Raw genomic sequence first — 264,547 nt, forward strand, 5'->3', positions numbered from 1 at the left:
GCCACATAGGATGGAGGTTTGAGAGTCCAAGTTTAATTAGGAAAGGTTAGGTAAGAAACTTAATTGGAAAATCTTTTAGAGGGGTTTAGATAGAGTTTGAACCCAAGCAAAAAATCTCAAGGGTGGGGTGTCCCATAGAGAAATCCTTTAGAAAGATAAATGTAGTTGGATCTTAGTAGGAGACCCACCCCCTGCTATATAAGGAGGGAATTTATCCTCAAAGACCCATTCATGCTTTTTAGAGAAGAAGGAATAAAAAGAAGAGAGAAAAGCGAAAGAAGAGAGAGAAGAGAAACTCATTGGGAGAGAAAGATAACTTGGGAGAGGAAAACTCAGCCAAGTCGAGGTAAGTTTCTTCGTTATTTTTTTGGTGGCTGACCGTAGGAGCTGATCATACTTGTTTTCCTCTTTTTTTTTGTTATGGACTAATACAAGGTTTGTAAATTCACCTTGGACAACAACATTGCTTTAGAGGAGAGATTTCAGATCTCTTTCGCATTTTTTCAGTGTTTCAGGAGTTCTTCCTGGTGTTCAGTTTTCGTTCGCATGTTCAATATTTTATTTTTTCATATTCATATCAAGGTACGAGATTTCTATATTATTCAACATGTTTAGGATTTAGTATAGGTCGATTCGAGCATGGAATCATGTTCCTGCAATTCGATTTAGGCATGATTTATTTTAGAAACCCTGTTTCGCTTTTATAATATTCGTTTTAATTTGTAAGAGAAATTTAACTCATTTTTCAGTTAAAATTATTTAGATTTGTGTTAGATACATGTCAATTAGATTTGATGTTTGCAACATGATAAATATGTCTATGACTAGATTTAATATGGTTTTGATGGATTATAAATCTGTTTGGATGCTTTTATAAGCCTAATGTCTTTTTTGAAAATCGACTTTGGAAAGAAATATATTATTTTATGTAGAAACATTGGATTTTATGCTTGATTCATGTTATGAATTAGATATATGTGTTTACAACATGCTTAGATGTTGTATACATGTTTATGAACTGTGGTTGATGAATAAAAATTGTTAAATTCATGCTCTTGGTATTTTCAATGAAATATGTAAAGTTTTTAAAGTGTTTATTGAAAACTATATTCTATTTTGTATTCTTATTTTGACCAAACTGAAAGAAAATTATGATTCTCCAAAATGGTGAACCAACAATGATACACTATTATGATCGAGCAGGGTGGTATGCCAATCGGGTAATCCATGATGAGTTGCATATTGTGGATGTGTGAATCCATTTTGTTCTTTTAGTAAGAACGTATGATAATTTAAAAGATGTATAAGAGACCTGAACAACTTATTCATTTCATTCCTTGGTTATTTGCTCATAGTGGTGGAATCCTTGGATGGTAGTTATGGGAGACTGTGAGGATACTAAATGTTGTGGGTATTATTTATCCCCAAAATTTGATATGGAGGTTCGTGTTCTTAACTATGGTTGTAGGAAACTTTCTACCATTTTTACCTAGGGATGGTGAGGTTGGCTCAAACTCCGCCTGTGTAGTTATACACTGCCGGTCCCAAGCCCGGATAAAGGAGGAGGGTTGCGGTAGGCCTGTGACAGCCAGCATAAAAACTTTGTCATATCCTATGAAAATGAACCAATATGAGAATTTCGTTGGGGCGTTCCCTACTGAGCGACGCGCTGTACTCTCTAGGCCCGGAGGCAGTGATAAATGTGCAAGGGTTGCTAGGTCGTCGCCCAGAAGCGACGCGTCACACCGGCGCCCGGGTGTGGTGTCAAATAGGCAAGGGTTCCCTCACTTTGTTGGACGGGTGGGGGTAAAGAAGTTAGTCCAAGACCATAAAATTAGGTTAGCCACTTGGAACATAGGGTCTTTAACTGGTAAGTTGGTAGAGTTAGTAGATGTTATGTGTAGGAGAAAGATTGATATTTTATGTCTTCAAGAGACCAAATGGGTAGGTGAGAAAGCTAAAGTGATAGAACCTTGGGGATATAAGATTTGGTATACAGGAATAAATAGGAATAGGAATGGAGTAGGGATTGTTATGAGTCGTCAGTTTATAGATAATGTAGTTGAGGTCCGTAGGAAGGGTGATAGAATTTTACTTATTAAATTAGTATTAGGTACGGATATTATTAATATTATTAGTGTTTATGCACCTCAAGTAGGTTTAGATGATTCCATTAAGCATCAATTTTGGGAAGATTTAGATGGAGTAGTACAAGAGACATCTTATGGAGAAAAGCTTTTCATCGGCGGTGACCTTAATGGACATGTAGGCATTAGTAGGGATGGATTTGAGAATATCCATGGAGGCTATGGTATAGGAGAAAGAAATGAAAGTGGAGAAAGGATTTTAGATTTTTGTTTGTCCTATGATATGATCTTAGCAAACACTTGGTTTAGGAAGAGGGAGTCTCACCTAGTAACATTTAAAAGTGGGGTTAATACGAGTCAGATAGATTTTTTCCTACTTAGAAAGAGAGATAGGGGTTGTTGCATCGATTGTAAGGTTATACCAGGAGAAAGTGTAGCTACACAACATAGAGTCTTAATTTTAGATCTTAGAATTAGACAATGCCGCAAAAGGGATAGACATAGGATAGATCCTAGAATTAAGTGGTGGGCACTGAAAGGAGCTAAACAAGGAATGTTTGTAGAGCAGGTAGTTAAGGAAGTTGATTGGTGTCTCGAGGAGGATTCAGAATCAATGTGGAATAAGATAGCGGGTGGTATGAGAAAAGTAGCTAAGGAGGTATTGGGTGAGTCTAAAGGCGGTGCACCACTAGGTAAGGATACATCATGGTGGAACGAGGATGTCAAATTAGCTATTAAGGTTAAAAGAGAGTGTTATAGAAATCTAAGTAAGAGTCGTGATAATGAGAATTTGGAGAAGTATATGATAGCAAAGAAGGAAGCTAAAAAAGTTGTTCGAAACGCGAGGGCTAAGGTATATAAGGAGGTTTATGACAAGTTGGATACCAAAGAAGGCGAGAAGGATATTTATAGGCTTGCAAAGATGAGAGATAGGAAATCGAAGGATTTGGGTATGGTTAGATGTATCAAAGATGAAACGCAAAGGGTTTTAGTCAAAGATGAGGAGATTAAGGAGAGATGGAAAGATTATTTTGATAAGCTATTTAATGATAGTCATGCTCAAGATCTTGGAGACTTCTCCATTCCTTTTCATGAGATAAATCGTGACTTCATGCGCAAGATTCAAAAGAAAGAAATTGCAGAGGCTTTGAAGAAAATGAAATCAAGAAGGGCAGTTGGCCCAGATGGTATACCTATCGAGGCTTGGAAATGCTTTGGAGAGAAAGGTTTAGAATGGTTGACAAATCTTTTTAACTTGATTTGGCGAACAAATAAGATGCCTAATGAGTGGAGGAAGAGTACTTTGGTGCCTTTATATAAGAATAAGGGTGATATACAAGATTGCACAAACTATCGTGGTATAAAACTCATGAGTCATACTATGAAACTTTGGGAGAGGGTGATTGAGTCTAGGTTGAGGAAGGTTGTCATGATATCGGAGAATCAATTTGGTTTTATGCCTGGAAGATCTACTATGAAAGCTATACATCTTCTTAGACAACTTATTGAGAGAAATAGAGAGAGGAACAAAGATTTGCATATGGTTTTTATTGATTTGGAGAAGGCTTATGATAGAGTACCTAGAGACGTTCATTGGTGGACAATGATGAAGAAAAGTGTTTCTCTCAAGTACATTAGTATAATTAAAGATATGTATGAAGGAGTAGTAACCAATGTCCGCACTTGTGGAGGGGTGACAACCAATTTTCCTATAACAGTTGGGTTACATCAAGGATCTGCTTTAAGCCCTTTCCTATTTGCGATAGTGATGGATGAGCTTACGAGATCAATTCAAGAAAATGTACCGTGGTGTATGTTGTTTGCTGATGATATTGTTTTGATTGATGAGTCTAGAGCTGGGGTTAATGCTAAGTTAGAATTATGGAGACAGACATTGGAAGCTAGAGGTTTTAAGTTGAGTAAGAGTAAGACTGAATATATGGAATGTCGGTTTAGTAAGCAACGAAGTAGTGATGGGAGTGTAGTGAAGCTTGGTGAGCAAGATATACCGGTGAATGATTATTTCAAATATTTGGGATCCATCATTCAAAAGTTTGGAGAAATTGATGGAGATGTAAATCATAGGATAAAGGTTGGGTGGATAAAATGGAAAAGTGCTACTGGAGTGTTGTGCGATCGTAGAATGCCATTGCGGTTGAAGGGAAAGTTTTATAGGACGACTATTAGACCCGCTTTACTATATGGTACGGAATGTTGGGCTGCCAAGAGACATCATATTCAAAAAATGAGTGTAGCTGAGATGCGGATGCTTAGATGGATGTGTGGAAATACAATAAAAGATAAGATTCGGAACGAAGAGATACGTAAGAGGGTAGGTGTTGCACCCATTGAAAATAAGATGCGAGAGAATCGTTTACGGTGGTTTGGACATATTCGGCGAAGGCCTAATGATGCTCCAGTTAGAAGGTTGGAGAAATGGGAAAATATATTAGTTAAAAGAGGTCGGGGTAGGCCTAGGAAGACTTGGATGGAGATGATAGGAAAGGATATGAATGCTTTGAACCTCACCGAGGACATGGCGTTGGATAGAAATGATTGGAGGAAAAGGATTCATGTGGAAGACCCAAAATGAATTTCTTTTTGGTTCATATCGCTGACCCCAATTGTTTTGGGATGAAGGCGTAGTTGTTGTTGTTGTTGTTGTTGTTGTTGTATGGTGAGGTTGGCTCAGTTGTAGTTTATTGTTATACCAAATAAAGTAGTGTTGGAGGATGTACATATATTATCATCTTGACATTGGGTAAAGGTACTCGATGTTTCGATAAAGGGTGTGGATGCCCAAAGTCGGTCGAGAAATATGTATGGGATACTAGTGCATAATAAAATATAAATGTTTGTGATTAAGACATAGCTGGGATCTACCTTGGACCTCAAATTTTTTTTATTTCAGTATTCGTGGGAACTGCTCAAGATGAGATCTTAAATTGGTTTGCATCAAACATGTACATGCATTCAAAAGAAAGTGTTGATAAGGAGATAAAAATTATATATACATCGTATTTATATTGGTACATGCATTGTATATACAGTGCTACATGCATCATATACACATGGATTCATGTATTATGTGATATTGCAAGTATGTTTAAATTGAGTTATTTTGCAAACTTATTTGAATTATTATGTATGCATAAATGTTTTCTAAAGTTGATGTTTGGTTGACTTATGCTTCATTCCTTATTGTTGGATAATATGATATTTCGTACGAGAACTGTGAGTTCTCACCCATTAATTTAATATTTGTTTAGATGGTGAGGCTCAGGCTTAACTGAGCAGCATGATGATAGAACTGGCTTGCTGGATATGACATGATTTGATTACTAGGTTCTAAACGTTATGATTGATTTAAACTTTGTGAACTTAAAGTTAGGGTTTATTAAGTTTAATTATGGTTTGAATTATTTCATTTCAAACATGGTCTGATATGAATGGTTAGTGTGTGAAAAAGTAAATCTGTGATGAACCCCATATTTGTGGTGATATTTTTTGTGCATTAAAAAAAGTTTTACTTCATTTTTGTTTCGATAAAGAGATCTTGTCTTTGGTATCTACTTTTTGAATTAAGTTCTAGTGGGCTATTAAAAGCTAGTGCTTTCACACAAGTTGACTCTCTAGAGCTTAATATGATTAGAGCATGACCATAAATTAGTCCTAATGTTATTCACTTTCTTAATATATATATATATATATATATATATATATATATATATATATATATATATATATTAGGGTGAATTTGGGGTCATTACATTCGGTCCAGCTGAACCTACATCCACAAATAAATCCTTTCTTTTGACATGAGAGAGAATGGTGCCTCCTCCTTTTATAAACCTTTCCAATTGATTACTTAATAGACTTGTATCTTCATTAAGATTGTTTATAAACTTTACATTAAGTTTGTTTCATGTTTCCCCTTTGAAGTTAGAATCGTAGTTTCCTTGTTATTCTCTCGTTTTGTGGTTCATCTTAACATGATCCTCTAACAAACATAAGCTTTCCTTGAGCAATCGACTTTCCTTAATTGGTTTCTCTTTGAAACTCGTTGAGATGGCCACCAAAACTACCTTGCCTTAAACCGAGCTTGATTGGTCTCTAATAACCCCTCTCAAGTTCATCGGGGTTGAGACAATATTGAACTGGCTGCACAACATTTTGTGTCGTTTAAAAATGATTTGGTTAAGCCATATGCAATTTGATCCTCAGATAATACGTAGCTTACCTCCAATTGCTTTTTGGAAATTTTGTCCCTTACAAAATATATATTTATTTCAGCTTGCTTCGTTCAGTTATGAAACATTGGATGAAAAGCAAGATGAGTTGCCCCAACATTATCACACCACAAAATAGGAGAACCAATCATCTTCATATTAAACTCTTGTAGAAGATAATGGAGCCACACAAGTTTAGCTATAGCATTAGCTAACACTCTATATTCAGACTTAGTGCAGGACCTAGTCTGCATCAAAATATGCACACAAATTTTCAACTTGTGAAGTCTTAATTTTCAAGCCATAATCTAAAGTACCCTTAAGATATCTAAGTATGCGCTTTACTACAACCCAACAGAGCTCAATGGGTTCATGCATATATTGACACACTTGATTTAGAACAAATTATATATCTAGTATGGTCATGGTGGCATATTGCAAACCACCCACTACACTCTTACATAGAGTTGGATCTTTGAATCTGATCCCAGATGACGTAGACAAAGTTGGAGCTAAAGCCATAGGTGTAGATACAGATTTTGCTTCATACAAAGAAACCTTCTTTAACAATAAAAAATATGCAAAAAATGATCATACTGTATGATAAAACAATGCATTTTTCAAAAATTAGCCCGATGTCCAAAACTGCAAATTTTTGGAATTAAAAAGATCATTTTAACCTTCACATGAGTGAATTTTCTTCAAATATATGAATTTTCTCCCAAATATGTGTCTAACTATTGCATCCAATATCTACAATAGACATTATCACTATTTTTTTACATAGAAAATAAAGAATTTCAAGAAAACACAAAAAAGAACAAAGAAACTAGACATAAATACCATTCCAACGATACCATATTTATAGAAAAATGATGAATGAACATTGAGATACAACTCTAACAATGTTTCTAAAACAGGAGATGAACATACACAACTACACCAATCTTGATATTCTACACTATTTTCTAGCCACTTGAGTCAGAAATCCAAAAAAATAATAAAAACGATAAAGACCAATCAAAGCGTTATCTTTCCAACGCCACTAAGACCATATTGATTTGATGAATGGTTGAGAAAAAATGTTCTCTAAAAGATAGATTATTTGGTTGTTTCAGTCTATAAAGCATGTTTATGTTCCATTTTGGGAACTCAAAAAATGAAATCCTAGAGGGGTTTTCGGTACTAACTTAAAATAATAAAGTTATAAGCATGTATCTCAACTTTTCAACAACTATTAAAACACATGTTTTAGACGCCGGATCAGAGAGATACATATTTGATAATAGAGAATGTTCTGCATAAAATATGTGAATGTGAAAATTTTCCTCATATATATGTGGATTTTCTCCTAAATATGTGTGAACTTCCTTCTATATATATAGATTTTCTCCTAAATATATGTGAAGTTTCTCCTATATATGTGTATTTTCCCCTAAACATGTGAATTTTCTTTTAAAATATGTGAATATATGAATATGCAAAATTTCTCATATATATGCAGATTTTCTCTTAAACATATGAATTTCCTCATATATAAAAGAACATAAGTTAATGATTTGTTTATTAAAACCACATTTTCATCAATTTAACTTGGTGTACATAATGATTTTAGGTAGGGGCAGAACCAAAAAACCTATATAAGAATGGGGCATATATATATAGGGGTGGAGACACATTGGTGCCAGGGTGGGCATGTGTCCCACCCTAGCCTGAAATTTTCCCAATAAGAGGTTCAGATATGCCCTGACACATTTGGTTGGCTAGCTAGTACCCACCCTCATCCTCACTCTTTGCAAAGTTGGATCATGGTGCACACACCTAGACCCGACCCACGCCCCTCCACCTCCCACGTCCCTGACCCGACTATCTCTCTCTCTCTTTCTCCACCCCAATGGCTCTGGTGACTTGGCCCTCCGACATAAGGGCAACAACTCAGAGCAACTGAAGAGTTGGGTGTTCTATCCCAAGGTGATGTTGGTGGAGAGTGGTTACTATAGCTGGTCGTGGGTGAAAGAGGATGAGGCATGTAGTAGCACCAGGTTTGGGAGATGCTCCACCATGGATGAACACCAACAACATGCGTAAGGCATGTCATTGAATCTGGACTATGAGGAGATACTCAATACCTAGTCTGACAAGGACTAGCTCTATATTGAGGGATAGTGCCCCCAAACAGTTCCTCACAATGATTCTCAGATGATGGTCTCTCTCTCCCCGCCCCCTTCTTATATATATATATATCAACTTTGTGAGATTAGGTCCAGTCATCTATCATTTGACAACCGTTCTGGTGCACAACCCTAGCCTCCTAGCCCTAGTGGCTAAGCGTCAAGTCTCCTCCTTTTCTTTCCAAACTTTTTTTTTCTAAAAGGCTTGATAAGGTTTAGATTTCAAGTTTTTTTTTTCAATAAATCTAATATATTTTTAGGGTTTAGGCTTTTGATGTAACTTTTTTTTTAAATACTATGAATGTTTAGTTAGGGTCACAATTCACCCAACACGATCATTCAGGGTGAATAAGAATTGGGGATCGGATGCACGCAAAATTCCTGCTGATGACTTAGATGTTTAATCGACTCCGTCCCCTTTTATAGGGGTGCATGCAATCTCAGATGTTGCTTGACTGGCCCCAGCCCTCTTGCCTTGCTATACTAATAAAGTTAATCATAATTTTTTATATTTGTTGGAATTATAGTTTTGATTTGATATTTTTTTAGAATGACATAATATTTGGTTATAGTTTTAAGGTTTACCTATGTTTTTTTTTATTACCATTAGGCATGAACCATGAATATTGTTTGATTTGATTTTGGTTAGAATATTATGGCTTTCCTATCAATTAACATAAATGCATAATTTATGATGTGTGTAGTTATTAACATTTGGATTTGCTTTTTTTAGAATGACATATATGTTTAGTTTATGAATTTAGGGGTTTTTCTATGTTTTTTTAAAGTACCAATAGGCATGAATCCATGAACATTACGTGAATTTATTTCAATTAGAATACCAATATTTTTTTTATTAATTAGCATAAATACATAATTATGATGTTTGCAAGAACTAGGGTTTTGATTTGAACTTTCTTGAATAAGATAAATGTTTAATTATGGTTTTAGAGTGTTCTTTTAAGCTACTATTATGCATGAATCTACGAATATTGCATGATTTAATTTTGGTTAAAATAGTAGTTTTTTTTATCAATTAACATAAATGCATATTCTATAATGTTTGTAGGAATTAGGATTTTGAATCGGTTCATTTAGAATGGCATAAATATAGAGTTTGTGGTTTTAGGTTTTATTGTGTTTTGTCTAATTGCCATTATGCATGAATCCATGAATATTGCTTAATTTGATTTTAGTTAGAATATTAGGGTTTTTTATTAGTTAGCATAATGCATAATTTATGAAGCTTGTTGGATTAGAGTCTTGATTTAATTTTTAATGTTGTAAATTAGTATAATTTATTAATAATTATTTTATTTTATTTTTTACTTTGCATTTTTGCCCACCCTAGGTTAGAATCTTATATATATATATATATAGAGAGAGAGAGAGAGAAGGTAACTACTTTGTTTCATGCCTACTACAGCCTATCATGAGCGAATGAGAGCTTTTTGAATTGTTTTTCGCAAATCTAACCCTGCCAATGCATTTGGCATGGTCGAGTTGCTAGGAAATAATACCTGGATCATGATTTTTTAAGCCTTAGATATTTATAATGTTTATAAAATTTTACACCACAAATTTTCAAACATCATGAGTTTATTCCTATAAAATCATGCATGTAAAATTTTGTATGTTTAGATTCAAGAAAAACATGGACAATAATTCTTCAAAAGCCCTTTAGGCATGGATCTATATAGATAGTTACTTTTATTAATATTAAACTAGTTGTATTTAACATTAGATGAATTTAACCTTATTTAAATAACTAAAAACCCTTAAAAGAATGACACTTTTGAAAACATATAGTTATTTTTTAGGTCAAAAGTAAATTTGATAGATTCATAATGTTACTTTTATAGAAAATGTGTTTTACTTTTCATTTCTTACCAAGTTCAAAAGACCTATAATGTTTAAAAAGTAACTATGCAATTTAAAAAATGCCATTCTTTTAAAGGTATTTTAATCATTTTAATAAGGTTGAATTCATCTAATGTTATACAACTAGTTTAAAATTCGTGCACTTATCTAAGAAACTTTTAAAAATAAATTTAATCAAATACATAAAATGTATAAACTAAACTTAAACAAATGGTAACTTTCTTAAAAATTGTTGATAAAATACAAAATACATTTTTTCGATGATGTCAAGGGTTTTATCAACCTGAGGCCAGCGAATATGCTGTTGGTGATGGAGGTTTTACTTCTCTTTTCCAATTTTTCAATTAAATCAGTGAGCAAGACAATTAGAAGAACAACACCCTTGACTTATGATACAATACAATAATCTTGTGGTAGAAAATAGTGGTATTTTAGTCATTAATTGAATACTAGTAAATTGTGTCTTGATAATTTGTTGTCAAATATAACACCAACACTACACCATTTTAGGTAGACAAGAATGCCCATCTTTCCTAATTATCTAAAAACTTGTATATTGCTTTGGCCTCAGGATGAATTAGGGGCACATTGGTCATTCACAATTTTAGAAAATGGAGGAATTATATGAAAATAGTTAACCCTATAGCAATAAAAAAGAGTGAATAATGATAGTTAGGGTTATGATCATATTTCTATAGCTATGGGAGTTTTTCATCATTATATAGAAGCAAAGAGCACGTACCTAGGAAAATCCATGCCGCCTGACACGTTTGAAAGCTTTGCCTATGAGAGTTTTTGATATGACAAGTTTTCCAAAAAAAATTGACTTGTTTGTGTAGCATGAGAAAAATAGAGTGAGAAAATGTGAAAAAATGACAGAGAGGAGGAGGATGGTGAGATGGGTGTCAACCTCTCTACCGAGGAATGTTTTCTATCAAAAAGTGTACTTTTTAGAAAAACTTGTATATTGCTTTGGCCTCAGGATGAATTAGGGGCACACTGGTCATTCACATTTTTGGAAAATGGAGCTCTAATTAAATGAAAACAAACTTTTTTGAAAAGGTATTATATGAAAATTATTAACCCTATAGCAATAAAAAAAGAGTGAATAATGATAGTTAGGGTTATGATCAAATTTCGATAGCTATGGGAGTTTTTCATCGTTATATAAAAGCAAAGAGCACGTACCTAGGAAAATCCATGCCACCTAACATGTTTGAAAGTTTTGCCTATGAGAGTTTTTGATATGAGAAGTTTTCCCAAAAAAGATGTTGGCTTGTTAGTGTAGCATGAGAAAAATAGAGTGGGAAAATGTGAAAAAATGACAAAGAGGAGGAGGATGGTGAGATGGTGGTGAGATGTGGTGAGATGGGTGGTGGAGAGTGTAAAAATATTTTTTCTCTGAGTAGGAAACATTCCCCAACCCCTCCATGGAGGAATGTTTTCTATCAAAAAGTGTAATTTAGCAAAAAAGTCTCTCATTTGTAAGGGTCGAAAAATTTGTATGGATTTTTCATTTTGCATCACTTTTCCTAAGTCTTTCTTGCTTCCAAACGTGCCCACAAAGTGTCCTCTTTCCAATTTCATGAAAAAATATGTCATTGGTTTTGCTTTTATAGAGTTATGTCGAGGCCCCATATAAGCCTCACTATGTTTTGTCCTTAAATTATTTGGGGGTCAGGGCCCCTGCACCCCCCCTTGGTTCCGCCTCTGAAATTAGTTATCAATCTAAGATTTTGAAAATGTTGGTATTTTTTTTAATGCCAAAGCAAAGCTACTTTAAAACATTTTTGAGTACTCTAAAAGGTAATTTCAACATACTCTGATTCTTTTAATTAGCTACAAAAAATTGTAGTCAGTGTTTTTGACAATTTCTAAATTTTAAGTGTATTTTTTATTATAAAAACACACACTAAAAGGTGCAGATATGGCAAGATATATTATTCATGTTGTTTCTTCTATTTATTGGTTGTTTGTACAAATCATGTCATAAGGTCGACTTTAAACCGAGGTTGAACTCGAACACGGATCCCATCATCTGAAATAGGATGGGTTCCATCATATATTCAATCCTAGCCATCTAGCCATTGATTGGATGGCTAGGATTGAATGTATGATGGAACCCATCATATTTCAAATGATGGGTTCTGTATTCGTTGAACTCGTGCAAACCATCTAGAGCTTGATGTCATGCTTGCCTGGGCCAACCCAGTCTCAAGTGGGCCGAGCCTGACCCAGACTAGACTTCCCTTTGTATAAGATTTTGGATGAAGAGAATCGAGCATAGCATGCCATACCACTAGCCAAAAAATTAAGAAAGCAGATCAGGCTCAAGTAGGGGTGTCAACAGGTCGGGTTTGGTTCGGGACCAGGTGGAACCAGACTTGGATTAGATATTTGGGTATGGTATCGACTCTGGATCCGGGTCTAATTGGGTCCACTATAAGAAAAACTTTACCCGAACACGATAAGAACTATATGAACCGAACCTGGATCATACCTAGTAAAACCATATTTTTGTATCATTTTTACATTGAAATTTTACTGGCCTTAATCGGAACTCGGGTCGGGTCTGGGTCTAGTATAACATTTCACAAACTATACCCAGATCCATGCATGTATTAATCAGACCTTCAGATCCGGACCCGAGTCTTAATCGGGTCTTCTTATTTATCATCATACCCATACCCTATAAGGGTTTGTTCAGGTCGGGTCTGGGTAAACCAGGCCCGTTGACACCCCTAGGCCGAAGGGACCTTGAACATAATCTATCGAAGGTACCTTGGATGTTGTAGAAAACGATGAATGAAGGACAATTGAGATCTTCAGTGGAACTCAAGCAATCAAAAAACCTGCATCTACTCTCTTCTATAGTTCAAGCTGCAAAGAAGCTCGTGTAGTCATCTGCAACAACATCATAGACCAAACCAAAGGAGCAGATCAGGTCATGATGAAAATGAGCGTTTTTGCTCATGTTGACATCGTGGCCATCCGATTTGCATTTTAAAAAGCTCAAAAGTCAACAAAACCACGTGGCATTCATCCAAAATGCAAACAAATGGCCACAATGTCCGCATGAGCAAAAACACTCATTTTCAGCATGACCTGATCTGCTTCCCCAAACCAAAGTCCATAGCCTTGTTAGGATTGATGTGGCTTAGTTTACCTTGGTTGTCATTGTCCTTTATGGCTTTTTGGGTATGGTCAAGGATGCCAACAATGGTCATCATGGTTGGCTCAGTGTATTGTTGTTGGACTCCAGTCAAGGTGCACCCCTCTCAGCAGGGCAGCCATCCATGTTATATGTGGCCTTGCCATCAAGGTCTCTGATCAAACTGAAATCAGCCAAGGGTTCCTTATCTCCTATCGTTATGGCAAGGACATTAGAGGGCCATGATGCCAATATCATAGTCCCTGGTGCAACTATATCTGACTTAATAGTCTGCTGAAAACTCAGTGACAACTTTGGGTGAACACTCACCAACTTATAGTTGGAGAGCTTCCTAGCATCATCAGAAGTAATCACACTCACCAGAGCATTGTAATTTATGAGTATTGCCAACGCAGAGTTATTGGATAAAAGTAATGCTTCAACAACATCAGACTTTGCGATGGCATCCAACTATTGCACGATAACCATGTTAGCGAATTAAGCTAATTGTGTAGAGTTGTAGCAAAATTGGGTTGAATCATTGTAAATCAATGGCATAGCAGAAACCCATAGATTTTTCGAATACAATGTGATTCTAATGATCTTTTTTTCGTTCTCAAGAGACAATGGCAGCAAATTGTTGGTTGATGGTGCTTGCGCTGACCGACAACATCCAAGAAGCTCTGTTATTGACCATCACAGAAACTGGACCTGAATTTCCAGCAACATGACACAAAGATGCCTTTCTTCATTGCCGAGAAGGCTGCAATGGTGATCAGATTTTCATAAAGAGGTTGGGGCCACAAACTGTCGAGTGAGCTGGAAATTATGTCTACTCCAACAATGGGTTGGTCAATGCCAGCAACAATATCTGAAGTAGAAGCTGTGAACACCCCAAATTTTTCAAAATTTTGTAAAAAAATGACCCTTTTGCCCCGACTCTATTTTCTGAGAAAATCAAAGCAGTTTCAAAGCTCATTCTTTAGTCTTTCTGAATTAAATTCCACATTGGTATATTCAAAATTAATTTCGGATCCGAATCTAGGATTTTAAATCCATATTTCCTCAAAAACTGGATCCAAACCCATTTCTGAAGAAATTTTCTCAAAATGGCTTTAAAATTTTCAGAAAAATTCTTTTTTGCAAATATTTTTGCAAAAACACCAAAAATTAGTTTTGACCTTTGGTTTCTCGTAAAACTCTAGGATTTCTTTTAAAAATACAAAAAAATGGAAATTTTCAAAAAAAAAAATGAATAAGTTTAAGCTTTTTAAAATCGATTTTGCTAAAAAAAATCAGTTTTAAACCATGTTTATGATTTTTTTTTTAGGGAGCCTCTTTTTGGAATAAACCAATTTTTTTTTTTTACAAAACAAACCCTAATCGCCCCCCTCTCTTTCACTCTTGCCTCTCTCCCCTTCTCGGTTTCCATCTCCAAACCCTCCATCGCACGAACCCTTCCTTCCTCCGCTCATCTCCAACGACCTTCTTCTCGAATCCTCTTCCCTTCCCTTAAAATAGCACGCAAGGCTCTCTCTCCGGGGCCCGTTTTCACCTCCTCATCGTGTTCTTCTCAATTCCCTCTTCTCCATCTGTCTTTTGCTTCCTCTCTTTGGCGTTTCCCCTCTCTACTGAAGAGATCCCCTTTCAATCCTCTAGCAAAATCCTGCGAAAACAAAGTAAGCTGAAGAAAGTCGGCCTCCCTTGCAAGAATCTCAAGCGATTAATCTACAGTTGAGCTTACCTCCCAGGTAATCGTGAAATATCCCCTGGCTTTCCCCTGAACAGCTGAAGGAAGCCGACGAATCCCACAGCAAAGCCACGGTAAGGATTTTTGGCCGCTTCCCTCTTTCTTTCTGTTTTACGAATTTCTGAGTTATTTTTTTTTTTTTTTTTGCATTACGGTTGCTGCATATAGCAGGATCGACCCCTCATTGCTATAGCAAATGGAATCCCCTATTTCGACATCTTACCTCTTTTATTCGTGATTTGCCTCGATTTTTATAGATTTTCTTTTTATGTATGTTTACTGCTCAATTTTCTGTATTTTCATTCCCATTGTTGATTCATGGTTATGCATAGCCCTATAGTTAGGTCGATGGCGTATATCTCTCCATCTTCATGATTTACGTGACCCTCTGTTTTATCTTTATTTTTTCTTTTTCTTTTTTTTCTTTTCTGCCTTCATTTTTATTTTATCGCATTTATCTCCTGCATCGTACTCGTCGGTATGCCTATCGTATTTTATTCATTTTTTTTATCACATGTGATTATCTCACGGTATGCATTTTTTAATGTTTCATAACAACACATATCTACATGCCCTTGCATCAGCGGTGGCTTTATGTGGCACCCATCAACTTTTTTTTTTTTTTTTTGCATCTTTGATTCAGCACAACAGCATCCAACATAGTTATTTGTCATTTATCACAGTCATGGCTCACTGCATTTGTAAGGTTTTTATCTTAAATGCATTACACATTTTGCTTATTATCCTACACTTTAGGCTTTTCAGTTCAACGTGTTTATCCCTTTGATTCTCATGTTAACCAAGGGGGTTACACATTTTATCAGAACATCAGATGGCACCAGGTATGGCATGCTAATTCTAGATTTCTGTTTTATGTGTGGAATCCAATTTATACATGTCTCCTACAGTGTTGTAAATGTTGTTACATGCTTTATGTTCCAACTGATATTTTGTTTTTTTTTAATATCACCTGTATTTTATGCTCCTGCATGTGCTATTTGATTGGTTCTTTCTAAAAAAAATGTGGCTAGTGACAAGAATATTGAGTTAATGCTCATCCGTTCATTATGTGATGTTGTAGTTGGCAATAGAGGTGTAGTTAGTTTTCTTTTAGAATAAAGGTTAAATGTTGCTCACCTTCCAAATCTAAGTGAAGAAGAAAGGAAAGTTATTTTTCATTTTATTGTTGGTGGAGGTCTCACTGGGGTGGAGTTTGCTGCAAAATTGTATGACTTTGTTGGTGGAGCTCTGTTATTGACCATCATAGAAACTGGACTTCAATTTCCAGCAACATGACACAAAGATGCCTTTCTTCATTGCCGAGAAGGCTGCAATGGTGATCAGATTTTTATAAAGAGGTTGGGGCCACAAACGGTCGAGTGAGCTGGAAATTATGTCTACTCCAACAATGGGTTGGTCAATGCCAGCAACAATATCTGAAGTAGAAGCCCTACTAGACTGGGAGACCTTATAATACAACCATGTGTGCATCAGGTGCCACGCCTCTAGCAGTACTAGGGTTGTAGTTGAAGTTGGACGAATCTTTCACAAAGACGCCTGCAGTAGTAGAGGCAGTGTGTGTTCTATGACATTCTATGTCTACAGCAGAGTTCATTAAGCTAGTGTCATACACTTGGGACCTGGTGAATCCCTTGTTGAAATAGCGAGATAAGGTTTCTATTGCACACAAAAGAGTTGGAGCCCTGGCTTGGCACTCTCCATTTCATCTTGCCATCATTGCCACTAAAACTCTTGCCCTTCAACCAGATGACTTTTTGTTTTCACTTTTTAAATTGGCAACTAATATTAACTTTCTTTTACAGAGAAAGAGAGAGATGGCCCCTTTGATGAGTAAACACCAACAAGGGCAGCCTTGTTGTTCTTAATAGTGTGTTGAACACGTTTGGGTGAACACTCACTATCTTATAGTCAAAGAGCTTCCAAGCATCATATAAAATTATCACAATCATCGGGGTAGTGTGAGTATGGCCAATGCAAAGTTGTTGGATATAAGCATAGTCACAAATATCGTTTTCGTGAATTTCTCGGCTCAAGAAAATCCTGGGAGATTTTGAAAACAATTTTTTTTCTTGAAAAAATCTTAAGAAATAAAATATAAGAAAAAAGGAAAAAACAATATTTTTAACTTCTAAACAAAATTGTTTAAGAAATACTTTGATCTATATGACTTTTTTTTTCACCAGTTAAAGTGGTAACTAAAATCAACTTTCTTTAAGATAGAAAGATAGAAAGATAGAAAGAAATGGCCCCCATGTTGAGTAAACATCCATAATAGGGGCAACCTTGATGCTCTTAATTGCATGTTGAAAGATCCATGACACGTTTGGGCAAGTCAAAGAACTTTCTACCATCATCTAAAGTTATCACAATCATCAATGTAAGAGTTGTTGGATATAAGCATAGTCCCATATTGTTCTCTAGAGTTTCTCAACATAAGAAAATCTCATGAGATTTTGAAAACAATTGTTTTTCATGGAAGAATCATGAGAAATAAACATATAGGATATCTTTTTTTCAAAAGTAATATTTTAAACTTCTAAACGCAAAAGTTTTTAAGAAATATATAACTAAGAACTAAAAATTTATCAATAACTAAAATTATTCAATGGTACCAATTTTCCACTAAAAACTTGCATTCATTATGAATATAAAAGACCAAATGGTTTTTTCACAATATAACAACACAAATTCAAATTAGTAGTAATAATGTTTCATTTTTCCTCTCCAAAATGCCATGAACTAGTAGAAACTTTTGAATGAATGAGAAAATTTTATAACAAAAACAAAATATGTTAACACAAGGAAGACACTTTGTCATGTCTAACATCTAAACATGTGTAGTTTGAGAAGTTTAAAAGATGAATTTTAAGTTTGTGAGTGCAGATTGTATTTGGTTAACTGGCTCAACAACTGACACATTCAATCATCCCAACACAAGTGGAGGTGGGTGGCATGTGTGTGTGTGTGGGGGGGGGGGGGGGGGGTGGGGGTGGGGAGGGTAGCCTTCCCCCTTTTGCTTTTGAGTATTGGTGATGTTCCACCCCTTTCTTCTCTTGACTACCGATGGACCCCTTGATGAGTAAACATCAACAATAGGGGAAGCTTTGCTCAATGACACATTTAGGTGAGCACTCATAGTCAAAGTGCTTCCTATCATCATACGAAGCCATCACAATCATAGTTGCACATCGCTTCTAATTTCGTCTTCCCCTATTTTTCCAATTATTTTTTTTTAATAAGGATGAAGCCAACCTTTGAAAGTCCATCCATATTTACATTTACATTATATTTGTGTATTTACTTGTTCTGAATAAAAAGGTTGAAACTTTACGTTAGATCCTCATTAATATGTGGCTAGAGGACAACTGGCAGTTTTTCTTTGAACAACATTTTTTGTGTAATGGGACAAGTGCTTTTTTCCCATGGGTCACACCACTATGAGATCAAAGTGCAAGAAAAAAATACACAACTCTTGAGTTTTGACATTTTACCATTAAAAATGAGGTGACATAAATGCATTTGGAGTGTATATATTACAAGTTGAGTTTGTTAGTTCATGCCATTGGTTAGCATAATTAAATGAGTAAAGAAGATATTGGGGCATACCTAGTTCTTGGGTCAGCACTCTACCTAGGACCTACAAGACTTGACTGAAACTATGTCAAGCTTGGAATGGATTTACATCCAACAGTATCAGTAAGTACATTAGGGCACAGTAGACCATCAATTTACCCAACCCAACATGGGCTGTAGGATTTTTGTTCAACACTAAAATTTTGGTTGAACAATGGCCAAACTTCTCATTCAGGTAAACATTAACAACAAGGGCAACCTTGCTGTTCTTAATAGTTTGTTGAAAGGTGCAATTACATGCTTGGGTGAACACTATTTTATAGTTAAAGAGCTTCCAAGCATCCTCCGAAGTTATCACAATCACCGCAACAGTGCAATATATTAGTATGGCCAATGCAAAGTAGTTGGATATAAGCATAGTCACAAAAATCATTTTCTAGAATTTTTTGATGCAAGAAAATCTTGGGAGATTTTGAAAACAATTATTTTTCTTAAAAAATTCTTGATGTAAGTAAATCTTGTGAGTTTTTGAAAAGAATTGTTTTTCTTGGAAAATCATGAGAAATAAACTTAAAAGAAAAATTGAAAAAACAATATTATAAACTTCTAAACACAATTTTTTTAAGAAATATATACCTAAGAACTAAAAATTTATCAATAACTAAAAATATTTCTCGATACCAATTTTCCACTAAAAGCTTGCATTCATTATGAATATACAAGACAAATAGTTTCTTCGCAATATAGCAGCACAAATTCAAATTAATAGTAAAAATGTTTCTTTTTCCCCTCCAAAATGCCATAAACTTGTAGAATTTTTTTAACAAATGAGAAAAAATTATAAAAAATACAAAATTTATAAACAAAAGAAGGACACTTCATCTTGTCTAATATCCAAACTTGTGTAGTTTGACAAGATCAAAATATGGATTTTAAGATTTTGAGTGGAGCTTGTATTCAATTAATCAATTTAGCAACTCGGTCATTCAAGCGTTCCAACACAAGTGAAAGCAAGGGGAGGCAAGCCATCTCCCTTTTGTTTTTGAGAATTAGGGGATGAAATCACAAGACTGGTGATGTTCTACCGCTTTCTCTCCTCCCGCCTATTTTCAGAAAAAGAAGAATGAGTCAACAACACTACAATATATGAGTATGGCCAATGCAAAGTTGTTGGATATATGCATAGTGACTAATATCATTTTCGAGAATTTCTTGGTGCATGAAAATCTAGGGATATTTTTAAAAAATTGTTTTTATCAAAAAATTTATGGAAAATAAAGTATAAGAAAAAAGTAAAAAAACAATATTTTAAACTTCTAAACACAAAATTATTAAAGAAATGATTTGACTATGACTTTTTTTGTTTTCACCTTTTAAAGTGGTAACCAAATTCAACTTTCTTCGAGAGAGAGAGAGAGAGAGAGAGAAAGAGAGAGAGAAATTGACTATTGATGGCACACTAGATGAGTAAATATCAACAACAAAGTGTGCTTAAAGGTCAGTTACACATTTGGGTGAACAATCACAATCTTATAGTTGAAGGGCTTCCTAGCACCGTTCGAACTTATCACTATCACCACAACAATACAATGTATAAGTATGTCCAATGCAAAGTTGTTGAACATAAGTACAATCACAAATATTGTTTTCGAGAATTTCTCGATGCAAGAAAATCTTGGGAGATTTTCAAAACAATTGTTTTTATCAAAAAAATCTCGAGAAATAAAATATAAGAAAAAGTGAAAAAACAATATTTTAAACTTCTAAACATAAAATTATTTAAGAAATAATTAGATCTATATGACTTGTTTTGTTTTCACCTTTTAAAGTGGTTACTCAAATCAATTTTCTTTTAGAAAGAGAGAGAGAGAGATCTTGATGAGTAAACATCAATAGTAGGGGAAACCTTAATGCTCTTAATTGTGTGTTTAAAGCTCCATGACATGTTTGGGTAAGAACTCACCATCTTATAGTCAGAGAGCTTCCTATCATCATCCTGAGTTATCACAATCACCAAGGCATTGTAATATATGAGTATGGTCAATGCAGAGTTGCTGGATATAAGTATCGTCATATATTGTTCTCTGAAATTTCTCAACATAAAAAAGTCTCAGGAGAATTTAAAAATAATTGTTTTTCAAGAAAGAATCTTGAGAAATAAACATATAAGATTTTTTTTGGAGAAAGCAATATTTTAAACTTCTAAATGCCATGAACTAGTAAAAACTTCTGAATAAATAATACACTTCTATAACAAAGACAAAATATGTTTTTACAAGGAAGACACTTCATCATGTCTAACATCCAAACATGTGTAGTTTGAGAAGTTTAAAAGATGAATTTTAAGTTTGTGAGTGCAGATTGTTTTCGGTTAGCTGGTTCAACAACTGACTCATTTAAGCATCCCAACACAAGTGGAAGTGTGTGTGTGTGTGTGGGGGGTGGGGGGGTGGGGGGGGGCAAGCCTTCCCCTTTTGCTTTTGAGAATAAGAGGATGGGATCACTAAACTGGTGATGTTCCACCCCTTCGTTCTCCTCTTGACTACCGATGGAACCCTTGATGAGAAAACATCAACAACAGAGGTAGCTTTGCTATTGTTAATGGTGTGCTGAAAGGTCAGTGACACGTTTGGGTGAACACTCACCATCTCATAGTCAAAGCGCTTCCTATCATTGTTTGAAGTCATCACAATCATAGCTGAACATTGTTTCTAATTTCGTCTTCCTCCATTTTTCCACTTAATTTCTTTTGTTTTCAATAAGGATGGAGCTAGCTTTTGAAGCTCCATCCTTGTTTAAGTTTACATTATATTTGTGCATTTTTCTTGTTCTTAATAAAAATGTTGAAACTTGATGGTTGGTCTTCATTAATGTTTGGTTAGAGGACAATTGGTAGTTTTCCAATGAACAAAATCTTTTTATACGTGTAATGGGACGATATTTTTTTCCTGTAGGTCCCACTACTATGAGATCAAAGCACAGGAAAAATAATACGTAACTCTTGAGTTTTAACATTTTACCATTAAAAATGATGTAACATAAATGTGCTTGGCGTGTATATATTACAAGTTGAGTTTGCTAGTTCTTGCCATTGGTTATGATAGTTAAGGATACTGGGGGCAAACCTAGTTCTTGGGTCAACACTCTACCTGGGACCTACAAGCCTTGGCTGGGACTATGTCAATCTTGGGATGGGTCTACGTCCAACATATTGGGATTATTAAGTACATCTTGCCTCATGAGACCATCAATTTACCCGAGCTTACATGGGCTAAAGGCTTTCCGTTCAACACTAAAATTTTAGTTGAACAATGGCCAAACATCTCATTTAGGTGGTCTAATTCTCCTCCTGGATAAACAAGTTGGATCCAAACCAAACCTTGACTGAAGTGAAAAAAATGATTTTCAATTAGGGCAAAGGGAAAATGACTTGGTAAAGGCACATTGTAACCCATGTTGTAGAGGACTATTTAGGATTCCTTGGTGTCAAATCTCAACATAATACTATGCCCATATGCCTAGTAGAGCTAAACTATATAAGACTCATTTTACATCCATTAATCACTCTTTTGAATAAGGTTAACTATACAAAAATTACAATAGTACTTCATCAATTGACCTGATTCAACCTCACTAGGTCACAACTCTCTCTCTATCTCTCAACGTGCGTGATGCAGACCTATGAGACTTGAAGCCCGTGCTGACCAACAACATCCAAGAAGCTCCATTATCGACCATCGCAAAAACTGAACCTGAATTTCCAGCAGCACATGACACAAAGATGCCCTTCTTTATTGTTGAAAAGGTTGTAATGGTGATCAGATCTTCATAAAGAGGTTGGGGCCACAAACTGTCAAGGGAGATGGACATTATGTCTTCTCCAACAATGGGTTGGTCCATGCCAGCAACAATATTTGAAGTAGAAGCCCCACTAGATCGGGGACCTTATAATACAGCCATGCATGCATCGGGTGCCATGCCGCTAGCAATACTAGGGGCATAGTTGAAGTTGGATGATTCTTTCATAAAGAGGTCTGCAGTAGTGGAGGCAGTATGTGTTCCATGGCCTTCTATGTCTATAGCAGAGTTCATAAAGCTAGTGACATACACTTAGGACCTGGTGAATCCCTTATTGAAATAACGAGCACCAATAAGGTTTCTATTGCACACAAAAGAGTTGAAGCACTCCCTTGGCCCTCTCCATTCCATCTTGGTTAGATCATTGTCACTGAAGCTCTTACTCTTCGACCAAATGACTTTTTGTTTTCACCTTTTAAATTGGTAACTAATATTAACTTTCTTTCAGAGAGAGAGAGAGAGAGAGAGAGAGAGAGAGAGAGAGAGAGAGAGAGAGATGGTCCCCTTGATGAGTAAACATCAACAAGGGCAGCCTTGTTGTTTTTAATAGTGTGTTGAATGATTAATTACACGTTCAGGTGAACACTCACTATCTTATAGTCAAAGAGCTTCCAAGTATTGTATGAAGTCATCATAATAATCGTAGTCACAAATATCATTTTTGAGAATTTCTTAGCTCAAGAAAATCTTTGGAGGTTTTGAAAACAATTGTTTTTCTCAAATAAAATCTTAAGAAATAAAATATAAGGCTTGAAGTACCAAGGGCATAGTTGAAGCTCGACGAATCTTTCACAAAGAGGCTTAAAGTAGTAGAGGCAGTGTGTGTTCCATGGCCTTCTATGTCTATAACAGAGTTCATAGAGCTAGTGACATACACTTGGGACCTGGTGAATCCCTTGTTGAAATAACGCACCAATAAGGTTTCTATTGCACACAAAAGACTTGAAGCATTGGATTGACACTCTCCATTCCATCTTGGTTGGATCACTGTGCCATCATTGTCACTGAAGCTGATGCTCTTAGACCAGATGACTTTTTGTTTTCACCTTTTAAACTGGTAACTAATATTAACTTTCTTTCAGAGAGAGAGAGAGAGAAATGGTCCCCTTGATGAGTAAACATCAACAAGGGCAGCCTTGTTGTTCTTAATAGTGTGTTGATCGGTTAATTACACATTTGGGTGAACACTCACTATCTTATAGTCAAAGAGCTTCCATGAATCGTATGAAGTTATCACAATAATCGCGACATTGCAATGTGAGTATGGCCAATGCAAAGTAGCTGGATATATGCATAGTCACAAATATCATTTTCGAGAATTCATTAGCTAAAGAAAATCTTTGGAGGTTTTGAACACAATTGTTTTTTCTCGAAAAAAATCTTAAGAAATAAAATATAAGGCTTGAAGTACTAGGGTCATAGTTGAAGCTCAAAGAATCTTTCACAAAGAGGCTTGAAGTAGTAGAGTTTGTGTGTGCTCCATGGTCTTCTGTGTCTATAACAGAGTTCATAGAGTTAGTGACATACACTTGGGATCTAGTGAATCCCTTGTTGAAATAGTGAGCACCAATGAGGTTTATATTGCCCACAGATGAGTTGAAGCCCTGGTTTGCTTGGCACTCTTCATTCCATCTTGGTTGTATCACTATCATGCCATTGTCACTAAAGCACTTGCGCTTTGACTTGATGACTTTTTGTTTTCACCTTTTAAAGTGGTGACAAAAATGAACTTTCTTTCAAAATACCACCTTATTGGCCTCCTGATGGTAGAAAGTGAAACCCACCACAACCCCTCCACAAGGAGTTAATTATTTAAAGATCCATGTTCTATATTTTTAACTTGTCAGTCCCAAACTTCTCTTACCAGGTGTAGTTGGCGAAAACCAACTTTTATGAGGGTGGTTTAACCTTTTAATATTCCAGATGAGCATCTTCATGGGCAGAGACAATATGGTGTCTGGGTCAACCTAGATGAACAACGAAGAGATGGTGTATGCACATATGTATCCAGTTGCGGAATAGATCTGGCAATCTTCATAACCTGCCTGAGATTGAAGGAGATGGAGGAAACCCAACGACTGAGATTAGATTCCAGTGATTGAATCTGTGTGGGTTGCAAGGCACATCTAAGGTTATCAGAGGCGCACCAAGAACCTCAGCAATAATAGGTGGGACACGAGGCTGGTGGCAAGCAAAGCGTTTGAACCCATGATTCATTACCACCTTATTTCTGGCAGAGCGCACCACAAGAAGATTTGGGTTGTTACGATTGATGCTCCATTCCCGTCGAAAAAAGGATGACCTCCTCTTGAAATTAAGAAACACACACAAATCGCGTAGGGAAGGTGGAGGCCCTCTTAAGGAAAGATGGAATCCTCTTCTCACGATAAGAGCGAGCTGGAATCCATTGATCTCCATCAAGCTTTGGTTGATGAATGTAGAAGAACGGGAAGGCAAGGACTTTTTAATGTTACAATCAACCATCTAATTTGGTATATTACAGGTAAAGGCGTTAACCTCCCAGGCCAAACAGAGTTCTCGCATCAAGATAGTCCTTTAGGGTATGTTTGGTGCACCTTTCTCAGCGTGATTCAGACGAAAATATGGTGAGTTTACTTAGAAAATTGAGTGAGTTTGCTTCAGGATTTTGAGTTAACATAGCCTATATACTGTGAGTGGACTTCTTCTTCATGATTGCAGTTGTCTAATACAAACATAAATTCATCAGTTTGTTGGTAATGGATCCCTCTAATATTCAGTTTACAACACAAAAAAAAAGTTTAATCTTCTTCCAGTGTAACTTATCATTTGATGTATACCTTTGGTAATACAATTGATTATTGGCTTTTATAAACACCTGTTGTGTGATATAATATTTCTAGTTGTACTTATCTAATATGGTGATTAACCATGATTTGCTTAGTTGGCAACCAATTCGTGATCTGTTTCGTGTTATTTTTTAAGTTCTCAATGCGACTAGTATATTAAAGGATTCATTATATGAATAAAAAGAGTATCTGTGTGGCACAAGTTAATGTTGCATGGTTAATTCAATATATATAGTATCCATTTTTTTTGTGCTAATTATGAAACTCAGATAAAAACCATGAAAGCACAAATATGATTGAAGACAAAGTTTCCTTTTGTAAAGTCTTCTTTGATAATCGTAAGCATTTTTAAGTATGGTGGATTGGTAGAGCTCTCAATCTTTTTTTTTCCAGTAATTCTTCTAAGATTCTGATTCATATTTGCAATTACTTGATGGTTGAGGTTTATCAGTTTTTAGTCATGGTTGTCATCCACTTGCAAATCAACCGCCCTATTATTAAACTTGTTGAGGATAAACCAACTTAAGTGGAAATCATACCATGGATCATTTTCATAAATCTACATTATAAATTTAGTGTTTGGGGAATAATTGATCAGGCGGGTGGAGGTACTTATAGAATAGTCTCTCATCCAATTATGTTCAGTGGTGCCATGAGCCCATTGCATGGCACAAGGTTATTGACTTCCCATAGTTGTGATATTGAAAAAAATGCAGCAAGCATGTTGCCTACTTTTCCAAACCTTATGTATTCATCATCAAATGTTAAAGAAGTAGGCCTGCATACTTTTAAAAGCAGTGAATCAAATTAGAGATCTATATTCGAGGCAAATGTCAAATTCAAGATCCATATTATAAGCAAAATCCAATTTAAGATCCATATTCGAGGCAAAAATCCAATTTGAGATCCATATTCAAAGCAAAAAACCATATTCGCGGCAAAAATCTCATTCGAAATTCATATTTGGGGCAAAAATCCAATAACAAATTCATATTTTGAGCAAAAATTTAAGATTTTAGATATAATTTCGTAATTGGATCCATATTCGGGCAAAAAAACATAATAAATTTGCTAAAACATGTAAAATGGTGGACGGATTGGGTTATATGATCCAAAACAAAGTAATTCGACCCATTATTCTTGATTGTTCAAGTTGTTCGCACATCATCATCAAACAACGGACATTTGGGACATAGCATTTGAGTATGTTCCAAACAAACGTTCTACTTGGAACAGTTGTTACAGAACGAACAAAACCAATGTTCTGTTCCGTTCTTTTTGTTCATTTCGTCCAACCCTGGACAAGCCATCAAACATACCCTTAGAGTTCTTGATAGCTTCAGAAAGAAAGTTTAATCAATGTTGTAGGTGGTCTTTAACGATGATAGACTTCCCCAATTCTAAAGTCTATGATCCAAGTCAGACAGAAAACTAGAATTTCCACTAAAAGCATGAGACAAGTGTGAAACTCAGTTGCGATGATAAAATAGTGAATTTCCGTTGCAGTAATATAATAGTGAAACTCAGTTATTAAGATAGAATAGCAAAACCCAATTGCGGGATAGAATAGCTAAACTCAATTGCCATAAACTGAAAACACTTTCAACATTTGCCAAACAATAGCTAACAATTTTAAAGTGACTGATATCTAAAGCAGAACGTGTAGAAAAGGTTGAAGGGCTAATGACCACAAGCTTGTCTCCTATTCCCGAAGCATCTAAGGAAGGGGAGGGTGAATCAATGATAAAGAAAAGTAACTCATTAGCTAAACCTGTTGTTTTTGCTAACCTTTATGCCTCAATATCAAAGTGAGTCAATGGGCCAATCCACTTTACCACTAAGTCACCCTCCTCCTCCGTTTTTGAGATGGGTGACAAGATTGTGTCCACAAGACCTTCAACCTTTTCTACACATTCTACCTTAGATATGAGCCACTTTGAAATTGTTAGTTGTTGTTTGGCCAACATTAAAGGTGTTTGTTGTTGATTGTTTAAGCATAGATTTTTAAGTTTAGGGATGGTGCAATTTTGTAGAAAATGTTGGACACCCAAATTCTTGGCATTGGATGTGGCGCCCTCTTTATTCACGTGTGAAGCTTACTTTATGCTTCATAGTATATATGATGACTGCGTTCATAATTTTTCTTATTTGGCTTTTTCTGTTGCGCTCCAACACTAGAAGATGATGTAGATGTGAACCAGTCAGACACAATCTTCTTAATGGCCATATAGTATTAAACAAATTCAAAATTTCATACAGTAACAAGACGCTGAATATAGGTAAATGGGTGGGCAACAAAGACACAAGACATAGGTTATTGAAAAGCATTGCAAAAACCAAACATAATAGCATATTGACAATGCAAAAACCCGAATAATTAAGGAAAAAAATTAAACAATGTTCACAACATACCATGTTTTTCATAGAAGAAAAGCAACATATAAACAACCAAACTGGAGGATAGAGGCGTTGTTTAAAAAAACAACAAATTCAACCGTTAAAGATATGCTTACCTGAAAAAAAACATCATTGATGATTATGGAATACTCGAGTATGAAGTGTCATTGATGAATCGACGAAAATAGTTGTAAAAAAGGTTACCCACAAGAAGCAACTTGGGGACCACAAAGAACCCTACTTATGCAAAAATCGCTCTAGAGAGCAGACAATCGGTTTTTATACTCAATCGTTTAGGAGTGCAACCTTCTTGAGGTATATGTGTTAATCGCTACATATATGCGACATTAGTTCAATATTTACGAAGTTACGAGGTTTAGTTTAACAAGAGGTTCACAAATATGTTTATGTGAATTTCTTGAGGTATATGCAGATTAAGTAGGATATTTTCGAGGTTCGGTTTAATAGGAGGTTCACACATTTTTTTATGTGAACTTAGTTAGGTATTTGCAAAGTTTCGAGGTCTGGGTTTAACAGGATGTTCACAAATATGGTAATGTGAACTTCATGATGTCCACAAAAAAACAAATACGCAAACCTCCTTTTAAGTGGGAGTTTGTGATACTTGACAAGCGAAGGGTCCTAATAAAGTTGGCTATTTACGGTTTTGGACATGGGTGGATTTCAGAAATTATAGGATTTAGGAAAATATGTCATTTTTGTCATACAATACAACCATTTTTTGTTCATTCTAATTATGCAAGCCCATTTTTTTTACAGAGAAAGCTGGTGTTAGGCAAACCCCAACTAGTTATACAATTATACCATAGGGATTCGAACTTGCACTAACTACTCCTGTCACACAAGCAGAGCTCCGGTTGGTAATTAGGCAAACCCATTAGTAAAACGAAAAATGATTGTATTGTATGGGTAATTTGACATGATTCCCTAAAAACCTTATAATTTTTTTATATTTCTCCCGATACCCAAAATTATAAATATTTGACCTCGTTAGGACCCTTTTACCTTTCGTAACTGTGAATTGAGGTCTTATTGCGATAAAATTGTACCACCCGTCGGCTAGTTCCAACTCTCACTTAAATCCAGAGACACATTTTTTTATGTGGACCTCACGAGCTCACATAAATTTATTTATGAAATTTTAATGAAACTAAAACCACCAAAATCACAAATATTCTACTCATTTGCATATACACCAATATTTCACATAAATATATTTATGAAACTCCACTTAAAATGAAACCACTAAAATTGTATATATCATACTTTTTCGCATATAATTCATGAATTCACATAAATATAGTTGCAAAAATTCTACTGATTCGTAAAAAACTGATTGTTTTGCATAAATCCTATTGTCATGCAAATGAATCATGTATTTGAGATTTTAGTTGTTTCAATGGTTATAAGAAACAGTAGGATTTTTGCGAAACAATTGGATTTGTGCAATTAAGTAGAATTTTTATAAATATGTTTATAAGAATTTGTGAAATATATGCGAAAAGGTATGATATAGGCAATTTTAGTAGTTTCAGTTTAAGTGAAGTTTCACAGTTTAAGTGAATTTATTAAGTATATGCGAAAGAGTAGGATATTTGTGATTTTTGTGGTTTTAGTTTTTTAAGTGGACTTTCACATATAACAACCCAAATAACAGTGAATGTAAGCAAATAGACATTCCAATCATTTAAACATTCAAATGATTTGAAAATATATAAACATATAAACAATGGCATATATACAAATCATTTAATAACTTTATGCAAGATTGCAGTATATGTGAATAAGTAAGATACTTGCAAATTTAGTGGTAAGTAGTAAGTAGAGTTTCACACATAAATTTATGTGATTTTGGGAAGAATATACAAAAAATTAAGATATTTGAGAATTGAGTGGTAAGTGGAATTTTGCACATAAATTTATGTGATTTTGTGAAGTATATGCGAAAATATAGGATATTTGCTAGAGGAGTATCACAAATATATTTATGTAAAATATTGATGTTTATGCAAAGGAGTAGGATATTTGTGATTTAGTGGTTTTAGTTTCACCAAAAATTCGCAAACAAATTTATTTGAGTTCGTGAGGTCCGCAATAAAAAATGTGTGATTCTGGATTTAAGTGGAAGTTAGACCTAGCCAATGGGCGGTACAATTTTATCACAATAAGACCTCAATTCTCAGTTTCAAAGGGTAAAAGGGTCCTAACGACATCAAATATTTATGATTTTGGACATCGAAAGAATATAAAAAATTATAGGATTTTTAGGGAATCATGTCCAATTATCCATATAGTATGGTCATTTTTCATTAGTAAAATGCATTCCTAACCTATCCTAACTAAATTTTAGGATTTAGGTCTCTGTTTTGTTTATAGATATAAACAGTTCAGGTTCAGATTAGACATCCAATTGAATTCAAGTTTGTTTGGCAAGATTCAATGCAACTCACTTTTGGCAATTTCATATCCCGAATCTGATTCCAAGTCTGACCCAAATTCTGACATGATCTTACTCAATTATATGTAATTTAGAGTCTGAATCTGATTAGTTCATGTGATTATATCTAACCCATTTGCATCCCTAGTCTTGTTGTCCATAGCTAGTGGTTTTGGGTTGGGTCTCATTTGTTTAACACGATCGACTGCTAAATCCAGTTTGGCACTATGGAGAGTCACATCTCTAACCAATGCCAAAGCCAACTGAGAATTAAGTAGATGCCATTTTCTACGTCTGTTACATACAAAAGATTTGTCCAACCCAGGTTCGAGTCAGATATGACCACTTGGAATTGGTTTGTATTTGGTCACTTTCGTTCTAGTTCCTGTTTCAACTTGACTCACAAAATCGAACCCGTTTTCATAGGATGGGCATTCATTTTGGGTAATAGAACATACCATGTTGAATGGAAGTCCCATTGTTACGGGTGCAAAAGGATCAAATGTTATTGTACCTCTAATCCAGATATGACATTCTTTTTAGTGTACTTCCAATTTAATTGATTAGAAAATGACTATTGTATGACAAAAATAACATGTTTTCATAGTGACTTACAATTTTTGAAATCTAGCTGATGTCCAAATTTGCAAATTTTTTGGTGTAAAATAACGTTTTTACCCTTTACATAAGCGAATTTCCTATAAATATGCAAACTTCTTTTCCAATATTCAAATATGTGAATTTCCTTCCAAATATGTGAATTTTCTCCTAAATATGCAAATTTTCTCTCACACATTTGTGAATGTTCTCCTGCTTGTGCTCCTCATGCAATTTTATTAAAAGGAGGCTTGCACATTTTAGGGACATTCGCAACCATGAGTTGCGGAGGTCTCGAAACGTGCGCACTTTTTTTAACTAAATACTCTTGCATTTGTGAATGTCCTCACACATTTGCAAATGTCTTCTTGCATGTGCCCCTTATGTGATTTTAGTAAAAAGAGCTCACACATTTTTTGGACCTTTGCAACTCATGGTTGCAAATGTCATATTGTATTTGCAAATGTTAGAACATGTCAGGCAAAGGGTCTCATGCCTAGTATTTGCAAAAGTGTCATTAAAGGTAAAAAAAACTTAAGTAATACTTTAAAAGTGTTGTTAAAGCCTTTATGAAAAAATTCACATATTTAGGAGAAAATTCACATATTTGAGAGAAAATTCATACATTCTCATATTTGAGAGGAATTTTGCATATTTGAGAAGAAATCCGCATGTTTAGGAGGAAATTCACTGTGGGAGGAAATTCACATATTTTGATATTTGAAAGGAAGTTCGCATACATGGAAGAAATTTGCTTGTGCGATGGATAAAAAGGTCGTTTTACAACTAAAAATTTGTGAATTTGAACATTGGTCAAATTTCAAAAATTATAAAGCATTTTGGGACACATTATTTTTGGCATATAGTATGGTCATTTCTCGTTAATTGATTTTATATTGGGAGAAGTGAGCCTCCATAAAAAAATTGCAAGTGGAAAGAAACATATAGTTTCATGCTTTTGAGGTGAGCTTTTAAAAGCTAGAGAAATTCAATTCAAACTCTTAATAATATAAATGAAAGAATTATCGAGACAAAGGAAATAAAATGCGCGAGAAAGAGGATAACATTCCAGACATGTCGATTTCACCGAGCCTCTCTTTGAGACATTGCCCAGATCATTGCGCCTTTTGTGTGGGTCGTCATCAATTCTCTCGAGAGGCCACAATTACCGTAAGCATGTATATTAATGTTAATGTAATGATGAGGAACACATTTTTGCTATGGTCACAAGACTTGCTTTATAAGCTTAGAATAGCTATGGTTTTGTCATCACATAAATAATTAAAATGGTATGAGAATATATGCATGAAAATACACAAGTATACAAAATTTTATGTCAAAAGAAGAGCTTTTGAGTTAGAGAGGAACCAACGTATCAAGAGAAAACTCATTGAGCACCCCTTGATGGAGTTTGGCACAAATCGGTAGGGATGGAAATGGTTAAGATTCAGTTCGGATGTAACCTTTACTGAATCTGACCTGATCATGTTTGAAGTTAGATTCAAAATTAGGTGGAAAAGGGTAGAACTAAATCCAGATTGTTTTACATGTATTCGGATTTGTATGAAAAATCCAACCTGAGTTTGAAATTAATTATTAATTAGATTGGACTTGCTTCGTAGAATCAAACTAATTGGAGTCAGATTTGGTTGGATATCGGATGCAAATCTGATCTATTAATATAGCTACAAATTAAGCACTAGATCAATGTATATGAATGCCCTCCCATCCACAACCCCCCCCCCCCCCCCCCCCCCAAAAAAAAATTATTTGAATAATTGATGGTTATTTGGGTTAAGCCCCTTGAACCACTTAACGCTCTTCCAATCTCAAGTAATGCACCTATGGAAAGGATCTTATTTTGTACCACAAACTTGACAAAATTTCGAGTATGCGCTCTAGTAAGGGTGTGAATGTCACCAAGTTGAAGGATTGTAAATGCACAGTTTATATTGCTTGCTACATTTTCGAAGCTAGGTCTACACTCCTTGGTGAACAGGGAATGTTGGACTATGGATCGGGTATAACTTGATGTCACCCGATTCGACACAATTCTATCCAGGGAAACACAAAATTTCCACTGTGGTGGGAGTGGTTGCCATTCGGTAGCCATTTTGAATTGCATGGTAGTGGTAAGCTCCCACATCTCTCACTATTTAGAGACCATAGACGTTTGATAAGAGCGTGCGATATTGGTTTCTCTCTCCTTTGGGGTTCAAGGGTCCTACTCTCCTCTCGACTTGAAGGCCTGGGCTCATCAAGGACATCGATTGGCTGAGGAGAACGCCGACAACCTACATCCACCGAAGCTTCCTTCGGATCGATAATGGCAGTTTTCGGCAAGTGGCGCTCTCCCTTTATGTTTTTTCATCAACATTTGGCGGTGCACGACCGACACCGACGGTGATTGGCCACCGATCTCAGAGGGCCGGCCACCGGGGCGACTGAGTTAAAACAACAAGAAAGGGGAATAAACCTTCTTTTCCGTTTTGGGTTTTAACATCCACAATCGATGGCGGACGACCGGATCAGACGACGGCTGGCTGCCAGAGGCCGATTGTCGTCGACGACCGTCGTCGTCGACCGCCGATGATGGCAGCTACCGTGAGGGGCAAAAATGGTAACGACTATAACCGTAACCCTAAAAAAATTCACAAGGGGGTCTCGGGTTTCCACTATAGCACTGTAGCTATCGTGGAACCCGACCCGGGAGAGACCTGGTCCAGAACTCGGAACCATTTTAAATGGTTTCGGGTGGATCAGGTCTGCTCTTAATCCAGAGCGATCCAGACCAAGGTAGTTTGAGACTTGGATCGGGTCTGAACCTGATCTGGTTGTATCCAGTCCAAGATCCATATTTGACCCGGGATCAGGTTGCATCGGGTTTGGATTGTGGGATCTAACCTGGGATTTGATTGGACCGAGTTTGGATTCAGACTGGGTATAGATCATGGGATTTAACCCGGTATTAGTTTAGATAAGGTGTAGATCTAAACTGGTCATATATCCATGAGATCCAACCTAAGATTCATTAAGATCGAGTCTGGATTTGAATCGGGTTTGGATTATGGGATCCAACCCATATACTATTTCGGGTCGGATCATGTGACAAGATCCATGCATTGTTTGACCCCTTAAAGAGGATAATGAGTTTGATTGATTTCAGGATTAGTTCAAAGCCTTTTTTGATGGGTTCCTAACGGTCTTTCACCAGTTTTGGCAAAAAGAAACCCTATTTTCATGTATCAGTGAAAAACATAGGTTTTCTCATTCAGTTTTAGGGGATTAGAGTCTTTTGTGCATGTTTTAGACTGGTTTGACAGTTCTAGGACCGGTTTACGGTCTTACTTAAATGGTTCAAGGCCATTTTAAACTTGTTCGGGGTATTTTATAGTCTCTTCCAACATTAGGACCTCAGGTATTATCCGTAACAACATGCCCTTGTTCATGCTTTTATGTGTAATTTTATCATGGATGCATGATTCTTGCATGACATTGTATGCATTTTATGTTGCTTTGTGTTATCCATGATATTTAAGCACGAATTATAATTGAATTTATGATATATGTGATATTTTTCATCAAAATTTCATTTATGCATATAGCATGTAGCATGAATTTGTGTTATAATACATAATTTATCATGAATATGCATGCTTTGTATATTGAAAATAATTACGACAAAAAATATTGATTAACTGACTCATGTAATCACTAAAGTGATCTAAGTTATGTTGATTAAGAACTCTTTGGACCGTGTCGACTTGAAATTCAATATTGCGAATATGCATGTTTTTATGAAGCAATGATTGTACCCAAAGACAGGTCATTGTGTTCCAAAGTCTCAATGGGTGTAATAGTAGGTGTATACACTAGCCCATGCAGCATGTTCACACCTAAAGATACAGTGTCAAATTGCCTCTGGTTACATAATCTACTAGTTTCATGAATTGAAGTAAATTTTTTGATAATTGAAAAGGTATAACATCTCTGAGTATTATTATTTTCATTTAAGTGAAACAATAATGTCTCTATTATGATTGCCTTAGAAAAGGTGAATAATGAAGGGTCTCATGTTTACCTTTTGATTTGAGTCTTGTATGAGCATTTATATGGTCTTTATCTTTCGTTCTTACAGTACCAGGTTCATTCATCATTGATGGTTATAGTAATATCCACATTTTAGATAGATCTAATTTTTTAAATTGAAAAAAAATTGTATTATTCACTATGGGTTACATAGACCTAGATTTGACTGTTAGAACTAACAAACCTCCCACTCTTATAGAGGATAGTACAATCGATCAGAAGGTTTCCCATGAGAAGTGAGAGCGCTCAAATAACCTTAGCCTATTGCTTTTTCAATCAAGATTGGCTAAGAATATTCGATGCATCATTCCTCATTGCAGGACAGTATTTTTTTTTAGAGCTATTGAGCATCAATTTATCAATTATAATAAGCCTAGGTCTAGTACCCTTGTGTTCAAATTAGTGTCTATGAAATATTTTAGAGAGGATAACATCCGACAACATATTTTAGAAATGGACAATATTGCATCACAGTTAAATGACATTAAGCTCATCATTTCTATCTCCTTCTTGGTTCATTTGATTTTAAGCTCATTACCTATTGAATACGTACCCTTAAAGATTTCTTACAACACGCATAATGATAGTGATCTTTTAATGAGCTTTTGTCTAAGTGTGTTGAAGAGGAAGAACGATTGAATGGTGAGAAGGTCCAAAGTGCACATATGACTTCTCATCAGACATGAAATGAGCTTAGAGCAAAGAAAGGTTCCTTCAAGAAGAAAGGCAAGAAGAAACCCTCTAAGAGAGTTTTATCTCTGAGACAAATGCCAAATCCCAGTCTCGAGGTTCTTCTATGTTTTTTTTTAAGAAGAAGGGACATAAGAAGGTAAAGTGCATAAAGTACAAAAAATGACTCAAGAATAAAAGTAATGAGTCATTCAATTCTCATGAATACAATTTAATCCATGTTTCATTGAATAGTTGGTGGATTGAACAATTTTATGTAGACATTTTTTAACAAAAGAAAACCAATAGAGTATGAAATAAACATCTTTTCAGAAAACAATATACATTCTGATGTGAAGAACGTTGGGACCTGCTGAATAGTTTTGGAGTCTAGTTTTATTTTGGATTTGGTTGATATATTTTATGTATCATCTTATAGTTGAAACCTTATTTTTATTTCAATACTTGATAAGTTTGGTTTTGCTTTTAATTTTGAAAACTCCAAACTTATTATTTTTAGAAATTCTGTTTTTATTGGTTCTGCATATTTGTGTGATGGTTTGTATCATTTGATAACCAAATTTCTTATTCAAGAATCCAACTCTATTGAGAATGTGTTAATTTAAAATAAACATGGTTTGACTGATGATCAATCCTATCTGCTCTGGTATTGTAGGTTATGACATATCTCAAAAGAGAGAGTCCAAAGACTTATAAAAGAAGAGATTTTTAGATCCCTTAACTTCACAGATACAAATCTATGTGTTGACTATATAAAGGTTAAGCAAACTAAAACATATAAGAGCAATACTTTTAAATTGAAAATTGTGCATATGGATGGTTAATTATCGTTTACCCCATGTTACACAGGTGAAAAATATTTTTTTACCTTTATAGACGATTACTCGTGGTATATATCTCTACTTATTGTTTGAAAAAACTCAAGTCTTTCGTGTTTTTAAGGATTTTAAGAGATAAGTAAAAAAAAGACTAGTAAAGTTATAAAAGTAGTCAGGTTTGATAGATGTGAAGAATACTACGGGCATTTCTCTAAGACGAGACAAAAGGAATGACCATTATTGTAGTTTCTAAAGGAGAAAGGCTTTGTGTCTCAATATACCATACATGGTAGTCCATACAAGAATGGTGTAGCTGAAAGAATAAACCATACATTTAAGAAAATGGTTAGAGCGATGTCAAATCACTCGACCCTTCTCTTGATCTTATGTAGTGAATCTCTTAGGACAACAACATACATATCAAACAAGGTTCCTACGAAGGCTATTCAAAGGACTCCTTACGAGTCATAGATAGGTCAAAAGCCTTCCTTGTCATATATGTGCATATAAAGATGTCCAACTATAGTTAAATTATATAACTCACATATAAAATTCTTCATTCCTAAGACGACTAGTAGATTTTTCATTGACTACCCAGAAAGATCAAAGGGTTTTAGGTTTTATTATCCATCTTATACACTACAAATAGTAAAAATAGATAAAATGAGATTTCTTAAAAATAGTTCTATTAGGATAAATATATCTCAAAGTCTTGCATTTGAGGAATTGAATTCTTCAATTTCTATACCTAAGAAGAAAAAATACCCAATTTTCTCGATTATTATCTCTTTGGATGATGTTAGGAAATATTAAGTCAATGAACATCAATTCTAAGTAGAATAAGTCGTTGATGAGGATATACAACAACAAGATGTAAATATTCAATTTGAACCACCAATAGCACCTGTATGTAGGTCCATAAGGACTAGAAAATTTGTTATTCATCCAGACTATGTGATGTATTTGCACGAGCTCAATGATTTCATAGATATTGATGATGATCCATTAACTTTTGCGAAAGCCATTGAAAGTGATAGATTGAAACATTTGATCAATATCATGAAATAAGAGTTTGACTCTATGACAAATAACCAAATGTGAGATCTTATAGCTCGACTTGATTGAGTCAGACCTGTTACTTGTAAGCGAGTCTTTAAGACCAAAACAAAGTCTAAAGGTGGAGAGGTACAAAGCTAGGCTTTTTGCAAAGGGTTTCACTCAAATAGAGAGTACTGATTATAATAAAAAGAATTCTTTTGTCTTAACTAATAAATCATTGAGAATAATCATGACCTTCATAGCTTATTTTGATTGAGTGCTACATCAAATGGATGTGAAAATGACTTTTCTAAATAGGGATATAGAATAAGAAGTGTATATGCAACAACCTCTTGGTTCCAGTATAGACTTAAATAATTTAGTTTGTAAATTGAATAAATCAATTTATGGATAAACAAACTTCTCGCCAGTGGTATAAAAAGTTCAATAAGGTTCTAATGAACTTTAGATTTACTGAAAACATTGTTGATCAATGCATATACCTTAGGGCTAGAAGAAGTAAGTTCATAATTCTGGTTTTATATTTTGATGATATTTTTCTTGCAACTAATGATTTGAGTATGACACATGAGACAAGATTTTTTCCCTCTCATTTTGATATAAAGAACATTGGTGGTGCCACTTATATCCGGAATTGAAATCTATCATGATAGAACTAAGGATGCCCTTCATATCTCTTAGAAATCCTATATCCTCAAAGTTCTTAAAAGACATGGGATGAAGAATTGTTTTCTTGGAATGACACCCATAGTAAAAGGGGATAAATTGAGCTTAAAGGTCTGTCTTGAATATGATAATGAAAAGGCTCGGATGACAAACGTCATGTATGCTTCAATGATTGAGAGTTTGTAATATGTGCAGACTTGCATGCGATCAGACATCACATTTGCTATTGGGATGCTTGGTAGATATCAATTTAATCTAAATATTGCACATTGGAAAGTTGCGAAGAAGGCCATGTGCTATTTACAAGGAACAAATGATTATATGTTGACTTACAGAAAGGTTAGCCACCTATAGGTAGTTGAATACTCTGATACAGACTTAGGAGGATGTTTCGATAGTAGAAAATCTACTATTGAATATATCTTTCTATTGACAAATATTGTTGTGTCATGGAGAAGTGTAAAATAGTCTATAATTGCAGCTCACACCATGAAGCCATAATTTATTGCTCTATACGAGTCTTTGTCTTAGGCCATATGAATGAAAAACTTCATTGTGGGTCTTGGAATAGTAGACTCTATTAAAAGGCTACTAATATCTTATGTGATAATAAAACTGTTGTGTCTTACTTGAACAAGAACAAAAGTTCCACCTCATGTCAACCCATGGAGTTAAAGTACTTTGTTATTAAAAAAATGTCCTTGAATCATTTAATGTGTATTGATACAATCAGTATAAAGGAAATGACTGTGGAACCTTTTATTGAAGGGCTCACATTGAGACTATATTCCCAACATATAATGTGGATGAGTCTATTTGATTATTTCTTATGTATGTTAATATATTATGGTTATATATGATCTCATTTATGAAACTAAATTAATTCTCTATAGTTTTTATACATTGTTGATTTTGTATAAAGTGTCTCTCATTTTGAAAAGAAAGAATATCATAATAACAATATTAAAAATGATCAAAAGAATGGGTTAGAGATCAATCTATTCATAAAGATATTATCAACATGCTAAATACTTAAAATGAATTATATTATAGTACATGGAATATGGCATCTCATAAAAAGTTCATCTCCATGACTTGTATAATTCATTCGTGTGATTAAGTATAGTATGTGAATCCACATGAAAATTGAATCAAGATAACAGTAAAACCTCGATAAAGTGTTTTTCCATATCAATGAGTAATGTGGGAGAATGTTGGATTATGGATCGGGTCCAACATGATATGACCCAGTTTGACACAATTCTATCGAGAAAAACATAGACTTTCCATTATGGTGGGAGTGATTGTCATTCGATTACCATTTTGAATTGCATGATAGTTATGATAACTTTGATGAGAATATGCGATATTGGTTTTTCTCTCGGGGTTCAAGGGTCCTACTCTCCTCTTGACTTCAAGGTTTGGGCTCACTGAGGGCGTCAATTGGTTGAAGAGAACACCAAAGATCTACATCTACCAAAGCTTCATTTGGATTGGTAATGGCCGCTTTCAGTAAGTGGTGCTATCCCTTTATGTTTTTTCACCAACAAGGAAGACCTGAAGCTTTTACACTGATGAGTTTGCAAATGAATGAGATGTTTTTTTCTTGTTATATCCAAATGAAAAAAATACCCAAGACCCATAGTTTGCTTAAAAAAAATTGAATCTACCAATGGGTGCTCCACTTGTTTTATAAGAGCTGTTAGTGCACGTGTTTTGGGACTAGGGATAACAGTGGACCAGAGCGGGTGCAGAGGACAAGGTCTCCACCACTGCCCCGTCTCAAATTTTTGCCTTCCTTCCACGCCTTCATTGGCGCATGGGTTTTGATTTTAACCTCCATCCCCGATCCATTCCACATTTCATGTCCTCCATTCCCGGTCTAAATGGTGTGAGGCAGGGTAGGGCCTCATTTCCTCTCGGTCTACTGGCATCCTTAATCCATGCTTTCATCCCTGTGGCAGGGGGCTTTGGACCTCCACCCCCTTTTCGTTAGAGGAAAGAGAGAAGAGAAATGAGAGCTCAAATGGCTCGTTAGAGGAAGGAGAAGAAGAAGAGAGAAGAGATTCAAGAAAGTTTTATGTTAGAGTTAGAATATATATATATATATATAGGATTTTATAATATGTATAAAGGTATAATAGTAATTTCCTTAACAAAGATAAAAAATAGAGTGGGGGCCGGGGGCAAGAGTATGTTTATTCCGGCTTCCATCCCTGCACAAGTTTTGATTTTAACCTCCATTCCCCATTTCATGTCCTCCATCCCTAGTCCAAATGGAGTGAAGAGGGGTGGGGCCCCATTTTCCCCAATCCACTCCCTAGTTATGACGTTGCAAATTCAAATATCAATGGTATGATGTATAACTGGTGGGGGTCTGCCTAACCCCAGCTTGCCTACAAAAAACAAACAAACTGAAGGACCCAAACCTGGCCCATGGCTGTCCAGGTCGGCTTTGCCCATCGGGCCGTTGCCCATCCCAAGTTGCAAGTTCAAATCCCTATGGTACCTTTAGAAACTGGTGGGGGTCTGCCTAACCCAGCTTGCCTATGAAAAAAATATACCAACTAGTCTCTGTTTGAGACTACCGTCAGGGTGGAAGCGTGGAATCCATAATATCAGATTTTGTTTGGAAGCACGGGGAAATGGTATTTGAGGGTGTTGCCATAGGAGAATGCCACTTCCAAATCCTTAAAGGCCTGTTTGGAATCTAGGCAATGGGACGGGCGTTTAGGTACTTGGTATTCTCGAGGCAAAATCTTAACGCCCATGGTGGTTAGGTTTGGAATCTCGGCACTAGGACGTTTATGCATTTGAGATGGGAAGTGAGGCCGTTTTTCTTTTGCATTTACACTAAAGGATGGATTTGACAGCTACCACTTCCTCAAATGCACAAACTCCATAAAAGCCCATCCTAGCTACCTATCCCAAACCATCCCTAAATCAACAAGCCACTATAGTTAGGTGGTAATTTGTATATGTATCACCGACACCCACTACGGCATCAACTCTACGATGGTGCTTTCAACTACTACCTGGTTCTGTTTTAAAGGTGCATTCAGCTACTACTAAAGGTGCATTGATTGACATCCCCCTTCCCGAACACCTTTCATAGGAAATGAAAAAAGAATGATTAATCTTTTCCCAATCAAATGCCTTGAGAAGTGCCAAATCCACATTTCTTACTTCATACGTGAAATCCATAGCTGCAACCTCTGCATATGGCTCCCAAACAAAGCCATTATTAAAGTTCGGCATCATCATTATCTCTATAGGCGTTGCACCCATTGAAAATAAGATGAGAGAGAATCGTTTACGGTGGTTTGAACATATTCGACGAAGGCCTAATGATGCTCCAGTTAGAAGGATGGAGAAATGGGAAAATATATTAGTTAAAAGAGGTCGGGGTAGGCCTAGGAAGACATGGATGAAGGTGATAAGAAAGGATATGAATGCTTTGAACCTCACCGAGGACATGACATTGGATAGAAATGAACGGAGAAGAAGGATTCATGTGGAAGACCCATAATGATTTTCTTTGTTGGTTCATATCGCCGACCCCAATTGTTTTGGGATGAAGGCGTAGTTGTTGTTGTTGTTATCATCATTATCGCTCTCTCAAGTTAGGACAAGGGATTTGGGGAGAGCTGTAAACGGGTTGGATATGAGTTGAGTCAAACATGACCCATTACTATATTGACTTCAAGTAAATTGTGTTGGATACTGGATTTGGATTTAATTTTGATCTCATAATATATTTGAGACCCAATATTGATCTCATTATCTGTGGTACCATATTCGGTGAAAACAAACACATTTCGTTTTCTTTTTATATCCTATGAAATAAAACAGGTTAACTTAGACCATAGCCTGAGCATTATTTAGAGTTATGAGCTAACTTAGTTATATGTTCAGTTCTAACTATGCGTGCTCTAAATTCCTATCTAAATTCGAAATAAAGTTGATAGCATAGTCATAAATATCAGTCATTATTTGAAAATCTCCCGATTTATTCTAATATTTTCAAAAACCAATATACCCCCCCCCCCCCCCAAATGTGATACTTACAAAATATTGCCTTATAAGTGTTTTATATTTCAAATGTTTTTCTTACAGTATACTTTATATTTAAATATACTTATAGTTTCACAAGATTGTCTCAATACAAACATGAATTTTGATTTATTGCAAGATTTTCCATTGTTGAGAAAAACCTCATAACAAGATTTGTGACTATGATCAATAGACTACTGAGATCTGATACCCTGAATTGGAATTGACCACGGTTGGATCCACTATGCAGTTGTTACCTTAAATTTGAGACCCTTTGGCTAAGGTTATTGTGACTTCACCCTGCATCATCATCATCATCATTGAAAGTCGCATAAACAACAGTGCAGTGAGTGTTATTCTAAACCCATTTAGTTAGGCACTGAACCCAGATCCCATACAAAAAGTTTCGATCCAGTTGGGCCCGGCTTAGGGAGATCTAGGTCTCCCCAAGTTCCGTTTTGTAAGAAGCAGAGATAGGTTAATCATGTAGAACTTCCATTGTTCACAACATTTAATTTTGGACTTAAATAAGATCTCACTTGGGTCTGGCATATGTGGGTCGAGCTTTGAATGCCATGGACCTCAGATCCGTGTATTGAATTTAGGTGGGGCCCATGCCCAATATTCGAGGTAAACAAATACCAAACCTTAGATCCCCCAAAAAGAGGATTTGAGATTCTTATTTCAACAACGATTCATGGATCTATGTTTTTTGGACCATTTGGGGAGGGAGTGAGAGATGCATACATGTCTAATACTTGGATCTTAACATGGAGCATGAGATTGAGATCCAATCATTAGATTTATTTAATACTTGGACCACGTGCATCTGACCCAGTAAGCTAATTGGGCCTCTAAATTACCAGCCTTAACCCGAACTGTAACTGACCACGTTTATAAATGGATCTTAAAACCAAGTTTAGGTGTTCAAACAGATCAGTGCCGATTTGGCTCCTTAAAGTACGACCTTAATGCAAATTCAGAATTGGATTTGGATCTGCTGAATCCTATTATTTTCGGGTTCAGATCAGATTTGAATCAGTACTTTAGGTTGCATCTGGACCAGATTTCGGATCAAAGTCTGATCAGATTGCATTATTTGTTCATGTAAAGAGCTAGTACTTGATTTTTTTTACTGGATCCAATAATATCACATATATTTCGGATCCAAATTCAACCCTACCTATTTTGATCTGATTTTAGTCTGGATTTGGATCCAAATATACTGTTTGCATTCGAGATTTGGAATCATACCTGTTGTGATCTGGCCTATATCAGATCCATATATATTTTGGATCTAAATCGCACCCTACCTCTTCGGTTATCATTCAGATCTGGATTTGGTTTGAATCTACTGTTTTACATTTCGGATTTGGACCGGGTTATGCATGATCCACTCCATCTAATCCGTTTGCACCCTTAAGGTCCATGATCCACGTCGGCTACGTGCGGGTCGGGTATAAAATTCATATCCGATCCATTTTCAGGCTTTTCTGCCCTATAAATCCAGATGGTCGTCTTCTTTCTCTGTATTCGTTGTCTGAGAGAGAGAGAGAGAGAGAGAGAGAGAGAGAGAGTCATTTCTCCGTTCGAAGGGCGAGGGAGCGATCATCGCAGCCGAACTATCGTTCGTTTCCTTCATCAGAGTAAGGGTTTCTTCCTCGCTCTCCCTTTCCCCCTTATCCTTTTCATAATTCGCGTGGGTTTTTCCCTTTCTTTCTCTCCGGTCTAGCGGCCGGTCTGCTCTGTTGCGTTCGATTCCTGAGGTCCTCTTGTCAAATTTAGTACTTTTCTGCTGCGTTCGATTCCTGAGGTCCTCTTGTCAAATTTAGTACTTTTCTGCTGCGTTCGATTCCTGTGGTTCTCTTTTCAAATTTAGTACTTTTCTTCACAATTGGATAGGAGTTTGGGTTTTTGAAAGTTAGGGTTTGGTTCGAATGGTTGACTGTCCGTGTTGCTTCGGTGACGCTTGACTGGCTTAGTTTTTTTTCTGGAGATTGGGGCGAAGAAGAGCTTTTCTGTAATGGTGTTGGATTTTGTAAGTTCGTAAGGCATGGTCCATCAGGGTTTTGTTGCCCGTGATTCTTCCTCTTTTTTTTTCTGCTTCTCCTTGTATTGGTATTTTTGTTCGTCAATTTTGTTTACTGCGACATTGTTTTAGTTTTTGTCTTCTGCGTGTTGTGCAAATCGAGCATGACCTTATGCATGGTTATTTGTGTGGTTAGAAATGTCGAGGATGGTCGTCTAGGCTTGGTATCTGTTCGCGTTTGATGTTGAAATCCAGTAGCTTTATGATTTTCAAGTAATGAGTAAATTATGCATGTGCACCGATTTTTGTACCTGTGCAGGTGTACAGTGCGCTTGTATGTGCATCTAGTGTTCTTAATCTAATAACGGTCAAAGTTGAAAGAGTCAGGTGATTTAAAGCACGCTCGGTTAGAAAAGGTGGTACATGAAAAAACCAGATAAATATGTGGTTCTTAACAATGGGTGTGATTAGCAGTACAAGTAAAGTTTGGAGTGTCAAGAAGCTGAATTGGATTACTGGCATCATAAATGGAATTGATTTTAGAGGAGAAGCAGCAAGATCAGAACATGAGAAAGCCTACCAATAGAATTAATCACATATATATCACCATAACTTTAAATATGCATAGGAAAATGCATGCAGATAACTGCGAAGCAGGTTTCAAAGCGGAAATTTCCAACTCAGGCTAACATAATCAACACATTGTTAGTTTGAAGTTTGAAATCTCAACTTAAGTAAAAGGAAGTGCAAAGACCAACAAGCATAATTAAAAATAATAGCTAAGGCTCTATTTGGATATACTTAAGGGACTCAATTCTATGTTATATGGCCACTCCTATCAGCCAGCTACTCCATGTCTGGCACCTAGCAATCCCGACACCGATACTTGTGGACACTTCTGTTTTCACTTTAGTTAGTATTCAAGTATTTTTTAGATAGCATCCACCAATGTTATCCGGCTTATCTATGGGTTGCATGTGCATCCATAAGCTTCATTGGGTCTTGAATACTTCATCCTTAAGGCTCCTAAAGAGTGAGATGAACCAGCCATTTGTTGACCAACATTGTGCTAAGGAGCAGTCTGAATTCTTAGATCTTATGGCTATTGAGGGTGAGCAAATGAGATGATTCTATTTCTCAATTTATCTGGCTTGTTCCTATAGAACCAAGGCCGGAAAGATCATTTTTTTAATATTCTCTAATAAGATTCAGTAGGTATGATATCGATGACAGAATCCAGCTTGTTTCCATGCCCTCTTGTGCATTTTTCTGGATCAACATTCTTAATGAATTAGGTTTAAGGTTATTGTTGAACTAAATGGATTTTCACTCGCATTTTGAGAATTAATATTCCTCGAACAATGTAGCATACTGCCGCCGAGTAAATCCTCAAATACTACAAAATGTTTTTGTAAATTATGGCTACATACCCATAAAGAAAGGCTCTCTCTAAACCATTTCTTTGAGAAATGAATTGTTGGTTTGACCCATGAACGGAATGCAAAGCTCCACCAAGGTATCAAGAGGGTTATCTATCATAGTCACGTGTGAAGCAATTCCCCCCAAAAGTCAAGTACCCTATTATTATAAGGGGGTGGAGGTTTTGAAAGAAATGGCTTGATGAATCATTCTGTTTGCCACAGACCGACAATGAAAGGGAGAAGGGAATTAAGTCGTTAGCAGTTGGTCTACCATCTATGTGTCTTTTGGAAAAGAGTGGAATTCCCATTTCCAGGTTTGATCCTAATGTGCTTGTTGAATTCTTCAAGAACCACAATTGGACCTTTCCAAAAACTAAAGGCTTTCTTCCATTTGCTACGTGCTGCCCACTGCCAGACCATGCAGTTTAGCCCATATCTGGCTTTCAGCAGATTTATTCACCAACCATCGTCTGTGCTTAAGCACCCCACCACTTTAAAAGAACCCTAATTATAAAACCATCATGGTAATAAATTAACAAATATTGCTTGACATCAAATAATAACTATTATGATTCCAATGTTATAAAAAGGATTTTATAATGTTCATTTAGAGGGTGAACCATTACCACTTTTAAATGATTTAATAGTAATCTGCACCATATAATGTTGTAAATAAAATGTTAACCAACAAATATTAACTTCAAAGTGTACAATAAAGTATCAAGTATAAATATGTTATATAAAAAAGTTTATCCGTATCCCTTATTATTCTCTTTTGCTGATCACAATAAGTACAAAAAATAAAATAATTATTTTTTTCCTAAATCATATCCTCTTGTCTTTCTATTTTATGTTTGGTCATATATTCTCTTCATAATAATCAAGAGAATTAGGGGGGTTTATCAATATGATGAATATGTCCATAATAAAGTCTAGGTAACAAAGTCTTGTGAAGTGAAAAAGTTACTAAAAAAAACCAAAAAATGATATATCATGATATTAGAAACCCCCCCAAAATAGCCATATTTGTGTTTCACTGTATCATATGATATATCATGATATACCCCTTTTTCCAATACAAAGGAGTGCATTCTATTGTATGCCTACAATAGTTGCAACATATTGTACCATGCTCTTTGATATTATCTTAAAATATTATTGGAAAATGTGTTCCATAATAGTTATTCATTCTATCCTATTTATGAAATGAAGAACCACCCTTTCCTTGGACTCTCTCTCTCTCTATATATATTATATATGTATGTGTGTGGGGTGATGGTGGTGGCTGGTGGGTGGGCGGGCATACGTGTATTGCGCCTCAAAGTAGGAATCCAAGATCTAGAGCAATTTGACACCCATGCATTGCACCTGGTTACTCGGTAGGACTGTTCGGTTGAATCTTGGAGCCAAGAATGGTGGTTCTAGGCCAATCCCCTCGGCGAAGATGCTTTTGACATTAAACAAAGGATCTCGGGGATCAAATGTACCCAAGAATGTCAGAGAGAATCTTCGGTGTCCGACTTAGGCCTTAGGTCGCTGAAGCCTTCGAGCGATAGTTTGGTAGCACATAGGAATGCAACTAGTCACTCTACCATGTTTTCTTGAGGATATACTGGCGAATTTCTCTCAAAACAATGATCTAGACCTTAGAAATGAGATCAGAAGCTAGAGCGTTGAAATTGGAAGTGCCTTTGGTCAAATTTGATCCTGGACCTATATGCTCAACTAGCAGGTATTGTGTAGGTGACTGCGATGAGCTTGGTTGGCTGAGTGGACACTCTTCTGTTCAGCGAAGAGGTCTCCATCCTATTCCTCGATAGAGATCATCCTGATTGTGCTGAAGGAACCCAAAAATGAAACTGGGCCTATGAGCATCAATGTTTGACATCCAGTGATCGATGATGGCTTGGGACACATAAGCAAGGGTCACGTCTGACATCCACCTCATGCTTTCCTGTGTAATCGACCAAGAGAGACGACTCTCTCTCTCCCATATCGTTGCATGCCCCTCCTACTCATTGTGTGTGCCTCTCTGAAATTGTGGACTTGTCCCTTCTCCTTCACGGTTCGTGTGACCTTGTTCCCAGCTTGGGACCCGACTCAGCTCCACGCTTAGCCACGCTCAACCTGATCGTGTCCTCCCAAGGACATGACCTTGCCTTTTTTGGTGCTGCGCACCTACACGCTTGCCTACCTATTTTCACGGTGATTCACAAAGCTACCCCTCTCTTTGTGTATTGGACTGATAGAATCGATCACCGAGGGTTTAGGTTCTATGATTTTGTATCAGATACATCATTTATACTAGCCACGCTGATCAACAAACTTCCTTGATTGATGCAGCAGGGGCCCATTCCCTTCTCGTTTCCACTCAGGTACGATTCAACGCCGGTATTAATTGTTTGAATTAGATTTTCAAGTCTGTTGCATCAGATTTTTATCATGTGGAGTTCTAGATCAGATCCAACGCTAATCTAACTTGAATTAGAAGGTATTTCGTTTCCCGTGCCCATGACATTTTTTGGGTCTCCAAAGAGCCAAACAACAATCCCAGCAACTTTGTAGACGTGTGGCTGGATTTTTTCCCAACATGCAGAAAGTTGAATACGTATTTTGATTCAACCTAGACACTTTTGGGAGGGTTTGACCAACCCAGGTGTTCAATCATTGTTTAGGATATGTTTGTCTTGTGTAGGGAGCCATGGGCCTACTTGGCCGTTTGCGCACGCGGCGCTTTTGGTACTGCTACCATAACTCTTTTTCGTATAACAAGTCTCGTCAGCGAGGGCCCACACCCTTCTTATTTTCGCAACCATAGAAACCCGCGATATAACTCGAGCATAAGAGATGTACGGTGAACTCCACACCGTGTTCGATGTGAGATATGCTCGGGTCGATGAGCATCTTGCTAAATTGTCTAGTGACATGGCTATGCTCAACAGGAAGCTAGATGAGCGATTCCAGTAGCTTCTCATGCGTATGGATGAACGCGATTAGGACGATCATAACAGGAAATTTGGCTCAAGTGGCCAGATCTTGAGGTCCACCAACAAACCTTATTAGGCCCGCCAACCACGGCTGGAATTTTCTAAGTTTGCAAGGGCCGACCCTACGAGTTGGCTATTTTGGGCTAAGCAATATTTCAGTATTGCTAGGATGCCCAAGGATGACCGGGTGGCCTTCGCCTCGATTAACCTCCAGAAATATGCCATACATTGGTGTCACTGGTTTGTGTCCTAGCTGGGGACGCCTACTTGGGAGGGTTTTTCCCGAGCCGTAGTGATACGATTTGATCCCTTTGGCGCACTGTGCCAATCAACAAGTCTCGTTGTCCAAGAATCGCCAATTGGGCATTGTTATCAACTATCAGATAGAGTTTGAGAGGTCGAGTAACCTCGTCACCGGTTGGTCCTAAGAATCGTTGATTGAGACATTGATTGTAGGACTTAAACCAAACATGCAATTCGAGGTTCAGGCCGCGAGATCAATATCCCTGATGCAAGCTTTCGAATTGGCACACGTGACCGAGGAGAAGCTATCACAGATAAACTCGCGTTGGACCTGACCAGGTGGGGCATCCAGTTAGAAGTATACATCCCCATGGAACTCGACCTCTTCTAGGATTGTGCCATTGTTATTTTGCAGCAGGAACACCCACTCACTTATTCAGTAAGGTCATAGCAATTGGGAAGCGAGGCCAGTCCACGTATGAGGAGTTCATGGCCGTCATTTTGGTCGTGGACAAGTGGCAATTGTATTTGATAGGTCGGCACTTTATAGTTCGAATAAACCATAGGAGTCTAAAGTGCATGTTCGAGCTTCGAGTGATCACTCTTACCCAACAAAAATGGGTCTATAAGCTCCTGGGGTATGACTTCGAGATCCAATACTGCAAGGGAGTCAACAATCAGGTAGCCAACACCCTTCCATAATGGGGACACGAGGACGAGTTGATGTGTCTTAGCATGACCGTCATTATCTTCCCCTTCCTGAATGCACAACTTCTTCTCTACTGTACAAGTGCAGATCGAGAGAGGTGAGGCTCCCGAACTTGAGATTCAGGGAACTTGGTGATGAACCATGGTCGGATAGTAGTTCCCCCCGAGTCCCACAACAGATCATGAGGGGGCCCGACAGACCTCTCAGCATTTGAGTAGGGAGTTTGTGTGGAGGGGTACGAAGAAGCAGGTTTGACACTTTGTGGTGTGGTGTGATGTGCTAGAGGCTCAATTATGAAACCGCCTCTCCCGCTAAATTATTGCAGCCTTTTTTGGTGTCGGATCAAGTTTTTGAGGACATATCGATGGGCTTCCCTCCGTGTAGGGGAAGTCCACATTCATGGTTGTGGTGGATCGCTTGTCCAAGTACAAACACTTCTTGGCTATGTCTCACTTGTACACCGCCACCTTCATCACAAAGTTGTTCACACGAGAGGTGTTTTCACCTGCACGGGATGCCCCATACCATCGTCAGTGATAGATATCCGGTCTTCATCAATACCATCTAGGTAGAATTCTTTTGATTATAGGGTACCAAGTTGGACATGATTATTGCCTATCATCCCCATACAAACAAACAAATCGAGGTATTGAACCGATGCTTGGGGGACTACCTTCTTTCCTTTGTAGGTGATAGACCCAAGGTGCGTATGAGGTTTTTTCCATGGGTTGAGTGGTCCTACAACATAACCTATCACTCCTCAATTCAGGCAACCCCATTCCAAGTTGTGTATGGACAAACCCCATCAACGGTAGCTGACTATGTTCTGGGAGCTGCGTGAGTGGACAAAATTGAGTTGACTTTGCTAGAGAGGGACTACCTTTTTCGCTTGTTGCGTAAGAATATGGCTGTCACACATGAGAGAATGAAGTGGACATATGATCAGTCGTCCATGGTAGTTCCCGGTGGGTGACATTGTGCTCCTGAAGTTACTGCCCCACTGGCAAAGGACAGTACGATGAGTACAACAACACAAGTTGGCACCCTACTTTTATTGGAGAGAATCAGGACGATGGATTATCATTTGGACCTCCTCGCAGGAGCCCAGGTATACTATGTATTTCATATTTTGCCCCTTAAGCTTTATAGGGGAGAGCTGCCTGATGGGTGCTCGACCCTTCCCGACATGGGTGACACCTCACCCCAGCTGATCAGGGTCCTTGGGAAGAGAAGGCAGAGGAAGGTCAATCTCCTAGTTACGAAGATTTTGGTCTAGTGGTAAGGCAATAGTGTGAACAAAACAACATGGGAAAAGGAAGACTAGATATCTACTCAGTATCCAAAATTCTCGCTTTGAGAATAAGGCGTGTTTAAGACGGGTGGATTGTTACAGACCTGCACCTACACGTCGGGTTCGTCCTGCCATATCCACTCCAGATTCGTCCAGCTGGAGTCTCCTCTAGATCCACTCCGGATCCACCCAGTTGGAGTCTTGCCTAACTGGGATTGCGTAGAAGATAGAGTCCCACATATCCTAGGACTGTCCTTAGAGTGGGACGCCCCCTAGAGTCCCATCTAAGGTGGATTCCCAGTTAGCCTAGGATTCTCTCAAGAGTGGGATGCCCCCCTCCCCCGAAGTCCCATCAAGGGTGGCATTGTAGATGTGTAGATGTTCTCTTTTTTGTTCTATAAATAAGTATGCATATTCTCCATTATTTTCAATGAGATTTATTGAGTTCAACCTCTAAATTTCGTTCTTGGTGTGTGTGATTGCTCCCCGAGGTAAAGACTTTGCTCCCTTGCCTCTCTTCCATGCCCGTCATCGACTCGAAGGGAATGCCTTTTCTCCTTTTCTTGCCGTTGACCCTCCATCCATCTCACGCTTTCCTATGTAGCCGACCAAGAGAGACGACTCTCTCTCTCTCTCACATCGCCACACGCCCCTCCTGCGTGTGGTGCACGCCTCTCTTTGGAGTCATGGACTTGTCTCTTCCCCTTCATGGTTCGAGTGATTGTGTCCTCGGCCTGGGACCTGATTCGGCTCCACGCTCGGCTACGTCAGCCTAATTGTGTCCTCCTCCCAAGGACATGACCTTGCCTTCTTCCCTGCTGCGCACCTACATGCTTGTTTGCCTACTTTCGTGGTGCGATTTGCTCAGTTGCGCCCCGCTCCGTGCGTTGGACCGATAGAACCGATCCACCCAGGGTTCGGGTTCTATCAAAGGGTCTTCTTGTCAAAATTGAAATTTGTAAAAGCGATCTTTCATTTCACCATATACGTTTTCTTTACTTGTTGGAGGCAGATGGTTGGCATTCTTTGTTTACATGTTTCCACATTGTCTGACTATCTGGTGCTTTAAGATAAGAGTTCATTGTAAACATTTATCACAATAACAATAAGTTCACTTTCACTTTTCCTATAATTACATCTTTTTTCCTTCCTGAATAACAGTGATATGTAACCACAGTAAAATGTTCATTGTAGGAATTTGTTGCCTTAATAATTAGTGCATTAGTTTTACTTGTGTGCTCATCGTGGTCCCTTTTTTACCTTGTTGCAGTGTGACAATAACTCCTGAGAAAGTTGGCCATTGTGGTAATGAATACCTTTATTTTTGGTCTCCTTTCTTTGTGTACTTGCGCTCATGGTTTTGAGATCCTTCTAGGAGAAATTGGAAGCTATCTATCCATTAAATAGCTGATGTAATTTGATTTGTTGAGGTGAAAAGTTATGTAGTCAGTGTTGAAAAATAGTAAAGGGAAATATAAATTTAATTATTACATAAAGAAAATACGTAATAAAAAAAACCTTTTTTAATTTCACAAGGAAAAAGGAAATTATGATATTTCTTTAGATATATTCCCATGCATTTTGATATTTCTGTTGTTTCCTTATTTTTTTGTGAGATTGTCTCTATATTTTGGAGGCATAGTTTCAATAATTCAAATGTTATGAAAAACATGGCAATTTTCTTGAGATAAACACAAGATTTTGGAGATAATTTTTGATATTTTTATTAGCAATATTGTGATGATGTCTTCAAAATTTAAAGAATAGTCATATTGGAAAAATTTATAAAAAGGGCTGTATCCTGCTGGTATCTAGTCTTATCCACGTGGGATGGATGATGGTGCTAACCTGTTGCTGTCGGTGATAGTTTATGATAAATACTATAGATGGTGGCTGTGATAATTGACGACGACAAAGAAGAGGAAGAGAGTGATGATGTAGTATGTTTGTGCATGCATGTTTTAAATAGAAAATTTCATTCAAAGTCCAGTACATAAAGAAAGATTAACAATTTGTCATCCAAACCAGTAAATTGGGTTTGTGAAATCTACATTTTGAGAACTATCATTTTAAAGTAATTTAACAATAAGTTTGTGTTACATTGTCATCCAATTGCTCCCTTGTTTTATTTTTTTTTCTGCATTTTCTAGATTGCTTTTTGAGGTCAATGCAATTTGGTTCTGCAATAATTGATGATTTTCCTCCTCTGCTATTAATGTGCAGTGTCAGTTTGTGGCCAAGGGGGAGTATGCTATTAGTTTCGTGAGATTTTCCAACTTCATCACGAGTCAGGTCCATGGCTGCATCCTACAATTTTGTCCACAAAACTGATACTGAATCAGCTGTGGGAAGTTTGCCATCAATATCTGGCTATAATCATGAACAGCTGACAGAGTCAGCAGTTTCAAGAGACCTTCACGATGGTTCCAGTGCTACATGCAACATATCAACTTCAAGTTTGACGCCAGCAAATGAATCACACAGTTATACTGGTTATGGCTATTACCCAAATTCCACCTACCCTTATGGATATGGCAATACAGGATATGAAAATTATTACTATGCCTATCAGCAGCAAGGAAATCATTCTTACTCTCAGCAAGTGGGAACATACCAAAACACAGGTTCTTATCAGCCTCTTAATTCATTTCCGAATGCAAACACTAGTCTGGGGCCATCAAGTTACTCAGGCACTTGCTGCGATCCTGCTGTTTATCAGACCACTGAAGGATACCAGAGTAGTGGCTATAATAATCAGAGCAGCTTGTGGAGCTCTGGTAATTGTGGAAATTACCCTTATCCAAACTACATGGCAGCAGATTCTAATGGCGCTCATGCTGCTAGTAGTAGTGGTGTGAGTCAGCATCAGTATCCACCACATTGTAATCCATGGGCAACAAATTATTACAGTCAAACTGCACCTGATGTAAGCTGTGCACCTGGTACTGAAAGCACATCGATTACTGCTACACCTCCTGTGAACTGTCCAATTCCAGGTGTGGGCAGTGGATATGCAGCTCCAAACACTCAGCCTCCACCACCTGGAACCTGTTCATCCTGGAAACCAGAATTCAACTTCCCTATAGCATCCGTCCAGGTTAGTTAGCTTTTGTATTTAGCTCCATGTGTGAAGAAGGAAAGAGTTCCAGCTAAGCTTGCCTCGTTTTCTTATTCTTCTTGTTAACAGCAGTAACAACAATGATAGAGTGACAGTATTGTCTCAACTGTCATTGTTCCTATTGTTGTGAATGTTATCATTTCTTATTGTTTATTCTGTTTTAGATTATTTTGTCTTTCAGTTTCTCTGCTTGCAGGTTTTCTTGTGCATTGTCCACTGGGGCTCTCAGAGTGCTTTTTCTTTGTTTCCTCTCTTAATGTTCTTAACAGGCCTAGTTCTTGTTTTGATTTATGTTTTTGTTTCTGTACATCAAGTGACTAACACTGGTGATTCAAACTTCATGTTTATCATTGGACTTTTTTAATGGATGGCATGATTGAGTTTCAAGATGATATCTGATATTGTAACATGAAACTTCCATTACTTATTGGCTGTTATTTTTAGAGGAAATGTTATTAAAGAATTGAATTAATGTTTGATGACTTTCCTCCTAATAGGTGCCTCTGCTTAGTTGGTGACTTTATATGCTACGATTAGTATTTTTGAGCAGTACCTTAAATTAAAAGGGTTTTGGATGGCTGTATGATTGTCGAGACCTTGCCCATTTGTATATCTGCATCATTGTCCTGTTATCGCTAGTAGGTTTCATTGTGAAGAAGTTATGGTGATGATCTTTTTTAAAAATTTGGCGTAGTTCCATTAAATATTATTAGCGCAAAATCCAGATACATTAAATACAATGGTTAACCAAAGAAAATCATTCTTAAACAGTAGAGAAAAATCTTTAGTACAGGGGGGCACTGGTATTGGAAGAAAAATTCTGCAAATTGCAGCATATCCTAATCCTTTAGAAAGCTCATGATGCCTCTGTCACAAGCAAATCAAGAATGTCTGTCTTTTAACTGGGCCTGTAGAAAACAACTTACAATTGTTTGTCTAACTTGTAACAGTAGAAGAATAAAATTGTAAGCGCCAAGCTTGGAGGAATTTACTGCAAATTAACTAGCTTTACTTGGCAAGGCTGTTAAATATTAGTGCTTGTTGTTTTATAAAGTTATGGATATTATTATTATGTCAACTTAAGGTTGTAAACTGTAATTTTGTTAGTATATTATCGTGTAAAATTTCTTAATGCTGAAGTTTCTTAGATGATGAAGCTCTAAATAACCTTGTTTGTAGCATATTTTGGTTGCTTTACATTCGGTGTTAGTTGTGATTGTTTTTGGATATTCTTTTTACTTTTGTAGAAGCAGCATATTTCTTTGGGTAAAGCAAAAGAAAACCAGAACGAGCATGTTACTGATCTAGGTGTGGTTATGGAACCTATCATAAATGTTAATGATGATAAATAATGGTGCATGGCATAATTTGTAATCATCTCATATATTGTAATAGGATGAACTGGTGAGATATATAGTGCAACAATGGCCAACAACATGCACATTATGAGGAATATTAAGTCTTGATCCTGCGAAAGGGAAGGACTATTATTAACCAGTTTCCATGATCTATGTGACTGGTGATAGAAATAGTGTGTTGCAAGAAAGCTGTAGGTTACTACTAGCATTGATCATAAGTTGAAACTTGGAGTATGAACTGCAATTCAAAGCTTGTGTGAATTGTTATATCTACATCGTACATTATTCTGGAAATTATGAATTGCAATTAGGTATCGACATAGAATGCTTGCCTAGTGAATCCAGTGGACATAGTTCATGACCAAGATATCAATTTTAGAAGCCTTCATGTCCGAGCAGACACATGGATGGCTGTCAGTCTATTTGCAAGAATAATCTCCTTGAAAAAGGGTGCAACAACTCAAAGAGGAGAAAATTTCACACAAATTTTATACTTCTAAAACTTCATTTCTGTGTATGTGCACTTGCCTTCGTGCAGCATGCAAAATTTGCACTAAAGAAGAGAAAAATGAAGTACTCTTCAAGGTGACACTGTTCCTTTGGGGTTCATTGAGGTTAGAACTTTGATGCATGAAGCAGTATCCATGTGTGTGTGCATCATTATATATGTATAATACTTCCAATTTCATCTCCGTGGAAGAAAAAAAACATTGGCAGTAGTTGAATCTAATTCTTTGCTTGTGAAGTGTAACATCTGGCTTTATATCTGATGATCTTCTTATATTGAAGCTGTAACTATAAGAAGCTAAAGAAGGTTAGGCGGTAGGATATGAAAGGATGACAAGTAATGTTGTATTATCTTTCATCTAATTTAAAAAGATAATATGGTATACCATGGATAATAGATGGGATCTTGATTTCATCATTGCTTGAGTGTAACGACCCCAACTCATACCCCTTGAAAATGCGGATTTTTTTTTTTAAAACCATTGCGGAAAGCTTTCAAAAAACACGGGGCCTTTACAGTTCCACTCCCAATTGGATAAAACAACAAACCACAATAGAGCTTACAATTATCATCCGTACCAAACCAAACAAAACCTTTATTGAATAATAAGTGATAAGTCTCGAGACAATTGTATAAATGAAGAATTTAGAGTGTATAAATACTTATATGAAAAAGGAAAGTAAAGAAGACTGAGTTGCGCTGTCCCCCTATGAACTGTCTAGCAAAAGCGTGACACACGCAGCTCTCCCAGAAGCTAGTTGTTTCACTGGTCTCCTGCGACTGCGAAAAACCATAAAAAAGGGTGCCAGAAATTCGAAGAATTCTGCGTACGAATCCCGCTAATGAAATTTATAAGCATAAAGAATACAAATAAGATTTTATGCAATAATTCAGAGAAATGCAATTATGACAATTACATAATTCAATTAAGCATTCATGTAACATGGAACATTTATTAAGCATAAAGGAACATTAATCAATAACAGGGATCACAATTTAAGTAAGCAAGACATTTAACATGCTTTAAGGAACAAATTATACATTCACCAACATTCAACATATAAGGAAATAAGTAAATATGCATAATCTAGTGCATAACATGAATATGCATGATTTATGTGCAATGTGATCATTGCAATTTTTTTTCTCGTTAATTTTTCCTCTATTTTTTTCTTTCTAACCTCTATTCCTTTTTTGAAGGGGAATAAAAGATAGAAAAGTAGACAGAAGAGAAAACAAAAAGAAAGAAGAGAGGAACTCTTTTACAAAGGTCTCACTTGACCTTAATTTTGAAAATATTTTGAAATTACTCGCTTTCGTTTTTGAAAATTTGCGAAAAAATGGAGAGACGAGATTCGCTCATCAGTACGAGGTTCGACCGTTCCTGGCGCCTTTACCAGGGGTAATTGAACCAAGGATCGAACTTATGTCTTTTGCTTTGCATAAATAATATCTAAGAATTTATTGTAAGTCTAAAATGCACAAAGAATCATGCTTGTGCAATGCGAATACAAAGATGTATGCTTTTGAGAAGAATAATTTTAGAACTTTTGGGATTATCCAAGTGATTTTGAAATAAGTTTGGAAATATTTTGAAGAAATGGTTTTGAAAATTGATTTGGGAAAAGTTAGATTTTGAATCTAACTTAGAACTTGAAATAGATCTAGAAGAAGAGACTTGAAGTTCTAAGCCTTGGAATAATAAGAGATTTGAAAATAAATCTTGAATTTGAAGAAATGAAGAGAAAAGAAGATTTTGGAACTAAGATAGAATTCTGAAGTCAAAGTGAAGTTTCAAAGTTAAAATAAACTTTGACTTTGAATTTGTTTCTCAAAAATCGATTTTGGAAATGAAGTTTTGATCTAGAGATGGGAAATGGATTTGGGAATTGGATTTGAACATCAAGATGGAATTTCGAAAATGAGATTTGGGTTTTAGAAATCTAGATGGAATTTGTCAATATGGGTTTTTGAAATGGAATTGATTCTGGAATTGGAATCAAGTTGAAAAAATGGAATTGAATTTGAAAATCTCAAATTCAAGATGAAATTGGATTTGAGATCTGGAGTTCAAGATGAAATTGGATTTGAGAAATCCAGATGGAATTTGAAGATGGATCAGTTTCAGATAGAACTTAGAAAATGGATTTGAGAAATCCAGATTAGATTTGAAAATGAGATTGGATTTGAGAAATCCAAATGGAATTCAGAAATAGAATTGGATTTTGGAAATCCAGATGGAACCTGGAATTGGATCTGAGAAATCCTAAATCGATTTGGAATTTGGAAAGGAAAGGATGATGGAATTTGGGAGAAATTGATTTTCAAAGCAAATACCAAGTTTTGATCTTTAAAATATGATTTAGGTTTTAAGAGATAAGAGACTTGGAATTTTGGAATTTTGGAATTTTGAGAAAAGAACAAAACTTGAATTCAGACTTGAATTCTGAAATCAGAAAATGATTTGGAAGATTTGGGAATTTGAAGTGAAGAATAAAGAATAAAACTTGATTTTCGAAATCAGGAGATGAACTTGGAATTCCAAAGTTGAATTGAACTTTGAAATTTGATCTTAAATATTGAATTGAATTTGAAATTGAATCCTGATCTTGGAAATGAATTTGAAATTTCAAAGTTTGAATTGAACTTTGAAATTTGAAATTTGATTTGAGTTGAAAATTGAATTTTGAATGTAGAAATGAATTCGAAATTTCAAAGTTGAATTGAACTTTGAAATTGAAGTCTGAACTTTGAAAGTAAGATAGAATTGTAAATAGAAAGATGAATTTGAATTTACGGATAAGAGTTGAAGATTGATTTGAGAAATGAGGAAGATATATCTTAAAATCACTTGGATTTTGAAGATAACTTTAAATAATTTGAAGAATGATGAACTTTTATCCTAAATGATGAATGAATTAAAAGAATTTTGAAATTGAATTTGAAAAACATATTTCATTCTTTTGGAGAATTAAAATAAGATTAAATATATAATACATTCCTGACTATGGTCATAGATGTATTATAAAAATGATCTGTATTTGAATTTAGATAAAGAATAAAATACATTTTGGTGCCTTTACAGGGTTTGAAATGAAATTAATTTTCAATATATCCTGACTATGTCCATTGATATATATTTTAAGTTAATTCACAAGTCAAACTCTAATAAAAGGAAGAAAATTCAAAAAATATGATGATTTTTGAAGGAGACCCAGTGTGGATCCAATGGTATTCTATAAAAGATAAAAATTCTAAGCATTGTCCGCATTTTGACTATGACTGTCAGTGTGGATCATTTGCTTAAAATTTAATTATCTCTTATTAGAATGGTTCACGTTCCATTCGTGTTTCACCATTGTGGATTTTTGAGAAATAAGAAGAAAATAATATGATACAAGTAATTTTATGCTCATACCTTCTATTCTAATACTGAAAAGTAAATAATTCTCATTATCATCTAGCTATTACCATTCTGAGATTTGAAATTGGAATTACAATTTCTAAGCTAAGGAAGGAAATGACATTTTTCATACACTTCCTACAAGAACAAAGTTAGCATGAAACAAAAGAAACTAAGGGATTGCACTAGAATTAAAGTGCATATGATGATGTCTAAGTATAATGCATGAACTAGTGAGGAGATGCATCTATATTACCTAAATGTAATACACGAGCAAGAAAAATGCACAAGTAATACCTAAGCTTTGTACATAAATCTATTGGAAGATGCAAATATGGCACCTATGTATCATATATAAACTAATGAGAGAATGCACTCATGATACTTATATACTATGCATAAGTTTGGTGGGAAGATGCCTATACATGCTTGCCTCATATCTATATTATTGAAAATGTGCATGAAGATACAGAAAACACAGATCTATGTGAACATGAAATGCATGAACAGGAAAATATACAACAATATGGGGTACATGAATGCAGGGGCTAAATGCATGTGGGTGTGGGATTGCGCTGAAGATAGTGCAGAGGATATGCCATATGATGCTGAAGGTGGGATGATAATGTAGATGCAGGAAAAAAATGCAAGTGGATGTGCAGCAGTGAAGTGCGTGCAAGGTATAGCAAGTCTGTGAATTTGAGTTAAGCTGTGAAGCAGCAAGCTGGAGAGTTGCTGCAATGTGGTGAGTAAATGGTGCTGATAGGTGGTGAGGTGGAAGTGTTGGTGTGCTGAATGCTATGTGTTGGTAGAGATTGTAGCATGATTTCAACGATGGACCTAATGGTGAAGCTGCTGGAACCCTATGTGGTAGGTGATGTGGAAATCTAGTGGGAAGTATTATTATAGATGCTGCCAATGATGGGCAGCAAACGAAGGAAACTGTAAGTGGGCTGGGGCTGTGAGAATGTATGGTGGCAGGTAAGGTATGACTGTGTTAGGTGACAGTAGTAGCATGAGTGCAGGAAATGCATACAGGTGTGAAACAAATGCATAAGAATAAATGAAAATGCAGGGGTGGCTGTGAAGGGATGATACAACGAATATGTGTGCAGCTGAGTGAAGGTGAAATAGCATAATGCTGCCAGTGCAAGTGATCAGTGAGGGAGGGGATATGCTGTAACTCTTCGTAACAGGGTGCTGCGCCTGATCGGGAACGTAACCATAATGATCAAAGAAAATGAATTTCTTTAACAGGCCTAGGTTAGATCCTTCTGGATGATGCTTCTTATCCAACAAATCTTGGCAATCACCAATCATCTTTTCTCTTTGCATTACTGATGCATCTGTAGCCTTTCCACTGGAGAGATACGCAGAATAAGCTTCAAACAGGTTTTCTGCTGTAGCAAAACCATAAAAGCTAGGATCAAACTTGTTAAGTTAGCTCTCAAAATCCCCTTTAAGATTAGCTATCTCAATGCACTCTGCAAGACCATCTGGCTACTTGATGAAATGGCTTCTACTGTTCGTAAATTTGGGGATTCCCATGTACTCCTGGATCGGTGGCTTTAGACAAGGGCATGCCCTTAAAACCCAAACCCTTTTGAAGCAGGATTAGCCGATGAAGATGGGCAGCTAACATAGGAGGTGTATATTGCAGGGGAAATGTGCAATAGGGAGTGTGAGTGAATCTGACAAATAAGAGTGCACAGGGGGGAATGAAGGGATGGTGATATACAACAAGAATAAAGTGCTGAGGCTGGAAAGGTTTTTGTGAGCGCAAATAGGTGCAGGGTACTGTTGTAGCAGGTGTGAGTTGGGTAGGTGCAACTGCTGTAGGTAAGTGAATGCATGACAGATTGTAACAAAAATTTTTTGGAAATTTTTCTTAAGTTTGGAATGCAAAATTTTGATAACAGAAAGTTTTCACGATGTTCTACGATGTCCCCTAGCAGGTTCAGCAGCATTGATATTTAGCCTCCAAAGGCAGGGACTAAGAAATTACAGCACTATTTCCCTCTTTTTTTTTACCCAAAAGTACTGAATGAATACTCAAACTCACTGCTAGCCCTGTCACACATAGGAGCATACACATGTATGTAAAGGCATCAGAAAATAGGTGATCTTGCAACTGCATTATTGAACTTAATGATGTTAATCATACAATGATCAACTACATTGAACCTGATATAGGATGTATATGCACACTAGACTACGTGCCTAGATGCAATTGCTTGATGGTACATAGCATAAAGCTAAGTTAGCAAATTCACAAATTTGATGCTAAAAAGGGAGAACAATATGCTGAAGGCAGTTCTGGTATAATGTAGATGAATGTGTTACCTTATTTGCAGGCCACTTGAAGCTGGAACTCAAGGATCCTAGAGACTAATGTAGGGGCAAATACAAAATCCAGACGAGCCATTTGATTGAGCTGTTACAGATAACTTCGAAGTGTAGTCAAGTTCATCAGTGATCTCTTGAAGCTCAAACAAGACAAACATTGGAATCAAGACCATCTGATCACTAACTTGGATTCCAGCCATATGTGGCTTGAATCTGCGGATTCTAAAACCCATGCTAGTAGAATAAGTTAGCAAACAAATTCCTCTGGGGTATGATCAATGATAGACAAACCCAATTCAGCAAGCTCAATAACAACATGACACACAAAAGATGAATATAACTGGCCCCAGAAGATTGAGACAGATGATCAACCTTTCTAAGTAAAATAGAGGGTTACTGTATATCTAATTACTAAATTTAACGCTATTTACTGATCTTCCCCTTGGAACGGCAACACATAGAACTCTTGAAGTTCCAAAAGAGATGTACGATGGTTGAGGTTCGCTTTCACGCTGTTGATGGGATGCAGGGATACTGGATGCATAAAAGTAACTAATGAAAGTGATAAGAACGTGAGATGCAATGGAGCAATCGATGTATTATAAGATCAAATGAGAACTAATGATGCAAGCAATGTCTGAAACTAGTGATGCTAGATAACACTTACAGGACCGACCCAACATGTATGGGAATCTGGTTTAGATGAAAAAAAAATGTCGTGAAAATATAGATCTAGATGAAGATCTGATAGGGATGAGGGGGGAGGAACGATAAAGTTTAGAGATAGCATGTTCAAATTGTGAATTGCAGCAATATGAAATCACCAAAATGGATGACATCGCCCCAATCACCAGTTGCAGAAACATAATTTCAGAGGATAAAGGTTGCCAGGATAAATATCATCTTCAAATTATAAATGGCAAAACGTAATCTCAGGAAAAGAAAATCACTAAGACGAATTGGCACTTTAAATCGCGATTTATTGAAATGTGATATCAGGAAATGCAAATTGCTAAGACGAATTGATAATTTCAAATTGCAAATTTCAGAAAAATAAAGAGCATAACAGAGGGCGGTAAATGAGAGCTCATGAAGTAAGAAAGCAGATTGTTCAAACGAGATACCACATTTGGCTTACCTTTACGAAAAAAAGGAAGAACATAAGATTGTAAAGCTATAAACTAATTGTAAACAAAATAATGAAAAACAGACGCTAACATCTGTCATCAAAAGATGGAATACATTATAAACAAGAGCAAATGTTGGAGGATTACTGGATTTAGCGTGAGACAGTATGAAAAATGCTCAAAACAGGAAAATCTAGAGTTAAATTATAAAGAAGGGAAAGAAAAAGGAAAAAAAAGTGTTGGAACACATACGTTCCATTGCTGTTGCACTGTGTAGTCCGATTTGCTATATGCAAATCGGATTTACAGGGTGTGCATTAATAGGGACAAAGCAAGAAAATCAAAAGGGAATCCGAATCAGAGGGAAAAGAAATCTTTACCCTGGCTTGCTTGGATTCTGAAAGAAGGAGCTCCCTCTTTTCCTACCATGGAAATCCTCTTCCGCTGAAGAAGAAGAGGGAAAGCAGCAGGGGAAGAAGCAAGGAAAACTAAAGAGAGAGAGAGACTCGATCATGTAAAGGTGAAGAGGTGATAAGAAGAAATGCGATGGAGAGGTGAATGGCGGATATCAGACATTATCCAAACAAGAGATCGAATACAACAAAGGATAAGATATAGACCTCCGGGATCAAAATGAGAAAAGAAACGGAATACAAATATGGAAAATCTATAAATCAAATGCATCAACTCATGCTTTCATGAATAGAATAAGGGTCTCAAAGTTGATACAACCAGATGGGATTTACAGGAAAATCAATTACGAGGAAGAGAGAAAGGAAAATGAATAGATTCAACAATTCTAGAATAAATGAAGTGCTTTTCGATGCTATTTAAAACGGGAAAATCAAAATATAGATGACAACTAAAATAAGTAGCAGAAAAGAGCAGGAAATTGCATAATGAAAACGAAAAGTAGGAAAATCGGATATAAACAGATAATTGACCAAAAACCAGAGAAAATTCAATAAACGTAAAAATTAAATGTCGGAACGAATGTTCCGTTGTTGTTGCACAGGGGTGGGTTGATGTTGCACAAACAACTCAACACCACCGGGAGTGCTGTAATGAAGCCACGATAGGAAAAATTTCAAAGGAAATTAAAGAAGGGGAAATTAGAGGAAAGGAGAATGGCGACTTACCGAATTACTTCGCTTTGCAGAGGGATCAGAGGAAGCTTCCCTCTTCTTTCGTTGAGATTCTTTCCGATGAAGAAGAGAGAGAGGGGAATGAAAGGAAAGAGGATCAGAGGGAATGCAGTGGATCAAGAGCCAATGGTCGATGGATGCCTGAAAGGAGAATGGCGCAAATGGATGATTGACCCCCTCCCTGCGGTCTCTCTTTTATAACGAGAGGCCGTTAGGATTTTTCAAATCGGGTCTGGAAAGTTTTGAAAAATTTTAGAAGCGCTCCTTTCAAAAGTTCTCTTAAAAGAGGTTTTAAGCAAAAGATGTTTTTAAAAGGAGGTTTCTAAAACCAATTTTTTTGTATTTTCTTTTTGTATTTTCATTTTTTGTTCTGTTCTTTGTATTTTCTATATTTTTTGTGCTTTTGAAATAAAACTCTAAAACTATGGGAAAATAAGGGGTTTTAAACTATTTTTGTAAAATTTAAAAATATTTACAAGATGGGTTTTCTGAGAATTCGGGGTTAAACTTTGGAAATTTCTTCAGAAAACAGGCTTGAACCCAAGGTTTTGAGGAAATATTTGAGTTTTGGTCCTCAAATTAAGGAATATAGAACAGTGGATCCAAATGGATACCGGATGGACTGTCTGAGCCATTTTAAGATTATTTTTGTATTTTTATAATTTCGTTTTGAAAATTGGATAACAGGGCTCAGAATTGGATTTTGATACTAGATCCAGATCTGAAATTGAGTTAGATATAGAAAATGGATTTGGATTCCAGTGAATACAAGAAATAAGTGGAATTTTGATAAAAAACTGACTCAATTATTCAGAAAATGGGGGCCAAGGGCAAAAAAGGAATTTTTATAAATTTTTGAAAAATTTGGGGTGTTCACAAATGCATGAACACTTTATTATCTTTCATTAAAGTTTTTCTTTTTTCATATGCATCCTCTATTAAATGCATACAATTTAAGATTTTTTTATTTTTCGTTGCCCGCAGATACACCAAACGAGTATAATTTTCTGAGGTCAAGTAAGGTTCTCAAGGTAACTTAGCACACAAGTTGTATTTTATTACTGGGTTCCAAACTTAGCCCTCGATCGAATCACCTTCGGAACATTAGACCTCCAGATCTAATGACGGGACACTAAGGACCTTCACATTCAATAATGTCACTTTTTTGGTATAGCAAAACAACAGTTGTGTCGAACACACCACCCCCAGGTAAAGTGACAGACTCTCCCTAAAACCGTGGTCAGGAGAAAGAACCTTAATATCGGGTTCAGGGGTAATAAGTAAAGCACACAAAGTTTTTTTTATCCTTGTGGTCTCCCAAAATCGAATCTAAGATGTCTATTCTTTCGATGAGAGATCTCAGATAGTATATTACACTGTTTTTATTCATTATCTTTTTATTTAAAAGTTATTTATTAAGTTTTGCAATTCAGCATGCAAAAGCAAAAACTCGCATCTACACCTGCGAGAGTCATCACGGGACCACCGCCCATAGAAAATCATAGAACAGTGTAAACACAATGCAATAAAAATAAATATGATCTTAACGATGCATGTAAAAGTAAGTAAAGAAAGATCGTCTAGTGCTCGAGGCTCTCCCGGCCTACGATGATTCACTTGTATCATCGATGCACCATATGCAAATATCATAACAATATGCCATAATTCACCAGCTTTCTAAATGCACATTCATGCAGATTTCAGCAGTGTATGAAACAAAGATATTTATATGCATGTTTCAATTCATGTAATAGTGGCAAGTACATGCTTTCATTTAATGCCCGTTTTCAAGTCAATTGCATGTTCTCATTCATTATGCTTCAGAGCAGATCGATATCTTGAGCAAGATACACTAAAAAAGAAAAGGTTCACGGGCACCTTGTTATTCATGTACGACACTGAAGGGAACAAAGATGGTTTATTCTTGTGATGCAAAATTGCGTAACTGAAGATTGGTGAATCGAATCGTTGAAGCAAAGTAGTGGTTGGATGGTATGGGACATCTTTACCACGATATTTTGAAGCGTAGGGTTGCTGTTCAGTTGCTCGCTAAGGGAACACAGATAAATCAAAAAGATTCTCACCAGTTGTGCGTTAGGCTCACAGGTGGAGCGTAGCGTTTGCCTTGTGCATGCGGAGAATGCACGTTGGATTCGGCTGGAAGGATTTGCACCTTTGGGTCGGGGAGACTTGATAAAACTTGTGCTCTCTCCCAAGCTTGTGGGTTAGCGGAGTGCCCACGTTGAGCAAAGATGCTCGTCAGTTTGGTCCCTTAAATTGAAAGTTCTCTGAGAAGTGTGTGCGGAAAGAGTTGTTGTTCTTGGATCGTTGATCCCTGCGGAAATTCTCTGCTGACTCTAGAAGAGAGTTGCAGCATGCGGGCTTCGGGAGGGGAGCAGCAACATTGGGCCGAAGGTGCCTATGTGAGGAGGACGAGTGCCACGAAGACAATATGAAGGATCGCATTGGGTTAATGCTCCAACAAAGCATTCCCCACTTGAGGATCAGATGGATCATCGAAAAACCGTAAATGTTGTCCTAAATGGGATAAAGATCTCTGCGGGAAACTTGGTGGTCATCTTTCTCTGGGAGGATCACAAAGGGCTCAAAGTGCCCTTGCTGAGGTTGGAAGGCAACCCATCCATGAGCTTAATGACGACAAGCTTGTCGTGCAGGTAAGGAGGCCCTGCTTGAGTTGGAACTACACTGGGGTTCCACGAGCATGGAATGCTCGTTGCGAGAAAGCGGAGGACTGTTGTCTAAGCGATTAGAGATGCGCTAAGGTATGGGACTTGGCATATTGAAGATTGTGGAGATGGTGGATGGACACCAGAACAAGTTGAGCTGGATGAAAAAAGTTAGCCAAAAGTTAACACAAAAGGGAACTGGCAGATCAAGCTAACTGCGTTCTTAACTACACCTACATTATCGAGGGCGTATAATGGCTTGGGTGGGGGAGCATGTCCCGGACCGAGTTTGGAATGGGGCATGAGCAGTGCGGAGCTCTACTGAGTGAAAAATGCATTGAGTGTAAGAACGCGCGGTATGCGTCAACTTAATGACGACAAGCTTGTCGTGCAGGTAAGGAGGCCCTGCTTGAGTTGGAACTACACTGGGGTTCCACGAGCATGGAATGCTCGTTGCGAGAAAGCGGAGGACTGTTGTCTAAGCGATTAGAGACGCGCTAAGGTATGGGACTTGGCATATTGAAGATTGTGGAGATGGTGGATGGACACCAGAACAAGTTGAGCTGGATGAAAAAAGTTAGCCAAAAGTTAACACAAAAGGGAACTGGCAGATCAAGCTAACTGCGTTCTTACCTACACCAACATTATCGAGGACGTATAATGGCTTGGGTGGGGGAGCATGTCCCGGGCCGAGTTTGGAATGGGGCATGAGCAGTGCGGAGCTCTACTGAGTGGAAAATGCATTGAGTGTAAGAACGCGCAGTATGCGTCAGCTTGATCGGTGACGTGCGGTGGTAGCATGACATGCGATAGACAACGATATCGTCGTTAGTGCATCGTTGTATGGCGGCACAGACGTGGAGCGTTGTTTGGCTAAGCAGTGCCAGCGGACCAGAGGGTGTTGCCTTTGGAGAGTTGCTTAAGAACCTCTCAACTTGCGGGAGTCCCACGCGAGGCGATTGGATGCACGGGGGTGCGTGTGGGTTAGGAGTAATTCGCCCAGGAGTTACACTAGGTGATTCCTGAAATGAAATGGGGATCTTCGAAGCACGAGCTTAGATTAACAAGGGCAAGTGTCAAGAATGACACTAAAGCATAACCCTTAAAAAGGGTATAACTGGAAACAAAATAAAAATAAAAATGTATTCTTTATTGATATGAAAAACCAATTGCTTAAGAAGCATTGGAGTAAAATACAAGAGGGGCTGCACCCCTTTATATACACAGCTGAAAGAGGACTCAATAGAGCTGTTGGGCACAGTCCAACAACTCTATTTAGAGTTGTTGGAATGTGTCAGTCCAAGAGCTCTATTAAGAGCTGTTGGACTGTGTCAGTCCAACAGCTCTATTGCTAGTCAAGTCTGGACAGGACTTGACTAGCAACAGTCATTCTAGTTCAAACTGAACTAGATGACATAAAGACAAAAAAGAAAAATAAAGGAAAAAAATTACAGAAAAGAAAGAAATGAAAAATGTATTTATATATATATATAATAATATAATATTATTATATATACATATATGTACAATTTTACATTTTAACACTCCCCCTAAAACTTATGGTACAATGAGCGAAAGTTTGTCTAAGAGAAAGTGAAATCGGGGAGCAGCGAGAGGCTTTGTAAAGAAGTCTGCTAACTGATATTCTGAAGTGACATATGGCAGATCAATTATCCCGTGTAGATATTCCTCTCTGACGTAGTGACAATCCATTTCGATGTGTTTGGTGCGTTCGTGGAATGTTCTGTCACAACACATTTGTGAAGCCTTTGTTGCTTCAGCTCCCATGTCAGCAAGCAGTCGTCGGAGCCAAACTACTTCCATGGTCGTGGTTGCCATGGCTCTGTATTCAGCTTCGGTGATTAAGAGAGATATCTTCTGCTGCTTTTTACACCTCCACGAGATTAATGATTCCCCTAAAAAGACACAAAAGCTAGTGGTTGAGTGTCTGTTATTGGGATCACCTCCCCAATCAGCATCAGTATATGCAATTAAATCAAGAGAAGAGGAGGAAGATAAGAAATGTCCTCGTGAAAGAGAGGACTTGATGTATCTGATAATACGCATGACTGTTCCCATATGAATAGAAGTAGGAGCATGTTGAAATTGACTTGCTGTATGAACAACATGTGCTATATCTGGTCTGGTAATGGATAGATAGGAAAGTGCCCCGACAAGCTGTCTGTAAGGAGTAGGGTCTGCAAGAAGTTCTCCATCATCAATCTTCATTTTAACATTAACAACTTATGGAGTGTCAACTTTTTTATCATCAGTAATACCAGACCTGAAAACAATATCAAAAGCAAATTTAGTCTGAGATAATAAATATCCTCTAGGAGAATAAGCAACTTCAATGCCTAAAAAATATGTCAACAAGCCCAAATCAGTCATTTCAAAATGAGATTTAAGAAGTGTTTTGATTGTTTCAACTCCCTGTTTATCGCTTCCGGTGATGATCGTATCATCCACATAGAGAAGAAGCACAATGATCCCTGCATCAGAATTCTTAATAAACAAAGCAATGTCAGTTAAACAGAATTGAAAACCAATATCAATCATAACACGACTAAACCTATCATACCAAGCTTTTGGTGCTTGTTTAAGTCCATAAAGAGCTTTTTCTAAGCGAAGGACTTTACCCTTAGGAATACTTAGACCAGGAGGGGGTTCCATATATACTTCTTCAACTAGCTTTCCATTTAAAAAAGCATTTTTGACATCCATTTGAAAAATAGACCATTTTTTGATAGAAGCTAAGGCAATTAAGGTTCAGACAGTAGGTCATACGAGCCACCGGAGCAAAGGTTTCTTCATAATCAATCCCATATTCTTGGGCATAACCTTTGGCTACTAAACGAGCTTTATATCTTTCAAGAGTACCATCACTCTTGGTTTTAATTTTATAAACCCATCGACATCCTATAGTTTTCTTCCCTGGAGGAAGATCTTGAATATTCCATGTAGAAGCCTTTTCAAGTGCATCTAATTCGGCTTTCATGGCTTCTATAAATTTGATATCATTTTTTGCTTGAAAATATGTGGATGGTTCTTCATATGAGTGAATTAATGCAATAACTGCCCTATATGTGGGTGAGAAAGACTCGTATGATACAAACTTTCCTGGAGGCCTCGAGATTCGGGATGATTGTCTAGTTGGAATGTTAGAATATTTCTTAAGTGCACATGGAAGATTAGACTCTTGTCGCCTGGAATATTGAATACTAGTATCTCTATGAACTTCTTCATTTTCAACATTAAGATCAATAATTCTTTGATCATCATCAAAGTTACAGTCAAGGTCATATTCATCAGATGTTGATGTTAGATCTAGCAAAAAGGAGTACTCAGTGACGTCTTTTAATTTTCTAAAATCAAAGAAGCTCTCCTTTTCAAGAAAGGAAACATTTCTAGACACATATAGTTTATTATTTTTGAAGTCAAAACATCTATAACCTTTCTGGTTTTCAGCATATCCTAAAAAGGCACAGGGAATCGCACGAGGGGAAAGTTTATCATTTTTGTCTGTAAATATGAAACATTTGCACCCAAATATTCTTAGTCTAGAGTAGTCTGGGGAAATGTTCATAAGTTTTTCAATGGGAGTGATATTTTGTAACGAAGAAGATGGCATCCTATTAATGAGATAGGTGGCAGTTATGGCAGCTTCTGCCCAAAAGTCTTTCGGGACTTGATTTGCTATTAATAAAGTCCTAGTGGTTTCTATAATATGGCGATGTTTTCGTCCTGCCAATCCATTTTGTTGAGGTGTATAAGGACAAGATCTTTGATGTGTGATGCCATGCAATTTAAGATAATTTTGAAAATCTGTGGATAAAAACTCTCCCCCTGAATCTGTGCGAAAAATAGTAATATCATTTTGAAACTTGTTTTTAACCATATTATGAAAAGTTTGAAAGTATGAAAATACTTCAGACTTATGTTTGAGAAAGTACATCCACGTATGTCGGGAGAAATCATCGACAAAAATAACATAGTAAACAAATCCTCCTTTAGAAATTACTAGTGCAGGACCCCAAACATCCGAGTGTATTAATTCAAGTGGTCTTGAAGAAAAAAAGGTTCTGTTCTGAAATGATAATCTTTTCATTTTGCCGAGAATACAATCTTTACAATCAAATGATTCAGAGTTACAAAATTTTCCTAGATTTGGAAAATGTTGGATTTTGGCTATATGTGGGTGGCCAAGTCTCTTATGCCACAGTTCCAACTCTATTTTTTGAATATTATAACAAAAAGCTTTCTTCGGCATTTCCAAAAAATCCATGTAATAGAGTCCTCCTTTTCTATGACCTTCCCCAATCAGCTTGCCTGACTGGCGATCCTGTACTCAACAACCATGAGAAGAAAAAGAAATATTACACCCATAATCAGAAATTTGAGATACAGATAAAAGATTTAAATTTAATTTGGAAACATGTCTAATTTCTGGAATAATTTTTTTTTTGTTTTATAAATTTTTTCAAAATTTTCTATTCCTTCTATTTCAAGAGAAGTCCCTTCAGCAGTAAAGACCTTTGACACACTTGTTTTATTTTTAACACATTTGGATAGACTTTGATTATTTGGGGTCATATGAAAAGATGTACCAGAGTCAAGAAGCCAAGAAATTTTACCTAGATCAGAAAAAGATGAGGCTGCTGCGCCGATTGAAGCTTCAGATGAGGAAGAGGCACCTTTGATGAGAGGCTGAAGAATCTCCATTAGTTGTGCCAGGAAAACTGGTGCATCCTGATCTTTAGGCTCCGATCCAGCAATTGCAGCTCTTTTTTCTCTCAGCTCCTTAAGTTTGGAACATTGTGGCCTGTAGTGTTCCGGTTCATGACAGTGATGACAAATAACTTTCTTCTTATCATAGTCACCATTTTGTCGGTTAAAGTGAGGAGGCCTATATGATTGAACATGATTCCCTGGTCTAGACACGACTAAAACGGAATCATCTTCAATTTTTAAAGAACCTTTCCGGAGACGATTTTCTTCCATTGTTAACTCTTCAATAGTTTCAACAATAGAAGGAATTTTTCCCCGGTGAAGTAGGGCCGATTTAGTGGTTTCAAATTCCGGCCTTAATCCAGTGATAAACTGGTAAAAATGTTCAGCATCGAGTTGTTTCTGACGAAGCTCGATGTCTTCGGCACAATGCCACTTTGGTTCTAAAAGGGAAAGTTCTTCCCAAAGTTCGGACAACCCATTGTAATATTCACGAATAGTTTTGTCTCCTTGTGTCATCATTCAAACTTTTTCTTGGAGGTTGCACACGTGTGCAATATCTTTAAGGGAATACATATTCTTAAGGTATTCCCATGCCTTATCGGCATGATCAAATTTGGCAAGACTTGAGCATTTTTTAATGTCAACGCTATTGATAAGCCATGACATTATCTTCGCATGAGATATTCTCCATTCTTTCCATTTCTTCTCGTATGAGGCAATAGCCTTGATTTTCTCTTTTTCCGATAGAGGGACCTCTATATCTCCCTTCCTTTTTAGTAAGAGATAGCTTAGGTTCCGAATCAGAACCATCCACAATCCCCCATAAGCCTTTTCCCCATATATGGTGCTTCATGATTGAAGCCCATGTTACATAGTTCGTATCGCTTAGTTTCATAGGCATGATGGTTACTTTATCATTGTCATCCATCGATTACAAGGAGAGAAAGAATAAGGATAGAAGTGAAACAAGAAGGAAAATGAAAAAGAAAAAAAAACAATACAACAAGATGTGAAATCTTCTCCAATGAAGTGATAAAACACTTCTCTTCAAGTGGCGAACACTTTTGCAAACAGGCACGGAAACCGAGGCAGCTTTTCTTCAAGATTTAGTACTTCCGCGGCTCTGATACCATGAAATGAAATGGGGATCTTCGAAACACGAACTTAGATTAACAAGGGCAAGTGTCAAAAATGACACTAAAGCATAACCCTTAAAAAGGGTATAATTGGAAACAAAATAAAAATAAAAATGTATTCTTTATTGATATGAAAAACCAATTGCTTAAGAAGCATTGAAGTAAAATACAAGAGGGGCTGCACCCCTTTATATACACAGCTGAAAGAGGACTCAATAGAGCTGTTGGGCACAGTAGAGTTGTTGGAATGTGTCAGTCCAAAGAGCTGTTGGACTGTGTCAGTCCAACAGCTCTATTGCTAGTCAAGTCTGGACAGGACTTGACTAGCAACAATCATTCTGGTTCAAACTGAACTAGATGACATAAAGACAAAAATAAAAATAAAGGAAAAAAATTACAAAAAAGAAAGAAATGAAAAATGTATTTATATATATAATAATATAATATTATTATATATACATATATGTACAGTTTTACATTTTAACAATTCCAACCGAGTAAAGATACTCGGGGCTAGGCAAGAGAGAGCCTATGCGCCAGCAAATGAGTTTGGGTGGTGCTCGTCACTATGGCATGAAATCATCAACTGGTCTTTGGACTGGGGGTGAAAAGACTTGGATCCTTCAGTGGCGAGGTTTCAACTGGCTTGCGCATGGAGCTGCGATGTGCTCCATGGCATTCCAAGCTAAGGCAGGTTGGTGCCCTTCTCGGAAGTGCTTAGTTGGTATGTGACGACTATGCACAAAGTGACATTGATAACATAGAACGCATTTGAAGATGCGCTTGAAGAGCTTCCGCTAGGCTTGAACGCATTTGAAGTGTCATTTTTTTATATTTTCATTTTTTTGTTCTTTTCTTTGTATTTTCTATATTTTTTTGTGCTTTTGAAATAAAACTCTAAAACTATGGGAAAATAAGGGGTTTTAAACTATTTTTGTAAAATTTAAAAATATTTATAAGGGGTTTTCTGAGAATTCGGGGTTAAACTTTGGAAATTTCTTCAGAAAACGGGCTTTGAACACAAGGTTTTGAGGAAATATTTGAGTTTTGGACCTCGAATTAAGGAATATAGAAGAGTGGATCCAAATAGATACCGGATAGACTGTCTGAGCCATTTAAAGATTATTTTTGTATTTTTATAATTTTGTTTTGAAAATTGGATAACAGGGCTCAAAATTGGATTTTGATACTAGATCCAGATCCGAAATTGAGTCAGATATAGAAAATGGATTTGGATTCCAGTGAATCCAAGAAATAAGTGGAATTTTGATAAAAAACTGACTCAATTATTTAGGAAATGGGGGCCAAGGGAAAAAAAGGAATTTTTATAAATTTTTGAAAAAATTTGGGGTGTTTACAAATGCATGAACACTTTTTTATCTTTCATTAAAGTCTTTCTTTTTTAATATGCATCCTCTATTAAATAATACAATTTAAGATCTTTTTAATTTTTGTTGCCCGCGGATACAACAGACGAGTATAATTTCTTGAGGTGAAGTAAGGTTCTCAAGGTAACTTAGCACACAAGTTGTATTTTATTACTGGGTTCCAAACTTAGCCCTCGATCAAATCACCTTCGAAACATTAGACCTCCACATCTAATGTTGGGACACTAAGGACCTTCACATTGAATAATGTCACTTTCTTGGTATAGCAAAACAACAACTGTGTCGAACACACCGCCCCCAGGTAAAGTGACAGACTCTCCCTAAAACTGTGGTCAGGAGAAAGAACCTTAATATCGGGTTTAGGGGTAATAAGTAAAGCACACAAAGTTTTTTTTATCCTTGTGGTCTCCCAAAATCGAATCTAAGATGTCCATTCTTTCGATGAGAGATCTCAGATAGTATATTACACTGTTTTTATTCATTATCTTTTTATTTAAAAGTTATTTATTAAGTTTTGCAATTCAGCATGCAAAAGCAAAAACTCGCATCTACACCTGCGAGAGTCATCACGAGACCACCGCCCATAAAAAATCATAGAACAGTGTAAACACAATGCAATAAAAATAAATATGATCTTAGCGATGCATTTAAAAGTAAGTAAGGAAAGAGCGTCCAGTGCTCGAGGCTCTCCAGGCCTACGATGATTCACCTGTATCATCGATGCACCATATGCAAATATCATAACAATATGCCATAATTCACCAGCTTTCTAAATGCACATTCATGCAGATTTCAGCAGTGTATGAAACAAAGATATTTATATGCATGTTTCAATTCATGTAATAGTGGCAAGTACATGCTTTCATTTAATGCCCGTTTTCAATTCAATTGCATGTTCTCATTCATTATGCATGGTCATGAATGAGAACATGCAATTGCATACACAAATGACCATATATATCTCATGTATCCTCATGCACTATTCCCAAGCTTCCTATTCAACATTATACATAGGCATGCACATGGAAGGTTATGCTCATCACACAGATCAAATTCAAAGTGCATGCTTTCACAATAAGATTCAAGGAAAAATCTGTGTAGTGTACGTATGTGATTCAACATATTTTTTATCTTTCTACAGGGTCCACACCCAGCCGACCAAGTCGGCTGGGGTTACCAGCAAGCCCAGCTGACTCGGGTCAGCTGGGTCGGGTCTGACCAACCCGACCAGACCTGTCCCAGTCCTGCCCAAGGGCCGGACTGGGCCAAGTAGGTCTCTGCCAAACCGGGCTGGCTGAGTCAGCCCATGCACAGTCCCAGTCCGGGCCTGTGTGCTGTCCGGGCTGAACAACCACCCCAAAAAATATTTAATACTAATCCCCTTTTTTTCTTATTCACAAAAACCGAACCCATACATTTACTATACATATTTATATTCATGAAAAACAGGTATTACACAGCCAGCAGGCTTTTACAGTTTTTTTTCCTATTCATAATACTATGCATCCAATATCATATGCATATTATGCAATAACGTAGGAATCGAATTCACCATAAAACAAGTGTTAAAAGACTCACTTAACATGAAATAAAATTCTGTTTTTGTTTAGAAAACCCATACACAATTTTTTTTATATGAAAATAACCGAAACTACCAATGTAAAAGAGGATATATGGATCCTCGTTCATGTATACTTAATGAACACATAGATTCACTTCTTAACCATGGATTTATATCATGGTATAGCATGTGAATCAAATCAGTATTCAATTTCTCACTTATCTCAAAAGAAGCGACCCGTACCTTTGCTTGAATCGAAGGAAGAAAGAAAAATAATGGTGGATCAAGGGTTGGATGGCTGGAGAAGAAGATCTTCTTCCTCCTTCCTTTCTTTTCTCTCCTTTCCTTTCTCTCTCCTCTTTTCCTCTTTCTTTCTCTTTTTCCTTTTCTCTCTCTCTCTCTCTTTTTCTTTTGTGTACAGTAAATGGGAGAGGGGGTGACAACCCCCTTTTTCTCCAGCTCTCTCTCTAAGAGAGTTTCCAAAAAGATGGAAACTCTCTCTCTCTCTCTCTTTTATTCCTAATTTTTTGGAACTTTACCAAATATTGACTTTTTCATATTTGTTATTTTTTAACTCTCCCAACCCTTTTAAAACTCTCTTTAAGTGTAAGGGCTCTTTTAAGGACTCCCACTCAACCCTAAACAAAAATTCGGAATTAATATTATTTATTTATTTATTTAATTAATTAAAAATTATCTAAAGGTACCCACAAATAACCAAATTAACCCAAAAGGCACCCTAACCTTATTTAAACCCAAAATAAAGCTTTATATTCAATTTAAAGCTGAAAAAACGTGAGGCTTGGATTTAGATCCGAATCTGGATCAAAAAATTCAAACCTATATCAAAACAAAAATGGATCAAGATCTGGATTAAATCCAGATTTAAGTAGGACCTAAATAGAACCCAAATCCATAAAAATTCGGATCCTAGGCCTTGGATCCAATCCAACTCTGGATCTATTTCGACAAACTGCTTAATTTTCATAAAAACACGATTTTTGGGCAAACTCGAACTCAAATTCAGGAAAGTAAAATATTGTCGCGCTCAAAATTTCGAGACACATCCAACGATATATTACACGAATACTAAATTTTGAATTTCGTCCGAAAATAACTTGAATTTCGCTCGAATTTTCCTTGAATTTAAAGTTCCAATTTACAACTCTTTCGCACGTTTTGATTGGCTCCCTCGATCTTTTCGATGAGACCTGGGTCAAGCCCAGACTCAAGGACTTCAGTCTAAAAATTGAGCCTCGAACAATTTTTCTCCCGAACTTAGCCAAATTTGTGATAAAATTATAAAACGACTAAGTATCAAAATACGCGATATTACATCCCTACCCCCTTAAAAGAATTTCGTCCTCGAAATTATAACGTACCGAATAAATATGGGTAGTGTTGACGCATATCCGCCTCAGGTTCCCAAGTGCACTCATCCAGCTCGTGATGCTGCCAATGCACTTTCACAAACGAAATCGTCCTATTACAAACGCCTTTTCTTGACGTTCCACAATCTCCACCGGCCTTTCCTTCGTAGTCAAGTCAGGTTGTGCCTCGATCACCTCATAGTGAATCACTTGATGGGTCAGGTACATATCTTCTCAACATCGAGACATGGAATACATCATGGATCTACGAAAACTGAGGGAGTGCTACTCGGTATGCGGTCTCCCTGTTGCATCCAAGAATCTTGAAGGGTCCCACTGTAAAGACCCGTGAAAAAAAAATCGGTGTCGGACACGTGTCAGACACGTGCTCTGCATGTGTCGGACACGTGTCAAGGTTGGTCCGTCGTTTCGGACCCGGATCCGAGCTGGACCTGGACCCGAGCCCGAACTCGGACCCTAGCCCGAGCTCGGACCCGGATCCGAGCTGGACCCGAGACCGAACTCGGACCCGGCTTCTCGAATGATCGAGAAGCCTGTGACTTTTAAGTCACAGGTGTCTCGGGCGAGGGGCAAAACCCTCGCCCCTTCTCACTCCTCTGCTCTGCCTCCTTTGAGCTGTCGCCGGCGATCGAAGACGCCGACGAGCAGCTCCGTCCGGCCGCCTCCTCTCTCGGTCCGGCAGGCCTCCCGACGACGCGAGCACCCCTCGGCCTCCCTGACGACCGGCGTTTCTCCCCCTTCGAGCTTCGGTGAGCTCCCCGATCGCTGCCCCTTCTCTCTCCTCTGCTCCCTCTCCCCTCACGCTGCCGCCGGCGATCAGAGGCGCCGGCGAGCGTTTCCGTCCGGCAGCCTCCCCGACGACTGACGATCTTCGCTGCCGACCCTCCACCTTCGCTGCTGCTGGCAATCGAAGTCCTCGACCACCCTTTGGCCTTCGTCAGTCTTCGGTTGCCGGCGATCGATGCAGACGGCCACCTTTCCTCGGTCCGGCAGGTTTCTCGACGGCGCTGGCACCTGCGTCCCTCCCCTCAGTCGCCGGCAACTCGCTGCCAGCTTCCTCAACCACCAGCGACCACGTTCTTCCCACTCTTTGGGCTGTGAGGGCGGTGACCTCCGACGACCTGCCGATCAGCGCCAGCGACCTCGAGCAGCCGGTGACAGCCTTCCAGCTTCGGCTGCGCCACCACCCTCCGTCCGGTAGCCCTCGATCTTCCGGCCTGGCGACTCCCCTGATCTCGGAGGTATAACCCTCTCTCTCTCTCTTCTGTGTGCTGGGTGGATCGACAGGGGGGGCTGAGCCCCCTGTCATCGCCGCCGGTTGGCAGGGGGCTTAACCCCCTGCCTCCCTTTGTTCTTGGTCGACAGGGGGCTGGGCCCCCTGTCGTTGGCTCTTCTTGGCAGGGGGTTCCGCCCCCTGTCATTCTTTTTGTTGTTAGACGACAGGGGGGGGGGGGGGCTGAGCCCCCTGTCGCCTCTTGTTTTGGGCAGGGGTTACCCCCTGCCTTTTTGCTCTTGCTCGACAGGGGGGCTGAGCCCCCTGTCGCCTCTTGTCGACAGGGGGTTACCCTCCCCTGCCTTCCTTTTGGGGTCGATCGACAGGGGGCTGAGCCCCTTGTCATCACCTCTTGTCGGCAGGGGGTTAACTCCCCCTGCCTTCCTGTTTGAGGATCTGTCGGCAGGGGGCTTTTCCCCTGCCTTTTTCTGTCTTGGCAGGGGGCTCTGTCCCCCTGTCTTTGCTTTTATTTTTTCGGCAGGGGGCTTCGCCCCCTGCTCTTCTGTTGCTTTTCGGCAGGGGGCTTCGCCCCCTGCCTTCTTTTGTTTGCTGGCAGGGGGCTAGGCCCCCATGCCTTCTGTTGTTTCCCCTGCAGGGGGTGGAGCCCCCCTGCACCCTCTGTTGTTCCTGGCAGGAGGCGGAGCCCCCCTGCTCTTCTGTTGCTCCTCGGCAGGGGGTTCTGTCTCCCTGCCTCCTGCGTTGTGCCAGCAGGGGGCGAAGCCCCCCTGCTTTCTTGTTTTCGAGCAGGGGCTTGCCCCCTGCATCTCTGTTGTTCTTTGGCAAGGGTCTCTGCCCCCTTGCCTTGTTCTCGCTGCCTTGTTGCGGCAGGCATGGCGGGGAGCTTCCGCTCCCTCCCCTGCCTTTCCTTGTGCTAGCAGACAGGGAGCTCCTGCTCTCTGCCTCTGCTGCTGTTGCCAAGCAGGGCTGAGGCCCCTGCCTCTGGCACCCTTGTCTGCAGGATGCAGAGCTCTTGCCTCTGCCTCCTGCAGGCAAGTGGCCTGGTTGCCTTGTTGCTTCTTGTTTATCTTCAGCATATGCTAATGTTCTGGGATCTCCAGGTTGAACGGTGGATCCAACTCGCCCTCTGTGGCTCGAGCTCTTGCTTGCCTACGCTGCATGCGTACGAGGACCCGCAACCCCTTAAGGTAGGGGATTCTTGCGTGAAAGAACAATGAACTGATAAATGCTAAAATAAGAAAGATAACTAAAAGAGGACGATATATGTATACGTATAATATATATACGTATGTCTTTACCTTCAAGGACGCGGTTTCGCGATTCTTGTCCTCTTTACTTTCCTGCACTTTCCTTTCTGTCGCCGCCGCGCTATATGTGCCTAGGCTTTCCATTCCTGTCTTTACATTCCATGTCTTTTAACTCAAGGACGCGGTTTCGCGATCCTTGTCCTCTTTACTTTTCCGCACTTTACTTTCATGCTGCCCCGCGCTTTGCGCCTTGGCATTTACTTGCTTATGTCTACCTTGTTCTCCAGGATGTAGATCCTGGTCCTTCTTTACGTTCTTGCACTTTACTTCCTGCATTTATTTGTTGCCCCGCGCTTTATGCGCCATGGCCTTGCTTCTGCTTTACTTCTCGTGCTTTACCTTCCTGAACTGTCGTGCTTGCTTTTGCCCTTATCTTTTGTATGCGTTCGTCTTTACCTTGTTGCCGCACTTCGTGCATATGCCTTGCTCATCCATGTATTCTATTGTTGTCGTATGCTTCTTTACTGGTTTACGCTTATTAATCTATCAAGGTGCAACCCCTTGCCTCGTGAGTCGTTCTTTTCACTGGCGTAGTCCGTATAGGATCTCATACCTCACGAGTTGCTTACGTAGTTGCCTGCTTGTGCGTTACGATGATCGAGGTATGAACTCATACCTCGTGAGTAGCCCTAGCGTTCTACCCCCGCGGTGCAGCTCCGCCCCACGAGTCTTGCCCTTCGATTTGACAATGTATTGGTTTATGCACGGGTTTGTCCCTTGTCAGCGTGCACTCCTTGAGTGCAGCTTCGAGTATATAGTGTATATTGTCTCACTTGGCTTACAAGCCACGACACGCACTTATGCACTTCAGTTCTCAAAAGACATCGTCTTAGGTGCAAACCTATTTTCAAGATGTATAGTTTGTAAAACAAAGGTAGCGGTCGGACCTCCCAAATTGATGTATTTGGGATAGATGTGTTACAACCTTAGTTTGCCTATTTGATATGACTCAGACAACCTTGTTTAGGATCCTGTGCACGAGTAGGGCAGGGATCCTAGCGATGTACTTGCGCCATCGCTAGATCGGCGTTACCTCACCTCTGATACGAGACTTAGTTTCTAGGCTTTCTGGTTCAACCATGATTGTAGCGCCTTCCTTCGTGAATGTATTGTTGGATCTCTTACGAAGGATCCATATTCCTCCTCTAGTAGGAGTTCACTGCGGGCTTCTATAAAGTAGAAGCATTGGGATTTCCTGCGAGAGATCCATACCCCTCTCATCGTGGTTGTACTTTTGAACAGGTACGTTGCGTACTACGATGAGTAGGATGAGAGGCCTATGTCTGCCTCGAACATGCAATGGCATGTGTTTGAGATCACAAGAGTGATGTTTCTATCCTCACTGGGGATTGACCCCCTTTCATCGTGATTTTATATGTGAGTAGTTACGATGCGTACTGCGGTGACTAGGATGAGAATGGTGTGCTTGCCTCGAACGCGCAATGACGCGTATAACTCACTTAAATAATAACCATGCGCCTTCACAGGCAAGATGCTCGATTCGGTTGAAAGACCAGAGCATGAGAATGGGACGGCGGTTAAGAAACCCTCCGTCGTGCTCATTCGGGACGGTTCATCAAGAGAGAGAATGGATGGTACAAAACTCCGATGGACAGTCATATATGGCAATCTCGGGCAAAGATCCGACCTTCCCCAGTCATCGGAGGTTAGGGGAAATCCTTTTGGCCACTTCTGCAGAAGTACGGATGCGCATCCATTAGGCCTTTGTTTGCCTTTGGGGATTTACTCTCTTGGTCACAGACCGTCCCCTTAGGAAGCGGACTCAGTCAGTCATTTCGGGGTATAATAAAATACATAGCATAATGGACCCCCGAATCGATCTCGGCTGTTTCTATGTTTTGCCTTGTGCGTACCCACAACGACCTGCTCAGTAATGAGACAAGATATAACTTATACACATGATCATGAGATATGCATATTGTGACGTGCGTTGCTTGCTTGCTTATTAGCTCGATAGTTCAGTATGCTACTCTTTGAGCTAGGTACGCCTGGCGAGGCGTTACCCTTGTTGATTGAACTGCTTATGCAGTTCCTTGCTTAGTAATAACTAGCTTCTCATACTAGTTGATTGCTTATCCTGTGTAGCTTATGAATTGCTTGTGATGCAATAGCTTGTGCCTCACGATTAATGAAATCGCTTGTCGATGGACTGAGCCATCCTATGGTATTTGTATATGTATGTTGTTATGAATACCTGTCTTATGCAATTGCTTTGGTTGACTGGTGAATAGAGTTAGTTACTCTTCACCTATTATATCTGTGGGATTGCTATAGTTGTTTGTTTAGCACTTTAATCCTCCTTGCTCTTGTGCGTAGCTGTTTGCCTTACTAGAGCTTTGCTTATTCTACAACACTTTTGGTTAGATCTGCTAGTCTTGCTTGTTCCTGCTTAAGCTAGCGTTCATCTTAATTATTGTAGCCTTTGTTCTTTCTTGTCCTTTGCACCCCTACTAGTCTGTTGTGAGACTGACCCATTTCATGGGCAGGTGGTGAACAGGTTGAGACAGCTTGCGATGACACGATGACGCGATGCATTCAAGGCAATGCCCTTTCCCGACGTTGCGTTCCTGGGGATACTTTTGATGGATGTGGTATAAGGTTTCTTTGAAATCATCTCTTTTGATTATAACTCTGCATTTTTAAAACTGTATTACCAAAATGTGGTTCTTCTTTTCATTCCAATAAAATATCTATTTGAACTGCAAATCGGTTTGTAAGAGGGAATCTGCTTTTGGTCGTAATGTGCCCAAGGTCTAGGGACTTGTTGTTTTGAACCTGATCTTCCGCTGAACTTTTGTTTTAAACCCTGATAAATGATTGATTTCAAAGCTTTCAACCTTTTTCATAAAAGGTTTCAAGTCCATGATTTTGGGGCGTTACACCCACATACCGATGACGCAACTTCCCCTTCTTTCCAAACCGGAAGACACTTTTTGTAGGCGAGATCCGAACAAACATGTGGTCGCCAAGCTCAAAACTGAGTTCCTTGCGCCGCTGATCGGCATAACTCTGTGCTTCTATCAATCTCTGCCGGATTAAATACACTTGGTCCGGATAATGCTAGATGATCTTTGGAGACTCCACTGCTCTCACTCCCACCTCAACTCAGCACACCTGGGATCTACATGGTCGGCCATACAGAGCTTCATACGGGGCCATGCTAGATGAAAACTGTTGTACGAAAACTCTGCAAGCTTTACATGCTTGTCCCAATCACCTGCCCAATCCAATGCATATGCTCTCAACATGTCCTCGAGTGTCTGGATTGTACGCTCTGAATGTTCGTCCGTCTGTGGATGAAACACAATACTAAACTTTAATGTAGTGCCTAAAGCCTTCTGAAGTTGGCGCCAGAATCGAGACATGAAACACAGATCCCGATCTGACACTATCGAATGCGGCACCCAGTGAAGTCTAATAATCTCATTTACATAGATATCAGCCAAGCTCTCCAAGCTCTGACTGATTTTGATTGGAAGAAAATGGACACTCTTTGTCAAACGATCCACTATCACCCAAATAGCATCGCGCTGCCATCGGGTCCTAGGCAACCCTACGATGAACTCTATTGAGATATCGTCCCACTTCCACTCTGGAATCTCAAGTGGCTGCAGAAGTCCACCAGGCCTCTGGTGCTCGATCTTCACCTGCTGACAGTTGAGACACCAGGACATGAACTCCGCGATGTCCCGCTTCATCCCATTTCACAAATAAGTCCTCTGAAGATCTTTAAACATCTTGGTGGAACCAGGGTGAACGAAATATCTAGACCTGTGAGCTTCACTCATCAGCTCTTCCCGCAACGCTTTCAAAACCCACCATCTGTCTCCGAACGTGATGGTCCCGTTCTCCTCTCGGCGAAACTGTGCCTCTGGCTTTTGGGTACTCTCGCATAACTTCTCAAAATCCAGATCGGCTGATTGAAGCTCCTCGATCCGATCTATGATCTCCGGTCGTGCCTGCATCCCAGCACAAAGGATGTGTCTAGAGTAGTCAGCAAAAGGTTGTCATATGACAAACTCCTTGACCAGATCCCAACTGCATCCAATCATGCTAGCTGCTGTGATCAACGCCTTTCTACTAAGCGCATTTGCCACCACATTCGCCTTACTAGGATGGTAAGCGATGGAGAAATCGTAGTTCTGTAGGAACTCTAACCACCTACGCTGCCTCAAATTTAAATCACACTGCGTGAATATGTACTTGAGACTCTTGTGATCAGACATAACATCAAATTGTTTCTCATAAAGGTTGTGGCGCCAAATCTTTAATGCGAAGACCACTGTCGCCAACTCTAAGTCATGCATGGGGTAATTTTTCTTATGTACCTTCAATTGTCGAGAAGCATACACTGACCTTTCCGTGCTGCATAAGGACACAACCCAGTCCGGTCCCTGAAGCTTCGTTGTACACAACAAAACCACCCATCCTAGAAGGCAACATCAAAACGGGTGTCGTGGTCAGCTTTTTCTTCAGCTCCTGGAAACTGTCCTCACATCGAGGTGACCTCTCGAACTTTACTCATTTATGCAACAATCGAGTTATAGGGGCAGCTATACGCGAGGAGTCTTGAATGAATCGACGGTAGTAGCCCGCCAATCCCAAGAAACTCCTGATGTCAGTCACCGTCTTCGGGTGCTCCTATGACAGAATGGCCTCTACCTTGGCTGGATCAACCTCCACGCCCCTCTTGGATATCAAGTGACCGAGAAACATCACCCTCTCAATTCAGAACTCGCACTTTGAGAACTTAGCATAGAGCTGATGTTCTCTCAGTGTCTGCAGTACAATCCGTAGATGCTCTCGGTGCTCTCCGACACTCTCAGAGTAGATAAGAATATCATCGATGAACGCGATGACAAACGAATCTAGCCATAAACTAAAGACCCGATTCATTAGGTCCATAAACGTTGCAGGGGCATTGGTGAGTCCAAAGGACATCACCAGGAACTCATAATGCCCATACCTGGACCTGAATGCTGTCTTCAGAATATCTTCCATCTTGATTCTCAATTGATGGTAACCAGAACAAAGGTCGATCTTCGAAAATACCTTTGCATTCCTCAACTGATCGAACAAATCATCGATTCTAGGCAATGGGTATTTGTTCTTCATCGTCACTTGGTTTAACATATGATAGTCGATACAGAGTCTCATTGAACCATCCTTCTTCTTGACAAAGAGGATCAATGCACTCAAGGGAGATATACTCGGCCTAATAAAACCTTTGTTAAGAAGCTCCTCCAATTGCTTCTCCAGTTCTACTAATTCTGCAGGTGCCATACGATACGGAGTTCGAGAGACTGGTGTTGTACCAGGCACTAGCTCAATCGAGAACTCAATCTTTCGATGCGATGGCAAACCCGACAAATCTTCGGAAAAGACATTTTGGAACTCACGAACGTCTAGCTGTTCTAAGGGTGTCGTTTGACTGTCCTGAGCGGACACACTGGCCAAAAACACCATACAACCCTGCTTGTGGTACTTAGAGATCTTTAATGCAGAAACAATCTTCACCTCGCTTGTCGTTCATGTTAAATGGAAAGACAACGCAAACAAATCAGGACGCTCCAAGATAACTTTCTTGCCCCGACACCCAACACTGGAGGGTAACATTATGTCTGGACAACTAGTCCATACCCAGAATGGCATCATAAAATGTCATATTTGGTATGGCCAAGTCGACAAACAGTTCATGCCCTTCAATCACAATGCAAACTGCCAGAAAATACTTCCCACACGAAGAGGATGCACCCATAAGTGACATCACATCAAGAGCCTTTTCAAGGTTGTAAGGAACCAGTTCGAGCAACTTTGCAAACGAAGCAGAAATAAAACTATGGGTCGCGCCAGAATCAAACATCACACGCGCAAAGTGATCGACGACTAAGAAAAAACATTCAATCAGGTCAGTCTGATCGCCCTGAGGAGCTGCTGTAGCTGCGTAGACTCACCCATTGGTCCTGCGCTGACATTGTTGCTGCTGATGCCCCTGTTGTTGTTGTTGCTGTTCTCCCTGAGCCGCTGGCTTGTTCGGACAGAATGCAGGGATGTGCCCTGGTTGCTGGCATTGATAGTAGATCCCCTTGAACATCAGGGCCTTTCCATGCTGCCTCTGCTGCTGGGGTCGACCCTGCTGTGCGCCCTGCTGTGGCCCATCATGGGGCCGCTGCTTCTTGCCACCTTGCACCTTTCCGTCTGCAGGTGGGTTCTTCCTCATCCCGCCTGAAGAACCACCTCCGTTCTAAAAGATGGTCCTGGACCTCTCCCAGTCCTCTGTCAGGACTGTAGCTGACTCGATCGCATCGGCCAAGGTAGTAGGTCGCCTCATCAGCACTCGAGTTCGCAGTCCATCCTTCAACCCGTGTACATACTTCATCGCACTCGCCTTCTCATTTTTGAAGAGGTTCGTGCATTACCTTTTGAGACTCCAGAATCTAGTGGTGTAGTCCACTAGCCCTTCAGATGATACATGCCAAATAGTGTCTTCCTGTCCTCAGGGACAGGTAGGACGTCGAACACCTGGTCCATCTCCTCGACCCAGCTCTTTGCTGCTTCTGGGTCGGCCTTACCCGCAAAAGTCGGCGGGTCCAACTTCAGGAACCTCTCGAAGGAAACGCCGCCTGCGTTTGGAACAACCTCAACAGGAGGGTCACGTGCAGCTGCCTACCCAGTTGTCTGCGCAACCTGCATGACTGTGAAATCCCTCTGCTTCTGCCTGTTCGCGGAAGCACCAGTGGAAGACGAAGCACTTCTGTGTGCATACGACATCTACAACACATTTTTTTCGCACACAAATTTAGACCCTTATCGATCTTACCCCCTTGGGGTTGATCCCGAACAAATTCTTTCATACAATTACATCAAGATTCTTAATATACACAGAAAGATAATTAACCATGAATGTAATATAAGCATAAAAGATTCAATACTTAAATAAAAGTATTAAATAACCTTACCGGCTATGTCACATGGGTGCGAGTGCGGGGATGCGACACTTCCAAAAAAACCCGAGTGTGGGGGTGCGACAAATATATATATATATATATATATATATATATATATGACTTATAACCAATTTTTTTTTGCTGGTGTGTTTGTTTGAAGACTTGTTACCCACGTTCTCCTTGTGTACTTTGGTGCAACAGGCCAAAATTGATGAACCGAAAGGATTGGCAATTTGATCGACCCAGCCTGCTGTGTTCTGCTGACTGTCATGATTCAATCATGTCTGAAACTCCCTGGTCTTCATGAAAAAAATATAAGCAAAGGGTTTAATGTGGTTTGTTGGAGAGATCACGAGGCCTACGGCTCCACCGCCACTGCCTAGGGTTCTTCAAATTTCATTTTATATACAGTTGCACAGAGATCTCTGGTCTGGACTCTGGATGACAGCTAAAAGAAGATTATTGGATTTGACATGTGGAAAAGAGAGGTCTACACCAGGCTACGGCTAGAGCACCCATCTCGTCGGGAGAAAAGTGAATACTAATAGCCACCAAGGCTACCACCACCATTATCATTAATTGTGGAGAGAGAAAATCCTTACGAAGAAAGATCTGGATGGTTGAAGGATAAAAACTTCAAAAGGCTCTTGAATTTTGGTTGTAATTTTTGAGGAAGATGGATCATCATTTCCAAGTTAACAATATGTTTTCCAACTTCGCGATTTCATTGTTTGGAGGCAGGAATAGCATGGGATGCCAACAAAGCTCGTCAGATGTTGTGGACACAAGTGCCCCTTTATAAAACAAGAGCAGCAGCAGACAGGCATCCACGCTTCGGCTGTTCCGTCCTTTCATTCTCTCATCACTACCTGTAGGGATCCAACAAGGGGTGGGGAGAGGTGAAGAATCTGGAAGTCCTCGTCAGGGAATAGGCAACTCTAAAGAGATCGAAGCTATCTAGGCCAAAATCAAAGTAAAAATCCAGCAAGGGGAGGGTCCTGCTGCGCGGTCAGCTGTCAGCAGATTTTTTTTTTAAATTCTGCAACCCATTTCGTCGGGCAAATTTAAAAAAAAAATAAAAAATTGGACCAAAATGACCTTGGATGCGGTCAACGTACCTAGGGTCGGGTTGACCGCACCCGGTGTCGCACCTGCACGCTCACCTGCATCACGTCGCGTCGACGCGGGTGCGACACCTGTCTGGCTGAATCCCTGTGACATAGCTTACTGGTGAAGGAGACTACTATGGAGTATGAGGCACGACTTGCTGAAAATTCAGGACATGACTCACTTACCAAAATTAAAAACTTAATGCTAAAAATATGATAAAATGTAAGATTTTGTGGTGGTTCTGATACCAAACTTGTAATGACCCCAACTCATGCCTTTTGAAAATGCGATTTTTTTTAAACGATTGCGAAAATCTTTCCGAAAACCCGAAGCGTTTAATGTTCCACTCCCAATTGAATAAAACAACCAACAACAATAGAGCTTATAATTATCATCCGTACCAAACAAAACCAAACCTTTATTGAATAATAAATGATAAGTCTCGAGACAATTGCATAAATGAAGAATTCAGAGTGCATAAACACTTATACGAAAAAGGAAAGTAAAGAAGTCTGAGTTGCGTTGTCCTTCTGTGAACTGTCTAGCAAAAACGTGACACCCGTAGCTCTCCCAGAAGCTAGTCGCTTCACTAGTCTCTCGCGACTGCGAAAAACCACAAAAAGAGGGTGTCAGAAATCCGAAGAATTCTGCGTACGAATCTCTTTAATGAAATAAATGAGCATAAAAAATACAAATAAGATTTCATGCAATAATTCAAAGGAATGCAATTATGACAATTATATAATTCAATTAAGCATTCATGCAACATGGAGCATTTATTAAACATAAAGTAACATTAATCAATAACAGAGATCACAATTTAAGTAAGTAAGACATTTAACATGCTTTAGAGAGCAAATTATACATTCACCAATATTCAACAGACAATGGAATAAGTAAATATACTTATGATCTAATGCATAGCAGGAATATGCATGATTTAGGTGCAATGTATGAACACTTTATTATCTTTCATTAAAGTTTTTCCTTTTCCATATGCATGCTCTATTAAATGCATACAATTTAGTTTTTTTTTTTTTTCGTTGCTCGCAAATATACAAAACGGGTATAATTTTCTAAGGTCAAGTAGGGTTCTTAGGGTAACTTAACACATAAGTTATATTTTATTACTGGGTTCTAAACTTAGTCATCGACTGAATCAACTTCAGAACATTAGACCTCCACATCTAATGTTGGGACACTAAGGACCTCCACCTACAATAATGCTACTTTCTTGATATACTAAAACAACAACCGTGTCAAACAAGTAAAGTGACAGACTCTCTTTAAAACCGTGGGCAGGAGAAGGAACCTCAATATCGGGTTCAAGAGTAATAAGTAAAGCACACAAAGTTTTTTGTATCCTCGTGGTCCCCCAAAACCGAATGTCTAAGATGTCAATTCTTTCGATATGAGATCTCGGATCGTATATTGTACGGTTCTTATTCATTATCTTTTTATTTAAAGGTCATTTATTAAGTTTTGCAATTCAGCATGCAAAAGCAAAAGCAAAAACTCACGTCTAAACACAATGCAATAAAAATAATTATAATCTTAGCGATGCATTTAAAAGTAAGTAAAGAAAGAGCGTTCAATGTTCGAGGTTCTCTAGGCCTGCGATGATTCACTTGGGTCATCGATGCACCATATGCAAAAATCATAACAATATGCCATAATTCCCCTTTCTAAATGCACATTCATGTATGCAACTTTCAGCTATGTGTATGAAACAAAGATATTTAGGTGTTTCAATTTATGTAATAGTGGCAAGTACACACTTTCATTTAATGCCCGTTTTCAAGTCAGTTGCATGTTCTCATTCATTATGCATGATCTTGTCTAATGCACATTTTCATTGTGTACATATTCATGTCAATACACATTTCCTTTAAGTGTACACATCAAAGAAAATGCATGTTTCCACTTGTTATACACACGTGGACATTTATGCAACTGCTATGACCATATAAATCTCATGTATCCTCATGCACTATGCACAAGCTTCCTATTCAACATTATACATAGGCATGGCACATGAAAGGTTATGCTCATGCAAAGTGCATGCTTTCACAATAAGATTCAAGGAAAAATCTGTTTACATATGTGATTCAACAGATTATGCCCATCACAATGCATACCCTCAAGAAAAGGAAAAATGTATACCTATTTGACTAAATTTCCTGAATTTAAAACACATGCACTGTGTTAGGTTCATATATATATATATATATATATATATATATATATATATATATATATATATATATGCGCAACCCCTTTTTTTTAATCTTTCTACAGGGTCCACACCCAGCCGACCCAGTCGGCTGGGGTTACCAGCACGCCCAGCTGACTCGGGTCAGCTGGGTTGGGTCTGACCAACCTGACCAGACCTGTCCCAGTCCTGCCCAAGCGCCAGACTGGGCCAAGTAGGTCTCTGCCAAACCGAGCTGGCCGAGTCAGCCCATGCACAGGCCCAGTCCGGGCTGAACAGCCACCAAAAAAATATTTAATACTATTCCCTTTTTTTCTTAATTTACAAAAACCCAACCCATACATGTACTATACATATTTATATGCATGAAAAACATCTATTACACATCCAACATGCTTCTACTTTTTTTTCCTATTCATAATACTCGTACATGCATCCAATATCATATGCATATTATGCAATAACGTAGGAATCAAATTCACCATAAAACAAATGTTAAAAAGCTCACTTAACCTGAAATAAAATTCTGTTTTTGTTTAGAAAATCTATACACAATTTTTTTTATATGAAAAGAACCGAAACTACCCATGTAAAAGAGGATCTATGGATCCTCATTCATGTATACTTGAATGAACACATAGATTCGCTTCTTAACCATGGATTTAGATCATGGTATAGCATGAGAATCAAATCGGTATTCGATTTTTCACTTAGGTCAAAAGAAGAAACCTGTACCTTTGCTTGAATCGTAGAAAAAAAATGGTGAATCAAGGGTTGGATGGCTGGAGAAGAAGATCTTCCTCTCTTTTCTCTCCTTCCCTTTCTCTCTCTCTCCTCTTTTCCTCTTTCTTTCTCTTTTTCCTTTTCTCTCTTTCTTTTTTTTTCTTTTGTGTACATTAAATGGGAGAGGGGGCGACGCCCGCCCCGCCCCCACCCCCCTTTTTCTCCAGCTCTCTCTAAGAGAGTTTCCAAAAAGATGGAAACTCTCTCTTTCTCTCTCTCTATATATATCTCTTTGTCTGCTAATTTTTTGAAACTTTACCAAATGTTCACTTTTCCACATTTGTTGTTTTTTTAACTCTCCCAACCCTTTTAAACCTCTCTTTAAGTAATTGTAAGGGCTCTTTTGAGGAGTCTCACTCCGCCCTAAACCAAAATTCGGAATTATTATTTATTTACTTATTAATTATTAACTATTAATTATTAATTATTAATTAATTAAAAATTATCTAAAGGTACTAAAAAATAACCAAATTAACCCAGAAGGCTCCCTAACTTTTTAAGCTCAAAATAAAGCTTTATATTCAATTTAAAGCTGGAAAAATGTGGGGCTTGGATTTGGATCTGGATTAAAAAATTCAAACCCATATCCAAAACAAAAATGGATCAAGATCTGGATTAAATCAAGATTTAAGTAGGACCTAAATAGATCCCAAATCTATAAAAATTCGGATCCTAGGCCTTGGATCCAATCCAATCTAACTTCGGATCCATTTCGACAAACTGCTCAATTTTCAGAAAAATGCAATTTTCGGGCAAACCGGAGCTCGAATTCAGGAAAGTAAAATATCATCGCGCTCAACATTTCGAGACGCATCCAACGATATATTACACGAATACTAAATTCTGAATTTCGCCCAAAAACAACCTAAATTTCAGTCGAATTTCGCTTGAATTTAAAGGTCGAATTTACAACTCTTTCCCACGTTTCGATTGGCTCGCCTCGATCTTGTCGATAAGACCTGGGTCAAGCCCAGACTCAAAGACTTCACTTTAAAAATTCGAGCCTCGAACGATTTTTCTCCCAGACTTAGCCAAATTTTCAATAAAATTATAAAATGACTAAGTACCAAAATACGTGATATTACATTGAGACATCCTTTTAAGTGTCATTAGTTTGAAGTCTGATCCATAGATAATATCATGATACATCTCCAAGGTTTTTTTTTCTATACTTGAAGAATGATGAGACTGGGTATAAATTGCTATAATATTATCCAGAAAAGCGGTTCAGTCAAGTGGATGTTTGTGCTCCATAGTTCCATAAAGATGGAATGAAGCCACTTTATTCTTAGGCTAGATTTTTTTTGTCAAAGGTCAACCTTCTTTTGTAGATAAGGAACTTCTAGTGTAAAAATTTGTAGTTTATGTCTGAATTAATTGTACTAGCTCTTGTTTTGTTCTTAGATCAAAATTATTGCCATGAAAACTTTCTGCAGTTCTATTGCCATCAGAAAATTCCATTTTCAGTCATGTACTTTGTGCATTACTTCAGGAAAATGAAAACATACAAACACATGCATTCCTTCAAGATTGTGAAAACGTCTTTTCACTTTTGATATGATTGGATTGTTTTCAATAACTTATTGATTTGGTTTTTTATGGCTGATGCATGACTGGATAAATGTGTTACTCTTTTGCATTTTAAAATTTAATTTGCAAATTCATTTGGATGGATTTGGAATTTAACATTGTCTGTCTGATTGGATGATTTTTCATTGAGAACTTTCTGTTTGGTGCTTGTTTGTTGGGTATGGTGTGTGTTTCTAGTATTTTCTTTTCAAAGTAGTGTGGAACTGATTCCTGCTGTTTCATTCCAGGAATGTTCCGCAGCTATTGAAAACCATTCTGAAAGTTGGAAACATGAGGCTCTGGGTTTCCAAAATCAGTGCCAAAACAATGCACCTTCATACTTTCAAAAACCTGTAGTTTTGAATCCGATTCATTCTGACAGTCAAGATCAACATAAAATTACATCTCCAGCACCAAGCTCACACTATGCTCCTTCACATGCGATTGCTCAGACTTTCCATTCACCAATGCAAACAACTCCTGTATTGGATACACGGAGAGTAAATAAACTTCAGATTCCTACAAATCCAAGAATCACTTCATCATTTTCCTTAAGCATGCCAAGATCAGACAAAGAAACTGTGGCAGCAGAAACAATGTCAAAACCTGCCTATGTCAGTGTTTCATTGCCACAGAGCAATAGTGGAGCACCATCACAGGATGTGGCAGATGCAGTATTGAAGGTCTGAATCAGATAAATATGTTTAATTTGATATTTGGTTTTCCTCTATTGATTATCAGCCTTTGCTTTTTAAAAGATTTTGTTTACTGTTTTTTTATTCAATTCTTTGGCAATTTGCTCTCTCATGTTCTTTCCCCCCCACTTTGCCATACACTGTAAATAGATTATTTCTTAACAAGTAGTGTCAAGTTTTGGAAGCTGACATCTCTGTTACCTTTCTGATCAACTTATGCTTTCATGCCATTTTTTACAATTGCATTTTTCTATTGTCTTGATGCAGCCTGGAACATTTCCTCCTTCTCTCATCTCATACGTTGAGAGGGCTTTGGCTCGTAGTAAGGATGATTCACAGAAAATAGCTAGCCAAGATATCATGAAGGAGGTAAGCAGATCATATTGAAAACATTTCCTTCTGTTTGTCTGATATATGACAATGGTGGGGTTGTTTGTATTTGATTGCACCCTGCAAGCTTGGAGTTGACCTAGTGTTCCATATTTTGTTGTATTAGTCACTTCTGTGTTCAAGATATTGTTTGAATAACACATTCTTATTGAAGTGTTTTCTCAGTTGTCTCTATTATGTTTTAACTAATCCAAGCTTACAAGTGTGACAGATTTAAAGTGCATGTTTGGTTTTGTTGGCTAATTATTTGATGCGACCTCAACTTTATAGCTGTAGAGTAGAGTGTAGAATCTCTCAATGCAAAATAGTCAACTCAGAAATCAATAAAATAGTTTTTCAACCTCAAAAACTTGGTCAATTTAGTACCTTGATTTTCTGATTTGTCCAAGCTGGCGATTGAAAATCAAATGTAACAGGTGTTACTGTATTTCCACATTGCATGCGCCTTCTTTTGTTCCTTTGTGATGATCACAAGGATGATCACCAGAAATGTGGTGATGGATTTTTTTTTTCATGTACAGAAACAATTATTATCTACTAGTTGGCCACTTAAAAAAAACTTCCACTCTTTCCTGATTTTTAAAAGCTTTTTTCTTTGGGTTCTGTCCTTCTGGTTAGCTATGTCACATGTTATGGGCACTGTTGTATAGCATAATACAGGCACAGTTGGTATGACAACTTGTTTTTCAAAAGAAGGGTGATAGGATGTGGTTGAGATTGTGTACGCCCACAGACACACACACATAATAACTAATAAGCATATTATATATTATAAATAGTGTGCTTCACTTAAATTTTAAGATGATAACAGTATACAATCTGTCCTATATACTGTGGCATCTTTATATGTGGAGCACCAAAGAAATTCCTTGCACCATCTTCCAGGAATACCAGTGTTGATATGGTATGTTGGACATTTTGAAGTATCCATGTTTCATCGAGTTTTTACATGCTTCAATCATTTTTATCATGTTTAAGAATTGAGTAATAGCTACTGTTATATGTGTTCATCATGTATTTCTTCTTTGTATATTGGTTCCATCTTGTCTAATGTTCTTAAGTGAATTCAGAAGTGGATATGCCTGTTACAGTCATGTCTTTCCAAAATTTGATATTCAAGTGCTGTGAATGAGGCATTTTGAACATAGATTTATTTCCAATTGTAGTTTCTTTTGGTTTATTCCTGGCTAGAACTTTTTTTTTTGCCTTTTCGTGGGTAGGTTGAAATGTGATGTCTCGATGCTAATAGTCTTAGAGTTCCTTTTTTTTTAAGTAACTTTCTTGATTGCTTCAGATGATCACAAAAGCTTCAGCTGATGGAACTCTTTTTACAAAGAATTGGGACATCGAACCACTTTTTGCTTTACCCTATATAGCAAAAGCTGCAGAAAATGAGTAAGCAAAGATTTCCCTTATTTTTAGATCGTATCGCAGGAATGACTATTTTGATTCATAACAAAGCCAATAGCTTCTACAGGCCTTGCCTCTGATTTGTTTGTTTTGTACATTTTGGGGTTAATAATTATTTTGATGATGTTATTTTTCTAGAATTGGTTCTTATACTGAGCATAATATTTATGATAGCTCTTGTATGTAAACCTATGCTTCCTGGAATTAATTGGTTTGAAAAAAATATGAAAATCACAATGTTTGTAAATGTGGAGGAAACTCCGACATTGTAGGCATACACTTCCTATTGTTGGGTCCTTTAAACTTTGAAACTCCTTTAGTTGTGTTAATTTGATCTACATACGCAAAGGTGCTAGGTGTGAATGCCTTCTCACATGTGCGTATCTTCGTTTTACCGTGAGGAATTGCAGTCCTCACATTAAGTCGACATGTCATCAACCAATGTCTTGGTATAAATTTTTAATATTTTGTTTTGCTTGCGAAATTAGTAGTTCCCTCATACCTCATTATGTTCTATATGTATTCTTTTGCAGTCAGCCTATCTTTTTTTCTTTCTAAGTGACATCCACGTGTAACCTGTGGGCACCCATTTGCTGCCTCAATCATTTTGTAATATTGGTTGTGCATCTCCTTATTCCACTTTTGGTTCTTTTAGGTTCCATGTCACTGGATTTCTACAATATCTGAACTTCTTTTAAGAATAACTGACTCATAACTTATAGTGCACAAGTTCTTTAGACTTGTTAACTAACATGAGTTATCTTTCGAGTGATAAGGTTGTTGGCCCAGAGTTACTGGAAGCTTCTTAGGTAAGTGGGAAGTGTGTTTCCCAGAAACTCGCTTCGGAAGCCCAATACTCTTCGCTTCTCCCATGCTTCCCACATGCTTCATATATGTTTCTCTCATGTTTTCAAAGTGCTTTGTCTCACGCTTCCACTCATTTCCCAAGTCCCATGTGTTTTCTCTAAAGTGGTAACCATCAATGTTAGATTTTAAATTTTTAATAAATAATAATTCTTGCGCTAAAAAATTAAAATATAAGAATTAGTCATTTTTATTTTCTTCCTATTTGATTCCTATTCAGTTCCCATATTGCTTCTTTTCTTATTCCTCTTTCACTTCCAAATTAATTCCTTGCTTCTTATAATTTTTAAAATGCCTTGCTTCTTGCTTTTACGTTCCGTATCGTTCCCCCCTTTCACTTCCTTGTTTGGCAATCTTGTGTTAGTCACATCTTGAGTCACCCTGCAAGCTTTTGTATTTCCTGTCACAACCAAAGTTATCAGAATCTTCTTAGGTAGGTGTGAAGCGCTTTTTAGAAACTCGCTTCAGAAGCGCGATACTCCGCACTTGTGAAACTTCATGAGAATCTTGATTCTTCTATTCCTCTCCTATGCTTCCCACACGCTTTGTCCATGCTTCCCTACAATCTTCCTATATGCTTATCTCATTTTTTATTTTCATGTGCTTCATCTCACTTCCCATGTGTTTTCTCTAAATTGGGAACCATCATTGTTAGATTTTAACAAAAATTTACTTCTTACACTAAAAATCACAAATACAAGAGTAGTCATTTTTTTGCTTCATGTTTGATTCCTATTTAGTTTCCATATTGCTTCCCTTGCAACCCTTGCCCTTTTATCCAAGCTTGGGGTTGACATTAGTGGAGCAAAAAACCCCACCAATGGTGGAGTTACTGTTAAAATACATATGTAATCTATATATATATATTTATATATATATTGTCTAAATATACCCACTAGGGGTATTTTAGACATTTCACAAGTACCCGATAGGGGTACTTGTTATTTTTGTTTTTCTTTTTGTAATTATTTTGCACTTTATTTTTTTTATTTTTTGTTTTTATTTTTAGCCACATAAGGGGCCCCACCATGGAGTCGATGGGCCCCCCAACGGTCACATTTGTCACCGTTGGGGGCTCCCAACGACTCCATGGGGAGCCCCCTAGGTGGCTCTCCTTTTAAGGCCTAAGGCCACCCCTCCTCTCCTTTTTTTTTGTGTATATATAGGGGTGAACCCCTCTTGTATTCTTCACTCTTAAGAGCTCTCTCTCTTTTCAATAAGAGACATTTATATTTTTATGTTGTGTTGTCTCTTGTGGGTTTGGGTGTTAGCCCTTTTTTTTGTTCATTAGTGGATGTTGCAAGTGCTTAACACACTCTTTGTTTTTCCACATATTTCATTACATGGTATCAGAGCCTTGTGTATGCTCTTCTTCTTAATATAGCTTGTTGTGTAGCTATATTTTTTTCTTGTTATATCTCTTTTCGTTTTTTCTCTTGTGAGTGATTAAATGGAAGGAGAACAAAAGATTGATCTTTCCTTCAAGCTCAATGGTTCCAACTACATGATGTGGGCCGCCGCCATGGAGAACAATCTCAAAGGTAAGAAACTTTGGGGATACGTTATGGGCATCATTCCGGAACCACAACTCTAACTAACTAACATGGATGGTGATCAAGAAAAAACTCTTGAAAGAAATGCCCGCATGAAGGCCATCGAAGATCACCAATCTAAAGTAGAAGATTGGGAAAGTAAGCATGCCAAGATTTTTGCTTGGTTCATGAACACTGTGGAGCTCAAGATTTGCGCCAACATTGCTAAATTTCGGATGGCTAACGAAGCATGGTTCTTTATGAAAGGTATGTTTACTCAAAAAGACCTTGCTCGTCAATTCTTTCTTCAAGAAAAAATCCGGACTATCAAGCAAGGGGAAATGAGTGTAAGGGATTACTTTAGCACTCTTGGACCCTTATGGGATGAACTATCCTTACTAGAACCAAAGTGGGTTTCTAGTGTGAATGTGGAATTAAGGAGAGAACAAATGGAAAAAGAGCACTTTTTCCAATTTTTACATGGGCTTAGGCTCAAATATGAACAAGTTAGATCTTCCTTTCTTCATAGATCTAAGCCTCTTCCCTTGGAAGATGCCATAACCGAAATATGCCAAGAAGAAACTCGTCTTGGCATGATTAAAGGAGGAGATGATGTTTTGGCCGTATCAAAACCCGACAATCATATGAAACCTTACAAACCTCCACATTTTGGAAGGCAAAATAATTTTAATGGCAACTATAGAAAAGCCATTCGCCATCATTGTCAAGAACCGGGTCATATAAGACCTAATTGCCTTAAGTTGAATGAAGCACCTAAAAATAAGGTTGCTTCCATTGAAGAAGCTACTCAAAAGAAAGAGGAAACCATCAAAGGGAAGGAATCTTTTTCTCTTGCTCAACTATCAGAAGCACTACAAACTCTACTCAAGATACCATCAACCTCGGGTGCCGCCGTAACTTCTTCCTCTCCTCCAGGTATGTCTTCTTGGATCCTTGACTTTGGAGCTTCCTTTCATATAACCCCGCTTGAAAATAATCTTTTCGATTTATGTAATAACTATAAAAACTATGTTTCAACTGCCGATGGTACATCTTTACAAGTAAAAAGTTTTGGAACTTTAAACTTTTCCAAAGATTTCTTTGTGCCAAACGTGAGAGTTGTACCTCAACTTAATTTAAATCTCCTCTCTGTTGCTCAAATATGTGATCATGGATGTGAAATCTCTTTCTCAACTAAGGATTTCTCTATACAGAATCTCCGGTCCGGGAAGCAGATTGGGCAAGGCCATAGGAGGGGAGATCTCTATTATATGAGCAACTTAAACTCCCCACCAACTCTTTTTGTAACCATGTCCAAGATAAAAATATTGAAATTTGGCATCAAAGACTTGGACATCCAAGTTTCTAAAAAATGTACTCCTTTCCATTTGGAAATAAATTTTGTAATGAGAAACATTTTGTTTGCAAGAGTTGTATTTTTGGCAAAATGAAATTCACTCCTTTTCCAAACCGAACTTTTGTGTCCAAAAGACCTTTTGAGTTAGTCCATTCGGACGTTTGGGGTCCTTCCCCGGTCATGTTTAAGGGGGGGTACTCCTATTACGTTACTTTCATTGATGACTACACTAGGTATGTATGGATCTACTTTCTCAATTTAAAATCCGAAGTCTTTGACTTCTTCAAAAAATTTCATATGATAGTTAAAAATCAATTTTCAAGTAATATCTCTACTCTTAGATCCGATTCGGGTGAAGAATATTTATCAAATGAATTTCAAAATTATTTAGAAGTGAATGAAATTTGTCATCAAAGATCATGTCCTAGGACTCCTCAACAAAACGGCTTGGCCGAAAGAAAGCATAGATACATCATGGAAACCACTAGGACACTTCTTATTTCCAAGGAAATTCCAAAACGTTTTTGGGCCGAAGCGGGCTTAACATCAACTTACTTAATAAATAGAATGATATCTTCATCCTTACAAAATACATCTTCATATGAAAAACTATTTGAAAGAACACCCGATTTCAATAGATTAAGAGTTTTTGGGTGTAAATGTTTTATCCTTACACATAAAAGGGACAAATTATCTCCTAAAGCTATTGAATGTGTTTTCTTGGGATATGGAGAAAATCAAAAGGGTTTTAGATGTTTTGACTTGAAAAATAACAAACTCTATGTATCCAAAGATTAACCTTTTTGGAAAATAAAAATGGTTTTGTGAAAACTAAAGATATTGACGAAAGTGAATATGCTTTTTTATTTGATCTTCTCTCTCAAGAAGATGAGACTCCTCAGGAAGAGGAAATCTCTAATGAGTCTTTGAATAACTTAGAGCATATTCCTCTTCACAATGTTGTAGATGAAAGTGATACACCAATCCAAACCTATGTTAGGCGTGGTCAACAAGCTCAAATGAGCGCCTTAGAAAGATACTCTCAAGGATCCAACATAGAAGAAACCTCTTTAAGGAGATCCGGTCGAATCTCCAATCCTCCTAATAGGTTTGTTTCCTATGAGTCCCTAACTCCTAGGTATAGAACGTGTCTAATTGCATTGCACTTTTTTCATGAACCTTCACACTATAATGAGGCCAAAAACATTCCCCAATGGGTTGAAGCCATGAACTTAGAGCTTAGTGCCCTTGAAAAGGAAAAAACTTGGGAAATAACTTCGTTACCCACTGGAAAGAAATCGATTGGATGTAGATGGGTCTTCAAAATTAAAACTAAAAGTGATGGTTCATTAGAACGTTATAAAGCCCGGTTAGTAGCTAAAGGATATGTTCAAGAATATGGTATAGATTATGAAGAAACCTTCGCACCTGTAGCTAGGATGACTAGTGTTAGGACTCTTATCACCATTGCGTCAATCAAAAAATGGCACATCTATCAACTAGATGTTAAGAATGCATTCTTAAATGGCGAATTAAATGAAGAAGTTTACATGGATCCCCCACCAGGAGTATGTATTGGTAAAGATAAAATTCTCAAACTTAAAAAGGCATTATATGGTTTGAAACAAGCCCCAAAGGCTTGGCATGATAGATTTAGTAATGTAATGATAAGTTTGAATTTTCGTTCATGTTATACTGACACTGCTTTGTTTGTGAAAAATGCAGGGTCTTCAGTAGTTATTTTACTACTTTATGTTGATGATATGATCATCACTGGAAGTGATGAGCAAGGAATTAATGATATTAAGAAAGTTTTAAAAGAAAATTTTGACATCTCTGACCTTGGTTTCTTAAGATATTTTTTAGGAATTGAAGTGGCGTACTCTTCTCGAGGGTACATTCTCTCTCAGATTTGCTGCTGACATTTGTTCCAAGTCTGGTATCTCCGATGATAAAAAGATAGAAACCCCTGAAGTCATCAATGCGAAGTTAAGATTGGAAGATGGAACACCTCTCGAGGATCCTACTCCCTATCGGCAACTTGTTGGATCGCTAACCTACTTATCCATCACTCGGCCAGACATAACTCATGCCGTCCACTCAGTCAGTCAGTTTCAACATGCACCTACAACCGTGCACATGAGTGCAGTCTTAAGGATCGTCAGATACATCAAAAACACCATAACTAAGGGAGTTTTTCTTTCCTCCTCCTCATCACTTGATTTAATTGCTTATACTGATGCGGATTGGGGAGGAAATCCCAATAACCGTGTCTCAACTACGGGTTTCTGTGTTTTCTTAGGTGACTATGATTTCTTGGAGATGCAAGAAGCAACACAAAGTATCCTTGTCCTCAACAGAAGCGGAATATCGTGCTATGGCCACTACAACCATGGAACTTGTGTGGCTAAGAAGTCTTCTCAGTGATATGAGCATTGTCATCTCTACTTCTTCGAAGATGTGTTATGACAACAAAAGCGCAATTTATATCGCAAGCAATCACACCTTCCACGAGCGTACTAAGCATATTGAGATGAACTGCCATTACGTACGTGATGAATTCCTAAGAGGAACCATAACACTTCCTTACGTCACATCCGAGTACCAGTTGGCGGACTTCTTCACTAAAGCCCTTGCTGCTCCTCGTTTCTTGTTTCTTCTTAACAAGCTTTCGGTCATATCCCCGTAAAGCTTGAGGGAGGGTGTTAAAATACACATGTAATCTCTCTATATATATTTATATATATATTGTCTAAATATACCCACTAGGGGTATTTTAGACATTTCACAAGTACCCGATAGGGGTACTTGTTATTTTTGTTTTTCTTTTTGTAATTATTTTGCACTTTATTTTTTATATTTTCTGTTTTTATTTTTAGCCACATAAGGGGCCCCACCATGGAGTCGATCGTCCCCCAACGACTCCATGCGGAGCCCCCTAGGTGGCTCTCCTTTTAAGGCTTAAGGCCACCCTCCTCTCCTTTTTTTTGTGTATATATAGGGGTGAACCCCTCTTGTATTCTTCACTCTTGAGAGCTCTCTCTCTTTTCAATAAGAGACATTTATATTTTTATGTTGTGTTGTCTCTTGTGGGTTTGGGTGTTAGCCCTTTTGTTTGTTCATTAGTGGATGTTGCAAGTGCTTAACACACTCTTTGTTTTTCCGCATATTTCATTACAGTTACTAGTCTCATATCACTTGTTGTAAGCACGGTCTAAGCACATAATATGTCTGTCATTTTTCTAATGTTAAGCACTGATTTGAAGTTGCTTTGAATATGAACTTAATAGGCACAAATTCCTCATAATATGTGTAAAATATAAGTTGACCTCTGGTAGAATTCTATGTCATTTGGTCATTACTGGAATAAAGCACAGTCTTGATATTTTCCCAAAAGTTAATAAAGCTAAGTGAATTATAAATCATAAGAATCATAACAAACCTCTCCTAGATCGGAAAAGTCTCTTGCCTTGTTGGTAGAAATCTTAGAAAAATGATTTCTTCATATTTTTCTCTTCTTTTGGAATATTTATTTGAGATTCTCTAGAAAAATCCCCAAATTAAAGGGTGGGCATCTCCAACTGCAACATCATGACTGACGGATGAGATCTATTGCCATTTGCCAGCATTGTCTATAATTGATCTTTCCTTGGTTGCTTTTATGATTTTATCAAATATGTATTATGTGTTCATATGTTACAGATATTCTTTCTATTCAGTGGGCTATCCTGGTCGTTGGAGATTTACAAATTATGAAAAGCTTGGAATTTCTCTTTAGGCTATGGTCATGTAGTAAAAAGTTTTATCAGAGATTTAGACAAATGATGCCTCTGAGGTGTCTGATTACAGTGATGATGGAGGATGCAGTTGCTGCTTTATTTAATAAATCTTTTTCTCAGATTGTGCAAAACTTGCCTGGCCACGTCTTTTGATTTTTTTCTCCCGCTTTTTCTCAGCAACCTTCAGGGCACTCTCAATCTATCTACAATTTCAAATTTTAAAAAAAGCCCTACTAAGCGCTCAAAGAGTAGGTGGGAGCCCCTTTCAGAGGAGAAGTTGGTAGAGAAGATTGCACAAGCAAATCACGATCAAAGGAAAGTTATCTGGAATGGTCTTAAAGAAAAGGAGACAATGGTAATCTTTTGGCTATCGGCTTTTGTCCCCGTAATTTGTGTTTGTGCATTTATTGTAACTCATGTTGAACTTGAACATGGCCAATCATGATTGACAAGGACCACATATTTTCTCTTCTACATTATTATGTGTAGATGGTTGTTAAAGTTGCCAACATCACATGTTTTTCTTTTGCTAATGATACCAGCAAATAAACATGGCATTCATAGTGCTTTTCTATATTTGCTGACCTAACTTCTGCTCTTATCTAATTTGACAGCAGGCTTCTACAACCAAATATGAGGCCAAGGAGAACACATGGAGTGGTACAAAGTTCTTCTCTAACCGGAGGCCAGAGAAGAAGCAACGGCTCTTTGAAAACACAAATGCTGCTGAGAATGGAAATAATTCAAGTGACAGTGACAAGGAGTCTAGTTTAACTGCATATTACTCAGGTGTCATTGCTTTGGCTAATTCACCTGAGGAAAAGAAGCGACGTGAGAATCGCTTCAAGCGCTTTGAAGCTGTTCATGAGCCTGGACATGTAACCGGGCAATTTAGGCCAAAAGCTGTTGGAGCTGGAAACTCTGTTAACAAAAGGGCTAGTGCTCTTTTGCTTGCAAAAAGTCATGAAAATAGCTACAGTAGGGCTGTGGAAGATATTGACTGGGATGCACTTACCGTGAAAGGGACCTGCCAGGAGATTGAGAAGTGCTATCTACGGCTTACTTCTGCACCTGACCCTGCCACTGTAACTGCCTGAAGCTCCACATTCACTTTTGTGTTCCTAATGCCTTTGTGATGCATAGTTTTACCTTTTAATGTTTTATTTAGCATGTGAATGTATGCAGAACTTATTATTTTATTAATGAAGCTGTTTTGTGTCTTTATAGGTGAGACCTGAAGAAGTATTAGTGAAAGCTCTTGAAATGGTTCGAAACTCCCAAAAGAATTACCTTTACAAGTGTGATCAATTGAAATCTATTCGTCAGGATCTTACTGTACAACGGATACGGAATGAACTAACTGTAAAGGTGTGATTTGCTTTGAACTTCTTTACAGAATTCTATTCTGTTCAAGCTTAAGCATATTATTGATAAACATACGTGCTATTTATCCAATAATGTGATTTAATTTTGGCTTTTCTTTTTCTTTGTTTTATGGCTAGTTTATTTTTGGAACCACAAACCCCTTTTTCTTTTTCTTTTTCTTTTTCTTTTTCTTTTTCTTCTCATGTGCTTGTCCCTAATAGTGATATTATCCTATCAGGTCTACGAGACACATGCAAGATTAGCACTTGAAGCTAGGGACCTACCAGAGTTTAATCAGGTTAGGCTGAAAGGAGATCTTTAAATATTTTTTCTTCATTCATTTTGAGCATGTTGTAATCCTGCTTAAAAGAAATGTAGTGTAGCTATGGTTATAATACAGCATACTAGTGTTTTAAGATTTGTTCTTCCTTGATTGGGAGAAGATTTGATGAAATTCATTTAGAGTACATTGTGCTTCATAACATATAGAGAAACATCAGAGAGCTCATTGAAAGGAAGGTTTGGACAAAAATACACCCTACTTTATGGACTTGTCAGTTTTAACATTTGCCACAAATTTTCCACAGGTAGACTCACCAAACTTGCTGTTGGCTCTTTGGAGGCATAAAGCACATCCTACTAAATGACAAACTTTATAAGTGTGAATTCTGCTGGATGGAATTCAAAAGATTTGTTATTGTCTGACTGTTGGTGTGAAAATCTCTTTTTGGCATGAAACTGCCCTAAAAAAAGACTATAGGCTCTTCACATAATGTTTATCCAGTAGGCCTATTTGTTATCAACTAACTTTACTTTATGGACTTCCAACTTCTAGGATCATTTGGTTATTTATACAACAGTTACAATTTCATGAAGTCATTGTCTTACTGATCAATGGAAAATACAGAGGTGGACATATCCTTCACTAGTGAGGCACGTTCAAGGTGCTTAAAAGTAGGGATAAGCACTTATTTAAATGATTATTGGATATATCTGGAAATCTTAAAGAATCTCCAGAACTTAAAAACGTAAAAGGGAAATTAGGAAGATAAAGATCAATTGGTTTTTGAAGATGAAAGCATGTACAGGGCCATCATACGATTATTGTTGATGAAAATCAATTGCTTAAAAGGAATATTTACACATCAATAATTTTGTTCCATATTGTAGATGAAAGCTTGTACAGGGACATCCTACCCTTATTGTTGATGGTTAGGGTATGAATTTATTTCATTGATAATATAAGAGGCATGAGAAAATGTAACTAACTAAATATTCCTTTTATCTTTTGGCTGTTCGCAGAAATGTTTTTGTCTAAACACGAAGATTGAAAAACTATGCTTTTGTTCATAGTCAACCATCTTATTGTTTTGTTTTTCGAAGTTGATCAAATTTTTTTCTTTCATTCCTTCTATTTTTGCATTTTGCAGTGCCAGTCACAACTGAAAGGCTTGTATTCTGAAGGAATTGAGGGATCCCACCTGGAGTTTTCTGCTTATAATTTGCTGTGTGCTATTTTGCATTCGAATAACAACAGAGATCTTTCATCTTTGATGGCAAGGTGTTCACCCTTTTCTGCATAAATATACTCTGCATGCTTGTGTTGCTGCATTGTCTTATTTGATTATCATCTAATGGGTGATATTCGTCCTGGGTTGAAACATGTATCTGTTATATAAAAAAAACTTTATTTGTCTGTATCTATATGCATGATGTGGATTCTTTGAGTTTGTAGTTTTAGGATCTTTGGTGCATTTTAAGTTTTTAACTCATTCTCGTAATAACATTGAAGCTGCTTTTACACAGATCTGTTATCCTTCCAAAGGATGTCTTTTCATTGAATCAGATAGAAATGTATAAGCTTAGAAAATGACTTGATCAGCTCTATTACACTTCTAAACAAAAATTAGTGTGCTGATATGTCCTGATACTTAAACTAAAAGGGTAGTCTTAAGGAACTGGTGTGTGGTTCTGGTTTTCTGTTTCTTATAGGTATGAATTCATTATGAGTAATCTTTTATGCAGTTCTGGGCATCAAGTGCATAATGATCTTGTAAGATTCCCATGAAATTGCGAATATTCTGTTTAAAATATTCCGTTAAACATTGCCTAATAAACGTGTGCAGGAGCTGATGTACATTTCTAATATTGAGCTTTTGAGTGTGAGAATTTGCAAATTATGCGGACAAATGGTCCCTACCTTTTTACTTTAACGGTTTAACCTATCAGCAAGTATGGAAAGAGTATATAGAGGTATAGACAGGGAACCCGTGAAGAAAATAAAAATGCTAATGAAAATGATAGAAATAAACCAGATAATTAGGGAAGAAGAACTAGAGTAAGAAATACTAAGTTTGTATGGAAAGTACTCCGGTCATGCAAAACATAGAAAATCATTGCGCCTGCAGCAATTTTCTGCGTAGCCAAAGAAAATCGCTGCATGCACAGCAATTTGTGTGGCCCGAGTATTTTGCAAAGCACTCAGGCTCAATCACTGGATTTGCTCCGCTTTTAAAGGGGAAAAAACAAATGTGGCTGAAATAGTCCAATTGATTAGGGCATTCTTAAATGGTCCAGATGGATCAAATTGAAGAATACAGTTTATATAAATTTGACTGAAGGATGTCTAAGGATGCTTTCTTTTTTATCGAGTTTTTGTCCTGTTTGTGTTGCTTAATGTTGTCGTTCCGAAGGGGCATGCTGAGTGCTGGCTTCATTGTCCAAGACTTTGGAAGATGAGCATCTTTTGCATAATTTGGATTTTTTAGTCTGTTTTTTTTAAATATTTTAAGGTAGATTTGTTTTGGATAATTTAGTAACTTCAATGATGCTTTCATGTTGGTATGGGTATTCTCTGTGGAAATTGAACTTTTTTTATCTGTATGAGCAATAGCAGAAGTGCAATCTCTAGGATGCACTTGACCTGCATCTGGATTTTTGGAATGGGTCACCATGTTTTCTTGAGTACATTAATGTATTAGCTTCTAGAATTCCATTTCCTTCATGTATCTGGATTTTTGGAATGGGGCACCATGTTTTCTTGAGTACATTAATGTATTGGCATCTTCCAGAATTCCATTTCCTTCATGTGGGCTGTTTGCCTATATTTCATCTTTTCTAATAGTTCTGATTTTGTGGAGGGTGCAGAGTTACTAGTTTAGTGCATCTAAAAATTCCTAGGTTTTGTAACTTCAACAATTTGGTCTTCCTCCTTGACATCAAATATTAATCTCATGACAGTTTGTCAGTGGAATCAAAGAAGGATGAGGCTGTGAAGCATGCACTGGCAGTCCGCGCAGCTGTAACATCTGGAAATTATATTATGTTTTTTAGGCTGTACAAGACAGCACCAAATTTGAACACTTGCCTTATGGGTACTGCAAATCGTCAGTTGATGCTGTTCTTTTCTTCATCATCATTATGCATTAATTATTGCTCATCTTCTGTTGCAGACCTTTACATTGAGAGAATGCGATTTGAAGCTGTGAGATGCATGTCACGTGCATATCGCCCTACAGTGCCAATAACATTCATTGCTCGAGTTTTGGGATTTACAAGTGCAGTGCCTGCGGAAGGTGAGAAGGATGCAGAGGGGTTATCAGAGTGTGAAGAATGGTTAAGGGCTCACGGTGCAAACCTCCTTGATGATCCTAATGGGGAATTATTTCTGGACACAAAGGTATGACATTGATGTCCATAACACTATTTCCTTTGCAGATCTGCCACTGAGGAATCCAGATGAACAATCTTAAGATTTCACACAATTCATAATTGCCCTCTGCATTGCATAGAATAGTATGTCATAAGCTGAACAAATGGTATTTTAAGTTTTTAACCAACAATAAAAATACATTCTATGAGAGATTTTCTGTGGGATCAAATGTGTGATGGATGGACATAAGTCTTCCTCATCTTAGCAATAACTGGAAAAGGAAAGAACCAAAAAGAATTAGTTTAAAGGTAGTCCTATGAAGATGCCATTAATCATGCTAGTCAAATGTTATCTGTGAGTTTGATGTTTTCTATTGTTAAAGAAGATTTTGACTTGGTTTATTTTTCTTTTTCTAATGGAAAAAGTTACGAAGAATTGCCATTAGTCATGTTAGAATCAGAAGTTATCTCTATGAATTTGATGTTTTCTTAGTTAAAAGAAAATTTGGCTCTTGGTTTTTTGGTATATCTTTCAGAAAGTTTCTGAATTATTTTCATTTATGGGGTAGTAATCCTATAGTTATCTTAAATCTGCTTTATAACTTTCAATCATCCAAAAATTTGTTTCATTGGGAAATTTTCAGGTAACAGCATCCAGCCTTTACATGCCGGAGCCAGAAGATGCAGTCGCACATGGTGATGCAAGTCTTGCTGTGAATGATTTCCTCACAAGGACATAGCGGTATATATATATATATATTCTTTTTTTCTTCATTTTATTTGTAATTCTTTATGTAACATAAAATATATGCGAAAAAGAAATCAGTCCTGATGGCTGATCTCTGATGCCTGCATTTTGCTGGGCCATTTAAAGTATCACTTACCTGTCATTTTGATTGGGGATATCTCAGTGGAAAAAGCCAATTTTCCGAACCTTTTGTTCTTGTTGCAAGTGGTTGTACCTAACAAATGTCTCAGCCATCATTGTTAGGAGGTGGTGGTGTTTTATGCTCGTTCTGGCTGTGTTTGCAGGAAGAGCAACACTTGATATATTCATCATTATCATCGTTGTCACTTGCTCATGCTGCTAAAATATAATCACATTTTAAAGTTTTATTTCTCATCGGCATTGTCGGACAGTGCTGTACTCAGTCCGTTCATCATTTCAGTGTACGAAACTATTCTGTCTCGTCATTTCTTTTCTAGATGATCATGCTGTTGAAAAAGTCAGTATGTGTCAAGGTTTCTGTCTCGTACATGTCCAGGTTCAAAATATTGTTTACAAGATTTCATGTCCTTAATAATTTGAAGGCATGTAACAATGTGGCATAGCAATCACAATGCTTAGATGTGGCTGCTTCCAGTTTTGGCCATAGTTACCAGAAAGCTTCGAAAAGAAGCTAGTAATCGTACTATGGGAGGCTTGGAAATATGACTTTACTTTTCGAAGTTTCTTTCATATGAAGCATACACCTGTGTATTTTGTTCGTAAAAGAGCTGAAAAAAGATTCATTCAAATTCAGTCCAGTTTTTTCATGTGGCTTCTCATTTCCACTTTCGTTTGCATTTTAACTGTTCTTTTCCATCACTCACTTTTTACTCTGGAAACTATGGGTTAGGCTGTCAAATTTTCTGAGAGTTTTTTGGCAATAATGATTAAAATGAGGTTGGAAACTTCGTCTCAAGATACACCTTCCATGTGATTGATGCAGGCACTTCATACAAATCTTGCTGGGTTGATCATTGAAAGCAAAATGGTTTCACCTACTATATCAATGCCTCAAATATTGGGAGGAGCAAGTTGCTACTAATCCCTATGCCTTTCCAAGGTAAATGATTGGAGGTACACAGTCAATCCACTGCCAATTGGTAAATGAAGGTATAGATGCAATGGAAAAAATATTAGCCCTCGTTTCTTATGGCAAATCATGGGAAAAGCTTCACGCTCAAATGGGAAAAGTGCATTTTTCTTTCCTGGGGAAAGTGGTGCACAAGAATAGGAATGTGGCCCTTCAGAAGCTCTTCGAAGGTCAGAGTCGACCCGGGTTGTAAGAGGGAGCAATGTGATGGGATGTAAGTGTACAAATGGATCGTGTTTGGTTGGGGCTCCCAATTTATTTCCGGCACTTGATTTATTGATACGAGATCTTTAAAAATAAGATCTGAATGTGTATTCATATCAGTTGGAGTTGCTTAATTGGATTATGTCTTTTAGATATCGATAAATATTTTATGTTTGGATATTGCCCACGTTTAATCCATTTGTATTTTTTCATGTGAAAAGCTTGTTTTTGAACTTTTATTTGATTTGGTATTTTTTTATAGATTTAGGATACACAAACAAACTTCTCACATGAGGGTTCCGTGCACCTGGCTAGGTGGATTGTGCGCACCTGGTTAGGTTGGGTCAGCTTAAGGTGCTCCAAGTTGGGGTGCCAATTCGATGCTCCGGTATGGATTGCTCACCGCAAGGCTGGAGGGAAGTAGTTACTGGCGGCCCGTGTCAGGGTGCTCAAAAGTTTTACATCTATAGGCGGCATTTGAGATCCTTTTGACTGCACGGACTTGACTATGTACAACAGTCTTGTTTGGACATTGTTGGCCCAGTGTGGAGGTGTCTTGGACAAGCCACATTTTTGTCTTAGGTGTTCTGCTCTTTTTTTTTGTCTAGAGTGTTCAGAACACCACTGCCCCAAGTGAAGGAGAGGAACACTGGGACAGCTAATAGGTGTCCTGCTGGACACATAGGACACTGCATTCCAAGCATCCCATGCGGATAGTGTTTGTGTTGGGCGTGTGGGGTGTGGACAAGTGGATACTGCTGTCTGTGCAATCAAACACCCCATGAGGGAGAAAATGTGTGTGTGCATTCAAATGGTTCGGTTCTATACAGGTAAAAATGTAAGTGGCTCGGATTCAAATTAAATGAGGCCAATACCGGATCCAACTAATTTGATATTGCCTAGATGAATTTATTTGGATTCGAATTCAGTCTCGAGAAACTTGTGAATGTCACCAAGTTGACGGCACCCGGGGGCCAGCCAATGTGCAATCAGTGATGGGGGCATTGCCTTGGATTATAAAAAAAAGGTGTAACACTCAAGTCAGATCGTGTGTCGGGGTTATCGGATAAAATCCATTCCATTGACATCCCGGAAAAAAATCTACAACCTACTTCATCCGAGACCATCTGAAAACGATCTCAATTTCTGGTGCATTTCATGCAATCGGGATTTGAACACAAATATTCAGTGAACCCGAACTCGTCGTGAGCTACATTTCGGTCAGGTTTGTCAGATATCAGACCAGACTTGAATGATCCGAGTATTTTTCATACGTATTTTGTGTAAAAAAATTTATTTCAAATACCCCTTAAATTATTTGTTTGAGTTTGAACTTCCATTTTCTCTACTCAACGTAACGTGAACCTGATTGCTGGTTATTTGAGAGGGTTTGGGTTTACCCTGACGTGTCGGGTACCAGACTCGTGATGTCCCTACTTCAATATAGGTGTACTTTGGATGCACTTAGGTGGTCAATGGATTCCAAGGGTCAGATAGATTTAGTAGGAGATCCTCAAGGGCGGCTTAGTTTGTTTCACGGGAAAACCACCCGCCTTCGTACGAAAGTGGGTTGTTTTCCTACTGTAGTTGCAACGAGCACACGCGCATGATGCTTGTGGGCCCCACGTTTTCTTAAGAAACAAGCGCTTTGTGCCCGTGGGCAGTTTTGGATGTTTCAAGGGGTGTACCTTTCATATCAAAGGCACACTCCTTGAAACAAGCAGCGTCCAAGAGATTCACGATTTTAAATGAAAAAAAAAATTGCAGTAAAATTCTTGTGAGAAATTGAAATTTTTGATCTCTTCATGTTTTGTTTTATTGGCAAAAATGTATAAATCAAATTAGAATATATATCCTATAAGTGCATTCTACATAGGTTTGGCTGATGATGGAAAGCTCTGGCGCTCCTGCTATCAGACACCGTTCCCTTCCAGTGGGTGAGGAGAGGCACGATGCCTCTCATAGCCCCGGGATTGACCAACAGCAACCCGGCTGTCGATCATGGGCAAGCATTGTGGAGGGATCCGATGCGATGATGGTTCAACCTGCGGACTCCTGCAGGTTGGAGATTCCGACTGCTCGTCATGATGAGATGATGACACCTTTTAAGTGTACCCTTCTCGCAGGTCCGATTTAGAACGATAGAGGACATGTCTAGAGTGCTTAATGGGGGTCCATGGAAAGTTGCAGGCCGGACGTTGGTGGAAGCTTCAGGCTTCTAATCACGTCCCACTTTGGATACGACTCCCGGGGTTGTCCGAGGGGTGCTGGACAAGAGGTGTGTTCGAGGGAATCTCAGCTTTTCTTCAGGTAATCTTCTTGACATCGATGGTTACACTAAAGCCGTGGACCGTTGCACTTTTGCAAGAATATGTGTTTGATCCCTAAAACACACATCGAGATCGCCATCCTGAATCGTCATACTTTTTAGCAGGAGCAGAAAATTCGTTTTTGATCCCAATGCGGATCTACTAATCATTCTGCAGGGACATGTCCATTCCAGAAGACAGACCCTATGGCCAAGGAATCTGCCCCCGCACAGGACGGCTGGCAACAAGTAAAAATGAATCGAAAACCAAAGCAGGGCTCCAGTAAATTCCAGCGAGAGTCCCACGGTACTCGCTTCTCCGTTCTAAATGATCCGGTATATCAACCGGTGATGGGCTCAGGTATGGATTTCTATCAGGATCTAGCATCATAATCTGGTAAACCCCAACCCATCGTCAAAACGGTTCTCTCTTCCGCGTTGAACTCCACTGTTAGCCCTTCCCACTCGCAGATGAAAAAGATATACATCCGAGAACGGGGGGTGCTCTGAGGTTACGACAGTGAAGAAGGCCACCTCTAGCGTGGAGATACAGTGGCCCGAACTCCGTCCGGCGCCGGCGAGCGCCCCACCAGTTTTGGAGGTTCCGGTACGTGACGGTTGGAGACTCATGCGGAGATGCAGTCCACCTCAGCACAGGTCATCGTCCAGGTGGACGATCCAGCCAAGGGGGCGGGCGACACCGCTGACTGGTGACCGTCTCCCGAACTCGACGGGGTTGGCTCTGGTTCTTCTGGACCATCCGACTTTCCTATTTACAGCTAAGGTTACTCGCAGCAAAAAAGAACGTTCCCCCTACTTTTGTGGGTCTCTTTCAAGCAGATGGATGGTACCACTCGGCCTCGCCGGAAGTACAAAACTGGAGCTTTTGATAGCTCCAGAATGATCCTGCGTGATATTGGTGATACGAGACCCAGAGAAAGGTCCGAAAGTCTCCAGCGACGGAGACACTCTAATCTGGTAGACGTTCAGTCTTCTGCGGATATGAAAGAGAACCCAACAGTCGGTCCGGTCGATGGGTCGATTCCGCTTCATCTTCCTTGATTGAAGCCGAGACTACGGCTTTGATGTTAAGTGTGGTTAAACATGGCTCCCTATTGGAGGCTTCCCATGTAATTCTGTAATTTTCTTTAATCAATAAACAGGTAGCCTAACCCCAGCTTTCTCTTTCGAAAAAAAATAGAATATATATATATATATATATATATATATATATAGAGAGAGAGAGAGAGAGAGAGAGAGAGAGAGAGAGAGAGGTGTAGACGGGTTTTAGTGTTGCTTGACAAAAAAAAATTCATCAAAACTTGATTTTTTGTTTTGTTTTGCGTGACCATCCATCAACCAGCGTGATGGACGATCAACCCATTTAACCATGGATTTAATACCTTTGAGTTTAGCAGCTACCAATCACACACACTATATATATATATATATATATATATATATATATATATATATATATATATATATATATATATATATATATATATATATATATATAGAGAGAGAGAGAGAAAGACGAACTATAGCCATCAACATTACGAAACGAAAACAGGTCCAACCAACATTGAACCTACCAGATAACCAAACCCGGGCCCAAGACATGCCAATGAGCCCCAAAAAAGGAAAAAAAGAAAAGTAGAAATGCAAGGGGAAAAGGAAAAAAGAAACAAGAAACAAATACAGTTAGGCGACGAGCATCACCCTGGATCATGAATGGTCCCTAGAGGCAGATGGTGTTGCAGATCTGGGATGCTGATGCGGAGAATGGCGTATACGTCCGCCAAAATAAGGTTCACCATTTTGTTGAACACTCTCGGAATATGCCGAAAAATAGCGTTGTTGTGAGTCATCCATACGGCCCACCATGACGAGAGAAGCCAAGTTCGTCAAATAATACGCCATTTGTTGCAATGACGAACTGGCTGAGGACCCCACAACAAATCGTTGGCGAACGATTCCTGGCGCACGCTGACCCCCGGCTTATTCCAAGTCACCTTAAAGGTGTTTTGAAAAACAGAGCACTCCCAAAAAAGGTGAAAGGCAAATTCTTCAGCCGCCTCACACAACACACATTTACTCGGTAGATGAAATTCGATGGATTTGAGGAAGTTGTCAGTCTGCACCCGATCGTGTAAGATTAGCCAAACCAGAAAACATGATCTCAGAGTGAGACCCTTGCCCCAGATCAGGTTCGTCGGGAACCGGTCCACCCCCGACGGAAGGAGAGCGAGGTAGCCTTCTTTTGAGCGAAAGAATTCGTTCAGAGCAAGGTTGCGTCCAAAGAATTGAGACTGCGAGTCAATATTTCCATTATGAGACAGAACTGCAGACCATGCTTGGATCCATGATCGCCGAAGCTTTGACATTGTTCGCTGATGCACGCTTGTGACCCCCACTAATGATTCCACACCACCGTATTTAGCTAGAAGCACGCTTGCACACGGAGACCCAGGTTGGTGTGCAAGCCTGCTCTGCTTCACGACAATAATCATACTCCTCAGCCGGGGATCCTTGATTCCCAAACCCCCCCTATTTGGGGGTAGTCGAAGAGTGTCCCACCCTATTAGGTGGCGCTTGTTGTTGGGACCTCGCCCAGACCACAGGAAGTGCGTCACTACCTGGGCTATCTTCTTACTAACCCCCATAGGCATCAGGAACATAAACATAAAAAAATCTGGCATAGTAGAAAAAACGTGCTTGATGAGAGTTAGTCTACCCGCGATAGAAAGGTAGGACGCTTGCCAGCCCGATATTTTATTCTGAACCCTTTGGATAGTGGTGCTCCAGGTTGCCGTTGATACACGACTGATTTGAAGCGGCAGACCCAGATAAGAAAAAGAGTTATCCAATACCGAGCATCCGAATATCCGTTGACCCATGTCCAACATTGATGGAGGGGCGTTGACCATGGATAGACAACACTTATCGTAGTTCAAGGATAGACCTGACATCGATTGGAAAAAAAGAAGGACAAGCTTGAATCTTAATATTTGTTGGATGAAGGTCCTTCCGAAGATAATTATGTCATTAACGTAGGTCAGGATCTGATTACGACACTCTTGAATACCGAGAAATTCAATTAAATCACCCTCCACTGCCCTCTTAACCAAAACCACCAGGCCTTTAGAGACGACGTTAAATAGTAACAGAGACGGATGGCATCCTTGTCGAAGACCACGACCAAGTTTGAACTATTTTCCCTTGACCCCATTGATGTGAAACTATGACTGAGCATTGGTTACCAGCTCATGCACCCAACTAGAGAAACGTCTGCCGAAGCCCAAGTTTGCCAACATGTTGAAGAGGAATGACCAATGAACAGAGTCGTAGGCTTTATGAAAGTCAAGCATAAGAGTGAAGAAGGCCTCCTCACTGATCTTGAGAGAGTGCAACACTTCTGTGGCCAAAATGAAGGAATGTTGAAGCCTTCTGTTAGGAATGAAGGCAAACTGAGCCTCCGAAAAAATTCTAGGAGCAATTGACCACATCCTGTTAGCCAAGACCTTGGCGATAATGCGATATAAACTCCCTAACACTGATATTGGTCTAAACCGCGAGATATCTGATGCGACTTCCTCCTTAGGAATAAGCGACATAATTGCTAGGTGAGAATGAACCGACAATCGGCCATTTCGATGAAACTCGGCGAAGACACTAAGAATGTCACTCTTAACGCATTGCCAGAATATGCGAAAGAAATCCACATGATACCCATCAAATCCTAAAGCTTTCCACCCAGACTATTCCTGCACCGCCGAGACGATTTCTTCTTCGGTGAACAACCCCTGAATCGAGTTGGATAGCGCTTGATCCATGGACAAAAATAAAGTTGTACCCATATTGCCACCTACAGCTTGGTTGCAGGAATACAGGTTAGAAAATTAGTTGGAGACAACATTGATTACATGATCGCCCGAAAAGGAGACAACATTGATATACAGAGTGTGAATCGATGTCTTCGATGCCTGTGAGACGCTAAAGAATGAAAGAACCTTGTATTCCTGTCACCCGCTTTAAGCCAAGTCACCCTTGACCGCTGCTTCCAACGAATCTCATCCTTTAGACGCCAAGATTGCACTAAAAGGGTCAGCACGACCGATCTAGCATTAAGACTTTCAATATCTGATGCATTCATATAGGACGTATCCAAGAGAGACTGATTGATATAAGCCAACTCTCGCTCCCAATCCCCCATATTTTGGAATTTGCTTATTCTATTGGAGATAAGCCAAGATTTGATATCGCAGGATAATCGAAAAAGCTTAACCATGCATCTTGTAGCCGCTCAGACTGCAAAGCAAGGTCTACTCTAAGATTGATGGACTAACAACTCGAAACCCGCCTCCTTAAGCCACCATTGCTCAAATCTAAAGGATCTGTCGCGAGTGAAGCCTTGACCCCATCAGATAACAATCTGACTATGGTCTGAGACAGATGGTGGAAGAAGGCAACAAGAAATGTCATTAATAGAACTCAGCAGCTCTGACGAAATGAGCACCCTGTCTAGCAGACGGAAGCACGGTCTAGATCGTCGATTGAACCACGAGAAAGCTTCACCTACATGGGGAACATGGTATAACCGGTTCATCTGAATAAAGTTTTGGAAGCCCCTCATTGAAGCCGAGTAGTTAACCGGGATGCTAGAATCGATAGGAGACATAAGGCAATTGAAATCTCCCATGATAATATGTTGGTCCCCGAATGATGCAATTACCCTATTTAAGTCCAACCAAAACTCCTCCCAACGGCTTTGACGGTGGGGACCATACACCATAGTAACCACTGCTGGAATAGTCTTAGGAAGTAAGAGAAGAGAGATGGATATGGAAAATGTACCTTCGTCCACCCGTTGTAAGGCTAGAGAACGCTTCCCGAGGATGAGGGTGCCTCCCGCATATTGAGTCGCATACTTGAAGAAGGAATCTACACCACGCCAGATTTCAGAGACGACGGGGCTCGAGATATCTGCCATCTTTGTTTCACAAAGTGCAATTAGATCGGGCTTTTCTTGACGGATCCAACTTGCCAGGAAAAGACGTTTGGTTGGGCAATTCAGTCCCCGAATATTCCAACACAAGATCTTCATAACTGAAAGTCCGAAAATACCCGAGGAGTGCGTATCCTCACAGACCGCTTAGGAGAGACCCCAGACTTGCCGGATGGAGATAGCGAAGGTCGACGATGTCTCCTAATTGGGAGACCACCCCACCCAGGTTGAGATAACCCCTCGACCGAAGGAGATGGGGTGTTGATGTTCGAGATACACCCATCATCCGCGACCAAGGTCGGTAAACGATCTACGATTGCGGCCAAAGACTCACGCATAACAGAATCGATGCTGAGTAGCTGGGATTGGGAAAGCGCAAACTTGAGACGTCGAGCTGCATCGTCCACAGACAGACCCAAAAACGATGAGAGTTGACCACTCATAGATGACGAACCCGCATTTGACGGATAGACCAAGTTTGGGGAGCCCTCCAGGCCTTCGAAGTCGCCCTCCCAGATGAAAGAGGAGATGTTAAATGCCGACAGAGCTCTGCAATACACGGCTAACAGAGGAGCACTTACCAAACTGATGGAGAGTAGGCGAATCAGACAAACGATGCACTTGGTTGAGATGGACGAAACCAAGACTGAAACGCCATCAACCAGCTTGTAGAATAAACACCGTCGGATCGGGACTTCGATAATAGGCGACCTGTGGGCCCGAGCAAGGAGAGATTCCTTCGAAAGATGAGACCTCTTTCGCGAGAAAGGTCCAAACATAGATGCCCCATAGGTCGAAGCAAACGAAATAAAGGATGTTGCAACTGCCGAGGGGCAGAGAGAAACCTTAGACGCCAAGGCGACCCCTAACGGTCCCCGATCCTCATCAAGCTCGAAGAAAGGATCCACCAAAAGGTTCCGCAACAACATAGCCCAAGACTCAGACCACCCGGGAAACCATGACAGCCAGCATCTTCCTGACCGAGGCCAAGATGCCTCATCACACCCGCCCCACTTCGAACAACGAGCCCAGAAAGGGTGATACTATAGATGATGATGCCAGCAGACTCTCACCCCGAGGTTGCAAAACCCCCCTGCCGACACAAAGACACAAACACCGCCAAGGAGCCGCGGTAGCCCAAACCCCAACGCCCCCGTAGGAGAGCAAGATGACAACAACGGATGAAGAAAATCCCTGCTCACCCAAGAAGACCTCGCAACGTCGATAAAGGGCCCCACGCTAGCCACCGATCTTCGTATGGCTCAAAAATCGAGTGGCCAACACGACCACCAAGACAAGGAGAGACGAGATCTCGATAAATGAATCGGGGAGAGCCTGCTTGCCTTACCTCTGGCCTTAACATCTCCTCACAAATCAAAAAGAGCGAAAGAAGAGAAATAGTACCTTCGTCGAACAGAAAAAGGTGAATAAATCAAAGGCACCCCAGAGCACGCGACCTGCATCCCCGATCTACGCCTAGGAGAAAAGAACGGAAAAACCGTAGGCACCCCAGAACATGCCGCCTGCACCCCCGGGCTGCAAAAGTCACCAGAAACAGAACCCTCAGAGATAGCGGCAACACAATAGACAGGCGAGCCCGACACAGCAGAGCAGTAACTGACCCGACCCAAGATGGCAGGCAAGCCACTGGGATGGTCACGATAAAGATGGTTGAGATTGAAACGCTTCCCTGCGAAAGACATCAGTGCAGCCATTGACGGTTGCATCGACACCCAAATAGAGCTGATCTTGAATCCCAAAAATGACGACGAAGGATCTTCCAAGATACCGATCTGGACCCAAGGCGCGAAAGAAGCTTTGCGAGGTAGGTGCATACCTCGCGAAGAGGCTCGTCCGACGGAGGGAGGAGGGACTACCGCCCCCGAGTGCCTGAGCATTGGGTGCCGCCGAGACCTGAACAGCGAGGCGCAATGGAGGCAAGCACGACGCCTGCGAAAGTTGAGCGAAAGGCAACTCGCACACCACCAGTCACCCAGCTTCGCCTGGGAAAGACGAGAACGAGAAAGCTTTTTGGAGAAAGGCCGCTGCCAGGTAGCTTTCATCTCCTGTCAGCTCGGACCGACGATCGAGCTGGGAGGCCTACGAAAGAAAAACGGAGCCCGTAGAGTGGCACCAACAGAGCATGCCTGAAGGGATTCCACCCTAACAACTCTAAGGAATCACCCGACATCACGAGCCAGCAACGATCCGACGATGAGACAGGATGCGAAGGCCTCCGATAGAGAGAACGCACGGAAAGATAAGCGGAAAGGGCAACATAAGCACCTTGGCGACGAAGGGCGAAAGCGAGCCCCCAATCATTCAAAGCCTCTTGGATAGAGGATAGAGCACGTTGGTTGACCTGCAGGGAGTTGGAGGCTCCTAAGCCTTAGAAGAAGAGGGATGAGGGAGGCATGGGTCACACCCAAAAGACAGAGTGAGACGCGGATGGAGATGGCGCTTGAAGCCTGCAGGAGCTAAATTGGAGAAAGAACAGGGTGGGTGGGGTCACGAGTGGAACCTCACAGAGTGAGGAAGAGGTTGGGTGGGAATCACGAGAGGAGGCCAAACCAAGAGGTGTCTGTCCATCAATGGCGGATCAAAACAGACAACGAAATAAGAGTGTTCGTGCTTGGGTGGGAATCACGAGAGGAGGCCAAACCAAGAGGTGTCTGTCCATCAATGGCGGATCAAAACAGACAACGAAATAAGAGTGTTCGTGCTTGGGTGGGTTGGGTCAGTGGTGGAGCCTCGAGGATAGAGGAACATGGTGGGTGGGGTCCAGGGCGGAGGCAGATGGGATCCTGCGACTCAGGCTGCTAAGGGCAGAAATCAGGCAGGCGCGCATCGGCTGATGCTCGAGAGAGGGAGGGGGGGGGGGTATGGTTGCAGAGCAGGGAAAAACAGTCTGATGGAGCTTGAACGATGCGAGCGTGAGGGCAGTGGGGCTTTTTGAGGGGTACCAGGAGGTAAAGAGTGCAGGGGAGGGCAAATGGGTCAACCGAGAGGGAGATGTTACCAGAGTTTGAGGAGGGCGTTGATCGAGGACTCAAACATGTGCAACACAGCTCAGGGGAAAGGGACGGTGAAAGAGCAGTCAATGAGAAACAGACCAGAGACGGAAAAGGGTTTCAAGGGCGTAAAGGAGTAGGGTTTGGGTGGGGTTGAGGCTCAGAGTGAGAGAAGAGAGAGAGAGAACCTTCCGGCAGGCCACACCGGCAGATGATATTCGGTGGAGATCAGCAAAGTCACGAAGGCACCACAAAAGGGGATTAGGGTTTTGGGAGGAACGGTGGAGTAGCATTCGATGAGCAACATAGAGGATGCATTGCGAGAATAAGGTGGAGTCGGGTGGGTGGGGTTCAGAGAGATGCAGTTCGAGGGTGGGTGGGGTTCAGAGTCGAGAGAGAGAGAGAGAGAGAGAGAGAGAGAGAGAGAGAGAGAGAGAGAGAGAGAGAGAGTTTTTTTCTAGCCTTTCAGTATTTTTTTCGCAATTCTGACCTCATAAATGTGTTGGCCATGGCGATTTATGAGGAATCCACCCTCGGATCATGTGTTATCAATAAAAAAAATGATATTTGAAGCCTAAAAAATTTACAAAGATTTTTGTACTGTCGAACCTTATAAAAACCTACTTGTGTCAGAGTCAAACGTTGATCATTATAAAATCAAGTACATAGATTATAAATAAAATGAAAAAGACTAAAAAACTCATTTAGCAGGCTCATTTAACACCTACTGTGTAAGCATCTCTCTCTCTCTCTCTCTCTCTCTCTCTCTCTCTATATATATATATATATATATATATATATATATATATATATATATATATATATATATATGTGTGTGTGTGTTCCTTGCGCCCATTTTTGTAAAGTCTTGTTAGGCTCCTTCAAAAATCGTAGTTTTAACATCGAAACAATCTAGATGTGATCTATAGGTTTTGATTAGTAGAAACCGGCTTTATGATAGGAATTTGACCTGTATCCAGTTTTTTTCGGTGATCCAAAATCAATGGTTATGAAGGTATGAGATTTTGACTTAGAAAAACATGTTTTTCATTGAAAAACATGATCCAAGAATAGATTCCCACTAAATCTAGCATATTGAATACATCTAAAGATTCATATATATATATATATATATATATATATATATATATATATATATATATATATATATATATATATAACTGTTCAACCAAAAGAAGGTACAACCATCCAAACCACTTTTAAAAATCATATTTAGAGTATTTTAGTAAATCAGAATATAAGAATGTTATTTTAATGATAAAAAACCTAATAACTGACTCTTACCGTGAACTGTTTTGATGCACAAATTGGATTTTTATGATCTAAAAAACTTCAAAAATTTCAAAACTTTTATTCTTAGCCCATTATAAAATCCTATACATGCACATACAAAAATTCATGAAGTACCGGTTCTTAGGTTTTTGACCATGAAGATTGGACCCGTACTGTAGTATTTACCAAAACACATTTTTAAAATCAATCTTTTAAATGTGACTTGGCTTTAGCTTGAACAGAGTATGAATAGATTGGATACGTAGGGGTGGGCAACCGGTTGGGCAGCCCGGCGGGTCAAACCAACCTGGCCCACCATGGTCTAGATTTCGACCAAGGTTTTAGGCCTTGAACCAATAGTTATATAACCGAAACCCAGTCTGTTATATAAATGGACTAGCCCCGGTCAGCCCATGGGCTACCGAGCTGACCCGATGGGCTTGAACTACCTGACTAATTGATTTAGTAATCTGAAAACTAATAAAGTTAATGATTGAATTAATTGTATTGAAACTAATATGGAATTGAGAATTTCATTAATCAATTGCTTTTGCAATTACTTTGTGAACTTAATTTTAAAATTAACTTACAAATGGGATTGGGTCTGTCAGACCTGTGCACTAAACATTGGCCCATTGGACCAATGGGTTGCCATTCAAACCCAAGCTCATTAAGAACCGAGGTGAAATCCCGTCTGTTAAAAAATGGGTTGGGCCATGCTCAAAACCGGATCCAAATGGGGCCCATCCAAGTGATGGGCATCTCAATCGTACAAGTTTTGGATGCCATTTATCTTGAGATCAACGGCATCCAGAAGTGTGCTGATGGAATACTGTCATAGCACACTCTGACCTGATCCCATCTCAAATAAGTCCGAGTTCTATTTTTTAACACGCAGTGAGATTTTATTGTGAGGTCTATATCTAAAAATTATAAGATCCAGATTGGAAGCCCATCCGGACTGATAATATTGGGTCTGACTCGCTAATAAAGCCAGACCCACATGCTCCAGTGGTCAATAGACAATCTAATTAAGCCAGACCCACATGTTTGAGTAGTCAATAGACTCGAACTTGATTTGGAAGTTCACCAACCATTTTGAAGCTGGACTCGAGATCCAATTACGATCCAAAAATTCTACATGTATATTTATTTTAAAAAGACTTTTTAGCCAATGAATTACGGTCTGATCTTACCATCTAAAACATGGCCTGCAATTAGATCAAGATGCAGAAACTTTAGATGTAATAAAAAGAGATGAAGCGAGATATCTAGCGAATCAATTCGGGTCTGAACTCTGATCCTTAGAAGGAAATTAAAATAATAAAAATGATATCATTAAACAGGGGAACAAAATTAAAATCAGAAATAAAGAAAAAATTCGCCGTCTGTGGGAATCGAACCCACGACCACGTGGTTAAAAGCCACGCGCTCTACCAGCTGAGCTAAGACGGCTTATCTGATAAATTGTATATTTATTTTTATCTTATCAAATACCAATACATCTCTGTTTTCTTTTTGTAAAGCAACTTGGACTCGGTTAGGACTCGACTCCTTCAAGCTTCATCCAAAATCTTCCATTTAGATAATGAGCTGAGCACGAGTAGGTTCAATCTTGTTTGTAGAAACGAGCCGTTCTTGACTGCACTCACTGATAGGCCCGCCTAGCTTCAAGAAATTTGTCTATGTACAAGTTGTGTAGAATAATAGATAAAAAAAGAAGCCCTATGGCTCTGTTTAGGAGGAGAGGGGTTCGAATCTTAACCCCTCTTACCTTTTTTTTAGTTTAAATGCTCAAGCTGAACCAAGCTCACCCGGCTCTAGTTGGATCCAAGGTTGGACCTTTTTTTCTTAATAAGCCAAGCTCGGACAGTCCAGGCTCAATTCGAGCTTGCCTCTTGTGAAAAAAAAATTGGGTGCGAGGGTACTGGAGGGTATATATATATATATATATATATATATATATATATATATATATATATATATATATATATATATATATATATATATATATATATATATATATATATATATATATATATATATATATATATATATAATTTTTAACAGTTAACAGTAACACTAGTTTTTAACATTATTTTTTTTTCAAGTTTAGATTTGAACATTTATGACCCTTAACAGCATTAACATTAATTTTTAATAGTATTTTTTTTTGAGTCCAGATTTGAACATTTATGATCCTTGGTGCGTTGACCGTACCCAGGGTCGGCTTAACCACACCGGGTGTGCTGCACCTGCACCCGCACCTGAGTCTCATCGCGTCAATGCGGGTGAAGCACCCTGTTGACCGAATTCCTGTGACATAGTTCTGCAGGGTTTTACAGGAATTATTCATCATTAAAAAAATGGTCTGAGGTTTGGAAGTGGTGGATCGGCTCTGCTTGGTGGAGGGTTTGGGAAGAGTGAACTAAACCCCTTAATCAATTGGTCAAACATAGTGCATTCGAGCTAAAACTGGTAAACGAGTCAAGCGAACTGAAGTGAGGGTATGCAAGCTCGGCTTGTTCCTATGAAAATTCGAGCCGAGCTTGAGCTTGTGTCAAGTCTGGGCTAAAGGAGACGAGTTTGAGCTGACTTATTTACAAAAATGCATTTCTTTAAAGCTACAAACAAAAGAATTTTGACTCACTAAACCAAGCTAAAAAAATAAATATGTTGTTTCAAGGCTACGAGCAATAGCATTTGTAGTATAAACTTATTGCTTGTAATCCAAAGCACTTCAGCCATCTTTACTCAATGATATAAAATATACGTAAAAGATATTTGTTACTAGTAAATGAGCTAAGCCCTGAACACTTGTTATTCATGTTTGGCTTGTTGAGCATATTTTACAAGTTTGAATAAGTTTTTTAATAGATCCCAAGATGCAGTAAATAGGAGGATCACTGAATTGGCACCCTTGCACAGTTATCAAACTAAAAAACTATGAAAGATGTGAAATTAATAGAAAAAATGCAAGAAAAATAACTAGAAACCACTCATAATCATTTATCAAGCTCCCTTCATCCTTTCTACAATTAATATGTATAGCAAACATTGAAGAATCCTTAGAAACCCTAATTCCAATATGGATTTGAAGTAGATCCAATGCCAATTAATATCTAAAATATGATTCAAAAATCAATATCTAACTAAATAATTACAAAAAAAAACCCAAATTAACCCTATAGACCCGGTAGTGTCTCACTCCCATCTTGCATCAACTGAACACGAACTGAGCCATAAGTGATTCATTTGATTTTTCAGCACTATTTCGAGCCAATATGGTGTAGTACTACTAACCAGGCAACTAATGTCTACTTATTTGTGCCGCGTGGTGGCAGCTGCAATTAAGTTCTGGTTTAGAGCCAGACACCCGGATTGCAGCTATGAATTCCATATATATATATATATATATATATATATATATATATATATATATATATATATATATATATATATATATATATATATATATATATATATATAAAGTGAAAGAAATGGATTTGGCACTTCTGTTTTGTCATTATGCCTTAGATATATTCAACATGATTGATTTGATAACTATTGACTTTTAATTGTAAAGTTTGGGGTGTTTATAATGTTGATTTTTGGGTTGCCCCAAAAAACCTATTCAGTATCCGGCATCCAAATGCTGATCCCAAATAAAAATGTTATGTATATAACATTTATGGATAAGATTTATAAAAAAATAAAATATAATAAATAATAAAAAAACCATTGTTTAGAAACTCGTTGGGTCACCCAAGTGACTCAGTTGACTCTGCCCGGATCGCCCATCATTGGTTCAAAAACTAGTATAAACTCTTTTTGTACAAAACTCAGTCAAGTCACCCAGCTGACCAGGCCGAGTCATGGGTGAGTCATGCATATATATATATATATATATAATGACATGTATTATATAAAATATAATATAAATATGTATATATTATATATATATATATATATAAATATGGTTATACATATATTAATAAAAATATCATATAATATATATTATATATGCCCTTGACTTAATTTCAGTGTCAAATATTAAACTTTTGCACTAAAGTGAAAGCAAAATCATGTGTCTTGTTTTTTAATGGAATAATTCAAAATTTTGCTTAACCAATATTTAAGATAAAGACTACTTTTTCAAGAAATTGTTCATCGGTTGTGAGAGTCACTTGTGTATTATATAACTCTAGTTAACTCTTTAAAACGACTTTATTGACCCCTTTCTTTCTTTATATGGTTGAATGTCACTTATGGAGATGAGATGGGTGATGGCAGTGGATAAGAAAACGAGAGATGAAGATGGAGTTGTCCTTGGGATGAATTAATCCCTGTTAGAAAACTAGTAGCTATGATGGGAAGTGGCAGCTGCCAACTCTTGGATTTGGTGCTTTAGTGTAAATACAATGTCAATTCCCATCCCAAATGCACTAACTTCCATCCCAGCTACCAGTTTCCAAACAGCCACCAGATGCTAGTTTGGCAAACTTTTTTGCCAAATTCATTAACTCCCCAGTTCCTAGATTGCAAACAGGACCGTAGTTCAAAATGGTTCATGTTCACTCTCAACACCATTCTCATATCCTAAAACTGGTTCCCAAACACTTGTGGGGTAAGTGGTATTAATTAAAGCTTCATTAACACTATCTGTCATTCCATCTGCTGCTCCCAAATAGGGGTGGCAATCGTGTCGGGTTGGCGGGTCAGCATACCTCAACCCGAACCCGACCCGTTTATTAAACGGGTCGGCTGTGGCAAATACGAACCCGACCCGTTTAATAAATGGGTAACCCGACACGACCCGCCAACCCATTTAATAAATGGGTTGGGTCGGGTAAACGGGTTCTCAGGTTCGCAAGTCAGGTTTGCGGGTTGGGTTGACGGGTCGGGTTGGCGGGTTGGCGGGTCGGGTCGGCGAGTTGGCAAACGGTTGGCGGGTCGGGTTGACCCACCCGCCTAACCCGTTTATTAAACGGGTCAGCCGGGTTGGCGGGTTGGCATACCCCCAACCCGAACCCGACCTGTTTAATAAACGGGTTATGCGGGTCGACCCGTTTATTAAACGGGTTGGCTTAAGCCCAACCCGAACCCGCCTAAGAGGCGGGTTGGCGGGTCGTGTCAGGTTTTGCCACCCCTACTCCCAAACATAGGCTTAAGTGCAGATAGACAATTATAATAAATAAAAGTGGTTGGTAGAGGTAGACTCCCACCTCTATGTAATTACCCTTTTCAATTTTTGATAAGTCTCAAACTTTTTTATCAAAGTTACATATAGAGAGAGAGACCGGCGTGATATCAAACGCTTTTCCACAGCTGATCACGCAAGATCAGCGGTGAAAACATAATTAAAAAAAAAAGACTCTTTAGCAACGATGCGTCTGCCACTAAAGGTCAAAACATTGTTTAAAAAAAAAGAAATGGATGCGCTGGGTGTGTCCCACATTACTCATTTCTCTCTCTATATATATGTAACATATATACGGAAGAAAAATCTTTCAATTAGAGGAAGGTCCCAAATCTACATTCAACGACGATCAAACATCTCCCTTTCTCTAATGCTTGAGCTGATCGGACATCATATGTGTTTGTTCTTTATAATCTATCTAGTAAGAAATATGCTTTACACTAAGACTTTGCAGCATATAGACATGTTTTTCTAAACCTGAAAAATTAATGGCTCACAATGCATTAAAAACTTTACCATACAAAGTATTTTGTGATTTTGATTTTTAGCGCTTTCAAAAGCGCATCTAAACATTGAAAATTCATAATTCAAAACATGTTGCTTACTAAATTAATGATAAAAATGGAATACCTAAAGTCCAAATGATGAAAAACTTGATCATTAGAAAAAGAATGCCATCAATTATCATAGATTTTGGACTTTTCTTTGGTTGGACGGTCTCCCTTTATTGTGTGTGGGGGAGAAGGGGGGGTGGAGTGGGAAATGTAACAGTGCAATCAAAGGAAGGTGTAACATCTACAACGAACAATGATCAGAAGTCTCTCCTTCTTTGCTATTCGAGTGTTTCATCGATTAGACCTTATATTTATTTTTTATAACATATTTAATAATAAATATGCTTTACATAAAGATTTTACAGGCAGACATGTATTTTGAAACATGAAAATGGCAGGTTCATAATTTTACAATACAAAGTATTCTCAGCAGTTGATTTTTAGTGCTTATAAAATGCATTTAAATATTGAAAATTCATATTTATAATATGTTGCTTATTAAATAAATGATAAAAAATATGATATGTACAACCCGTTCATTAGAAAAAGAACATCACCCAATCATCATTGGTGATAGATGTTGCACCTTAATTTCTTTGGTTGCAGAGTCCCCTTCCTACTAATGAAGGTAAGGAACTAATGAATAGAAATCACTAATTTCTTCTATAATTTTTAGTTTTTGTAGATCAAATGTTAGGTATGTGATCTACTTAGTTTGTTTATTACAAAACTTCTTTTGAATCATGTGATTATTACAAGTGATTAGGTTTTTATAGGAGTCAAAAAACTCAACATCTCATAATGTACCAAAATTTGGTAACTCAAAAGATCACATTTTACATAAGAAAAGCACAATCTAAGTCTTCATCCTTATCAAACAAACCTTGTTGAACACATCTTTGTAGTTAGAATGAGTCATTCAACTTTCACCTATGATTTCTAGCTCATTAGTTTTGTACCTTCAATAATAGCAAATTATATATATATATATATATATATATATATATATATATATATATATATATATATATATATATATATACACACACAAAAACAAAAAGAAAAAAAACCTGTAACAATGGACGGATAAAATGTCAAGGGTGCACCCGGCACCAATTTATATGAATTAGCAACAGTCAAATGACTAACACTAATGTTTTAGGTAAAAAAATAACTTTCAGCGACGATCATGTCTGTCACTAAAGGTCATTTTTTCCTTTAAACGTGAACAGTGGATGAAAGTGTCATCCATTGTTACATCTTACATCTCTCTCTCTCTCTATATATATATACTCTCTCTCTATATATATATATAGAGAGAGAGAGTCATCCCACCAAAGCATTGTCCAAAACTTACAACCAACTAGGATAAGACAACTTTCTTTCTCCAATGCTTGATCATCTCATCAATCGAACCCCATAGATTCTGAACCGTTAGATGTGTTATCATTATTTATTCAATAGAAAACATGTTTTTGATTAAGCATTTTTATGCTTCAATTTATAGCTTAAAGAGGTCAAAAAATCAATGGTTGATATTGTACTAAATTTTTGAGGATAAAATATTTACATTTTTACACCAAATCAATTAGAAACAAAGTTCACTTCTTAATAAATAAGCAATGATAAACACATCTAATAGTTTGCCAGCCACTTTGGATTAGCATAACACACCTAAAACTATAATTTTAGAGTGTCCTAACATACCTAATGAAAGGGGCAACACAATTCCCATTCTCTCTCTCTCTCTCTCTCTCTCTCTCTCTCTCTCTATATATATATATATATATATATATATATATATATATATATATATATATATATATATATATATATATATATATATATATATATATATATATATATATATATATATATATATATATATATATATTAGGTGCAAGGCTTATTGACTCAATATGATACCAAAAGTTTTTAACATTGTTTGTTTGCTAAGAATGATGCCTTGAATTGTGCTATTTCAATCTAAAAATATATTTTTTTGAGTGGTGAAATTTTAGTACACACTCTGATTTTTTAAGATCTTAAAAACTCTGCTTACTTGTTACAATCAAATAATTTAAAACTCATTTTTTGCTCTCATTTAAAAGTGATTTTCTTCTTCTAGAAGAAAGCAATAACCAAGATGCTTTTTAGATCATGCATCTTAGATGATTAACCATCAACAACATGACGTGCATGTTATGCTTCATACTCAAAGAGCTCTCTAGTTACAAATAGGGAAGACAGTGGACAGGGGCTGGGGACAAGGTCTCCACCCCCACCCCATCTCAAAATCCTGCCCTCCATCCCCACATGGGTTTTGATTTTAACCTCCATCCCTATTTCATGTCCTCTATCCTTGGTCCAAACAGGATGAGGCGGGGTGGGCACCCATTTCCCCTCGGTCCATTGCCATCCCTAAAGAAGGATTTGAGGCGGGACGGGGCAGAGAAAAACGTGAATTCATCCTCGCACGTGTTTTGATTTTAACCTCCATCCCCGGTCCAAACTAGGCAAGGCGGGGCAGGGCCCCATTTTCTCCAGTCCACCTCCATCCCTAGTTACCAAATCCAGGTGATGGAGCCACCATATAAGCTTTTGCCAACTTACGCTAATTAAATGAGTAATTTACATATACCAACATATGGTGAATTTACGCTTAATGGGGTTTGGCGAGTCAGCTCATGACTCACACGAGTTGGCGCAGATTGAGCCCTAAGCCAGTTAAAAAAAAGTGTATGACTCGGTTATGACCAAACTCGGCCGAGTCAACCATTGACTCGACCCAGTGTTGCTTACTTTTTGTCAATATATCATGATATTTGGCAAATTTACGTTTTATAAATTTAGACTTACAAAATATCTTAAGTAAATATCAATATAACATGGTATTTTTGTAAATATTTTACATAAATATCTTAAGTAAATCTATATTTTGTCAAATATATCATGATATTTGGCAAATTTATATTTTATAAATGTAGACTTACAAAATATCTTAAGTAAATGTTAATATTTTTGTAAATATAGAACATAAATATCTTAAATAAATCTATATTTTATCAAATATATCATGATATTTGGTAAATATCATGTCATTGTACAATTTAAAATAATGAACCAACATATTTTTATTTTTTTAGATATTTTGAAAGTATTGCCAATATTTGTCACCATATTTTTTTTTAAGTTGTGTATTATTATATGTAATAAATCACACTCATATATTAATTTAAAATTTCTTGTACTATAAAATATATATTATATATTTTTAATAAATTAAATAAAAGATACATAATTATATTTTTCACTGTTTTGAGTTAAAATAATAAATAATATAGGGGCTGACGCAAGCTTTGGATTCCAAGTGGATCGTGGACTCGTTGGCTGAGGTCCATGGCCCACCTATTTTAAGAAAAATAAGTCATAATAATAATAATAAAAATAAAAATAAAATAATATATATTATATAAGGGGATATTCCTTCCTTCTTCGGACATCTCCTCTTTAGAGGAATGCCCCTCTTATTTTTATAAAATGGGGCATGGCAGTAGAGAGAAAACAAGAGAGAGAGAGAGAGCGAGAGGGAGAGAGAGTTGGGAGCTGCGTCTTTGGGATAAGAGGAAGGGAGGAGAAAGGACTGATTTCCTTCCTTCAAATACAAATGTGCGGGTCTCTCGCTCTTAACTCAATAGAAAAGGAGGTTAGCATGGGCCAATTAGGCATGATAAGGAAAAAAAAGCAAAGAAAATAATATAAGCAAAACATAGATTTGCTTATTTTTTTGGATTGTTTTTCGTTAGAAACAATAGGTTTAGGGTTGATACGTATTTTGTTCCTTGACTTTATTTGCTTGTACAAAAATTTTATTTAGGCTGAGTGCGGTCCATGTACATGCCTTGATCTTCATAGTTCAATCTTTTCTTATGGGGCTTGATTTGATTTTTTTTTTTTTGCTAGGTTTTGATTTCACTCAAGACTCCGAACAAAAACAGTTTTACGTTGGGAAAGGAAAAAAAAAATTGTTTATTTTGGGTTCAAGTGAGGTTTTAAACCATGTAAAAGAATATGTAATTTTATTCAATTAAATCTTTTGTTAAGCCTGATTTCTATTCTGCGACTGTCCAGGTTAGATTTGAATTCACGTTTTCAAGTCTAACGTCTTGCTGAATTTTGTTTATTTTGGTGCTAAGCATGGTTAACCTTTTTATAAACATCGTGTGGATATGCTGACGCTGCTCATGCATGTTAGTTAAATCTGTTCATGCATGATAGTTTATTAAATCTATTCATGCATGTTATTTTATTAGGCCTGCATATGCTTTCAAATTTAATTTTCTGTAGAGATTCAGGTTATCATAAAATCAATGCTTTCTTTTATGTACGCCCATGTGGTTTTAGTCATAACGTGTCAACTTTAGGTCCATGTTCATACCTTGTTCTATATCGTGTTCATATTGTGTATTTAAGCTGACCTTTGGATTTATTAATATATATATTTTTTAATACTTGTTAGTTTGAGGCGAGCGAACCTGAATCTTTATTAAATCTGACTTGAAACTTAAACTATCAAATCTGATTGTAGATTTTAACTAAATCTAAGTTTAGCTAATAGAATTAAATATGGAGTTTTGAATAAAAAAAACCTGAGTTTCGTTTAAATGTGGTTTGAGTTGAACTTAATAGAAACAACCTGGGTTTTATTTAAACATGTGAATCCTATTTCTACGGAACAAAAATCTGAGTTTTCACCCGCATTAAAAAATCTGGCCGTTTTGGGTCTGAGAGCTAATGTAAGTGGTCAAAAATCTATTTTTCAACTATTTTTATGAAACTAACTTTTTGTTCGATCTTAAAACTAAACTATTAACTTTAAAATCTAATTGAACAAGCCTTAGATTAAGACTTTAAAGAGTAGTCGTAAACTTGGTTTTAAATAAAATGCTAATTCAAGTTTTACGAAACAATTTAAAGTTGAATTTAATTTAAGTAAAAATTTGATTTCTAGCATGTCACAAAAACTGATTTCTAGCAAGTCATAAAAATCTGATTTTTAATGTTATAGAAATTTGATTCCAGCCTCGTACAAACATCTGGCTATGGTATGTTATAAAATCTTTTTGTCATATATCAATTGAAATTTTGGCTGGGTTATAATTTAATTTTTATATACGAGGTGCATTCAAATTTTAGCTTTGAATATGCATTGGTATTTTGTAGTGTGTAATTTGGGTTAAAAAATCTATTTGGATCTAGTTTTAGTTTAGGGTTTTTATTTGAGTTTTATTTATAATTAATTTTTTTAATGTAATTGATACGCCGCCAATCTGAAATAGGCTTAGAGTTTTTTGCGTTTCCTGTAAATACTCTTTATAAGGATTGTTGTGGGGTTGATTGGATTGAGATTTGTTATTTGCTTTAATTTTATGTTTTAATAATTGTTTATTTTCTATTAATATAGCTTTAGAGCATAATTCCTGTAGTATAACTTAGCTGTTTCTTTACTAACCCGGTATCTGATTTGCATCACTGCTGACGGAGAGAAGGGACCAGGGTTTGCCACCCGTCCTCGCCTCTCTTTTGGGCTGAATTCGGTGGGAGCCGGGGCTCTACTTCTGGTGATCAGCCGCCGAATGAAAGGGGCCGCCGAGCACCCATTTCGTCCGTAGGAGGGCCCACCCCACCGCCGGTGGGGGAGGCCTCCCTCACGGCCGAGGGTTCCCACCTGTGTGCTAAAGTTGTCTTTACATAGGTTTGTAATATTCCAAGGTGGTCATTAACTTTTTCCCAAGCAAAAAGGGTGGGGGTTCACTCGTGGACAGCCGAGTCTGATTGGTGGATCCCCGAGTCCCTGACATCATTATCTATCGAATCGTTGAGACAATGGAAGGTATGAAAACAAAAGTCTAATACCAATAATGCCTTAAACCCATCTAAAATATTGCCATGAGTCACCGCCACTCTTCTCTTCCTCCTCCCTCTTCTTCTTCTTGTTGGTTCTAATGATGGAGGTCTGTCTAGGATCAACCATCCACCCCCTCTTCCACTCTTCCGTTTCTGTTCTTCCTAGATTATTTGGGTTCCCTCAGAATCTCAGAACCTCACCTTTCAGCATTCATGGGAGAAGACACAGGGTGGTCGTTAGAGCGTCTGTTGCAGTGGAGCAGGCCTCACAGACAAAGGTTTCTCTTGTCAGGATTGGTACAAGAGGAAGGTATGCCTTTTTCCTTTAGTAGGTTGTTCTTCTTTTGGCTTTTTCTGCGCTGAAGTTGGTTTTTGTTACATAATTTTATGTTTCAGTCTTACCCATTTCACATTGTTGATGTTAATCACTTTTCAAATGGTAAAATTGATGTGGGTATCTCTTATTTCTTGCTAATTCTTGAGTTTTCATTAAATTAGTTCAGATTTAAGGTGAATATGTGTTCTGCGTGAAGTTTTAGGAAGTTTTTTTTTTATTCTTTTCTGTTTGAGATTAAGTTTTTGGTTGACTTTCTGAAAATTATGTCTTTTGGCGCAAATTCGGGTGGTTTTGGAGTTCCCAAGTGATGAAGATTAGGTTAAGAACTGTTCAAATTGATGAGAATTGTTTTGGGTCGTTTTATCTGCTGGAAATGTGGCAAAATTTATATGATGTTGGCAATCTTGGGTGGTCCATATGTGTTTGAGAGATTGGTTTAAGAATTGGATATAGGTGTTCTAGGAGTTACTGCTTATGGATTTTCGATTGGTAACTGAAGTGTAGAAAACCATGACTGTACTGTGTGTTGCAGATTTACTTCTTCAAAGCTTTCTTCTGAAGCCCTCTTCTGCACTTCCTTTACAGAAATAAATGGATGAAGTTGTAGGAATGTCCTTGTTTAAGTGATTAAACGTTTACAATTTTTTTTGGGTTAAATGTGATTAGTTATGAATAGTTAAGTCTTTGAAGGGATAGGTTATGCCAGCCAAATATTGATACTACATGTGCTTGTAAACAGCTACTAGCTATTTGCTTCCACGCACGTTCTCTTCCATTAATAAACATCATAAGCATAACTTTGAAAGGCAATAGTAGGCTGAAAGATGCTATATAAAAAATGCGTTGTTTTTTCTCCCCTTCCACTAAACAACTTGGACATTATTGTTGCCTTTAATTTAATTTCCCCCCTTCTTTTGTTTGTATCATGAACTCCACCCACTTGAGCCTAGATAATATGTTTTTGGTCTTACATTGAATCAACTACATTCTTTCATTTAATGGACTAGTCCGTAATATTTTCCGGTCATCAACGTGAACTTATGTGATGCTAATCATGAATTTTACCAGGCGGCTGTGACCACATTATTATATTGGTATCAAATTATCGATTTTACTATCCTTTATTACACTTGTACTACATGTATTTTTATAAATATTCTAGGAACATTCAATGTAGATAAGTTATGAAGACACATGCAAGTCATTTCTAGTCGTTGGGAAATCTAGCCCATTTGTAGATCTTTAAAAGTGAAACCATGCTTCAGAGGCCCTGTTCATATTGTAATTCCCCAGTATAAGCTGTCATGTTCGTTTAACCTTGTTTTTGGTTGTTTAATCCTTTTCAATGGATGCTGAGAGGTTTTAGCCATATTAATGTGGTGGTATCATGGTGGCCAGATATTCTTGCATACATGTCTAATCCATAGGCCATAGTGGTCACCATGGATTGTTTTTGTTTCTCAATCACTTGATTGCCCCCATTATTCCCCCACCAAATGTCTTTTCATTATTAAAGAAAACTGGATATGGAAGGGAGTCTATACATCAAACCTAGTTGTTGCGCATTCACGGAAACGTGCTGCAGGAGCAAGACAATTCTTCCAAATTAAACCACTTATTGTATCCCCGAATATTGTTTTGCTAAACCATCTGTGACTGAGTCTCATTCTTTTCAAGCATGGAAATGGTAGGCCTGAATGCTTATAAAAAAAAAGAATAAAAAATAACTGACCTGGACTTTTCAGAAACTTTCATGTCTACATTTTATTAGAAACATTTTCTAAGATGGGTTACACCGTTACAGTTATTAGTTAGAAGCCGGTTCCTGCTCCTATTAAAACCATACCTTTAGAAACATATTCAGCAGTTCCATGTAAGTACATCTGGTCCTCTTAAGAGCTTTACTTCCTATGTGTTTATTCCTCAAACTAGTTGAGAAGGTTGGCACCCAAAAATTCCATCCAACCAAATCCTCAAGGATCTATGCAACTTAATTGTCACCCAGACAATTGAGGTGGTTCCCATGTCACTCATCTCATGCAATTAATATTTATTTAATTTGAGGAATGAGATCCAGAACCATTATTATCTTGATGCATTTTCATTATCTATTTGAGTTAATTTTTATTGTGGCAAAATAGTTAGTGAGAATTTTGTATTATGGAGTTATTGAATTTGGGTTGGAAAATATGTGATTCTTTTTCTACTTGTTATATAGTTCATCTCATTGTTTGTTGGATGATGCTTCTACTGCTGCTTTGTAGGACAGTCCATTGGCACTTGCCCAGGCTTATGAGACACGTGACAAACTCAAGGCTACTCACTCAGAACTAGCAGAAGAAGGTGCAATCAAAATAATTATTATAAAAACAACGGGTGATAAAATATTGAATCAGCCATTAGCAGATATAGGTGGCAAAGGTCTTTTTACAAAAGAAATAGATGAAGCACTTTTAGATGGCACAATTGATATTGCTGTCCATTCGATGAAGGATGTGCCCACCTATTTTCGTGATGGAATGATTTTGCCATGCAATCTTCCTCGAGAGGATGTTCGAGATGCATTTATTTGTCCAACTGCAACCTCTTTGGCTGAGCTTCCAGCCGGAGGCATTGTTGGCAGTGCTTCCCTGAGAAGGCAATCTCAAATACTGTACAGATATCCATCACTTAAAGTAAGCCAATCACTTGGTATGATCCAATTTGTGTTCTTTTGTTAATGATGAATTTGTGACTGATTCTTTTGATTGTAAAATGTGGTTGAGTTCAGTAACTGCAGATGTTTCACTATGCATTTGCCTCTGTATTTATTTAGTAGCGTTAGCATCCTGCGGGAGAGAATGAATTACACTGGGGCCTATGTCTCAGGGATACAGCATTTTTGCTAAAAAACCCATACCGAACGGATACAGGTCGGATATGGTGGTGATACGGTCAAAATCGTATTCCGATATGATTTTGACCATATCTCACCATTATACACCAAAAAAAAACTGAAAGCCATTTTCGTCCTCAACATATATAGTTGAGGACTATTTTGACCTTTAAGGTCAAATTCATGGCTAAATGCCAATTTAAAAAAAATTTAAATTCAAACCCACCATGCAGGTGGGAGGCAAAAAAAATTAAATTTTGAATCCCATGCCAAGCCCAAACCACGTGGGCAGCATGGGTTGCAGTGGATCTTCCGCCTTGCAAATGCCTCCTTTTATAGAGGAGGGAGGGGGCTCTCTTCTGCCATTCCCATTGATTTGGGACTAAAAGTTGTTAGTGGCACCCAACAAGTTAACATTCTACATATGCTTGCTATTATTCTACTATGAGTTATGACATTTCCAGCATACTGTCATCATTAATATTATCATCACCACCCTAATCATCATTATCATCACCATACCTACTGCAAGTTTACAACCACGACCATCAACATCTTTATTATCATCATCATGGCCACCACCATCATAATAAAATATATATGTTCTGTTATTCCCGAATCCTATTTTTTGAAAATTTCCGTTCGTATGGCTCGTACCCATGCCATATCTGTATCTATGTGACATAGACTAGGGCACTGGTTTGTTAAGGGTTCACTTGGCTCACAACTTGCATAATGTTAATGCTGAACATAGACTAACAACTTATATGATAGACTAGTTGCGAGTGTTTAACTGAGCCAAAGTTGGTCCCATACCTCGGTCAAGGTCTGGTTGTCTCATTGGTGAATTATGTTAAACATTGATACCAAAATTACAGTGGTCCATGTTGGTTCCACATGCTTCAATTTAAGCTTGTGCCAAGTTAGGAAAACCAGTTTCACTCAGAGTTGCATGCACTACACGGATGACATCTCTCTGTGTCACTAGTAGTCAATTTCTGAGATTTTGTATGACTAAGATTGAACAAGTGTAGTGTAAAAATGTCTACAATGAGACTATGTGCACAAAGACACAATATCCTTGATGTGATAAGTGTGCATAAAGGCACAAATGAACACTCACACAAGTGCACAAGGGCACAGATACAAATGCAAATAAATAAAAATAGAATCTCTTATTGAATCACAAAGGAGAGTTTTACAAAAGCTTAAAATACAGTGAAGGGGAGATCCCCTATTTATAAGACACAAGGGAGGGCCATTGAAGGGGCTCCCACATGTGATCGTTGGAGCCCCTCCAACGGTCATATTATTGACCATTGGAGGGGCCCAACGTTGTGGGCCCCTCCATGGCTAAAAGCTAAAAGAAATAAAAATAAAAAAAACAAAAAAAAAATAGAGAAAAGAAAAAGTAAAATTTACATACATATTCATGAAAAAGAATGTGTAAAATACAGGAAAAAGACAGATTTACACTTATCGGGTATATATATATGTATATGTTGTGAAAATCTCTATAAAAAGAGGTTTTGTATATAAACACAATACTAGAAACACAAAGTGTGCACAAAGGTACAAAAGGAGAACTCTCACAAGTGCACAAAGGCACGGATACAAATGCACAAACGTAAAAACTATCAACTTCAATATCTTGGGTCCCAAAAGGAGGCTTTACAAAAGTGATAGAAAACCTAAAGGGGGTCACCCCTATTTATAAGAGCATGGAGACTTGGGGGGGCTCCAATACACATGTTGGAGCCCCTCCAACGGTTAGAATTCTAACCGTTGGATGGGGCTCCAACATGTGCATTGGGAGCTCCCACATGTCACATTAACTAAAAAGAAAAAAATAAGAAAAGACAAAAATAAAAATACAACAAAAGAAATTGTAAAAAATGTACAATCATATTCTTAAGTAAGAATATGCATAAAATACGTGAATTTACAGAAATACCCTTATCGGGTTTGAGATATATATTTATATATATACTTAGATAGATACATATACATATATAGATATATATATATGTATATGTATATGTATATGTATCTTTCTATATATATAAGAAAGACTACATTTTAACATATGTATCTCTCTCTCTCTATATATATATATAAATATATATAGGCGATACAATTTAACATGTAGTTGCTAACTTCCCAAATTTGATGTCAGGCTTGAGATGATTGACGTTGACTCATGGGCCATGCCCTTTCATTTTCTATTTCTATCATTTGTCGCTGCTGCATAAAAAATGTGGTTTCTGTAGAAGTCTATGCATATTAACTTTGCCTTTCTTTCTTTGACTTTTCCACATTTGCATGCCCTATGTCTTTTGTTCTTCAAGTAAAGAAGATCGTCATATCTGTAAATTTGGGTAGCATTCGATCAACAAGATCTGAAAGCGTGAAGGCTTGCTATCATTAGCATAAAAGATCGAACTCTTATGAGCATCATTGCTATATTATGGATTACTATGTGGTTTGGCAGTGCTGCATACTCTCTTGATAATTGTCTCTACTTTCATTGTAGTGCTTTAGTTATCTTAGGAGAGCATTTTCAACTGATTTGACAAGCACAAGTCCCTCGGGACATTGGTGATCTGTACATTTGATTTTAAATCAAAGTATTTGTTGCTATGACACATAGGTGCGGGTGCAGATGTGGCGATGCTGCACTTTAAAAAACTTGGGTGCAGGGAGGGTATATATATATATAATTTTTAATAATTTTAAGTTAACGCTACGTATATGTGTGTGCATTTATGTATTTATATATATAATATAGATAAAACTAGACTTGGTTAGGGTTAACTCAATCTACTTTTGGACAGAAATGGACCTCAGTGTGGTTGACTTCACCTGACACAAAGGAAGCTGTGTTCTTTTTTTTTTCGAAAGGCAAGCCAGGGTTAGGCAAACCCCCACCAGTTATTATTCAACGTACCACTGGGGTTTTGAACCTGCAACATCCTACCATAGGGAGACGTGCACTTACAGCTCCTACCTACCACGCGGAGCCCCCATTGGTTCCAAGGGAAGGTTCTTATCACCAGCAATGTCCACTAAATAGATACACAAGTGGACAATCATCAAGAGAAAGCTCACTATGGAGTCCACACACAAAACCCACAAAGGGGTATTCTCACAAAACCCACACAAGGATCACACAAGAATTATAAAAAAAAATATTTTATTAACATGAGAATGCAAGAATGCATACATAGAGGGGAGTCATCCCCTTTTATATACAACATGATACGCTCATAGAGTCATTGGAGCTAGTCCAACGACTATAATTATACCCGTTGGACTAGTTCCAATGACTCTATGCCTTCTAGTCAACACTATGTTGAGTAGGTCAAAAAGAAGAAAAAAGACTAACAAATAAAATACAAAAAAGGTATTTATATACATTATATATATACATATGTATATATGTATTTCCTATATATACACATATATATGATATATACATATGTTATATGTATACATTTTAACACTCCCCCTCAAACTATAGTATGATAACCGAAAGTTTGTCTAAGAGAAAGTAAAAATGAGAAGTGGCGAGAGGTTTGGTGAAGTCTGCCAACTGATACTCGGATGTAACATAGGGTAAATCAATAGTGCAATTTAGATACTCCTTTCGAACATAGTGACAATCCATCTTGATGTGTTTGGTGCACTCATGAAAGGTTCGGTTGCTAACGATGTAGATGAAAATTTTGTTGTCACATCAAAGGCGTGAAACTCCTGATATCTAAACTCCTATGTCAGCTAACAATATTCTAAGCCAGACTACCTCCATCGTTGTTGTAACGGTGACCCGGTATTTAACTTGAGTTGAGAAAAGATGAACTTTATGCTGCTTCTTGCATCACCATGAAATTAAAGATTCACCTAAGAAAACACAAAAACCTGTGGTTGAGCATCTGTTATTAAGATCACCTTCTCAGTCAGCATCAATATAAGCAGTTAAATCTAAGGTAGATGTAGCAGACAAGAAAATGCCTTGATAGATATAATGCTTAATATATATAATAATGCATAAAACAACTCTCATATGAACAAAAGTATGAGCGTGCTGAAATTGCCTAGCTATATGTACAACATGTGCTATATTAGGTCTAGTGATTGAGAGATTCGATTAGCTGTCTGTAAGGTGTATGATTTGCAAGTGGTTCCTCGTCATCAATTCTTATTTTTGCATTGTCAATTTCTAGAGTATCAACTTTCTTGTCATCTATGATACCAGACTTGAAAACAGCATCAAAGGCAAACTTAGACTGAGACAATAGATAACCTCTAGGAGAGTAAGCAACTTCAATCCCTAAGAAATATTTTAAAAATCCTAAATCAGTTATTTCAAAATGATTTTGAGAAGTTTTTTAATGGTTTCAACCTATGTCACAGGGATTCGGCCAGACAGGTGCCGCACCCTCGTCGACGCGACGCAATGCGGGTGCGCGTGCGGTCAACCCGACTTTGGGTGCGTTGACCTCACCCAGGGTCATTTTGGTCTAATTTTTTGATTTTTTTAAAAAAAAAAATTTGCCTTGTGAAATGGGCTGCGGAATTTAAAAAAAAATCCTGCTGACAGTTGACCACGCAGCGGGACCCGCCCCTTGCTGGATTTTGATTTTAGCCTTGATAGCTTCAGTCTCTTTAGAGTTTGCCTATTCCCTGACGAGGACTTCCAGATTCTTCACCTCTCCCCATCCCTTGCCGGATCCCTGCAGAGAATGAAAGGACGAAACAACCGAAGCGTGGATGCCTGCTTGCTGCTGCTGCTCTTGTTTTATAAAGGGGCACTTGTGTCCACAACATCTGACAAGCTTTGTTGGCATCCCGATCTTTCTTCGTCAGGATTTTCTCTCTCCATGATAAATGATAATGGTGGTGGTAGCCTTGGTGGCTATTAGTATTCACTTTTCTCCTGACGAGATGGGTGCTCTAGCCGTAGCCTGGTGTAGACCTCTCTTTTCCACATGTCAAATCCAATAAATTTCTTTTAGCTGTCATCTAGAGTCTAGACCGGAGATCTGTGTGCAACTGTATATAAAATGAAATTTTTAGAACCTTAGGCAGTGGCGGTGGAGTCCTAGGCCTCGTGAAGACTCTCTCTCCAACAAACCACATCAAACCTTTCGCTTATATTTTTTTTTGTGAAGACCAGGGAGTTTCAGACATGATTGAATCATGACAGTCAGCAGAACGCTGCAGGCTGGGTCGATCAGATCGCCAATCCTTTTGGTTCATCAATTTTGTCCCGTTGCACCAAAGTATACAACAAGCAGAACGTGGGTAACAAGTCTTCAAACAAACACACCAGCAAAAAAAAAACTGGTTATAAGTCCTATATATATATATATTTTTGCCGCACCCCCGCACCCAGGTTTTTTGGAAGTGCCGCATCCCCGCACCCGCACCCGCACCCCATGTGACATAGGTTTCAACTTCTTGTTTATCTCCTCCGGTGATAACATGTCGTTCACATAGAGAAGAAGAATGATAATACCTGTATAAAAAATCTTAATAAACAATGCAATGTCAGTTAAACAAGATCGAAAACTAATATCAAGCATGACCCGACTAAACTTTGTAATGAAATGGTGGTCTTCAACAAATGCACAAATAACTCACAAACAAGTGTCTATTGGAGACACTACAAGCATGACCCTTGAAAGGGTATAAAAGGAAGAACACTTGAAAAATAAATAATACTTTATTCATGAACAAAATGCTTAAGAAGCATAGTAGTTTACATTGAAGGGGTTCACCCCTATATATACAAAAAAGTGGAAGAGAGAGGAGCGCTCATTTTGAGTTCTCCAAAAGAGACATTGGATTCCAACGTCTCTTAATATAGCTGTTGGACTACATTCCAACAACATTTATTATTATAGCTGTTGGACTATAGTCCAACAACATTTATTATAGCTGTTGGACTACAGTCCAACAGCTATTTGCACAGTCAAGTTCCAGAACTTGACTGGATCAAATATCTAGTTTCTATTGAACTAGATGCTAAAAAAGAAAATAAAGAAAAATAAAAAAAGAAAATAATAAAAGAAAATATAATAATATTAAATAATATATATATATATATATATATATATATATATATATATTACAGTTTACATTTTAACACTCCCCCTCAAACTTACGGGACAATGAGCGAAAGTTTGTCTAAGAGGAAGTGAAATCTGGGAGCAGCGAGAGGCTTGGTGAAGAAGTATGCTAATTGATATTTTGATGTAACATATGGCAGATCAATGGTTCCATGTAGGTATTCCTCTCTGACATAGTGACAGTCCATCTCAATGTGTTTAGTGCGCTCATGAAATGTCCGGTTGCTTGCAATGTAAATCACACTTTTGTTGTCACAACACATCTTTGAAGCTTGCGTTGCTTTAGCTCCCATATCCGCTAGCAATCGTCTAAGCCAAACAACCTCCATAGTGGTGGTTGCCATGACTCTGTATTCAACTTCGGTGGATGAAAGAGAGACTTTCTGCTGCTTCTTGCACCTCCACGAAATTAAGGTTTCACCTAGGAACACACAAAAACCAGTAGTTGAGTGTCTATTATTGGGATCACCTCCCCAGTCAGCATCAGTATATGCAATTAAATTTAATGAAGATGAAGCAGACAAGAAGAGTCCTCGTGAAAGAGAGGATTTTAAGTATCTAATAATACGCAAAATCGCTCCCATGTGCACGGAGGTGAGAGCATGCTGAAACTGACTGACTGTATGAACCGCATGAGTTATATCTGGCCTAATAATGAAAAGATAAAAAAGAGCTCCAACAAGCTGTCTATAAGGAGTAGGATCATCAAGAAGTTCTCCATTATCAATTTTCATTTTAACATTGACAACTTCTGGAGTGTCTACTTTCTTATCATCTGTAATTCCAGACCTGGAAACGATATCAAGAGCAAATTTAGATTGAGATATCAAATACCCCCGAGGGGAATAAGCAACTTCAATGCCTAAAAAATATCTCAATAAACCTAAGTCAGTCATTTCAAAGTGAGTTTTAAGAAGAGATTTGATATTTGCAACTCCCTGTTTGTCGCCTCCGGTGATGATCATATCGTCCACATAGAGAAGAATAATAATGATGTCGGCATCAGATTTCTTAATAAACAAAGCAGTGTTAGTTAAACAAGGTTGAAAACCAATATCAAGCATAACATGACTAAATCGGTCATACCAGGATTTTGGAGCCTGTTTAAGACCATAAAGAGCTTTTTCTAGACGAAGAGCTTTACCCTTAGGGATACTAATACCAGGTGGGGCTTCCATGTATACTTCTTCAACGAGATTCCCATTCAGGAAAGTATTTTTGACATCTAATTGAAAGATAGGCCATGTTCTAATGGAGGCCAAGGCTATTAAAGTTCTAACAGTGGTCATACGGGCCACATGAGCAAATGTTTCTTCATAATCGATGCCATACTCTTGGGCATATCCTTTTGCTACTAAACGGGCCTTATATCTTTCCAGGGTCCCATCACTTTTGGTTTTGACTTTGTATACCCACCTACAACCTATAGGTTTCTTACCCGGAGGGATATCTTGTATCGTCCAAGTATTGGCCTTTTCTAGTGCATCCAATTCTATTTTCATGGCTTCTATCCATTCTATATGATTTTTTGCTTGAGAATAGGATGATGGTTCAACATATGATTGTATTAATGTAATGGCGGCCCTATACGTGGGTGAAAAAGATTCATAAGACACAAATTTTTCTGGAGGTTTAGAGATTCTAGACGTTCTTCTAGGTGAGACTTCAGAGTATTTTTGTAATGCACATGGAAGATTTTGCTCTTTACGTCTTGAATATTATAGACTAACATCCCTATGGATTTGCTCTTCATTATCATCATTTTCAACAACAATAGGACTTTGATCATTGTCAAGGTCACATCCAACATCATCACATTCATTGGATTTTGAAGTTGGATCAATTAAAAACGAGTATTCAGTAACATCCTTGGATTTTTCAAATTCAAAGAAGCTTTCTTTTTCCAAAAAAGATACATTTCTTGACACATATAATTTGTCATTTTGAAAATCGAAACACCTGTAGCCTTTTTTATTATCAGCATATCCTAAAAAGGCACATGGGATTGCACGAGGAGAGAGTTTGTCATTTCTGTTGGTGAAAACAAAACATTTGCATCCAAAGACTCTTAATCTAGAATAATCTGGAGTTAAATTAACAAGCTTTTCTATTGGAGTTGTATTCTTTAATGAGGAAGATGGCATCCTATTAATGAGGTAGGTGGCAGTTAGGACCGCTTCAGCCCAAAAACTTTTTGGAACTTGATTTGCAATTAGCAATGTCCTAGTAGTTTCCATAATGTGCCGATGTTTGCGTTCGGCTAGGCCATTCTGTTGTGGAGTGTGTGGACATGATCTTTGATGTGTAATACCATGTAAATTGAGATAGTCTTTGAATTCGTTGGACATAAATTCTCCCCCCGAATCAGTGCGAAAAACAGAAATATCATTTTGAAACTTATTTTTAACCATTTTATTAAATATTTGGAAGTTAGCAAAGACATCATATTTATGTTTAAGAAAATAAATCCAAGTATGTCTAGAAAAGTCATCAACAAAAATGACATAATATGTATAACCACCTTTGGAAATAACTGGTGCGGGGCCCCAAACATCCGAATGTATTAACTCAAGTGGTCGTGAGGAAACAAAAGTTCTACTAAGAAATGATGACCTTTTCATTTTGCCAAGAATGCAGTCTTTACAAGAAAAATTTTCAGAATTACAAATTTTTTCCAAACTTGGAAAATATTGAATTTTAGACATATGAGGATGGCCAAGCCTTTTGTGCCATAAATCCAATTCTAATTTCTGAATATTATAACAAAATGCATTCTTGGGTAATTCCAAAAAGTCCATGTAATAAAGTCCTCCTTCTCTATGGCCTTCCCCAATCAGCTTCCCTGATTGGCGATCCTGTACCCAACAACCATGAGAAGAGAAGGAGATATTACATCCATAATCAGATATTTGCGAGACAGATAAGAGATTCAAATTAAGTTTAGGGATATATCTAACTTCTGGGATAAAAAATCTTTTGGATTTTTGAAGATTTTCAAAACATCCTATTCCTTTTACTTCAAGAGATGTGCCATCGACTGTAAAAACCTTTGACACACTTGAGTTATTTTTAAGACATTCGGATAGACTATTAACATTTTGGGTCATATGAAAAGAAGCACCAAAATCTAAAAGCCAAGGAAAGTTACCTGGACTGGAGAAAGATGCAACTGCCGCTCCAGTTGAGGCTTCGGTTGAGGAGGATACCCCTTTGAGAAGAGGTTGAAGGATTTCCATCAGTTGAGCCATAGACACAGGTGCATCTTGATCTTTTGACTCAGATTCAACAGATGCAACTCTTTTTTCTTTTCTTTTTAACTTTGGAAATTGAGGCCTATAGTGCCCCGGTTCATGACAATGATGACAAATAACTTTTCTTTTATCAAAGTCGCCGTTTTGCCTTCCAAAATGAGGCAGCTTGTAAGTACGAGTATGATTCCCCGGTCTAGATACAGCTAAAACGGAGTCATCATCAACTTTTGGAGTACTTTTTCTAAGTCTATTTTCCTCCATAGTGAGCTCTTCTATAGTATCAACAATAGAAGGAATTTTTCCACGATGTAAAGGGGCCGATTTGGTGGATTCAAACTCCGGCCTTAGACCATTCACAAATTGATAGAAATGTTCCATATCGAGTTGCTTTTGGTGAAGCTCGATGTCTTCAGCACAATGCCATTTGGGCTCAAGAAGAGCCAACTTATCATACCAAACTTTTGTTGCTTATTTTAAGACTACAAAGAACTTTGTTCAAACGAAGATTTTTTTTCCTTTGGAATAGTTACACCAGGTTGTGCTTCCATATATACTTTCAATTAGATTTTCATTAAGAAATGTATTTTTGGCATCCATCTAATATATATGTTATTTTCTAATAGAGGCTAAGGCTACTAAGGTCCTAACGATAGTCATCCTAGTAAACAGGACAAAGGTTTCTTCATAATTATCCCTTGGTAACTAACCTAACTTTGTACCTTTCAAGAGTTTCATCACTCTTGGTTTTCACCTTAAATACTCATCTACAACTTATGGGCTTATTTTCATATAGGATGTCTTGAATAGTCCAAGTATTGGTTGTTTCTAAAGCTTCTAGTTCTACTCTCATACCTTCTCTCCATAGATGATGTTCTTTGGCTTGGGCATAGATAGAAGGTTCTATATATGAATGAATTAAAACAATGTATGCTTTGTACTTAGGTGAGGAGTTATAGGACACATTTCTTAGGTGGTTTTGAGATTCTAGATAACCTTCTAGTTGGTACTTCAGACTGACTTTCAGTGTTAGAATATTTTTTTAATGAACGTGGTTGTTTAGGGTCCTTACGCCTAGAGTATTAAAGACAATTTTTATCCTTATGTGATTGCTCTTCACTATTTTCATTATTATGGGATTGATCTTCATTTACCAAATCATTCCTAGGCTCATGATCTTCACCAAGATCATATTCACAATCATCATATCATATTTTGGAATTAGATCCAACAAAAAAAGAATACTTGGTTATTGTTTTAGAATTTTTAAAGTAAAAAAATCTTTCCTTTTCTAAGAAAGACAGATTTCTAGAAACATAAGGTTTTTCATTTTTAAAATAAAAACACCTATAGCCTTTTTTGTTATCTGTATAACCTAAAAAGACATAAGGAATAACACGAGGAGAAAGTTTATCATTTTTGTTGATAAAAATAAAACATTAGCATAAAAAAACTTTTAATCTAGAATAATGAGGAGCTAATTTCAAAAGTTTTTCAACTGGTGATATGTTTTGCAAAACAGAAGATGACATTCTATTAATAAGATACATAACAAAAGATGAAATATTTGAAAGCGAGAGAAACCTTTAGATTTATGCTTAAGAAAATAGATCCAAGTATGCCTAGAAAAATCATCAACAAAGATTACATAATAAGCATTTTCAACTTTAGATAAAATAGGTGTATGACCCTATACATATGAATGTACTAACTCAAGTGGTCTAGAAGAGAAAAAAGTTTTTTCTTGAAAAAATAATCTATTTATCTTGCCAAGAATACAATCTTCACAAGTGAAATTTTCAGAATTACAATTTTTTTTCAAAATGAAAAATAATGAATTTTGAATAGATTAGGGTGGCCAGGTCTTTTATGCCGTAAATCCAAAACTATTTTTTGAACATTACAACATAGTATTCTTGAGAATTTCCAAAAAAATTCATCTAATATAGGTCTCCTTTCCTATGACTTTCCCCAATCAGCTTCCCTGACTAGCAATCCTGCACCCAACAACCATAAGAGGAGAACGAGACATTACATTCATGGTCAGATATTTGTGAAACAAATAAAAGATTTAAATTCAGTTTGAGAATAAATCTAACTTTTGAAAAAAAAAATTATTTTGAGAAAAGTTTTCAAAATTCTCTATTCTTTTTATCTTAAGAGATGTATCATCAACAATAAATCCATTGGATGCACTTAAGTTATCAAGATATTAAGATAAAATATCACCATTAGGTATCATATGAAACGAGGCACTGGAGCCAAGAAGCTAAGGATTTTTACCAGGATCCAAGAAAGATGAGACAATGACTCTAGTGGACGAAGATGCTCCTTTGAGAAGAGGTTGAAGAACTTAGACATGTTTCCAATGGATGATTCTTAAGCAAGAGCAATGTCGTTTGGCTCTTGTGGAGAGCTAACCAAGGAGGCCTTCTTCTCATAAGTCCTAAGTTTAGGACATTGGGGCTTGATGTGTTCCAATTTGTGGCAATAGTGGCAAATTATCTTTTTTTTATCATATTCATTTCCTTGTCTTTTATAATGTGGTGGCTTGTAAGTACTTATGTAATTTCTCAGTCTAAATACGGCAAGGACTGAGTCATCCTCCTCATTTTTGGTAGAACATTTCTTTAATCTATTCTCCTCCATACTTAACTCTTCTTTAGTTTCATAGAGGAAACTTTTCCTCTATGAAGGACAACCGATTTGGTAGATTCAAATTTCGGCCTCAATCCATTGATGAATTGGTAGAAGTTCATATCTATTTGCTTTTGGGGAAGTTCTATATCTTCGAAACAATGCCATTTTGGTTCTTGAAGATCCAACCTTTCCCAAAGCTCGAACAATTTGTTATAATATTCTCTAATACTTTTGTACCCTTGAGTCCTATGTCACATGGGTGCATGTGCGGGGGTGTAGTACTTTCAAAAAACTTGGGTGTGGGGGTGCAACAATATATATATATATATATATATATATATATATATATAGTTCAAAAGTTGGACATAAATGATCCTGAGTGCGTTGACCGCACCAGGTGCTGCAACCTCACGCGCACCCGCATCGCGTCGGGCACCCAGTTGGCCGAGTCCATGTGACATAGCTTGAGTCATATTCCAGATTTTCTCTTGCAAATTGCATACATGTGCAATATCCTTAAGAGAATACATTCTCTTGAGGTATTTTCAAATCTTGTTTGCATGTTCAAATTTGGCAAGACTAGAGCGTTTTTTTATATCTACACTACTAATAAGCTAAGATATGATCTTGGCATGCCCGATCCTCCATTCCTTCCATTTCTTCTCATAGGTAATCATAGCCTTAGTTTTCTCAACCTCCGTAAGGGGTACGTCTTTCTGACCTTCTACTTTGGTAAAAACTAGCTTAGGTTCTAGATCTGATCCATCAACTAGTTCCCATAACCCTTTTTCCCATATGAGGTGCTTCATGATTGAAGACCCTGTTACATAGTTAAAATCATTGAGTTTTATGAGTTTAATGGTAACATTTTCATTGTCATCCATTTTACAAGGGCTAAGAGAGATATAAAGGGGAGCGAGAAGGATATATAGAGAAAAAAAAAGTGAGAAGAAGAAGCAAGCTGAAGAACACTAGCACTCCACCACCAAGTAAGCACCACGAGCACTTGAATCTTTAAATGCATAATCACGATCTCATGAGCACTTGAATAAGAGTCACAAATGAGCTTCAACACTTCGAAGATCTGATACCATAAAATGAAATAGTGATCTTCAAATATCACCTACAAAGTCCACCAAATAGATACACAAGTGGACAATCATCAAGTGAAAGCTCACTATGGAGTTCACACACAAAACCCACACAAGGGTCACACAAGAAACATAAAAATAATAATATTTTATTAACATGAGAATGAAAGAACGCATACATACAATGAGGGGAGTCTTCCCCTTTTATATACAACAAGAGAGGCTCATAGAGACCAACCGCTCTATGACTTCTAGTCAACAGTATGTTGACTAGGTCAAAAAGAAGGAAAAAGACTAAAAAATAAAATAAAGGTATTTATATATACATAATATATATATGTATATACGTATTTCCTACATATACACACATATATATGATATATACATATGTTATATATATATATATATATATATATATATACATTTTAACACTCAGATCATAAGATTTCCCTGGAGTTCAGATCATGTTGAATAGCTTGTTGTGGTTAAAAACCTTAAAAGCATTAAGTTTTTCCCTGAGATTATAATGGGTCTGGTTCCATTTTGACATGAATTCGAGAGATTTGTTGTTTCTTCCCTCTTCTTCACTACCGGTTTATCATGTTGCTTTCAGAATTTATTAGTTCAGTTTTCTTTTGGTCCAATTCTGTGTTTCCTTGAGCAAAATCTAACATTTTTCTGCACTATGTGCATTATTTTCTTACTTCTTCTCACACTTATACATACCATCATGAAAATGGAGAATAAAAAAAGGAAGCATCTAAAACATTGAAAGACCTAAAAACAGTATAGGAAGTTACGAACAAATGGTCTTTACTTCAACATCAGTGCACCAATTTCAACAAGAAGCAAAATGAGCTTTTGAGGTCATTTAAAAAGGCTACCATAAAAACTGAGAGTCATTCCTTTTGGGAACTTTGGTTTCTTAAATATCTCAATTTCAACAAGCAGCAAAAGAAGTCTTTGAGGTAATTTAAAGAAGCTACCATAATAATTGAGAACGTTTCCTTTTGGGAACATTGGTTTCTTAAATATCTCAATTTCCGAAAGATAGTTCAGCATCAATTTGTGTTTTAGCAAACAAGTCTTCAAACAATAGCTTAGAGCAATTATACATAACTTCTTACTAGAAATAAGGGCTAAGTATGTGCGCTTTCTTTTTTGTTCCACCTCTTCGTGTTTTAAATGGACTGGACATGTTCACTAAGTGGTGCAACTGAACCAATTGTCTGGAAGGCCATTTATTCAAGTAAAAAAAGTTTTTGAATATCATAAGGTGAGTGAGTCAGTCTATGTTACATGGGTACGGCTGAAGATATGGGGATAGGGCCATTTTTATAAAGTTTTTAATGTAACTAATATCCAAAGGGATACAGAACGGGGGTCAAAGTGGAGTCTGCGTGACATAAGAGTTAGTTATATAACTCAAGCCAGCTACATATCTAGCAGTCCTATTGATTTTATTCTATGATCTTAAGATGATATTTTTGTGTGAGTGAATAAAGGATAGAAATACTCAGGGATGTTAGTGTCATTTGAAATTTAAGTTAAAAAAAAAAAAAAGAAGACTTGTGGCTATGGGAACACAGACCCTGATATGCCTGAATGCAAAAGCAGTATGGTATTGTAGGAGCGCTGGTTGTGTTTGCTGCCCAATTAGAGAACCCTGTAGCTTGGGCGTGAAAGCCCTGGGTGGGCCATGGAGTTGGATATTTAAGTTTAATTAAGCATCCCAAGTCAAAATATGTTCAATATGTCATGGCTAATATAATTTTCAAAAGATAAAATCTTACCATCCGTGTGCTACTGTACACCTTTTATGGGAGCCAAAAGAGCTTACAACACTACAATTCAATAGCGTGCAAATCATTAACTTATAATTCTAAAGCCAATTGCAAGGCATGATGGTATTGTGACGGATTGAATAAATTGACGAGAAATATTGGCATCTAAGAAGCTGCGATTCTGACCACGTGTGACCACATTATCTTCAGTTTTCTTCTCTCTCATGTTCCTTTTCCTGTTTGAAGGGATTCTGACTTATTTCAGCAGTTGAAAATTCATTGTGGCAATTGGATACATTGATCATATGGTGTTACTTGTGTAATGAAATATGCGGAAAAGAAATGTATGTCCTACAATGGACATTCACACATAGAAATCAAAGAACAAGTCCAAAAGAGGACATACACAAAAGCCAATAATGGCTAGAAAGCATAAAATCTTATAAAGGCACTAAAGGGCTTGAAGAAGCCACACATTACAAAGGGAGAGACCCCACTTATTTATAGGCAAGAGAGGAGTGAGGGAGAGTTAGAGAAAAGCAAGAGAGAGGGACTATTGGGAGTCCCAACAAGGAGTCGTTGGGCTCCCAACGGTCACAATTGTGACCGTTGGGGGCCCAACGACTCTTTGTTGGGGCCCCCAATGGCTGTGCATTAAATGCACAAAAAGGAACAAAAAAAAACAAAAAAGAAATAAGAAAAAAATAGAAAAAGAAAAAGGAAAAAGGAAAAAAAGGAAAAAGTCTAAAATGCCCCTATTGGGCGAGTTTACAGAACTACCCCTTATCGGGTAGTGAATGATAAATATATATATATATATATATTACATATATTTTAACACCCTCCCTCAAGCTTTACGGGGATACAACGAAAAGTTTGTTGAGAAGAAACATGAAACGAGGAGCAACAAGAGCTTTGGTGAAGAAGTCCGCCAACTGGTACTCGGATGTGATGTAGGGCAGTGCTATGGTTCATTTTAGGTATTTATCTCGAACATAGTGACAATCCATCTCAATGTGTTTAGTACGCTCATGGAAGGTGTGGTTGCTTGCAATATAGATAGCACTCTTGTTATCGCAACACATCTTCGAAGGAATTGAGATGACGATGCCCATATCACAGAGGAGACTTTTAAGCCACACAAGCTCCATGGTTGTAGTGGCCATTGCACGATATTCCGCTTCAGTTGAGGACGATGATACTTTATGCTGCTTCTTGCATCTCCAAGAAATCATAGAGTCACCTAAGAAAACACAAAAACCAATGGTTGAGACTCTATCATTGGGATTTCCTCCCCAATCAGCATCTGTATAAACAATTAAATCAAGGGATGATGAAGAGGAAAGAAGAACTCCCTTAGTTATGGTGTTTTTAATATATTTGACAATCCTTAAGACTGCACTCATGTGCACAGTTGTAGGTGCATGTTGAAACTAACTGACGGAGTGAACTGCATGAGTTATGTCTGGCCGAGTGATGAATAAGTATGTCAGAGACCCAACGAGTTGACGGTAGGGAGTAGGATTCTCAAGAAGTGTCCCATCTTCCAGCCTTAGCTTTGCATTGATAACCTCAGGGGTTTTTGTATTTTTATCATCCGAAATTCCAAACTTGGCACAAATGTCCGTAGCAAGTTTCATCTGAGAGAGAATATACCCTCGGGGTGAATATGCAACTTTAATACCTAGAAAATATCTTAAGAAACCAAGGTCAGACATGTCAAAATTTTCTTTTAAAATTTTCTTAATATCATGGATTCCTTGCTCATCACTTCCAGTGATGATCATATCATCAACATATAGTAGTAGAATAACTACAGAGGACCCTGCACTTTTCACAAATAACGCAGTGTTAGTATAACATGAACGAAAATTTAAGCTAGTCATTACATTGCTAAATCTGTCATGCCAAGCTTTCAGAGCTTGTTTTAACCCATATAGTGCCTTTTTTAGTTTAAGAATTTTGTTTTCACTAATAGATACTCCTAGTGGAGGATCCATATAGACCTTTTCACTTAGTTCGCCATTAAGAAATGCGTTCTTAACATCCAATTGATAGATAGGCCATTTTTTAACGGATGCAACCGCAATAAGAGTCCTAACACTAATCATTCTAGCTACGGGAGCGAAGGTTTCTTCATAGTCTATTCCGTACTCTTGAGCATATCTTTTGGCTACCAACCTAGCTTTATAACGTTCTAATGACCCATCACTTTTAGTTTTAATTTTGAAGACCCATCTACATCCAATAGACTTCTTTCCAGTGGGTAATGAAGTTATTTCCCAAGTTTTAGCCTTTTCAAGGGCACTAAGTTCTAGTTTCATGGCTTCAACCCATTGAGGAATGTTTTTGGCTTCATTATAGTGTGATGGTTCATGATAAGAGTGTAATGCAATTAGGCATGCCCTATATTTAGGTGTTAGGGATTCATAGGAAACAAACCTATTAGGAGGATTGGAGATTCAGCTAGATCTCCTTAAAGAGGTTTCTTCTATGTTGGAACTTTGAGAATATTTTTCTGAAGCGCTTATGGGAGTTTCTTGACCACGCCTAGCATAGGTTTGAATTGACCTATTTTCAACATCATTACTTCAATTTTCAACATTACTAAGAGGAGTATCCTCTAAATCATTAGGAACATCCTCTACGTGAGGAGTCACATCTTCTTGAGAGAGAAGATCAAATAAGAAAGCATATTCGCTTTCATCAATATCTTTATTTTTCTCAAAGCCGTTCTCATTTTCTAAAAAGGTAACATCTTTGGATACATATAGTTTGTTGCTTTTGGGATCGAAACACCTAAAACCTTTTTGATTTTCTCCGTATCCTAAGAACACACATTCGATAGCTTTGGGAGATAACTTATCTCTTTTATGTGTAAGGACAAAACACTTACACCCAAAAATTCTTAATCTATTAAAATCGGGTGTTCTTTCAAAAAGTTTTTCATATGGAGATATATTTTGTAGGGATAAGGATATCATTCTATTTATCAAATAAGTGGAGGTTAAGGCGGCTTCAGCCCAATAGCATTTTGGAATTTCTTTGGAAATGAGAAGAGTCCTAGTGGTTTCCAAAATGTGTCTATGCTTTCTTTCGGCTAGACCGTTTTGTTGGGGAGTCCTAGGACATGACCTTTGATGACAAATTCCATTGGTTTCCAAATATTCTTAAAATTCATTTGATAGATATTCTCCACCGGAATCAGATCGAAGAATGGAGATATTAGTTGAAAATTGATTTTTGACAATCATATGAAATTTTTTAAAGAAGTTAAAAACTTCGGATTTTAGATTGAGAAAATAGATCCACACATATCGAGTGAAATCATCAATGAAAGTAACATAATATGAGTATCCTCCTTTTGATATGACCGGAGAAGGACCCCAAACATCCGAATGAACTAATTCAAAGGGTCTTTTTGACACAAATGTTCTCTTTGAAAAGGGGGTGGATTTCATTTTTTCGAAAATACAACTCTTGCAAACAAAATGTTTCTCATTACAAAATTTCTTTCCAAAAGGAAAGGAGTACATTTTTGAGAAGCTTGGATGTCCAAGTCTTTGATGCCAAGTTTCTATATTTTTATCTTGGACATGATTACAAAATGAGTTAGTGGGAAGTTTCAAATTGGTCATGTAGGAGAAATCTCCCTTCCTATGGCCTTGCCCAATCAGCTTCCCGGACTGGAGATCCTGTATAGAGCAATCTTTGGTTGAGAAGGAGATTTCACATCCATGATCACATATTTGAGAGACAGATAAAAGATTTAAATTAAGTTGAGGTACTATTACATTTGGCACAAAAAAATCTTTTGAAAAATCTAAGGTTCCAAAACTTTTAACTTGTAAAGAAGTACCATCGGCGGTGGAAACAAAAGAATTTTTGGAGTTGCTACATTACATTGAATAGTCCATTTTCAATAGGGGTCATATGAAAAGATGCTCCAGAATCAAGAATCCAATAAGGCGTACCTGGAGGAGAAGAAGAGGCAATGGCGGCTCCTGAAGTTGACGGCGATTTGAGTAGAATTTGAAGAGCTTCGGATAGTTGAGCAAGGGAGAATGACTCTTTCCCTTTCATTGGCTCCTCCTTCTTTTGTGGGATTTCTTCAATAATAGCAACTTTACCTTTTGGAGGTTCATTTATCTTTGGACAATTAGGTCTTATATGACCCGGTTCTTGACAATGATGGCAAATGGCTTTCCTATAATTGCCATTATAGTTATTTTGCCTCCCAAAGTGTGGAGGCTTATATGCTTTCATATGATTGCCGGGTTTAAACACAGCAAGAACTTCATCTCCTCCTTTAATCATGCCAAGACGCGTTTCTTCTTGGCATATTTCGGCTATAGCATCTTCCAATGGAAGCGGTTTTGATCTATGAAGGAGGGAGGACCTAACTTGTTCATATTCGGGCCTAAGCCCATGTAAAAATTGGAAAAAGTGTTCTTTCTCCATTTGTTCTCTTCGCATTTCCACATCTTCACTTGATACCCATTTGGGTTCAAGAAGGGATAGCTCATCCCATAAAGGTCCAAGAGTGCTATAGTAATCTCTTACACTCATTTCACCTTGCTTAATGGTACATATTTTTTCTTGGATAAAGAATTGACGAGCAAGGTCTTTTTGGGTATACATACCTTTCATAAAGATTCATGCTTCATTTGCTAGGCGGAATTTAGCAATGTTGGCGCAAATCTTTAGCTCCACGTTGTTCATGAACCATGCAAGAATTTTTGCATGCTTACTTTCCCAATCTTCTACCTTGGATTGGTGGTCTTCAATAGCCTTCTTGCGAGCATTTCCTTCTAGAGCTTTTTCTTGATCACCATCTATTTTCGTAAGTTGAAGTTGAGGTTCCCTAATGGTGCCCATAACATATTCCCAAAGCTTTTTACCTTTGAGGTTGTTCTCCATGGCGGCGGCCCACATCATGTAGTTAGTACCATTAAGCTTGAAGGAGAGATCAATCTTTTGTTCTCCTTCCATTATATAATCAAGAATGGAGGACAAGCAAAGAGAGAGATAAAACTAGACAACTAGCTATATGAATCAAGAGCACAACCAAGGCTCTGATACCATGTAATTGTTAAATATGTATATGTAAATGAATATATTTCTGTACTGTATTGTACTACTGCACTGTATTGTACTGTATTGTACAGCATACTGTACTGTATTGTACTGTATTGTACCACTCGTACAACATATAAATATCAATGGAAAGGGGAGAAGACATTCATTGCCGACCAACATTTTTTTCTCTCTTCCCTCTTACCTCTCTCTCTATCTCTTGCTACGATAGTAAGGTGACTCCCACATCTGATTTCTCACATGGTATCAGAGCCAAGGGCGTGGTAATCACGATCATCTGAAAGGCCCCTAAGGACCTTGACGTGCGTTTTTTGGCGTTCTCAAGGAAAGTGTTTTTTTTTCATCTTTTCTCTGTTGTTTCTCCGTTGAATCACTATATTTCGACGTCGTTTCTTCATTTCCTCATATCGTGCATCTTTTCCTTCTTACATATTCTGTTATCCCCAATTTTATCAACCCTAATTTCTGTTTTCCCCAAATTTGGGAACCCTCATTTCTCAAAAGTGCCTCTTTTCTCAAACTTCTTGTGATTTCTTATCTATTTCTTGCAATATAGTTGATAAATCGTACATTCTGCACGATTAACTAAAAAATCGTGATTTCCAAAACTCAAAATTTCTGTCCGTACGGTTCTGTCCGTACAACCTACGAATTTCTGTCGTGCTATTTGATTCATCTTTGATCTTCTTCCTTATGGATTCTAAAATCAGCCCCAGATTTCTTTCTCAACTTGTTTCTCACAAATTAACTCATGATAACTACTTACTTTGGAAACGCTAAATTCTGCCGTTTATCCGAAGTCATGGTCTTTCCGGGCATCTGGATGGGGGATCACCCGCCCCACCTATGACTATTACGCAAGAGGTAACTGGTAATGATGGGAAGGTGAGTTGCATTGCTATTCCAAATCCTGCGTATGATGTTTGGTTTCAGAAGGACCAATCTGTGGTTGCCTATTTGACTGCCACGTTATCTGATCGTATATTACAAACTATCTCTGACCATTTTACTGCTGCAGAACTATGGAGACATCTTGCTCACTCTTATTCACAGGTTTCTGAATCACGTGCACTTCAACTGAAATGGCAGTTCCAATCTATGCGAAAGGGAACTAAGACCATTACTGAATTTCTAGGGGATATCAAAATTATCATTGATCAGTTGGCCGCTATTGGATATCCTGTTTCTGACAGAGATGTTGTTCAGCAGGTATTGGGAAGCCTTGGGCCCCAATATCGTATGTTTTGCACTGCATTACAGGTTGCCTCTACACTTCCATGCTTTGAGGATTTACAGGCCAAACTCCTACAGTATGAAGTTAGTTTGACTCAAGATCATCTTATTGATGATCCTCATCCTGTCATGTTTACATCTGGGTCGACCTCATTTCGTCCACCTGCTGCTCATATGGGCCGTGGAGGACTCCTTCCTACTCCTACTGATCCACCTGCCACTAGAGGTACCCGTGTCCCTACTTGCTTCCATTGCAACAAGCGTGGCCATGTGAAAGCAGATTGTTGGCACAACCCACAGAATCACAACAAGGCAGGGAGGCCAGGACCAAGAGCTGGACAGATGAATGTTAGACAGTTTCAGGGGCAGCCGCAGGGAAATTTTCGAGCACATCAGGGTACTGATCAGGGACAGAGTGCAGGTTGCCACATGATGTGCAACAAATTCTGATGACTGCATTTAACAACATGAATTTGCGTCAGAATGATGATGGAGTTTGGTATATTGATTCTGGAGCAGCCGCACATGTTACTTCTGATGCAGGTAAACTTTCCAACATGGTTCCTTATATTGGCACTGGCACTATTGTCACGGGAGATGGTTCCCACCACCCTATTTCTCATACTGGAAATGCATCTCTCTCTTTGTCACAATCTACACTACCATTGAAAAATGTCTTACTCACTCCTGCCATTGAGAAAAACATTTTATCTGTTTCTAAATTGGTTGATGAAACAAATTCATCCATGGAATTTACTCCGTCTTCTGTTTGTCTTAAGGACCTTCGAACCAAAAAGATGCTCGCTAAGGGTGAACGACGCGGAAACATGTACGTCTTCGAAGCAGCCCCCGGGACTTTGAAGACGTCATCTACCGTGTCTCCATCTTTTCCTGCTTATTTGAGTCAGTCTTCTTCTGTTATGCAATGTAATAAGCCAGTTTCTTGGCATCGTCGGTTAGGTCATTGTAGTCAAGGGTTCCTTGACAAATTGTCTTCTCAGGGTTTTATTCCCAAAGTCAAATTAGATCATAAGTGTCCTAGTTGTAATGTCTGCAAGAGTCATGTACTTCCCTTTCAAAGTATCAATAAAAGAGCTTCCAAGCCATTTGAAATTATTCACTATGATGTTTGGGGCCCAACTCCTGTTTCATCTCTATCTGGCTCTCGTTATTATGTGTTATTTCTTGACTCTTTCACTCGTTACACTTGGATTTACTTTATGAAATCTAAATCTGAAGTGTTCAAACTTTTCAAACAATTCCATGCTCTTGTTCAGAACCTTTTCAATTCAAATATCACTTATTTCCAGTGTGATGGTGGTGGAGAATACATATCTCATGATTTTAGTGAATATTTAAAGGACCATGGCATCACACGTAACTCCTCTTGTCCTTACACTCCACAACAGAATGGAGTAGCAGAACGTAAGCATCGGCATATTGTTGAAACCGCGTTAAGTATGATGCACAATATTGATATTTCTTTCTCTCTTTGGACTGAGGCCTTTCACACTGCAGTGCATATCATTAACAGGTTGCCTATGGAATTATTAGGAGATCAGTCTCCTTATTATTTGCTTCACGGTTCTCACCCTTCTTATGATGATTTGCATGCTTTCGGATGCATTTGTTATGTCCATGTGGATCATTCTTTACGTAACAAGTTTTAGGACAGAGCAGTTCAGTGCAGATTTCTGGGATATGCCGATGGGTATAAAGGATATAGATGTTATGATCCTATTTTGGGTAAGATTAAGGTGTCTAGAAATGTTGTTTTTGATGATGACCATTTCAGCACTTGTGATACTTCTCAGGTATATGAGCAAACTACTTATGATCCATGGCTTTGTGATACTTTGCTATATGACTCTATCAGAGATCCTGTTGTTGATGAACCAATTCAGTTTGAAGCAGACAACTCCATCATCCAGGATGCACCTTCACGGTTTTCAGGTTTGGTTTATGCCCGTCGAGGAGCCCCTTCAACTCCATCTCACGAGGCTCCCCCTCTTCGACGATCCACACGTGAAAGGCATCCTATCCATCGTTGGGTTAGTTACAACAATTTTTCTCTTGACTTTCAGTTGTTTCTAACCAATGTGGCCAAAGAGAAAGAGCCGTCTACTTTCCATCAGGCAGCCCATTCTCGAGCTTGGGTTGAAGCTATGAACGAAGAAATGGCAGCACTTCATGAATGTCATACATGGGATATTGTTCCTCGACCTGTTGATAGAAATGTTGTTGGTTCCAAATGGGTTTACAAGATCAAGCGTAAACCAGATGGTAGCATTGAAAGATATAAAGCTCGCCTTGTTGCACGCGGATTCACACAACAATATGGGCAAGATTATGAGGAAACTTTTAGCCCTGTTGTCAAAATTGGCACCATTCGTGTGATCCTCACTTTGGCACTTCAGCATGGTTGGTCTCTTAGCCAGTTGGATGTCAAGAATGCGTTCCTACATGGGGACTTGAAGGAAGAGGTGTATATGGAGCAACCTCCTGGATATAGTGAACATGATGCGGCTACATGGGTTTGTAAATTGAGAAGGTCTCTTTATGGTTTAAAACAGGCATCTCGGTCTTGGTTTGAGAGTTTCTCCATGGAAATTCAGCAGCATGGCTTTTCTAAGAGTATACTTGATCATTCTTTATTTATGTATAAGAATGATCATGTTACTACTTGGGTTCTTATATATGTTGATGACATCATTATCACTGGGAGTGATGATGCACATATTGCCTTGGTCAAGTCTTTACTCATGGCCAAATTCAAGATGAAGGACTTAGGCCCATTGCGATACTTCTTGGGAGTTGAAGTCGATAGACAAGATGATCGACTCACTCTAAGTCAACACAAGTATACTCTTGACATTCTTCACACCACTGGTATGATTAATTGTAAACCTCTCAGCACCCCATCTGTCTTAAATCATAAGTTTAGTGCAAAAGAAGGCCAATTATATCATGATTCCACTTTATATCGCCGCATTGTTGGTATGTTGCAATATCTTACATTTACAAGACCTGACATTGCTTATGCTGTAAATCAAGCATCTCAGTTTATGCATGCTCCCACTGATTGTCATATGGAATGTATTAACAAAGATGAAAGCTTCTCAGATATCTGAAAGGGACTATTGGAGATGGATTGCTCTATCACAAAGATGAAAGCTTCACTACAGGACACCGTTTACTTACATATTGTGATGCAGATTGGGGTGGGGACCCTGATGAGCGTAGGTCGGTTTCAGGATATTGTGTTTTTATTGGCCCAAATATTGTCACTTGGAGTAGTAAGAAACAAAAGGCCATTGCTAAATCCAGCACTGAGGCAGAGTACAGGGCAATGGCAGCAGGGACAACTGATGTCACTTGGGTACGGCATCTTCTTCAAGAGTTGAATGAACCTATCTCTTCCTCTCTGCTTTTATGTGATAATCAAAGTGCCATTAATATTTCTTTTAACCCTATTCATCATTGTCGCACGAAGCACATTGAGATTGATCAGCATTTTGTTAGACAAAAGATTGAAACAGAAGAAATTGAGGCTTCGTATGTCAGATCAGAAGACCAAGTAGCGGACATCTTCACCAAAGGATTGGTTAGTCATCAATTTTGGTTACTTAAGGGCAAGTTGAGCATGATTGAAGATCATCCTCAACTTGAGGGAGGCTGTTAAATATGTATATGTAAATGAATATATTTCTGTACTGTATTGTACTACTGCACTGTATTGTACTGTATTGTACTGTATTGTACTGTATTGTACAGCATACCGTACTGTATTGTACCACTCGTACAACATATAAATATCAATGGAAAGGGGAGAAGACATTCATTGCCGCCCAACATTTTTTTCTCTCTTCCCTCTTACCTCTCTCTCTATCTCTTGCTACGATAGTAAGGTGACTCCCACATCTGATTTCTCACAGTAATGAAATATGCGGAAAAGAAATGTATGTCCTACAATGGACATTCACACATAAAAATCAAAGAACAAGTCCAAAAGAGGACATACACAAAAGCCAATAATGACTAGAAAGCATAAAATCTTATAAAGGTACTAAAGGGCTTGAAGAAGCCACACATTACAAAGGGGGAGACCCCACTTATTTATAGGCAAGAGAGGAGTGAGGGAGAGTTAGAGAAAAGCAAGAGAGAGGGACCATTGGGAGTCCCAACAAGGAGTCGTTGGGCTCCCAACGGTCACAATTGTGACCGTTGGGGGCCCAACGACTCTTTGTTGGGGCCCCCAATGGCTGTGCATTAAATGCACAAAAAGGAACAAAAAAAACAAAAAAGAAATAAGAAAAAAATAGAAAAAGAAAAAGGAAAAAGGAAAAAGGAAAAAAAGGAAAAAAAGGAAAAAAAGGAAAAAGTCTAAAATGCCCCTATTGGGCGAGTTTACAGAACTACCCCTTATCGGGTAGTGAATGATAAATATATTTATATATATAAATATATATATATTACATATATTTTAACAACTTGATGTTATGCTTGTTATTCATTTCTCAGATATCTTACACACTGAAATTTTACTTCTATCTAAAAAATGATTTAATATAAAAAAATTGATTATCTACTATTCTTCACAATTGGGTATCAACTGCCAAGCTAAGTTTTAGCATAATGATGATGTTTTACTTTAATTCTTCATCATAACAGATTATCTTTATTTAATTATACGTTTCAGGTGGTAAATTTCAGGGGCAATGTCCAAACTCGATTGAGAAAATTGAATGAAGGAGAGGTTCATGCCACACTATTGGCATTGGCAGGACTAAAACGGCTTTCTATGACTGAGAATGTTACCTCTATCCTTTCTCTAGATGAAATGCTTCCAGCAGTTGCTCAAGGAGCTATTGGGATTGCCTGCAGAAGCAATGATGATAAAATGGTATGTGATGTGTAATGGTAAAAAGCTTCATGATTCTATTTTTCTTAATGTACATTTTACTCGTGTAAACCACTTAATAACATATTTAGAGGGCTGTTTGAGGAATCTCCCACATGAATATGAACCAAACAATTGGAAAGTGACCTTTGGTAGCTAATTGCAACAATTTCATCTTTTTATGAAGACAACAGTTTGGAGAATTGCCTAATATAAATTTCTTCTGGTCTCTGATTTATACAACATTGAGCTAGGATAAAGAACATGTTGAATCTGCATCACGACATGTCATGATTATATATTGAAACTCTAAAAATATAGTTTAACCAATGAACAACTAAACAATAATAAATAGATTCTGCTGGCTCGTTTCCAAAAAAATATATTATTTCAAAGCTGGAAGTAATAGATTTTGAATTCTAGACCTATTGAGGAGAGATCAAGCTGGCTTTTCTACTAAGAAAATATATTGTTTCAAAGCTAAAAGCAATGTCATTCTAACTCTAAACTTATTGCTTCTTAGACAAACACTTCAACTATTTCTTCTACAGTACATTCTGACATAAAATATATAAAGACTATATTCCTTATTACTTAACGAGCCAAACTGAGCTGAACAGCTGTTCATATTCGGCTTGCTGTGCCTATTTTATGAGTTTGAACAAGCTCTTTACAAGCTGAGCACGAGCCACATCTCGTTTCTCAGTCCTATATAGTATATGATATGTGGGAGACATTGTGATGTGATAGACCATAGATGATACACCCTCTAACTGGGAATTTGAGTGCCCTTGATTCTTTTGTAGGATATTTCTAATAGATATAGACCATATTTCACAAACATAACTTCATTGATCTTATTTGGCTAGGGATTTGAAGGTTTTCAAGAAGATAATCTTTCAGGGAGTTTTCAACTGAGTTTGATACCTGTTTTGATGCTTATTGGACCAACATAGTGTAATGATTGCTGTAGAGCTTACCTATGATTCAGGATAATCATATATTGGTCATTAATTTGTTTCATCACCTTTTTCAGATAACTGTGTAGGATGAATGGATAAAATGCTATTTCAAAATTTCCCTTTTCTTAGAAGCTAACTTTCAAATATGTGGAGTTGAATAAAATAGCTGGATAGTTGGGTCACTGTCATAACAAAGGGGTCTCAGTTTCAAATCCGACACAGATTATTCGCCAGCTTGCCTGTAAAAAAAATGTTGATTTTTCTATTTTTCTGTTTCTTTGAAATATACTAATATTTTTTACATCCTTATTTGCATTTTGCAATGTGATACACTTTACAGGATCACGGTAAATTATGTTTTATTATCACATGTAAGACATGTCTTTGTATATATACTGAATATTATTATATTCATGTCATGACCATAGATTCCTCAATGGATATCCATTGGTGTCATCATATCTCCTCGAAAAATACAAAATGTTAGGAGTTAGGACACATAAATTAAAGCCACTCTTTTCCGAAAACAGATTATAAGTTCATTGTTTCCCATTTTTCTAGGCTGTAGTCCTTTAATGGTCACTGTTAATTGGTAGGAAATCTTTTAAATGGATGGTGGAGTTTGGTGAGAACCTCCAAAACTTAATGATATTAGGGTGCCACTCGTTACCACAGAGTCAACTAGATAGACATGTGTTAGTTTGGCTTTATAAATTGGGTCTAGACTTTTTAAAATGAATGAAAACCTCTCCTGTGGCTGCTGACTTCACAACTCGCTGCAGTTAAATACCATTTGAAGTGTTGATTCTTTCTTCTTCCATGCCAAGAACATTATTCATGAGGCTGTTAGATGTATTTTTTGACAAGGCGAGCTGTTTCCGGTACTTTGAGAGGATGTCAAATTTCTCTGTTCTTTTCATAAGTACCCTGATTAAGCTACTGTCCCTGACAATAGAACCATTTGTTTTGTTTCTTCCCGAGATGTCTTTTGATTACCAACGGTCACAGATAAAATTATTAGTATCTTGGTACACTGGTGCTAAATTTTGATGATATTATGCATGAAAAGGAGCTTAAGAGTTTGCTCTTTGAAGTTAACAATAAATCTTCCATTTCTTGAAGGTTCCATTCTTTTCCTGTTCTGTTTTTAGGTATTCCCTGATACAGTCAGGACTCAGATTTGGTTTATGTTGTTGGATGTTGCTTCCTTTTGCTGCACCATTTCCATTGAAATTTTAACAATCTGGCAATAAGCTATGAGAATTGAAACTTTTGTCCTGCCACTAAAATGCAACCATTTGATGCAGGCTGGTTACATAGCTTCTCTGAATGATGAGGAGACAAGATTAGCTGTTGCATGCGAAAGGGCCTTCCTTGAAACCTTGGATGGGTCTTGCCGCACACCAATAGCAGGTTACGCGTTCCGTGATAAGGACGGGTACTGCCTGTTCAGAGGCTTAGTGGCATCCCCTGATGGAACTAGAGGTAATTGTTCTTGGTAACAGTCTGTTGGTTTTGAGCTCAAATCAGGATGATCTTTTCATCACACCTTTGATGTTTACTCTTGACTTCTTACCAACACCTACAGTGCTCGAGACTTCGAGAAGAGGCCTATACAATATTGACGACATGGTGTTAATGGGGAAGGATGCTGGAAAAGAATTGATTTCGCGTGCTGGTCCTGGTTTTTTCGACTAGTAGCACAGCGAGGAACACAGGCAGTTCTATTGCCATTGCCTAGTGCTACTGCAACAATAAACTTAATTCAGTTTTCAAGAAGATTTTGAGGACCTTTTCTTTTTACTTTTATTCTTAGATGTTAATGGAGAGAGCTTATGAAGTTTGTAATTTTATAGTCAGGTGGCAATCAATTTCGTTTGTAGAGATTGATCATCAAAGCACAATCATTATGAAGTCATTTTCAAGTTTATGCCTCCAATAAATCAATCTATGGTGCAATCTTGTGGGTGAGAATTTGCTGAAATCTTATTGCACATGTTCGGTTGTTCACACGCACGGGTGGTATTTTTCACATCCTATGTGGTATTACCCAAAACAAATATATTTAAGAGCTTACGCTAGCATAGATTGTACCCCTAAACCAGGGCTGGGAAACAAGCCGAGCTGCTCGTGGCTCAGCTCATATCTGGTTCATAAACAGCTCATTCGAACTCATGAAATAGGCTCGACTTATCAAATTCATGTTTGGCTTGGCTCATTAACTAGTAATAAATATATTTTATGTATATTTTATATTAGAGTGTAGATGGTTGAACTGTTTGGCTTGCAAGAAATATGTTTAGAATTCAAGTTGTACTGCTTACAACTTTGAAACAATGTATTTATTTTGTAAATGAGCTAGTTTGAGCTTGGCTCCAAAAAATTAGGTTTAGATCCAATTCCATTATTTTTTATTGATTGATTGATTTTTGTTAATGAACTAGCTTGAGCTCAGCTTGTTCAACTCGGGCTTGCCATGAGCTCGAACTTGTTTCAGCTTGCCAGAAGGATGAGCCAAGCTTGAACACACCCTGTTTGGTATGCTTGACTCTATTTTTTCCAGTCCTACTCTCGACAATCATGGAGATGTATTGAACACATTCCCGTAAAACAAGCACATGCTGATAAAGCGTGCCTGTGTTCATGCTGCTACCAGTGCTGATGGTTTTGGTGCACGTTGGTTCATGGTAGATTGGTTTCCAAATCCAAGTTCAAGAAACAAGTTTGACTTTGAATCCAGATCCAAACAAGATCCAAGATAGCAACACTGAATCTAGATTGGAAATTTATATGGTATCGTTGAATCTGGGAAGAAAAAGGTGCAAACAGACCTGATTTTGTGTGTGAAGCGTGTTTTAAAGATAACCAGAAAGACTGGTGTGCTTCATCCTCTAACAGTGTTCAGATGGCACAATTCCTCAATATAGTAACTGAAGGTAATGCAAGTCTACCTTCTAAGGTCGCAGTTTTTCCTATTACATGTGAAAAACATAAAAAATATACATGTCCTGATTACAAAACCATATATATTAAGCAAAATAATACAAAGAAAGTGAAAGGAGATCTTCAAAAGCACATATCCAGGAAGCAGCAACAACACAGTGCAGCACAACTGCAAAGCATAAAAAATACACCACACACTGGTTAGTTTCCAACAGAAGTAACGTAAACTCTGCACACCTAGCTGGGTAGGCCGGCTTAAGACATTCAAGTTGTAGGATGTCATGAGTTCATTGCCCGCGGTGTACATCCCTTGCCTTAAAATTAGGGGTGTCAACGGGTAGGGTTTACCTAGACCCGACCCGTATCGAACCCTATAGGGTCTTGGTATGGTGAGAAATAAGAAGACCCGAATAAGACCCGGGTTCGAACCTGAAGGTCCGATTAATACATGGACCCAGGTATAGTTTATGAAATTTTATACCAGACCCAGGCCCGACTCGATTCAGATTAAAACCCACAAATTTTCAATGTAAAAATGATAAAAAAAATACTGTTTTACCAGGTATGGACCGGGTCTGGTTCATGTAATTTTTATCGGGTTTGGGTATGATTTCTTTTATAGTGGTTTCTATGAATTTTAATGTTAGCTCCACAGAATACAGAAAACTGTACATGGTACCTTGGATGACGTCCATCGTCAAAATTAATAGTACGTAAGAACCATATGGGCTTCTTAGTTTGGTCGAATCTCAGCCATCCATTTTCGAACTGTTGATGCAGGACATGCATAAAGTAAAATTTACGTGGAATCCATCTAGGTAGGCCCATTCTTTTTGGCAACTTTTAGGTGCCGTTCATCTTGACGATGGACAATATTCTAGGGATAAGATGCATGGTAGGGTGCAAAGCCCACGAGGGCTTCGCTCATCTGGTAGGGGTAACTTGTGAATGTTACTAAGTTGACGTAATGTCACAAGTTCTAAACCGCGTTCCTTGCTGCAAGGTAGAAGCTCGGTGTAACCTCCAGTGGCATGGAGAACCTAAAGGATTTTACCAAACGGGGGCCAGCCGATGTGCAGTTGGTGATGGAGAGGGGAGAGGGTGAGGGTTCCCGTGGATTATAAAAAAAACAAGAAAGTTGGATGCTAGGTGCAATCTCACCATCCTTTCCAGAAGCCGTCTCCCTTGGATTGGGTCTCTACCGGAGGAGGAGGGGGTGGTGGTTGAGGGTAAGCGCCGTCCTTGGGCAGAGGGTATCCCATGGGAGGAGGAGGGTACGCTTCCTGTGGTGGTGGAGGGTACCCTGCAGGAGGAGCAGGAGGAGGGTAGCTTCCAGGTGGCGGATACTCTGTTCGACCACAAAAATTCACCAAAGCTCCTCTTATTAGCAAACTTTGTCTAATTAAATTCAAAAGAGAGAGAGAGAGAGAGAGAGAGATGCCCTAATAAAACACAAAAAATCACCTAGAGGGGGAGGATGGTGATGGTGTTGCTCATAGGAGCTCATCTTCGAAGAGAGAGAGAGAGAGAGAGAGAGAGAGCAAAGCAGATGAGGGAGTCTGGTAGTGATGGGAACTGAAGCTCTTATAATATAACTAATGGATAGTGGAGTGGTTGGTATATTTTGAGCCCTTCAACAACCGAAATGATCCCGAGGTGACTGCGGGTGGGGGAGGCTTTTACGCGGTAGTAGCATTAACCAAGTCCTTGCCTAAGTGAAAAGCATTAATGGGATTCGGTAGAGAAAATGATGAAAGGAAACGAGTCGAGTCTTCGTCACGCTTACGGATGGAACATTGCCTCCTCACTGGGGGTGTGAATGGGTCGGGTTTGAACCAGACCTGACCTGTACCAAACCCTATAGGATTTGGTGATAAACAAGGAGGTCGGATTAGAATCCAGATCAAACTCAAAGGGACTGATTAATATATGAAACCATTGAAAAGATAAAAAATATTATTTTACGTCCCCGGTCTGGTTCATGTAATCTTTATAAGAATTGGGTATGGTTTTTCTTATGGTGTGTTCGATTGGACTTGGGTCTAGACCCAGTACTAGCATCTCAAATCAGAGCTGAGTTTGGTTTTAGTTGGGCCCAAACCAAACACGACCCTTTGACACCCCCTACTCCTCACTTGTGTAAAAAACATTCTCCAGTTTGGCCCTCGGTATCTGTTCCTTTATATTTTGGTCATATTAAAAGCTTCACAAAAGTTACCGACAACGAAAAGGTTGTAAACAATTGATATTGAGGTTAGATGTATAGCTAATATCAAATCTGATTAATTGGGTGTTGCCTAAGCGACTTCCCATTCAGATTCGGGCTTAGATGGTGAAAAGCTCATACCAAATCAGTTTTTTTACATTTAATCAAATTTGGATATCAATTAAATTTGGATATTCATTGGATTTGGTAGCAAAAAACCAAAACCATACGTATCCACATCTGATTATAATATGATATGGTAAGGTAGCCAACTTACGGGGTTGTTGCAAAAATTCAATATTTAGAGGGTGCATCTTTTGCCTTTTAATCATATCTGCAAATTCCTTTGTGGGCGAGGAGGGTGGTTGAGGGTTTTAACTGCTTGGGAGTGAGTCATGCAGTAGAGCATCAATCTTTCCAAGACCCGATCTGAAAGAGGGAGGATCAAGTGCAATGTGATTTTACATTTTTAGTGTGTTGCTATACCTCATCACCTTCCATTTTTACTATTATAACGACTCCAACTCATTCTTATTGAAAAGGGTATTTTTTCTGTGAGAGTCTTTTTAACATTAAATTTTACTTAATTTAATTTTTATATTGAATTTAGACTTTAAATTGAATTTCAAATCAGGATCTGAATTCAAGATCTAAATCTATATCTAAAATTCATATGGATCTCAATTTGGACTATAACCTAATTAATATCGGTATTGAACTTCAGATTCATATTAATTTGGATCAAATGAATCAGATCTAATTCGATCTAAATCCAGAACTAGTCACATCGAGGTGGGTTATTTTAAAAAAATTATAATTTTTGGGTCAATCGTAGGTCGGATTCAGAAAAATAAAATATCATTGTTTTCAGAATTTTGAGACACATCTAATGATATGTTACCTGAATTTCGTTCAATTTTAAAAATAAAAAATAAAAAGTTTTAGCAAATCTTAATTGACTCATTTAGGACTTATCAATGGGTTCTGGGCCAAGCCTAGATTCAGCTGACTCCACCTAAAATAAAAAATTTTATCAACTTTATCAAAACTCATAACCAAATTTTCTAAAATCTCAGAATTTAACATGATAAAAAATACACAATATTACAACTATAGAGCTAAAGTAACGATAAAAGGTAATGTGCAACATCTTACTAAAAAGTGCACAATTACATTGCACTTGTTCCTTTCCCAGCCTAAAGTGGGGTATCCTTCAAAAATAAAAAAGAAACTTCATAAAAATGAAGGTACCCTGTCCATGTAACATGTCTCCTCACCTCTTGTTTTTTGGGTGAAAAAAACATTATTACCTTAATTTTTCTCATATGGAAAATGTATAATGAAACTTTTGAACAAGGAACTGCTTTTTACTTCCATTTTGCAAAAACCCTCTCATGTGGTAAATGAAAATCCTGTGGGCAGCAGTTTGTACTAATCTAACATTTAGGGTGTGTACATGGCTAAAATCAAATTATGGACTCTTTCTCTCTCTTCCCTTTGTAGTGGCCGGGCAGCATGCCGACGGCAAAAGGCCTACTCTCTCTCCCTCTCCTTTTCTTCTTTCTCGCCCCCCCTTCTTTCTCTCTTCCTTTTTCTTCTTCTTTGATCCGATTAGGAATTTGATAAGGGCTCTGAATATGATTTTTTTTTATTAGGCCTTTGAATCAAATTTTTTTATTAAAGTTTTTTCTTTGATTACACATTTTTTCTTTGATTTTTATTGATTAGGGTTTTGAATCAAATATCTTTAATTAGGAATCTTGATATTTAATTTGATTAGGGCTTTTTTTCCTTTGATTTTCTTTGATTACGGCTTTGAATAAAATTTCTTTAATTATGGCTTATTATAGTTAATTTTATTAGGGATTTTCATGTATTTGATTAGGGTTGTTTTTTATTAGGATTTATATTTAATTTTATGGTTTCTTTGATTTTATGGTTTATTTTTCTTGTATTTTAGCATTTTTTGGTTTATTTATAATTTATTTTTTGTATTTTAGGGTTTTATGATTTATTTATGCTTTTTGTATTTATATATAAAAAATATGAATTCTGATTTTTTCTCAATTTAGACAAAATTTAAACATTTTTTGGTACTTGGATCCAATTTGAGATCCATATTCAAGGCTAAAATCCATTTTTTTATAAACTTTCATAAATAGATCCAATATGACACTGATTAAAGCTTATATATCAAAACAATATTAATTTTATTTTTTCTCAAATTACCTAAATTTTAAATATTTTTTTTGCTATTTAGATCCAATTTGAGATCCATATCCAAAACTAAAATCCATAATAAATATATTAAAACACTCATATTGTGGGACGGATCCAGTTGTATGATCCCATTATCTACGTGTGTTCAAGTTGTTCGTACAACATAAAAATCAAACGCTGAACACTAGGAACACAACTTCTTGTTGAAACAAACATAAAATTGTTAGATATGTTCTGTTGTTCAAGTTGTTCGTCCAATCTTAGACAAGCAATTACACCCTTAAGGGTGCAGAGCATTTGAGTTGTACAGAAAATTTGATTTCCCCCCGAAACACACAGACAATGAGACATTTTCACAAGCATGCAAATGTGGTGGTCGTTTTACATGATGAAAATGACCTCAAAATGACCATTACCCCCTTTTCTGCATCGTTTACGTGCTTAATTTATTTATTATTAAGAGGTCAAGTTGTAGATAATGTCTTCTTTTTTTTATAGGATTAACCCGGTCCAATCCTACTGTACCTGATACATCTTGAACTATGTCAAAAGGACACGCCATTTTGGTGGTGTGTCATGAGCAGACACGCTCAGACATATGGGCACAGACACTGGCACGTACTAATAATTTAAAATTATTTTACTATTTTTAATTATTTTCAGTATTATTTCAATTAAAACATTATTTTTAATATTAAAATATCAAAAAATTAGTCTTTTGATGCTTAAAAATAAAATAAAAAAAATGTGTCATCGTGTTCTATTTTTTTAAAAATTTTCATGCTTGCACGTCAAATCTGCATCACACGTCCTTGTGTCCACGTGTCTTTGTGACATAGCTCTTCAATTACGATATTGCGACCCTGACCATGGTACAGAGTTACCCGAAATGCTATAAAAAGATGTTAATAAATAAGTTTTTTGGAAAACAGTTTTCGAAACCAAAAAACGTTATGTTTCTAAAACATTTGGAAAATACTAAAAGTTATAAAAAATAATTTTCCTTTTTCGGCAAACATGTTTCCCTTTCATGAGATACAGATTTCTAATGTTTTGTTTTATTTATTTATTATGTCATTAGGGTTTTTCTTTTCTTTTTTTCGACAGAGAAAGCTGGGGTTAGGCCTTACCAGTTATACAACCATACCATTTGGGGTTTGAACTTACAACGTCCCAACACAAGGTGACATTCCCTAACTGCTCGTGCCAGATAAGATAAGCCAAGCCCCAGTTGGTAGGTTTTTCTTTTTCTTAAACGTTTCTTATTTGTTTTTCAGACGTTTCTCTTTCTTTCGTTTCCTGTTTTTCGTTTCACATTCACTTAGAAAAACTTGTTCTTCATTTCTGTTTCTCAAGACGTTTCTAATTTCTGTTTTCCTTTCTATCAACTTTGCTTCAATTATGAAAGTGCGACCTAACCATGATATTTGCTTATCTCATTCAAGCCCATTGTTGATAGGGCTAAAAGACAGGCTATATGTAGGGCTTGAATTCTACCAACTTTACAATGATTTCTTGTTTTTCTAGTTTGGGGTGCCCAACCTAATTCATAGATACTAGTGTTATTTATAAAGTTGCATCAAAACCAAAAAAAGTTGAGCCCACAGTTTAGCAACATTTTAAAAATATGATGTGTCCATGTTGGATAAGCATAAGTATTTTTTTAATATTTATATGAAGAATTTGTCTATGCCTGCCGTACTTACAGTCACTATCCTACGAGTATAAAACTCCCTGGGCTTACCCCTTGCCCCCAAGGAGTCACCAGGATAATCATCAAGCTTAAAAAAAAAAGTATTCTTGTATAAAAAATCCCTCTTTTTCCTTGTGATGTCTATGATGAATTTGCAAATTACCTCCTATCTATGGTGATAATTGATTTGAGGAGTTAAAGCTGACATTTTCTATGACAACACCCTCAAATACAATTTACTCATGCTCACATACGAAATCTGATGTTATAGATTCCACACTTCTACTTTGATAGTATTTAGATGGGGTCACAAATAGAGCCTTATATGCTTCCAACCTTGGGCCTCCCTTTTCTAATTATTAATAATTTAAAAATTAAAAACCAATTGTTTGCATAATAACTTGATAACTAGTATTATTTACTTAATTAGTTATATTAATTTTATGAAAACTAAAAAATAATTAATTGAGTACATGAAAGTTTGTTAATTATTTACTATTTACCTAATTAGTTGGGTTTGGGTCAGGCCAGGCCTAACTTGGCTTGATTCACATTGGCCCATTTGGCCAATGGGCCACATCATGAGCTGCTCTTCAAACCCAAGCCTGGCGGGCCGAGCTACACTCAAAATCCGATGGGCCGAGCTCTAAACGGTTCGGGCCGGCCCGGCCCGATGCCCACCCCTACTTGCAAAGTCCCAAAACAAAGTGACGTGCACTAACAGCTCCTACCAAACAGAGCCTAGTTGGTATTGCATTGTGTTTTTGCAAGGGTGATAATATGATGTAATAAATATGTATCCATGCATCAATTATTTTATACCTCACCTTGAAACCCCGTCAATAACAGTACTTTCATTTTCATCTATGCGATGCATGTCTATGTGATACGGACAAATATCCTTATATATTTTTTGTGAATATATTTGTTACAATCCATTGCATATACCATCTGTATGACTTTTCTTGACATTCTTGTTATGTTAGTGTTTTTTAGTAGATAATTTCCTATACATGTGACATGGTTCATTTGTTAAGGATCGGTGTTTGGATCACGGACTCCAACAAATTTCAGCTTTTTTAATAATTTGTCGATGGTCCAAAAACTTTTGATGCAAAAAACATGTTTTCTTCGAAATAACATAAAATTCAAGGGTCTATCTTTAGTAATTTGACTATGTTGGACACGTGTAGATGTTAGATTGAGGGCAAAAGATCATGACACACGATTCCAAGTTGATTGTACATATAATTGTCTAAAATAAATATATTATTTCCTTTTTTTTGTTTTATCATAAAATAAAACCCTAAACTATAAGAAAAAAAATCATAAAATTAAATAAAAACCCCTAATTCAAACACTAACCAAAGAATAAAAAAAACCTTAATCTAATACAAAAAAAAGCTCTAATCAAATTAACTATAAAAAGCTTTTAAAAAAATGAATTGAAGCCTTAATCATAAAAAATCAAAGAAAACCTTAATCAAATTAACTATAAAAGCCTTAATTCAAAAAACCTAAATAAAAGAAATCAATAATAAGAATGAAGAAGAAAAACCAAGAAAAACAAAGAAGAAGATAAATGAAAAATAAGAAAGAAGAACTAAGAAGAAGAAAAAGAAAAAGAAAAAATGAAGAACAAAAGAAAGGAGAGAGAGAGAGAGAGAGAGAGAGTGTGGAAGAAGGAGAAAAAAGAAGAAAAAGGAGAGAGAACAGTGGGTGGTCTCCCATGGCGTCACTGGCTGCGTTGGCCTTGCTCAGCCTGCACGTGGAGAGAGAGAGAGTCCGTATTGGGAGTACACCCCTCTCCCTTTTTTTTTTTAAGACCGCTCCCCTCGTCCCTGTTCTCACCATAACAGGGGATGGAGCAAAAATTACACCCAAATTAGGACGCCCAGCAGCCATCGACACTGTTTGTTTAAAAAATTGGCTTCATTCAGGTAGAGAATAGTTCTCAAAAAAAAAAATGAATTGCTCTAAGGATATGATTTTTCAGACAGTCTTGGTATGTGCTAGAAAATGGAAATGTTGGTTGTCTCCTAGCGCTTTTGATTCATTATTTCAGGAAGCGTCCATACTTTGAAGGTTGGTTTGTCTTGCTATTTTATTTGCAGTATATTTGTTAGTGTGAATACTCCCGGTAGTGGCTAATTGATCATCTAACGATGCATCTACACTTTGCAGGTAGCATTCCTGTATTATATTTTATTGCATGACATTTAGATCGAACTACAATTAATCACAACGGCATCCAAAATAGACATAAAAATGTTTATTCAATTATAGGTGACATCATTTCTACTTTAGAGTGTGTTTTGGCTTTGCTAGGGTTTCCCCTTGTGGGCTACCCGTCGACCGTCGTCCCTTAGCTTGATTGTCGGCCGCTGGCCGGGGATCCCCTGCCGGTTGTCGCAGGTCCCCTCTGGGGTTGTCTTCCTCCCACCTGGGCACTGTGTCTAGATTCTAGAGGTGGTTGAGGAACGAGAGCAGAGGGCAAAAGACCCGCCCCACCCCCTGCGTTCATGGGGGAGGAGGATGTTCTTCTGGCATCCTTGCACGCTGGATGTGCATCTATCGCTCCTCCATTCGTTGGTTATGGCTCGCCTACACTCGATTCTCAAGTTATGGAAAGCCTGGTAGGTTTTGGTAAGTTGCAACCTTCGACTGCTATGAAGGATCCGCCTCCGATCCTTCTTGGATGATCTCCTGCAGACTCCTTTGATCGTTGCATAGTCAGGCCGGTAGATGTCTCAGTCGATCTGGCTGGCTTGTTGCCTGCAACTGGTTCTGCCCATCGTGCATGTCCGCAGATCTACCAAGGTTCATCTTCTGCGCTGTTGGATAAGGCCCAACTTGTCGATCTTGGTGATGATGTTCTTGCGCTGGTGGATAAGGCCCAACTTGTCGATCTTGGTGATGATGTTTCTTGCGTTGGTGAATAAGGCCCAACATACCATTTCTGGTGCTTTGGCCCCTGAAGCTACGATTTCTTATCAGAACGTTGATCTTGTTAAGGGTGGTACACGCCTAGGTTCGGACTTTGTGGGTGCAGTTTCTGAAGTTGCAAACATGATGAATGGAGGTCGTCTAAGAGTGCAGAAATCGTGGGCTCAGATTGTCGGGTGCCACTCTAATTTTGGGAGCTATGATTTTCCTTCGTCATGCGTGATTGATGGTAGGAAGATCCTACGTATTCCGCAGAATATCTACGAGCAAAACGCTAAGAAACTCGTTCACTGTTTGATCTGTAAATGGGATACTTGTCCCATGGAATGAGAGTTTTATGTTGATGAGTTATGCAAGAAGTGGAACTTAAAATCAAAGCTTGTTTTCTCCTTTACCAGGCAGCGAGTTTGTGGTCCGGTTTAAAAAATGCGAGGACTTGTTATCAGTCCTTAGAGGGCCATGGACGTTGGTGGACAAAACCTTGTTAATGGAACAATGGGATGGCGTTCGTTTCCCTAAATTACATGGCCTCAATTCGGTTCCTGTATGGATGCGTGTTATGGGCCTTCCTCCAGCTATGTGGTGCAATGAGATGTTCCTCGTAATTATTGAGTCGCTTGATGGTAAGCTTATTGCCATTGATGATCGTACTTTGTTCAAGTTAGGCTGCACTTTGTGAGAATTCGTTTTTATTAATTGTGAATTGTGTGAATCTTTGCCGCTTGAGTTGGGGGACTCGTTTGTGGGAGATGTTAAATTTGAATACGAATCCTCTTCTAGGATTTGTGATTTTTGTAAATCTCGGATGCATGAATCTGATAAATGCCCCAAGAAGAAGAATTCATCGTCGTTAAAAAAAGGGTGCTAATAATGGGTGGCAACAAATTGTAGGAATAAATCTACGAAGAAATGGGTTCGTAAGGTTGTTGTGAAGGAGACTAATAACTCATTTCAGCCTTTAGCAGTTGAGGAAGCCAAGGAGGTCGTGGCTGAAGGTGCTAGTGCTGAAGCTGAAGGACGTGTGGAACATGTATCATCAGATGATGAGTTTCAGGAGATTGGGGATGTCCCTGGCATTGTGCTGCAGGCGGCTGCCAGCTGTGCTAATGAAGAGGAAGCAGTGCTGGTTCGACTAGTCCTCTGTGCCCCTGATGCAACCTACTAGTGTGGAGAATATGGTCCCGGTGGAGGTGGATCCCTTGACTGTGGTTGAGAGGGGATCAGAGAATCACTCCACTGTGGTTATTCCAATGTGGAAGTCGCGAAGGCGGATACTATTGTTAATTCTGCAAAAAATGTGTTGTCAGGTTAGTCAAGGAGTGGGAAACTCTAATCAATGAGTCTGCTCCTACGAAAAGGAAGGTGGGCAGGCCGAAAAAGGAGAGGCTTTTGGGACATACTGGGGGTGAGTCCAAAGCAGGTTATATGTCCCCCCCTAACAGGGCAGTTAGCTACATCTCATGTTTGGGGTCCCAAAGAGTGTCTCGTATCTCCATGTTTGTCAGCATTAATTAGCATTGGAGTTTGATACGATCACAAAGACTTAAGTACCCTCTCCTCCATTGGTGCAAAAAAAAATGATGATTCTTGAAAAAGAGTGGTTGTAAAGACTTAAGTGCCCCGAAGATGATTATTTAAGACCCAGTCTCTGCACTGCAGGAGTATCTGAGAAAGAAATCTCTCCTAGAGGAGGCCATGAACATCAACCCTCTCACTCTCTCTCGCCTTTCTCTTTCTCCTTCTATGCACATCCAACAGAAGATCTTACATTGCTCCATCAAGTACCGACTGACCTGCACATTGACTGTTGTGGAGCCTGATTTAGAGTTTTTACCCTTACAGGAGGAGGGTTTGGGGGCTCCTCCCAGTATGGGTAGCATCATTCAACTAAATGAGTTGTAGATCCAGATTCAAAGTTTTCACCCTCACAGGAGGAGGGTTTGGGGGCTCCTCCCAGCGTGGACAGCATCATTCAACTTGATTCGTTGTGAAGCCTGATTCAGAGTTTTTGCCCTTACATGAGGGGGGTCCAGGGGCTCCCCCCGACACGGGTCCCGGGTGTCGTGGTCAAAAAATGAACAGGGTATCGTGGTGAGAAAAATATATTTTTGTGCCCCGAAGATGATTATTTATGACCCAGTCTCTGCACTGCAGGATTATCTGAGAAAGAAATCTCCTCTGGAGGAGGTCATGAACATCAACCCACTCTCTCTCTCTCCCTTCTCTTTCTGCTTCTATGCACATCCAACAGAAGATCTTACATTGCTCCATCAAGCACCGGTTGACCTGCATATTGACTGTTGTGGAGCCTGATTAGAAGAAATCAATGGAAAATCCAACAAGGAGCATGCCAGAATCAAGATGTGGATGTCAAGCGAGAATGGTGTTGTGCAACTCAAATAACACAAAATAATAGGGGTCTGGTTTTTAGTTAAAATGAGGAATAAAATGACAATAGAAATCGCTGAAAATTTACAGAAATAAACTAGACTAATAACGAAGACACCACTTTTTACGGATTTGGAATGACCTCCGGTTACAAAGATATGGCCCTGACAAGTTTGACCTAATTCGGGTAGCGATTTACAGCGATTTGCCTACTGAATAACACTACAAATCGCTATAGTGATTTGCGGAAGACACTACAAATCGCTATAGCGATTTGCGGAAGAATCTACAAATCGCTATAGCGATTTGCTGAAGACACTACAAATCGCTATAGCTTTTTTCACATTTTTTGCACTGGCGACCATCAAGGCCGCGATGGGTGACCAGTATGATTTGCACACCAAAGGGTTGCACAACTATTTGTCTCTCTCTCTCTCTCTCTCTCTATATATATATATATATATATATATATATATATATATATATATATATATAATCTAGTTAAGATCTCACGATACAAGCTATTTTGACTTGATCTGACATCGATGATGCATGGTGCATCTGAATGTATCACCTTTCATGTTTCAATTTCCATAATTAGGAAATCAACTGCATTTTCATTTAATCTAACATATAAGGTATTGAATGGCCTCACTTTTATGAAAACCAATATATTTTCACATAACTCCATTCCAATTCATGGTATTTTCACACCAAATTGCATTCCTACTTCATCTCCCTCCGAAAACAGTTATAACAATGTTTATCAAGGACTGAAATAACTCCAAAACTTGACATACAATAAGCTGTAAAATGAAAAACAGAGTAGGTTATCTTGTCCCTTCCTCAAATGTTACTGCTAAGAATCACCTGATCAGAGAAGTTACCTGGATACTCTATTAACAAATTCTCCAAAGCCAAGAGCTATAAACACATACTCTACATATTTCATCCTAAGAGAATCCTAAACAGGTACTGCAAGACCAAAGCCATCCCTAAAAAAAAAGCTTCATGGAAGTTATATTGTATCCTTGATGAAGTTTATTAGACCTCTATTAGTTCATTAAATTTATTAAGAACATCTCTTGTTATCACAATTTTTTACCACATTGCAAAAAGTTACCGACTTACCTTTTTGGACTCTTTGGAATAAAAGAAACCATTATAAAATATTCACCATCATGGTTCATATACAAGGGATTTTCTTATTCATCGTTGCCAGATATCTCGAGTCGTAAAAGGGAACTTTGTAGGATAAAATATGAGTAAAAACTGATATACACAAATTAGAAAAATAAATCCTAAGCCATGGAAGGGCCACTTAGTAGCCTCAAAGAGAAAATGAATCTCTGATTCTGACATTCTATAATAAATCATTCATTGGATGATAACACATGAAATAGGGGAATAGTGTCAAAAGGAAGAATATTCTAGTTGGAAATATAATTATTCTGAATAGCTATTAATTTGAAATGGATCCAACATATGAAAAAATAACACCATATTAAAAACTCAACCCTCCCTAAGAACATGGATAAAGTAATCATCATAAGATTGAGTGTGTGTGCCTGTCTCTGTGTTTGTGTAGGCGCCTAGTTTGAAATAGGAAACACGACATTTATATGCAGAGTAAATGAATGAGATAGACAAAGTATCAAATCATGATGATATGGCAAATGAACATTATAAGAATGTGAATGGTTACTCTAAGAAAGTTTGATAAAAAAATGCTCAACACCCCCCCCCCCCCCCCCCCCCCCCACACACACACACACACACGTATTGGTGACTATATATAGATGATATATATTTGTATATAGGTGAATAAATGAGATGGGCGTAGCAAAGTAGCAAATTATATATTATGGGTAAGTGAATGACAGAAGAATGTGAACGGTTGGTTCAAATTAGATATAGATCATACAAATATAAAAGCTAAATGGATGAAATAGAAAAGGTAATAAACATAAATACTGAGGAAATAAGTGAAATAAGCAAAAAAATAAATTTAGAAGATTATTAGTAAACATTTTCATATAGAACTGTCTTACATTAATGTTTTACATAACACTATTGGTGAACTCTACAGGTTTTGAGAATGTGAGCTTCTATGTGCAAATGTAGTATTTTATGCAGTTCAAGTATAGCACTAGAAAGAAAATAGAAACATTTATTAGTAGGATTTAGCTTTTAAATCATCTGAATAGGACATATGAGAATGTTTTTCTATGACTTTAAAAATCAATGTTTCTAAATTTTCATAAACATTGAAGCTCAAATGAATCATGCTAAACACATCTGTGGGATCTCTGATTTATATAGAGACCATATTTGTTATGCCTCTTTTCTTCTATTTTTTTCAAACTTTTGGTCGTTTTCATGATTTGTGACCCAATCAGTATATGTTTTTCTTAGTGGGAAACGGATCTGAGTATGACATATGCAGGTTTTTATAAGGCTTCAAAAATCATTGAGCTACAATGTGTGATACTTTATTGGGTCACAAATCATACTTTTTCATCAAAAAACACAATTGAAAATTTGATTCAATGGATACATCTCTCTTTCTCTCAGATGCCGAAGATAGAGAAAGAAGAAAATATGAGAAAAGAAAGAACAAATAAACTCATTTTTACAATGTAAATCCCAAGAACTATTGTAAGTAAATCATAAGAATGAGACAATTTTCTTCGCATTAATTTGTTCATAACCTCCAACTGTTTTTGCTTAACAAAACAACATTTAATCTGTACAATCTGAGAGAATGTGCTGGTTTCTTAGTTTTCTGTGCATGTGACTGGTCCCCCCCCTCCCCCCCCCCCCCCCCCACCCCCCACCCACTTGTGGTCAATTTTTGTGGCTGCACCTATGTAGTCAAAAGCCCTGACTAGGCACCGATTGGTCCGCCTAGTCAGTTTAGGCTAAGTAAAACACTTAGGCTTTGGAATTCCTCGATAGGTACCTTAAAAAGTAACAATTTTGTCAATTAGGCACTGACTAAGGTGCCTAGTCAGCGACTAAGCTGCCTCCCCCTAAGCACGAGGGTAGTTTAGTTATTTATTATATATATATATATACATATTGTTATTTTTTTGTATATGTATAATTATATGTATGTGCATGTGTTTGTGTGATTTGTTTTGTGAAATCATGAAAACATGCTTAGTTATTATATTTATATATGTGTCTGTGTGCTACTTTGCTTTTGGGATTTTTTCTGTGAAACATTGAAAGCATGTACAGTTAATTTTAATTGATTATATTTTTTTATATATGTGTGTGTTACTTTGTTTCTGATGAATTTTCTATAAAAGCCTGAAAAAGCCTGAAAAGCATGTTTAGCATTATGAATTATGTAATATGTATGTGTTATTGTGCTTATGTGAAAGGTTGAAACCATATTTTGTTGATTATACAGAATATGTGATGAATAATTGAATATATATATATATATATATATGTGTGTGTGTGTGTGTGTGTGTGTGTGTGGAGATGTTGCTCATGACAAATGAATACCCAATAACCCAACAAAAATCATTCAACCTCCAAATAGATTACAACCATCCCTCTGCATGTTATTGCTTCCGCTTGCCCATCACTTGAGGATTGTGAGCTGTCGAAAAGTCTAGTTTGATCCCTTACTTATCGCACAAAGCTGCTACCTTTTTCTTTTTGAAGGGGATGCCATTGTCTGGATCAGGGATCCTGAACCGACATATGATGTTTTTATGGCTATTATGAGGCTCCAGAGGCCTTCTTCAAGGGATCCACCCCACTTCGTGAAAGACTCGGTGGCTGCAATGATGAACTTGTGCCTCTTAGATGAGACTGGGTTAATTCGACCCCATTTTGCAAACATAAATGCTGATGATCTAGAGAGTGAATGGCCTCAGAAATGCTTGGAGGGTCCATCCAGCTTGAGAGTTTTTATTTTGAGGATTTATGAGTGCCGTTCAACTAGAGTGGTGTGAGATCGTAGAATGCCATTGCGGTTGAAGGAAAAGTTTTATAGGATGACAATTGGGCTCGCTTTACTATATGGTACGAAATGTTGGGCTGCCAAGAGACATCATATTCAAAAAATGAATGTAGCTGAGATGCGTAGCTTAGATGGGTGTGTGAAAATACAATAAAAGATAAGATTCGAAACAAGGAGATACGTAAGAAGGTAGGTGTTGCATTCATTGAAAATAAGATGAGAGAGAATCATTTACGGTGGTTTGGACATATTCGGCGAAGGCCTAATGATGCTTCAGTTAGAAGGATGGAGAAATAGGAAAATATATTAGTTAAAAGAGGTCGGGGTAGGCCTAAGAAGACTTGGATGGAGATGATAGGAAAGGATATGAATGCTTTGAACCACACCGAGGACATGACATTAGATAAAAATGATTGGAGGAGAATGATTCATGTGGAAGACCCAGAATGATTTTCTTTTTTGGTTCATATCGCCGACCCCAATTGTTTTGGGATGAAGGTGTTGTTGTTGTTGTTGTATGAGTGCGTTCACCTTGGAAATGGATGAATCCAAAGACCCTTGGGCCTGATCCACTCTTGGTTTCCAGCGTGCCCTTGGTGTGATTAACGGCTCTAGTTGTGTTTGATCAACTAAACTCTACCACATATTCTCACCATTGGTTGGATCATGCTGTTCATTTCTCACGATATATTGAGCTCTCTTAAGCAAAAAAGTGATATTTGGATCTTTATTTTCCATTCTTATGTAGAGACTCATCATGCAATATTCAAAATGCAATACTTTGGTGAATGATATAAACAGATCTGATGAAGCAGGGTTGAATCTAGCTACGTGCATATGTGGTAATACTGCATCCAGTTACAGAATAAAAAACAAGCTCCTTACTTGCATGTAAAAGTGCAACTGGAACAGATTTTGATATGAATTAAACCCAAACTAAAACCGACACAAAATACTATGCCAAATCCAGAATTAAACTGATTTAGCAAATTCAATTCCAACCTGAATATGTATTTGTATCTGACTTTAAAGATTTGAATCCAAGAAGTAACTTGTTGGATTTAGTTTCTGAAAACTGACCCATATCCATTATGCACCCCAATGGCAGTGCTCATTATCCGCACATTGTGAGCTCAAACTCAGTCCGCCGTGCCAAAGAATGAGCACAATTCAAAATTTGATTCAATGGATACATCTCTCTCTCCCAGATGAAGAGAGAGAGAAGAAAACATGACAAAAAAAATGAGAACAAAAACACTCCTTTTCACAATGTAAATCACAAGAACCATTGTAAGTAAATCATAAGAACGAGACAATTTTCTTCGCATTTTTCATAACCCATCAACTGTTTTTGTTTTGCAAAACCACATTTAATCTCTACAATCTGAGTTTCTTAGTTTTCTGTGCATGTGACTGGTCCCCCCCCCCCCCCCACTTGAGGCCAATTTCCACTAAGGTTTTATTTTGAGTTCTGATTAGGTTTCTATAGGAAAAAACCAAAGAAAATGTTTTCATAATGACGATACACACTACTCTCTCTCTCTCACGCCCCCTCCCCCCCTCCAAACCCGGAGAGAGAGAGAGAGAGTATCGCCGAACGCCAGTCGAACCTTGTTCTCTATCCTCTTTCTCTCCACTTCCACCTCTACCACCGCCACTGCTTCCCTCTCCCCCACCGCCACTGCTTCTCTCTCCCCCCCGCCTCCCTACCCACCACCCCTTCCCCTCCTCCCTCCCCGCCACTGTCTCCAAAGCCAAGCCCTCCACCTGCAAGATAACTTCGAGCTCACTGGCAAGATCTTGATGAGCGCCATCTTCACCCTCTTCTTCCTCGTCCTCTACATCGTCTTCCACGCCTACACCTGTTGGTTCCTCCCCCGCCGCTCCTCTCGCCCTCCCCACCCCCTCCGCTGCCCCAACTTCGTCTTCACCGCCGATCCGAGCCACGCCCCTTGCCGGCTCGACCCGGCGTTCGCCTTCTTGTCGCACGTTCACGAAGATCAGAAGATGGGCTAGAGAGAGAGAGACCCCCTATCGTCTCCACAGCAAAGGAGTCGAATGGGACTGCTGACCGTCCGATTTTGTTATAATCAGACGGTCAACAGTGGTTCGACAGGAGTGTCGTTCAAAGATACTCCAGTCAGTCTCTCTCTCTCTCTCTCTCTCTATATATATATATATATATATATATATATATATATATAGAGAGAGAGAGAGAGAGAGAGAGAAGGGAGTATCGTCGAACGCCAACGTGGATGCAAGCGAATTGCAGTATTTGACCGTTAATTCACCATTTAATCATTTTTTCATTTAGTGTGCGCCTGCTGCTGTTCTCGCACGCGATCAGCGCACGTCCGAGTAACATCGAACAAATTACTGTTCAGCGTTTCTCCCTTCTCTCTTGCGAAACTGGAATATGTTTACCAGCAAAACAGATGGTTGGACCAACAGTGGCCGTCCGATCTGACCCTCTCTGCCCAACGCAAACCCCTCTTCCTCCCTCTCTCTTCACAAAGAAAGGGGAGTGAGAAGAAGAGGGAAGAGGGGAAAGGGAAAGAGAGGGAGTCGGGTTGGGGTGGGAGGGAGAGGGGTTTGCGTTGGGCAGAAAGGGGAAATGAGAGCCACTATTTGTTCAAACCAACAAACATGTTTTGTGGGTAAACATATTTCAGTTTCCATATATATATATATATATATATATATATGAGTTTGTGTGTGCTTAAATGTTTCAAATTTTATCCTTCAAAAACCTGGTTTAGATGTCAGAATTAGATGATCCAAAATTTTATTCCAGCTAAATTAACCGTGTAGAACACATTGTATGGTCCTTTAAAAAAAACCAAAAATGAACGCACACCTGCCTCGCACGCGCGTGTGTATATATATATGAGAGAGAGAGAGAGGATGTTTAGGAGATTAATCATAAAACGTTATACATCATTAATTTATCTACATGAATGTATTGTATAACCATCCCACCTTCCATTTTTATCCAATTTTTTAACTCGTCATTTTCCAAGATCAAGTGAGGCTTGATTATCCCCAAAAGAAAAGAAAAGATTGACTGAGGCTTTACTGACTATTTGTAAGAGAGATGTGCAACACACATGCATTTGTTCAGTAAAGTCAAAAGGAAGATATATACATAAATCTGCTTTGGACCTATTCAGCATCTTGAAATCTAACCAAACAGTAACGAGTAATTAGACTTAAAAAACATGATAAAACCTATTATCTGTAACACATTGACATGATACTATCATAACATATCCTTCAATATATCACACTGATATGCTACGCTTGATGAAAGAACACGTGTACTTGACGTACAAGATCTATAGATTAGCTATCACCTCTTGCACCATGGCAATACATATACTCCAAAGATGTGTGCGTGAGGGTGGAACACATGCATCACTAATAAAAGCTAGTGCGTTCACCAGTCACATTCTCCTCCAATGTTCAAAGTTCAGTTCATCTAGTACAATGAGGTATCTCCTTGCAACAAGGGATTTCCTGCAATTGGTCCACGGTTAAAATTAAGTAAATGGCAGTGCAAACTTGCAGCTATATTAATATACAAAAACAAAACAAAAGGGAGGTACCGCATTCAAAAGGCAGACAAGGAATTAACAAAAACATGGGTATTGCTAAAGAAACAGAGAATACAGCTTTACAGGTGTAAGCACAAACACATGGCAACTTTTTTCAACCTGACTTCACATTCAGGTAAATAAATGAGCAACACTACATTCTGGGGAAATCAAGGGATGCACTGGCGAAGAAGCAGTGAACTAACCAAATTTAGTCCTCAAGTCCCTCCAAAACTCCCCTAGAACAGCCAGTACTTCTTTCTAGGTACTCGGTTAGGAACCTCTGCATATTCAATCATTGCATGTCACATATTTCATGACAATAAAATGTTTTAGAACATAGTGGTTGCAGAACCTATCACCTCCAACTTCATATAACGAGTTGTAGTGAACTTCACTCCAGAAACTTAACCAAACTTCTGAAAAAACAAGAACCCAAAATAACATCATCAAACCAAACTAAATTAACAAAAGAATAACACCTGAGAGGACAAAACTCAAGCAACTACCATGAGGGACAAAGAATAATTTGACTTCAGCTGATAAAAAATGATTATCCTGCTCATCCTATAATTTCTGCTGTTATTTTTTTCATCAAACTACTGTCTCATAGCATGGACCGTTTTCAAGTTTTCAAATAAACTTTACATAACCAAGTCTTCAAGACAGAAATAGAATGAATAGAAAAGAAACCAAAGCTTTCCAAGATTTAAAACCAATGATGCTTGCCTCATACAGTAAGATCTGTAGAAGAAAGAATCTGGAGAACAAACACACCCATTTAAAAACTACAGCACGTGTTCTGAGTGACATGAAGCCAGAGAGATGGGTATAGAAAAGACAATGCTTCTCATTTTCTTTCCAATTACAGAATCTCAGCACGTCAAAAAGCATACAATATCACATGCTTGTTACATTTACATGATTGTCCTACATAATGAAACAAACTAGGAAGGAAAAGAATTAATAGCTACTATTTGAAACCCAGTCATAATTGCACAACCTGCACATAGATTGATTAGATGAAAAGTACAGTTGAAATGAAGAGGATTGCACAGGGTTACACCCATCACAAATTGTACAACAATAACAATGATGATGAAATGATGATTGATGAGGTTTGGACTAACATGCATAGTATCATCAACTAACATCATCCTGATGTGTTAATATGAATATATGAACACTAAGGGCACATTCCGTTGAATCATTCTAATTTACTTTCTCATTTGAATGAAAGTGAATCTGATTTGTATAAGCAGCCGAACATAAAATGTTAAGCTCCGAGAAAATGAATCTCATTTGCCTTTGCAAATGAGAGTCACTTTCTGAATTGCTTGAGATTCAAAATCACGAGACCCCATGTGATTCTGAATCTCAAGCAAATTAGAAAGTGATTCTGAATCATGTTTTTTGAAAGGAGCAGCCAAACATACCCTAAGAGATAAAATAACAATCACACTTTTATATACACTGTAACATTGCCCTTCAAGTACAAAGTAAGTTTAAGCATGTAGATTAAACTTCTAAGTGCGCTATGAAAAAAAACTACAAAGCTGTAGCATACAGGTTAACTACAGTATTTTCATTATATTCATTGATATTGCTACATAATACATCTTCAAGGCCATTACCTCTTGAAGGATTTTTTTCCCTTGGGAGGATTTCGACGTAGCAAGTATCCTTAAATGAGGTAAGAAGGCATATTTTGGCTCCGAACTGCAGATAATTATTCAATAGATCAAGTACAAGCATTATCAAAGATTGAATTACAAGAAATTACACAATGAAATCTAGATTATTTTAGTTAAATTATGAGGAAGAACGATACTAAGGAGAAGGCATCTATTCAAAACCATAATAATCACATCAATAAAACATTCTAGAACATGCCCACAAGGGTGCCACTCATCTGGTAGAGGTGACTTGTGAATGTTACCAAGTTGACAGGACATCACAAGTTCGAAACCCATGGGTGACGTCCCTTGCCACAAGGTCGAAGCTCGGTGTACTCCTCGGTGAACATGCCATGTCACCATTTTTTCTTTCTTTCCTTCTCTCTCTCTCCCAATGAGTTTAGGATTTCACAACTCTCTCTCTCTCTCTAACTCTCTTCCTCTAGAAACTCAAGTTTCTAGAGAGAGAGAGGAAAACCACCCCTTTTTATACTATATTATCCTCTTATTTTTCTTTTATTATTTTAATTTAAATCTTATATGTAATATTGTGTGTTTTTCTATAGTTTTAAATTCTGCATTTCTGAAATTTTGGAAATTTTGGCTAAGTGTTTTATAAAGTTGATATAAATCATGAAAAATATCCTCAATTTTAGGTGATGTCAGCTGGGTCTGGGCGTGGCCCAGGACCCATTGATAAGAACAAAACAAGGCGAATAATATTTGAGAAACTTTTTGTTTTTAACCTTTAAAATCAAGCGAAATTTAGGTTAAATTCAAGCGAATTTTGGAGGCAAAATCAGGTAAGTATACTGTTAGATGCGTCTCGTAATTCTGAGAATATTGATATTTTGTTTTTCTGAAATCGAGTTATGGTTGGCCCGAAAATCGCATTTTTAAAAAATGACCCACCTCTATTTTACCATTTTCTAGATTGGATCAGATCCAATCCGATCCGATCTGTTTGATCCAAATTGATATGGATCTGGATCCAATCCAAGACCCATATTAACTAAGATTTTGTCTAGGTTGGGATACATATGGATTTTGAATATGGATTTGGATCTTGGATCCGGATCCAGATCAAGGATCTAAGTCCAACCAATTTAAAACTTTAAATTCAATCTAAAGGTTCAATTGAATGAGAATTTCCATGTTAAGAGGACTCCCAGAGGGGGGAGACACCCTCTGAAATATTCTTAAAATAAAAAATTAATAAAAATATATTAATTAATGAATTTTGAATTTTAATTATCTGGTTAGAGTGGAGTTCTACATTTGTAGAACTCTACCTAATAAGGGGATTCTAGAGGGGGTGTCACCACCTAGAAAGATCCCCAACATAGTTAAATAAATAAAAATAGATATATAAAAGATAATGAAAAGTAGTTAGAGAGAGATAGAGTTCTACACTTGTAGAACTCTATCCACTAGTTGTATAAGGACTCCCTCTGGAGGATCCCATAAAAAAATATAACAAAAAAAAGAGGAGAAATAAAATCTAGAAAATCTATATAAAGGCTGGATTTTTTTCCCTCCCTCTAGAATCGGTATTCTAGAGAGAGAGAGAAGGAAAAAGGAAAGGAAGAAAGGAAGAAAGGAGAGGAGGAAGTCCATCTCTCGTGCTGATCGTCCAACGACTTCTTTTTCGGTCTTCTTCCATTTCTGAACCAAGGTACGGGTTCCTCTCTTGATTCGAACGGGAAGAAATAGTTCTAAATCAGATTCATGTGAGATTCTAGCTGAAAAAATAAAAAACCTGATTTTTAAAACATATTCAAACTCATGCCTTGAAGTACGATTGCATGTAATTCGATTTTGATGAAAGCATGCCTCGTTATCCTGTTTATTCATGTATAACTCTATGTCTAAACTGTTGATTTCATAACAACAACATGCTATATATATGTGGTGGTGGGGGGGGGGTAAGGACTGACCATGTATATGGATGACCCATCGAGGTTCTGGTGTGGGATCAGATATGATCCAAACCAGGCCTGTCGCAGGTCCAGTATGCTGTTTATAAACTGTTGTAAGACTGTGTTATCAAATCTGTATTTGATGTAGTTATCCTTGTCAAAACAGTTTTTAATATCGACATATGGATTGCTGTAATCCTATTTGTTTTTTTTAAACTACTAACTGCTTAATCTCAAATTTGTATTTGATACCGTTAGATTGGTCAATGATGCTCCAGTTTGGACATATTCGGCGAAGGCCTAATGATGCTCCAGTTAGACTGGTCAATGTTTAATCTCAAAACTTACGATGGTTTGGACATATTCGGCGAAGGCCTAATGATGCTCCAGTATGAAGGATGGAGAAATGGGAAAATATATTAGTTAAAAGAGGTCGGGGTAGGCCTAAGAAGACTTGGATGGAGATAATAGGAAATGATATGAATGCTTTGAACCTCACCGAGGACATGGCAGTGGATAGAAATGATTGGAGGAGAAGGATTCATGTGGAAGACCCAGAATGATTTTCTTTTTTGGTTCATATTGCTGACCCCAATTGTTTTGGGTTGAAGGCGTAGTTGTTGTTGTAGAGTGGTCAAAACTATTTTTAATATCGACTTATGAACTGCTGTAATGTTGTTTGTTTTTTTTGGAACTATTAAACTGAAATCTGATGTTTGGCCGATTGTCATAATCTATGTCACACGGACTTGGCTAGGGAGGCGCCGCACCTGAGTCGACACGCCCCGACATGGGTGCGGCTTCGGACACGGCCCGGACTCGGTCAACGTCGAGTCGGACTCGGTCAACGAGTCGATGTCGAGTCCATCCTTGTTTTGAATTTGGTCAACGCTGACTGAGTCCAAAAATATTCATTTTTAGGACAAAAAAAATATTATATATATATTTTTAAAAAAATTATATAACCAGACTGTGCAATGCAGTTGCAAAGTCACAGACTGTGCAACTGCATTGTCACAGACTGTGCACAATCACAGACTGCATTGCACAAACTGCATTGCAACTGTTAATGTATACACCAAGATATTTGGTATTCACTTGGAATGTTATCAACATCAAGATGCATGATCTTAGCCGTGTCCCCTAATGGGCTATAGCTGACTTATTATTGTTATATATATATATACATATATATATATATATATATAGCCGAGTCCCAGTGTCCAAAATTTTTGAAATTGTGCCGCACCCGCACCCGCACCCGCACCCATGTGACATAGGTCATAATGTGTTGGTCTCCGATCTGATTTGTTTTGAAATCAAATCTGACTTGACCACTGAACTTTCTATGTGAAGTCTCTTCAAAAACTTTTATACAAAAAAACAAGTTGGCTGTTAATAGAAAAGAAACAAAAAAATATGTTCATACTGTCGTTAGAGCTGAATTTCCTGAATTTTTATTCTTATGGCATGAGTATATTAAATCAACCCCTGTGAGGGTTATAAGGGGTCTGTTCATGTGTTGTTTTGTCTATGATATGGCCGACATCAAAGTTGTTTGATGCTTCCATATGGACTGAAGTCAAAACAGCTTTGAGGTCGTGGTTGACGACCTTTGTCAGTACTATGTTGGAATATTATCTTTATGCTGTCATGATTGGCTGAATACTACATTGGTTTCAATGCAGTCATATGTTTGACATAAGTGCTGATTAATACTTGTACTCATGAGTGATGTGGGCTGCTGTAGGGAAGGATAGTGCTGCACATTTTTGTGCAACACTGTCCGCTGTCCACAGCGTGTGGCCGCATGTTTCTACGCATGGCCTGTCGGTTGGAGTTTGGTCTGGTAAAATCTAGACTAGATCTGCCCCTACTCGATTTCCTTGGTGTGACATGGGGATTTTGATCAGTTTGGTAATGGTTAGTATCTCATGTTTCCTGGACAATGTAGTTATGTTCAGATTGAATTCGCATGGACAGCATGAATATGTTATCCATTGAATTATCATGTTGCTAATGCTTATGCCATACACATGAAAAATTATGAAATTTATTGTATGCATGAATATGATCATGTGCATGTTTGAGAGCTTACGCATAAAATGGATAATGAAAATGTATGTTACAAGCATCTGTTTGCATGCATATGCAAATTGTTTTATATGTGCATTCTTGTTGTATATGATCGAATGTGCATTGTAGACATGTTTTGAACAACTGTGTGTGCATGTTCACTAAGGATTTTGCATAAAATGCTTTTGTAGTCAGATGTGGACCACTGCAAGCCATGTGTTGCTTTAAAAAATTTGTTTTATACATTGCAAAATTCATTCTGGAATTATTGGCTTTCTAATTTAATTGCACTATTAAAATGGTAGAGGGCCAGGTCCCGTGTTGGATTTTACATATTGATTTGCAAAATGGTTCTTCTGTAAAGAACTTGATTTTTTGTTAAAAAGTTAAAAGAGACAAACAATATAATTAATTATCTTCATGGATGTCCCTTCCACAGTGTGGGAATCCTGGATAGCAGTTTTGGGAAACCATGAGGATATTAAAACTTTGCGTGCATTTGTGCTCTTGAACCCGATGTGGAGATCACCTCCCGGCTGTTAAAATGTAATATATAAATACATATATAATATATATTATTTTTATAATATATATTATATATTTATATTTTTTTATTCTTTCTTTTTTCTTTATTTCTATTTTTTTCTAGTTCACTTTGAACTAGATGGTCAAGATCTCGTTAAATCTTGACCATTCCTATAGCCATTGGACCTAGTCCAACGACTCTTAGGAAGCCTCTCCTCCTCTACTTCTTGTATAAATAGGGCTAAACCCCTCCCTTGTAAAGTAATGCTTCTTAAGCATTTTTAGTTTATGAATAAATTATTATTTATTTCAAGTGTCCTTCCATTTATACCCTTTCAAGGGTCATGCTTGTAGTGTCTCCAATAGACACATATTTGTGAGTTGTTTGTGCATTTGTGGAAGACCACCATTTCATTACAATATAAATTATTATTTATTTCAAGTGTTCTTTCATTTATACCCTTTCAAGGGTCATGCTTGTAGTGTCTCCAATAGACACATTTGTGAGTTGTTTGCGCATTTGTGGAAGACCACCATTTCATTAATAAAGTTGGTTGTTTTCTTTGTTGATTCAATGCATGATATCTTGTGGTTTGGTAAGTATGAAGTCTGTGAGGCCTCGGATCCTTGGGTTTGGTTTCTGCAATTGTTTAAAACAAAAATCACTTTTCACGAGGATAAGTTGGGGTCGTTATATTATCTAGAGAGTCTATCTAGAGGGTGATGTCCCCTCTAGATCTCTCTATCAGAGAGTAAAGTTCTACCAAAGGTAGAACTCTACCTCTTTAGAAAATCTCCCTTTTTATTAATATATATATTTTTATCTAGTTCTTATCTAAAAGGTCTCTCTAGAGGGTGATGTCCCCTCCAGAGACCCCAATTAGGTAGAGTTCTACTTCATGTAGAACTCCACATTATCTATTCCATAAATCCATAATTTAATTATTTTATTTTATTAATTATTTAATATTTAATTATTAAATAATATATTCTAAGAATATTCTAGAGGGTGTCGCCCCCTCTGAAAGTCTTCCTATAGTAGAGTTCTACTCCAGATAGAACTCTACCTACTCAATTTAACTTTTAAATTGATTTTAAAGTTTTAAATTAGCCACATTTGGATTTCGGGTCCATATTTGGATCCAAGATCCAAATCCATATCCAAAATCTGTGTGGATCCTACTTTGACCAGATCATAATTAATATGGTTCCTGGACTGGGTCCAGATCCATATCAACTTGGATCAAATGGAGCGGACTCAATCCGATCCAATTTAGAAAAAGGTAAAAATAGAGGCAGGTCATTTTTTAAAAACGCAATTTTCGGACCAACCGTAACCCAATTTCAAAAAAATAAGGTACTAACGTTCTCAGAATTACAAGACGCATCTAACGATATACATACCTGATTTTTGCCTCCAAATTTTGCCTGAATTTAACCTGAATTTCGCTTGAATTTAAAGGTTAAAAAAAAATCTCAAACTTTAATTGGCTTATTTAGGTCTTGTCAGTAGGCTCTGAGCCACGCCCAGACCCAGTTGACATCACTTATATTTAAAGATATTTTCTCACGATTTTATCATTTTCATTAAATACTTAGTTAAAAATCATGGAAAAATACACGATATTACACAGCATGTGTGCATGTCTTGACTTATCCAATGCCAAAATCGTGCCAATCAAAGGGATCGTTTATATGCTTGAAATAATGCTAAACTACAGCCTTTAGAAAAGAATATTGGGAGAAGTTTGAACACTTGATGATAAGGGTCTATATTGAAATGAATGATGAGCTAAAGAGAGAAAGATGGCTGCTGTATGAAATATCAGACACCAATATTAATGGAATCAATACCAAAACTAGATGATCAACAGAGGAGGAAACATAGAAGAGTAAGAAAAAAAGGAGCAAAATGTGGTGTAACAGCAATGGGACATCAGTAGCTGAAACTAAAGCAATTGACATAGAGGAAAAAAAACAAGAAAAGAGGAAGAAAGTAAGAGGAAGAAGGAAGAAAAAAATAAGAATAAAGAAAGAATAAATGAAACTAGAAGAAAGAAACCAGAAAAAGAGAACAAAGACTAATTTGAGAGGAAACAAGAGGAGATTAAGAAGAGAAAAAGGGAAGATTAAACAAGAAAGAGGTGTCAAATCATGCACTCAAACTTGTCCATATAGGGGAAATAGCTATGATGCCATGAAAAAATCAGATCTGCACACTATGAAAACATCAAAGAAAAGAAAAGAAAAGAAGAAGGTGAAGCTGACCCCCAAAAACTCCTATGCGGTGAGGAGCACAAGCATTGTAAAGGTTTCAAAACATAAATGAAGATACCACTTAATACACGTTTGCCACTCATACACAATGTCAGTAAGAAAAGGAAAATCATTATTATAACCATTGCTTAAGATGCACATATATGTATATGCAAACACACACGTATACATAGAATATGTTTTTCCTTCCTTTCAATAGTTTATCCTTCTATGCTACAAGTGTATAATTGTCCTTTCAAGATCAGTTGAACTGAGTCATGGATAATATTATAATAATTTCATTTTTGATAACGAGAAGAGGAACTAGACTAAGTTGCATAGTCTGCCTTAATTTGAAAAAGTTCTATCAAAGACTCTCTCTCATGTTTTGTGTTTTTTTTTTCAATCCACCAGCGTATAACTACTTATAAATGATGATTAATCTTTTTAAGTACAGATTTCTGAAAGGGAAATGTTAGAATCAAACTTATATGGGCCATCTGACATAATGACTAATTCTTAAAACTTGTTTTTCACTTTGCATAACCTAAGGATAGGAAAGGTGACTACAGTTTGATTCCTACTTTGCATGTGCACTGTTTTAACAGAGCAACGAACAGAAAGCAAGGAACTCAAAGGAAATATTCCATAATAGATGATCAATAGGCAAAATGAAGACATCCACGTCACAGAAAAATAGTAGCAAGTGGCAAGCTCACAGAACTGTCATGTCTCTGACCATCATAATGACCTATTTAAGATACAATGCCTAAATGATGAAAAATAAATGTAACAAAGCAATTAAGAACAGCAAAGCAAACTAATATAACTTCCAGATTTTTAATATAAAAGGCATTACCCAGCTTGCCCATAAAAAACAAAAGGGGTTTCTGATCATATATATCTCCTCAGATATAAATCTGTATAAACATATCCTCACATTGGTTTAGTTAATAATAGCTAAAATATATATCGATGTAGTAATCATGTTCACATAACAACCATATTCAAATTGAACACATCTACATTTATAAATATACTAATCATAGATTAGCAGGTTTTGTTGGCAGTACTAGCATTAAACCAGACCAAGTAATTCTAGGTTGCAAGATACCCGATCTGCAGCTGCTTGCAGAGTCACATGATCTCCCCACTCACCTGGTCTAAACATCAAGAAAACAGTGAGATGTAGTGAAGAGAACAACAAAATAAGACCACAAAATAGACTAGCAACCTCACAGACGTGTGCTTTCCCAACAAAAGAAGAGCAAAAAGTCTTTGTTACATAACCTTTTCATCATCTTTAAGTAGCTTTTGTATTCCATTGGAACATATCCCTCGTATGATTTCCGGTGATGTTTAAGCTGAAGTAGTTAGAAATCCATCATAAACTAAGAAAATTGATGAACATTCAGAAAATCAGAAAGAATAATTGCGTCATTCAACAGATCATGTGGGACAATACAATACAAATAAAGCTTCATCCAGGATTGCCCAGTATGATTCCTTATAGGGATTTTTCTACATGACCCATTCTTATCTCTGTTTATTCCCTGGCATAATCAAGTGGAACCAAATTTGCGCCAACAGCAGCCATGAAGTCAAGACTTTCAGAAAATCTTTAATTTGATTTTCTAATTCATGAAACTGAAGAGATTAGTTTCTTCAGTAAATCTTTAATTTTGATTTTCTAATTCATGTAACTAGAGGCATTTTGCTGTTCAGAAACTAAAGGTGAAAAGATTAGTTGAATGGAATTGTTGCACTTGGCCCTACAGTGAATAGAGAATGTGATATATCATTGAAGGTTTCTAGAGTAATATTACATAGTAGAGAGAGATGTGTAGGTCAACTTTTCTTTTCAACTAGATAATCATGTTAGGTATCAGTTTAGATTTCAGATATTTCATATGTGACTAGTGTTTTGAGTCTCAATCACATTCAAATCCAAGGAAATTAAGAAATGTATATCACAGGCATGAAAACTGTGCTCTGAGATTCGGATTTCACAAAAACTCCAAGAAGCTCAAGGAGTAAATTGCATATCCATCAATCACCACATGTTACCATAGATCTCACTGCATAAAAACCTTACTTTTCAACCTATAGTATGTGTCCCTACCTTTCACCGTTACAATACAGATCTCAAAAAGGCACTAGTGTGAATGTCAATCAATTGGGTCTAGGATTTCAACATGACCTTGACCTGAAGGAACCCAAGGCATTTCCTTCTTAGCCGCAACTAATTGAACTCATTGCCAGTCACTTAGATACCCAACCTAACCCATTGCTTTCCTTATAAATACATAGTACAGATAAAAATTGCAAGGTTCACTATATCTGTGTTATGTGTATAAATTTGATTTTGAATCAGATACAAAATTAGGCTGAAGTAGATCAATCAGATTAGATGACAAAATGATTTCTTGTGCACTTGATTGGTCATCAGTATGCTTAATATGTTCAGATAGAATATATTCAGATCCATGTGATCATTTGTCCCAGTCTTCACATATATGATAATTCAGAATACATATAGGTAGACTGGTATCTTTCAGTGCATCCCAGATTAAACATGATTGCATGACCTTTTAGATCCTTTATTTTGCTTTTATATATGACATACAAGTGTTCTGCATATGTAACAAAGTATGCGAAAAGATAAAGAATGCTAAAAAGGCATTCACAATGTCCAACAATGGACAAATACACAAAGGGGATAATAGCCAAGTCCACTATGGGACAATACATACACAAGCTTTAAGAAAAGCACAAACTAAAATATAAAATCTCTTTATTGAGAGAGAGAGCACTAAGGCTTAAAAGAAATACAAGGGTTTTCACCCCTATTTATATACACAAAGGGATCCAAAAAAGAAGGCCAAAAGGGGGCTCCCAAAGAGTCGTTGGGAGCCCCCAACGGTCACATTTGTGACCGTTGGGGGCCCTAACGACTCTATTGTGGGGCCCCTCTTTGGCGTGAAATACAAAATAAAAAAAAGAAAAACTAAAATAAAATAAAAAAGAATATAGTTGTTTAATAAAACAACTATGAAAAGACTATAATACCCCTATCGGGTATTTTATATATATATATATATATATATATATATATATATATATATATATATATATATATATATATATATATATATATATATATGATTTAACACCCCCCCTCAAACTTTAAAGGGAGATGACCGAAAGTTTGCCAAGGAGAAACATGAAGCGTGGAGCAGGAAGTGCTTTAGTGAAAAAATCTGCTAACTGAGATTCTGATGTGACATATGGCAATGTAAATGTTTTACGTAGATACTCATCACGAACATAGTATCAGTCCATTTCGATATGTTTGGTCCGTTCATAGAAGGTGTGATTGCTGACAATATAAATAGCACTTTTGTTGTCACAACAAAGCTTTGAAGCTCCAGTAATGTCAACCCCCATATCTTTGAGAAGACTTCGAAGCCAAACAAGTTTCATTGTAGTGGTTGCTATAGCCCGGTATTCAGCTTCAGTAGAGGATAGTGAGACTTTCTGTTGCTTCTTGCATCTCTAAGCAATTAAAGAATCTTCGAAAAAAATACAAAAACCAGTAGTTGAGATTCTATCATTGGGGTTACCTCCCCAATCTGCATCAGTAGAAGCAAGTAAATTTAATGAAGAAGAAGAGGATAAGAATAATCCTTTAGTTATGGTGCTTTTGATGTGTCGGATAACCCGGAGCATGACACTCATATGTACAGTTGTAGAAGCATGCTAAAATTGACTAGCAGAGTGAACAACATGAGTGATGTCAGGTCTGATAATAGTCAGATATGTGAGAGATCCAATGAGTTGTCTGTAGGGTATGAGATCTTCTAGAAGAACCCCATCCTCCAATCTTAATTTGGCATTTATGACTTCTGGAGTCTCCACGTTTTTATCATCTGAAATACCAAACTTAGTACATATATCTGCAACAAGCTTCATCTGTGACAAAATATATCCTCGGGGAGAATATGCAACTTCAATACCAAGGAAATATCTAAGAAAACCTAAATCAGACATGTCAAAGCTATCTTTCAACATATTTTTAATATTAACAATACTATCTTGATTATTTCCTATGATAATCATGTCATCGATATAAAGTAATAATATAACAATATTAGTACCTACACTTTTCACAAAGAGAGCAGTGTCAGTATAACAGGAATGAAATCCCAATTTAATCATAATATCACTAAATCGATCATACCAAGCCTTGGGGCTTGCTACGATCAAGGTATGGGTTTCCTCTCTTGAATCAAGTGAGAAATTGAATATAGATAAGATTTTCATGCAATATTTTGATGAAAATCCATGAAAAAGAGTAAATATGGGCATCTAATCTCAAATGCATGGAGGAGGATTCATGGATCCTCTTCCATGGATGTGTTTTTTATTCCCTTTATCCTTTAAAAAGATAAAATTTTTGTACATACTTAGTTTTATGCTAAAACATAATTTATTTCATAAGAAAAATAGCTTGTTATTTGTTTGCATTATAATATTATCGATTTCCATGGAGGATCCATGTCATGGACTTTTAGAGGCATGTAAATATGTGATGAAACAAATTTGTATGCATGCATTTTTCATTAAAAGTTTGTATGATGGTGGTGTAGTTGAGAGATTTGAATATGCATGTGTTCTTGAACAAGTATATGCATGTAATCTAAATGTTCTCGGCATGCATGTGTTTTCGAATTGTTTCGGTGAGCATATATGAATATGATTATGCTCTAGTATGCATTTTTTAGCCATTAAGCTTGTAGATGCATGTATGTACAGATCTGCATATGTTCATACTCTGTTTTTGAATATATATATATATATACATTTTTGCTGCCCAGGCCTGGCCAGACCTATCCCAGTATGGCTTGGCCTCGTCAGGCCTGACTGAGTTGCAGGGCCCAACCGAGTGGTGCTCGGCTGGGCAACAATCTGAGAAAAAAAAATAAAAACAATAAAATTTTTTTAGTGGTATGGACTTGTAACGCCCCAAAAATCCAGGACTTGTAACTTTTAGAATAGTTTAGAAGGCTTTGAAATCATACGATTATCAGAGTTTAAATAGTACTTTAGCGGAAAATGATATTTTTAAAACCACAAGTCAATGGACCTTGAGCGCATTACAGCGTAAACTTTCCTTTGTCGAATTTCGCATAACTATTGAAATCAAATGGTTTCGAAATGTATTTTTAATAATAGAGAATTTGTTCATGGGATTTTACAACTCCTTATATTTGTTAAAACCAGAAAGAAGTTTACTAAAACAGTTTTAGTAACTCAAGGTTTAATTAAAAGAGAATTTTTGAAATACACTTCATACCAAATTTACCAACATGTCCTCAGGAGCGAAACGTCAGGGAAAGAGCTCTATCTTGATCTCATCACACCATCGTGTCATCGCAGACTGTATCACCTATACATCACCTGCCCATAAAATGGGTCAGTTTCACTAAAAACTGGTAGGTGCACATACAGGACAATATAGAACATAGTTAAGCAGAATAATTCAATATGTCAAGTAGACAGACAATTATATGGCAATTTAATTTCAACACATTCATGGAACAACTATCATGAGCACAATGCTAAAATTACTACAAGCATTTCACTGACACCAGTAGGCTAACTATTATAAGCAAAGAACTGCATAAGCAATTTAATTAGCAAAATACCATGCTACATCAACCACACGCACAATTCCATAAGTATTGAAACCAGTTGCATGCTACTACCTTCATACGTACATACTCAACAAACTGTGTGATCAGATTTAAATTATGTTTCGATATTAACTGACCAAGTGGGTATGCACAAGGCACGACTCTAGAAACAACCTATACTGATCCGGGGTTTTATTATGCTATATATTTTATGATAACCCGGATAGCTGACTGAGTCCGCACCTAAGGGGACGGTCAGTGACCAAGAGAGAAGTCCCCAAAGCAGCATAAACAATGGATGCATCCCGAACATGGAGAGCTACCACCTAGGATAATTATGATAGTTCCCTTCCCCTAACTCCGATGACTGGGGAAACCGAGTCTTTTGCTCGTAACTGTCATTAATGGCTTGTCCATCGAAGTTTTTGTACATTCTCATCCTCTCTCCAGACAGGAGTCAGCGGTTCGAACGAGTACATCAGGGTTAGTTAACTGAAGACCCATTCTACATAATCTGGTCTTTCGACCAAACTCGAGTATCTTGCCGGTGAAGGCGGAATCACCTATTTAGGTGATCTTAGCATTTTGTTATTTGCACTCGTCGAGGTTGCCACAACCTACTCATCCAATCATCGCAACGTAAGAAGGCGTACTTGTCAAAAAGTATGGTCGTACTTGTCAAAAGTACGACTACGATGAAAGAGAAATGATTCCACAAAAGAAACCCCAACATATATTATCTACAACAGAATTAATACAACACAGTTTGGCAATATAAGTTTTGAAATCATTTCAATAATATTTTGCATATTTCATGATGCAAGGTCGTCTCGTATCTCTCGTCCGATCAACAAAGTACTTAACATGTTGTGCATGTCTAAAAGTACGCTATACTGAAAAAGGAAGGTGTGTGGGCTTCTCAAGAGAAACCCCCAACACACAACTTCATAACGATCCAAAGAATATAGGAGTGTTCATTTGGCCTGATTCATCCTTAAAAGCCACAATGCTACATTGAGTCATTCACACAAAGCACATCACTATCAATCTTGCATTCAAAATTTATCTTAGTATCAACATGATTCGCACGACACGCGACACTAGGTTTAATAAATGAAGAATGGGTCCTTTAACAGAACCCCACTCACTCATAGGCTCATGCCCCTGATCGGGGTTATTCGAATTGGGTCGCAACTCGAATCAAGGTTATAAAATATTTCTCCCAAGTGTGTGGACTTGGGAGGGCTCAAATGTAACTTCGCAATCCTGCGAGGCTTAAAACTTAACTTTGCAAAAGCTGTGCAATTTGAAGAGCACTGAGTTCGCAGAAGGAAACCCTCTTTTAAAGAACTGCAATGCACAAGCACAACTTCTAGTGTTTTGAAAACAAGTGAAATCAGGATAGGCACAAGACTACATTTATGTAAGTACATATGTACCATAAATGTGAGCATATGCAGGTTATAACATGACGACAAGCAACTCTCGACTTGCGATGCCGCACATCGAGCGAAAAGCACATAAGTAACACACGAGGTACCAAAACCATACCTTGACCACTTAGATAGGCAAACACATAAGGTCATAAGTAATACATGAGACACGAAGTCGTACCTCACTCAAAGGAAACATGCAGGCAAAAATGTATGCAAGCAAACAAGGGCATATCTATTTCAGTAAGTACGAAACCACACCTCAAACTCATAAGCAACTATGCAAAATAATGATCGAAGAATGAAATTGTACCTCAACCCATGAGCAACAAGAAAATACACAATGCAGAAGCAATATAACTCTAAGCATGTCTAGCATGGGCATCTTAATTATTTCAACTTAATTAGGTTCATCTTTTGTCCCTTGGTGCGACTTTACCCAACCTCGTGAGGTTGCGTCGCTGCGAGCGTTTGAGAGTGTAGGCGATGCGGGGGCTCGGGTGGAAATTTGCAGGAAACCCAATGTTAGTATGAAAGTGACCAAAGAAGAGGCAGGGAGCAGGAGTGTTTCCCTGCTCGCCGACCGTCCGCCTTGCGCGAATAAGAGAGAGTGCCAAAGCACCCCTCTGCTAAAACAGGAAAAGATGGGAGGGAGATCGGCCCCTGCTAGGAAAACTAATAAGAGGCAGGGGTGGAGCCCTCTGCCAAGCAATACAGGAATAGCAGGGGAGCCTCGCCCCCTGCCGCGAGCCTAAAAGAAACAGGGACAAGGCCCCCCATCGAAAACGAACAAGGGCAGGAGAGGAGGCCAGGCTCAACCCTCAGGCCAAGCTTGTCCTTGGTCTTCAAGGAGGCTACGAGGAATGGTGGGATCGACTGTCAGGCCGAGCCCGACATTGGGTTGTAGGGTACCCAAATCAGGGAGGGAGGCAGAAGAGGGGGACAGAGAGGGGCAGGGCATCACCCCTGCCGACCAAGCCAAAGGTGACAGGGGCCTTGCCCTTGTCTGTCGGTGAAAGACACCAAGGGCAGGGGCGAAGCCCCTGCCGAGAAGGTAAAGGTGGCAGGGGCTTGGCCCCTGCTGGTCTGCCAAAAAGAGGCGACGGGGCCATAGCCCTGTTGGCCTGCTAGAGGAACTGAAGGTAGCAGGGGCTCGGCCCCTGCCGACCTATCGAAAGAAGGCCCAGGCGACAGGGGTTCGGCCCCTGCCAGCTCGTCGGAGGGCGAGCGAAAAAAAAAATCGGCAGGGGAAAGACCAAGGGAAAGCATGGCGTCGCCCTGCCTACCAAAAATGTCAGGCGATAGTGGTGGTGCACCTGCCTAAAGGAGAAGCAGACAATGAAGGGAGAGAGAGAGAGTTACCTGAGAAGGGGCCGACAAGGTCGGCGTCACCGGCGATGGCTCGCAGGTCGGAGCTCAAAAGTCCATCAGAAAGGGAGAGTGGGTGAACACAGAGAGAGGGTGAGGATGGCGTTGGGGTCGCAGCCGCCCGCAGGGAGTCGATGGCATCGGGGGTTGCGAGGTTGGGACGCCGGCGAAAGGGGCTCCGACGAGTTGTGCAGGACTGAGGGTGAGAACCCAAAGAGAAGGAGCAAAATGAGGGAACGAGAGTGAGAGAGAGAGATCGGGTTACCTGAGGGGGATGGCACGGTCACCGGCAACGGCTTGCCGGAGGGGAGCTCGCAAGGAGAGGAGCAAGGCGGCACGGGGGAAGCCACTGGCATCGGCTACGACAAGTTGACGAGATAAGAGGGAGCGAGGGGAGGTGTCGGTCGGGGTTGCCGGAAATCGCAACGAGAGAGAGACGAGGGTTGGCTGCGGCGATCTCTGACAGGAACCCGCCACCTGGGAGAGGATCGACGACGATGGTGGCAGTGGCGGCGGCGATCGGATTAGAGGGGAGAAGGCGTCTGCGGTGTTGTCGTGCGCAGGGCACGAGGAGACTCGAGAGGGAGGGGAGGAGGAGGAGCAGAGAAGGGAGCCACATCCCCCCTCCCCTCCTGCGATACTCTTAAAGGGCTCGGGGGGAGGGGGGCGACAATCGGGAAAACCCTCAAGGGTTTCCCTTATCTTGTCAAAGGGGTGGATCGGCATGGGCAGGGCGCGGCACACAAGGGAGGGTTTTGTTTTAAAACCCTCACCCTGCGTCGGGTTTTAAAAGCCTAGCAAGGTCGGGCCTGGGTCGGGTCTCGACCCGACCCGGGTCCGATAAATTTTTTTTTTACGTGGGTTTTACAGGACTGGCTGGCAGTCAGTCGAGCCAGGCCCTGGCAGGTGGAGCACAGGCCCAGCCTGGGCTGGGTGGTACCCTGCCAGGCCCAGCCAATTGGGTCGGTTGGGTGTTGGACCATTTTAAATATAAAAAAGGGGTTTTAAAGAGTTTTTTTAGCAGACTCAGTGGGTGGTCTGGCTAGACCGGGCCAGACCTGGACAACACCCAAACAGGTGCAAGCAGGCCTGTTTACCAGGCCTTGTAGGCCCAGCCGAGTGGGCTCAACTGGGCAGTTGGGTGCCCTTAAAAAAAACTAAAATTTAAAAGGTTTTAAAAATCCTTGATGGTTGTGACAGGCGAGTGGCTTATTACACCCAGCTTTTTGGGTTCAGCTGAGTCAAGGCTGAACTCCAGCCGACAGGGTCGGCTAGGCTCGATCGACCTACTTCAAAATTTGTCGTAACACCTTGTGTTTGCTTAAATTTGGAAATTTTAAATTTAATATGCATGTAAATTTCCAAATTGTGTTAAGTGTATGTATTTTGATTCTAATACATGCTAAGAATGGGATTTTTCACATGCTTTGACTTGATATGACATGCTTTATCAATATGTTATTTCAAAGTTTGTTTCAAGTGCATGTGCATACGTGATGTTGATGTGTTTTTTCGCATGTATGTAAATGCATGAATGTTCACATGTTCTAATTGAAATGACTCATGAATAAAAGTATACAAATGGCATGAGATTGCGAACACATGCATATGAATGTTGTAGTTCATGCACATTGTTAAATTGGCATGTATGAATCTGCATTTGAAAACATGTGATATCATTGCATATATGGCATGTTATGATTTTTGCACATGATGCATCAATGGTCAAATAATAGATCATTGTGGGTTGTGTGAGCCTTGAGTTTGGATTGCTCCTGTTTTGCTTGTTTTAATGCATCACGAAAGTCACATTGATATTGTTTCACTATATTGCAATGTTCTATGTTTTCAGCGGGCTGTGGTCACGTGATGAGCCTCACATTTGGATATGCGAACTTGTGTTACTAAATTGGCATACTGAATTGCAAATTAATGGAATGACTATTAATAAAAAGATAAAGAAAGAGAATAATGTAATATACGTTCTGAGATATCCCGTCATTACAATGAGACTCTTAGAGTTGCTGTTTCGGAAAACTGTACCTGGGGGTGGTATGTAGACACAACTGTTGTTTTGATATACCAAAAAAGTAGCACTTGTGGATGTGGAGGTCTCTGGTGTCCCGACATTAGATGTTGAGGTCTAATGTTTGTGAACACCCCAAAATTTTCAAAATCTTATAAATATTTCCTTTTTGCCCCTGGCTCCATCTTCTGAGAAAATCAAAGCTAAATTTCAGTTATTCTTCAGATTTTCTGGATTGAATTCCATGTTGATATATTCAAACTCGATTTCGGTTCCGAACCCAATGATTAAAATCCAAATCAGAGCCTCGTTACTCAATTTACAAATCGAAATTATAAAATGTCAAAAACATTTTATGAATGGCTCAAACAGCTCATCCGTATTCATTTGGATCCATTACTTGATATTTTCTCGATTCGAGGTCCGAAACTCGAATATCATCTCAAAATCCGGATCCAAACTCATTTTCTGAAGAAATTTCCCCAAAATAGCCTTGAATTCTAAAAAAAACCCTCTTTTGTAAATATTTCTCAAAAATACAAAAAATTAGTTTTAAATCTTTATTTTCTCGTAAATCTTAAGGTTTTATTCCAAAATATCCAAAAAAATGTATAGAAAATGAAGAAAAGAACAAAAAAATTAAAAAATAGAAAAAGAAAAAAATAATGTTGAAAACCTCCTTTTTGAAAGAGAAAACCTCGTAAGGGAGCCCCCACTTTGTAAAATCCCGAAAATAAGAAGGCCCCTCTTGAAAATCTGTTTTTAGGGTTTTCTTGAAAACCCTTCGTAAAAGAGGACGACGCCTCTTCTCTCTCTCTCTCTTTCGAAAACCCTCTTCCAGAAGGATCTTCTCCATCGCCAACGAAATTCCCCTCTCATTCTCCACCTTTCGATCGATGGCTCCAGACCATCCGCCCTCTATCACCAACAAACCCTCTCCTTCTCGATGGTTCACCTCTTCCTATATGAAGAGACATCGAGAAGGGGGGAAGGGGATCTGGTTATTGGCTACTATACCATCCATCGTTCACCACGAATCGCATCTTCATCAAATCGATCATCACACATTTCCTCCCCTTTTACCTTCGTCCTCTTGGTGGTCTACCAGGCTCGTTGCCTCATCTTCCACCTCCTGGCTCCCTGAGACATCCGCTTCAAGCAGCCGAAGATCGATCACTCCCTCAGCAATCTGGTTTGGAAATCAAGACCTACGACAATAGAAAGGGGAACTGCAGCCAAAACCTGAAAAGGGGAGCTAATCATCGATCACATTAAAGGGGACCCCGATCTTCATCTTCGACCCCAAACCCCTCTTCGCTTCGAAGTTGCAAGCCATCTGGAGGAGATCAACCATCCCTTGCGGCTGAAAGGTAAGCGATCATTTTTTGTTTTTTTTTTTCTTTTCTCTTTCCCTCTTTCTTTATTTCAACTTTCTTTGTTTATTTTCTTTGTATCACAACGCGTTGGTGATAGGGCCGACCTGCATATAGCAGGATTGCCTCACACATCTGCAAAAAGAAAATGGAATTTCTTAATTCCAACATTTCTATTAGCTTCTGCTTTAATGTTTTCATTGATTCTGCGATTTACCCTAGCATACGGTATTGAACCCAACGAGTCTCTATGGTTCATCTGTGTTTCAATCTAATCTCCCCGCTAGTTTCTCAATCTAACTCACGGTTATTTTCTCATGGATTCTGGATTTTTTTTTCTTCTTTGTTTACATTATATTCTCAGCTCTTGATACTCGAATTTATTTTGTTAGCCATTTTTCATGTTGACGTTACGATGTCAGACATCCGATTGCATGCTTTGTTCAGAATAGTATTATCATTGGATCAAAACAGTAGATTTGCAAGCCTTCTGGCTTCAGATCTATGTTGAAATCCCATTCCATGGTGTTAACATCTCTCCATTCCCTGCATATTCTAATGGTCGCTATGCATTCCGCGATCTGTGTTTTTTTTCTTTTCCATTGTTTGTTTGCTTGGGTTCCGTTGGTGTGAGAAAGCTTTAGATTGTTATCATAATTCAGTGCCTTCTCCTAGTAGCTTAACATCAAGCCAATAGGTACCTGAGGGTACGTTCTGCTAAGTGGGAAATGGCAATAAGCGAGCTCTGCTAAGATATTTCCGAGCAATCATGAAGGTCGACCCCTTTTGAGCCCCAAGTATCAAGTTTAAACGCTGAAGCAGTCACGAATCAGCTCAGCGATGGTGGAAATCTCACATCAGAAGGAAAATGTTGCATAGTCTTTAGAATGAACCTCCAGGGAACAGGGGATCGTTAAGATTTATTTGTTTCGTTTTCTTTGCCACTATAACTTAGTGATCATCCTGATCATACGCTAAGTATAATTTAATATACTTTCATGTCTCAAGTTAAGCTTGTGTCTAAATTTTCTTTTTTTTCCTTCTTTTGCATTGCATAAATGGGTTCATATTGCCAGCACTTGCATTTTCTATCATGCTTCTCCTTTTATCAAGCATCATTATAGTCACCTATGCATCGGGCTTCGGTTGTGTCATCCTTGCCCAATAGTCTATCGATCGCATCTTATCATCTATGTTAAAAAGATAACAAGCACGCCATGTTTCACCATTGCTAAAGCAACACTGCAGGAAAATTGGGTACAACATCTCAATACCTATATTCGTTTCAGGACCTCAACTCAGTCCAACATAGATTTTGTCTCATTGATGGTGGATGAGTGAGTCTCTAATAGCACAGGTAATATGGCTTTGTTCAAATCCATCTAAAAGCTCCTCTCACTGTTTCATTAATGGTCGAGAGCAACAATATATTTTCTGTTCACTGCAAAATTCTGTGGTGAAGCATTAGAGATATTGAGATTTTTTTTTTGGTTGTTACGGCCACATTTTGGGCCATTGATAACTTCTGAATATCGTTTCATCGGATGTCATACTTAATGCACTATTGTGAATACCTCCGTATTTCAACTGCTGGGTCCTTTGCGCCATGATTCTTTTTTCAGGATTTTTTTGGTCTTTGTGTTTCCTAAACAGTGAGTTTAAGGCTGGACCATATATATCATAACCCTCGGTGGGTACATCATTCGTTGGGACATCCTGCATCTATTTCCTTTCCATTGGATATAGTGTTCACTCACAGCAAGGTAACCACTGTCATTTTTTTTTTTTAAGAATATACACAGCATAGCATTTGCATATTTGATCTCAACATTCTATGCACACAGCTCACCTTGTACATTTTTGTACTTACGTTCTCTGCAAATGGTACTGTGTACCATTGCAGTCTCCTTTGCAAAAATCCACTTCATGAGGCATTTGGTATAAATTATGTTGCAAATACATTTTGTGGATATTGGTTATGAGTCATTTCCAAAATATATGTGGTTATGTATTCACGGCATTCACTGCCCACTTAACAGCCACTTTACGCTGTGTAAATCTCCTGCAAAATGCACTGGTCACCACATATCATATAGCATGTTCTATATATTCCTCTTCATCGCCGCATTCTATTATCCATATTCATTACATTTTCATTGGTTGCTTACTGTTTTCAAACCCATTATAGCACTCATCTTCATATCTGTCAAAATCAGGTACCTATACAGTTAATTTCCATTATACAACTTACCAGGAGCCCTGTCGTGTTCCCACGACATCAAGTCTGCATATTTTTTTTTTACTGTAACCATTAACTTTATTATCTCCTGTATAAATGGCATTCATCCACTCTTTGCACAGTTTACATTCTACCCAGCCAAACGTTTTTCCTTTTAAATAAGGCTGGGGTTTTATTATTTTTATGCCAGTAGGGCAATGCGTCTGTCATTACAAGACTCACTTTCACATTTATTATCTCCAGCCACGAATTATTATGTTTTCAAGTCCTTTTTTTTTTTCTTTTGCCCTGGTTTGTTATATTACTAAGACTAGTCTCTAAAGTCAATTTGTCTCCACAGAACCCCTACCGGCTGTGATGTTTACAGCTACATTCACAAAAATATCTGTAGCAAAGTTGCTGTTTGCACTTTGCACAGCCGCCCCTCCCATATAGCTGCACCCATGCCATATCAGCCTACCTAATGTATATCCCAAATTCCTTCCATTACAGTATATCACTTCCAATACCCATAATTATAATAACCTCTTGCTACCATTTTCCTATACAGTCCCTTCACATTCACCATTCCACCTATATACGTATATATATATATATATATATATATATATATATATATATATATATATTCATATATATATATATATATACCTATATGTATATAGATATACATATATATATATATGTATGCATGTATATATGTACATAGATATATATATCATTTTCATCTTTCCACACTTTAGATCTTAAATACCTTGGCATGTGAGCATCTTTACCATTGATATCCATATGATATGTGCAATTTTTCTCCATTTTCATACTAATCAGGTGTTTTGCAGGGAATATGTGGAAAATATCATTACTTGGAGTTGTAAATTCAATTTTATATGTTGTAATAAGTTAGGTCTTAATGAGAATTTATATTTCTAGCTTTTAGATAGAATGAATGAGCATATAAATACCATTTGTTACATCATTTTCCTTCATTTCAAAGTTTCATAAATGGGAACATAAATGGCACGTGCACCATTTCGTAAGAGGTAATTAATCCTAAGTTGATGATTTACATCAATGGCCATAGTCAGGATGTAACAAAACTTAGGATTTTTATCTTTTATAAAATAACACTGGATCCACACTGGATCCTGTTCAAAATTCATCATATTGTCTTTAAATATTTTCCTTTTTTATCAGAGTTTAGTCTAAAATTGATTCAATACATATATCAATGGCCATAGTCAGGATATATTGAGAATTAATTTCATTTTAAACTCTATAAAAGCACCAAAATGTATTTTATTCTTCATTTGAATTTAGATAGGATTATCATATAATACATTCAATGACCATAGTCAGGAGTGTATTATATCATTAATCTTATTTACGTTCATTTAAAGAATGAAATATGATTTTCAAATCCAATTTCAAATTTTTCTTCATCCATCATTTAGGATAGAATTACATCATTCTTTTTTTCCAAATCCAAGTGATTTCCTTCAAATATCTTCTTCACTTCTCAAATCAATTTTCAACTCTTGTAAATTCAAATACCATCTCCAAATTCAAACTTCAAATTCAAAGTCCAATTTGACTTTGAAATTCATTTGTATATTCAAGATTCAATTTCTAAATTTCAAATCAAATTTCAAAGTTCAATTCAACTTTGGAATTCTTAATTCATTTTCAGGCTTCAAATTCGAATTCAAATTAACATCCCAAAATTTCAAAGCTCAATTTAAAACTTTGAAATTCTTGATTCATCTTCTAAATTTAGACTTCAAAAATCCAATCCTAGATCTAGAACCCAATTCCACTTTGGATCTCAGACTTCAGATCCAATTCCATTTTAGGATCCAGAATCCAGTTCCACTTTGGATCTCGAACTTCAGATCCAAAATCCATTTTAGGATCCAGAATCCAATTTCATCTTGGATCTCAGACTTCAGATCCAAATTTCATTTAGGATCCAGAATTCAATTCCATCTTGGATCTCAGATTTCAGATCCAAATTTCATTCCTAATTCAGATTTCAAATCCAAGTCTATCCTGATTTCTAGATTTCAAATCCAATTCCACTTTCGGATCCCATCTTGACTTCTTAAATCTATTTCTATTTTTAAAAATTCATTTGGATTTCTTAAAACCAAGTTCCATCCTGATTCCAAACTTCAAATATAGAATTCAATTCCATATTCATTCCCTCTCCTAAATCCAAGTTTACAATTTCAAATCCAAAAATCCATTTCTGACTTTGAAACTTCCTTTCCTTTACATTATTATCTCAGCTTCAAAATATTCTTTTCAAAATCAAGATTTTCTTCCCAAAACTCTGATCATTTCAAAGACTTAGAACTTCAAAATATCCTTCCTAATTTATCTCAAAGTTCTAAGTTAGATTCAATCATTCAGAAATCATTTCTTCACTCCATTATCAAGTTCATCCCAGAAAACTTGGAAATTTTCAAATCAATTTTCAAAAAGAGCATACATCATTGCATTCTACAAGCATGATTCTGTTAAAACATATGTAATAATACCATAATACCCGATAGGGGTATTATGGTCATTTCACAAAGTACCCCATAGGGGTACTTATTTTGTTTCTCGTATTTCACTATTTTTTATTTTTATTTTTATTTTTATTTTTGTATTTTTTGGATACCGAAAAGGGGCCCCACAATGGAGTCGTTGGGGCCCCCAACGATCACATATGTGACCGTTGGGGGCTCCCAACGACTCTATTGGGAGCCCCTTTGGTCTCCTCTTCTTATAAATAGGGGGAACCCCCCATGTATGTAGTATTGCTCTTGAGAGCTCCTCTTCAATAATAGTGATATTATTTTTCATGTGTGTAGCCTTTTTATAAGGCCCTTTGTATATCCCTTAGTGGATTTTCTCTCTTGTGCTTGTTGCATTTGTCCGTGTGGGACATAGTGAATGCTTTAGCATTCTTGGTTTCTTCCGCTTATTTCTTTACATGGTATCAAAGCCATAAGATCTTCTAAAGGTAAAATCTTGTCTCTCTCTACTTCCTTTCTTTCTCACATCTTCCTTGTGTAGCAATGGAAGTCAAGATCGATCTATCATTCAAACTCAATGGAAAAAATTACATGATGTGGGCATCCGCAATGGAGAATAATCTCAAAGGCAAGAAGCTTTGGGGTTATGTAATGGGAACCGTTCCGGAACCCCAACTTAAGCTCACAAAGATGGAAGGAGATCAAGAGAAAGCACTTGAAGGCGATGCTCGTCTCAAGGCCATTGAAGATTATAATCATCAAATGGAAGATTGGGAGAGCAACCATGCAAAAATCCTTGCATGGTTTATGAATAATGTCGAACTTAAGGTATGTGCAAATATTGCAAAATTCCGCCGGGCAAATGAAGCTTGGTTTTTTATGAAGGGTATGTTTACCCAAAAGGATCTTGCAAGAGCTTATTTCTTGCAAGAAAAAGTAAGAACCACAAAACAAGGCGACATGAGCATACAAGATTACTATAGTGCTCTAAATCCTTTGTGGGATGAATTGGCTCTTTTAGAGCCTAAATGGGTATCTATGGAGGATGTGGTTCTAAGACAAAAACAAATGGAACAAGATAGATTGTTTCAATTTTTATTTGGGCTTCGTCCCGAATTTGAACAAGTGAGATCCTCACTTCTCCATAGATCCACGTTTCCTCCCTTAGAAGAAGCTATTGCCGAGATTACTCAAGAAGAGACTAGGCATAGCATGGGTAAAAGCATAGAGGAAGTTCTTGCCGTATCTAAACTCGGCAATCATGTTAAAACATACAAACCACCTCATTTTGGTAAGCAAGGGAGTGGTGGAAGAAAAATGATTATATGTCACCATTGTTATGAGCCGGGACATATTAAACCCGTTTGCCCAAAGCTAAATGGGGCATTCAAGCCAAAGGTGGCTTCCGTTGAAGAATCCACCACCAAAGAAGATGACGGCAAGAACGGGGATCTCAAAGACACTCTTGGACAAATCTCCTTGGCTCTTCAACAAATCTTAAAGGTCACTTCTTCCACCTCCGGTGCCGCCATTGCCTCATCATCACCTCCCGGTACGTACTCTTGGATTTTAGATTCCGGAGCTTCTTTTCACATGACCCCTCATGAAAATGCATTAACCAATGTGCACACCAATTCAAAAATGTCTTGTGTCTCTACGGCCGATGGAACTTTTCTCAAAATAAATGGTGTTGGAACTCTTGATTCTAAAAATGTTCAAAATTTCCTTGTTCCAAAAGTTAGAATAGTTCCAAAATTAAATCTTAACCTCTTTTCCGTTTCTCAAATAGCCGACCATGGATGTGAAATATCTTTCTCATCCCAAGGGTGCTTTGTGCAGGATCTCCGGTTCGGGAAGCGGATTGGGCAAGGCCATAGGAAGGGAGACCTTTATTTTATGGATAATTTAATGCTTCCAAATACCTCATTTTGTACTTATGTCCAAGACAAAAATATTGAAACTTGGCATAAAAGGCTTGGACATCCAAGTTACTCTAAAATGTATCTTTTTCCTTTTGGACACAAGTTTTGTAAAGAAAAAGATATCAATTGCAAAGATTGTATTTTTGGCAAAATGAAGTCTACTCCTTTTCCTATTAGATCCTTTGTGACAACAAGACCTTTTGAATTGGTGCATTCCGATGTTTGGGGGCCATCTCCGGTTCTATCTAAAGGTGGTTATTCATATTATGTTACTTTTATTGATGATTATACTAGATATGTATGGATTTATTTTCTTAACTTTAAATCGGAAGTTTTTAACTTCTTTAAAGAATTCCATGCAAAAATTCAAAATCAATTTCAAAGTCAAATATCCATTCTTAGATCCGATTCGGGTGGAGAATACTTATCAAATGATTTTCAAGCATATCTAAAACAACATGGCATTTGTCATCAAAAATCTTGCCCAAGAACTCCTCAACAAAACGGTCTAGCGGAAAGAAAACATAGGCATATTTTGGAAACCACTAGATCCTTACTCATTTCTAAAAATATTCCTAAAAAATTTTGGGCCGAAGCCGTGTTAACCTCCACCTATTTAATCAATAGGATGCCATCTTCAAAATTGAATAATATCTCTCCTTATGAAAAACTTTTTAATATGACACCCGACTACAATCGTCTTCGGATTTTTGGGTGTAAATGCTTTGTTCTTTTACATAAAAGAGATAAATTGTCACCTAAAGCAATAGAATATGTATTTTTAGGATATGGTGAAAATCAAAAAGGCTATAGATGCTTTGATTATAAAAATAATAAGTTATTTGTCTCCAAAGATGTAACCTTTTTAGAAGATGAAAATGGATTTGACATATTGGAAAAATCAAATGAAATTGATTATATGTTTATCAATGATCTTTTAGAAGATTCAAATGATGACTCTTTGAGTCATCCGAAAATTTTAGAAAATACTCATGATTCTCATGATGATGATGTATCACCAACTAATGGTGACAATCTCCAAGTTTACACTCGGCGTGAGGAAGCCCAACCTATTAGTGCTTTAGAAAAATTCTTGCGGCTTAATGAACCCCTAGAAGAAACCTCCCTTAGGCGTTCTTCTAGAGAATCAATTCCACCTAATAGGTTTGTCTCATATGAAACTCTTTCACCTAAATATAGAGCTTGTCTAATAGCCTTGCATTCTTACTATGAACCCTCCCATTATAATCAAGCAAAAAGTATACCTCATTGGGTTGAAGCAATGAAAGTTGAACTAGATGCTTTAAATAAAGCTAAAACTTGGGAAATAGTTCACCTTCCTCCAAATAAGAAAGCTATAGGATGTCGATGGGTCTACAAAGTCAAAACAAAAAGTGATGGTTCCCTAGAGCGCTATAAAGCTAGATTAGTTGCTAAGGGATACTCACAAGAATATGACATCGATTATGAGGAGACTTTTGCTCCCGTGGCTCGCATGACAAGCGTTAGAACTTTAATTGCGGTAGCATCATCTAAGAAATGGCCTATATTCCAATTAGATGTTAAAAATGCCTTTCTTAATGGTCAGTTGAATGAAGAAGTATATATGGATCCTCCGCCGGGAATCAGTGTTAACCAAGGTCAAACCCTTCGGTTATTAAAAGCCTTATATGGTCTTAAACAAGCCCCTAAGGCTTGGTATGATAGATTTAGTGCTATCATGTTACAATTGGGATTTCGCTCATGTTATACTGACACTGCCCTTTTTGTTAAAAATGCAGGTAATAGTATCATCATCCTTCTGTTTTATGTTGATGATATGATCATCACTGGCAATGATGAAAGCGGTATTCTTAAAGTTAAAAATATGTTAAAACATAATTTTGATATGTCTGATCTGGGTTTTCTCAGGTACTTTCTTGGCATAGAAGTTGCATACTCTCCTCGAGGGTATATACTGTCACAGATGAAGCTTGCTGCAGACATATGCTCCAAATCTGGGATTTCAGATGATAAAAAGGTGGAGACTCCCGAGGTTATCAATGCTAAACTACGACTGGAGGATGGAGTTCTGCTGGACGATCCTACGCCCTACAGGCAACTCATAGGCTCCCTCACCTATCTGACTATCACCAGGCCCGATATTGCTCATGCTGTGCACTCTGCAAGCCAATTTCAGCATGCTCCTACATCTGTGCATATGAGTGCTGTGCTCCGAATCATTCGATATATTAAAAATACTTTGACTAAAGGGCTATTCCTATCCTCAATCTCTTCCTTAGATTTACTAGCTTATACTGATGCTGACTGGGGAGGAAACCCAAATGATCGAATCTCAACTACTGGCTTTTGTGTATTCCTAGGAGATTCGCTAATTGCTTGGAGGTGCAAGAAACAGCAGAAAGTCTCATTGTCTTCTACTGAAGCAGAATACAGGGCTATGGCAACCACTACAATGGAGTTGGTGTGGCTTCGAAGTCTTCTTCAAGATATGGGAGTCGAAATTACCGGGGCTTCGAAGCTTTGTTGCGACAACAAAAGTGCTATCTACATTGCCAGCAACCACACTTTCCATGAGAGGACGAAACATATTGAAATGGATTGTCATTATGTACGTGATGAATATCTTCGTGGGATAGTAACACTGCCATATGTCACTTCAGAATATCAACTTGCTGATTTCTTCACCAAAGCCCTGCCTGCTCCTCGCTTCTTGTTCCTCCTTGGCAAACTTTCGGTCATTCCCCCGTAAAGTTTGAGGGGGGGTGTTAAAACATATGTAATAATACCATAATACCCGATAGGGGTATTATGGTCATTTCACAAAGTACCCCATAGGGGTACTTATTTTGTTTCTCGTATTTCACTATTTTTTATTTTTCTTTTTATTTTTATTTTTGTATTTTTTGGATACCGAAAAGGGGCCCCACAATGGAGTCGTTGGGGCCCCCAACGGTCACATATGTGACCGTTGGGGGCTCCCAACGACTCTATTGGGAGCCCCTTTGGTCTCCTCTTCTTATAAATAGGGGGAACCCCCCATGTATGTAGTATTGCTCTTGAGAGCTCCTCTTCAATAATAGTGATATTATTTTTCATGTGTGTAGCCTTTTTATAAGGCCCTTTGTATATCCCTTAGTGGATTTTCTCTCTTGTGCTTGTTGCATTTGTCCGTGTGGGACATAGTGAATGCTTTAGCATTCTTGGTTTCTTCCGCTTATTTCTTTACAGATTCTATGTGCATTTTAGACTTAGAATAAATTCTTAGATACTATTTAGGCAAAGCAAAAAGACATAAATTCGATCCTTGGTTCGATTACCCCTGGTAAAGGCGCCAGGAACGGTCGAACCTCGTACCGACAAACGAATCTCGTATCTCCATTTTTCCCGCAAATATTTCAAAAACAGAGGCGAGTAATTTTCTAAATATTTTCAAATCAAGGTCAAGTGAGACCCCGCAAAAGAGTTCCCCTTTTCTCTTCTTTTCTTTTCTCTTATCTTCTCTTTTCTTTTCTGTCTTTTATTTTCTCCCTCCAAAAAGGAGAAATAGAAGTCAGAAAGGAAAAAGAGAAAGAAGAGAGAGAAAGATACAAGAAAGGAAAAATTTTGCGATGATCACAATGTTCCGAAGGCTGTTTCGGTCGAGGGCTAAGTTTGGAACCTAGTAATAAAATACAACTTGTGTGCTAAGTTACCCTAGGAGCCCTACTTGATCTCGGAAAATTTTACCCGTTTAGAGTATCTGCGGGCAACGGTAATAAAAAAAGGAACTTAAATTATGTACATTTAATAGAGACATGTATATGAAAAAAATAATCTGATAAAAGATAATAATTTATTCATGCATATGCATTGAAATAATGCATATTTCTGTTATGCATTAGATCATGCATGTTTACTTGTTTCCTTATAATGTATGGGTGAATGCATGATGTTTGTTCTCTAATGCATGTTAAATGTTTTACTGCTTAATTTGTGGTCTCTGTTGTTTATTAAATTGTTCCCTATTGCATGAATGGTTGATTGAATTATGAATTTGTTATAGTTGCATCTCTCTAAAATATTGCATGAATCTTATTTATATTCTTTTTACTTATTTATTTCATTAGAGGGATTCATACACAGAGTTATTTGGATTCTAACATCCCTACTTTTGTGTTTTTACAGTTTCAGAGGCCCAGTGAGGTGACTTGCTTTCGAGAGTGCTACGAGGAGACCACACAATTGCTTGGCAGATTCTTTTGGACAACGTGACTCTTCTTTCTGCTTATTTATATTTTATTTTGCTTATGTCTCAAACTATATGCACTTTAATTAATAAAGTTTGGTTGGGTTTGAAAGATGAGTATAAGATCCCTTGTGGTTGTGGATGTGTTGTAATTGTAAAGGCTCCGGGTCCTTGAGAATGTTTCCGCACTTGTTTTTAAAAAAAAAACTTGGCACTTTTTCATGGGTACGAGTTGGGGTCGTTACACATGCAAGGGAAGATATTTTTTCCTATGGATAATATTAACCCGAACTTGTTCAAATTCGGGTCTAAGTCCTCTCATAAATTGGAATAATTGCTCCTCAAGTATTTGCTTCTTTCTTTGAATAGCATCATTTGGGGTTTCCCATATTGGCTCTAACTTAGCCATTTGATCCCAAAGCCTCTTAAGGGCAATACAACATTCTCTAATTGTTATGTTATTTTGCTTACAATTATGGATCCGATCCCTTATATCCCATTTGTGAGTGATATATTTTTGGGTATAAGTTTGTCTAACAAACTGCCAAGCTTTGTCTGCCCTCTCAAATTCAAGAATATTGATGCATGGCTCTTCATGCATACTTCCCATAAAAAGGGAAAGAACTTTGGCATGGCTCACTTCCCATTCTTTATAGTTTTTTTATTCAATCAAAGCCTTTTCCCTCTCAACTCCTTTGAGAGATTCTTTAGATTGCCTATCTTCTTCTATAGTTGTTTTTGTGAGAATTGGTTAAGGTTCCGGAGCGAAACTATCAACAAATTGCCACAAATCCTTACCCATAAGTATTCTTTTCACCATCGTGGCTCACATATTATAATTGCTCCCATCAAATTTAATGGGAACAATGGTTATAATTTCTTTATCGGCCATAGAAGAGAGAGAGAGATGAAGATTCACCAAGAGGCTTGCATACAAGCTCCTAAACATTCACCAAGATCCGATCTTGCATCCACAAGTCTTCAAGATCGCAAGCTCTGATGCCATGTAATGAAAGCAAAAAATAATACAAAGATTGCCTTTAAGGGCTAAAAGAATGCACAAACACAAAAAAAACACTTATGGGTTAAATACAATCCCTCAAAAGAGAGATACAAGCACAATCAAAAGGATCACTTATGGACCTAATACACTCTCACAATGGAGATGCCACACACAAACACTTTTAGAGAGCAACAATGTAAAATATAAGATTGTATTAACAATAATATGCTTAAAAAGCATTACAAACACAATGGGGAAGACCCCTTATATAGACAAAGGAGAAGACCAACTAGTCGTTGGACTAGCCCCAACGGCTAGAAATCTAGCCAATGGGACTAGCCCAATGGCTAGTTGGGCTGTCCCTTAGCTAGATAATACAAAAAGTAAAAAGTAAAAAGTAAAAAATAAGAAAAGAAGTTTTACAAAATAGCCCCTACTAGGTCAACCCTATTACAACTAGAAAATACTAAAATACCCATGATGGGTATTTCCTATTACATACATACATAAAATATATATAGATATCTATATGTTAACAATTTAGTACATCTGTTTTGAATAAAGTCAATGTCTGGTACAGTTGTCTTGCTCATTGTAGTCGTGGATTTATTGAGAGATTAGTTTCTAGTAATCTTATCCTTGAGTCTAGTTTGAATCATGAGTCTCCTGGTGTCATTTGTCCTAGTTATTAAAGAGTCATGCACTCTCATTTGATTCATGGAATAAAAAGGTTTTGAAACCTTTTGAAATTGTGCATTCTGATGTATCGGCTCCGAACCCAATGTTTTCTCTTCTAGTAGTCATTAGTATGTTTCTTTTATTGATAATTTCTCACATTATAAGTGGATATATTTTATGAAGCATAAACATAAAGTGTTTAATATATTTACAAAATTTCATGCTTTAGTTACAAATCAGTTTCCAATGTCTATTCTGAATTTCTAGTGTGATGGTGGAGGTAAGTACTCTTGGAAGGTATTTATTAGCTATCTTGAAAGTAATCAAATCAATTGGAGAGTATCTTGCTTTTACACCCCGCAACAAAATGGCCTTGCTAAAAGAAAGCATTGCCACATTGTTGAAAGTGCCCTAGCAATGCTACATGCTCGTACCTGAAAGGGACACTAGGAGATCGATTGTTCTATAAGAAAAGAACATAAGGAGATGATGTTTTTATAGTTATGGCCTACTCAGATGCGATGTTGATCCAAACAAGAGAACATCAATTTCAAGCTATTGCATTTTTGTTGGGGAAAATCTAGTTTCTTGGTCTAGTCGTAAACAAAGGGCCATAGCACGATCGAGTACCAAGGCTAAATATCCAGCTATGGTGGCTGCTTCCTCCGAGTTAGCGTGGATAAGAAACTTGTTGCATGACTTGAATGAGATGCTTCCTAGATCAGTTTTGTTTGTGATAACCAGAGTGCCATCAAAATGATTTATCTTGTTGATTTGTTATTGTTTTATTCTTTCCAATATTTCCCTTTATATTCAATGTAGTATAATGTATCAAATTCGGGCATATTTGTAAATTTGAATGTCTTATAGCTGATTCAATATAAAGGAGAATACAACCCACGATTTCCCTATTGGGAATCGTTCAGCAGCAAAGCCCTATTGCTTCGTCTCCTCTTGTGATTGTTTTGGTACAACAGTGGATACCAAAAGTTAATATCAACCTGAGAGGATTGAGCAAAAATGTTGAGAGGGTGAGCAATGCATCGAACATGTCAAATTTTAATCAATTTGCATCTCCTGGTGTTCATAAATTCATGCAAGAAATGGAATCAGACTGATTGTACGTGGAAAACCATGATTTCAAACAATAAAACCATAAATGGAAGTGGTCAAAGAAATATTAAGATATTTCATGTGCAATTGTGACCACCTATTTAGCAGGTCCAAAAAAAAAGTGAAACATAAGCTGTTGTGCCTAAATTGTAAACCATTTAAGTTTTAGAGGTAAGACCAAACAAAATAATTCAATAATGATGCTTTGAAATGGCAACAATAAGAGGGTAGGTCGCAGGTGCATTTTTTCCCAATATAATGCAACATGGAAGAGATTGTAGAGACAAAAATACTGATTTGAAGGGCCATACTTTTCAACTCTAAGCTTCTCATAGATTGCACAAAAACACGGTTAGAATGAACTAATTGTAACACACAATAAATCCAATACTTTAAGCACTGGATAATGAAAAAGATAGTCCTAAAACAGTTCTTGCATTATCCCTTTTTGGGTACCATATATACGAAATAAAGAGGAAAAGAGATAAAGAATCAAACAAAATTATTGATGAGACTGAAGCCATACCTGCTTCACTATCTGCTTCCTTACATATTTATGGTAGTCTGGATTGTGGTATAACTGATCTGCCAATGCTCTAAACTGTTTATATGAAACAGAAAATCAATCTAAACTGCATCCAACTATCAAATTAAAAGTACAAAAGTACTGGATCAACCTGGCAATTTCCATCGCCTTCTATTTGCAGGTCAGCCAATCCATACGTCATCAATCTGATTTAATGGTCCAAAAAAATCAACGCAAATGATAACGTCAGAAAGCTATAAACTGTTCCATACTGTTAGAATGTGGGCTCACATATATATATATATATATAGGGGAATGAAAACCTCCCCAATGGAAACCCTCCCAAACCTCCCCAATGGAAATTTTTTTGTGTCCTTTTCAAAATTCTGACCGTACAGATGTGTTCAGCATGATTGATTTACTATAAATCGACACTTGGATCCTGAATTTTGGATAGAAAATATGGTATTTGGAGCCTCAAAAATTTATGAAAATTGTACGCCGTTGATTTTGAAACTTATAAAAACATATCCATACATCGGAATCAAATGCTCCAAGAACTGATTCATATAAAAACAAGCATATAGATCACCTGTATGGTGAGAAGTTTGAAAAAACAACAAAAATCCATTAAAACGTCCATTGGGGAGGTTTTCATAAAGCGTCCATGTATATATATATATATATATATATATATATTACTCTCTAGGGGTATTTTGGTCTTTTGACATTGTAAATGCATTGTAATAGGTGGCGCTCATTAGGGTTTTTTTTATTTATGCTTGTAATATGTTATATTGTCAAGGGAATTTATGTCCTTAACAATATAATAGCTAGATTTCTAACCATTGGGGAGCCCCCAACAGCCATATTTGAGGAGTTTCTCACTCCTCTGTTACCTATAAATATAGAGCTTAACCCCCTATTAAACTAATGCATTTTGTGTATATTTTATGTGTAATAAAGATTATATTTTTTGTTGTTGTGTGTTCCTCTAAGCCCCTAAGTGGCTATTGTGCTTTTGCCCCTTTTGTGGGTTTTGTATTTGCCTCTTGTTTGAGGTGTGTGGAGAGTTCATAGTTTCATTACATGGTATCAGAGCCATTGCTATCTTGATCGTGTTAATGCTTGTTCATGTGGACGTAAGATTGTGGATCGTATGATCATGGACTCATGGTGCCCAAAAGTATTTTGCTTTCATTCTCTCCTTCCTCTCTATCTCTCTATCTTTCTTTCTCTCTCTTCTTGTATCTATAGAGGATAAACGAGAAGTAATTGTCACCATGCCCGTGAAGCACAAGATTTAGAAAAAGGGTGTATAGGGCTTGATGGATGGATTCGAGAAAGAACCAAAGTTTATGCTCACTAAAAATGAAAATGGCAAAGAAATTGCACTTCAAGGAGATGAGATGAATAAAGTTATTGCCGACTATAAAAAGAGATTTAAGGAGTGAAAGATGGGTCATTTCAAAATCATGGGATGACTCATTAATAGTGTTGAAATAAAGAAATGGTCTAACCTAACAAAGTTTGAATTTGCTATTGATTCTTGAAGATATCTTCAAGATATGTATTCTCTAAGGGATGTAGCTCATATATGTAATCTCCAAAAGAAATAAAGAACAATGACCCAAAGAGATATGAACATAAGAGAATACCACAATGCTCTCTCTCTCCTTGTGTAATTAAGATACAACTGAGGACTACCTTGGACCTTGGAATTTTAACCCGTTTCTAGTATATGCGGGTTTTATGAAGATGAAACTTAAATGTGTTGCATTAAGTATGACATGCATTCAAAAGCAATGATTAACCATTAGACAAAAAAAAAGTCACTCATGAAATCTGCCACAACTGAGGACTACCTTGGACCTTGGAATTTTAACCCGTTTCTAGTATATGCGGGTTTTATGAAGATGAAACTTAAATGTGTTGCATTAAGTATGACATGCATTCAAAAGCAATGATTAACCATTAGACAAAAAAAAAGTCACTCATGAAATCTGCATTGATTCATGCATCGATTATACTTTGGTTCATGTTAAAATAAGTCGACCTCTTAAAGTTTTTCTTATTAAAGTTTTACTTAAGTCTGATTTTGGTATTCTCTAAATAATGAGGGGCGCATATGTAATTTCTTTCTTATGGTTGATCTCTATTTAAACAAGTAGAGATTAGACCTAATACAAGATTAAGACGTCTTTCTATGGTATCAGAGCCATCGACCTTGGGGGTGTGACTTCGGGGTCTGCGCCAAAGTGTGCATGAAAGGTACCAGATCGTGTGAAGGGGCGTGACTTCTGGGTCTGCGCCAAAGCGTGCGTGAAGGGTACCAGATCGTGTGAAGGGGACCAGACCTAAGGTGTGTTCGGATTTTTTTTTTTGGAATCAAGTGGTATAGATCTGATAACAGATCTGCAGTCTGACAAAAGTCATGACTCAAATCTGTAATCAGATCTAAAAGTCGAGAGGTGGAAGTATGGGTTTCGGTCGATCAAATCTGGTGGATACAGGTACGGTGCAATAATGTTGTAGTGAAGTGGGTGCGACCTGTTTTTGTCGTGGATGTGGGTGACGACCAGATTTGTCGTGGGTCAGTTTTTTTTGTGTGTGTTTTGTTGTTCTGGTTGTCGTAAAATAAGTCGATCTGATCATATGTCGTGGACCAGCATATTCTTTTGGATCTCATCGTTTGTTCAGGCTGTTGTGAAGCTTATATCGTCATTTTGTTTTGGATCTGCATATTCTTTTGGATCTGATCGTTTGTTCAGGCTGTTGTGAAGATTAAAAAAAATCTTATATCGCCATTATTTTTATGTTCTGGCTGTCGAAAAAAAAAACAGGAACTCTTATGGTCGTAGATCTGCATATTTCTTTGGATCTGATCATATGTTCAGATCTGATCACAGATCTGGGTGTTGTGGTGAAGGCAAATCACTATAGTGGATCGGTTCATTGTGGAGTAGTTCATTTATAAACTGTGACAAGTTGTTTTTGTGTGCACGTGGACATCTACTGCAGCAGTGTCAGTGGTTGTGGCTCCTTAGTTCATGTTATTCATTATGGGTGATGCTCAAAAATCAGATTATAAGAATGATGCTATTGGAGAATATAAAGCCTTTGTCAATCCCTTCTCCTATGGTTCTTCTGTGAAATTAAATGAAACTAACTATGCAAGGTGGTCCAGAACCTTTATGATGTCCGTGTCTGGACATCGTAGAAAGCATATTCTATTGGAATCTGAACCTAATGATAAAACAGGAAAATATAATACTTAGGACGAAGATAATGACATTGTTATGTCTCACGGCAGCAAGGAATTTCGGTTCAAAGGTAGGAGTCTCACTTTGGTTGTGTATTTTGTTCCAAAATATGCAATGTTTGTGCTGTAACTCCTTCGCGTGAACCAAATTTGGGCAAATCCCGAAAATCTTTTGGCACTTGATATGTGGGTTTTTGATCTACCTATCTAGTTTGGAGAAAAAAAATTTATCTGACCTGCGTGTTTACTGTTTTGAAGAATTTATCTAATGATGTACCTGTATGTCAGTTCATATCGCTGACCCCAATTGTTTTGGGATGAAGGCGTAGTTGTTGTTGTTGATGTACCTGTATGTATCAGTGGATTGTTAGAGTAGGATTCTTATGCTGCGTTCTATTCTCGTTGTTGTGGACCACAAGGGTTTTACACAAATCAGAAAAGGGATAGAGAGAGAGAATCGTTGCATTCCATTAGGTCTAATCTCCATTAAATAGAGAGATTAGGAAAAAGATAAACATGTACAAAAATACCCTTAGCTATAATGAGGAAATACGATATACCCAAACTATTAAATAATTATGAGACTACCCCGTACAGTTTCTCAACACTCCCCCTCAAGCTGGAGCATATATATCAATGATGTTCAGCTTGTCACAACACTTTAAAGAACTTGAGCTGGCTAGGGGTTTTGTGAAAACATCAACAATTTGGTTTTCTGAAGATACGTGCTTGGTACAGATGATCCCAGTTTGTACCAAGTCACGTACAAAGTGACAATCCACTTCAATATGCTTTGTCCTCTCATGAAACACTGGGTTATTAGCAATATAAGTAGCAGCTCTATTATCACAGATCATCTCCATAGGTAATAAGACTTTTACATAGAGATCAGTCAACACAGATTTAACCCACATCATCTCTGCAGCAGTCTGAGCCATAGCCCGATACTCTGACTCAGCACTTAACCTAGCAACAACAGTTTGTTTCTTACTTCTCCAAGTAACCAGATTCCCTCCAACAAACACACAGAATCCTGTTGTTGATTTTTTTGTCAACAACCGACCCTGCATAATCCGCATCAGAGTAGGCAATAACATCTAGAGAGGGATTTTGCCTAAACCATAGACCTTTGCCAGGGGATAACTTTAGATATTTAAGGATCATCATTGCAGCCTCCCAGTGAGCCTTAGTAGGTTTGTCCATAAACCGACTTATCTTGCTCACGGCTAAAGATATATCTGGTCTAGTTACAGTCACATATAATAGCTTGCCAACTAAGGAACGATAACTGCTATTTTCTACATACTCTGATTTTTCATCAAACAAGTGAGCCTTAGGATCCATAGGGATCCTTGCAGGTTTGGTACCTAACATTCCTGTCTCCTTTAGTAAGTCCAATACATATTTCCGTTGTGACAAAACCAATCCTTCTTTACTCCTTGCAACCTTTATGCCCAAAAAGTATCTGAGTTGTCCCAGATCCTTAGTTACAAAGTGTTTCTGCAAGTGGGACTTGGTTTTAGAGATGTCTTTTTCGCTGCTACCTGTGATTATAATATCATCAACATATACTACCATAACCACAATCTTTGCACCAGTCTTTTTAATAAAAAGAGAATGATCTGAGGCAGATCGAACAAACCCAAATGTTGTCATGACCTCATCCAGCTTGGAGAACCACGCACGAGGACTCTGCTTGAGACCATAGATTGCCTTGTTCAACTTGCAAACCTTCTGACACTCCCCCTGAATCTCGAACCCGAGAGGTTGCTGCATGTAAACTGTCTCTTCCAAGTCACCATATAGAAAGACATTTTTCACATCAAGCTGACAGAGAGACCAACCATGGTGCACGGCGACAGACAAAACAAGACGAATAGTCCCAAGACGAGCAACGGGAGAAAACGTTTCAAAGAAATCCACCCCATAAGTCTGAGTATAGCCTTTTGCAACCAGCCGGGCTTTAAACCTTTCAATCGATCCATCTGAGTTATACTTAATAGTATAGATCCATTTACAACCAACAATATCAGCCTCATGCGGAGGATCAACTAAGTCCCATGTTCTTTGAGAATGCAGAGCATCCATTTCATCTTGCATGGCCTTCACCCATTTGGGATTCAGATGAGCTTGATGATGATTGAGAGGAATTGAAGTAACAGATAAGGCTAATACAAAATTCTTCATAGTTGCACCAAGTCTGGCTTCAGAAACAAACTGAGAAATAGGATGAAGAGTACACTGCCTTTTTCCTTTTCGAAGAGCAATAGGTAAATCATCATCAACAATAGGCTCGTCAGTAGAGTCAGGAACACTTACCTCTGGAGAAGTAGACGGCAAAGGCACAAAGTTGGGTGGAGCTCAATGTGTGTACACCACAGGAGGATTTTTGTAACGTGATGGAACTGGGCTTGGAACAAGAGGCTCAAGACCGACGGATTCCAGCGGAACTGGAGGGACGGGAAGAGGAAAGGAGTCACCTTGGCTAGCATGTAATCTTGGAGAGGTACTAAAAAAATATGGGATAGACTCAAAAAATGAAACGTTTGCACTGACATACTCTCTCTGTGAAGTGAGATCATAACAACGATATCCTTTTTGATGTTTGGGGTACCCAACAAAAACACATTTTATAGATTTGGGTGACAATTTATCTTGGTTGGGATCAAGTTTATGAACGAAGCACACACAGCCAAACACCTTTGGAGAGATAAGGAACAGTGGAGCTTCAGGACTAAGAATTTGAATGGGAATACAATCCCCCACAGAGGTTGAAGGCATACGATTTATTAGGTATCCCGCAGTTAGAACTGCATCTCCTCAGTAAGACGTGGGCATATTAGACTGAATCATGAGGCAACGAGCAACATTTAAAATGTGTCGATGCCTGCGCTCCGCTACTCCATTCTGTTGCGAGGTATGAGGACAAGAAGTCTGAGGTTTGATCCCAAGATTTTTGTAAAATTGTAATAAGTCAGAGGATTTGAATTCAAGAGCATTGTCAGTGCGAACAACTTTGACACAAGAATTAAACTGAGTTTTTATTTCAATAATCAAGGATTTAAGAATAATGGGGGCTTCAGCCCTATCTTTTAACAAGAATACCCAAGATAATATGGAAAAATCAAATACAATGACTAAATAATAATGACACTTAGAACGACTAAGAATTCTACTTGGACCCAAAAATTCCACATGAAGAAGATCAAATAAATTTTGACTTGAAGGACTCTGACTAGACGGAAATGAACTCCTATGATGCTTCCCAAACTGACATGCTTCATACATCAGAGTAGAGGACGGCGAGATATGAGAAATAACTCTACGCAATTTGAGTAACGGAAGATGACCAAGACGATGATGCCAAAGCAACGAACTAGAGGATGACTTAACTGCCGAATGAACCGAGCCAACAGGTTGGTGTAGATAATAGACTTCACCTTCCTCATGGCCTCCATCAATCGTCTTCCCCGTCAGCAAGTCCTGAAAAGTGCAACACGTAGGATCAAATATTACTCTACAATTCAATTCTTTTGCAACACGACTAACAGATAACAAATTTTGAGGGAATGAAGGGGCATGGAGAACATTTAATAACTGAAGAGTAGGGGAAATGGAGATATTCCCCTGACCCACAATGGAAGAAGAACTTCCATCGGCAAGAACTACCTTTTTATGGTTAGCAACATTATTCAAAGATGAAAAATCACATTCATTTCCACACAAATGCCTAGATGCCCCTAAATCAATAATCCACCGACTACCTTGGGAATTTAATCCATCACCTGCAGAACATGCAACATCAACAACAGAGGAACGATGTGCCATCAAATCATCATACTCAGCACGAGTAAGAGTAACTGAATCACTAGGAGGAACAACGGAAGACTCAGATTTAGCAACTTGAGTTGAAGGTGCAGGAGGTCTTCCATTCTTGTCAAAGCATCTATCTTCTAGATGCCCAAATCTCCCGCAGTAGGTACACTGGAGCTTGCTTCGTCCTCCTATGCCTCAACCACGCCCACGACCTCGAGTATTAGGAATAAAACCTTGACCTCGACCAAAGGAAACAGACAGTGCAGAAGATTGTGATTCCGATTGGGAAGAAGGAAGGGACATGGTAAGCCTACTTAATCGATTATATGCCTCAGCAAGAGTGGAACATTTGAGCCTGTCAACATCTGAACTTTAGCAACTGAGAATTCAGATGACAATCCTGTAAGAAACCGTGCAACCATGGTGTGCTCCTGATGTAGTTTCTGTTTGTCACAGCACAGTGGTCTATGTGCGTTTAGCCTCTCAAAGGCTGACTTCATAGAGGCATAGTACTGGGCTAGAGTTTGCTCTCCTTGTTGCAATTTATAAATCTCTTGCTCTACTTGAAGAATCCGACTAACATTAGTTTCTAGAGAGTAAGTATCTTGCAAATTATCCCACATTTGTTTTGCAGAGGTGTAATAAATAAGCCCATCAGCTATGTGAGGTTGCACACTATTCATAATCCATGACATGACAATATTATTGTCCTCTTCCCATGTAGCATACTTTCCAGTTTTATCTTTGGGCTCATTTCCAACAAAATATGTTTTCTACGATGCCCTGATACAGACATCATGAATGTACGAGACCATCTAGCATAGTTGGTCTCATCCAATTTTACCGATGATCCATACAAAAAAGGGTTTGCAAAGGCTTTATAATCAGCGATTGTTTCAGACTTCATATCTGACTTCTGTGTTTCAGCCATGGGATACTGAATTTGACTTGATTCAAAACGCAGGAACAATCACACCTGAACACAGCCTGCTGAAAGTCCGGATCTGATACACAGTAACAACCAACTATGAAACCAACTATATCAAGTTTTGATTTCACCGATGAAATCTGAGATACACAACAACTGACTCAACAAAGGACTGCGATATGCTGCATACCACGACCACGACAGGCTGTATACCACGACTACAATAGGCTGCATACCACGACTATACATCCACCACGATAGAGATGCATACCACGACTACGATAGAGATGCATACCACGACTACGGTAGGCTGCATACCACGACTACACATCCACCACGACTATGCCTCTGATTCATGCTCGAAACTGGAGACTTATTCAACATCCACTCTACCCCCATTGACTCACTTTGAAATCACATCCAACACAGTTGGATCACCAGATGAGGAACCCGATCCAAACTGCAGTTTGGATCAATCGTTTTGTTTGCTCCTTCCACGCACAACTAACTCGACTTCCACAAGTTGTAGACGTTGTCAACGATCACCATCTAATCTGCGTTTCTGCTGGAGAAGGGAGACGTCAGATCAGATCCTGTAGATGTTGTGTTCAGATCTGCGTTTCTGCTGAACACACGAGACCCCAAAAAGAAGACAAATTAGGTCAGATGCTGCGCACGCAGGAGCCGATCCACAGGTGGGTTGATACAGTCAGATGCTCAGAACCGCGTCCCGCTCTGATACCATGTTGTGGACCACAAGGGTTTTACGCAAATCAGAAAAGGGAGAGAGAGAGAGAGAGAGAATCGTTGCATTCCATTAGGTCTAATCTCCATTAAATAGAGAGATTAGGAAAAAGATAAACATGTACAAAAATACCCTTAGCTATAATGAGGAAATACGATATACCCAAACTATTAAATAATTACGAGACTACCCTGTACAGTTTCTCAACACTCGTATTTGAGGTTTTTGATCTGTGCAGGAAACATTGAATAGATGTATAAGATACTATTTTCCATGTTACGAATACATGATAAAAATTACCCATTCCATGGTTTTTGAAAGGGTTCTGTGTTGTTATGTTTCACACCGATTTCCTGAGTAGATGTATAAGTTAATATTTTTTTTTTGTTGGTTTAAATTCTCATCTCACTGTATTCTGTTCCTTCCCCTGTTTGTAGGGTGTGGATATGTTTTGCTTTGTATAACCAGTTATTTGTTTTGTGTTCATTAATATTTGTTCCTGATAATATCATTTACCTCTTTTGGCGTAGTCCACTATCATTGTTTTCTACTTCGCCATGATCATCCTCATGATTCATTATCCTTTTCCGATATTATGATATGCAGTTTAGGTTTGTCACAACACTATCGTTTCCAATTTAGTTATAGGTATGCAATCTAATGCCCCAAATTGAATTTCCAGAAAGAAAAAAAAACAGATCTGTTGGAACATATGAGATACAGTATGGCCCATACGCATTCTTGAGTGTTTTAATGTAGCTCTCCTCCCGGTGGTGGTCCCTGAACCCACAGAACACAGTTGACAATGTTCCAAAATTCATTTCCTTTGGTCTGTTTGTTACTTATAATCTGTCATCAGCATAGGTTGTTGGTATTTCTTCCAGGTGTACTGAGAGATTGTGTAATTAGTTACTTATCATAATGACATAGTTGAGTTTTTTTTTTCTCGCTTTACACATGCATGCTTTCCATCGATAAGACAAGAGAGCTCAATGTCCAGTAACATATACTGCTGCTAACGCCATTCCTTGGTTTTCATGTCTATATATATATATATATGTGTGTGTGTGTGTGTGTGTGTGTGTGTGTGTGTGTGTGTGTGTGTGCTGGTGCATATGTGTGCTTGTTCACCCACATGCTGCCTTTCCTCGTATTTCCTATTCTTACCTGTTGAATATGTGAAAAATAACTACATGCATACTTTAAAAGATGTCTGTAATCTCTGCCGATTGCTCTGTTGAGTAGATATGATTCCTGATGTCTGTTGGGTGTACATATTTGAGAGAAAAGATGCATTTAGATAGAACAATTTGTGTACTTTCACTTGTCTATGTGCATATTTAGGAACAAGTAGTTGATGTTGGTGGTAGTACTAGCATGGTCTTGGACTTGTAGTGAAATGTATTAGTTCACATTTTTAGGATGGGAGAATGTTTATATTGGACCAAAATCTTTAATTTTGGACAGATTTTGTTGTCGGTGGTACTTAAAACGACAATTCTTGTTTATGCGTGTTTATCTTAACTTTAGACATCTTAATCATATAATAAAGTTGTGTTATTAATATTAGTACCTATACACGCATATGTGTGTATGACAATGGTGGTGTGGTAGCATCTGCAAATTTCATACTTAATATCATCATTCACTGAATGACTGTTTGCATCCTCCTTCTCATTACGGTATTAGGTATATTCCCGTAGATTGTGACATGCACGGGTATGATAAATATTAAGATAAACGGGGTTGCCCAGGTTTGGGCTCGGTGTTTACTTACACCAACAAGGTGTCGCAAGTACACCTAAACTAAGAAAGTTAAAGTACATGCACAAATAAAGAGAATGCAAATTTAATATTTCTGCTTGACTGGTTTAAAGGTACTGGAGCACTCTGGGTGGGTCTGCACAATTAAATGAATAAAGATCTGGTTAACATACCTATTTAAGGTATGAATGGTTGGGGATCTACTACTCCGGTGGTATGATTCAAATTGTGGGGAACTCCAGTGTCGTTTAGCTATTGGGTTCAGATCAGGGAAAACCCTGACAAATCAAGTAATATAAATTAATAAGATAGTAACCCACCCAGACTCGAGCTTACCTTGGAGAGGGTAGGTGGTACACAACTCCGAGGACAAGTGTTTTCATGCTTCGAGTGGCAATGACTCGATGCCCCCCAGTCCTCGGAGTTAGAGGACCTGGACTACCAACTTGTCCTAGGCGGTAGCTCCAAGTTCTTCTGCAGAAGTTAGGGATGCATCCCGTTTGTTAGTGGCCTTTGGAAGGTTCTCTCGGTTATTCAACCGCTCCCTTAGGATTTCAGTTTCAGTTAAACATTCGGGTTAATAAAACACCAATGCATAATAAACCCCTGAATGTTCTTTTCTATTACGGTTGCCTTGGCCTGCGAGTACCCGCAGGATAATTCAAGAGAAACATAAATTTTACTTCTTATCAATCAGACAAAATATTGTGAGCTTTGTACTTGAACTTGTTAACTTGTGATTAGATAATTGAGCATGTGAGGAAGTATTTAAACCAATGTTTACTTATCTGATTAGATATTAATTCATGTTATGTTTTTGTGAGTTAGAATAATGATATGCAATAAATTATTTCATGTTACTTGTTTCTTTATGCCATATTTAGTATCATGCTTCTCTGTCTATAATTAAACAAACACATTGCATACTTGTTACATAGTACATCTGCAAAATAATAGTATTCTCCTACGCAGACTGGTTGTAGTCTGACACAAATTATTTTAATATTTTTTAAGAGAAGAGTAAAAGATAAAGAGTGGTTGCGGGATGATGTGTGAATCAAGATATATGATCTATTGTGTTTCCGGGATGTAAATTCAAATTTGGTTATTGTAATTATGTCATTCAGTTATTCCAAACTCTGATATTATGTTTTAAATTTTTTTTTAAAATAAAATGAATGTTAGTTGCTTTGATGATTCCTGTGATGTGCCTGAAATGTTTAACCCGGTTAATTGTGAATCTTTCCGCTAATATTAAAAAAAAATCTTAAAAAATTTAGGTTAAATTTCGAGGCATTACAAAAATAACAGATAGTTGAAGAAGAAGAAAACCGAAAAAATAGATGGATGCCCGAAGAAGAGGGTGGAGCCACCTGCTTCTTTTCTTCTTCTTCACCCTCTTCCCTTTTTCTCTTTCTCTCTTTTTCTCTCTTTCTCTTTCTTTCTTCTTTTTTCCTCTCTCTTTCTCTTTCTTTCCTTTCTTTTAGTTTAAATATAAAGAATACCCCCTTATTTTTCAAGCACCTTCTATTGTGTGTTGGAGATTGGACTTCCCACGTGGGAGTCCATCTCCAACACACTTTCCTATTCCCATTAAATTTCACTCTTTGACTTTTTTTTCAAACCTTTCTTTTTTCTCATTTTTTTGTTACTCCTTTTTATTTATTCTTGTCTTTTGGCAAGTGTGGACTCCCCTAGAGTCCCACCATTAGCAACTTTTGAATTTTGGAATTAATTATAATTTAATAATAAATAAATAAATTATTGATTATTTATTACTAATTAAATATCCAGAAGCTTCCAGAGGGTACCTTATCCCTCTAGGAGTCTTTTTAACTTTAAATAACTTCAATTTAAACCTATATATTGAATTTAAAGTTATATTTTAATTGGATCTAGATTTTGGATATGAATCCGGATCCAAGATCCAAATCCATATCCAAAATTCATTTGGATCCTAAGCTGGATCAATTCCTTATTAATATGGGTCTTGGACTGAGTTCAAATCCATATTCATTTGGATCATAGGTATTGGATCCAATTTGATCCAATTAAATAAATTATTTATAAAAAATGCGATTTTCGGGCCAACCGTAGCCCAAATTCGAAAAAGTAAAATACCATTATACTTAGAATTTTGAGACGCATCTAACGATATATAACTTGAATTTCGCCTTCGAAATTTGCCTGAATTTTGCTCGAATTTCGCTTGAATTTAAAAGTTGAAAATAAAACTTTTTATCACCTTTCAATTGGCTCGTTTCGGTCTTTCCAATGAGACCTGGACCACACCTAGACTCAATTATCATATCCTAATATCGAGAATTTACCGATTTTTTTCATACTTAGCCAAATTTTCAGAAATGTCTAATTTAACTAAGTATGAAAATACACGATATTACAATTTAAGTTGAGCATTCAACATGATATTATAGAGGTGCTCTTGTGAGGCTCTCCTACTTTTTGATTGACATCAAATTGAGGTGATTGTATAGCTGCAGTCCATTTGGAGTATTGAAAATGGATGAAGCCTATGAATACAATAGTTTTGGTCTTTGTTTGCTAAGAAATGTGGGAACATTGGCCCAAGGCATCTGAGGGCATAATTGCAGTTTCATAGGTCACTGCCTTATGTTTTCATGTCAGATCTGATGTATAATTTTGTTTATTATTTCTGTTCTCTTTTTTATGTTTTTTATATGTGCTTTATGGATGTATATTATGGGATGCCACTTGGAGTAGCATACTTGTAATATTGGTTGTATGATTGGTCTCTTTGTAACCATCCCTATCAGAGCTTCCTATATTAATAAAAGTTGTGTGTGTTGCCCCACATACAGAGGTAATTTGGGTCCGACAACTGTATCCCACCAATGTGATTCATCTTCTCTCATTCATCAAAAACTATTAAGACAAAAGCAACAAAAAGGTAGATGGTAATGGTATCAATACAGCCCGCTAAAATTCAAGCCATTAATGCTGCTGTGTGCTGTACAAGATAGGTAACATTCGAGGAAATAATAAAAAAAGTACCCACCAATCTCAAAATAAGTGGTGCACACTTTTTTTGAGCCATAAAAACTAAAAATTATCTAACTTCCAAAATGGTCATCCAGTAAGCCTAGGACAGGTTTTTCATAAATGGTAACATTAATCATTAATTACAGTGATAAAAAACCTGCACCTTTCTGACAGCCGCTCATGATCCAAAGTTGCAACATCCACATCAGGAATGTCCCCATTTACTCTAGGTGTGTGCTGCCATTCCACACATGGTTGAAAAGAAAATATCAATAACAAATTGGTTGAAAGCTATGAAAAGTTCCTTCTTAGTAATAGCATCTAAGAGAAAAAAATTATACAAAAAAGATTCACAGAATTTTATATCTTAAGCAGTATTTAGACATCGATCACAATATACTTAAAAACAAGGAAAGTATAGATTGAAGTTCAGAAATAGAGCTATTTCTTTTTTCGGAAGGCAGAAGTTCAGAAATAGCTATTTCTGTAATCATAAGAAAGAAAATAAACAATATTTACATGTTATTCAAATTTTTTCATCAATTTGATGTATCTAGTTCATCTCAACATCCCAACAGCATTGATACTTTTAGTCAAGGTCTGATCTATGTCATTGATGTATCATCCGCTCTTGTTTACTTGGATTACCTCGATGGATCTACATATTCTGCTTTGCCTTCCAAGGCATTGCTTTCTCCCATCTCATGCTCATACATGGAAGGATTCAGATCCTACTATAGCCAGTTCGCTAGTCCTATATGGCAGGCTCTTACATCAACAGATTTATCAAGACAAGCATGTTAAATTGTATATATATATATAGAAAAAGTGGTAGCTGCACAACCCTTAGGTGCGCAACTACCTAAGCAATTGCGCTGGCCGTGTCCATCGTGGGGCTTGATGGACGGCCAGCGCAAGCGCGTTTTAGCAGCATTTTTTTACCGCCACTAAAGGTCCCAGTTTCCGCCTGTCCAAAAGATGAGCACTAACAAGGAAATGTACATATAACTCTCTCTCGCCACTGGAATTTTATCATTATTTTTCATGTATCCAACAAGAAACAAGGAGTTTCTCTATTCTCATAAAAGGTCAAACTCACACATGCAGTACCCTGAAAATAAAATAGATAACCAACATGTGAGCCAAAGTGGAAATAGTGAGGCGTTTATTAATAAACAAAAGAATGTAATTAGCTGTCAAAGAGGAAATGTAAACTTTTGTGCCTCCTTAACTCACCTTGAGAGCCTCTCTCTCTCATGTCACCTTCACAATAACAGGAAAATACACCAGGCTGTCCCTCTAAATTTGAAAACCGCTCGAGTTTGGGGAGTATATTCTGTCGCTCTAAATTTGAAAAACCAATATCGAGTTTTGAGAGATAAACAAGACAATAGTGTAGGATTATGTGGCCATAAGCAGCCATTGGAAGGGCCACTCCAACAGTTGTGAGTCTCCCTATGAAGTGGCATGTGTATGTAACAGTTAAAATAGTTAATCAAGAAAACTAAACTAAGATATAAAACATAGTAGCATTGTAATATCTCATAGAATTGTGCCTAAATTTTTATTTAATAAATATATTTTTTATTAAATAAATATATTTCCGTTGTTTAGATTAAAATAAAATATATATAATATATGTATATAGAGGCTGACGTCAAATGGATCTGGACATGGTCCAGGATCCATTGACCGAGACCTATATATATATAAGGGCTGACATCAATATGGATCTGGACATGATCCAGGATCCATTGGTTGAGGCATATAATATATATATACATATATAGGGGCTAACATCTATATAGATCTGGACATGGGTCATTGGTCCACCAGCCAAGACCCATAGTCCATCCATAATAGCATAAGTTAGTCTTTAAAATAAATAACAATTTAAAACTTTAAATAAAGAAAGTATATACCTATATATAAGTTGTAATATCGCGTATTTTCACACTTAGTCATTTCGTGATTTTTCGAAAATTTGGCTAAGTATAGAAGAAAAATTGGTAGATTCTCGATTTTAGGCAGATGCTTTTAAGTCTGAGCATGACCCAGATCTCATTGTCAAGGCTTAAATGAACCACTTAAAACGTGAAAAAAAGTTTTATTTTTTACCTTTAAATTCAAGCGAAATTCGGGTTATTTTCGAACAAATTTCAGAAGCGAAATTCAAGTTATATATCGTTGAATGCGTCTCAAAATTCTGAGCGTAACTGTGTTTTACTTTTCTGGATTTGGGCTACGGTTGGCCTGAAAATCACGTTTTTTCAAAAAAGGACCGCTTCAACTGGCCGGGTTCGAATTTGGATCGAACTGGATCCAATGGATTTGATCCAAATTAAATATGGATCTAGACTCTATCCAAGACCCATATTAATCTGGATTTGATCCAGCCCTAGACCCATTTGGATTTTTGGAGATGGATTTTGATCTTGGATCTAGATCCAGATCCAAATTTGTGCCCAACGAAATTCTAACTTTAAATTCATTAGATACCTTTAAATTGAAGTTTATCAGTGTTAAGAAGTCTCCCAGATTGATATAATAACTTTTAGAAGCTTCTAAAAATTTATTTATTATTTAATACTTAATAATTAATTAATTTTAATTAATTCTGAAATTTAATTTTCATGACTGTTTAGGACTCCTTGATAGAGTCCTTATATATGCCTAAGTAGGCCAAAGAAGGTTTTAGAAAGTCTATTTAAAATAGAAACTTTGAAAAAGTCAACGAGTTTTAAAAATTTTGGAAAAAGAGAGAAAAGAGTCCAACTTGGGGAGAGTTCCCTCTCTCCAACCCATCTAGAAGGGGCTGGAGAAGGGGGGGGGGCATCACCCCCCTCTTTGCCTAATATAAACATAAAAAAAAAGAGAAAGAGAATGAGAAGGAAAAAGGGAGAAAGGAAGAGAGAAAAAGAGAAAAGAGAGGAAGAGGAAGAAGAAGAGGGCCTCTTCTCCAACCATCTGACGTTTTCGCCATTGTTTTTTTATTCTTTTTCGATCTACGATTAAGATACGGGTCTTTAACTCCGCCTGTGTAGTTTTACACTGCCGGTCCCAAGCCCGGATAAAGGAGGAGGGTTGCGGTAGGCCTGTGACAGCCAGCATAAAAACTTTGTCATATCCTATGAAAATGAACCAATATGAGAATTTCGTTGGGGCGTTCCCTACTGAGCGACGCGCTGTACTCTCTAGGCCCGGAGGCAGTGATAAATGTGCAAGGGTTGCTAGGTCGTCGCCCAGAAGCGACGCGTCACACCGGCGCCCGGGTGTGGTGTCAAATAGGCAAGGGTTCCCTCACTTTGTTGGACGGGTGGGGGTAAAGAAGTTAGTCCAAGACCATAAAATTAGGTTAGCCACTTGGAACATAGGGTCTTTAACTGGTAAGTTGGTAGAGTTAGTAGATGTTATGTGTAGGAGAAAGATTGATATTTTATGTCTTCAAGAGACCAAATGGGTAGGTGAGAAAGCTAAAGTGATAGAACCTTGGGGATATAAGATTTGGTATACAGGAATAAATAGGAATAGGAATGGAGTAGGGATTGTTATGAGTCGTCAGTTTATAGATAATGTAGTTGAGGTCCGTAGGAAAAGTGATAGAATTTTACTTATTAAATTAGTATTAGGTACGGATATTATTAATATTATTAGTGTTTATGCACCTCAAGTAGGTTTAGATGATTCCATTAAGCATCAATTTTGGGAAGATTTAGATGGAGTAGTACAAGAGACATCTTATGGAGAAAAGCTTTTCATCGGCGGTGACCTTAATGGACATGTAGGCATTAGTAGGGATGGATTTGAGAATATCCATGGAGGCTATGGTATAGGAGAAAGAAATGAAAGTGGAGAAAGGATTTTAGATTTTTGTTTGTCCTATGATATGATCTTAGCAAACACTTGGTTTAGGAAGAGAGAGTCTCACCTAGTAACATTTAAAAGTGGGGTTAATACGAGTCAGATAGATTTTTTCCTACTTAGAAAGAGAGATAGGGGTTGTTGCATCGATTGTAAGGTTATACCAGGAGAAAGTGTAGCTACACAACATAGAGTCTTAATTTTAGATCTTAGAATTAGACAATGCCGCAAAAGGGATAGACATAGGATAGATCCTAGAATTAAGTGGTGGGCACTGAAAGGAGCTAAACAAGGAATGTTTGTAGAGCAGGTAGTTAAGGAAGTTGATTGGTGTCTCGAGGAGGATTCAGAATCAATGTGGAATAAGATAGCGGGTGGTATGAGAAAAGTAGCTAAGGAGGTATTGGGTGAGTCTAAAGGCGGTGCACCACTAGGTAAGGATACATCATGGTGGAACGAGGATGTCAAATTAGCTATTAAGGTTAAAAGAGAGTGTTATAGAAATCTAAGTAAGAGTCGTGATAATGAGAATTTGGAGAAGTATATGATAGCAAAGAAGGAAGCTAAAAAAGTTGTTCGAAACGCGAGGGCTAAGGTATATAAGGAGGTTTATGACAAGTTGGATACCAAAGAAGGCGAGAAGGATATTTATAGGCTTGCAAAGATGAGAGATAGGAAATCGAAGGATTTGGGTATGGTTAGATGTATCAAAGATGAAACGCAAAGGGTTTTAGTCAAAGATGAGGAGATTAAGGAGAGATGGAAAGATTATTTTGATAAGCTATTTAATGATAGTCATGCTCAAGATCTTGGAGACTTCTCCATTCCTTTTCATGAGATAAATCGTGACTTCATGCGCAAGATTCAAAAGAAAGAAATTGCAGAGGCTTTGAAGAAAATGAAATCAAGAAGGGCAGTTGGCCCAGATGGTATACCTATCGAGGCTTGGAAATGCTTTGGAGAGAAAGGTTTAGAATGGTTGACAAATCTTTTTAACTTGATTTGGCGAACAAATAAGATGCCTAATGAGTGGAGGAAGAGTACTTTGGTGCCTTTATATAAGAATAAGGGTGATATACAAGATTGCACAAACTATCGTGGTATAAAACTCATGAGTCATACTATGAAACTTTGGGAGAGGGTGATTGAGTCTAGGTTGAGGAAGGTTGTCATGATATCGGAGAATCAATTTGGTTTTATGCCTGGAAGATCAACTATGGAAGCTATACATCTTCTTAGACAACTTATTGAGAGATATAGAGAGAGGAACAAAGATTTGCATATGGTTTTTATTGATTTAGAGAAGGCATACGATAGAGTACCTAGGGACGTTCTCTGGTGGACAATGATGAAGAAAGGTGTTTCTCTCAAGTACATTAGTATAATTAAAGATATGTATGAAGGAGTAGTAACCAATGTCCGCACTTGTGGAGGGGTGACAACCAATTTTCCGATAACGGTTGGGTTACATCAAGGATCTGCTTTAAGCCCTTTCCTATTTGCGATAGTGATGGATGAGCTTACGAGATCAATTCAAGAAAATGTACCGTGGTGTATGTTGTTTGCTGATGATATTGTTTTGATTGATGAGTCTAGAGCTGGGGTTAATGCTAAGTTAGAATTATGGAGACAGACATTGGAAGCTAGAGGTTTTAAGTTGAGGAAGAGTAAGACTGAATATATGGAATGTCGGTTTAGTAAGCAACGAAGTAGTGATGGGAGTGTAGTGAAGCTTGGTGAGCAAGATATACCGGTGAATGATTATTTCAAATATTTGGGATCCATCATTCAAAAGTATGGAGAAATTGATGGAGATGTAAATCATAGGATAAAGGTTGGGTGGATGAAATGGAAAAGTGCTACTGGAGTGCTGTGCGATCGTAGAATGCCATTGCGGTTGAAGGGAAAGTTTTATAGGACGACTATTAGACCCGCTTTACTATATGGTACGGAATGTTGGGCTGCCAAGAGACATCATATTCAAAAAATGAGTGTAGCTGAGATGCGGATGCTTAGATGGATGTGTGGAAATACAATAAAAGATAAGATTCGGAACGAAGAGATACGTAAGAAGGTAGGTGTTGCACCCATTGAAAATAAGATGCGAGAGAATCGTTTACGGTGGTTTGGACATATTCGGCGAAGGCCTAATGATGCTCCAGTTAGAAGGTTGGAGAAATGGGAAAATATATTAGTTAAAAGAGGTCGGGGTAGGCCTAGGAAGACTTGGATGGAGATGATAGGAAAGGATATGAATGCTTTGAACCTCACCGAGGACATGGCGTTGGATAGAAATGATTGGAGGAAAAGGATTCATGTGGAAGACCCAAAATGAATTTCTTTTTTGGTTCATATCGCTGACCCCAATTGTTTTGGGATGAAGGCGTAGTTGTTGTTGTTGTTGTTGATTAAGATACGGGTCTTTCTTTTGAATCGAATAAGAAAAAGAGCATGAATTCGATTTCCATGCAAGATTTTAGTAGGAAACCATGTGAAAAGAGTAAATCTAAGTATTTACTCTAATATGGGTTTTATGTTTCTCTTTTTCGAGGTTTATTTTAGGAGAAAATACTTATATTAATGCTTGTATTCGTGGATCCCTAAATCGGGACAGATTTGCCTTGGTTGTAACATGCGTAAATCTGGCCCGGATTTAGTGCATGTAAAATCTTGAAATCTGGATGCAAAAATGAGTATATGCATGTATTCTTGTAAGTGAAGTGGCTATACATGCATATCCAATTGAAAATCTGCATAAGCATCACTATTGTTTTACGAGTATATGCAAATCAGAACATGCTTATATTATTGTGTGTGAATATGCATATGAATGCATACTTGAAATATGAAATTGTATATGCATGCATAACTGAATGAAAATATGCATATTCATGCACACGTGAATTGATGTGTTTCTGCATGGGTTCATGTTAAAACAGTAAGTTTATTTGTACGTTCTATGTCCATTATTTGTATATGGAATTCATGTGAAAAATGAATGAAAAACTTAGCATGTGCATGTATATATTGCAAGCGAATTTGTCTATATATGCACATCTGGATGTGATTCTGCATAAGTGTGCTCACTTGTTAGTGAATCTGGATATACAGGTATATCTGAATGAAAATTTTCATTTACATACGTGCTAGATTTTTAAATATGCATATATATGCATACCTATGTGATAAACTTGCACACACATGCATATATATATATATATATATATATATATATATATATATATATATATATATATTTTTTTTTTTTTTATTTATGTTTTTTTGCTGGGCTTACGGACAGGCCTAGCACGCTGCCAGTCCCAACAGTCGGCTGGCAGGTGCAGGCCTGACAGCCCCGGCCAGGCCTACTAGGCCCAGCCGAGTTGGGCTCGACTGGGCAGGTCCTGAAAAAAAAAAACATATAAAATGTGTTTTGAAAAGATGTTTTGAAAAGATGTTTTGAAAAAAAGGGACGGCTGGCCAGGCCTTGTCAGGCTCTCGGGCCCAGTCGAGCAGTCAACAGGGCAGGTACTTTAAAAAAAAAACTGTTTCAAAACAAATGTTGCTAAAGAGAGATGTTGCATTTTGTCGCTAGTCCGGGGAATATCCAGATTTTTTTATATATTTTTTTATATGCTTGCAGGATCAGTTGTGTATAGATGATTTCAGAATTTTTGTACATGACACAGTTGCATTCCATGCACACTAGTTGGGTTTAATTGCAACCGAATCAAAATTTCAGTTTGGCACCGAAGTTTTTCAGATTTGCTTATGATAATAGAGTTGGTTTTATGCATGTTAAGAATCAAAATGTTCACAATTTGCTTATGATAATAGAGTTGGTTTTATGCATGTTAAGAATGAAAATGTCCATATGCTTGACTTGATATATCATGCTTAATCGAAATATTATTGCATAGTTGCTTCTACGTATAGGTGCATACATGAAATCGATATGCTTTGCATGTACATAATTGCATGAGTGTTCATATGTTTAGTTGAGATGATCTATGCATGAAAGCATGCACTTGGCATGGTTGTGTGAACTCATGCACATGCACATGCACATGCACATGCACATGCATATGAATATTATTGTTTCATGCACATCTCTAAAATTTGCATATATGAATGTGTATTGAGAAACATTTGAAAGGAATGCATAATGGCATGTTATTTATGATTTTTGTATAAAAATGCATTGATGATCAAAATGGATCATCGTAGGCCGTGTGAGCCTTGAGCATGTGTTGCTCTTTGTTTTAGTTGCTCTATGTATTGCAAAAATCAAATATGATATTATTATTTTAATTGCATTGTTCCATGTTGCCACGGGCTGTGGTCCCGTGAAGAGCTTCGCATGTTGATTTGCGAACTTGTGTTATTAATTTTGCATATTGAATTGTAAATTAAAGAAGATAAATTAATAACAAGATAAAAGAAATTAAAATAATAGTATAATCTACGCTTACGTCATCGTGCCATTGTATTATCTATCCATTACCTGCCCATAAAATGAGTCAGTTTCACTAAAAACTGGTAGGTGCACATACATGACGATATAGAACATAGTTAAGCAAAATAATTTAATATGTCAAGTAGACAGACAATTATATAGCAATTTAATTTCAACAGATTCATGAAGCAACTATCATGAGCAAAATACTAAAACTATTACAAGCATTTCACTGGCACAAGTAGGCTAATTATTATAAGCAAAGCACTACATAAGCAATTTAACTAGCAAAATACGATGCTACATCAACCACACACAATTCCATAAGTATTGAACCTGTTGCACACTATAACTTTCATACGCGCATAAAGCAACTATCATGAGCAAAATACTAAAACTATTACAAGCATTTCACTGGCACAAGTAGGCTAATTATTATAAGCAAAGCACTGCATAAGCAATTTAACTAGCAAAATACGATGCTACATCAACCACACACAATTCCATAAGTATTGAACCTGTTGCACACTATAACTTTCATACGCGCATAACTCAACAAATTGTGATCGGATTTAAATTATGTTTCGATATTAACTGGCCAAGTGGGTACGCACTAGGCACGACTCTAGAAACAACCTAGACTGATCCGGGGGTTTATTATGTTATGTATTTTATGATAACCCGGATAGCTGACTGAATCCGCACCTAAGGGGACGGTCGGTGACCAAGAGAGAAATCCCCAAAGCAGCATAAACAATGAATGCATTCCGAACATGGAGAGCTACCACCTAGGATAATTATGGTAGTCCCCTTCCTCTAACTCCGATGACTGGGGAAGCCGAGTCTTTTGCTCGTAACTGCCATTAATGGCTTGTCCATCAAAGTTTTTTTACCTTCTCGTCCTCTCTCCTGACAGGAGTCAGCGGTTCGAATGAGTACATCAGGGGTAGTTAACTGAAGACCCATTTTACATACTCTGGTCTTTCGACCAAACTCGAGTATCTTGCCGGTGAAGGCGGAATCATCACTTATTTAGGTGATCTCAACATTTTGTTATTTGCACTCATCAAGGTTGCCACAACCTACTCATCCAATCATCGCAACGTAAGAAGACGTACTTGTCAAAAGTATGGATGTACTTGTCAAAAGTACGACTACGATGAAAGAGATATGGTTCCACAAAAGAAACCCCAACAGATATTATCTACAAAAGAATTAATACAACACGGTTTGCCAAGATAAGTCTTGAATTCATTTCAATAATACTTTGCATATTTCATGAAGCAAGGTCGTCTCGGAACTCTCGTCCGATCAACAAAGTACTTAACATGTTGTGCATGTCTAAAAATACGCTATACTGAAAAGAGAGGTGCGTGGGCTTCTCAAAAGGAACACCCAACACACAACTTCATAACGATCAAAAGAATATAGGAGTGCTCATTTGGCACGATTCATCCTTAAAAGCCATAATACCACATTGAGTCATTCACACAAGACACATCACTATCAATCTTGCATCCAAAATTTATCTTAGTATCGACACGATTCGCACGACATGCGACACTAGATTGATAAATGAAGAAGGGGGTCCTTCAACAGAACCTCACTCGATCATAAGTTCCTGCCCCCAAGCGGGGTTATTCAAATTGAGCCGCAACTTGAATTGAGGTTATAAAACATTTCTCCCAAGTGTGTGGACCTGGGAGGGCCCACATGTGACTTCGCAATCCGATAGGACTTAAAACTTAACTTTGCAAAAGTTGTGCATTTTGAAGAGCACTGGGTTTACAGAAGGAAACCCTCTTTAAAAGAACTATAGCGTACAAGCGCAACTTCTAGTGTTTTGAAAACAACTGAAATCAGGTTAGGCACAAGACTACATTTATGTAAGTTCATATTTACCATGAGTGTAAGCATATGCAGGTTATAACATGACAACAAGCAACTCTCGACTTGCGATGCCGCACATCGAACGAAAAGCACATACGTAACACACGAGGTACCAAAACCATACCTTGGCCACTTAGATAGGCAAACATATAAGGTCATAAGTAATACATGAGACATGAAGTCGTACTTCACTCAAAGGAAACGTGCAGGCAAAAATATAAGCAAAAAAACAAGAGCATAGGTATTGCACGAAGTACGAAACCACACCTCAAACTCATAAGCAACTATGCCAAATAATGATCGAAGAATGAAATTGTACCTCGACCCATGAGCATACAAACAACATAATGCGAAATGCAGAAGCAATATAACTCTAAGCATATCTAGCATGGGCATCTTAATTATTTCAACTTAAATAGGTTCATTTATTGCCCTTTGTGCGACTTTACCCTACCTCGAAAAGTTGTGCAGCTGCGTGCATCTACGGTTGTAGATGATATGAGGGTCGGGCCGCGGAGCGCGAACTGGACCCGTTGCGTAAATCTGCAAGAGTGTAAAATATTCAATTATGCTAATGTAATTAATGGTGTGACGAGAACAAGGGTAGGATTAGGCGACAGGGGACCTCGGCCCCTTCCTAACCGAACAACAAATGACAGGGGCCTCGGTCCCTGCCTAACAATGAAGCAAAGGGCAGGGCCTCAGCGCCTGCCGGACAAAGCAACGTATGGCAGGGGCCTCGGCCCCTGTCTGACAAACATTAGATGGTAGGGCCTCGACCCCTACCTGACAAAACAACCGACAGGGAGTGAGACCCTGACTGTCAAAGATAGCGAGGCGACAGGGGACGAGCCCCTGCCGACAACACCGAGGCGGCAGGGGGCGAGCCCCTGCCGACAGCAGCGAAGCGGTAGGGGTCGAGCCCCTGCCGACGACAGCGAAGTGGCAGGGGGGATAGCCCTTGTCGACAGCAGCGAAGCGGCAGGGGGGAAAGCCCCTGCCGACAGCAGCGAAGCGACAGGGGTCGCGCCCCAGCCGACGGCAGCAAATCGACAGGGTGGCCAGCCCTTGCTGTCAGCACCGAAGCGGCAGGGGTCACGCCCCTGCCGACAGCACCGAGGTGGCAAGGGGCTAGCCCCTGCCCGCCGGCGAAAGGTCGATGGCAGGGGAACAAACCCCTGCCGAAGAGAGAGGGATTAGGGCGGCAGGAGCCACCAGCCTCCTGCTGACCCCTTCGCAGGTCAAGGCAGAGAGGAGGGAGACAGGGGAATGACCGACCTCCTGTCAGTCGCCCGCTCTCCCACAGGGAAGAGAAGGGGGTCCGCATGGGCCATTGCCCCCCCCCGCCGGCGTACCCCCAGAGAGAGGAGTAGACAGGGGCCCCGTAGGCCCCTGTCGGCCTCTGATGGATACGCAGGGCGCGACAGGGGCCGTGCGCTGCCTGCCGGCCTCCCAGCGAACCCCTAAGAAGGGGGAAAAAGAGGGAGGTGAAGAGGGAGGGCACGACAGGGGCCATCGGCCTCCTGTTGTGCCTTCCGGCGAGATGACAGAGAGAGAGAGGTGAAGGGAAGAGACGGCGTACCTGGGGAGAGGATCGCCTACGTCGTCAACGGTCGCACAGGCGATGGCGATCTGAGATGGTGGCGTGCGCAGGGAAGGAGGAGGCGCAAGAGGGAGGTGTGCCTCCCCTTGTCCTCCACTGGTGCTCTTAAAGAGTTCGGGGGAGGAGGCGAGAAATCGGGAAACCCCGATTTCCATCCTTATCGGGTCGAAAAAAGGGGGGGTCGCGGCTCACAGGGGAAAGGCCTCCTGTGTCGGGTTATGAAACCCTAACGATGACGAGCCCGGGTCGGGTCCGATTTTATTTTTTTTTTTAACGTGGGTTTTACACTTCCACTTTGTCATCTCGCTCCTCTTGCAAAACAAATTCTGGTGGGACATGAACTGCCCCATTCAGGTGTCCGGAGATATCCAAGCTTCTAATGAAAGGCAAAATTTGCCTCTTCCAGGTTAAGTAATTTGAATTATTGAGTTTTATTGATTTGGAGAAGGCATACGATAGAGTACCTAGGGACGTTCTCTGGTGGACAATGATAAAGAAAGGTATTTCTCTCAAGTACATTAGTATAATTAAAGATATGTATGAAGGAGTAGTAACCAATGTCTGCACTTGTGGAGGGGTGACAACCAATTTTCCTATAACGGTTGGGTTACATCAAGGATCTGCTTTAAGCCCTTTCCTATTTGCTATAGTGATGGATGAGCTTACGAGATCAATTCAAGAAAATGTGTTGTGGTGTATGTTGTTTGCTGATGATATTATTTTGATTGATGAATTTAGAGTTGGGTTAATGCTAAGTTAGAATTATGGAGATAGACATTGGAAGCAAGAGGTTTTAAGTTGAGTAAGAGTAAGACAAAATATATGGAATGTTGGTTTAGTAAGCAACGAAGTAGTGATGGGAGTGTAGTGAAGCTTGGTGAGCAAGAAATATCGGTGGATGATTGTTTCAAATATTTGGGATCTATCATTCAAAAGTATGGAGAAATTGATGGAGATGTAAATCACAGGATAAACGTTGGGTGAATGAAATGGAAAAGTGCAACTGGAGTGTTGTGCGATCGTAGAATGCCATTGCGGTTGAAGGGAAAGTTTTATAGGACGACTATTAGGCCCGCTTTACTATATGGTACAGAATGTTGGGCTGCCAAGAGACATCATATTCAAAAAAATGAGTGTAGCTGAGATGCGTATGCTTAGATGGATGTGTGGAAATACAATAAAAGATAAGATTCAGAACGAGGAGATACGTAAGAAAGTAGGCGTTGCACCCATTGAAAATAAGATAAGAGAGAATCGTTTACGGTGGTTTGGACATATTCTGCGAAGGCCTAATGATGCTCCAGTTAGAAGGATGGAGAAATGGGAAAATATATTAGTTAAAAGAGGTCGGGTAGGCATAGGAAGACTTAGATGGAGATGATAGGAAAGAATATGAATGCTTTGAACTTCACCGAGGACATGGCATTGGATAGAAATGATTGAAGGAGAAGGATCCATGTGGAAGACCCAGAATGATTTTCTTTTTTGGTTCATATCGCTGACCCCAATTGTTTTGGGATGAAGGCGTAGTTGTTGTTGTTGTTGTTGTGAGTTTTTCAGAGATGAGTTGGCCAAGAAAGCTCGATGGAAGAGAAGGGGGATCCATAAAGAAAGAAATTTGGAGAAGGATAATAGAATATAGTAGGGATCAGACCGACGCAGCAAGCAGTCTGACACAGCAGCAGTAGTCTATCTATCACTCCTTTTTTTTTAGGCATCAAATGTAAAGTGCTGCTCAGACGTTACGTGAGAGGCGTCCAACAATGAACCCTTTCTTGTAGTGAAAAGGCTACACAAACGATGGCTCTGATTTGCACCGATTATGATTAGACTTGTGATGAATTCCAAAGGTGTAACAGGAACAAATTTAAAATTTGATGTGAATGATCATGACCGAGAAAAGGCCAAAGGTTGATTTACGATAAAAATATATATCTATATTTCTGAGATGAATAATCAGATCTCGTGTTTGAAAAATAACGCAGATCTAGGAAAAACAATTAGATTTCGTATTTCTGGAAAGAATATATAACGAAAAAAGAGAATTTGACGAACTAATCTGGTCTGGGAAAAACAGGATTAAATATGTTCTCAAAGTCAGGGTATGAAATCAGATAAGGCTGAAGAAAAAAAACGATGCCAGTAATTATGAAATCAGGTCTAAAAAAAAAAGAGAGGATGATGACACAAATCTGAAATCGAAATCAGATCTGAAAGATAGGATAAAGATGCAAAGATGATAAGAATGAAACCCACGATGAGAGATGATAGAAGAAGTTGGGATAAAGAGCAGAATTACGTTAACCTGGAGTTTGAAGGCCGATCTGTAGAGACACACCTTCTGGGATCAACTTCACGGCCTTGAACAGAGATCAGACGAAGCCCTGCTCTGATACCATGTGAGAAATCACACCATAATGTGTTTATGCAGAAGAGAGAGGAATCGTTATGGAAGGGGCTCTAACTGAAGATTATTTTCTCTATAGTCTTGTGCCCTATATTCTCAATATATATATATATATATATAACGTGGGTTGGGTCTGGTATGTTACAGCAGACCCAAGTACAATAAATGACCCAGACCTAACAATAACATACACATATGGATCGGGTCCTAGACCCGAATGGGAACAATATACCAATCTCAATAATGGCTACTATAACCATGGAGCTTGTGTGGTTTCGAAGTCTTCTTAGTGATATAGGAATAATCATCTCAACTCCTTCAAAGATGTGTTGCGACAATAAGAGTGCAATTTACATCGCAAGCAACCACATCTTTCATGAGCGAACTAAACATATCGAGATGGATTGTCATTATGTACGTGATGAATATCTGAGAGGAACTATTGCATTGTCATATGTCACATCAGAGTACCAGCTGGTGGATTTCTTCACAAAAGCTCTTTCTGCTCCTCGATTTATTTTTCTCCTTAGCAAACTTTCGGTTATTTCCCCGCAAATTTGAGGGGGAGTATATATATATATATATATATATATATATATATATATAAAATCTATTTTGTATTAGTTTGCCCAACTTATAGTTGTTTTCTAGAAACAACTATATTTTAGTTTTTTCTATTTTTTACTAATGTATTTATCTTTTTTTTTTTTGCCAATTGGGGCCCCATTCATAGAGTCGTTGAGGCCCCAACGGTCGTAAATATGACTGTTGGGAGCTCCCCAATGACTCTATGAGGGGAGGAGCTCCCAATGGCCTCCCCTCTCTCTTTTATTGTATATAAATAGGGGTGTGTTCCCCTTATTTCTCTCATTGTATTCCAAGCACTTCTTCAATAATATTTTTATTCTTTTACTTGTTGGTGTTGCCCTTTTGAGGCTTTTTGTATTGTCCCATCGTGGACTTCTTGCTTATGCACTTTTGGACTTGTTTGATGCTTTTGTATCTTATCCTTGTAATTCCGCATACTTCATTAGAGTAACCATGGATTGAGAAGCAGTGAATTGGAAGATATTTTCATTAGTCATTTATTTTATTCCAAATTTTAATTCATACTTTTGATTTTTAGTTGTATAATACAACCTGAAGAATGATAAGGAAACACAACCACATCAAAAGAAAGAAAGATAAAAACCATCTTACTGGGATAGAATCCAAATGAGACAAACGCTTTCCAAGGCTTCCACTGGCTCGTGGATTTTGCTCTGGCAACATATTAGCCAAAGCTTGATCATCCTCGCTATCTTGTAAACTGCTGATGGAGCTGGAGCTAGAACTTCTCCTGAGACTATCATTTGGTTCACTCATTGTTTCAGACATCGGACATCAACTGTTCTATGTTATGCCTATACAAAGAGGTAAGCCTGTCAACGGCATCCACAGATGACCAAACCTAGCTGATGGAGGATAAAGTAAAGAAAGAAAGAAATATCTCAGTACCCAAGCATTCTTTCTTAGAAGATGTCAGACGTGAAGACAAACACATATTGCAGATTTTACCAATAAAGCTATTAGAAAAGGATAACTTTGAATGGCATGAGAGATCTTTCACAGAAACTCTTGGAAAATTACATAAAAGATACAGCTCAACTCATTTTGTAAGCATGCAGAAAAGAATTTCTCATATCCTATATTATCCAAACATCAAAACAAAAATTAAAAATATACAATAATGAAGAATTGAAAAGTTGAAATAACAAAAACACATGGCTATGCATGCAGACCAATTCAAGAAACATGAACATGTAATGTACATAATTTACTGAAAAAAAAAGATTACTTGCATCTGTAATGACACCCCAGCAATCTCAACCAAATAAAAGAGTATGATCGGAAGACTCTACTGAGAAGCACTATGGAAAAAGCATAGGAAAAGGTGACAGATTGTGAAATGAAATCTTTTGATAATAAATCATCTGGAGCGTCAATTATCCACACAATATGTGAACATATTGTTACACATTGAACAATCACTAAAGACAGATGCTAACAAGAAAGTGAACAAGAAATCACTTGTAATAAGGTTTTCTTTTTCTTCAATGAGCTTGTAATAAGGTTCCTTGTCAACTAACAAAATGACATTGATGGAAATTCACTTCATTCTTTCGCTCTTCTTGCTTTGGTCCTTCATCATGGACCAGCACAATTGAAAAGGAATGAAAAACATATGCAATTAAGGAACATTGCAATTTAAAAATCTTCTTTTTTTCTAATATGTTTTGAAAATTATCAAAAATTCATGCAGTACTATTTGATTAATTTTGAAAATTCCATGTCATATGTAGGATTTTTAAACAAAGCTAACCAAATCTATCATGATAAAGGTTCAAAAGCTGTCATTTAGCGTGCTTGATGAAATGCCATGCTATACCGATCCAATAGAACCTATCCAAGACCCAGGTCCAATTTAAAGAGATTTGGATCCAGAACCTCATGATGAATCCAAATCAATTTTATTGGATCCCCCCATAACCTATTTTAGTATCCATTGACCAATTCATAGATAAACCAAATTTGGACTTGAGCCAGAATCCATTAGGTCCAAACCAAAGTTTAAGCACTCCTATATCTTACCAATACCCAAGACCAATTGGATCTAGCCCATATTGAATCCTCTCGACCCAAATCTTGTAATCGGATCCAAAAGTCCCTCATATCCATTTTTCCCAACTCAAAACCAGTTCATGTCTAGGATTTGCTTATGGACCTTTAAAATCAACATGTGGAGCATGGAGCGATGAGTATTTCATTGTAACAGATCTATGACAGTTTCATATTAGAGTATACCTGTGTTACGGCCCAGAATCGGCCCCAATTTACTTAAGCGTTCTTTGGATTCTAGTTATATTTAATGTTTCAATTTTTTGCTCTAAGAGAAGGAGTGTAGCGGGTCATTGGGTTTAGATGTTATTGTTGTTAGATTTTCAGATCTCCAGTCTTTTACTTGTAAAAGAAAGAAAGACAATAGAAGGAAAGAGGCTACACGAAACAGAGAGGGAAAACAGCCACCTTGGGCGTCCTTTCTCATTGAATATAAGGATCTTACAAGATGTATTAGGGTACAAGTTTACCCTTAAACAATGATTAAAAATTGCAACATGCCCACCTATTAAGTGACGTCTTGAATATTAGATATAAAATGATTGGATCTGGTCCAAGATACAAAACAAACTGACGTTATCTTTTCAATTGTTTGATCCATTTAGTTATAAAGAAATGAGTCGGTTCTATATGGATCAAGGTCCAATAGTTGTTCCTGACACAAATCTAGCTAGAGCTCCAGATCCAAGAGGAGATCCAGATCCAACAAACAATCCAGCCCTAGTACACAGGATGATGATGTGGCAGCTGACATGGCATTGCTAAGGGATGATAAATTAAAGATCCAAAGTCTTAGTCAAGAGCAAGAAGAGCTAGACACGTGTCAAGCCCGGAGGTAAGCCAATTAAGGAGTGGGGTCCACCCTGGGGGCGTGTCATACTAGAGAGTCCTAGGCAACGTCTCCTAGTTCTAAGAGATCAATTAGAGTTAATTAATTATAAGATAGTCTTTTAGTTGGTTTGTTCTTTTGACTTTTGAGGAGTCCTTAGCTAAGGAGTCATAGTCTAGTTGGTTTCTTTATGCAAGTAGGACTCAACCCAAGGTCCATCTATATAATGAGGTCTTGGGGAGCCATATAAATTATTGATTAATGCATTAAGTTTTCTCATAAGGCCTAGCCGTCCTCCTCTCTTTCTCCTTCTGTTTCTTTGGTATTTCTACCCTCTGACGCCCTCTTTTCTCTCTCCTCCCTCCTTGGACGTCCATATCTCTCTGTCGACTTCTTCTCTTCTCTCCCTCTGATCTTACTTGGCACCATGTGTGTGGTGGTAGATCCAGCCTACGCAAAGGAACCAATCCCTTCACGTGTTTCCTTTTAGAGATTCAAGAAGACTACACTACTTAGAAAAGCGATTTGAAAGCCTCTACAACCGTGGTTCTATTGTACCACCCTCTCTGAAGCCTAACTCAGGTACTCAACCCTCTAACCCTCTGATATTAGTTTCCTAGACCTATAACCAGACCCTAGGTTGCATTAGTTTGCTTTTCGTAGCCTTAGAACCAAAACTGCAACTATTTGATTAACCCGAAAAGCTTTATTTTCATTGTTTAACCTTCCCAGCATTCCAACGACCTATTTTATTGTTCCCTGACCTATAGCAGCCTAACCTAACTCTGACACACATCCCTAGGTGATCATAAATCCCTTGGTTCAGTGCATATCAGTTCTGAACCGAAACCCTCTCTTGATTGGCCTCAGGGGCCGATTTTAGCCTACTTGATTTTCCCGTTTCTGTAGGTCATTTCACAGAACCTCCCAAAACCTTTATCACAGTTACCCTTAGACCATTGCCCCATCGTGTCCAATGGAGGTCCACACCCCAGATAAGTCCAGCCCAGCCTCAGAGGGTCAAGAACCTCAGGTTTGATCCTCTCGCTTCTGTCGGGCTCAAACTAGAGTACTTGTCCGTTGCTAGCCCGGGGCTCCCTTCAAATCCAAGTTTCGAACCTTCAAAATTGGATCCTGAGGAGGGTCTAACAATCTGTACGGGATCTGCTTCATCTGTTCAATCCAGATTTGCATAGAGGCCTAATAAAAGACTATGGATGGTTTGGCAAAAGCATACTTGGCTTTTCTGCATTTCTCAGAGTGGGTCATGCTCGGGATCTTCAATATGAAGAGCATGGCCATGTTCACATCGCACTATAAATACATTACCCGAAGAGTAGAGCAGAAATGGAAAAATTGCCAGCGAGATCCATTAGAACTGGAAAAAAGAACGAGCAGGATCCAAGCTTAAGGGCAAGTCTTTTTCAACCCATGCAGAATGACACAAGAGCTAAAGCGAGACACTATCAGGTCTATAAGGCCCATTCAGATCCATTTTTTATTACTTAGTGTTTTTGTAATTATTTAGGTTGTCTTAAAATCATCTTTTCAATTTTTGTTGAGTTTCAAATCTATCTCAAATCCGTATTAGGATTAGGATTTTTGGGGTATCTCTTTTGTTTGCTATAAATATTCGTTGTAAAGAAGAAGAGAGGAGGTTGATGATGAATTTTAGTAATTTTCCTGGAATTTTTTATTATTTTCCTGTCTTTTCCTAGTTTCATAGTTTTGTAGTTGCGCTAGGGTATCAATTTTTGCAGGGCTAAGGAGCGAATTTCCAGTTCACTGCATCATATATGCATACTGCCATGATTATAAGTTGTTAACGTCTAAGGCATGGACATAAAATGTAGGAAACAAGAAGAAAGAAACAGAGATAAAGAGGAGACAGAATGGGAAGAAAAAACAAAGAAGACAGAGAGAATAATCAACAGTCACATTAGAAGGAAAAGACAATTATGACATAAAAAACACTCCAGATATTGGGAAATTTTTTCTAGCAATGCTAGTTCAATTTCACCCTTATTTCTCTCAAGTTGTACCACAGGCAAAAGGGGAGCAAATAAGTTGTGAATTTGGGTCTCTATACAAGTAAAAAAATGTTATCCAGGTTTGCTAAATTTTATTGATTTACAACCATCCATGTTTTATCTGTGACAAATGACAACCTACTAGTAGTTCCTACCGGCCTTTTATAATGTTCCAGTCTCCAATCATAAGTAGTGCTTTCAACACTACATGTACTCAGCACCTGGAAGGCTTCCAAACAACAGCGTCTTTGCATGTACGACTCAGAGTATAATCATTGCATTGGCATGGCATGCACTATGAATAGAACGCTGCATACATTCAATACTAGAACCTAGTTATATGAAGAGAATTTAACAATCACAATAACTTGAAGAAAGAAAACTTGAAAGCATAATAAAGAGAATCATTTGTTTGCAGAATTATGACCAAGAAGCCACGTCTTCAGCTAATAGTGAAGCTAATAATTGACAGCTTCATTATGCTGTTGATTGGTGATACTGATAGAATTATTGCAGCTGTAAATACCAACTAAAGCCTGCACTGAGAAGTAGTTTTTTCGAATCAAATTGTGCTAGACAAAAATCGAGAGGTGAACTATGACAACTACATAATAATCAAGTTAAAATGGTTCTCCATCACTAGAAGTAGCAGAAAGTTGAGCTAGTTACTACTGCAGGGACAATCTCGCCTATGCATAGCAGGCATAGATATCTCACTTTTAATGCTTGTTAGAAATATAAACCATATTTTTTTCATACAGTGAATAAAGCATCAGCAGTAACTGGTGCAATATAAATGATAACATGGTGACTTTACATGCATAGGTAAATAGTGAACCTTACCTGAAAACACATGTTACTGTTAAGAAACTATTACCTGCTTCCCACATTTACTGGAAGGTACTGTAACATTGGTATATGTAATAACTAGATGCATTTAAAGGGCTACAACCGTATATCAAACCAAATTTTGGAGTAGAAACCACTCAATTTTAAGGTTATTAGTATTGTGATTACAGCACATATAGGTAGGATGGATATAATGGTACGAGCAGAATGACACAATCTTTGATAGTTTACAAGTAGATTCTCCACTAATTGAATGGTTTTCAACATTTCCAATTAGTGTCATGGCTTTGAAATTCACGGCACATTGATGTAGATTCAACTATACTGATAAATGAAAGGAATATACACAATGTCATTTTGTTGACAGATGGATTTTGTCCATCTACAAAAGGTCTATACAACTATTTCTGCAACAAAATGTGTCAATGTCAGCTCATAAAGAAGAAAATTGGATGAAAAGGAAAAGCAATAATTAATAGTTTAGGGATGATCCAATGTAATAATGGAGACTGCTTTACCTTTGGTGTGAATTTCTCTTTTCGACCACTGACTACATTGCTGAACCACATTCGTCCTGACGTGGTGCAAGATAAAAGCTTATTGTACAAAACGTACATAGCAACAATGAACCATCTAAAATATTTCAGGCTGTCATAATAAAAAAAAATATTTCACCCTTGCTATTGCTTGGGAAGCTTGGTGAGCAAGAAATACCGGTGGATGATTGCTTCAAATATTTGGGATCTATCATTCAAAAGTATGGAGAAATTGATGGAGATGTAAATCATAGGATAAAGGTTGGGTGGATGAAATGGAAAAGTGCAACTGGAGTGTTGTGCGATCGTAGAATGCCATTGCGGTTGAAGGGAAAGTTTTATAGGACGACTATTAGGCCCGTTTTACTATATGGTACGTAATGTTGGGCTGCCAAGAGACATCGTATTCAAAAAATGAGTGTAGCTGAGATGCGTATGCTTAGATGGATGTGTGGAAATACAATAAAAGATAAGATTCGGAACGAGGAGATACGTAACAAGGTAGGCGTTGCACCCATTGAAAATAAGATGAGAGAGAATCGTTTATGGTGGTTTGGACATATTCGGCGAAGGCCTAAAGATGCTCCAGTTAGAAGGATGGAGAAATGAGAAAATATATTAGTTAAAAGAGGTCGGGGTAGGCCTAGGAAGACTTGGATGGAGATGATAAGAAAGGATATGAATGCTTTGAACCTCACCGAGGACATGGCATTGGATAGAAATGATTGGAGAAGAAGGATTCATGTGGAAGACCCAGAATGATTTTCTTTGTTGGTTCATATCGCCGACCCCAATTGTTTTGGGATGAAGGCGTAGTTGTTGTTGTTGCTGTTGTTGTATTGCTTGGGAATTGATAGCAACTAGGCACAATTTGACACATCGCCTAGTGAGACAACAATGAGCCTGAAATATTATTATATTACCCCTCCCACCTTGGGTAATTTTCTGATTTCAACTGTTTTGATCATTTGGTTTCATGCCTTTGGTAAAACCTCCAAATTTAGACCCTGGGTAGACCTGAAATCCAGTGTGGTAATTCAGAAGGCATAGTACAAAGGTTCTCATTCATAAGCTCATTCTGCACATCTAAAAAGTATCCCCTTGTGCACTTTATGCGTCAAATCTAGACTCCAGGCACCTCAAATCCAATAATTCAACTTCAGTGATTTTATTGAAGACTGAAAAAAGAATAAACAAAAGGTGTTCCACTCCACATGAAATGGGACTCCCACACTTTTTCTATATCACCCAACAAACTATATTGAAGAGAAGCTACTCCCCAAGTGGATGTAAGCATACCATCCTTTCATGAACATCATTTAATAAGCAAAACGTGCACACCCAGGTTCATTCAACCATCACCATCAATCCATATGACCAAATACAATTTAATAAATATTGAACCAAGAACAGGTAATCATAATCCAAACACACCAATTCATGAATTCTTCAACACGATACAGAGCTTCAACGCCAATTCATACCATTCAAAAGTAACAAAACATGTTCTCCAAGTTCCAGCACGCACCAATTTGGATGAAAGAGCAAAAAGCAAATACTGGTTAAACAGAGAACCATCCTTCCAAATTAAGCAGCTAGAAAAAAAAAGCCCACTATGCTTCTGAATAAATGCATAAAAAGTAAATTTTGCTTCATGATTCAGCAAGGAATCAAGAAAAAGAAAAGAAAAATTACAGAGTGTTCCAAGTTTCAACATATCTAGCGCAAAAACTGTCGAAATTTAACCAATCAAGAGGTGAGTCAGAAAATTTGTTAGAAGGGGTGAAAGGAAACTCACCAAGAACCGATGGATTGTCTATGGAACTACAGAAGATTGTATCTTGTGCTTCTTCTCTTCATGGAATTCCTCCTCTACTCCGCTCAAACCAAAGACGCACGTTATTGACCGAATGAAGTGCAGCTCAGGAACACGCAAAAGGAACGAGATGAATGATTGCAAACGAACCCCTTAAATAAAAACTTTTATCAGGTTGGTCCTTTACTTTTAGAGATTTCAAGAAGCCTTATGACCAAAGGACAAATCTTGTCCTTGTCTTTTGACATGTTCTGCAATGTCCCGGCCATTTTCGGCAATTGGATAACAAAAATTTGACTAATTCTTGTTATACTTTCCAATGGCTAAAAAAGTTCCAAAGGTGCCTTTCCATGTGGGAGGTACCATCGTCGGCTAAAACTAAACAAAAAAAACATTAAAAATTCAGTGTAGGTTTTGCCATAAAACACAAAAACAAAATTAGCTTTTGGAAAATTTGGATTTTGCCAAAAACCGGAGTTATTTGAAGACCCTTGGTACGTGCCAACCAAACTACACTTGAGAATGAGTTAGGAACGAGTTGACTAGGTAAATGCGAATTCTTATTGTAATTTGTAATGATGAGTAAATTCATGTGACTGGTTAACACAAGTAAAATGGTGCATGCCCCCGTAGCCTACGGAATTGGTTAAATGTGTTGCAACCAATGTTATCAAAATCGATCTGAATTGACTGATTTAGATCAAATCAGGGGCAGGTTCAGGTATTTTTAAAAACCGGCCAATTTTTTAGGCCAATTGTATCCTGAATTGATTCATTTATATGTTTTAAAAATATATATTTATACACCGCATGGGTCACCCACATGGCAGCAGGGTGATTGTGAAGGGTTTGAGTTGAAGACACCAGATCAAACCCAGGCATGTCCATAGCTTTCAGAGGTGGAACATGTAAGGCAGGCCCCCACCCAGGGTTTGTTCCTCGTCATAAAAATATATTTTTAAAAAGAAAACTAAATAAAAAATCTTTGCGATGCTTTTATCTGATTTGGTTTAATTTGGACTGACTTTATCTTTGTTATTTTTTAAGCTGATTCACTTAGTGAACTGATTTTAACAACAATTACAACATGAGACAAGACAACTACTTTGAGAAGATCTAAGGTTCGAATCCGTATAGCCTTATTATATATATAATATTATTTGATTGATTGTATGTTTTTTGTTGAGTTTTGTGTCCATTTTATCATCTCATTAGTGCCACCTATGGCCGGTTGGGCCATATAAAAAGGGCATTCCCGCGTGTCTTGAAGATCCATATTTATCCAGCGACATAAAAGTGCAAAGATGGATTTCATCCAATCGGCATTTATCCAATATAGGATAAACAAAGTCATTCTTGTTCATCACCAATTACATATGTCATTTTCCCTCTTTTACTGCCCATGATGAAAGAGTTATTGATGCGGCTTTGGTATACCTAATCGCATTCAATCAATGAAGTCAATCAAAATAATTTGACTTGAAGAATTCGGGATAAAAGTGGATAAGTCAGATTCTTGTAAAATAAAGTTCTCAAACAGCAATAAAAATTTGTGGAGCTCAGTCTCATTTAGAAGAACTATTTTTTTCTTTGATGTCCAAAGAAAGTCCTCACAGAGAACCGGGTCACCGAACGAGCCCGCCTCAGCCTCAGGTAAAACTCTGGGTTAAAGACAGGACCACCCAGCCTTACATGTCCCAACCGTGATAAAACAATGACAGCCCCCCATGCACCAGCAGGCTTCGATCTTATTTACAACCCTAAAAGTTACAGATATTCAACACAATATTTGTGAATTTTTTACAACAATTTAGGAGCAAGTATGATATGAGTCTGATATAAAGAACTATTTAACCTTTCAAAAGTATGACGCCTAATTCAAATTATGGGGTCAGACCTATGTCACATGGATATATATATATGGCTGCAGACACGGCGATAACATCATTTTTATGAAGTTTTCAACTGCAACTAATATATAACTAGATACGGAGACAAAATAGCGTATACATGTGACATAAGGTCAGACATGTCTATGCCATGCAATAACCCAAGTGGATATATATACTAGTGACTGGTAGCTGAGCACCAACTACCAGTGGAACGCTGCTGAGCGTCCATCACGGGGGCATGATGGACGCTCAGCCTTTTTCACAGCAAAAAAAAAATGCTGAAAACAGCGTTTTTTACCCCAAAAACGACATTTAGGCGTGGTTTTCACCCGCCGCTAAATATCATTTGGGAAAATAACTGACATGTCTCCTAGGGTGTTAACCACACTTTAAAGCACCACTAAAGGTCCCAGCGGTACCTAGACTTTTAGCAACGCTTTTGAAGTGCTAAAGGCTCAAAAATGCGCAAAGCACGTTTTTAACATTTTTTGCAGTTTTTGAGTGCTGGCCCTCGATCACACCCCACGATGGGCGGCCAGAATGATCCCACTGGTAGTTGTGCACCTATGGGATGGGTTGCGCATCTATCATTTTTTTCACACACACACACACTTATATATATATATATATATATATATATATATATATATATATATATATATATATATAGAGAGAGAGAGAGAGAGAAATGATCAGTGCTAAATGAAATATGCTAAATAATTTTTTCAGGTTTTTTTGTTTTATTTTTAAATTCTGACCCTTCTATGTAGTTGATTTTATAGGGATCAGTTCTTGAAGTGTTGATTCTGACTCATGGGTGGGTTTTTATAATGTTCAAAAAATCAACGGTACAACATCTTTGTAAATTTTTAGGCTCCAAATATTATTTTTTTCATCAAAAACACATGATCCAGGTGTGATTCCTCGTAAATCGACTATGCCCAACACATTTATTGGGGTCAGAACTGCAAAAAAAAAATGACAGAATAACAGAAAAATCCATTTAGCACGTTTCATTTAGCACCGACTCATCTCTCTCTCTCTCTCTATATATATATATGTGTGTGTGTGTGATTACATAAGAACTATTAAAAATAAGACCTGAATATTTGACGCATATACGGTCTTGTGTAAATCAAGTAAATACTTTTTCATACACATATACACATGGTTCAAAAAATGGGTGGATAGGGTTTGGTATGAACTTATTTGTGGTTGGCGTGGCTGCAACTGGCCTACCTTTAACTTGAATCCATATATCCACATCATCCTGCAAATAATGTGGCTGTGGATCAACGGCAAATTGTTCCATATTAAATTGGTTGTCGATTGCTTGGAAATGCCATGTGTAATAATGAGCTCATATTCACGAGAGAGGAACAGGTGCAATGTGGTTGCACACTTTTAGTGTGCTTCTGCACCTGATCACCCTTCATCTTTCGGATACAACAGGTGCAATGTGATTAGACACTAATTTATTGCTCCTGATCACCCTTCATCTTTCAGATACAACCTGTGAGATGTGGGTCTCAAGCAATGATGGAGGGTGATCAGGTGCAGCAGCACCCTAAAAGTGCAATTACATTGCACCTGATCTTCCCTCCTTGGGAACATTGCTTGCCCAACAGCAACAAAGTGCTTGACTATGAGCGTGAATGGTGATAACGCAGGTTCTAGTTTTAGCTCTGTGACAAATATCTCTGATATTCTGAAAATATCGTGAAAATATGGCAATATCTTTATTGTTGTTTTATACAGCCAAAATGTTACGTTTTTCAAAATATCGTGATATTATCATTATATAAAAATATCATGATTTCATCATAGTATATACCAATATATCAGTTATTTAATTATGGAAAAATGGTTTTTATTTTACATTTTTTATTTTTATTTCGTATTATCAAACATTTTTCTAATTGCCCCAAAGGGGTTTGGCAAAGTGGGATGGGACCTAAGCCTAGGCAGGTGGTCTATGTTCAAATCCCATGGCCATCACCCCTTCTACAAGCCTAAGAGTGATGAAGGGGTGGCAAAAACCTGACACCACCTGCCAACCCGCCTCTTAGGCGGGTTCCGGTTGGGCTTAAGCCAACCTGTTTAATAAACGGATCAACCCGCCTAACCCGTTTATTAAACGGGTTGGGTTCGGGTTGGGGGTATGCCAACCCGCCAACCCGGCTGACCCGTTTAATAAACGGGTTAGGCGGTGGGTGAACCCGCCAACCCATTAACCCGACCCGCCAACCCTACCCACCAACCCGCCAATCCGCCCACTAACCCGCCAACCCGCCCGCTACCTGCCAACCCGTTTTCCTGACCCAACCCATTTATTAAATGGGTTGGCGGGTCATGTCGGGTTACCCGTTTATTAAATGGGTTGGGTTAGTGTTTGCCACAGCCGACCCGTTTAATAAACGGGTTGGGTTCGGGTTGAGGTATGATGACACGCCAACCCAACCCACCAACCCGACCTGATTGCCACCCCTAGGGGCAAGGGGTAAACCCACTGAGTTTAACGCTGCTAGGACAGTGACCGTAAGTATAGCAGGCAATGCCAACACGGCTAGGTCATTGATCCCGGGGTAGTTTCTCTGTGTAAATATAAAAAAAAAACATTTTTTAAATTTATTTATTTTTGTTGATAAAAATGTGATAAATATAAACATTTTAAAAAAATTTGCGGGAATTTGGTTGTCGTCATTTTGCCACTTTAAACATTTGTCCCTGTGGCCATAAGAGTGCACTACTTGCAGAAAATGCAGAAGGTTAGGATCATCCCCAGTGCGCACCTTCTCAGCAACTCTGAATACAGAACCACAGTGAATATGGCTCTTACATTTTACTCACTTTTTGGGCAGTTTTATCAGATCGAGTCCCTAGAATAGGAAGCCAACTTTGACCCTGTTATAGTTAATTGAAACTTCTACTTTCTTTCTATTCGCATCAAAGTCCCCATTTTAGTCCCCAAAATAATACTACCCATCTCTTTATATTTTTAACTTAATGAAATAAAATTTAGTTTATTTTATTAATTTTCTTCACCATGGGCAACTAAAAGATCTTGCATAGGTGAAAAATTCAAACGATTTAATAGTTTACTGCAATAGCAGAAAGATTACACAATTTCCTAGAAACCGCACTCGGCACTAAGACCTAGTCGTGCTGGCTCAGCCTGCCATACCTACGATTGTCAAGGCTAGGAGCCCTGCCCCCCCGGAGCCTATGCTACACGTTGGCTTGTGCAGAGAGGCGATGCCTAAGAGAATCGAACCATAACTGCCCGTCTAGTAGTCAAGGCCGCACCCCACTACGCCAACCCCCTTGGGGCAAATGGTATCCAAATTTTCCCCACGCCTTCGGTTATTTAACATTTTCTTGAACAAGTAAGCATCATGATCCCTCTAAATTTACAAATCACATCATAAGGTTTGGTGACTAAGGGTGTCAATGGGTTTGGTTTATCGGGACCAACCCCTATAGGGTCCGGGTATGGTGATAAATAATAAGACCTGGGTCTGGACTCAAAGGTCTGATTAATTAATACATGGATCTGGATATAGTTTGTGTAATGTTATACCTGACTAGGGCCCGATCAGAGTTTTCATTAAGACCCACAAATTTTCAATGTAAAAATGATGGAAAATATTATTTTACCAGGCATGGTCCGGTTCATGTAGTTCTCCAAGTCTGGTTCTACCTGGGTCCGAACCAAACCCGGCCAGTTGACACACTTATTAGTGACCCAACCTCCTATAATTCATTATCACTTATTACATCAAGTAAGTTGACCAGTAAAACATCTTTGACCCATGTGCTTGTCTTAAATGATAGATTATGACCCTTTTTTTTCTTTTCTTTTTTTTTTTGCTCACATAATATGCAGCGGGGCTGCATCATGCATCGCCCACACAACCACCCATCTTTGGCATTATTAAAGATGGGCGTGGTCTCCATCTCGAGAAATGTTGAGATGGGTGGCTGTCATTGGTAGCAGCGGCGCTGCGTGCATAAAAAAATGCCTCTCTTTTTTTGTGATAATCGTGGTTGGTTTGCGATTGATGGGATTTGAACCCAAGCTCCCTTAATTAGAACACAGATCCCATCATTTGAAATAGGATGGGCTCCATCCTACATTCAATCCTAGCCATCCAATCAATGACTAGATGTTCTGCTGGATGGCTAGGATTGAATGTAAGATGGAGCCCATCCTATTTCAAACAAATGATGGGATCCGTGTTCCCTTAATTAAGGCAGTTCAACTCCAAATGTTTGTTTGACATGATACTTTATAGTATTTTTTCATTCTTGGTTGGCAAGCTGGGGGGGGGGGGGGGGGGGGGGGGGGGGTAACCGTCTACAAGGACTCCCGACACTTAGCTAGGTGTGTCAGCTTCAACATTCAAGTTGAAAGATGTGTGAGTTAGGTACTCGAGGTGTGATTCCTTGCCACAAGGTCAAAGCTATCTGGAAACTGTCCTCAATGCATAGGGGGAGCGTTTAAGAGTTTTACACTATAAACACCTGAACATGGCGACAATTAACATTAGAGCTGGTAAATGAGTCAAAAACGTTGAGCTTGAAATGTTCAAACATGTCTCATTCTTGCCTGGACGACTTGTTAATGTCTTGACGGGATGTCACAGTTTTGAAACCAACGGATGGTGTCCCTTGCCGCAAGGTCGGAGCTGGGTCAACTTCCCGGTGGGCAGGGGGAGATCAAGGATTTTACCAACTGGAGGCCAGCCAACGTGCAGTTAGTGATGGGGGTTTTCCCCTTGGACTATCCAAAAAAAAAATTTGTTTCATTCTTGTGATGAACTAAGCCAAGCTCAAGCTCGGAATGAGCCGAGCAAAACAAGTCTATCTCAAGTTGGCTCATTTCCTAAAAAAAAACATTTATAGAAGATGAAAATAATGAAATTTGGAATGTAAGTCTATCAAACTAAGTCGTAAGCAATAGGATTTGAACTCTACATTGCCTCTATGATATAAGTTATATATAAAATGAAATATACTTATTACTAGTTAACAAACTCATAAGAGTTAAGCTGAGATGAACACCCGCTATTTATGTTCGGCTTGCCATGCTTACTTCACGAGTTGAAACAAGCTCTTTATGAGCCAAACACAAGCCAAGCCATTGTTTAAACCATTGTTTTTTTTGAAAGGCAAGCTAGTGTTATTCATGCATATGCATTGAATTATGCATATTTATTGTTCTGCATTTCATGTTTATTCTGTTTTGCATGATACTTGTTTAAATGCTTAAATGATAAGTTGATTATGAAAATTTTTGTTGAGATATTCCTTTGAAATTATGTATGAATTTGGTTTATGATATTTTCTTATTATTTTAATTTTTAGAGGAATTCATACAAAAGACTTTGGTTCTTACCCATTTAAAAAAAAATTGTTTGACATGACCAGGTGCTCAGTGATGGTTGGACTTGCTAGTTGGAGACTGTGAGCCTTGCGTGACATATTCTAGGTTCTTGACAAAGTGGCTCTTTATGACAGACTATTTCATTATTTTTTTATATGATATTCATTTAATTGATTAATAAAGTTTATTATATATTCGTTGATTCAATGCACCATCTCTTGTAGTTTAATATATATTAAATCTGTGAAACCCCAAATCTTTAGGTTTTGTTTCTACAACTGTTTAATTTTTTTTTTTACTTTTTACGAGGAAGTGTTGGGGTCGTTACACTATTATTATTCCTAAACAAACAATTCACCGCTTTCAATATAGTTATGTATAAATAATGTGTTTGAGGACAAAACACTCATCAATGTCATGACACATAGTTCTATGATATCTGCAATATTTAGGTGGGTATTTGTTCTTCATTTGTGGTGGATCTAACTCCTTAATCAACTTGATTATGTTTTTCTATAATAGAAAATAGACCTATGACTGAGGTTGTTTGAACTTAGTAAATGTTCGATCTCTAATCCATTTAGGGTTATCACCATACCCATTCCCATTGGTGTTCAACTTTCTTGGGGCAGTCTATTGGTTTTCTGCCTTCTGTCCTTGGTTGTCGTTCTTCTAAGAGTTCTATCTTGTAGTTCTCATAATATTCACCTGACCTTTAAACAAGTCTGATTTATTGTAAACAACAACAAATGTTTGAACATGTCATAATGTGGCATGTCCACTTGTTGTGGACCCTATAATTTTTTATATTACTCTTGATGTCCAAACTTGCAAATATCCAACATCGTTAAAACCTTTTTACCCTTCGCAACTGCGAATTGAGGCCTTTTTTGTGATAGAATTATACCGCTCGTCGGCTAGTGAAAACATATTTAAATCTAGAATCACACATTTTTTTATGCGAAACTCACGAACTCGCATAAATTTATTTATGATTTTTGGGTGAAATTGAAACCACCAAAACTGCAAATATCCTCTCTTTTCGCATATACGTCAATATTTTGCATAAATATATTTGCAAAACTCCAATTGCAAATATCCTACCTTTTCACACATACCTCACGATTTTGCATAAAAATATGTGTGAAACTCTAATTAAAAGAAAACAACAAAATTACAAATGTCCTACTTAAATATTTGTGAATTTATTATTATATACGATTTTTCTTAATATTTACGAAGTTATTAAATCATATATATATATATATATATATATATATATATATTTTATTTATTCGAGGGTTTCTTCTTTTTGTTTGTCTACAAAAAACTTTCTTGTAAAACCCCCATATAATTTGACGCTTTATGTGAGTTTGTGAGTTCTGCATAAAAAATGTGTGATTCTAGATTTAAGTGTGTGTTTGCACTAGCCGT

At 37.9% G+C, this 264,547-nt stretch overlaps 3 protein-coding genes and 1 non-coding gene across 11 annotated transcripts; 2 read left to right on the forward strand and 2 right to left on the reverse strand.

Moving 5' to 3' along the window:
• The first annotated feature begins 33,201 nt into the window (after positions 1-33,201).
• Positions 33,202-109,435, forward strand: LOC149844792 (SAC3 family protein A-like). Of its 7 annotated transcripts, none has more exons than XM_089995285.1 (14): positions 43,906-44,022; positions 53,280-53,680; positions 53,776-54,153; positions 92,384-92,818; positions 93,098-93,199; positions 94,515-94,615; positions 102,340-102,517; positions 102,777-103,247; positions 103,390-103,530; positions 103,766-103,825; positions 104,958-105,088; positions 106,768-106,901; positions 106,980-107,206; positions 107,823-108,108. In XM_089995285.1, exons 2-14 carry the CDS (start codon positions 53,528-53,530, stop codon positions 107,916-107,918), a joined length of 2,607 nt encoding a protein of 868 aa, XP_089851411.1. In that variant the 5' UTR covers positions 43,906-44,022; positions 53,280-53,527; the 3' UTR covers positions 107,919-108,108. The 7 variants fall into 7 exon arrangements, with proteins under 7 accessions (XP_089851406.1, XP_089851411.1, XP_089851408.1 ...); XM_089995282.1 differs by adding an exon at positions 108,891-109,435 and having other exon boundaries at positions 43,908-44,022; positions 53,280-54,153; positions 107,823-107,920; XM_089995279.1 differs by adding an exon at positions 52,327-52,361 and having other exon boundaries at positions 43,981-44,022; positions 53,280-54,153.
• Positions 109,436-122,243: 12,808 nt separating this feature from the next.
• TRNAK-UUU (transfer RNA lysine (anticodon UUU)) lies at positions 122,244-122,316 on the reverse strand. Its single transcript has one exon. It is a non-coding gene; the product is annotated as a tRNA-Lys (tRNA).
• A 10,097-nt stretch (positions 122,317-132,413) lies between these two features.
• LOC149844794 (porphobilinogen deaminase, chloroplastic-like) lies at positions 132,414-164,757 on the forward strand. The gene is made up of 5 exons (XM_089997340.1): positions 132,414-132,832; positions 135,129-135,534; positions 161,658-161,861; positions 164,128-164,305; positions 164,409-164,757. The coding sequence occupies exons 1-5, from the start codon at positions 132,621-132,623 to the stop codon at positions 164,516-164,518; spliced, it is 1,110 nt and encodes a 369-aa protein (XP_089853466.1). The 5' UTR covers positions 132,414-132,620; the 3' UTR covers positions 164,519-164,757.
• A 19,550-nt stretch (positions 164,758-184,307) lies between these two features.
• On the reverse strand, positions 184,308-255,956 carry LOC149844795 (Cysteine proteinases superfamily protein). 2 transcript variants are annotated; one of them, XM_089995287.1, is made up of 11 exons: positions 255,818-255,956; positions 248,318-248,520; positions 233,064-233,137; positions 219,516-219,570; positions 219,365-219,439; positions 194,531-194,604; positions 194,355-194,403; positions 186,423-186,507; positions 185,151-185,207; positions 184,995-185,071; positions 184,308-184,711 (listed from the first exon to the last, which is right to left on the reverse strand). In XM_089995287.1, exons 2-10 carry the CDS (start codon positions 248,492-248,494, stop codon positions 185,028-185,030), a joined length of 690 nt encoding a protein of 229 aa, XP_089851413.1. In that variant the 5' UTR covers positions 248,495-248,520; positions 255,818-255,956; the 3' UTR covers positions 184,308-184,711; positions 184,995-185,027. The 2 variants fall into 2 exon arrangements, with proteins under 2 accessions (XP_089851413.1, XP_089851412.1); XM_089995286.1 differs by having other exon boundaries at positions 248,318-248,571.
• Between the last annotated feature and the right edge of the window lie 8,591 nt (positions 255,957-264,547).

This window comes from Nuphar pumila, chromosome 2, assembly GCF_984573655.1.
Source record: "Nuphar pumila chromosome 2, dmNupPumi1.hap1.1, whole genome shotgun sequence".
Classification (NCBI taxonomy): domain Eukaryota; kingdom Viridiplantae; phylum Streptophyta; class Magnoliopsida; order Nymphaeales; family Nymphaeaceae; genus Nuphar; species Nuphar pumila.

Excerpts from the sequence above, each read along its gene's own strand:
- LOC149844792 (XM_089995280.1), top strand. The coding sequence starts at position 53,353 with ATGGCTGCATCCTACAATTTTGTCCACAAAACTGATACTGAATCAGCT. Across the intron at positions 93,200-94,514 it reads GCCAAGATATCATGAAGGAG|ATGATCACAAAAGCTTCAGC; the intron begins GTAAGCAGATCA and ends TGATTGCTTCAG. Across the intron at positions 106,902-106,979 it reads TTTGAACACTTGCCTTATGG|ACCTTTACATTGAGAGAATG; the intron begins GTACTGCAAATC and ends CTTCTGTTGCAG.
- LOC149844795 (XM_089995287.1), bottom strand. The coding sequence starts at position 248,494 with ATGTCTGAAACAATGAGTGAACCAAATGATAGTCTCAGGAGAAGTTCT. Across the intron at positions 233,138-248,317 it reads CTCATTTGGATTCTATCCCA|CACACACCTAGAGTAAATGG; the intron begins GTAAGATGGTTT and ends GTGGAATGGCAG. Across the intron at positions 185,072-185,150 it reads CTCGTTATATGAAGTTGGAG|AGGTTCCTAACCGAGTACCT; the intron begins GTGATAGGTTCT and ends TTGAATATGCAG.
- LOC149844794 (XM_089997340.1), top strand. The coding sequence starts at position 132,621 with ATGATGGAGGTCTGTCTAGGATCAACCATCCACCCCCTCTTCCACTCT. Across the intron at positions 132,833-135,128 it reads AGGATTGGTACAAGAGGAAG|TCCATTGGCACTTGCCCAGG; the intron begins GTATGCCTTTTT and ends TTTGTAGGACAG. Across the intron at positions 161,862-164,127 it reads GAAGCAATGATGATAAAATG|GCTGGTTACATAGCTTCTCT; the intron begins GTATGTGATGTG and ends CATTTGATGCAG.